This window comes from Takifugu rubripes, chromosome 10, assembly GCF_901000725.2.
Source record: "Takifugu rubripes chromosome 10, fTakRub1.2, whole genome shotgun sequence".
Lineage (NCBI taxonomy): Eukaryota > Metazoa > Chordata > Actinopteri > Tetraodontiformes > Tetraodontidae > Takifugu > Takifugu rubripes.
The window spans coordinates 2,863,325-3,130,688 of NC_042294.1; the positions used below are offsets into that span (position 1 = coordinate 2,863,325).

At 45.1% G+C, this 267,364-nt stretch overlaps 17 protein-coding genes, 2 long non-coding RNA genes and 6 pseudogenes across 31 annotated transcripts; 11 read left to right on the forward strand and 14 right to left on the reverse strand.

Annotated features, from left to right (window-relative positions):
• Positions 1–8,807: 8,807 nt before the first annotated feature.
• Positions 8,808–10,555, reverse strand: LOC115251236 (general transcription factor II-I repeat domain-containing protein 2-like; annotated as a pseudogene).
• A 4,676-nt stretch (positions 10,556–15,231) lies between these two features.
• LOC115251250 (uncharacterized) lies at positions 15,232–16,626 on the forward strand. The gene is made up of 3 exons (XR_003889818.1): positions 15,232–15,389; positions 15,904–16,275; positions 16,489–16,626. It is a non-coding gene; the product is annotated as an uncharacterized lncRNA (long non-coding RNA).
• Positions 16,627–32,383: 15,757 nt separating this feature from the next.
• On the reverse strand, positions 32,384–34,132 carry LOC115251239 (general transcription factor II-I repeat domain-containing protein 2-like; annotated as a pseudogene).
• Positions 34,133–37,865: 3,733 nt separating this feature from the next.
• On the forward strand, positions 37,866–40,735 carry LOC115251253 (uncharacterized). Its single transcript, XR_003889821.1, has 3 exons — positions 37,866–37,905; positions 38,795–38,896; positions 40,699–40,735. It is a non-coding gene; the product is annotated as an uncharacterized lncRNA (long non-coding RNA).
• A 12,261-nt stretch (positions 40,736–52,996) lies between these two features.
• Positions 52,997–72,600, reverse strand: LOC115251335 (acetylcholine receptor subunit delta-like; annotated as a pseudogene).
• Positions 72,601–74,388: 1,788 nt separating this feature from the next.
• Positions 74,389–78,495, forward strand: LOC105419722 (cyclic nucleotide-gated cation channel beta-3-like). Its single transcript, XM_029843144.1, has 14 exons — positions 74,389–74,410; positions 75,241–75,428; positions 75,562–75,621; positions 76,068–76,154; positions 76,230–76,294; positions 76,363–76,485; positions 76,626–76,767; positions 76,836–76,995; positions 77,076–77,173; positions 77,250–77,333; positions 77,439–77,557; positions 77,659–77,811; positions 77,911–78,051; positions 78,150–78,495. The coding sequence occupies exons 1-13, from the start codon at positions 74,389–74,391 to the stop codon at positions 78,047–78,049; spliced, it is 1,440 nt and encodes a 479-aa protein (XP_029699004.1). The 3' UTR covers positions 78,050–78,051; positions 78,150–78,495.
• Positions 78,496–92,129: 13,634 nt separating this feature from the next.
• Positions 92,130–95,084, reverse strand: LOC115251336 (acetylcholine receptor subunit delta-like; annotated as a pseudogene).
• Positions 95,085–97,027: 1,943 nt separating this feature from the next.
• LOC115251337 (cyclic nucleotide-gated cation channel beta-3-like) lies at positions 97,028–104,268 on the forward strand. Its single transcript, XM_029843146.1, has 14 exons — positions 97,028–97,052; positions 101,311–101,419; positions 101,530–101,587; positions 102,034–102,120; positions 102,196–102,260; positions 102,329–102,451; positions 102,592–102,733; positions 102,802–102,961; positions 103,042–103,139; positions 103,216–103,299; positions 103,405–103,523; positions 103,625–103,777; positions 103,861–104,001; positions 104,100–104,268. The coding sequence occupies exons 1-13, from the start codon at positions 97,028–97,030 to the stop codon at positions 103,997–103,999; spliced, it is 1,362 nt and encodes a 453-aa protein (XP_029699006.1). The 3' UTR covers positions 104,000–104,001; positions 104,100–104,268.
• A 13,657-nt stretch (positions 104,269–117,925) lies between these two features.
• On the forward strand, positions 117,926–119,752 carry LOC101074045 (general transcription factor II-I repeat domain-containing protein 2-like; annotated as a pseudogene).
• Positions 119,753–125,940: 6,188 nt separating this feature from the next.
• LOC115251228 (acetylcholine receptor subunit delta-like) lies at positions 125,941–126,556 on the reverse strand (annotated as a pseudogene).
• Positions 126,557–127,132: 576 nt separating this feature from the next.
• LOC115251338 (cyclic nucleotide-gated cation channel beta-3-like) lies at positions 127,133–156,818 on the forward strand. Its single transcript, XM_029843147.1, is given in 14 exon segments — positions 127,133–127,163; positions 127,894–127,934; positions 154,588–154,674; positions 154,750–154,814; positions 154,883–155,005; positions 155,146–155,165; positions 155,168–155,283; positions 155,352–155,511; positions 155,592–155,689; positions 155,766–155,849; positions 155,955–156,073; positions 156,175–156,327; positions 156,411–156,551; positions 156,650–156,818. Coding segments are annotated over 13 exon segments (1,236 nt in total). The 3' UTR covers positions 156,550–156,551; positions 156,650–156,818.
• Positions 156,819–170,154: 13,336 nt separating this feature from the next.
• Positions 170,155–172,117, forward strand: LOC115251227 (cyclic nucleotide-gated cation channel beta-3-like). Its single transcript, XM_029842777.1, has 8 exons — positions 170,155–170,166; positions 170,236–170,447; positions 170,568–170,618; positions 171,063–171,149; positions 171,225–171,289; positions 171,358–171,480; positions 171,621–171,879; positions 171,978–172,117. The coding sequence occupies exons 2-7, from the start codon at positions 170,343–170,345 to the stop codon at positions 171,775–171,777; spliced, it is 588 nt and encodes a 195-aa protein (XP_029698637.1). The 5' UTR covers positions 170,155–170,166; positions 170,236–170,342; the 3' UTR covers positions 171,778–171,879; positions 171,978–172,117.
• nsmaf (neutral sphingomyelinase (N-SMase) activation associated factor) lies at positions 172,009–179,412 on the reverse strand. Of its 2 annotated transcripts, XR_003889799.1 has the most exons (32): positions 179,267–179,412; positions 178,418–178,495; positions 177,956–178,034; positions 177,792–177,853; positions 177,625–177,661; positions 177,498–177,548; positions 177,299–177,370; positions 177,185–177,232; positions 177,063–177,115; positions 176,853–176,982; positions 176,696–176,767; positions 176,440–176,548; positions 176,116–176,292; positions 175,948–176,027; positions 175,798–175,888; positions 175,491–175,554; positions 175,259–175,310; positions 175,006–175,126; positions 174,794–174,925; positions 174,680–174,722; positions 174,434–174,600; positions 174,259–174,370; positions 173,989–174,047; positions 173,740–173,807; positions 173,601–173,668; positions 173,409–173,532; positions 173,256–173,339; positions 173,027–173,177; positions 172,853–172,955; positions 172,619–172,728; positions 172,366–172,544; positions 172,009–172,213 (listed from the first exon to the last, which is right to left on the reverse strand). XR_003889799.1 is itself a non-coding variant. In XM_029842774.1 (31 exons), the coding sequence occupies exons 1-31, from the start codon at positions 179,302–179,304 to the stop codon at positions 172,450–172,452; spliced, it is 2,730 nt and encodes a 909-aa protein (XP_029698634.1). In that variant the 5' UTR covers positions 179,305–179,412; the 3' UTR covers positions 172,009–172,449. The 2 variants fall into 2 exon arrangements, 1 of the variants encoding a protein (XP_029698634.1); XM_029842774.1 differs by having other exon boundaries at positions 172,009–172,544.
• Positions 179,413–179,713: 301 nt separating this feature from the next.
• tmem241 (transmembrane protein 241) lies at positions 179,714–182,664 on the forward strand. Of its 2 annotated transcripts, XM_011617736.2 has the most exons (15): positions 179,720–180,217; positions 180,597–180,643; positions 180,741–180,818; positions 180,897–180,978; positions 181,062–181,139; positions 181,211–181,236; positions 181,305–181,356; positions 181,423–181,471; positions 181,612–181,657; positions 181,730–181,765; positions 181,872–181,906; positions 181,987–182,056; positions 182,128–182,221; positions 182,286–182,350; positions 182,480–182,664. In XM_011617736.2, exons 1-15 carry the CDS (start codon positions 180,146–180,148, stop codon positions 182,541–182,543), a joined length of 894 nt encoding a protein of 297 aa, XP_011616038.1. In that variant the 5' UTR covers positions 179,720–180,145; the 3' UTR covers positions 182,544–182,664. The 2 variants fall into 2 exon arrangements, with proteins under 2 accessions (XP_029698636.1, XP_011616038.1); XM_029842776.1 differs by having other exon boundaries at positions 179,714–180,217; positions 180,741–180,978.
• rbbp8 (retinoblastoma binding protein 8) lies at positions 182,424–187,247 on the reverse strand. Of its 3 annotated transcripts, XM_029842775.1 has the most exons (18): positions 187,146–187,247; positions 186,490–186,629; positions 186,345–186,387; positions 186,165–186,260; positions 186,003–186,094; positions 185,779–185,851; positions 185,499–185,677; positions 185,355–185,429; positions 185,037–185,110; positions 184,669–184,733; positions 184,337–184,589; positions 184,111–184,243; positions 183,732–184,034; positions 183,514–183,559; positions 183,350–183,437; positions 183,131–183,272; positions 182,917–183,039; positions 182,424–182,564 (listed from the first exon to the last, which is right to left on the reverse strand). In XM_029842775.1, exons 2-17 carry the CDS (start codon positions 186,596–186,598, stop codon positions 182,942–182,944), a joined length of 1,869 nt encoding a protein of 622 aa, XP_029698635.1. In that variant the 5' UTR covers positions 186,599–186,629; positions 187,146–187,247; the 3' UTR covers positions 182,424–182,564; positions 182,917–182,941. The 3 variants fall into 3 exon arrangements, with proteins under 3 accessions (XP_029698635.1, XP_011616040.2, XP_011616039.2); XM_011617738.2 differs by lacking the exon at positions 182,424–182,564 and having other exon boundaries at positions 182,691–183,039; positions 184,123–184,243; XM_011617737.2 differs by lacking the exon at positions 182,424–182,564 and having other exon boundaries at positions 182,691–183,039.
• A 2,055-nt stretch (positions 187,248–189,302) lies between these two features.
• slc22a17 (solute carrier family 22 member 17) lies at positions 189,303–198,094 on the forward strand. Of its 5 annotated transcripts, none has more exons than XR_003889752.1 (11): positions 189,913–190,074; positions 190,922–191,459; positions 193,193–193,296; positions 193,802–193,956; positions 194,088–194,253; positions 194,632–194,756; positions 195,059–195,164; positions 195,247–195,470; positions 195,963–196,074; positions 196,451–197,423; positions 197,561–198,094. XR_003889752.1 is itself a non-coding variant. In XM_003976729.3 (10 exons), exons 2-10 carry the CDS (start codon positions 190,989–190,991, stop codon positions 196,725–196,727), a joined length of 1,740 nt encoding a protein of 579 aa, XP_003976778.2. In that variant the 5' UTR covers positions 189,303–189,754; positions 190,922–190,988; the 3' UTR covers positions 196,728–198,094. The 5 variants fall into 5 exon arrangements, 2 of the variants coding, with proteins under 2 accessions (XP_003976778.2, XP_029698444.1); XR_003889754.1 differs by having other exon boundaries at positions 196,451–196,917; positions 197,193–198,094; XR_003889753.1 differs by having other exon boundaries at positions 196,451–196,913; positions 197,193–198,094.
• Positions 198,095–198,618: 524 nt separating this feature from the next.
• garem (GRB2 associated, regulator of MAPK1) lies at positions 198,619–204,717 on the reverse strand. Of its 4 annotated transcripts, XM_011617739.2 has the most exons (7): positions 204,350–204,717; positions 203,424–203,564; positions 203,137–203,267; positions 201,517–202,719; positions 201,090–201,244; positions 200,116–201,001; positions 198,619–199,801 (listed from the first exon to the last, which is right to left on the reverse strand). In XM_011617739.2, the coding sequence occupies exons 1-6, from the start codon at positions 204,468–204,470 to the stop codon at positions 200,149–200,151; spliced, it is 2,604 nt and encodes an 867-aa protein (XP_011616041.2). In that variant the 5' UTR covers positions 204,471–204,717; the 3' UTR covers positions 198,619–199,801; positions 200,116–200,148. The 4 variants fall into 4 exon arrangements, with proteins under 4 accessions (XP_011616041.2, XP_011616042.2, XP_003976775.2 ...); XM_011617740.2 differs by having other exon boundaries at positions 198,619–200,998; XM_003976726.3 differs by having other exon boundaries at positions 198,619–201,001.
• A 284-nt stretch (positions 204,718–205,001) lies between these two features.
• ncf2 (neutrophil cytosolic factor 2) lies at positions 205,002–208,000 on the forward strand. 2 transcript variants are annotated; one of them, XM_029842416.1, is made up of 15 exons: positions 205,002–205,213; positions 205,419–205,501; positions 205,586–205,694; positions 205,814–205,948; positions 206,056–206,163; positions 206,242–206,301; positions 206,389–206,435; positions 206,518–206,659; positions 206,757–206,822; positions 206,909–206,963; positions 207,038–207,081; positions 207,164–207,312; positions 207,383–207,494; positions 207,570–207,687; positions 207,750–207,996. In XM_029842416.1, the coding sequence occupies exons 1-15, from the start codon at positions 205,040–205,042 to the stop codon at positions 207,836–207,838; spliced, it is 1,491 nt and encodes a 496-aa protein (XP_029698276.1). In that variant the 5' UTR covers positions 205,002–205,039; the 3' UTR covers positions 207,839–207,996.
• Positions 208,001–208,012: 12 nt separating this feature from the next.
• On the reverse strand, positions 208,013–210,594 carry dph2 (diphthamide biosynthesis 2). Its single transcript, XM_003976730.3, has 7 exons — positions 210,507–210,594; positions 210,079–210,255; positions 209,876–209,988; positions 209,576–209,796; positions 208,782–209,471; positions 208,344–208,520; positions 208,013–208,265 (listed from the first exon to the last, which is right to left on the reverse strand). Exons 2-7 carry the CDS (start codon positions 210,226–210,228, stop codon positions 208,141–208,143), a joined length of 1,476 nt encoding a protein of 491 aa, XP_003976779.2. The 5' UTR covers positions 210,229–210,255; positions 210,507–210,594; the 3' UTR covers positions 208,013–208,140.
• A 1,573-nt stretch (positions 210,595–212,167) lies between these two features.
• LOC101068556 (dual specificity protein phosphatase 18) lies at positions 212,168–213,208 on the forward strand. Its single transcript, XM_003976731.3, has one exon. The coding sequence runs from the start codon at positions 212,287–212,289 to the stop codon at positions 212,929–212,931; it is 645 nt and encodes a 214-aa protein (XP_003976780.1). The 5' UTR covers positions 212,168–212,286; the 3' UTR covers positions 212,932–213,208.
• A 299-nt stretch (positions 213,209–213,507) lies between these two features.
• Positions 213,508–216,412, reverse strand: mcur1 (mitochondrial calcium uniporter regulator 1). The gene is made up of 9 exons (XM_011617741.2): positions 216,090–216,412; positions 215,379–215,495; positions 215,201–215,304; positions 215,020–215,121; positions 214,898–214,939; positions 214,742–214,813; positions 214,152–214,205; positions 213,917–214,031; positions 213,508–213,842 (listed from the first exon to the last, which is right to left on the reverse strand). Exons 1-9 carry the CDS (start codon positions 216,283–216,285, stop codon positions 213,787–213,789), a joined length of 858 nt encoding a protein of 285 aa, XP_011616043.2. The 5' UTR covers positions 216,286–216,412; the 3' UTR covers positions 213,508–213,786.
• A 396-nt stretch (positions 216,413–216,808) lies between these two features.
• On the reverse strand, positions 216,809–219,543 carry rgs9bp (regulator of G protein signaling 9 binding protein). The gene is made up of 3 exons (XM_011617744.2): positions 218,850–219,543; positions 217,752–218,058; positions 216,809–217,626 (listed from the first exon to the last, which is right to left on the reverse strand). Exons 1-3 carry the CDS (start codon positions 218,934–218,936, stop codon positions 217,250–217,252), a joined length of 771 nt encoding a protein of 256 aa, XP_011616046.1. The 5' UTR covers positions 218,937–219,543; the 3' UTR covers positions 216,809–217,249.
• Positions 219,544–219,645: 102 nt separating this feature from the next.
• LOC101069011 (kinesin-like protein KIF20A) lies at positions 219,646–223,736 on the reverse strand. The gene is made up of 18 exons (XM_011617743.2): positions 223,478–223,736; positions 223,310–223,405; positions 223,070–223,189; positions 222,856–222,994; positions 222,601–222,785; positions 222,438–222,531; positions 222,197–222,373; positions 222,019–222,130; positions 221,892–221,954; positions 221,667–221,813; positions 221,418–221,583; positions 221,169–221,339; positions 220,967–221,106; positions 220,722–220,887; positions 220,397–220,511; positions 220,222–220,292; positions 220,034–220,153; positions 219,646–219,960 (listed from the first exon to the last, which is right to left on the reverse strand). The coding sequence occupies exons 1-18, from the start codon at positions 223,583–223,585 to the stop codon at positions 219,745–219,747; spliced, it is 2,406 nt and encodes an 801-aa protein (XP_011616045.2). The 5' UTR covers positions 223,586–223,736; the 3' UTR covers positions 219,646–219,744.
• A 14,704-nt stretch (positions 223,737–238,440) lies between these two features.
• LOC101074099 (kinesin-like protein KIF20A) lies at positions 238,441–242,619 on the reverse strand. The gene is made up of 18 exons (XM_029843051.1): positions 242,363–242,619; positions 242,195–242,290; positions 241,958–242,077; positions 241,744–241,882; positions 241,489–241,673; positions 241,326–241,419; positions 241,085–241,261; positions 240,907–241,018; positions 240,780–240,842; positions 240,554–240,700; positions 240,305–240,470; positions 240,056–240,226; positions 239,854–239,993; positions 239,609–239,774; positions 239,284–239,398; positions 239,109–239,179; positions 238,921–239,040; positions 238,441–238,847 (listed from the first exon to the last, which is right to left on the reverse strand). Exons 1-18 carry the CDS (start codon positions 242,468–242,470, stop codon positions 238,593–238,595), a joined length of 2,445 nt encoding a protein of 814 aa, XP_029698911.1. The 5' UTR covers positions 242,471–242,619; the 3' UTR covers positions 238,441–238,592.
• A 22,470-nt stretch (positions 242,620–265,089) lies between these two features.
• LOC115251339 (40S ribosomal protein S20-like) lies at positions 265,090–265,975 on the reverse strand. Its single transcript, XM_029843148.1, is given in 5 exon segments — positions 265,090–265,182; positions 265,184–265,312; positions 265,525–265,598; positions 265,768–265,866; positions 265,909–265,975. Coding segments are annotated over 5 exon segments (423 nt in total). The 3' UTR covers positions 265,090–265,128.
• Between the last annotated feature and the right edge of the window lie 1,389 nt (positions 265,976–267,364).

A 267,364-nucleotide genomic window follows, 5' to 3' on the forward strand; every position in this document is an offset into this window, starting at 1 on the left:
TCCAGGATCCTCTCTGTGAGCTGGAGACTCTCAGGTCAGTCAGAGATGATCCAGTACTTTCCCAGGTGTAACTAGTTAGACAATAAATGTTTACATGTTTGATCTTTGTTATAAACGTAGTGTTACAGTTCTCAGAAAAAAGACCACACAGGACAGATTTGCAGTATTAAATTGGTTGTGGAAATCTGTCCCATGTGAGGATGGTCATCAATGACTAGAAAGGAAGTATCAGTTGTAGATTTGTCTTGTTTTATTTTAGGCTGGCCACAAAACCGCCCAAACATTCAGACCAATCAAAAATGGTTCTTCCTGTCTTTTAAAGATCAGAAGGAAAACTAGCAAACCCAAAAAGAAAGCTGCTGCAGTGTGCCATGCCCCTTCTCTACTGAGAAAAGCCATCCCAAAAAAGAGAAAAGCCCAAGTGTGAAGTGAGCACCCTGTTAAACCTTGGTACCGAAAGCCTGCAGTCATTCTCATCTTAGGTGGCTTCATTCCAGCCAGAAGCCCAAACCTGCCTCCCTCTTAAAGGGGCAGCAGGTCAGTCCAACCACAGAAACCTTCATGAAGATCTGAAGCTTTCAGCATCCACAATTGTTGCACCTCACTTCGATTGGAGTCCAAATCAGAAGTCAACAAGTTGATTCTACACCGATTCTACACAATGCAACCATTTTAAAAAGGTTTCCATGCATAAGGTTTCACACATTTTTATAGAAATCTGTCTGTTCATCGCCTCCTTCTTTTGTAATGATCATTAAAGAAAATGACCTTATTTGAGTTTTTCTCCTCACAAATATGACTTTCTATGAACGATGCAATAAATGCAGCTTGCAATCTAAGACAATATGGAAGTATGTGTATATAATAGTAGTGGAAGTAGTTCATAAAATAATACATCAACCAAAAATCCTAATTTTATACAATCTAGTATAAAACAGTAGAGAAGACTCTTTCTGCAGAGACACTGGTGGCAGGAATGCAGAAGTATCACCTGCTCAACTTGGAAGGTGGAGCAGAAACCACCAGCTGAGAAGGTCCTCAGCGAGAGGAAGTGGTGGAGAACCATGAAACTTGCTAAGCTCCACCTCAGCTCCAGAGACGGGCTGAGCTGGAGCTGTGGCACCAGGTATCGCCCAGAAGAGCCTCCAACAAACAAGCTCTTCTCTTGGGAGGAGAGGGCTTTGAATCTCAGCTCAGTGTGCTTGTCTCTAGTAGGTCGCAGCTGCACCTTTTCCTGAGGTCCTTGTTGATGCCCTGAGGGGAATTGATGCTCCTGCAATGTTTTCTGGCAGCATTGAGCTTGCAGTGGGGCAATCAAACACACTGTGGGGTGGCTCTCTTTCCTTTTCTCATCTGGAGAACAAGTGACACCAGCAGCCAATCATTGTTGGAGAAATGTGCAGTCAGGGGAACTATGCGTCCAGACTATAGCCACCCTTCCAGCATCCAGCAGTGTCTAAAACCTTTGATTTGGTTTCACCAGAGAGTGTAGGGATTGCAGGGTCGCTGCAGCATCGCCCACAAGCTGTCAGGAGTGGGTCGCTTTGTCCCAACTCCTGACAAGAGTTGAGTGCTATTGAGAAATGTGGTTTCACAAACCTGGAAGGTATTTTGACCTACACACACTTTACATACGGTGTAGATCTTGTCCAACCGCCCTGAAAGAACCCAAAATACGAACATACGGCAGATAAGCCGGTGCAGGACGAGAGGTTTGTTGCTTGTAAGCTGTGTTTTGCTCTGGTACATGTTGATTTTTATTTGTCTTCTCTCAAAATAATTGTTATTTTAGACTAAGTGACTGCAGGTTATCAGAGACCAGCTGTGATTCTGTGGCCTCAGCTCTGAAGTCCAACCTCTCCCATCTGAGGGTTCTGGACCTGAGTGAAAACACGTTGCAGGATTCAGGAGTGAAGCGGCTCTGTTCTGGACTGGAGAGTCCAAACTGTAAACTGGAGAGGCTCAGGTCAGTCTTCATTTTTCTACCTATATACCAGCTGCTAAGATGGTGAAGTGAGGCTGTTCTCAACACTGCTGTGATGCACCACATTAAAAGAATTCCTTGTAATATCGTGAATTCAGGTACGACCCAACTAAGAACTAACGTAGGTTTAGTACTGACGCAGATAACATGCAGACCGGCACCGTATAACCTTATCCTGCATTTTTCAGCTTGCTTTACTGCAGGTTATCAGAGATCAGCTGTGGCTCTCTGACCTCGGCGCTGAGGTCCAATCCCTCCCATCTCAGAGAACTGGACCTCAGCCTCAACAAGCTGCAGAATTCAGGAGTGAAACTGCTCTGTGGTTTTCTCCACTTTCCAAACTGCCGACTGGAAACTCTGAGGTAAACACCATTCTCAAAAATTGATTTAAGATTGATTGATTTAAGGACAATGAAAAAGCCGACAGATGGTAACCAAAATTAGACAAAACTATGTGAGGGTGCCTGGTAGACACCAGCCAACGAGGAGGGAGATGGTGAGGGAGACAGGAAGTCATCTAAGACAGGTTGTGCCTTTAAAGATGAGCCACAGGTGAGATGGATCTCCATGATGAGATGGGAGGGAAAGAGGTGGGAGAACCTGGGAAGAGTGAGGGCCAGAACAATATATATTCTCCTCTGGAACAGTGCAAACCTGAGAGGTTGGAATTGTGGTAATTACATATTACTATCATTTTTTAACCTGTAACTAAATTAAATATTTACAGATCATGTCTTTGATTAACATTTCAGATTAATACTGGTTTCACTTATAACCTTATAAAAGTTTCCCTTTTTTATTTAGATTAAGGGACTGCAGCTTATCAGAGATCAGCTGTGACTCTCTGGCCTCGGCGCTGAGGTCCAATCCCTCCCATCTCAGAGAACTGGACCTCAGCCTCAACAATCTGCAGGATTCAGGAGTGAAGCTGCTCTGTGGTTTTTTCCACTTTCCAAACTGCCGACTGGAAACTCTGAGGTAAACACCATTCTCAAAAATGTCCATTATTCCATCCGAGGGTCCTCACACTTTCTGAGTGTGTGTGTTGTGCCCAGTTCCTTGAGGAGGGAGGGCCACGCGGTGACCACTTATTCATGATAAATTGATTTAAGGACAATGAAAAAGCCGACAGATGGTAACCAAAATTAGACAAAACTATGTGAGGGTGCCTGGTAGACACCAGCCAACGAGGAGGGAGATGGTGAGGGGGACAGGAAGTCATCTAAGACAGGTTGTGCCTTTAAAGATGAGCCACAGGTGAGATGGATCTCCATGATGAGATGGGAGGGAAAGAGGTCGGGAGAACCTGGGAAGAGTGAGGGCCAGAACAATATATATTCTCCTTTGGAACAGTGCAAACCTGAGAGGTTGGAATTGTGGTAATTACATATTACTATCATTTTTTAACCTGTAACTAAATTAAATATTTACAGATCATGCCTTTGATTAAACTTTCAGATTAATACTGGTTTCACTTATAACCTTATAAAAGTTTCCCTTCTTAATTTAGATTGAGGTACTGCAGTTTATCAGAGACCAGCTGTGACTCTCTGGCCTCGGCGCTGAGGTCCAATCCCTCCCGTCTCAGAGAACTGGACCTGAGTCAGAACCAGCTGCAGGATTCAGAGCTGAAGCTGCTGTCTGATCTCGTAGAGAATCCACACTATGGGCTGGAGACATTGAGTCAGTAGCTGGTTGAAGCCAGTCAACTCCCGCTCATCTGCTGCATCACTCACTGACCACTGGTGAAGAGCATCTGTGGAAACATCTGCCGTCTACTCCCTCCATAGATGAAAAATTCAGTTTTTAAAAAGCGCTGGTGGACTTTCAGGAGATCAGTCGATGGTCGACAAAGCAGAAGCAGCTTCGCCTTGAAGTTAAATTAGTTCCTGGTATCACACAATGCATCTTTATAAAGTTCTAAATGGATCCTCGACCACTCTTATAAGCATGAAAACATTCTCTTAATTGTCTCTTCAAATGTATTTATTATACGTTACTATTTACCGTTACTATTACTATTATACTATTACTGATTAGGTAGTCGTCATTCTTGTTGCGCATGTGTTTAATGATGTAGTTGGCTCCATCCACAGCCGGCTTGATCTCTGCGTACAGCTGATCGCTCGCTCGCTCCTCCCTCTTCTTGTGGTTTCACAGCTACACACAGACACCAAAGCTCAGAACTCAAATGAAGCTACTGATGCTTCTATATCTCATGTGTTTAAATGTTTCTGGAAACGTACTCGCAGCGCTGAGCCTCCAGCGCACCTGCAGCTCGTTACGCCTAAATCAGGAAGACAATAGTTAACAGCAAACGAAATAATTAAAATAAAAAGATTAAGCTTAGAATAAGCAAGGGATTGCGCAGTACACACAATTTAATTTTTATACTTTTTTGTGATTTTAGATTTGATATTTTCTTAATTTGAAACTTTACTGTGTTTACTTGTAACATGTGTTTATCTGCTTTGTGTTATGTGACTGAGGATCAAAACATTTTTACATGTATTTTTTGGCAAAAGGTAAAAAATACATTTGTGTAATTCTAATAGTTTAATATCATACAGTGTAAATATTTGCATGAGGAAGTTTATGTAATGACATTTTGGATGGAAATAAAGTTGATGAGTCCTTATATTTTCTGTTAAGTTTAAATTTATTTTTTATTTTACTCTTTATTTGCATATTTGAATGAAATTTTAACGCAAAATTGTCTGCTCCTTTGTTTACTTCCGGTTCCTGTCGCTAATTTCCGGTCTCGTGAGCTAACTCTCGCTAGCTTGTCACTGACGGTGGTTGTCAGCGCAGCATCAGCGAGTCTCCAGCCCGGACGCGGCTCCTTCGTGCGTCCACAGAGGCTCCGTCTGTCTCCTACTGACTTGTATCTCTACATTTTGTCGTCGCTGCTGGTTGTCAAACGTTTGCTGGAACTTGTGGCGCTCGGCTGCCGGCGACGGCAACTATATCTGTTTTAAAGAAGCGGAGGAAACCGCGGAGGAGGTTCCGAGGATGAACCCTCAGTGCGCCCGCTGTGGGAAGATCGTCTACCCGACAGAGAAAGTGAGCTGCCTGGACACCGTGAGCTGGATGACCCGGAGAAGCGTCCTTTTAGTCCGTTTTAGCGAGGATGACAGAAACGGGAACCTTTGGGCAGGTCCTGTGAAGTTGGACACGTCGGTGACTGAGAAGTGGAAAGAAAACGACCCTTAAATAGCTTTTTAGGACTTAAATGGCAGATATCACAGAAAAAGAGCTCATCAATAACTGTAAATGAGCCAGACTTGCTGGTCAAACCAGGCTTTTGTCGGAAATCTGTTTTTTAAATGCATTTCTTTAAACTCTTAGGACACAGAGGAACTCTTTTATTGGGGGCAGAAAAGGTACATTTTTATCTGGTAAAATTCAGTCAAAAGAGCACTAAAAGCATGAATAAACTGAATCATGTAGATTCTAATGACATAAGCTGGAGCTCCTCCAGTTACAGCCCATAATGAGACTGCAACTGTTTCTGTGAAAGTGAACTTTTATACAGTTTACATTCTGCAGATTTCTGTCAAATTTCAATGCAAACATTCACGTTAATCGATATAATAGAAATCTGTTACACATCATGGATCAGTCAGTAATCTTGGACAACAGCAACGTTTAATCCTGGATCACTGCTCCATATATTTAAATGAACAAAGACGGCTGATACTGATTTACGACAGAATTTATGCATTTTGATGATCACATTCATCGGATTTTTAACCACTGATGGAAACAACCTGATTCATTTAAATCAGGGGTGTCAAAGTCAAATGGACGGAGGGCCAAATAAAAAATGTAGCTCCAAGCCGAGGGCCAGACTGATCCAATGTTCATTGAAACATTTTAAAATGACCGCATGTAGTCTAGTGCAGGGGTCACCGACCTTTTTGAGACCGAGAGCTACTTCCTGGGTGCTGAATCATGTGAAGGGCTACCAGTTTGATACACACTTCTGAAATAGCCAATTTGCTCAATTTACCTTTAACTAAATGTTATTATTAATAGTTAATGATATTCATCTCTGCAAAGACACTGATCATGTTAATGATTTCTCACAATCAATATCAACAATGATTTAACAAGATCGGGAACAGATAAATATCAATATGCAACACTTTATTTCTATATTTTGTCTTAGTGCAAGTGTTTTTCAAATTGAAATAAATGTTCAAAACCATTTTAAAATGATCACTTCTCCAACAGTCCTAGGAAATCACAATGTCCCATTTTTACCAGCCACTGACATTTTTTAACAAATCATGAATTACTTTGCACCACGTTTGTACAAATAATAAATCATGTAAAGTACAAAGATAAACTTTCAGATTTTAAAATAAATCTGATTACGTTTTGAACTTCACACTTCAGTCTGCAGATTTTTTCACATGAACATTTTAACATAAACAATTGTCACATTTTACAAACACATTTAACAAATTCTGAAGGAGACACCAAATCTGGTGTCCGTTTCTTTGTCCGTTGGGGGGAAGCCTGGCGTTGCTGCGGTTACCAGTGTGTTGTCCTCTGGTGGGGAACTTGACAGTGCAGCTCTGAGTGAGTCTGGCAGATGTGCATCAGTGAGGCGTCTTCTGTGTTGGTTCTTGATGAAGTTCATGTCAGAAAAGGCTGATTCACAAAGAGAGGTCGAACCAAAAAGGCTTGCAACCTCCATAGCTGCTGTACATACACCACTGTACTTTTCTGTGTCAACAAGGCACCAAAAGTTTGGTGCAGCCTGAGAGGCTTTGAGCTGCAGCTCATTTCACAATGTTCCAATTTCAATTTGCATCTGTGCAGCATCCAGGCTGAAGGTTGCACTGAACTGCTGAGCAATGCATGATATGTCCACGTTCATGAAAGGGTTAGAAATGAATGACACACATGGCTCAAGCTGATCCAGGTCACAAAACCTGTTCTCAAACTCTTGCCCAAGTCTTTTTATGAGCTGAGAGCACTTTTCTGTGCTTTAGTCCAAAGCCGCACATGCAGAAGCGTTGTCTCTCAGCACCATCTGCACAGAGGGGAAGTGCAGCACCTTTTGTCTGTAAATGCAAAGAGAAAATGTTCATCTTGGCTTTAGATGCATTTACAGCACTGATCCTCTCAGCAACAGTCTCACCTTTGCCTTGCAGCTCCCAGTTCAAACTGTTCCGTTTCCCAGTAAAACGTTAAAAATGCAAGGTCCAGTGTCCAGTCAGTGTCCTCCAGCAGTGCGGCGTCTTCCCCTCTGGACTGCATGAACTCTTTTTCACTCAAAAGTGACAAAAAAGGAAGCAAAATCTGTCCCCTGCTGAGCCATCGGATTTCTGTGTGTAGGAGCAGGTCACCATATTCAGTTGGCAGCTCCTCCAACAGAACCTTGAATGTTCTGAGCTGTTTGGCTCTGGAGCGGATGCTGTTTCTGATCTTCACCACAGGAGTCATCACGTGCTCAAAGCCCATCACTCTGGCACATGAGGCCTACAGACAGCAGGAGCCCCGTCTGTAGCAGGCCGCTCACAGCGGGAGCCCCGTCTGTAGCGGGCCGCTTATAGCGGGAGCCCCGTCTGTAGTGGGCCGCTCACAGCGGGAGCCCCGTCTGTAGTGGGCCGCTCACAGCGGGAGCCCCGTCTGTAGTGGGCCGCTCATAGCAGGAGCCCCGTCTGTCGTCACTGATACCAGCTTTTCCAGCGGCACTTTTTTCTCCAGCAAAAACTCCTTCACCGCGTTATATGTGTCAACTCCCCTCGTTATATGTGTCAACTCCCCTCGTTATATATGTCAACTCCCCTCGTTATATATGTCAACTCCCCTCGTTATATGTGTCAACTCCCCTCGTTATATGTGTCAACTCCCCTCGTTATATATGTCAACTCCCCTCGTTATATATGTCAACTCCCCTCGTTATATATGTCAACTCCCCTCGTAGTTGTCTTTAGGGGCAGTAGTGTGAGAAGTTCTTCTCTTGTGGAGAAAGAAACTTTTGTGTTGAAAATGATCTGTCTTCTTTCTTTTTTCTGCCATCTTTTTATGGGTCAGTCATCTCCTCGTTTTGGCTGCGCCCGCTCGGCTGTTTGGTCGTAGCGATCTGCGTAGACGCTACGTTTTGGTCATGCGCATCATACTGACCTTTGAACTATACTAGGTCGTAGTTCATTTATATTAAACATTTTTTTTAATATATTGTTTTTTCCAGTTTGTAAGTGTGATTTAAACAAGAATCGCAAAAAAAATAAATTAGATGCAGCTCATTGGTCAGTGGTGCTATTTGAGCTATTTTTAGAACAGGCCGGTGGGCGACTCAGGTGGTTCTGACGGGCGACCGGGTGCCCGCGGGCAACGTGTTGGTGACCCCTGGTCTAGTGAAGCAAACTGAACCAACTGAAAACCTAACAAATATTTTACAATATGATCAGATAAATAAAGCAATAGTTTCTTATGGCTCTGTCAGTCATTTTTAATTTTCAAGAGGCACAAAAGACAAATTTGCTTTCTATAAAAATCCCCATAACATGAACAGTAAATGAATGAAGCGGTATTATTCAAGGCACCATCAGTATATTTTCTCATTTAGCAAAAGTGGGCTAAATTTACTTCAAAGAAAAAAATTATAACAGCAATTTTCTATCATTCACTCAACTGAAATATTTTTAGAACATAATTGGATTGAAATACAATAACATAAAGTGCAAAAATCTATGAAGCAAAAACAACACTTTCTTCAAGGAAAAGGCACATGTGCAGTGAAAAATATTGAACTTTTAAACTTGAGCTGAGTAATAATTGTAAATGTGTTATTGCAGCTTAATGTTCACTTGTTTGAGGCTGATACTTGGTGGTGTCTCATCTTTTGGACGAGTTCATCAATGTTGGGGGTCCGGCTCTGAGCTGAGGAACTCCTCACAATTGAGTGAAGGTGTTCAGCAGGAAGTCCACTTCTGTGTGATGTTTTGTTCAGCTTCATCAAAGAAAGCAGTTGTTCCCGCAGGTCTGTGCTGCCAAACACAGGCAACGTTGGAGCAGCCTGGATGTGTGTCGGGGAGGAAACGGGCAAACTCTGCAGCACCCACTGCCCCATGTGTTGCCTTCAGGGCATCACTGCATTGGAGCTCAATCACCTCCATTTGGAGCTTTGGTGCTGAGCTTTCCACCTCAACCTCAAACGGACGGCTGAGCAGTTCAAACCTGCTTTTTGGTGCTTTTAAGTCAGTGACTCGGCGTGGGAAGTCAGCGGCGAGAACACTCATTTAATCAGCAAACTGTGCGCTCGGGAACACGCTGGTAGAGAGCTTCTCTTTCAGGGTCTGGCAGCTGGGAAAGTGGCTCAAGTTTCCTTTGTGCATCTGTGCCTCCCACAGAGTCCGTTTGGTTTTAAAGGCCTTCACTGTACTGTACATATCAGAGGGGACACCACCCCGACCCTGCAGCTGCAGCTTCATTGCATTCAGATGACTCGGAATGTCCCACAGAAAAGCCGTTTCACACAAGAACCTTTGGTCTGGGAGCTGAGTCGTGTCTTTCCCTTTGCTGTCCAAGAACATCCGATCTCCTCAGGAAGCTGGAAACATCTCTGCAGCACCTTTCCCTGGCTTAGCCATCGCACCTCAGTGTGATGGGGCAAATCACCACGCTGCGTTTGCCACTGGCTCAGAAACGCCTTGAACTGGTGCTGAATTAAACCTTTGGCTCTGATAAAGTTCACTGCGTGTGTGATGGTGAACATTCCATGTTCCATGTTCAGGGCTTCAGCACACAACGATTCCAGGTGTATGATGCAATGATGAGCTGTCAGTTCAGCGTAACGTTTTCCTCCTGCATCTTCTCCCGTATCTTGGCCACCAGTCCACTCCTGTGTCCACACATGGCAGGTGCTCCGTCTGTTGTCCAACCCACCAGTTTTTCCCGAGGCAGCTCCATCTCATTTCCACATCTTGACACCTCTTCATACAAATCATGTGCTGTGGTTGTGCCGTGCACAGGACGTAACGCCAGAAACTCCTCTGTCACGTTGAGGCTGGAGTCCCCTCTAATGTCGCTGCTCTCATCCACAGCCAGGGAAGATGCCATCAAATCTTTCCCCTTTTTCTCCAGCTGCTCTTTTAGATTGAGGGACAACAATGGTGTTTCTGCTCAGGCTCCCGTTTCAAAAGAGTTGCCTTTTGTCTGGGCAAACTTGCTCACAAATTTTAAGCATGCAGTGTTTGATGAAATCCCCCTCTGGAAATGGCCGGGCTGATTGAGCGATCTCTTCTGCCAGAATCAAACTGGCCTTGACAGCAGCCTCGCTTTGAGATTTGGCTTTTCTGAACAGAGCCTGTCCAGATTTGAGGCCTGGTTTTAATTCCTCAACCTTCTGTAGCTTTTGTTCCATGTCCATATTCTTGTCTTTGTCCGCGTGTTTCGTTTCATGATGCCGTCTCAGATGATATTCTTTCATTACCGCCACCCTTTCTCCACTCAGAAGACACCCAGGTTTCCCAGCTGCCTCCGTGAACATGTACTCCCACTCCCACCTTGTTTGAACCCCCGGTTCTCAGTGTCCACCTTCCGTTTTGCCATTTTATGGGTATCTGAAAGTTAACTTTTGCTGTTATGCTAATGACTACTGATAAATAATGAAATGAAGCCACCTCCCGCTCAGACTGTCACCGTTGCATTGTGGGAAATGTAGTATTGGCCTGTGTAAAACATCTGCAGCCTGTGGGCCTGTTCTAATCAATATCATCCCGGGGGCCATAGAAAACCCTCGACCTTGACTCTGACATATGAGCTTTAAATGATTTCTTTTGACTCCCGTTTATTTGGCTGTTTGGATATCATCTTTGCTAGTGTGTGTGTGTGTGTGTGTGTGTGCGCGCGCACGCTCTATGGAACTGGCATAAAGGATGTTAAAATTAGTCTAAATTAGTCTAAATTAAATAAAAATTCATCCATTCATCATTCCAAACAGGCGGTGTTTGAGGCTTTCCATCATGTCGTACAGGGAAGCCAGATCCTGATACTTGATGTTCAGTGACTTGGACACCTGAGGGAGGTCTCCAGAAGTTCTACTGAGGAATGAAAGAGTGGACGGGTCAGTTTTAGTCTCTTTATCAGCAGCTGGTTTATTGGGGAAGCTGCTGATGATAAAGGCTGATCAGTTACGTTAGCTAAAGAAGGTCTGTAACTTCAGATCACATTCAGGATTAACACTGTAAAAACATGAGAGTTTGTGGGAAAAGGATCCTTTTGATGTGTTTCAATGACCAACATTGTTTGTGTATTTGGTGTCATATTTTACAAATGTTCAGTTATGTTCTGTGAACGCTGGTGCTGAAATCATTATTTTTCTCTCAATGAAAATATTTAATATATAGAAAATACAGACAATGATGCACCTAGAGATCAAAATAATCATAAAGGAGAAAAATACCTTAGATAATAGAAAAATATATTTAAACAATAATGATGTATATAATGAATAAAAAAAATAAAGTAAATCAGGCCCTTCATCTTATTATGCGGTTACTGGAAATGTCTCTAAAGTGTAGAAGTGTCAACAAGTTGAAAGCAGCCATATAAAAATTCAGTTCTTCCATGAAGATATTAAAGTCCTATTATAGTAGTGTGTAAAGTTCATATGCTACATATGAAGTACAGAACAAACAAAAAAATCCTTAATCCGCCCCTCTCAAAGACAGAACGGAATAATGGAGAAAAGATTAGTTCAGAGAAAAATTGATTCAGAACGCAGGGCATTTAACCTGCAGTGGACAAACAATTATTTTTTGTTCAATGCAAAGAAAAGGCTGCCTGACTCATCTGTCAAGAGGAGGTGGCGGTATTCAAACAATACAATCTGCGGTGACTCTATGAATCCCGTCACAAAGACAAGTACGATAGCTTGCAAGGCCAAATGCGAACAGACAAACTCTCAAAGCTAACAAGTGGACCGTTAGCTCAGCAGAATACATTTGGACGCCAAGCTCAGCTGAACCAGGCATCTGTTGGGGCCAGCTTTCAGGCTGCTCCACTGATAGCAAGCAGCCCTAAACCTTTCACTGATGGAGAGTTTGTCAAGAAATGCATAAACGCTGTGGCGGAGGTGGTGTGTCCCGAGAAGAAAGATGTCTTTAATGCCGTGAGTGTATCATCGAGTACAATCACCAGACACATTGACGAAATCGGGGGTAATGTAAACGCCCAGCTGCAGCAGAAGACGAAAGAATTTGAATAATTTTTTTTGTGACGAACCCAGAGAGGGTTATTTGGTTATTATTTATTTCATTAATAGTGTTATTATTTATTTCCTGACTTTTGTTCTGCGAAGAATCCAGAAAGGGTTATTTGATTGTGCTTTCTTGAAAACAATACATTTTTACGTTTAGGCACTCCTGCAATCCTCAGACTGTTTCTGTTACAAACTGACACTGGCCCCTGATCAGAGAAGGGGAAAGTTATGTGGCCCTCACAGGAAAAAGTCTGGGGACCCCTGGACTAAATGATACCAGTTTGTCCTGCAATAGTCCTGCACATCTTCAACCTGAGCCTCAGTCTGGAGAGAGTTCCACTATTGTGGAAAACATGTGTGGTTCCGGTTCCTAAGACTGCGCACGCCAGGGAGCCCAACCACTTCAGGCCAGTGGCTTTAACCTCTCACCTGATGAAGACCATGGAGAGGATCGTTCTCACCCACCTCTGACAGCTGGTGGACGGTAAGATGGACTCTCTACAGTTTGAATATCGATTGGGCATTGGTGTGGATGACGCTGTCATCTACCTGCTGCACCGGTCACTCTCACACCTCGAGAGCACCGGGAGCACTGTGAGAGTCATGTTCTTTGACTTCTCCAGTGCCTTCAACACAATCCAGCCATCATTGCTGAGAGGGCAGATGGAGGGAGCCGGAGTCGACTGTCACCTGGCTGCCTGGACCACCGACTTCCTCACCAACAGACTACAGTACGTGAGGCTCCGTGACTGTGAGTCCGATGTGGTAGTCTGCAGCACGGGGGCACCGCAGGGTACAGTTCTCTCTCCCTTCCTCTTCACTCTCTGCACATCGGATTTCAGCCACAACTCGGACAGCTGCCACCTCCAGAAGTTCTCCGATGACACAGCCATCGTTGGACGTGTGTCTGAGGGGAACGAACTGGAGTACAGGGAGGTCATCACCAACTTTGTCGCCTGGTGTGAACTGAACCATCTACGCATCAACACCAGCAAGACAAAGGAGGTGGTGATCGACTTCAGTAGGAAAGCTCCTCACACTGCACCCGTGAACATCCAGGGTCTGGACATTGAGATTGTGGAGGAGTACAAATACCTGGGTGTTCACCTCAACAATAAACTGGACTGGACTCATAACACAGACGCCCTGTACAAGAAGGGCCAAAGTCATCTTCATCTGTTGAGGAGACTGAGGTCCTTTGGAGTTTGCAGATCACTGCTTAGGACTTTTTATGACTCTGTGGTGGCATCGGTGATCTTCTACGCTGTGGTCTGCTGGAGCTGTGGAAGCTCAGAGAGGGACAGGAAGAGACTCAACAAGCTGGTCAGACGGGCTGGCTCAGTCCTGGACTGTCCTCTGGACTCCATTGAGGAGGTGGGTGAGAGGAGGATGTTGGCCAAGCTGACATCAATTATGGACACCCCCTCTCACCCCCTACACGAGACTGTGGGGGCCTTAAGCAGCTCCTTCAGCAGCAGACTGTTACACCCACGGTGTAAAAAGGAACATTACCGCAGGTCATTTATCCCAACTGCCGTCAGATTGTTCAACATGCACAACACTTAATTGCAGCACCAATAACCATATTTGGCATATTTGCACTAACTAACCATAACTACCTCTGGAATGTCTTATTTGCACCTTAAATTTTCTTCGCACAGACCAACACTCCTGTACATAATTTTTAATTTCTGTATATACTCTACAATGTATATAGCAATGTACATAACAGAAGAGTCTTTTCTTTTTTTCTTTTAGTACTTTCTGTATTGTACACCATGGGCTGCCGCTGTAATGTGCAATTTCCCCGATGTGGGATCAATAAAGTCTTTTATCCTTATTATCCTTATCCTTGTCATGTCAGTGGAAATTCACTGTTGAATGAGAGTCAGTTGGTGGAAATGATGTGTATACAGTTTAAATACACTTAAATGACATTGATGATAATAACATTTTGTAAAAAGAAAATTATATATATAATTTTCCCCCACCACTTCAGGAGGGCGGTGCCCCAGCGCTCCCTATGGGCCACCCGCCTCTGCAGCTCAAACTACGGGGCAGCAGAGCTTCATTTGGTCAAAGGTCAGTGAAATAAAGAATCTACAGTTCTGCACGAAGCCACATAGTGGCGCCAGAGAAAAACCACAATCCGTCAGGATCAAAATGGGAAATGGCAACAAAAAGTTGAGAAAAAAAAGACCATAAATCTGTAGAATTGATCAATTCTGGGAGACAGACATTCAAAATCAGATAGTTATTCGCTAAATGGCAGTGAATAAAACAGCTAAGGTTCCAAGATTAACGTGAATATGAACTCTTTCAACTTTGACTCCAACAGACTCAACAGAAGGAAGCGGCCCACTGGCTGTGAGCAGCACCAACAGACCCTCAGGAGTCCAGAACACCTCAGAATTAACCTGAACATGATAAAAACCACCCAGAAAGCCTGAGGACCAACCACCAAACTAACATGGAAAAACAGACACAGATGGCTTTGATGGTTTTGGTCTTTTTTCCCCTCTGTTGAAGAAATAAAGGTGCTGTTTTATTACAGTTGCCAAGTGGGAATCGGAGAAGTTTCTGTGGGAAACGTTTAGCAAGTTTTCAGAAACGGAACATTTGCTGTATTAGCACTGTTTAATCATTATTTTGCTATTAAAAGGACTAATCATCGTCTCTGTCACCTCTTTACCTCTCAATTGAGACAAATCTTGTTTCTTTCTCTTTTATATTTTTGTTTACTGACAATGCTATCATGGTAATTTTATGAACAATAACCAAAAATTAAAAATCCTCACCAATGCTTAATCAAAGCTTCCTTTGTAATATTAGAAAAACATGTTGTTTTTTTTTACATACATTCAAAGGAAAACTTAACACAACTGTCAGGGTTGTTTTCTGGTGTCTAATGTACAAAGTCTAATGTACAAACTACAGGCGTGAGTTACACTGTTATCACACACACACACACACACACACACACACACACACACACACACACACACACACACACACACACACACACACACACACACACGCACGCACACACACACTGATCAGACCAGTTGGACTCTGCTGCCAGTGAAACATTCCCGTACTGGATTTTAATGGAAATCATGTCAACGTATCAGCGTCCTCTGTTGCTGGTGGGCCTAATTTTCCTGTGGACTTTGAGGGGGGGAGGTGAGTGACCCTTGTTGAATCAGTGTTTGAACAAAGATGAAATTCATTTTTAGCTCCTTATTGAAATCTAAAGATAGAATCTCTCATAATTATGAAGATTTGCTCCAGTTTCTTTGATCAGTGTCAACGTTAAACTTTTTAGAAAATAAAGTGGGCTCATTCAGTGGGATCTAACTTTTGCTGAAATGAGTAAATAAGCTCCAGATCAGCGGTGGAACATCAGTAATGTCAGCAGGTGTTGAAGCTCCTGAAGCTCACACACAGCACTGCAGGCGCCTTCACACCCAGATCCCCACAATATTCACCTGAGCTGAACCGAGTTTTAAAAGAAATACACTTTTAGGCTGAAAAGGACTAAAATGTAGCAGCAAATGAACAGAAACCTGAACAGCTCAACTCTGGAATCTTGTGGAACCTGCCTGCGCTCTGCTCACATTCCAAAGTCCACACCTTCACACGACCGTCAAATATTAATCTGAAGGTTGATGGTGCTTCTTCATCTGTTGCTTCACAGAATCAAGAATCTGTGTTGTGGGACAAAGATGCATCCTTCCGTGCACTTTCCCCCCTGGAGGAGATACTCTCATCCGCTGGATGCAAATGCCTGACAAAAATATCATCCATTCATACTATGACAACAAAGACCAGCTGGGATCACAGATCACCTGGAGGTTCAACCAGGCAGAGATCATCCTGAATCGCACAGTCGGTGCCGATGATCTGGTGTCAGACAGCTGGAAGCATCACGTGAAGAATGTGTCCCAGTCAGGTGACCTCACGTTGCAACATGTGTCTTCACCCCAGGAGGGAATGTACACATGTGACCTCAGTAACGGCGAGGAAACATACGTCACCATCACGGCGTTGACCGTCAGCAAGAGTCCAGGTGAGACAGTCGGTGGGTCAAAGTTCAACCAGCTCAAATTTGACAGATTGAAAGTGACCTCATGAAGTAGATGTAAAGCAGCAAAAGGAAAATAATGAACCCAAAACCACCACAAAAGTTTATAAAAAAGCATCTTCATGTCATCAGTCAGCTGATTTAATGAAGAATCATTATTAAGGTTTGAGTGTTGACCTGAATTTCTTTGAATTTCAGCTGAAAATCAAACTGACCCGGTTGGAATTGGTGTCATTGTTGGAGTCCCAGTTGCTGCAGTTTCAGTAATTTGCTACTGCAAAAAAAATAAGTTGTCAAAATGCCGTCATTTAAATCAGACAAGAGCCGAAGATCAACCATAACAGATGGAATTAAGGTAACTATTTGTTCATTTATAATCCACATCCTTGTCTTACATTTCATTACCTAATTAATCCTTCACCCTCTGCAGACATTTTAATGAAAATTGTAGTTTGAGATATTAAAATTCACAGAGAAACTGATGTGACTTTTTTTTTAAAAAAGCTTCATATTCATTTAAAGAGAGAAACCCTGATCGGTTCTTTATGCTGTCATAGTTTTGCGTCTTCATTTTTCAGCTGATTTTTAAAAACTGTTTTCTTTTAAATTTGCCACAATTAAGAGGTGTGTGCAGCCTCCAAAAGGTCACTACTGTCAATATCCTATAGGGACACTTTGAACCAGAGGGGATCCTATAGATCAAAAAGTTGACACAGTTTGATTCCGCACCCAAAAACGAACATCTGTCAGACGAACTCCAGTTGTTTCCCAGTATTTCAGTGAAAACGTGGACCAAATTGTTCTGAAGAGAGGCGCTTGTGCTGAATATGACGCGATCAAAACACAAACACGTGACGTGTAGAGGAAGAAGAAGCGAAAGTGAAAGTTCTCAACTTCGGGCTCCATCTTGAGTGACCGAGCCCTGATGGAAAACCTCTAATATTCAGGTAGCATTTGGTTCTTTCACTGCTGTCGTCTCGAATCAATGTTCCGCTGCGAGATGCGGCTTAATAACCTGCGTGTTCGCAATGAGCGTGCGCGTGTTTCGGACGCACATTGCGGCTGGTCGACGGGAATGTTGTGACGGATGATCAAACTTTGTACCGTGTTTCCTCTAACTGCGTTTTCCGCTAACCCTGAGCCAACATTTTAGAGGTTGAGGAAGCACATTTTAATACTCACAATAAGTCGACAATATTATTTGCAGTTAGTGGAAAAATCCACGGAAAGAGGGACACAAACGCGACAGTTTTAGCCTCCTCTCTTTGTCCCTCCACCAGGGGGACAATCAATCCTTTATTTAAAAAAGGAGAGTATGTAAAGAGGGAGAGATCAAGGCATTCCATTTTATTGTTTTAACAACTGGTTCTTTGTTGAATATGAATTTGTTATTATGGATTTATGAAATGTGTTCTGTTTTGAATGAAGCAGTCAAGAAAACGAAAGGAAACCTAAACCCATAGTGTTTTGATATCTTTGGTCCTGTACATGTGGTCAGATAAGATTAGTCTGAGCAGAATTGGGTGTTTTTTGCCCTTTGCTGTGTGTCATCTATTCTATTCAGCATGTTGGGTTGCTTGACTTCTGTTGGGTTGTGTCAACTAGATGCATCACTTCTGAGATATTGACACACCTTTTTCCTGAGGCTGGCTCCAATGCTGCCAACACACCTGGCCATGGATATGGTGGGACTTCTGTGATGAGTGGGGTCAGAGGTGGTGGACAAGCTCTGCTCCAAAACAAGCTTGCTAGATATGTTTGGGATCTCCTCCGCCACAACCACCAGCTGCAACTAGTAGCTGTGCACGCCATGCAGAGTTTTGACCTCTAGGTCAGGCTACAAATGTTTTTTCCAGCACCATCATGTGTTCGTGAGAAACATGATGCGCCTGATCAAAAAAGCTGCTTGTAATCTGACAGACGAGCCATGATGAGATGTCAAGGTGCGTTGTTGAAAATGAAGATCCTCTTCTTGGAATCCTGTCTGAGATGCAGAAGATGATGCTGCATTTAACCGACTTTCATAATGTGATGACGTATTTCTGTTTAGTTTTGAATGCATTCTCATCTTATTTGCTGAATTTAATGTTGAGAACTGACATCTTGAAAGAATTTAGGTTTTCTTGTAAACCATAACCTGATAAAAAATGATTTAATTTGTATTTGTGTGCGTCCGTCTAATGCCACCGCACCTTTTGAAACACCCAGGAGAAACATTTTTTCCACAACTATTTTATATTTAACATGGTGTAAACTTTTAAGATGTCCCTAAACTTTTTTCCAATATATGTGGCCTGTATGATGTACAGGGTTACATCATATAATAGATTTTGATGTGAATGAGCCGACAATACGTCATTGGACAGACCTCTGCTTGTCTTCATGCTGAGAATCATGTTCTTTAATCTTATTTTCTGTGTCAGCAGACTGTTCCTGCTTAACCGTTTAGACTCACATTTAAAAATGAGCGAATGTGTGATGGAAGAGGAAGAGAGAGCAAAGTCCATAGTGTCCAGCTGTGTGTCCATGAAGAGTAACCAGTCAAAAGACCGCCCTTTCAACTTTGGTATTGGACCTCAAGGCTCACCTTTAAAGTAAGGTTTTCTGAACCACATAACTCTGCCTTAGAACATTTCACAACCACACAAAACATCATTTTGTGGGTATTAGCCTCTACTATCGTGAAAAATTAAATTCATCAGGTCCTTAAAATGAAACGGTGCACAGTCCTTTCACCATGTTGGCCTGTGGAAAACCAGTGTTGTCAGGCCCGATGGACCAGCGTCCCCGTCGTTGCCGGACCACCGTTGGCCACCAGTTGGGTTTTGGGATCAAAGTGGGGGTGTTTCCTGTTTCTGGTTCTCCTCACGGATCCATGACTACAACATGTTGCTGCAAGTGCAGAGACGTTTGCTCTGGAAAGAACTTTAGAGCACATTCAGTGCTGCAGGATGAGGGGCTGGAAAAGGTGCCAGTTCTTTTCTCACTGCAGGGAACAGTTAAAAAAAGCAGCTTAAACTCTGAAAACATGAAAATTATACAGAGACATCATTGATTTATTGATTCAGTTGTTATCCAGAATGTATTAAAAATGTTCCTGTTTGATAAAAATGCAGTGAATTGGGATTATTTAACTACAACCTCTCCAGATTATTTACCTTCATCACAGTCTCATCACTATTTCTGATGTTTCCTCAGGATGGACGAGGACAGAGCAGAGTCCACAGTGTCCAGCTGTGTGTCCCTGAAGAGTGACCGGTCCAAAGATGGACTGATAAACTTCAGAAGTTCAGACAAAATGTAAGAAAACTAAAGTGTGATGATGTGTTTGTGTGCCAGCTGTTAGTCACATTAACAGCAGCAGGTTGTGAGTTTATTATTGGAGATGTTTAACACTTAAACCTCAGACAGTCATATAGTTACATACTTAATGTGAATATTGTTGATTAGAAACAAGAATCATGTTTTAAACTGAAAGATGAATTCAGATGCTGGAACAATATTGAGTCTTGATCAGGTTTTTTCATCCTATAAATCAAAGGACTAATAGAGACGTGTTTCATAGTGAGAGGGGGGAGCACATCCTATCAAACTGGGACCAGTCAGCTCCACCAGGAGAGTCCTCTTGTTCACAATCTGGAAGCAGATCTGGAGATGCTGAAATGAAGCCCAAACAAAGTAAAATTGTTCAATATAAAATTGAACTTGTGATGTCATGAATTTGTAGTTGTGTTGATGATTTATGAGAGATGGAAATCATTGGTTTACTTATGTTCAGGAAGTGATCTACAGGAGGTGATAGAAGGTCATAAGATGAGTCTGAAGAGAAGATGTGAACATGTGACTGAAGGAACTCATGAAGCAGGAAGTGGAACCCTGCTGAACAAGATCTACACTGAGCTCTACATCACTGAGGGACAAAGTGAGGAGGTGGACGCACAACATGAGGTGAGACAGCTTGAGATAACCTCCAAGAAGAACATCCAGGACACTCCAATCAAGTGCCAGGACATCTTCAAAGTCTTATCTGAGCAACAGAGACACATCAGAGTGGTTCTGACCAACGGTGTCGCCGGCGTTGGAAAAACCTTCTCAGTGCAGAAGTTCAGTCTGGACTGGGCAGAAGGTTTGGAGAACCAAGACATCAGTCTGGTGCTTCCGCTCTCATGCAGGGAGCTGAACTTGATCAGAGATGAGCAGCACAGTCTTCTCTCACTGCTTCATGTCTTCCATCCAACATTACAGAAGATCAGAGCAGAAGACTGTCTGGAAACTTCTGTTCATCTTTGATGGCCTGGATGAAAGCAGATTTTCACTGGATTTCAACAAGCATCGGGTCATCTCTGATGTCACACAAGTATCGTCAGTTGACCTGCTCCTGGTGAACCTCATCCAGGGGAACCTGCTTCCCTCAGCTCTCATCTGGATCACCTCCAGACCTGCAGCAGCCCATCAGATTCCTCCCTCGTGTGTTGACAGGATCACAGAAGTACGAGGCTTCACTGACTCCCAGAAGGAGGAGTACTTCAGGAGGAGGTTCACTGATGAAGATCTGTCCAAGAGAATCATCTCACACGTCAAGGCCTCCAGGAGCCTCCACATCATGTGTCTGATCCCAGTTTTCTGCTGGATCACTGCTATAGTTCTGGAGGACATGATGACCAGAGACCAGAGAGGAGAGCTGCCCAAAACACTGACTGACCTCTACTCACACTTCCTGAGGGTTCAGATAAAGAGGAAGAAGCAGAAGTATGTAGGAAAGCAGAGACCAGAGGAACTGACTGAGGCTGACAAAGAACTCCTTCTGAAGTTGGGGTGGCTGGCGTTTGAACATCTGGAGAAAGGAAACATCATGTTCTACTCAGAAGACCTGGAGCAATGTGGACTGGACGTCTCCGAGGTGTCGGTGTACTCAGGAGTTTGTACAGAGATCTTCAAAAGAGAGAGTGTGATCTTCCAGAAATCAGTCTACTGCTTTGTTCATCTGAGCATTCAGGAGTTTCTGGCTGCCGTCTACATGTTCCACCTTTACACCATCAAGAATAAAAGGATTATGGAGTCTTTCCTAAAATATTTGAAACCAAACGACTTTTTCCGGTTTGCTGGGTTGTTTAATAACGATCCAGCCACATCTCTTGATGACTTCCTCAGGAGAGCACTAATGAAATCTCTCAAAAGTAAAAATGGCCACCTGGACTTGTTTGTTCGCTTCCTTCATGGTCTCTCTCTGGAGTCCAATCAGAGGATCTTGGGTGGACTGTTGGATCAGATGGACAGCCACCCAGAAACCATCCAGAAGGTCCTCAACAACCTGAAGGAGGTGAACAGTGATAAAATCTCCCCAGACAGAAGCATCAACATCTTCCACTGTCTGATGGAGATGAAGGATCAGTCAGTCCATCAGGAGATCGTATCATTCCTGAAGTTGGGGAAGAAATCAGAGAGGAGACTGTCAGAGATCCACTGTTCAGCTCTGGCCTACCTGCTGCAGATGTCAGAGGAGGTTCTGGATGAGCTGAACCTGCAGCAGTACAACACCTCATATGAGGGACGACGTCGCCTGATTCCAGCTGTGAGGAACTGCAGGAAGGCCGAGTAAGTAAAGATTTCCGGGGCCGGACATCGGCGTTTAAATCAACCGAGCGGATCATGTCAGGTAGCAATACCCCCTCCAGTGGTCATTCCTTCAATTCTTTATTTCCATTGCAGCGTCCATAAATTAAAAAAGAAAAACAATTCATCCAGAAATGTTCAACACTGGCTGGATATAAGTTCAAAGGTCAATCCAGACAAACCAACATAAGGCAGGAATAATAGGAGCCACAAGTTAACTGACTATCATGAAATTACTGTCATGTCATTAAATCACTTTTGTTTGTTTGTATACATCGTATTCTAACGACAGAAAAACACATTTTAACTAATGACACGTGACTATTTTGCTTCATTTGTTCAACGTAAAAACAGCCGGCCTCGTTGGTTTAAATGGGTGTTTTAGGTCTTTGTGGCGGTTCCGTTTGGAGCCTTTATGTGACCCACAAAGGTGTTTGACCCTTTCCACACCCGTTAGGTGGCAACTTCATCACTAGCAACAAAACGTGCAGTGAAAATGATTTGAAGGGAAACAGGCAGATATAACAGAAGCTGAGGGCAATCGATGCAACCAGAGACACTGATGTCATCGATCGGATCGCTGAATTAAGACTTGACGCACGATAGTACAAATTGGATGAAATGCAAAATATCCAAAGAGCCGATAGACAGATAAAAAGATGCACGTTTCTTTAAACCATTTGCTATAATCATTTTAAATATTGAGTAATTGTGAGCTGTTCTAAAATAAGATAAATGTTAAGAACAATTCAGTTGCATTTCAGATCTGATGGTCGTTCAAACTGTTGCTCTATGGTGTTGAATTTAGCTTTTCCAGGAAATGAGCTCCATTTGTGTTTAGGTAGATTCTCAGATAAGTTGATTAGAAATCCCAGAGTTTGACTCACTATTTTTGTTTCATACACAACAGACTGCCTGGTAGTTTTCTTTCAACGAGTCATTGGGAAGTTGTGGCCTCAGCAATGACGTCAAACCCTTCTCATCTACGGGAGCTGAGCTTAAGCGAGAACCAAAGCCTGACAGATGCTGCAGTAAAGTTACTGTCTTCTGCAATGATGCATCCAAACTGCAGACTGGAGACGCTCAGGTCAGGAGGCCTCTGTTGGTCTTTTCTAAATTTCTTTACATTTTCTGCTTTTCTCTTCATTTTCAGATTTAGAAATGTGTTTTTATTTGCCCCATTTATTGGTTTTTTAGGTTGTCGCACTGCAGTTTATCAGAGATCAGCTGTGACTCTCTGGCCTCGGCGCTGAGGTCCAATCCCTCCCATCTGAGGGTTCTGGACCTGAGTGAGAACCAGCTGCAGGATCCAGGAGTGAAGCTGCTCTGTGGTTTTCTCCAGGATCCTCTCTGTAAGCTGGAGACTCTCAGGTTAGCTTTATTTTATCTTCGACATAACAACTAAACAATGAAAGGCTTCAAAATAAACTCCATTGACTTTTGGAGAAGATAAGTGTAGTATGAATTTAAATGAGCCATTGAAAGTCAATTTTATAGATACTTTTTAACTATGTTGTTGCTGTAATATCCCAGTTTATCAGTGGGGGGCAGAGCTCTCCTGACTCCAAGGGCCCTGATTAAATAATGAAATAAAATGAAATAATGATTTTGAGCAAGTGTAATATGACTTTTCCTCCAATAAGAGATCATTTCTTGCCATGATTCCTGATCCAGACTGAGTGACTGCAGTTTAGCAGAGATCAGCTGTGATCCTCTGGCCTCGGCGCTGAGGTCCAATCCCTCCCATCTGAGAGAACTGGACCTGAGTGAGAACCAGCTGCAGGATCCAGGATTGAAGCTGCTCTGTGGTTTTCTCCAGGATCCTCTCTGTAAGCTGGAGACTCTCAGGTATGCAGTGAATTAAATACTGAAATGAAAAAGACTGAAAGCTGATCTGGTTTATGGTGGCAGAAGGAACTGACGGCTTTTCTAAACCAATACTAAATGATTACTGTATGTGCAAGAACTGTAAAATGGCATCTTTCATCTGTCATTCAGATTAAAGGACTGCAGTTTATCAAAGATCAGCTGTGACTCTCTGGCCTCGGCGCTGAGGTCCAATCCCTCCCATCTGAGGGTTCTGGAGCTGAGTCAGAACCAGCTGAAGGATCCAGGAGTGAACCTGCTCTGTGGTGCTCTCCAGGATCCTCTCTGTAAGCTGGAGACTCTCAGGTCAGTCAGAGATGATCCAGTACTTTCCCAGGTGTAACTAGTTAGACAATAAATGTTTACATGTTTGATCTTTGTTATAAACGTAGTGTTACAGTTCTCAGAAAAAAGACCACACAGGACAGATTTGCAGTATTAAATTGGTTGTGGAAATCTGTCCCATGTGAGGATGGTCATCAATGACTAGAAAGGAAGTATCAGTTGTAGATTTGTCTTGTTTTATTTTAGGCTGGCCACAAAACCACCCAAACATTCAGACAAATCAAAAATGGTTCTTCCTGTCTTTTAAAGATCAGAAGGAAAACTAGAAAACCCAAAAAGAAAGCTGCTGCAGTGCGCCATGCCCCTTCTCTACTGAGAAAAGCCATCCCAAAAAAGAGAAAAGCCCAAGTGTGAAGTGAGCACCCTGTTAAACCTTGGTACCGAAAGCCTGCAGTCATTCTCATCTTAGGTGGCTTCATTCCATCCAGAAGCCCAAACCTGCCTCCCTCTTAAAGGGGCAGCAGGTCAGTCCAACCACAGAAACCTTCATGAAGATCTGAAGCTTTCAGCATCCACAATTGTTGCACCTCACTTCCATTGGAGTCCAAATCAGAAGTCAACAAGTTGATTCTACACCGATTCTACACAATGCAACCATTTTAAAAATGTTTCCATGCAGACGTTTTCACAATTTTTTATATAAATCTGTTTGTTCATCGCCTCCTTCTTTTGTAATGATCATTAAAGAAAATGACCTTATTGGAGTTTTTCTCCTCACAAATATGACTTTCTACGAACGATGCAATAAATGCAGCTTGCAATCTAAGACAATATGGAAGTATGTGTATATAATAGTAGTGGAAGTAGCTCATAAAATAATACATTTTCTCTTCTCATCAAATCTTTCTATGTTATTAAAGAAAAACCTGCTCTTAGTCAACAAAATCTAAGACATCAACCAAAAATCCTAATTTTCTATAATCTAATATAAAACAGTAGAGAAGACTCTTTCTGCAGAGACACTGGTGGCAGGAATGCAGAAGTATCACCTGCTCAACTTGGAAGGTGGAGCATAAACCACCAGCTGAGAAGGTCCTCAGTGAGAGGAAGTGGTGGAGAACCATGAACCTTGCTAAGCTCCACCTCAGCTCCAGAGACGGGCTGAGCTGGAGCTGTGGCACCAGGTATCGCCCAGAAGAGCCTCCAACAAACAAGCTCTTCTCTTGGGAGGAGAGGGCTTTGAATCTCAGCTCAGTGTGCTTGTCTCTAGTAGGTCGCAGCTGCACCTTTTCCTGAGGTCCTTGTTGATGACCTGAGGGGAATTGATGCTCCTGCAATGTTTTCTGGCAGCATTGAGCTTGCAGTGGGGCAATCAAACACACTGTGGGGTGGCTCTCTTTCCTTCTCTCATCTGGAGAACAAGTGACACCAGCTGCCAATCATTGTTGGAGAAATGTGCAGTCAGGGGAACTATGCGTCCAGACTATAGCCACCCTTCCAGCATCCAGCAGTGTCTAAAACCTTTGATTTGGTTTCACCAGAGAGTGTAGGGATTGCAGGGTCGCTGCAGCATCGCCCACAAGCTATCAGGAGTGGGTCGCTTTGTCCCAACTCCTGACAAGAGTTGAGTGCTATTGAGAAATGTGGTTTCACAAACTTGGAAGGTATTTTGACCCACACACACTTTACATATGGTGTAGATCTTGTCCAACCGCCCTGAAAGAACCCAAAATACGAACATACGGCAGATAAGCCGGTGCAGGACGAGAGGTCTGTTGCTTGTAAGCTGTGTTTTGCTCTGGTACATGTTGATTTTTATTTGTCTTCTCTCAAAATAATTGTTATTTTAGACTAAGAGGCTGCAGTTTATCGGAGACCTGCTGTGACTCTCTGGCATCGGCGCTGAGGTCCAATCCCTCCCATCTCAGAGAACTGGACCTGAGTCAGAACAAGCTGCTTGATTCAGGAGTGAAGCTGCTCTGTGGTTCTCTCCACTTTCCAAACTGCCGACTGGAAACTCTGAGGTAAACACCGTTCTCAAAAATGTCCATTATTCCATCCGAGGGTCCTCACACTTTCTGAGGGTGTGTGTTGTGCCCAGTTCCTTCAGGAGGGAGGGCCACACGGTGACCACTTATTCATGATAAATTGATTTAAGGACAATGAAAAAGCCGACAGATGGTAACCAAAATTAGACAAAACTACGTGAGGGTGCCTGGTAGACACCAGCCAACGAGGAGGGAGATGGTGAGGGAGACAGGAAGTCATCTAAGACAGGTTGTGCCTTTAAAGATGAGCCACAGGTGAGATGGATCTCCATGATGAGATGGGAGGGAAAGAGGTGGGAGAACCTGGGAAGAGTGAGGGCCAGAACAATATATATTCTCCTTTGGAACAGTGCAAACCTGAGAGGTTGGAATTGTGGTAATTACATATTACTATCATTTTTTAACCTGTAACTAAATTAAATATTTACAGCTCATGCCTTTGATTAACCTTTCAGATTAATACTGGTTTCTCTTATAACCTTATAAAAGTTTCCCTTCTTTATTTAGATTAAGGCGCTGCAGGTTATCAGAGATCAGCTGTGGCTCTCTGGCCTCGGCACTGAGGTCCAATCCCTCCCATCTCAGAGAACTGGACCTGAGTGAGAACAAGCTGCAGGATTCAGGAGTGAAGCTGCTCTGTGGTTTTCTACACTTTCCAAACTGCCGACTGGAAACTCTGAGGTAAACACCATTCTCAAAAATGTCCATTATTCCATCCGAGGGTCCTCACACTTTCTCAGTGTGTGTGTTGTGCCCAGTTCCTTCAGGAGGGAGGGCCACACGGTGACCACTTATTCATGATAAATTGATTTAAGGACAATGAAAAAGCCGACAGATGGTAACCAAAATTAGACAAAACTACGTGAGGGTGCCTGGTAGACACCAGCCAACGAGGAGGTAGATGGAGAGGGAGACAGGAAGTCATCTAAGACAGGTTGTGCCTTTAAAGATGAGCCACAGGTGAGATGGATCTCCATGATGAGATGGGAGGGAAAGAGGCCGGGAGAACCTGGGAAGAGTGAGGGCCAGAACAATATATATTCTCCTTTGGAACAGTGCAAACCTGAGAGGTTGGAATTGTGGTAATTACATATTACTATCATTTTTTAACCTGTAACTAAATTAAATATTTACAGATCATGCCTTTGATTAAGGTTTCAGATTAATACTGGTTTCACTTATAACCTTATAAAAGTTTCCCTTCTTTATTTAGATTAGAGCGCTGCAGCTTATCAGAGATCAGCTGTGACTCTCTGGCCTTGGCGCTGAGGTCCAATCCCTCCCATCTCAGAGAACTGGACCTGGGTCAGAACCAGCTGCAGGATTCAGAGCTGAAGCTGCTGTCTGATCTCGTAGAGAATCCACACTATGGGCTGGAGACATTGAGACGGTAGCTGGTTGAAGCCAGTCAACTCCCGCTCATCTGCTGCATCACTCACTGACCACTGGTGAAGAGCATCTGTGGAAACATCTGCCGTCTACTCCGTCCATAGTTGAAGAATTCTGTTTTTAAAAAGCGGTGGTGGACTTTCAGGAGATCAGTCGATGGTCGACAAAGCAGAAGCAGCTTCGCCTTGAAGTTAAATTAGTTCCTGGTATCACACAATGCATCTTTATAAAGTTCTAAATGGCTCCTCGGCCACTCTTATAAGCATGAAAACATTCTCTTAATTGTCTCTTCAAATGTCTGTATTTTACGTTACTATTTTACATCATGCCTTCAGAATCTTTAGGGTTTAGTATTTACTGTCTCTGTGACATGGAGCATTGGAATATTTCAGCTGCAGCCAGCAAAAACCCATCAGAATGACGGCTATCGGTGGGAACCGCAGGTCATTTGACTTTAGTCAATCTGTTAAATGTTATATGATTTCTTGCAATCTAATAAAAACTATGAATAAATGTGGGAAATAGGAAATAAAAAGAAGCAAAATGACCAAATAAAACTCCCATCAATACTGTAAATTTAAAGATGTCAAGAATGGAATATGAGCTTAAATGCAATCAAACATAAAGTGAAAAGGCCTCCTTTAATTTTACTGCAAAAATAAACACAAAATCAAGAGCGACACGCGCCAAAAACGTCTCATTCTCTCTTCTGTCTCCACTCATTCTTTTATATTCTCTTAAGATAATGGGGACGGGGTCGTGTGATAACAAAACAACCTAATTGGGGACTATATTTTTGTTGCAAGAACTTTGGTTCTTCAGAAATTTCTATGTTGGCTTCCACAGATTGTGCATCCACTAGAAACTCAGTGTTTTTGAGGAACTACCAGGAGTGGCTGGAGTGGAGCCCAATGACGCTATAGCTACATATAGCTACATATAGATCACCGTTTGTCACAGCTCCATTCCCCCAGTTCCCTCCTGTTCCTCTGCCTCTGCTCCACTCACCTGCAGCACAGCTGCAGCTCATTCCCAATCAGTCCTGCTATCAGCCTCCCCTGCACTCTCACTCTTTGCCAGATTGTTCTTCTGCTTTGATGTGAGACTTTCCAGAGTTATTTCCCTGCCGGATTACCTGTTACCGACCCTGCCTGTCTCCGTTCTGCCTGCCTTGCCTGTTCTCTGGACAACCTACCTGCTTTCTGCCCCTGACTACGACTTCTGCCTCAGCGTTTCTGATTCCTGTCTGCTCACCTGGTTTAGACTTCTCCGCCTGGCCCCGACTTCGCTGCTGCTCGTCCCCAGTCTGCTCCGCTACATCGTCAGCCTCCTCTCCTGTAAGCCCCTTTCTGTCACTCCTGCCCGCTGTCAGCGGAACTGCACGGTTCCGAGGATTTACGTCCTTCCCCCTTGGTTCCGCATTCCGGCTCTGCTCGACCCACTCCCCGAGCCTGCAACCCATAGACTTTGTGTGGGCCCTGAGCCTGAAGAACGGACTATTTCCTGTGTTTCCTTAGTGTCTGCCTGAGTTCCTGTTTGCCCGTGTGCTAATAAAAGTCAGAACACAGAGGAACTCTTTTATTGGGGGCAGAAAAGGTACATTTTTATCTGGTAAAATTCAGTCAAAAGAGCACTAAAAGCATGAATAAACTGAATCATGTAGATTCTAATGACATAAGCTGGAGCTCCTCCAGTTACAGCCCATAATGAGGCTGCAACTGTTTCTGTGAAAGTGAACTTTTATACAGTTTACATTCTGCAGATTTCTGTCAAATTTCAATGCAAACATTCACGTTAATCGATATAATAGAAATCTGTTACACATCATGGATCAGTCAGTAATCTTGGACAACAGCAACGTTTAATCCTGGATCACTGCTCCATATATTTAAATGAACAAAGACGGCTGATACTGATTTAAGACAGAATTTGTGCATTTTGATGATCACATTCATCGGATTTTTAACCACTGATGGAAACATCCTGATTCATTTAAATCAGGGGTGTCAAAGTCAAATGGGCGGAGGGCCAAATAAAAAATGTAGCTCCAAGCCGAGGGCCAGACTGATCCAATGTTCATTGGAAAATTTTAAAATGACGGCATATAGTCTAGTGCAGGGGTCACCAACCTTTTTGAGACGGAGAGCTACTTCCTGGGTGCTGAATCATGTGAAGGGCTACCAGTTTGATACACACTTCTGAAATAGCCAATTTGCTCAATTTACCTTTAACTAAATGTCATTATTAATAGTTAGTGATATTCATCTCTGCAAAGACACTGATCATGTTAATGATTTCTCACAATCAATATCAACAATGATTTAACAAGATCGGGAACAGATAAATATCAATATGCAACACTTTATTTCTATATTTTGTCTTACTGCAAGTGTTTTTCAAATTGAAATAAAAATGTTCAAAACCATTTTAAAATGATCACTTCTCCAACAGTCCTAGGAAATCACAATGTCCCATTTTTACCAGCCACTGACATTTTTTACCAAATCATGAATTACTTTGCACCACGTTTGTACAAATAATAAATCATGTAAAATACAAAAATAAACTTTCAGATTTTAAAATAAATCTGATTACGTTTTGAACTTCACACTTAAGTCTGCAGATTTTTTTCATATTAACATTTTAACATAAACAATTGTTACATTTTACAAACACATTTGACAAATTCTGAAGGAGACACCAAATCTGGTGTCCGTTTCTTTGTCCGTTGGGGGGAAGCCTGGCGTTGCTGCTGTTACCAGTGTGTTGTCCTCTGGTGGGGAACTTGACAGTGCAGCTCTGAGTGAGTCTGGCAGATGTGCATCAGGGAGGCGTCTTCTGTGTTGGTTCTTGATGAAGTTCATGTCAGAAAAGGCTGATTCACAAAGAGAGGTCGAACCCAAAAGGCTTGCAACCTTCATAGCTGCTGTACATACACCACTGTACTTTTCTGTGTCAACAAGGCACCAAAAGTTTGGTGCAGCCTGAGAGGCTTTGAGCTGCAGCTCATTTCACAATGGTACAATTTCAATTTGCATCTGTGCAGCATCCAGGCTGAAGGTTGCACTGAACTGCTGAGCAATGCATGATATGTCCACGTTCATGAAAGGGTTAGAAATGAAGGACACACATGGCTCAAGCTGATCCAGGTCACAAAACCTGTTCTCAAACTCTTGCCCAAGTCTTTTTATGAGCTGAGAGCACTTTTCTGCGCTTTAGTCCAAAGCCTCACATGCAGAAGCGTTGTCTCTCAGCACCATCTGCACAGAGGGGAAGTGCAGCACCTTTTTTGTCTGTATATGCATCGAGAAAATGTTCATCTTGGCTTTAAATGCATTTACAGCACTGATCCTATCAGCAACAGTCTCACCTTTGCCTTGCAGCTCCCAGTTCAAACTGTTCCGTTTCCCAGTAATGTCCGTTAAAAATGCAAGGTCCAGTGTCCAGTCAGTGTCCTCCAGCAGCGCGGCGTCTTCCCCTCTGGACTGCATGAACTCTTTTATTTCACTCAAAAGGGACAAAAAAGGAAGCAGAATCCGTCCCCTGCTGAGCCATCGGATTTCTGTGTGTAGGAGCAGGTCACCATATTCAGTTGGCAGCTCCTCCAACAGAACCTTGAATGTTCTGAGCTGTTTGGCTCTGGAGCGGATGCTGTTTCTGATCTTCACCACAGGAGTCATCACGTGCTCAAAGCCCATCACTCTGGCACATGAGGCCTACAGACAGCAGGAGCCCCGTCTGTAGTGGGCCGCTCACAGCGGGAGCCCCGTCTGTAGCGGGCCGCTCACAGCGGGAGCCCCGTCTGTAGCGGGCCGCTCACAGCGGGAGCCCCGTCTGTAGCGGGCCGCTCACAGCGGGAGCCCCGTCTGTCGTCACTGATACCAGCTTTTCCAGCGGCACTTTTTTCTCCACCAAAAACTCCTTCACCGCGTTATATATGTCAACTCCCCTCATTATATATGTCAACTCCCCTCGTTATATATGTCAACTCCCCTCGTAGTTGTCTTTAGGGGCAGTAGTGTGAGAAGTTCTTCTCTTGTGGAGAAAGAAACTTTCGTGGTGAAAATGATGTGTCTTCTTTCTTTTTTCTGCCATCTTTTTATGGGTCAGTCGTCTCCTCGTTCTGGCTGCGCCCGCTAGGCTGTTTGGTCGTAGCGATCTGCGTAGACGCTACGTTTTGGTCATGCGCATCATACTGACCTTTGAACTATACTAGGTCAAAGTTGATTTATATTAAACATTTTTTTAAATATATTGTTATTTCCAGTTTATGTGTAAGTGTGATTTAAACAAGAATCGCAAAAAAAATAAATTAGATGCAGCTCATTGGTCAGTGGTGCTATTTGAGCTATTTTTAGAACAGGCCGGTGGGCGACTCAGGTGGTTCTGACGGGCGACCGGGTGCCCGCGGGCAACGTGTTGGTGACCCCTGGTCTAGTGAAGCAAACTGAACCAACTGAAAACCTAACAAATATTTTACAATATGATCAGATAAATAAAGCAATAGTTTCTTATGGCTCTGTCAGTCATTTTTAATTTTCAAGAGGCACAAAAGACAAATTTGCTTTCTATAAAAATCCCCATAACATGAACATTAAATGAATGAAGCGGTATTATTCAAGGCACCATCAGTAGATTTTCTCATTTAGCAAAAGTGGGCTAAATTTACTTCAAAGAAAAAAATTATAACAGCAATTTTCTATCATTCACTCAACTGAAATATTTTTAGAACATAATTGGATTGAAATACAATAACATAAAGTGCAAAAATCTATGAACCAAAAACAACACTTTCTTCAAGGAAAAGGCACATGTGCAGTGAAAAATATTTACCTTTAACTTTTAAACTTGAAGTGAGTAATAATTGTAAATGTGTTATTGCACCTTAATGTTCACTTGTTTGAGGCTGATACTTGGTGGTGTCTCATCTTTTGGACGAGTTCATCAATGTTGGGGGTCCGGCTCTGAGCTGAGGAACTCCTCACAATTGAGTGAAGGTGTTCAGCAGGAAGTCCACTTCTGTGTGATGTTGTGTTCAGCTTCATCAAAGAAAGCAGTTGTTCCCGCAGGTCTGTGCTGCCAAACACAGGCAACGTTGGAGCAGCCTGGATGTGTGTCGGGGAGGAAACGGGCAAACTCCGCAGCACCCACTGCCCCATGTGTTGCCTTCAGGGCATCACTGCATTGGAGCTCAATCACCTCCATTTGGAGCTTTGGTGCTGAGCTTTCCACCTCAACCTCAAACGGACGGCTGAGCAGTTCAAACCTGCTTTTTGGTGCTTTTAAGTCAGTGACTCGGCGTGGGAAGTCAGCGGCGAGAACACTCATTTAATCAGCAAACTGTGCGCTCGGGAACACACTGGTAGAGAGCTTCTCTTTCAGGGTCTGGCAGCTGGGAAAGTGGCTCAAGTTTCCTTTGTGCATCTGTGCCTCCCACAGAGTCCGTTTGGTTCTAAAGGCCTTCGCTGTACTGTACATATCAGAGGGGACACCACCCCGACCCTGCAGCTGCAGCTTCATTGCATTCAGATGACTCGGAATGTCCCACAGAAAAGCCGTTTCACACAAGAACCTTTGGTCTGGGAGTTGAGTCGTGTCTTTCCCTTTGCTGTCCAAGAACATCCGATCTCCTCAGGAAGCTGGAAACATCTTTGCAGCACCTTTCCCTGGCTTAGCCATCGCACCTCAGTGTGAGGGGGCAAATCACCATGCTGCGTTTCCCACTGGCTCAGAAACACCTTGAACTGGCGCTGAATTAAACCTTTGGCTCTGATAAAGTTCACTGCGTGCGTGATGGTGAACATTCCATGTTCCATGTTCAGGGCTTCAGCACACAACGATTCCAGGTGTATGATGCAATGATGAGCTGTCAGTTCAGCCGTAACGTTTTCCTCCTGCATCTTCTCCCGTATCTTGGCCACCAGTCCACTCCTGTGTCCACACATGGCAGGTGCTCCGTCTGTTGTCCAACCCACCAGTTTTTCCCGAGGCAGCTCCATCTCATTTCCACATCTTGACACCTCTTCATACAAATCCTGTCCTGTGGTTGTGCCGTGCACAGGACGCAACGCCAGAAACTCCTCTGTCACGTTGAGGCTGGAGTCCCCTCTAATGTCGCTGCTCTCATCCACAGCCAGGGAAGATGCCATGAAATCTTTCCCCTTTTTCTCCAGCTGCTCTTTTAGATTGAGGGACAACAATGGTGTTTCTGCTCAGGCTCCCGTTTAAAAAGAGTTGCCTTTTGTCTGGGCAAACTTGCTCACAAACTTTAAGCATGCAGTGTTTGATGAAATCCCCCTCTGGAAATGGCCGGGCTGATTGAGCGATCTCTTCTGCCAGAATCAAACTGGCCTTGACAGCAGCCTCGCTTTGAGATTTGGCTTTTCTGAACCGAGCCTGTCCAGATTTGAGGCCTGGTTTTAATTCCTCAACCTTCTGTAGCTTTTGTTCCATGTCCATATTCTTGTCTTTGTCCGCGTGTTTAGCTTCATGATGCCGTCTCAGATGATATTCTTTCATTACCGCCACCCTTTCTCCACACAGAAGACACCCAGGTTTCCCAGCTGCCTCCGTGAACATGTACTCCCACTCCCACCTTGTTTGAACCCCCGGTTCTCAGTGTCCACCTTCCGTTTTGCCATTTTATGGGTATCTGAAAGTTAACTTTTGCTGTTATGCTAATGACTACTGATAAATAATGAAATGAAGCCACCTCCCGCTCAGACTGTCACCGTTGCATTGTGGGAAATGTAGTATTGGCCTGTGTAAAACATCTGCGGCCTGTGGGCCGGTTCTAATAATAAATCAATATCATCCCGGGGGCCATAGAAAACCCTCGACCTTGACTCTGACATATGAGCTTTAAATGATTTCTTTTGACTCCCATTTATTTGGCTGTTTGGATATCATCTTTGCTAGTGTGTGTGCGCACGCTCTATGGAACTGGCATAAAGGATGTTAAAATTAGTCTAAATTAGTCTAAATTAAATAAAAATTCATCCATTCATCATTCCAAACAGGCGGTGTTTGATTAGAAACTCTTTCTGAGCTCTGGTGCTCTGAAACATCTCCGCTTCCATTTTCAGCTGTTTTTATTCTCAATAACATCAAATCATCCATCCATCCAAATCGTGGTCCTGTTGGACCACCAAAGGACAAACACTTTCCATTTAGCACGGACAAAAAAACCCAAATCCTGTTTAGCAATAAAGCTGTGGGGAGAGTTTGAGGAGCGTTTTTGAGGAACACGCTGCCATATTGGGTCCAAGCTGCTGGGGTTTTTGTTGTTTCCAGGTGAATCGGTGGGCAGCGGCGTTACCGCCTGTCTCTGCCTCCCTCCCCCCCCCCCCCCCCTCTCTCTCCCCGTGGTCGTGGTCACGCCGGGCATCTTCACTGGTCCCGTTTTAAACAGGTTCTGTTGGGAACAGGTGTTCTCCAGAACTGTATTCCAGGCTGCTGTGCTGAAGGGCTGTTTTCAGTAGCAATAGAGCCAGAGTGTGCCTGCTTCATATGAACCCCCCCAGGCCGTGCTTTCCTCCTGGCTGAGCCATAATCAGCTCTGGATGGACTGGTTCACGCTTGGACTGAGTCAAGATTTGATAGCTTGACTGATTCTTCCAGTTTTTGATCAAACCCCCATCTGCTGATTCCAGGAGATCTTTAAAGGATCTCAGAGCTTCAGATTTATGAAGCCTGCTCAGCCCCCGGCAGTGCAGATTAAACCATTTCATTCCTTCAAAAAAGCAGAACATGAAGCTCCAGAAAAGGTTTTTGGATCAAGTTTCCAACAGAACGAGGACAAGTGGGTAAAAGCGCCACTTTAAAGCCTCCACGCCTCAGAAAACATCCACCTTTAGGATGCCTGACTTCATTTACACTGCTCCTGGTTTCACAATGGTCGTCAAACTGGTTTCACCAGCTTCACATCAGTCGCTCAGAAAGCTCATATTTGGAGATAGTTGCCTTTTTCGGATTGTCTCGCCCCGAATTTCAGATGGGAAGAATTTTTTTTTCTTTTTCCTTTGGAAGACAAAATGTTCAACATGATAATTTTTGAAGAGATGAAAATACGACACTAGAGGTCAGAAGGTTGGGCGGAAGTTTTCTGGTCTTGTGGAAGGATGAAACCTTTGAACTCTGACAGTTCAAAGCTGAAGAATGAGATGATCCTCCCCAAAGGGATGGCGAGGTGCAGACAATAAACCTGAGTGTTTTTGTGTCCGATTATTAACATGTTCCATGCTTTTCCTTCTGCAACAGTTCATCACACCTGCTCAGTGAAACCTCGGTGTAAAGGAGGTGAAGCCGTGCCTCAGTGACTCTACTTTGGTGTTTTAGAAACTAACAGTTATTAGATGAATATACAGTGTGCACGTACGCGCAAACGTGTGTATAAACACTTAATACACACGTGTGCGTGTATGTAGACTTTTTAGTATTTTGCAGATACGTGTCTGTATATAAACCAGATCCTCCTGTAATAAAGAACTAAAGGCTGACTGTTGTCACGTGACCTGTCTCCGTCTGTGTCCGATGATGGAACCTGCCTGGAACATCTGGTCCACAGAAAAAGCAAAACAGCTCACAGAACTGGTCCAGTTTAGCCCCAAAAATGACAATAAATAATGAAAATGTGTGACGCAGTAGAAAAATGGACGAACTTTCTATTGGTCATTGACAGTTTCAGTCGTCATCAGAATTAATCAGAAATATTTAAACCAACAAACTAGACACAGAACCGCAAAGTTTAGAGCTTAAAGGGAGCGACAGGTGAAGATTTAAAGCTCAACTCAGCTGAAGAAGTTCCAAAAAGGAGAAATATCATGTGATGCTTTGCCGTCACCCGGTGGACACGCGTGGATCTACAGACAATAGTTAAACGCGCTCCGACACATTCTGACCTCTGCTGCTCCTCCTGGACTCCAGGGCTGCAGAAATATGCTGCTTTTACAAGTCTTTCAAAATCTGTGAAGCATCATGAATCTTATTTATTTAACCAGGTTGAATACTGGTGGAGAATGGTGTCCGAAAAGCGTCTTTATTTTAAACAGTTCGGTCCGCGTTCACAGAGAGGCGGAGAGACCTCGAGAGAGTCCAAAACACGTCCGCTCGGAAAACTCTCAAAAATAGTCAAGCCACAGAAGTCAGGGTTTGGCGATGAGGCCGAAAACACTCCGCCGCTGGCAGACGGGAGTTATGTCCTTAAATGGGTGTGATCCTTGACTCTGAGCTTAGTTTTATCCCACATATCAAAAACATAACAAAGGTAGGTTTTTACCACCTGAAAAATAGAGCCAGAGTCCGCCCGTTTCTCTCTCAGGCCAGCACGAGGTGCTGATGCACGCTTTTATCTCTTGTCGTCTAGATTATTGTAATGCCCTGCTCTCTGGTCTTCCAAAAAAGAGCATCACAAACCTACAATTATTACAAAACTCAGCTGCACGAGTGCTGACGAGGACCAGAGGGCGGGAGCACATCACACCGGTTTTAGAATCGCTGCATTGGCTACCCGTGCGTTTCAGGATCGATTTTAAGGTTCTTTTATTAGTTTTTAAATGTCTTAATGGTCTTGGCCCGACTTATTTATCCGACCTGCTTTTATTCTATCAACCCTCGCGGACTCTGAGGTCCTCGGTTTTTAGTATTTACACCTTTTATCCCATTTACTGTTTTAGTCTGTTTTAGTCTTAGTACTGTTTTACTACTCCAATTCTTAGTTCCTCAGCTTTTAGCTTTTATACCTTTTATCCCATTTACTGTTTCAGTCCTTCAGTTTTTTAGCTCCAGTGTTTCCTCATGGGGTTTCCTCATGGGGGCCTGCCAGGCTGGGAGATGTTTCCGGTCTACTGCTGGAGGTGCTGTCCCATTGTCGACCCTGGCCTGGGTGGTTAGGGGGCTCTGTGCTTTGGTGTGGAGCCTCTGGTCTGTCCGGGTCGGGCTGGTCTTTGTGGCGGTACCACCTGTGGTCACGGACCGTGACCTCCCTCGGCCTGGTGGGCCTCCAAAGGTGGCGTCTCCTTCGCCTCAGGTCTCGGTGCCCAGCCATGTCTCAGCTTGCCTCAGCTTGTTTATGTGTGTGTGTGTAAGTGTGTTGTATGCATGTGTGTGTGTCTGTCCTTTTCTTAATTCTGTTGTTCTCTTTGCTGTTTTTATCCTTTGTGAGGCACTTTGTGCTACCTAGCGTATGAAAAGTGCCATATAAATAAAGATTGATATTGATATTGAAATCTAACGGGAGATTGAAGAGAGACCGCAGGTGCGTGTGTCTGCGGGGCCAGCTGTGGCTGATGAGCGGCTCCTCCACGCCCCCTGCAGGTAGACACCAGCAACAACGGTCCCAGAAACTGGGAACCCAACAAACGAGTTTTTAAAAGTATTCCTTTCAGACTAAGCAGGAAGACTGAAGACCGACAAGGTGAGTGGAAACGAAGAGCATTATTGAAAAGAATTGACAGTTGTGTTTGGAGATAAAATCAAGATTTGAATCAACTAGACGTTATATTTAGTTTTAGCACAAAACATCATTATACATTATAAATGAATAGGTCTTATTTAACTTTCTTATAGTCTGGCTTCAGTTATAGTCTAATCGTCTTTCTAATTGAAGTTTAATTTATGTTTCTGCTCTTTGCTACTGATCCTAAAAGAACTTTAAATTCTCCCAGAATGCTTTAATGGTAGTAATATATACGCCATAAAGCTGTTGATTAGGTTTTAAAAGTGAAAGTATTCTCTTCAGACGAAGCAGGAAGAGCGACATTTTTGTGACAGGTGAAAAGCTCTTAGAGTTATTAGAGTTGTTCAACAGTCCAGGTTACAGCTGGATATTTTGGTATTACCTGTCAAACAACATCTAATCGTGTGCAAGTTAACATCTCTCAGCCGGACCAATTTAAGACAATAAACTTTAAAAATAACGAAATAAATAAATCCACACAGGATCACAGGACACAACAGGATTTTTTTCTCCTCACGGATCCATGACTACAATATGTTGCTGCAAGTGCAGAGACGTTTGCTCTGGAAAGAACTTTAGAGCACATTCAGTGCTGCAGGATGAGGGGCTGGAAAAGGTGCCAGTTCTTTTCTCACTGCAGGGAACAGTTAAAAAAAAGCAGCTTAAACTCTGAAAACATGAAAATTATACAGATACATCATTGATTTATTGATTCAGTTGTTATCCAGAATGTATTAGAAATGTTCCTGTTTGATAAAAATGCAGTGAATTGGGATTATTTAACTACAACCTCTACAGATTATTTACCTTCATCACAGTCTCATCACTATTTCTGATGTTTCCTCAGGATGGACGAGGACAGAGCAGGGTCCACAGTGCCCAGCAGGGTGTCCAAGAAGAGAGACAGGTCCAAAGAAAGAGCAATAGACTTCAGAAGTTCAGACAAAATGTAAGAAAACTAAAGCGTGATGATGTGTTTGTGTGGCACCCTTTAAACTTCGGTATTGGACCTCAAGGCTCACCTTTAAAGTAAGGTTTTCTGAACCACATAACTCTGCCTTAGAACATTTCTCAACCATACAAAACATCATTTTGTAGGTATTAGCCTCTACTATCGTGAAAAATGAAATTCATCAGGTCCTTAAAATGAAACGGTGCACCAACATGTCAGGCGTTCGCTCCCATTAACTCCCATGTTAATTTTAGTGTGGTAAATCTTTTAAAACTGAAAATTGCTTCTGTTTTTAACTGGTCATTTCTCCTACATGGGTTAACATCATCTCACAAAAATTCCTAGGCATATATTTTAAAGTTTCCCAACAATATCCATCATTGCAGAGTGCTCCAGCTCTCCATTTAGATACGGATGTCCCCCGCCTCCCCCGGGACATGGTCAAAGCTCTCCCGGAGGTGTGAGTTGAAGCTCCTTCTGACAGGAGACTCCGCCAGCGTTCCCAGCAGACCCTCACAACACGTTTGGGTCTGCCGGGTCTGTCCGGCATCCTTCCCCACCATCGGAGCCAACTCACCACCAGGTGGTGATCAGTTGACAGCTCCGCCCCTCTCTTCACCCGAGTGTCCAGAACATGCGGCCGCAAATCCGATGACGCGACCACAAAGTCGATCATCGATCTGCGGCCTAAGGCGTCCTGGTGCCAAGTGCACATGTGGACGCCTTTATGCCTGAACAAGATGTTTGTTATGGACAATCTGAGACAAGCACAGAAGTCCAATACCCTCCTGGGCTACCACCTTATCGTGGTGGAGGGGTTTGCCTGTCCCGATGATCCTAGGAGCTCTGTTGTCTGGGGCTATATGCCCCTGGTAGGGCCACCCATAGCAAACAGGTCCTAGGTGAGGGACCAGACAAAGAGTAGCCCAGGACCCCCTAATGAAGAAAAACAACATTGGTGCCAAGTTTCCCTTGCCCGTATGCGGGTCACTGGGGCCCCCTCCTGGAGCCAGGCCTGGGGGCGGGGCACGTTGGTGAGTGCCTGGTGGCCGGACCTCTGCCCATGGAGTCCGGCCAGGCACAGCCTGAAGAGGCAACATGGGACCCCCTTCCCGTGGGCTCACCACCTGCAGGAGGGGCCAGGGGGGGTCGGGTGCATTGTGTGTTGGGTAGCGGCCGAAGGCAGGGACCTTGGCGGTCTGATCCCCGGCTGCATAAACTGGCTCTAGGGACATGGAATGTGACCTCTCTGGTGGGAAAGGAGCCTGAGCTGGTGCGCGAGGTTGAGAAGTTCCGACTAGATATAGTCGGCCTCACCTCGACGCACAGCAAGGGCTCTGGAACCCGTCTTCTAGAGAGGGGTTGGACTCTCTACCACTCTGGAGTTGCCGATGGTGAGAGGCGACGGGCAGGGGTGGCAATTCTGGTTGCTCCCTGGCTCAGTGCCTGTATATTGGAGTTTACCCCGGTGGATGAGAGGGTAGCCTCCCTTCACCTTCGGGTGGGGGGACGGATCCTGTGGCCCAAACAGCAGTTCAGCGTATCCACCCTTTTTGGAGTCCTTAGAGGGAGTGCTGGAGAGTGCTCCTTCTGGGGGCTCCCTCGTCCTCCTGGGTGACTTCAATGCTCACGTCTGCAGCGACAGTGAGACCTGGAGAGGTGTGATTGGGAAGAACAGCCCCCTGATCAGAAATGTTCCTGTTTGATAAAAATGCAGTGAATTGGGATTATTTAACTACAACCTCTACAGATTATTTACCTTCATCACAGTCTCATCACTATTTCTGATGTTTCCTCAGGATGGACGAGGACAGAGCAGAGTCCACAGTGCCCAGCTGGGTGTCCCTGAAGAGTGACCGGTCCAAAGGTAGAATGATAGACTTCAGAAGTTCAGACCAAATGTAAGGAAACTAAAGCGTGATGATGTGTTTGTGTGCCAGCTGTTAGTCACATTAACAGCAGCAGGTTGTGAGTTTATTATTGGAGATGTTTAACACTTAAACCTCAGACAGTCATATAGTTACAGACTTAATGTGAATATTGTTGATTAGAAACAAGAATCATGTTTAAACTGAAAGATGAATTCAGACATAAATGCTGGAACAATATTGAGTCTTGATCAGGTTCTTTCATCCTATAAATCAAAGGACTAATAGAGATGTGTTTCATAGTGAGAGGGGGGAGCACATCCTATCAAACTGGGACCAGTCAGCTCCACCAAGAGAGTCCTCTTGTATACAATCTGGAAGCAGCTCTGGAGATGCTGAAATGAAGCCCAAACAAAGTAAAATTGTTCAATATAAAGTTGAACTTGTGATGTCATGAATTTGTAGTTGTGTTGATGATTTATTATAGATGGAAATCATTGGTTTACTTATGTTCAGGAAGTGATCTGCAGGAGGTGATAGAAGGTCATAAGATGAGTCTGAAGAGAAGATGTGAACATGTGACTGAAGGAACTAACGAAGCAGGAAGTGGAACCCTGCTGAACAAGATCTACACTGAGCTCTACATCACTGAGGGACAAAGTGAGGAGGTGGACACACAACATGAGGTGAGACAGCTTGAGAGAACCTCCAAGAAGAACCTCCAGGACACTCCAATCAAGTGCCAGGACATCTTCAAAGTCTTATCTGAGCAACAGAGACACATCAGAGTGGTTCTGACCAACGGTGTCGCCGGCGTTGGAAAAACCTTCTCAGTGCAGAAGTTCAGTCTGGACTGGGCAGAAGGTTTGGAGAACCAAGACATCAGTCTGGTGCTTCCGCTCTCATGCAGGGAGCTGAACTTGATCAGAGATGAGCAGCACAGTCTTCTCTCACTGCTTCATGTTTTCCATCCAACATTACAGAAGATCAGAGCAGAAGATCTGGAAACTGTCTGGAAACTTCTGTTCATCTTTGATGGCCTGGATGAAAGCAGATTTTCACTGGATTTCAACAACCATCAGGTCATCTCTGATGTCACACAAGTATCGTCAGTTGACGTGCTCCTGGTGAACCTCATCCAGGGGAACCTTCTTCCCTCAGCTCTCATCTGGATCACCTCCAGACCTGCAGCAGCCTATCAGATTCCTCCCTCGTGTGTTGACAGGATCACAGAAGTACGAGGCTTCACTGACTCCCAGAAGGAGGAGTACTTCAGGAGGAGGTTCAGTGATGAAGATCTGTCCAAGAGAATCATCTCACACATCAAGGCCTCCAGGACCCTCCACATCATGTGTCTGATCCCAGTTTTCTGCTGGATCACTGCTATAGTTCTGGAGGACATGATGACCAGAGAGCAGAGGGGAGAGCTGCCCAAAACCCTGACTGACCTCTACTCACACTTCCTGATGGTTCAGATAAAGAGGAAGAAGCAGAAGTATGGAGGAAAGCAGAGACCAGAGAAACTGACTGAGGCTGACAAAGAACTCCTTCTGAAGTTGGGTCGGCTGGCGTTTGAACATCTGGAGAAAGGAAACATCATGTTCTACTCAGAAGACCTGGAGCGATGTGGACTGGACGTCTCTGAGGTGTCGGTGTACTCAGGAGTTTGTACAGAGATCTTCAAGAGAGAGAGTGTGATGTTCCAGAAATCAGTCTACTGCTTTGTTCATCTGAGCATTCAGGAGTTTCTGGCTGCCGTCTACATGTTCCACTGTTACACCAACAGGAGCATAAATATAATGGAATCATTCCTAAAATATTATAAACAAAACCCCTTTTCCTGGTTTGTTGGGTTGTACACAAATAACGATCCAGTCACATCTCTTGATGATTTCCTCAGGAGAGCACTAATGAAATCTCTTGAAAGTAAAAATGGCCACCTGGACTTGTTTGTTCGCTTCCTTCATGGTCTCTCTCTGGAGTCCAATCAGAGGATCTTGGGTGGACTGTTGGATCAGATGGACAGCCACCCAGAAACCATCCAGAAGGTCCTCAACAACCTGAAGGAGGTGAACAGTGATGAAATCTCCCCAGACAGAAGCATCAACATCTTCCACTGTCTGACGGAGATGAAGGATCAGTCAGTCCATCAGGAGATCCAAGAGATCCTGAAGTCAGAGAATAAATCAGAGAGGGAACTGTCAGAGATCCACTGTTCAGCTCTGGCCTACCTGCTGCAGATGTCAGAGGAAGTTCTGGATGAGCTGAACCTGCAGCAGTACAACACCTCAGTGGAGGGACGACGTCGCCTGATTCCAGCTGTGAGGAACTGCAGGAAGGCCGTGTAAGTAAAGATTTTTGAGGCCGGACATCGGCGTTTAAATCAACCGAGTCGATCATGTCAGGTAGCAATACCCCCTCCAGTGGTCATTCCTTCAATTCTTTATTTCCATTGCAGCGTCCATAAATTTTAAAAAAACCCAATTCATTCAGAAATGTTCAACACTGGCTGGATATAAGTTCAAAGGTCAATCCAGACAAACCAACATAAGGCAGGAATAATAGAAGCCACAAGTTAACTTACTATCATGAAATTACTGTCATGTAATTAAATAACTTTTGTTTGTTTGTATACATCGTATCCAAACGACAGAAAAACACATTTTAACTAATGACACATGACTATTTTGCTTCATTTGTTCAACGTAAAAACAGTCGGCCTCGTTGGTTTAAATGGGTGTTTTAGGTCTTTGTGGCGGTTACGTTTGGAGCCTTCACTTCCTGTCTCCTCAATCGTTCGTTGGTTGCATTGTGCACGGGGTGTTGTATTCACTTAATATTGAACACTTGGTGTGTTGTATTCACTTTCCTTAAAATTTGAACAGTTTGGGACATTCTAGTCACCTGATAACAACAGTGAGAAACGACCCATATTAAACAAATACAGGGCTTCACCGATTATTAGCGTTAGCATGGCCTCACCGTCTGTTTCACCCGGTGTCTTTGTCTGTTCAGTGTGTGAAATGTTTAGTTACTCCTCTGCCTCCCTTAGTGAAGGGAATAGGCGCAGAAAGTGTAGTTTATTTACGGCTATGGAGGCGAAACTTAGCGAGCTTGAGACACGGTTCCGCAGCTTAGAGTTAGCTGGAGTTGCGTCAGGTAGCCAGGAGAGCTAGCTGCTGCGGTAATTGGCGACTCTGTTTTGCGCTATGTGAAGCCGACTCCAGCAACCATAGTCAAGTGCATTCCGGGGGCCAGAGCGGGCGACATAGAAGCAAATTTATGGCTGTTGGCGAGACGTAATCGTAAATTTGGTAAAGTTATTATTCACGTCGGAGCCAACGACACCCAGCTTCGTCAGTCGGAGGTCACCAAAATTAACTTGGAGTCAGTGTGTAACTACGCAAAAACGATGTCGGACTCCGTAGCATTCTCTGGTCCCCTCACCAATCTGGCCAGCGAGGAGATGTTTAGCCGCATGTCGACGCTTCGTCGCTGGCTGTCATGGTGGTGCCCCGAAAACGAGGTGGCCTTTATAGACAATTGGAGCATTTTTGGGGATAACCTGGTCTGATTAGGAGAGACGGTGTCCATCCCACATGGGATGGTGCCTCTCTCGTTTCTAGTAATTTGGCTAATTTTATTAGACCCAAAGTGACCTGACAATCCAGGGTCTAGACCAGGATGCAGAGTTGTAGTCTTACACACCTCTCTGCTGCTTCCATAGAACCCTCATCCACCAACAATAATATATTTAACACTATAGAGGTAGCCTCTGTTCCACGGTTAAAAGTTCACCAAGCACAGAAGAGGGGAGCGGTCAATCACCATAATCTTATTAAAATTAATACTAAAGCACAAGTTGGAGAAATTAATATCACAATTAAGTGTGGACTGTTAAATATTAGATCTCTTTTGTGTAAATCCCTGTTAGTACACGACCTGATAGCGGATCATCACATTGATTTATTTTGTCTTACTGAGACCTGGCTTCAGGAGGATGATTATGTTAGCTTAATCTACTCCTCCTACCCATCTTAATTATCATATTCCTCGTGTTACTGGTCGAGGAGGGGGAGTGGCAGCAATCTATCACTCCAAGTTATTAATTAATCCCAGACCAAAACATGGCTCCAGTTCATTTGAAAGCCTGACTCTTGGCATCACCCATCTGAACTGGAGGACAGAAAAGCCACTTCTGTTTGTAGTTGTATATCGGCCCCCTGCTGGGCCACATTCAGAGTTCCTGTCTGAGTTCTCTGATTTCTTATCTGACTTGGTCCTTAGAACGGACAAAGTCATTATCATTGGAGACTTTAATATCCATATGGACGTTATAAATGACAGCTTTAGAAATGGCTTCATTTCATTACTTGAGTCAGTTGGTTTCCTCAAGCAGATAAACCAACCAACTCATAGCTTCAACCACACCCTAGATCTAGTTCTGACTTATGGTGTTGAGGTAGAACATGTGTCAGTGTTCCCTCAGAACCCATGTCATGAACCCACTCAGGGCTCAGACAAATTAGGGAGAACGCATGCGAAGGATTTAAAAAAAAAAAGGAATTTATTGATAGGAATCCTCTTTAATCAAATTGAACAACAAGTTGTTGAAAGTCTGTAAGGTCAGTAATGAATGCAAGTGCTGGCATGAGCGAACATGTAGTGTATGTAAGTGATGCATGCAAAAAAGCAAAGCAAACCAAAACACCCAAGCAGACCAGGAGGGAGCCACGCAAGAGAGTGACTGCCAAGACTGTGGAGCATTTATAGCCCTCACAGCTAATCAGTCCAGGTGAGCTGGATCGCCACTTAACAGCACCTGGCCCGCCCGCCTGCAGAAGGGAGGAGACAACAGAGAGGCAGGCAGAGAAAACACAGCCAGGGTCGTCACACCCACTCCTGTCAGACCATTCTTTGATCACTTTCACATTTATGATTACGGATTCTTCTATGCTCAGAACAAAGTCTTACTATAGCAGATGTCTTTCAGATAATGCTGTAGCTAAGTTTAAGGAAGTGATCCCTAATCCCAGGACCACCGTGTGTTTCCCCAGGGATGAATCATTCTAATCTTAGCCCTGCTGAGGTTGACTCTATTGCTGAAGGTGCAGCAACCTCACTGAGAACCACGCTTGATTCTGTTGCCCCCCTGAAAAAGAAAATAGTAAATCAGAGGAGGTGTGCCCCCTGGTATAATTCACATATCAGGACCCTCAAGCAGAAAGTGCGAAGACTGGAAAGGAAGTGGCATTCTTGTAAAATAGACAGCTAGTTCTTGAGAAGGTGGTGGTGACTCAGTTACTGGAGCACCTGCAGAGGAACAGCCTGTTTGAGATGTTTCAGTCAGGCTTTAGAGCTCATCACAGCACAGAAACGGCACTTCTTAAAGTTACTTATGATCTGATGCTGGTTCTGCTGGACCTCAGTGCTGCTTTTGATCCAGTTGATCACAGCATCCTGTTACAGAGACTGGGACATGTGATTGGGATTAAAGGGACAGCACTAGACTGGTTTAGATCATATTTATCTGATAGATACCAGTTTGCTCATGTCCATGGTGTTCCCTCCTCATACAGTAGGGTTAGCCATGGGGTTCCTCAAGGTTCTGTACTTGGACCAATCCTCTTCACCTTGTACATGCTTCCCTTAGGGAACATTATTCGGCAGCATGGGATAAATTTTCATTGTTATGCTGATGACACTCAGCTCTATTTATCCATGAAACCAGAGGAGACAGAGAAGTTAGTGAAGCTCCAGACCTGTCTTAAAGACATAAAGTCCTGGATGTCTTCAAATTTCCTCCTCCTTAACTCAGGAAAAACTGAGGTCATGGTGTTTGGTCCTGAACCTCTCAGGGATAGATTAGATCACATGATCACTCTAGATGGTATCTCATTAACATCTAGTCTCTCTGTGAGGAATCTAGGAGTAACTTTTGACCAAAATCTCTCCTTCAACTCACACATTAAATTAGTCTCTAGAAGTGCCTTTTTTCACTTGAGGAACATCACAAAGATCAGGAAGCTGCTGACGCGGCATGATGCTGCAAAGTTAGTCCATGCATTTGTTACTTCCAGGCTGGACTACTGTAATTCTTTATTATCAGGGTGTCCAAACAACTCTTTAAGAAGCCCCCAGTTGATCCAAAATGCTGCAGCCAGAGTTCTGACAGGTATTGACAAAAGAGATCACATAAGTCCTGTAATGGCGTCGCTTCATTGGCTGCCCGTTAAATTTAGAATAATTTTTAAAACCCTTCTTTTGACCTACAAGGTCCTCAGAGGCCGAGATCCATCCTACCTGAAGGAGCTAGTGATACCTTATCAGCCCAATAGACCGCTCCGCTCTCAGAATGCTGGTCTACTTGTGGTTCCCAGAGTTTCTAGGAGGAGAATGGGGGGCCGAGCATTTAGCTACCAGGCCCCCCTGCTATGGAACCAGCTCCCTGTCCAGGTACTTATTGTTACTAATTCTGTAGTTCCAGTTGCTATCATAGACAGACTAATTATCATACTTAGGGGGGTGTCTAATCGTTAGGTCACATCTTAGCTATGCTGCTATAGGCCAAGGCTGCCGGGGTCCAGAAACATGATCACCTGACAGGCCTCTGTCACCCCACTGGGTCATGGTTTCCTCTCCTCTCCTCTCCTCTCCTTTCCTCTCCTCATCAAGCAGACTAGTTATGCTGATTCTTGTGTAGTTTTTCTGCTTCTCTCCCCCCCCCCCCCCTCTATTTATTTACAGGTATCGCCGCCTTCGGAGCTGCATGATGACCTACGGCCCCGCTGACCCGTTGTATAGTGTATTTTTGTGTGTGTTTCTGTGCTCTGTGCCTCTCCTCTCCTCTCCTCTCCTCTCCTCTCCTCTCCTCTCCTCTCCTCTCCTCTCCTCTCCTCTCCTCTCCTCTCCTCTCCTCTCCTCTCTCTTTACCCAGCCGGCCATCAGCAGGAGGGTCCCCCTACATGAGCCTGGTCCTGCTCAAGGTTTCTTCCTGTTAAAGGGGAGTTTTTCCTTGCCACTGCTGCTTGTCTGGGGTCAGGCCCTGGGATTCTGGACAGCGCCTTGAAACAATTTTGATTGTATAAGACGCTTAATAAATAAAGATTGATTTGATTTGATTTGATTTATGTGACCCACAAAGTTGTTTGACCCTTTCCACACCCGTTAGGTGGCAACTTCGTCACTCGCAAAAAAAGGTGCAGTGAAAAGGGCAATCGATGCAACCAGAGACACTGATGTCATTGATCAGATCGCTGAATTAAGACTTGACGGACGATCGTACAAATTGTATGAAATGCAAAATATCCAAAGAGCCGATAGATAGATAAAAAGATGCACGTTTCTTTAAACCATTTGCTATAATCATTTTAAATATTGAGTAATTATGAGCTGTTCTAAAATAAGACAAATGTTAAGAATAATTCAGTTGCATTTCAGATCAATCAATCAATCTTTATTTATATAGCATCTTTTACAATCAAAATTGTTTCTAGGCGCTTTATAGAATCCCAGGGCCTGACCCCAGACAAGCAACAGGGGCAAGGAAAAACTCCCCTTTAACAGGAAGAAACCTTGAGCAGGACCAGGCTCATGTAGGGGGACCCTCCTGCTGATGGCCGGCTGGGTAAAGAGAGAGGAGAGGAGAGGAGAGGAGAGGAGAGGAGAGGAGAGGAGAGGAGAGGAGAGGAGAGGAGAGGAGAGGAGAGGAGAGGAGAGGAGAGGAGAGGAGAGGAGAGGAGAGGAGACCATGACCCAGTGGGGTGACAGAGGCCTGTCAGGTGATCGTGTTTCTGGACCCAGCAGCCTTGGCCTATAGCAGCATAGCTAAGATGTTAACCTGATGATTAGACGACCCCCTAAGTATGATCATTATGTCTAGGATAATAACTACAGATTTACTGACTATCAGCTTTTTCAAAGAGGAAGGACCTTGTAGGTCAGAAGAAGGCTTTTAAAAATTATTCTAAATTTTCAGCATCATGGTGGGTCAGTAGTTTCCTGATCTTTGAGATGTTCCTCAGGTGAAAAAAGGCACTTCTAGAGACAGTTTTAATGTGTGAGTTGAAGGAGAGATTTTGATCAAAAGTTACTCCTAGGTTCCTCACAGAGAGACTAGATGTTAATGAGATACCATCTAGAGTGATCATGTGATCTACTGGTAATCTATCCCTGAGAGGTTCAGGACCAAACACCATGACCTCAGTTTTTCCTGAGTTAAGGAGGAGGAAATTTGAAGACATCCAGGACTTTATGTCATTAAGACAGGTCTGGAGCTTCACTAACTGGTCATCAGCATAACAATGAACATTTATCCCATGCTGCCGAATAATGTTCCCTAAGGGAAGCATGTACAAGATTTGATGGTCGTTCAAACTGTTGCTCTAGGGTGTTGAATTTAGCTTTTCCAGGAAATGAGCTACATTTGTGTTGATTAGAAAGTTGATTAGAAATCCCAAAGTTTGACTCACTTTTTTTGTTTCATACACAACAGACTGTCTGGTACTTTTCTTTCAAAGAGTCATTGGGAAGTTGTGGCCTCAGCAATGACGTCAAACCCTTCTCATCTACGGGAGCTGAGCTTAAGCAAGAACAAAAGCCTGACAGATGCCGAAGTAAAGTTACTGTCTTCTGCAATGATGCATCCAAACTGCAGACTGGAGACGCTCAGGTCAGGAGGCCTCTGTTGGTCTTTTCTAAATTTCTTTACATTTTCTGCTTTTCTCTTCATTTTCAGATTTAGAAATGTGTTTTTATTTGCCCCATTTATTGGTTTTCTAGGTTGTCACACGGCAGTTTATCAGAGATCAGCTGTGACTCTCTGGCCTCGGCGCTGAGGTCCAATCCCTCCCATCTGAGGGTTCTGGAGCTGAGTGAGACCAAGCTGCAGGATCCAGGAGTGAAGCTGCTCTGTGGTTTTCTCCAGGATCCTCTCTGTAAGCTGGAGACTCTCAGGTCAGCTTTCTTTTATCTTTGACATAACAACTAAACAATGAAAGGCTTCAAGATAAACTCCATTGACTTTTGCAGAAGAGAAGTGTAGTATGAATTTAAATGAGCCATTGAAAGTCAATTTTATAGATACTTTTTAACTATGGTGTTGCTGTAATATCCCAGTTTATCAGTGGGGGGCCAGAGCTCTCCTGACTCCAAGGGCCCTGATTAAATAATGAAATAAAATGAAATAATGATTTTGAGCAAGTGTAATATGACTTTTCCTCCAAAAAGATATCATTTCTTGCCATGATTCCTTATCCAGACTGAGTTACTGCAGTTTATCAGAGATCAGCTGTGACTCTCTGGCCTCGGCGCTGAGGTCCAATCCCTCCCATCTGAGAGAACTGGACCTGAGTGAGAACCAGCTGAAGGATCCAGGAGTGAAGCTGCTCTGTGGTTTTCTCCAGGATCCTCTCTGTAAGCTGGAGACTCTCAGGTCAGTCACCCTCCATTCAGTTCTGGAATTAAGTTCATGTGAAAGTACCAAATATAAAATTAAAATTTTTTTGGTCAGCTTGTCACGCTGCAGTTTATCAGAGATCAGCTGTGACTCTCTGGCCTCGGCGCTGAGGTCCAATCCCTCCCATCTGAGAGAACTGGACCTGAGTCTTAACCAGCTGAAGGATCCAGCAGTGAAGCTGCTCTGTGGTGTTCTGCAGGATCCTCTCTGTAAGCTGGAGACTCTCAGGTCAGTCAGAGATGATCCAGTACTTTCCCAGGTGTAACTAGTTAGACAATAAATGTTTACATGTTTGATCTTTGTTATAAACGTAGTGTTACAGTTCTCGGAAAAAAGACCACACAGGACAGATTTGCAGTATTAAATTGGTTGTGGAAATCTGTCCCATGTGAGGATGGTCATCAGTGACTAGAAAGGAAGTATCAGTTGTAGATTTGTCTTGTTTTATTTTAGGCTGGCCACAAAACCGCCCAAACATTCAGACCAATCAAAAATGGTTCTTCCTGTCTTTTAAAGATCAGAAGGAAAACTAGAAAACCCCAAAAGAAAGCTGCTGCAGTGTGCCATGCCCCTTCTCTACTGAGAAAACCCATCCCAAAAAAGAGAAAAGCCCAAGTGTGAAGTGAGCACCCTGTTAAACCTTGGTACCGAAAGCCTGCAATCATTCTCATCTTAGGTGGCTTCATTCCAGCCAGAAGCCCAAACCTGCCTCCCTCTTAAAGGGGCAGCAGGTCAGTCCAACCACAGAAACCTTCATGAAGATCTGAAGCTTTCAGCATCCACAATTGTTGCACCTCACTTCCATTGGAGTCCAAATCAGAAGTCAACAAGCTGATTCTACACCGATTCTACACAATGCAACCATTTTAAGAGAACAAGTGACACCAGCTGCCAATCATTGTTGGAGAAATGTGCAGTCAGGGGAACTATGCGTCCAGACTATAGCCACCCTTCCAGCATCCAGCAATGTCTAAAACCTTTGATTTGGTTTCACCAGAGAGTGTAGGGATTGCAGGGTCGCTGCAGCATCGCCCACAAGCTATCAGGAGTGGGTCGCTTTGTCCCAACTCCTGACAAGGGTTGAGTGCTATTGAGAAATGTGGTTTCACAAACTTGGAAGGTATTTTGACCTACACACACTTTACATACGGTGTAGATCTTGTCCAACCGACCTGAAAGAACCCAAAATAGGAACATACGGCAGATAAGCCGGTGCAGGACCAGAGGTTTGTTGCTTGTAAGCTGTGTTTTGCTCTGGTACATGTTGATTTTTATTTGTCTTCTCTCAAAATAATTGTTATTTTAGTCTGAGTTGCTGCAGGTTATCAGAGACCAGCTGTGATTCTGTGGCCTCAGCTCTGAAGTCCAACCTCTCCCATCTGAGGGTTTTGAACCTGAGCAAAAACCCGTTGCAGGATTCAGGAGTGAAGCGGCTCTGTTCTGGACTGGAGAGTCCAAACTGTAAACTGGAGAGGCTCAGGTCAGTCTTCATTTTTCTACCTATATACCAGCTGCTAAGATGGTGAAGTGAGGCTGTTCTCAACACTGCTGTGATGCACCACATTAAAAAAATTCCTTGTAATATCGTGAATTCAGGTACGACCCAACTAAGAACTAACGTAGGTTTAGTACTGACGCAGATAACATGCAGACCTGCACCGTATAACCTTATCCTGCATTTTTCAGATTAGACTACTGCAGGTTATCAGAGATCAGCTGTGGCTCTCTGGCCTCGGCGCTGAGGTCCAATCCCTCCCATCTCAGAGAACTGGACCTGAGTTATAACCTGCTGCAGGATTCAGGAGTGAAGCTGCTCTGTGGTTTTCTCCACTTTCCAAACTGCCGACTGGAAACTCTGAGGTAAACACCATTCTCAAAAATATCCATTATTCCATCCGAGGGTCCTCACACTTTCTGAGTGTGTGTGTTGTGCCCAGTTCCTTCAGGAGGGAGGGCCACACTGTGACCACTTATTCATGATAAATTGATTTAAGGACAATGAAAAAGCCGACAGATGGTAACCAAAATTAGACAAAAGCCAACGAGGAGGTAGATGGTGAGGGAGACAGGAAGTCATCTAAGACAGGTTGTGCCTTTAAAGATGAGCCACAGGTGAGATGGATCTCCATGATGAGATGGGAGGGAAAGAGGTGGGGAGAACCTGGGAAGAGTGAGGGCCAGAACAATATATATTCTCCTTTGGAACAGTGCAAACCTGAGAGGTTGGAATTGTGGTCATTACATATTACTATCATTTTTTAACGTTTTTTAACCGTTTCCCTTCTGTATTTAGATTAAGCAACTGCAGGTTATCAGAGATCAGCTGTGACTCTCTGGCCTCGGCGCTGAGGTCCAATCCCTCCCATCTCAGAGAACTGGACCTCAGTGAGAACCAGCTGCAGGATTCAGAGCTGAAGCTGCTGTCTGAGCTCGTAGAGAATCCACACTATGGGCTGGAGACATTGATTCAGTAGCTGGTTGAAGCCAGTCAACTCCCGCTCATCTGCTGCATCACTCACTGACCACTGGTGAAGAGCATCTGTGGAAACATCTGCCGTCTACTCCGTCCATAGATGAAAAATTCAGTTTTTAAAAAGCGGTGGTGGACTTTCAGGAGATCAGTCGATGGTCGACAAAGCAGAAGCAGCTTCGCCTTGAAGTTAAATTAGTTCCTGGTGTCACACAATGCATCTTTATAAAGTTCTAAATGGATCCTCGACCACTCTTATAAGCATGAAAACATTCTCTTAATTGTCTCTTCAAATGTCTGTATTATACGTTACTATTTACCGTTACTATTACTATTATACTATTACTGATTAGGTAGTAGTCGTTCTTGTTGCGCATGTGTTTAATGATGTAGTGGCTCCATCCACAGCCGGCTTGATCTCTGCGTACAGCTGATCGCTCGCTCCTCCCTCTTCTTGTGGTTTCACAGCTACACACAGACACCAAAGCTCAGAACTCAAATGAAGCTACTGATGCTTCTATATCTCATGTGTTTAAATGTTTCTGGAAACGTACTGGCAGCGTGTGTGACTCGGGTCACCAGTCCGTGTCTCCCAGACTGTTTCTCAAACATCAGCTCACTGCGGGACTTCACACTGTCGTACTCCTCAGCCGAGGCAATGTAGCCCACTGAGCTGGATCGCCGCGGTAACGCTCCAACCCAGTACGGCTCTGCCTCAGCAGGGCGGGACATGCGCAAGATGCGGGGTAATCGCTCGAGGAAGAGCTGGCAGAAAAAGAAAACAGGATTTGGAACACTGATAGTGATGTGTGTATGTCTGTGGGTTATAGTGGGAAAATCACATGTTCATATATCCTCTTTCATATGTTATTAAGTCACATGTTCATATATCCTCTTTCATGTTATTAAGTCATATGTTCATATATCCTCTTTCATATGTTATTAAGTCATATGTTCATATATCCTCTTTCATGTTATTAAGTCACATGTTCATATATCCTCTTTTATATGTTATTAAGTCATATGTTCATATATCCTCTTTCATATGTTATTAAGTCACATGTTCATATATCCTCTTTCATATGTTATTAAGTCACATGCTCATATATCCTCTATCATATGTTATTAAGTCACATGTTCATATATCTTCTTTCAAATGTTATTTGTTGTGGTTCGGTTTCTGGTCGGCACTCGGACTTCTCACCTCCTCCCCTACCTGCAGGAACGGCATTCAGCGGGGGCCGATCTCCGAAGAGCGCTGAGCCTCCAGCGCACCTGCAGCTCGTTACGCCTAAATCAGGAAGACAATAGTTAACAGAAAACGAAATAATGGAAATAAAAAGAATAAGCTTAGAATAAACAAGGGATTGCGCAGTACAGTCACAGATTCTCAATTCAATTTTTATGCGCTTTTCTGTGAACTTAGATTTTTTTTTTTTTAAATTTGAAACTTTACTGTGTTTCCTCATGTGTTTATCTGCTTTGTGTTATGTGACTGAGGATCAAAACATTTTTACATGTATTTTTTGGCATAACTTAAATTACATTTGTGTAATGCTAATATCAAAATCAAATCAAATCAGTCTTTATTTATATGGCACTTTTCATACGCTAGGTAGCACAAAGTGCCTCACAAAGGATAAAAACAGCAAAGAGAACAACAGAATTAAGAAAAGGACAGACACACACACATGCATACAACACACTTACACACACACCCACACACATAAACAAGCTGAGGCAAGCTGAGACATGGCTGGGCACCGAGACCTGAGGCGAAGGAGACGCCACCTTTGGAGGCCTACCAGGCCGAGGGAGGTCACGGTCCGCGACCACAGGTGGTACCGCCACAAAGACCACCCCAACCCGGACAGTCCGGACCACCCAGTCCAGGGCCGACAATGGGACAGCACCCCCAGCGGTAGACCGGAAACATCTCCCAGCCTGGCAGGCCCCCATGAGGAAACACCATGAGGAGACACTGGAGCTAAAAACTGAAGGACTAAAACAGTAAATGGGATAAAAGGTATAAAAGCTAAAAGCTGAGGAACTAAGAATTGGAGCAGTAGAACAGTACTAAGACTACAACAGACTAAAACAGTAAATGGGATAAAAGGTGTAAAGACTAAAAACTGGGAATAAGAACTGAGGGAGTAAAACAGTACTAAGACTAAAACAGACTAAAACAGTAAATGAGATGAAAGGTGTAAAGAATAAAAACTGAGAGACTAAGAACTGAGGGAGTAAAACAGTAAAAGTGTCAAGTAAAATAAGGATAAGACATAAATTTAAAATAATCAGAAAATCAATTAAAGGCTTGATTAAAAAGGTGTGTCTTGAGCCTCTTTTTAAAAATCTCAACAGTCTTTGCGGCCCTGAGGTTCTCCGGCAGGGTGTTCCACAGTCGGGGACCGTAATAACTGAAGGCCGCTTCCCCGTGCGTTTTAGAGCTCACATGTGGAATGGTTAAAAGGCCGGTGTCGGAGGACCTCAGAGTCCGCGAGGGATGATAGAATAAAAGCAGGTCGGATAAATAAGTCGGGCCAAGACCATTAAGACATTTAAAAACTAATAGAAGAACCTTAAAATCGATCCTGAAACGCACGGGGAGCCAATGCAGTGATTCTAAAACTGGTGTGATGTGCTCCCGCCCTCTGGTCCTCGTCAGCACTCGTGCAGCTGAGTTTTGTAGTAATTGTAGGTTTGTGATGCTCTTTTTTGGAAGACCAGAGAGCAGGGCATTACAATAATCTAAACGACAGGAGATAAAAGCGTGCATCAGCACCTCCGTGCTGGCCTGAGAGAGAAACGGGCGGACTCTGGCTATATTCTTCAGGTGGTAAAAACCTACCTTGGTTATGTTTTTGATGTGTGGAATAAAACTAAGCTCAGAGTCAAGGATCACACCCAGATTTTTTACAGATTGAGATGGCTTAAAATCCTTCAATTTTGGAAAAAGTTTCTCTCTCTGACCTTCAGGACCAATAACTAAGGATTCTGTTTTGTCCTGGTTGAGCTGTAGGAAGTTTTCTGCCATCCATGACTGGATATCTAAAATACAGTTAAAAAGGGCATCAACTGGCCCTGTGTCATCAGGAGCCACGGCGATGTACAGCTGCGTATCGTCAGCATAGCTGTGGAAGCTGATGCCGTGGCTCCTGATGACATCCCCAAGAGGAAGCATGTAAAGATTAAAAAGGGTTGGACCTAAAATTGACCCTTGGGGAACCCCACACTTTGTCTCATGGATTCTCGAGGAACATGTATCCATACTTACAAAGAAGCTTCGATCACTAAGGTAGGAGGTGAACCAGTTAAGAACAGTACCAGAGAGGCCGACCAGGTTCTTCAGTCTATTCAATAAAATATGGTGGTCTACTGTATCAAAAGCGGCAGTCAGATCCAGCAGAACCAACACCGTGAGCTTTTTGTTGTCTAGGTTACACCTGATGTCATTTAAAATCTTTAAAAGGGCTGTCTCTGTACTGTGGTTCATCCTAAAACCAGACTGATGCCTCTCTAAAATATCATTTGAGTTTAAAAAATCGTTTACTTGGTTAAAAACAAGTTTTTCTAAAATTTTACTTAAAAATGGTAGGTTGGATACTGGCCGATAGTTATTTAAAACGCTGGGGTCTAGATTGCTCTTCTTCAGAAGGGGCTTCACCACCGCTGTTTTAAAGGAGGTGGGGAAGACACCTGTCTAATAGTTTAATATCATACCGTGTAAATATTTGCATGAGGAAGTTTATGTAATGACAGAAACTACATTTTGGGTACAAATAAAGTTGATGAGTCTTTATATTTTCTGTTAAGTTTAAATGTATTTGTTATTTGACTCTTTATTTGCATATTTGAATAAAACTTGAACGCAAAGTTGTCTGCTCGTTTGTTTACTTCCGGTTACTATCGCTAATTTCCGGTCTCGTGAGCTAACTCTCGCTAGCTTGTCACTGACGGTGGTTGTCAGCGCAGCATCAGCGAGTCTCCAGCCCGGACGCGGCTCCTTCGTGCGTCCACAGAGGCTCCGTCTGTCTCCTACTGACTTGTATCTCTACATTTTGTCGTCGCTGCTGGTTGTCAAACGTTTGCTGGAGCTTCTGGCGCTCGGCTGCCGGCGACGGCAACTATATCTGTTTTAAAGAAGCGGAGGAGACCGCGGAGGAGGTTCCGAGGATGAACCCTCAGTGCGCCCGCTGTGGGAAGATCGTCTACCCGACAGAGAAAGTGAGCTGCCTGGACAAGGTGAGCTGGATGACCCGGAGAAGCGTCCTTTTAGTCCGTTTTTGCGAGGATGACAGAAACGGGAACCTTTGGGCAGGTCCTGTGAAGCTGGACACGTCGGTGACTGAGAAGTGGAAGGAAAACGACCCCTAAATGTTGGGGTCCAGGGTTGTGTCTGGTTTGTCCTGCAGGGGGCGTGAGGAGCTCAATTGGCGGCAGCTGGTGCTGAGGCAGGCGCACCTGTGGGCAATTAACACCTGGAGGAGGGAGCGCCTGGCGATCAGGGCCAGAGTGTTGCGGCTTTGTTGCTCTGTCTTCCCGGCACGTTTAAGGTCTTCACGCCGTCTGCTGGACCTGAGAAGTGCAGAACCTGTCTCCCGAGCTCCCTGCAGTCCAGGACGACTGCTTCTGTCTTCTTTGAGTGTTCCCCTGTCAATAAAACTCATTTGGACCTTTTTACCACTTTGTTCTGGCCTGCTCTCGGGTTCTGTTAAAACCCAAAATCTAACAGATATTTGATTTAGTGATTTTTTCCAACAGACGGTGTTTGATTAGAAACTCTTTCTGAACTCTGGTGCTCTGAAAGATCTCCGCTTCCATTTTCAGCTGTTTTTATTCTCAATAACATCAAATCATCCAACCATCCAAATCGTGGTCCTGTTGGACCACCAAAGGACAAACACTTTCCATTTAGCACGGACATAAAAACCCAAATCCTGTTTAGCAATGAAGCTGTGGGGAGAGTTTGAGGAGCGTTTCTGAGGAACACGCTGCCATATTGGGTCCAAGCTGCTGGGGTTTTTGTTGTTTCCAGGTGAATCGGTGGGCAGCGGCGTTACCGCCTGTCTCTGCCCCCCCCCTCTCCCCGTGGTCGTGGTCACGCCGGGCATCTTTACTGGTCCCGTTTTAAACAGGTTCTGTTGGGAACAGGTGTTCTCCAGAACTGTATTCCAGGCTGCTGTGCTGAAGGGCTGTTTTCAGTAGCAATAGAGCCAGAGTGTGCCTGCTCCATATGAACCCCCCCAGGCCGTGCTTTCCTCCTGGCTGAGCCATAATCAGCTCTGGATGGACTGGTTCACGCTTGGACTGAGTCAAGATTTGATAGCTTGACTGATTCTTACAGTTTTTGATCAAACCCCCATCTGCTGATTCCAGGAGATCTTTAAAGGATCTCAGAGCTTCAGATTTATGAAGCCTGCTCAGCCCCCGGCAGCGCTGATGAAACCATTTCATTCCTTCAAAAAAGCAGAACATGAAGCTCCAGAAAAGGTTTTTGGATCAAGTTTCCAACAGAACGAGGACAAGTGGGTAAAAGCGCCACTTTAAAGCCTCCACGCCTCAGAAAACATCCACCTTTAGGATGCCTGACTTTAGAGGATCATCGGTTCGCTCCGAGCACAAGAACAAACATTTTTAACCTCAGTCCAAGAACATCTGACCTGAAATGATCAAAAACCTTCAGCGTAAAAAGATGGTGGAGAGAAAGCTGCTGGGAGGTTCTCAGAAGAGAAGTGGCATTAAAGCCAGCTGGAAGAGTCCAGCCTGCTTCCTGCTCCTCCAAACAGGCGTCTGCACACCAACACTGAGGAACACGGGCTTCTGTTCTTCCTTCTTCTCTTCTGACTATTGTGTGTTTGATGAATGCAGCATCCACTCACTGCCCCCCCCCCCCCCCCCCTCATTTACACTGCTCCTGGTTTCACAATGGTCGTCAAACTGGTTTCACCAGCTTCACATCAGTCGCTCAGAAAGCTCAGATTTGGAGATAGTTGCCTTTTTCGGATTGTGAGATGAAAGAGATGAAAGAGATGAAAATACGACACTAGAGGTCAGAAGGTTGGGCGGAAGTTTTCTGGTCTTGTGGAAGGATGAAACCTTGGAACTCTGACAGTTCAAAGCTGAAGAATGAGATGATCCTCCCCAAAGGGATGGCGAGGTCCAGACAATAAACCTGAGTGTTTTTGTGTCCGGTTATTAACATGTTCCAAGCTTTTCCTTCTGCAACAGTTCATCACACCTGCTCAGGGAAACCTCGGTGTAAAGGAGGTGAAGCCGTGCCTCAGTGACTCTACTTTGGTGTTTTAGAAACTAACAGTTATTAGATGAATATACAGTGTGCACGTACGCGCACACGTGTGTATAAACACTTAATACACGCGTGTGCGTGTATGTAGCCTTTTTAGTACTTTGGGTTCATAGACTTTTTAGTATTTTGCAGATACGTGTCTGTATATAAACCAGATCCTCCTGTAATAAAGAACTAAAGGCTGACTGTTGTCACGTGACCTGTCGCCGTCTGTGTCCGATGATGGAACCTGTCTGGAACATCTGGTCCACAGAAAAAGCAAAACAGCTCACAGAACTGGTCCAGTTTAGACCCAAAAATGACAATAAATAATGAAAATGTGTGACGCAGTAGAACAATGGACGAACTTTCTGTTGGTCATTGACAGTTTCAGTCGTCATCAGAATTCATCAAAAATATTTAAACCAACAAACTACACACAGAACCGCAAAGTTTAGAGCTTAAAGGGAGCGACAGGTGAAGATTTAAAGCTCAACGCAGCTGAAGAAGTTCCAAAAAGGAGAAATATCATATGATGCTTTACCGCCACCCGTTGGACATGCGTGGATCTACAGACAATAGTTAAAAGCGCTCCGACACATTCTGACCTCTGCTGCTCCTCCTGCAGAAATATGCTGCTTTTACAAGTCTTTCTAAATCTGTGAAGCATCATAAATCTGATTTATTTAACTAAGTTAATCAGTTTTAATTTAAATGCAAAAACATATTTAAGGCTTTAAAATAGCAAAACAACTTTTAATCTTGAACCCTCCCAGAATGCTTTTATAGTAGTGGAATATTAATCAACAGCCATAAAGTTGTTCATTAACAGAGGAAAAAGGAAAGGTAAAAGTATTCCGTTCAGACTGAGCAGGAAGACTGAAGACCGACAAGGTGAGTGTAAACAAAGAGCATTATTGAACTTGACAGTTGTATTTGGAGATAAAATCAAGATTTGAAAACATTTTTGTGACTATTGAAGAGCTGCATAGAAAAATTCTTGGCATAAGAAAATTCAACTAGACTTTGTATTTAGTTTTAGCACAAAACATCGTTATACATTATTAATGAATAGGTCTTATTTAACTTTCTTATAGTCTGGCTTTAGTTATAGTTGAATAGTCTTTCTAAGTGAAGTTTAGTTTATTTTTCTGCTCTTTGCTACTGATCCTAAAAGAACTTTAAACCCTCCCAGAACGCTTTAATGGTAGTAATGTATACGCCATGAAGCTGTTGATTAGGTTTTAAAAGTGAAAGTATTCTGTTCAGACGAAGCAGAAAGAGCGACAAGGTGAGTGTAAAGAGAGTATTATGCTGTTAACGTTGTTAGAGAGTCTTAACAGGTATTAACAACATTTCAACACATTTTTGTGACAGGTGAAAAGCTCTTAGTTATTAGAGTTGTTCAACAGTCCAGGTTACAGCTGGATATTTTGGTATTACCTGTCAAACAACATCTAATCGTGGGCAAGTTAGCATCTGTCAGCCGGACCAATTTAAGACAATAAACTTTAAAAAATAAATAATTAAATAAATCAACACAGGCTCACAGGACACCAACAGGATTTTGGGTTCATGTTGCACGTTTTCTCACAGTGGTTTATTGTTCTATGTTGTGGAACCACTGTGAAAGAAATGCAGGAGTGGGTGTCATTTCTTTCATCTATTTTAAATAGAGCAGTGATCTTTGAGGACTTGGATTATAGAAATAATTGAAGAGGGGAACAAAGGAGGGAAGTTAAAAAGTCCTGACTAGTATGTTTATGTAGCACCAAATCATTTAGTGGCTGAGCTGAAGACAGTCCTTTCACCATGTTGGCCTGTGGAAAACCAGTGTTTGGAAAGAACTTTAGAGCACATTCAGTGCTGCAGGATGAGGGGCTGGAAAAGGTGCCAGTTCTTTTCTCACTGCAGGGAACAGTTAAAAAAAGCAGCTTAAACTCTGAAAACATGAAAATTATACAGATACATCATTGGTTTATTGATTCAGTTGTTATCCAGAATGGATTAGAAATGTTCCTGTTGGATAAAAATGCAGTGAATTGGGATTATTTAACTACAACCTCTCCAGATTATTTACCTTCATCACAGTCTCATCACTATTTCTGATGTTTCCTCAGGATGGACGAGGACAGAGCAGAGTCCACAGTGCCCAGCTGTGTGTCCCTGAAGAGTGACCACTCCAAAGGAGGGGAAATAAACTTCAGAAGTTCAGACCAAATGTAAGAAAACTAAAGCGTGATGATGTGTTTGTGTGCCAGCTGTTAGTCACATTAACAGCAGCAGGTTGTGAGTTTATTATTGGAGATGTTTAACACTTAAACCTCAGACAGTCATAGAGTTACAGACTTAATGTGAATATTGTTGATTAGAAACAAGAATCATGTTTAAACTGAAAGATGAATGCTTTAATGGTAGTATTATATACGCCATAAAGCTGTTGATTAGGTTTTAAAAGTGAAAGTATTCTCTTCAGACGAAGCAGGAAGAGCGACATTTTGGTGACAGGTGAAAAGCTCTTAGAGTTATTAGAGTTGTTCAACAGTCCAGGTTACAGCTGGATATTTTGGTATTACCTGTCAAACAACATCTAATCGTGGGCAAGTTAGCATCTCTCAGCCGGGCCAATTTAAGACAATAATCTTTCAAAATAACTAAATAAATAAATCCACACAGGATCACAGGACACCAACAGGATTTTTGGTTCATGCTGCACGTTTTCTCACAGTTGTTTATTGTTCTATGTTGTGGAACCACTGTGAAAGAAATGCAGGAGTGGGTGTCATTTCTTTCATCTATTTTAAATAGAGCAGTGATCTTTGAGGACTTGGATCATAGAAATAATTGAAGAAGGGAACAAATGAGGGAAGTTAAAAAGTCCTGACTAGTATGTTTATGTAGCACCAAATCATTTAGTGGCTGAGCTGAAGACAGTCCTTTCACCATGTTGGCCTGTGGAAAACCAGTGTTGTTGGGCCCGATGGACCAGCGTCCCCGTCGTTGCCGGACCACCGTTGGGCACCAGTTGGGTTTTGGGATCAAAGTGGGGGCGTTTCCTGTATCCGGTTCTCCTCATGGATCCATGACTACAACATGTTGCTGCAAGTGCAGAGACGTTTGCTCTGGAAAGAACTTTAGAGCACATTCAGTGCTGCAGGATGAGGGGCTGGAAAAGGAGCCAGTTCTTTTCTCACTGCAGGGAACAGTTAAAAAAAGCAGCTTAAACTCTGAAAACATGAAAATTATACAGATACATCATTGATTTATTGATTCAGTTGTTCGCCAGAATGTATTAGAAATGTTCCTGTTTGATAAAAATGCAGTGAATTGGGATTATTGAACTACAACCTCTCCAGATTATTTACCTTCATCACAGTCTCATCACTATTTCTGATGTTTCCTCAGGATGGACGAGGACAGAGCAGAGTCCACAGTGCCCAGCTGGGTGTCCCTGAAGAGTGACCAGTCCAAAGGTGGAGTAATAGACTTCAGAAGTTCAGAGAAAATGTAAGAAAACTAAAGTGTGATGATGTGTTTGTGTGCCAGCTGTTAGTCACATTAACAGCAGCAGGTTGTGAGTTTATTATTGGAGATGTTTAACACTTAAACCTCAGACAGTCATATAGTTACAGACTTAATGAGAATATTGTTGATTAGAAACAAGAATCATGTTTAAACTGAAAGATGAATTCAGACATAAATGCTGGAACAATATTGAGTCTTGATCAGGTTCTTTCATCCTATAAATCAAAGGACTAATAGAGATGTGTTTCATAGTGAGAGGGGGGAGCACATCCTATCAAACTGGGACCAGTCAGCTCCACCAGGAGAGTCCTCTTGTTCACAATCTGGAAGCAGATCTGGAGATGCTGAAATGAAGCCCAAACAAAGTAAAATTGTTCAATATAAAATTGAACTTGTGATGTCATGAATTTGTAGTTGTGTTGATGATTTATGATAGATGGAAATCATTGGTTTATTTATTTTCAGGAAGTGATCTGCAGGAGGTGATAGAAGGTCATAAGATGAGTCTGAAGAGAAGATGTGAACATGTGACTGAAGGAACTAATGAAGCAGGAAGTGGAACCCTGCTGAACAAGATCTACACTGAGCTCTACATCACTGAGGGACAAAGTGAGGAGGTGGACACACAACATGAGGTGAGACAGCTTGAGATAACCTCCAAGAAGAACATCCAGGACACTCCAATCAAGTGCCAGGACATCTTCAAAGTCTTATCTGAGCAACAGAGACACATCAGAGTGGTTCTGACCAACGGTGTCGCCGGCGTTGGAAAAACCTTCTCAGTGCAGAAGTTCATTCTGGACTGGGCAGAAGGTTTGGAGAACCAAGACATCAGTCTGGTGCTTCCGCTCTCATGCAGGGAGCTGAACTTGATCAGAGATGAGCAGCACAGTCTTCTCTCACTGCTTCATGTTTTCCATCCAACATTACAGAAGATCAGAGCTGTCTGGAAACTTCTGTTCATCTTTGATGGCCTGGATGAAAGCAGATTTTCACTGGGTTTCAACAAGCATCAGGTCATCTCTGATGTCACACAAGTATCGTCAGTTGACGTGCTCCTGGTGAACCTCATCCAGGGGAACCTGCTTCCCTCAACTCTCATCTGGATCACCTCCAGACCTGCAGCAGCCTATCAGATTCCTCCCTCGTGTGTTGACAGGATCACAGAAGTACGAGGCTTCACTGACTCCCAGAAGGAGGAGTACTTCAGGAGGAGGTTCAGTGATGACGATCTGTCCAAGAGAATCATCTCACACATCAAGGCCTCCAGGAGCCTCCACATCATGTGTCTGATCCCAGTTTTCTGCTGGATCACTGCTATAGTTCTGGAGGACATGATGACCAGAGACCAGAGAGGAGAGCTGCCCAAAACCCTGACTGACCTCTACTCACACTTCCTGAGGGTTCAGATAAAGAGGAAGAAGCAGAAGTATGGAGGAAAGCAGAGACCAGAGGAACTGACTGAGGCTGATAAAAAACTCCTTCTGAAGTTGGGTCGGCTGGCGTTTGAACATCTGGAGAAAGGAAACATCATGTTCTACTCAGAAGATCTGGAGCGATCTGGACTGGACGTCTCCGAGGTGTCGGTGTACTCAGGAGTTTGTACAGAGATCTTCAAAAGAGAGAGTGTGATCTTCCAGAAATCAATCTACTGCTTTGTTCATCTGAGCATTCAGGAGTTTCTGGCTGCTGTCTACATGTTCCACTGTTACACCAGGAAAGACACAGCGGTTATAAATCAGTTCCTAAAATATTCGAAACCAAACCGCTTTTCCTGGTTTACTGGGTTGTTTACAAATAACGATCCAGTCACATTTCTTGATGACTTCCTCAGGAGAACACTAATGAAATCTCTCAAAAGTAAAAATGGCCACCTGGACTTGTTTGTTCGCTTCCTTCATGGTCTCTCTCTGGAGTCCAATCAGAGGCTCTTGGGTGGACTGTTGGATCAGACGGAGAACCATCCAGAAACCATCCAGAAGGTCCTTAACAACCTGAAGGAGGAGAACAGTGATGAAATCTTCCCAGACAGAAGCATCAACATCTTCCACTGTCTGATGGAGATGAAGGATCAGTCAGTCCATCAGGAGATCCAAGAGGTCCTAAAGTCAAAGAAGAAATCAAAGAGGAGACTGTCAGAGATCCACTGTTCAGCTCTGGCCTACCTGCTGCAGATGTCAGAGGAGGTTATGGATGAGCTGAACCTGCAGCAGTACAACACCTCAGATGAGGGACGACGTCGCCTGATTCCAGCTGTGAGGAACTGCAGGAAGGCCGTGTAAGTAAAGACTTTTGGGGCCGGACATCGGCGTTTAAATCAACCGAGTCGATCATGTCAGGTAGCAATACCCCCTCCAGTGGTCATTCCTTCAATTCTTTATTTCCATTGCAGCGTCCCTAAATTAAAAAAACAACAATTCATTCAGAAATGTTCAACACTGGCTGGATATAAGTTCAAAGGTCAATCCAGACAAACCAACGTAAGGCAGGAATAATAGGAGCCACAAATTAACTTACTATCATGAAATTACTGTCATGTCATTAAATAACTTTTGTTTGTTTGTATACATCGTATTCAAACGACATAAAAACACATTTTAACTAATGACACGTGACTATTTTGCTTCATTTGTTCAACGTAAAAACAGCCGGCCTCGTTGGTTTAAATGGGTGTTTTAGGTCTTTGTGGCGGTTCCGTTTGGAGCCTTTATGTGACCCACAAAGTTGTTTGACCCTTTCCACACCCGTTAGGTGGCAACTTCATCACTAGCAACAAAAGGTGCAGTGAAAATGATTTGAAGGGAAACAGGCAGATATAACAGAAGCTGAGGGCAATCGATGCAACCAGAGACTCTGATGTCATCGATCGGATCGCTGAATTAAGACTTGACGCACGATCGTACAAATTGGATGAAATGCAAAATATCCAAAGAGCCGATAGACAGATAAAAAGATGCACGTTTCTTTAAACCATTTGCTATAATCATTTTAAATATTGAGTAATTATGAGCTGTTCTAAAATAAGACAAATGTTAAGAATAATTCAGTTGCATTTCAGATCTGATGGTCGTTCAAACTGTTGCTCTACGGTGTTGAATTTAGCTTTTCCAGGAAATGAGCTACATTTGTGTTGAGGTAGATTCTCAGATAAGTTGATGAGAAATCCCAAAGTTTTACTCACTATTTTTGTTTCATACACAACAGACTGTCTGATAGTTTTCTTTCAAAGAGTCATTGGGAAGTTGTGGCCTCAGCAATGACGTCAAACCCTTCTCATCTACGGGAGCTGAGCTTAATCAAGAACAAAAACCTGACAGATGCAGTAAAGTTACTGTCTTCTGCAATGATGCATCCAAACTGCAGACTGGAGACGCTCAGGTCAGGAGGCCTCTGTTGGTCTTTTCTAAATTTCTTTACATTTTCTGCTTTTCTCTTCATTTTCAAATTTAGAAATATGTTTTTATTTGCCCCATTTATTCCTTTTCCAGGCTGTCACACTGCAGTTTATCAGAGATCCGCTGTGACTCTCTGGCCTCGGCGCTGAGGTCCAATCCCTCCCATCTGAGGGTTCTGGAGCTGAGTGGGAACCAGCTGAAGGATTCAGGAGTGAAGCTGCTCTGTGGTTTTCTCCAGGATCCTCTCTGTAAGCTGGAGACTCTCAGGTCAGTCAGAGATGATCCAGTACTTTCCAAGGTGTAACTAGTTAGACAATAACTGTTTCCATGTTTGATCTTTGTTATAAACGTAGTGTTACAGTTCTCAGAAAAAAGACCACACAGGACAGATTTGCAGTATTAAATTGGTTGTGGAAATCTGTCCCATGTGAGGATGGTCATCAATGACTAGAAAGGAAGTATCAGTTGTAGATTTGTCTTGTTTTATTTTAGGCTGGCCACAGAACCGCCCAAACATTCAGACAAATCAAAAATGGTTCTACCTGTCTTTTAAAGATCAGAAGGAAAACTAGAAAACCCCAAAAGAAAGCTGCTGCAGTGTGCCATGCCCCTTCTCTACTGAGAAAAGCCATCCCAAAAAAGAGAAAAGCCCAAGTGTGAAGTGAGCACCCTGTTAAACCTTGGTACCGAAAGCCTGCAGTCATTCTCATCTTAGGTGGCTTCATTCCAGCCAGAAGCCCAAACCTGCCTCCCTCTTAAAGGGGCAGCAGGTCAGTCCAACCACAGAAACCTTCATGAAGATCTGAAGCTTTCAGCATCCACAATTGTTGCACCTCACTTCCATTGGAGTCCAAATCAGAAGTCAACAAGTTGATTCTACACCGATTCTACACAATGCAACCATTTTAAAAATGTTTCCATCCATAAGTTTTTACACATTTTTATATAAATCTGTTTGTTCATCACCTCCTTCTGTTGTAATGGTCATTAAAGAAAATGACCTTATTTGAGTTTTTCTCCTCACAAATATGACTTTCTATGAACGATGCAATAAATGCAGCTTGCAATCTAAGACAATATGGAAGTATGTGTATATAATAGTAGTGGAAGTAGTTCATAAAATAATACATTTTCTCTTCTCATCGAATCTCTCTATGTTATTAAAGAAAAACCTGCAATTGGTCAACAAAATCTAAGACATCAAACAAAAATCCTAATTTTCTATAATATAATATAAAACAGTAGAGAAGACTCTTTCTGCAGAGACACTGGTGGCAGGAATGCAGAAGTATCACTTGCTCAACTTGGAAGGTGGAGCATAAACCACCAGCTGAGAAGGTCTTCAGCGAGAGGAAGTGGTGGAGAACCATGAAACTTGCTAAGCTCCACCTCAGCTCCAGAGACGGGCTGAGCTGGAGCTGTGGCACCAGGTATCGCCCAGAAGAGCCTCCGACAAACAAGCTCTTCTCTTGGGAGGAGAGGGCTTTGAATCTCAGCTCAGTGTGCTTGTCTCTAGTAGGTGGCAGCTGCACCTTTTCCTGAGGTCCTTGTTGATGCCCTGAGGGGAATTGATGCTCCCGCAATGTTTTCTGGCAGCATTGAGCTTGCAGTGGGGCAATCAAACACACTGTGGGGTGGCTCTCTTTCCTTCTCTCATCTGGAGAACAAGTGACACCAGCTGCCAATCATTGTTGGAGAAATGTGCAGTCAGGGGAACGATGCGTCCAGACTATAGCCACCCTTCCAGCATCCAGCAGTGTCTAAAACCTTTGATTTGGTTTCACCAGAGAGTGTAGGGTTTGCAGGGTCGCTGCAGCATCGCCCACAAGCTGTCAGGAGTGGGTCGCTTTGTCCCAACTCCTGACAAGAGTTGAGTGCTATTGAGAAATGTGGTCTCACAAACTTGGAAGGTATTTTGACCTACACACACTTTACATACGGTGTAGATCTTGTCCAACCGCCCTGAAAGAACCCAAAATACGAACATACGGCAGATAAGCCGGTGCAGGACCAGAGGTTTGTTGCTTGTAAGCTGTGTTTTGCTCTGGTACATATTGATTTTTATTTGTCTTCTCTCAAAATAATTGTTATTTTAGACTAAGTGACTGCAGTTTATCAGAGACCTGCTGTGATTCTGTGGCCTCAGCTCTGAAGTCCAACCTCTCCCATCTGAGGGTTCTGGACCTGAGCTACAACCCGTTGCAGGATTCAGGAGTGAAGCGGCTCTGTTCTGGACTGGAGAGTCCAAACTGTAAACTGGAGAGGCTCAGGTCAGTCTTCATTTTTCTACCTATATACCAGCTGCTAAGATGGTGAAGTGAGGCTGTTCTCAACACTGCTGTGATGCACCACATTAAAAACATTCCTTGTAATATCGTGAATTCAGGTCCGACCCAACTAAGAACTAACGTAGGTTTAGTACTGACGCAGATAACATGCAGACCTGCACCGTATAACCTTATCCTGCATTTTTCAGATTGATTAAGTGCAGTTTATCAGAGATCAGCTGTGGCTCTCTGGCCTCGGCGCTGAGGTCCAATCCCTCCCATCTCAGAGAACTGGACCTGAGTTATAACCTGCTGCAGGATTCAGGAGTGAAGCTGCTCTGTGGTTTTCTCCACTTTCCAAACTGCCGACTGGAAACTCTGAGGTAAACACCATTCTCAAAAATGTCCATTATTCCATCCGAGGGTCCTCACACTTTCTGAGTGTGTGTGTTGTGCCCAGTTCCTTCAGGAGGGAGGGCCACACGGGGACCACTTATTCATGATAAATTAATTTAAGGACAATGAAAAAGCCGACAGATGGTAACCAAAATTAGACAAAACTACGTGAGGGTGCCTGGTAGACACCAGCCAACGAGGAGGGAGATGGTGAGGGAGACAGGAAGTCATCTAAGACAGGTTGTGCCTTTAAAGATGAGCCACAGGTGAGATGGATCTCCATGATGAGATGGGAGGGAAAGAGGTCGGGAGAACCTGGGAAGAGTGAGGGCCAGAACAATATATATTCTCCTTTGGAACAGTGCAAACCTGAGAGGTTGGAATTGTGGTAATTACATATTACTATCATTTTGTAACCTGTCACTAAATTAAATATTTACAAATCACGCCTTTGATTAATGTTTCAGATTAATACTGGTTTCACTTATAACCTTATAAAAGTTTCCCTTCTTTATTTAGATTAAGGGACTGCAGGTTATCAGAGATCAGCTGTGACTCTCTGGCCTCGGCGCTGAGGTCCAATCCCTCCCATCTGAGAGAACTGGACCTCAGGTTCAACAATCTGCAGGATTCAGAGCTGAAGCTGCTGTCTGCTCTCGTAGAGAATCCACACTATGGGCTGGAGACATTGAGTCAGTAGCTGGTTGAAGCCAGTCAACTCCCACTCATCTGCTGCATCACTCACTGACCACTGGTGAAGAGCATCTGTGGAAACATCTGCCGTCTACTCCCTCCATAGATGAAAAATTCAGTTTTTAAAAAGCGGTGGTGGACTTTCAGGAGATCAGTCGATGGTCGACAAAGCAGAAGCAGCTTCGCCTTGAAGTTAAATTAGTTGCTGGTAGCACACAATGCATCTTTATAAAGTTCTAAATGGCTCCTCGGCCACTCTTAGAAGCATGAAAACATTCTCTTAATTGTCTCTTCAAATGTCTGTATTTTACGTTACTATTTTACATCATGCCTTCAGAATCTTTAGGGTTTAGTATTTACTGTATCTGTGACATGGAGCATTGGAATATTTCAGCTGCAGCCAGCAAAAACCCATCAGAATGACGGCTATCGGTGGGAACCGCAGGTCATTTGACTTTAGTCAGTCTGTTCAATGTTATAGGATTTATTGCAATCTAATAAAAACAAATAAGAAATGTGGGAAATAGGAAATAAGAAGCAAAATGACCAAATAAAGCTCCCATGAATAGTGTAAATTTAAAGATGTCAAGAATGGAATATCAGCTTATTTAATATTTAATTTAATTTTAATTTTTTTAATTAATTTAATTTAATTTAATCAAACATAAAGTGAAAAGGCCTCCTTGAAGTTTACTGCAAAAATAAACACAAAATCAAGAGCGACACGCGCCAAAAACGTCTCATTCTCTCTTCTGTCTCCACTCATTCTTTTATATTCTCTTAAGATAATGGGGACGGGGTCGTGTGATAACAAAACAACCTAATTGGGGACTATATTTTTGTTGCAAGAACTTTGGCTCTTCAGAAATTTCTATGGCTTCCACAGATTTTGCATCCACTAGAAACTCAGTGTTTTTGAGGAACTACCAGGAGTGGCTGAAGTGGAGGCCAATGACACTATAGCTACATATAGGTACATATAGATCACCGTTATCCTCAACCCAAAAGACCACCAGTTGGCGCAGCAATACTAAAGATAGGAGGTTGTTGTCGTTGCGCAGACGCGGAGTGATATCACGCACAAACGTGCCCTATGTTCTATATACCGTATGTTCGCGACCAAAGGGCGCACCGTATTAAAAGGTGCAGCCTCAGTTACGGGTGCTATTTCTGTATTTAACACATACATCAGGCGCTCCAGATTATAGGGCGCGGGCATGGTAAAACATACCGCTACGATTTAAACATGCATGCTAGCGTGTATTTAGCAATTTTGCAAAAGCCGGCAAGTCAAACAACCGACAACAATGTTTCCAAAATTAAAATTTTCGTATTTTGTTATTAAACCCCGGAGGGCTGAAGCAGGACCGCTGTTAAAAATGTATCAGTCCGCGCTTCCAGTTCTGGTGCAACGCCTAGTTCTAAATGTATGAATCGGCGCATTGACGTTTCAACGTCCCATCAGTAAACGGAGAGATTTGGGATATAGTCCCCCTGAGGTGGTGTTTTTAGAGCAGTTCTCTTTCAATTTGCTGTTCAAGATCAGATACCACCAGGTATAATTCATCCTCTAAATTTTCACAATTTCTTATTCTCTCAGGCTGTTTTTAAACCTTTGGCAACATAAAATAAAGTACCCAACTGGTATTATGTCAGGCTGGTTTACATCCCATTAGGGATGTAAACCAGAAGCCAGCAGAAATAAAGCACAACAGTTACACTACGCAAAATAATATAGGATGTGTGTGTCTTACCTGTTTGGTCCACTCAGACATGACGTGCGTGCTCGGCGTCCTGAAGTGGAGGTTGAGGACGACCACACAGTTCAGCACCACCACCGTCACCACCACCATGATGAACATCAAATATCTTCAACACACAAACACACTCAGATGTTTTCCATTTTTTAAATCTCAGCCGGTTGTCACCTGGTTCTGCAGCCCTAATGTATATACAGTTTGGAGAAGCAGAATATATCTGATTCAGAGTTAAAGTGATGTGGAGTAAATGGTGCGTTTACCTACTTCACAATAAGAGGAACGGACGTGGATGTTTCTGGAGCCTTTGAGAGATCAAGAGTAGGAAGACAGACTGAGCGAGCAGCACCGAGATGGACAGTGTCATCTTCTCACCACCTACACACACACACATTTTTATTATCCTTTATAAAATATATTTAAAAATCTGTTGGGAGCTAATTTATGTTTCTCGATTTACGGCGGCCCCTCAGCTCCGCCCACTACCGATGTTTGCTGCTTTATTAGCTGTGTTGTCCCGTGCTGACGTGATATTCAGCTATAATGTCTGATTCTTTGGGTGCTGTTGAAGGTTAACTCAGTTCATGTAGTTGTGATTCTGAAAAGGTCCCAGACTGTTAATCTGCCTGACGCTGGCTTCAGTACGTTCTGTGACTCTGCACTGACTGTCTGCGGGCAGGTAGTAGACCAGCGAGGCCAGGAAGGAGATGAGCACGCAGGGGATGATGATGTTGACCACGTAGAAGAGAGGTTTGCGTCTGATGACCAGGTAGAAGGTGATGTCCTGATGCTTGTTGCTCTCCATGGGAATGTGTTTGTAGGTGTTTCTCTTGGCGGGTCGGTGGATGATCTCCCACTCACCATTCTCTGTTGGTCAAAGCCAGAGTTCAGACACAAGTGATGAAGTTATGACTGTCAGTCTGGTTGGAGCTGCAGCCAGTCTGAAGGGTCAGGCTCTGGTGAAAACAACTTCTCTGCATGTATCAACAGCATCCAGTACACTGAAAGTCACCCACAAGCTCCAGGACTGTATGCAGTAAAAAATAAAAATAAATGGAAATGAATCTTTACTTGGTTACCTGTAAAGCTTGCAGGATCAATAATGATCCATTTAACCATCCACTTGGTTTCATTGAGTATTTCTTCCTTCAGGAGAAACCTGATCTCTTTGGCATTGTACGTTAGAGAGCTGCAAGGCAACGTGGGAAATGCAGTTCAGAATTTAAAAAGCCTTTTTTCCTACTGGGAGAGTTTAGCTGCACCATGCATTTTATTTTTGCACCTTCTCCTCTCATATGTGTTTAGATTCTATAAAATCTTGACTCAGCTCAGTTTAAAACATCATGTCACAGTTTGTCTGCGTTAGAAAAATCCTGCCCGTGCATACGTGAATTTGAGCGTGCAGTTCTGCCAGTCAAAGGGGAAATATTTGACGCTGATGGAGCAGGACGATCTGAAGATGGCGGGTGGTAACCAGTAGCAGAGACCTGTTGAATCCACCAGAACGTTGCAGTAGTAGGCCACATTGAATTGGGCATCGTTGCTGAGGAGGTGGTTGTACACACACGGAAATGTATTAAACATAACGAATTCAAGTATAAATAACAGGACAAGTGATACTTGTTCATTGTTATGACTGTTTGATCACCTTTAAAAGGGGTTGGAACCATATTTTGAAAGATAAAGGCGGTGTTTGATTAGAAACTCTTTCTGAACTCTGGTGCTCTGAAACATCTCCGCTTCCATTTTCAGCTGTTTTTATTATCAATAACGTCAAATCATCCATCCATCCAAATCGTGGTCCTGTTGGACCACCAAAGGACAAACACTTTCCATTTAGCATGGACAAAAAAAACCAAATCCTGTTTAGCAATAAAGCTCGGCTCCATTCTCAGGTTTGTAGGTGTAGCATGAAGTCAGGCCCACTGCTGCTTTCTGCAGCTTTGGGAGAACAAGAATAGATCTTATCAGCAGACTGTGAGAATAAACAAGTGGAGTTTGTTCCTGATTGTAGCAGGAACCTCTGCGCAGGTAAAGCTGACACAGCCAGCTGGATCAAATTAGAAACACAACAGACAGTAGATGGGGCCAAAGAGTAAAGATGCTTTTTGTAAAAAAAATAAAATAAAAAAAATAATAAAAGATACAGCTGAGGCTGAAAGTGTCTGAAATAGTCTAATAGTTTAATTATTTATCCCTCTTCACATTAAACAAGACTTTAAAATTCCTCTTCTGTGATTAAGAAACTCACCCATTTTCCGCATGTCAAGCTTTGCCTCCGTTCAGAGGTTCTGGCTTCAACCATAAACTATTCTAAAAACGGAATAATTAAAATAAGAAAAAGAATAAACTTAGAATACGCAAGGAATTGCTAAGTACACAGTCACAGATTCTCAACTTAATTTTTATGCTTATTTTGTGAATATATTTTAGATTTGATATTTTTTAAAATTTGAAACTTTACTGTGTTTCCTTATGTGTTTATCTGCTTTGTGTTATGTGACTGAGGATCAAAACATTTTTACATGTACATTTTGGCATAAGTTAAAAATACATTTGTGTAATTCTAATAGTTTAATATCATACTGTCGAAATATTTGCATGAGGAAGTTTATGTAATAATTTTGGGTACAAATAAAGTTGATGAGTCTTTATATTTTCTGTTAAGTTTAAATGTATTTGTTATTTTACTCTTTATTTGCATATTTGAATGAAACTTTAATGCCAAGTTGTCTGCTCCTTTGTTTACTTCCGGTTACTATCGCTAATTTCCGGTCTCGTGAGCTCACTCTCGCTAGCTTGTCACTGACGGTGGTTGTCAGCGCAGCATCAGCGAGTCTCCAGCCCGGACGCGGCTCCTTCGTGCGTCCACAGAGGCTCCGTCTGTCTCCTACTGACTTGTATCTCGACATTTTGTCGTCGCTGCTGGTTGTCAAACGTTTGCTGGAACTTCTGGCGCTCGGCTTTAGAGATAAAAGGAAGGTTGGATATTGGCCTGTAATTTGCTAAGACAAATTACTTACTTTCTGCTTGAGGGTCCTGATGTGTGGATTATACCAGGGGGCACACCTCCTCTGATTTACTATTTTCTTTTTCAGGGGGGCAACAGAATCAAGCGTGATTCTCAGTGAGGTTGCTGCACCTTCAGCAATAGAGTCAACCTCAGCAGGGCTAAGATTATAATGATTGATCCCTGGGGAAACACACAGTGGTCCTGGGATCAGCACAGGGATCACTTCCTTAAACTTAGCTATATGAGAGACATCTGCTATAGTAAGACTTTGTTCTGAGCATAGAAGAATCCTTAATCATAAATGTAAAAGTGATCAAAGAATGATCTGACAGGAGTGGGTTCTGAGGGAACACTGACACATGTTCTACCTCAACACCATCAGTCAGAACAAGATCTAGGGTGTGGTTGAAGTTATGAGTTGGTTGGTTTATCTGCTGGAGGAAACCAACTGACTCAAGGAATGAGATGAAGCCATTTCATACACTGCAATAACATAATACTGTGACATCCATTCATTCAGTTCATTCATCCATCCATTCATTTATTTACATTTTTATAGTTTATATTTATATTCTATTTTTAATTTATTCTATTTTATTTCTTATTTTATTCTATTTTTATTATCTTTAATAGGTTTAATGGTGTGTAATGGTGGTGGGTAATTTTGTACAGTGCTGTACGTTTTTTTGGAGATGCTAATTTCCCTGATGGACACCCCCTAAAGGGATCAATAAAGTACTCTCATCTACAATCTGGTGGTTTACTTTGAGTTTTATTGTTTCGACATCATAGATCCAAACATAGAACATAAACAATGATTATACTGTAAAATAAAATTGATAAAGACAGGATGCTCTAAGGAACAGTACAGGAAGTCATTCCTGCCGTCCGCCATTAAACTCTATAATTCATCCAAACCCACCCAATAACAATAATTGTAATATTTATGTTGTAATTTTATTTCTATTTTATTCTATATTTATGTATATATGCTTATAATGCTTATAATATGTATATACTATATTATGTATATATTATATATATATTCTTATAATATATGCTGTATATATGCTTATAACGTTCTAATCTTATTTGTTTTTATTTATTCTATTTCTATACTTTGTCGACCTTGGACCCTTTAGGTGAGAGGCGTTCTGGGAAGGTGGATGAATGCGAAACCACCGTGAACATCTCCCGCTCTGTTGCTGCAGACCGCCGCTACATCGCCTGGTTGTCCTTGGTGGCGCTGGCGTACAACTACAACATCTGGTTCTGCACGGTGCGCCTGGCCTTCCCGTACCACAGTCCCGCCGCCAACATGTACTGGGTGGCCTGTGACGTCATCAGCGACGCCGTCAACCTCATCGACATCTGTGTCTGGCAGCCGCGGCTGCAGTTTGTGAGGGGGGGGCGACGTTATCGTGAGTTTCACAGCAGATTTGAGGCGGCGCCGTTGGTGCGCTTTGTTGGCGGCGATGTCGCGTGCGTTCCTCTGAGACCCTGGACGCTGACCTCGTCTTTGATCCGTCTGTCCTCTGCAGCACGACCCAGCTTTGACCAAAGCGCACTATCGGAAGTCGCCGAGATTCAAGGTCAGAGTTCAAAACACTGGTCAACGTTTGAGCTTCCTTCTGTAGGAACGGACCCAGCACGTGCAGCTTCTTCAGCCTGGAGGGTGATGGGCTTTAAACTGGTCCCCTGCTGGTTCTCCAGCAGTGGTTGAGTAGATGGTTTGTGTAATGTGCTGCCGTGTCCAGCAGAGGGCGACACCGGCTCCAAAACTGCAGGTTCAACACTTCTGACGCTGCTTTGGAATAAGAGTCGGCCAAGAGATGAGATGGAGTCGACTTCAGTGTTTTTGTTGATTTCCTCTTTTTGTAACATTTCTTTTCCGTGTGTCTGGAGCTCCGCTCACAGTGGATGGTCCAGCTTTAGTATTAACCATAGTTTCAACCTTACAACTGTTTCATATGTTCCTATTTCATATGCAAATTATTGGAAATGTTTCTGTTTCTGCCCTGAATGTTTGTTTTGTCAGACTGATATTTTCAGCATCCTCCCATTCGACCTTCTCTGTCTGAACTTTGAGTTCTCCTCCATCTACAGACTCAACCGCATCGTCCGGGTAGGCAGCAGCCGCCCCACAGTCACCCGAGACACACGTGGAAACATTCCCCAACGTTCTCCTTGTCTGTTGCAGGTCGAGTCCTTCTTTGAGTTCAGTGATCGGCTGGAGAACGTCATGGCCAAAGCCTACATCTGGAGGTATTCTGAGTCCTCTGGAGGTTAAAATAAAGGCATTTCCAGACATCTGGGCTGTGTTTAACCCGCAGGGTGGCTCGGACTACAGGATACCTGCTCTTCGTGCTTCACCTCAACGCCTGTGCTTATTTCGTGGCCTCGGAGCATCAGGGGATCGCCACCACCACCTGGGTGTACGACGGCAACGGCACAGCGTAGGTTTTCCATCTCCGATGATCATCCGTGGGCATGAGTGTAAAGATTTGAGCTTTAAGGCTCAAAGCCTCTCCCATCAGGTGTGTTTGAGGGTGCTGAACCTCTGCCGTGATGTGTGAAAGGCCGTGTTCTTCCACAGGTACCTGCGCTGTTACTACTTTGCCGTGCGCAGTCTGATCAACATCGGGGGTCTCCCAGAGCCCACAACAACCTTTGAGATTACCTTTCAGATGTCCAACTTTTTCATCGGCGTCTTTGTGTTCTCCAGCTTGATCGGGCAGGTTGGTGTCACGTTCCAAATGTTTGAGCCGCGTCTTCACGACGTTTCAATCGTCCCGTTTCCTCTCAGATGAGAGACGTCATAGGAGCGGCCACGGCGGGTCAGACTTACTTCAGGGCCTCCATGGACGGTTGTGTTGCCTACATGAACACCAACAGGATCCCCAAGATGGTCCAGAACAGAGTGAAGACGTGGTACAACTACACTTGGACGGCTCAAGGCATGCTGGGTGAGTCAGGAAGCCTCCAGGGTTTCCATCTCCAGGAATCAGAACACGTGATGACCCAAAGTCTGCTGCGCCCCGATCAGACGAGTCTGAGCTGCTGGATAAGATGCCTCTGGTGATGAGGACCGCCATCGCCGTGGACATCAACCTGGCCACCTTTCAGAAGATCGACCTGTTCAAGGTAGCTCCTCCGGGGCTCCCACACACACCAGCAGTCCCAGTGCAGCTCAGACTCACATACCTGTGGTTTCCATCAGGGCTGTGACCAGCAGATGCTGGTGGACATGTTACTGAGGCTCAAGTCCATCATCTATTTACCAGGAGACTTTGTGGTGAAGAAAGTGAGTCACGTGGTCGATGTTCCTCAACGCCAGCAGAAGCTTTCCCCTCGTTCTACAACACAGGAGTCTCATCTACATGGAGGGTTTGCTTATTTTCCCCTGCAGGGGGACATCGGTAAAGAGATGTACATCATCAAGGGTGGAGCGGTGCAGGTGGTGGGAGGACCTGACAACAGCATCGTCTTCGTCACTCTGAAGGCGGGCTGCGTCTTTGGAGAAATCAGGTGTGTCCTGAGAGGCTTGAAGATTTGGATTCAGTCCAAGTATCACCCACCCGTAGCTAACATCCTGTAGCGTGCACACGTGTCCTCTGGCTCCATCACAGCTTACTGCAGTCTGCCAAAGATGGAGGGAACAGGCGCACAGCTAATGTCAAAGCACACGGCTTTGCTAACCTGTTTGTCCTGGAGAAGAAAGACCTGTTTGACATCCTCATCCATTACCCAGAGTCCCAGAAGGTTCTGGCTCGGAAGGGAAGGTGAGTCGGTTTAAGTGCCAGAACAACCACACCCACTTTCAATGTGTAAATGTGTGTGTGTGTGTGTGTGTGTGTGTGTGTGTGTGTGTGTGTGTGTAGGAAACTGACCAAGGCCAAGGCTGCACCAGCTAAAACTGATGCAAAGAAAGAGGAAAAGCCCAAAGGTGCATTTCTGTTTGAAACAAAACCTCCAACACCAAAGTTGCTGAAGGTATTTGGACGACTCAAGAAAAACTGAAGGTACTTTGTGTTTTTTCTTTTCTTTGAGGTCGTTTGATGACCAAATATTCAAGCTCTTTCGGCAGGAAACACCATGCCTGTTTTTCTTCTGTTCACAGAAAAGTGCAAAGCAGCAGAACCTACGTCATCTACATCCCACTTTTTAATCACTTATCATCTTAAAAACTCTCATCACTAGAGGGGGAAAAGGGACGCCTGCAGCGAACTAATGTTTTAGACGCTAGTCGGGACAGAAAGGTCAGAGACTGTAGCCAAATCTGTTGTTCCTGTGTCCTGTTTCTGCTCTGAACTGTGTCCGATGGACTGAGAGTCCAACCTGGCAGGACTGACATGCCTGCAGAGAGACGGGGGGGACAACCTTTACATTTCAGTGTTATTTTATATTGATAACACCCGAGCAGCCTGAAGATTAAGCAGATCTTCCAATAAACGTCACACGTCACATCAAATCATCCATCCAAATCGTGGTCCTGTTGGACCACCAAAGGACAAACACTTTCCATTTAGCACGGACATAAAAACCCAAATCCTGTTTAGCAATGAAGCTGTGGGGAGAGTTTGAGGAGCGTTTCTGAGGAACACGTTGCCATATTGGGTCCAAGCTGCTGGGGTTTTTGTTGTTTCCAGGTGAATCGGTGGGCAGCGGCGTTACCGCCTGTCTCTGCCCCCCCCCTCTCCCCGTGGTCGTGGTCACGCCGGGCATCTTTACTAGTCCCGTTTTAAACAGGTTCTGTTGGGAACAGGTGTTCTCCAGAACTGTATTTCAGGCTGCTGTGCTGAAGGGCTGTTTTCAGTAGCAATAGAGCCAGAGTGTGCCTGCTTCATATGAACCCCCCCAGGCCGTGCTTTCCTCCTGGCTGAGCCATAATCAGCTCTGGATGGACTGGTTCACGCTTGGGCTGAGTCAAGATTTGATCGCTTGACTGATTCTTACAGTTTTTGATCAAACCCCCATCTGCTGATTCCAGGAGATCTTTAAAGGATCTCAGATTTATGAAGCCTGCTCAGCCCCCGGCAGCGCTGATGAAACCATTTCATTCAAACGTGTGTAGAAACACTTAATACACGCGTGTGCGTGGACGTAGACTTTTTAGTACTTTGGGTTCATAGACTTTTTAGTATTTTGCAGATTCGTGTCTGTATATAAACCAGATCCTCCTGTAATAAAGAACTAAAGGCTGACTGTTGTCACGTGACCTGTCTCCGTCTGTGCCTGATGATGGAACCTGCCTGGAACATCTGGTCCACAGAAAAAGCAAAACAGCTCACAGAACTGGTCCAGTTTAGACCCAAAAATGACAATAAATAATTTAAATGTGTGACACAGTTTCAGTTGTCATCAGAATTCATCAAAAATATTTAAACCAACAAATTACACACAGAACCGCAAAGTTTAGAGCTTAAAGGGAGCGACAGGTGAAGATTTAAAGCTCAACGCAGCTGAAGAAGTTCCAAAAAGGAGAAATATCATGTGATGCTTTACCTCCACCCGGTGGACACGCGTGGAACTGCAGCCAATAGTTAGACGCGCTCCGACACATTCTGACCTCTGCTGCTCCTCCTGGACTCCAGGGCTGCAGAAATATGCTGCTTTTACAAGTCTTTCAAAATCTGTGGGGCATCATAAATCTTATTTAACTAAGTTTATTTATCTAATTAAGTTGCATAGTAAGTTTTCATTATTTAAGGCATTAAAATAGCAAAATAATTTTTAATCTTGAACCCTCCCAGAACGCTTTTAGAGTACTGGAATATAAATCAACAGCCATAAAGTTGTTGATCAACAGAGGAGTGTTCGGAACGGTGGGATCAGGACCCGAAAGCAGCAACACGCAGTGGACAATGGTGTCCGAAAAGCGTCTTTATTTTAAAGTGAACAAGAACAGTTCGGTCCGCGTTCACAGAGAGGCGGAGAGACCTCGAGAGAGTCCAAAACAAGTCCGCGAAGAAAACTCTCAAAAATAGTCAAGCCACAGAAGTCAGGGTTTGGCGATGAGGACGAAAACACTCCGCCGCTGGCAGACGGGAGTTCTGTCCTTAAATCTAACGGGAGATTGAAGAGAGACCGCAGGTGCGTGTGTCTGCGGGGCCAGCTGTGGCTGATGAGCGGCTCCTCCACGCCCCCTGCAGGTAGACACCAGCAACAACGGTCCCAGAAACTGGGAACCCAACAAACCAGTTTTTCAAAGTATTCCTTTCAGACTAAGCAGGAAGACTGAAGACCGACAAGGTGAGTGGAAACGAAGAGCATTATTGAAAAGAATTGACAGTTGTGTTTGGAGATAAAATCAAGATTTGATCCAACTAGACTTCGGATTTAGTTTTAGCACAAAACATCATTATGCATTATAAATGAATAGTTCTTATTTAACTTTCTTATAGTCTGACTTTAGTTATAGTTGAATAGTCTTTCTAAGTGAAGTTTAGTTTATTTTTCTGCTCTTTGCTACTGATCCTAAAAGAACTTTAAACCCTCCCAGAATGCTTTAATGGTAGTAATATATACGCCATAAAGCTGTTGATTAGGTTTTAAAAGTGAAAGTATTCTGTTCAAACGAAGCAGTCCAGTTCAACAGTCCAGGTTACAGATGGATATTTTGGTATTACCTGTCAAACAACATCTAATCATCTGCAAGTTAGCATCTCTCAGCCGGGCCAATTTAAGACAATAAACTTTCAAAATAACTAAATAAATAAATCCACACAGGATCACAGGACACCAACAGGATTTTGGGTTCATGTTGCATGTTTTCTCCCAGTGGTTTATTGTTCTATGTTGTGGAACCACTGTGAAAGAAATGCAGGAGTGGGTGTCATTTCTTTCATCTATTTTAAATAGAGCAGTGATCTTTGAGGACTTGGATTATAGAAATAATTGAAGAGGGGAATAAAGGAGGGAAGTTAAAAAGTCCTGACTAGTATGTTTATGTAGCACCAGATAATTTAGTGGCTGAGCTGAAGACAGTCCTTTCACCATGTTGGCCTGTGGAAAACCAGCGTTGTGGGCCCGATGGACCAGCGTCCCCGTCGTTGCCGGACCACCGTTGGCCACCAGTTGGGTTTTCGGCTCAAAGTGGGGGCGTTTCCTGTATCCAGTTCTCCTCACGGATCCATGACTACAACATGTTGCTGCAAGTGCAGAGACGTTTGCTCTGGAAAGAACTTTAGAGCACATTCAGTGCTGCAGGATGAGGGGCTGGAAAAGGAGCCAGTTCTTTTCTCACTGCAGGGAACAGTTAAAAAAAGCAGCTTAAACTCTGAAAATGTGAAAATTATACAGATACATCATTGATTTATTGATTCAGTTGTTATCCAGAATGTATTAGAAATGTTCCTGTTTGATAAAAATGCAGTGAATTGGGATTATTTAACTACAACCTCTACAGATTATTTACCTTCATCACAGTCTCATCACCATTTCTGATGTTTCCTCAGGATGGACGAGGACAGAGCAGAGTCCACCGTGCCCAGCTGTGTGTCCCTGAAGAGTGACCACTCCAAATGTGAACCTATCACCTTCGATATTGGACCTCAAGGCTCGCCTTTAAAGTAAGGTTTTCTGAACCACATAACTCTGCCTTAGAACATTTCACAACCATACAAAACATCATTTTGTGGGTATTAGCCTCTACTATCGTGAAAAATGAAATTCATCAGCTCTTTAAAATGAAACGGTGCACCAACATGTCAGGTGTTCGCTCCCATTAACTCCCATGTTAATTTTAGTGTGGTAAATCTTTTAAAACTGAAAATTGCTTCTGTTTTTAACTGGTCATTTCTCCTACATGGGTTAACATCATCTCACTAAAATTCCTAGGCATATATTTTAAAGTTTCCCAACAATATCCATCATTGCAGAGTGCTCCAGCTCACCATTTAGATATGGATGGGTAAGACATGGCAGGTCTGTGCAGCTTGTTCTGCCACACTGTTCCACTACATGTCATGAAAATTCATTAAAAAGTCTATTTTTAAGGCTCCTGGTTCTAATAAACCCATAGACAACAATATCAGTCATTTCTAAATGGTTGAAATAAGCTTTTGAATACGCGTGACCTCTGTGCTATTTAATGATCAGTTTCAGAGACCAGACTACTGTATTTGGAGCATAAATGTAGAACTTTTGTTCTATTCTATGAGTTTATATTCCTGATTTGGCACTTTTATTTTTAACATAAATTCACAATGAAGAAAAGCCACTAAACACTTAGGTCAAATACACTTTTCTCCAACTAAACTAGCTTGTTAGAACGTAAATAACTTTATATTTTTTGCTCAGTGTTCATTCAATCTTCAGCTGTCAGAGCAAACTGAAAGTAGAAGTGAACGCAGCCTTTCTTAGGCGTTGCTAACGCCCAGTAGACATGTATAACCACTATTCCCATTTTTGACAGCTATCAGAAACGGTCTGCTTCCATTGGAGATTGCTCCTGTCCCGAGGGTGAAAAGAAACGGAGAACTGAACTGCAGACCGCCGACCTGAACAACAGCGTCTCGCGTAAGCTCGTACATTTGTATTTATAAGATACTTTTGGGTCGGAATAAAGGAACAACTTGTGTATTTACAATGTGCAAGAGAAGATCCAGAGAGCACTTGTTTGGTTCCACTGGAACCAAACCCTCTTCAGACCTTCCTAAATGCTTAGACAGTATTTAGCAACATTTAGTCATTTAGTTCTGGAAAGTGTTAAAGAGTTGAAGGCAGGTGACCTTTACAGGACAATGGGTCTGCTGAGTATGATGTGTTTGGAGAAGGTTTGATGTGTTTTTCTAAATATCATCCAGCTTTTACCAGCTGTTTAGTCCAAGCAAACTCTTGGAAGACATGGAAATGGTTGTTATAGACTAAATTACATTGAAACCCAAAGAAATAAAAGAATAGGTGTACATAAGAAGACATAACATTTAAAACTGACAGTAAGATGGGTCATTACCCGACTGTTGCTTCTATCATTCAAACATGACAGAATATTTTCCAGTTGAGGACATCTGTGTTACTGCTGTAGATGACAATTGTAAAAGGATTTAAAAGATTGTTTGTTTTAGAGGGTGGTGAACTGCAGGAGGTGATAGAAGGTCATAAGATCAGTCTGAAGAGAAGATGTGAACATGTGACTGAAGGAACTAATGAAGCAGGAAGTGGAACCCTGCTGAACAAGATCTACACTGAGCTCTACATCACTGAGGGACAAAGTGAGGAGGTGGACACACAACATGAGGTGAGACAGCTTGAGAGAACCTCCAAGAAGAACATCCAGGACACTCCAATCAAGTGCCAGGACATCTTCAAAGTCTTATCTGAGCAACAGAGACACATCAGAGTGGTTCTGACCAACGGTGTCGCCGGCGTTGGAAAAACCTTCTCAGTGCAGAAGTTCAGTCTGGACTGGGCAGAAGGTTTGGAGAACCAAGACATCAGTCTGGTGCTTCCGCTCTCATGGAGGGAGCTGAACTTGATCAGAGATGAGCAGCACAGTCTTCTCTCACTGCTTCATGTTTTCCATCCAACATTACAGAAGTTCAGAGCAGAAGATCTGACTGTCTGGAAACTTCTGTTCATCTTTGATGGCCTGGATGAAAGCAGATTTTCACTGGGTTTCAACAAGCATCGGGTCATCTCTGATGTCACACAAGTATCGTCCGTTGGTGTGCTCCTGGTGAACCTCATCCAGGGGAACCTGCTTCCCTCAGCTCTCATCTGGATCACCTCCAGACCTGCAGCAGCCTATCAGATTCCTCCCTCGTGTGTTGACAGGATCACAGAAGTACGAGGCTTCACTGACTCCCAGAAGGAGGAGTACTTCAGGAGGAGGTTCAGTGATGAAGATCTGTCCAAGAGAATCATCTCACACATCAAGGCCTCCAGGAGCCTCCACATCATGTGTCTGATCCCAGTTTTCTGCTGGATCACTGCTATAGTTCTGGAGGACATGATGACTAGAGACCAGAGAGGAGAGCTGCCCAAAACCCTGACTGACCTCTACTCACACTTCCTGAGGGTTCAGATAAAGAGGAAGAAGCAGAAGTATGGAGGAAAGCAGAGACCAGAGGAACTGACTGAGGCTGACAAAGAACTCCTTCTGAAGTTGGGTCGGCTGGCGTTTGAACATCTGGAGAAAGGAAACATCATGTTCTACTCAGAAGACCTGGAGCGATGTGGACTGGACGTCTCCGAGGTGTCGGTGTACTCAGGAGTTTGTACAGAGATCTTCAAGAGAGAGAGTGTGATCTTCCAGAAATCAGTCTACTGCTTTGTTCATCTGAGCATTCAGGAGTTTCTGGCTGCCGTCTACATGTTCCACCGTTACACCATCAATAAAAGGATTATGGAGTCTTTCCTAAAATATTTGAAACGAAACCCTTTTTCCTGGTTTGTTGGGTTGCTAAATGACGATCCAGTCACATCTCTTGATGACTTCCTCAGGAGAGCACTAATGAAATCTCTTGAAAGTGAAAATGGCCACCTGGACTTGTTTGTTCGCTTCCTTCATGGTCTCTCTCTGGAGTCCAATCAGAGGATCTTGGGTGGACTATTGGATCAGAGGAACAGCCGCCCAGAACCCATCCAGACGGTCCTCAACAACCTGAAGGAGGAGAACAGTGATGAAATCTCCCCAGACAGAAGCATCAACATCTTCCACTGTCTGATGGAGATGAAGGATCAGTCAGTCCATCAGGAGATCCAAGAGATCCTGAAGTCAGGGAAGAAATCAGAGAGGAGACTGTCAGAGATCCACTGTTCAGCTCTGGCCTACCTGCTGCAGATGTCAGAGGAGGTTCTGGATGAGCTGAACCTGCAGCAGTACAACACCTCAGATGAGGGATGACGTCGCCTGATTCCAGCTGTGAGGAACTGCAGGAAGGCCGAGTAAGTAAAGATTTTTGGGGCCGGACAACGGCGTTTAAATCAAGCAAGTCGATCATGTCAGGTAGCAATACCCCCTCCAGTGGTCATTCCTTCAATTCTTTATCTCCATTGCAGCGTCCATAAATAAAAACAACAACAATTCATCCAGAAATGTTCAACACTGGCTGGATATAAGTTCAAAGGTCAATCCAGACAAACCAACATAAGGCAGGAATAATAGGAGCCACAAGTTAACTTACTATAATGAAATTACTGTCATGTAATTAAATAACTTTTGTTTGATTGTATACATTGTATTCAAACGACAGGAAAACACATTTTAACTAATGACACGTGACTATTTTGCTTCATTTGTTCAACGTAAAAACAGCCGGCCTCGTTGGTTTAAATGGGTGTTTTAGGTCTTTGTGGCGGTTCCGTTTGGAGCCTTTATGTGACCCACAAAGGTGTTTGACCCTTTCCACACCCGTTAGGTGGCAACTTCATCACTAGCAACAAAAGGTGCAGTGAAAATGATTTGAAGGAAATCAGGCAGATATAACAGAAGCTGAGGGCAATCGATGCAACCAGAGACTCTGATGTCATCGATCGGATCGCTGAATTAAGACTTGACGCACCATCGTACAAATTGGATGAAATGCAAAATATCCAAAGAGCCGATAGACAGATAAAAAGATGTACATTTCTTTAAACCATTTGCTATAATCATTTTAAATATTGAGTAATTATGAGCTGTTCTAAAATAAGACAAATGTTGAGAATAATTCAGTTGCATTTCAGATCTGATGGTCGTTCAAACTGTTGCTCTACGGTGTTGAATTTAGCTTTTCCAGGAAATGAGCTACATTTGTGTTGAGGTAGATTCTCAGATAAGTTGATTAGAAATCCCAAAGTTTGACTCACTATTTTTGTTTCATACACAACAGACTGGCTGGTAGTGTTCTTCCAACGAGTCATTGGGAAGTTGTGGCCTCAGCAATGACGTCAAACCCTTCTCATCTACGGGAGCTGGACTTAAGCTGGAACCAAAGCCTGACAGATGCCGGAGTAAAGTTACTGTCTTCTGCAATGATGCATCCAAACTGCAGACTGGAGGCGCTCAGGTCAGGAGGCCTCTGTTGGTCTTTTCTAAATTTCTTTACATTTTCTGCTTTTCTCTTCCTTTTCAGATTTAGAAATGTGTTTTTATTTGCCCCATTTATTGGTTTTCCAGGTTGTCACACTGCAGTTTATCAGAGATGAGCTGTGACTCTCTGGCCTCGGCGCTGAGGTCCAATCCCTCCCATCTGAGGGTTCTGGACCTGAGTTGGAACCAGCTGCAGGATCCAACAGTGAAGCAGCTCTGTGGTTTTCTCCAGGATCCTCTCTGTAAGCTGGAGACTCTCAGGTCAGCTTTCTTTTATCTTCGACATAACAACTAAACAATGAAAGGCTTCAAGATAAACTCCATTGACTTTTGGAGAAGAGAAGTGTAGTATGAATTTAAATGAGCCATTGAAAGTCAATTTTATCGATACTTTTTAACTATGGTGTTGCTGTAATATCCCAGTTTATCAGTGGGGGCCAGAGCTCTCCTGACTCCAAGGGCCCTGATTAAATAATGAAATAAAATGAAATAATGATTTTGAGCAAGTGTAATATGACTTTTCCTCCAATAAGAGATCATTTCTTGCCATGATTCCTTATCCAGACTGAGCGGCTGCAGTTTACCGGAGATCAGCTGTGACTCTCTGGCCTCGGCGCTGAGATCCAATCCCTCCCATCTGAGGGTTCTGGACCTGAACTACAACCAGCTGAAGGATCCAGCAGTGAAGCAGCTCTGTGGTTTTCTCCAGGATCCTCTCTGTAAGCTGGAGACTCTCAGGTCAGTCAGAGATGATCCAGTACTTTCCCAGGTGTAACTATTTAGACAATAAATGTTTACATGTTTGATCTTTGTTATAAACGTAGTGTTACAGTTCTCAGAAAAAAGACCACACAGGACAGATTTGCAGTATTAAATTGGTTGTGGAAATCTGTCCCATGTGAGGATGGTCATCAATGACTAGAAAGGAAGTATCAGTTGTAGATTTGTCTTGTTTTATTTTAGGCTGGCCACAGAACCGCCCAAACATTCAGACAAATCAAAAATGGTTCTACCTGTCTTTTAAAGATCAGAAGGAAAACTAGAAAACCCCAAAAGAAAGCTGCTGCAGTGTGCCATGCCCCTTCTCTACTGAGAAAAGCCATCCCAAAAAAGAGAAAAGCCCAAGTGTGAAGTGAGCACCCTGTTAAACCTTGGTACCGAAAGCCTGCAGTCATTCTCATCTTAGGTGGCTTCATTCCAGCCAGAAGCCCAAACCTGCCTCCCTCTTAAAGGGGCAGCAGGTCAGTCCAACCACAGAAACCTTCATGAAGATCTGAAGCTTTCAGCATCCACAATTGTTGCACCTCACTTCCATTGGAGTCCAAATCAGAAGTCAACAAGTTGATTCTGCACCGATTCTACACAATGCAACCATTTTAAAAAGGTTTCCATGCATAAGTTTTCACGAATATTTAAATAAATCTGTTTGTTCATCGCTTCCTTCTTTTGTAATGATCATTAAAGTTAAATTAAATACCTTATTTGAGTTTTTCTCCTCACAAATATGACTTTCTATGAACGATGCAATAAATGCAGCTTGCAATCTAAGACAATATGGAAGTATGTGTATATAATAGTAGTGGAAGTAGCTCATAAAATAATACATTTTCTCTTCTATTCGAATCTTTCTATGTTATTAAAGAAAAACCTGCTCTTAGTCAACAAAATCTAAGACATCAACCAAAACTCCTAATTTTCTATAATATAATATAAAACAGTAGAGAAGACTCTTTCTGCAGAGACCCTGGTGGCAGGAATGCAGAAGTATCACCTGCTCAACTTGGAAGGTGGAGCAGAAACCACCAGCTGAGAAGGTCTTCAGCGAGAGGAAGTGGTGGAGAACCATGAAACTTGCTAAGCTCCACCTCAGCTCCAGAGACGGGCTGAGCTGGAGCTGTGGCACCAGGTATCGCCCAGAAGAGCCTCCAACAAACAAGCTCTTCTCTTGGGAGGAGAGGGCTTTGAATCTCAGCTCAGTGTGCTTGTCTCTAGTAGGTGGCAGCTGCACCTTTTCCTGAGGTCCTTGTTGATGCCCTGAGGGGAATTGATGCTCCTGCAATGTTTTCTGGCAGCATTGAGCTTGCAGTGGGGCAATCAAACACACTGTGGGGGGGGCTCTCTTTCCTTCTCTCATCTGGAGAACAAGTGACACCAGCAGCCAATCATTGTTGGAGAAATGTGCAGTCAGGGGAACGATGCGTCCAGACTATAGCCACCCTTCCAGCATCCAGCAGTGTCTAAAACCTTTGATTTGGTTTCACCAGAGAGTGTAGGGTTTGCAGGGTCGCTGCAGCATCGCCCACAAGCTATCAGGAGTGGGTCGCTTTGTCCCAACTCCTGACAAGAGTTGAGTGCTATTGAGAAATGTAGTTTCACAAACCTGGAAGGTATTTTGACCTACACACACTTTACATACGGTGTAGATCTTGTCCAACCGCCCTGAAAGAACCCAAAATACGAACATACGGCAGATAAGCCGGTGCAGGACGAGAGGTTTGTTGCTTGTAAGCTGTGTTTTGCTCTGGTACATGTTGATTTTTATTTGTCTTCTCTCAAAATAATTGTTATTTTAGCCTATGGGAGTGCAAGTTATCAGAGACCAGCTGTGATTCTGTGGCCTCAGCTCTGAAGTCCAACCTCTCCCATCTGAGGGTTCTGGACCTGAGCTCCAACAAGTTGCAGGATTCAGGAGTGAAGGGTTAGGGTTAGGGTTAGGGTTAGGGTTAGTTCTGTTCTGGACTGGAGAGTCCAAACTGTAAACTGGAGAGGCTCAGGTCAGTCTTCATTTTTCTACCTATATACCAGCTGCTAAGATGGTGAAGTGAGGCTGTTCTCAACACTGCTGTGATGCACCACATTAAAAAAATTCCTTGTAATATCGTGAATTCAGGTCTGACCCAACTAAGAACTAACGTAGGTTTAGTACTGACGCAGATAACATGCAGACCTGCACCGTATAACCTTATCCTGCATTTTTCAGATTGATTGGCTGCAGTTTATCAGAGATCAGCTGTGGCTCTCTGGCCTCGGCGCTGAGGTCCAATCCCTCCCATCTCAGAGAACTGGACCTGAGTCAGAACCAGCTGCAGGATTCAGGGGTGACGCTGCTCTGTGGTTTTCTCCACTTTCCAAACTGCCGACTGGAAACTCTGAGGTAAACACCATTCTCAAAAATGTCCATTATTCCATCCGAGGGTCCTCACACTTTCTGAGTGTGTGTGTTGTGCCCAGTTCCTTCAGGAGGGAGGGCCACACAGGGACCACTTATTCATGATAAACTGATTTAAGGACAATGAAAAAGCCGACAGATGGTAACCAAAATTAGACAAAACTAGGTGAGGGTGCCTGGTAGACACCAGCCAACGAGGAGGGAGATGGTGAGGGAGACAGGAAGTCATCTAAGACAGGTTGTGCCTTTAAAGATGAGCCACAGGGGAGATGGATCTCCATGATGAGATGGGAGGGAAAGAGGTGGGAGAACCTGGGAAGAGTGAGGGCCAGAACAATATATATTCTCCTTTGGAACAGTGCAAACCTGAGAGGTTGGAATTGTGGTAATTACATATTACTATCATTTTTTAACCTGTAACTAAATTAAATATTTACAGATCATGCCTTTGATTAACCTTTCAGATTAATACTGGTTTCACTTATAACCTTATAAAAGTTTCCCTTCTTTATTTAGATTAAGGAGCTGCAGGTTATCAGAGATCAGCTGTGGCTCTCTGGCCTCGGCGCTGAGGTCCAATCCCTCCCATCTCAGAGAACTGGACCTCAGGTTCAACAACCATGTGCAGGGTTCAGGAGTGAAGCTGCTGTCTGATCTCGTAGAGAATCCACACTATGGGCTGGAGACATTGAGTCAGTAGCTGGTTGAAGCCAGTCAACTCCCGCTCATCTGCTGCATCACTCACTGACCACTGGTGAAGAGCATCTGTGGAAACATCTGCCGTCTACTCCCTCCATAGATGAGAAATTTAGTTTTTAAAAAGCGCTGGTGGACTTTCAGGAGATCAGTCGATGGTCGACAAAGCAGAAGCAGCTTCGCCTTGAAGTTAAATTAGTTCCTGGTATCACACAATGCATCTTTATAAAGTTCTAAATGGCTCCTCGACCACTCTTATAAGCATGAAAACATTCTCTTGTCTCTTCAAATGTCTGTATTATACGTTACTATTTTACATCATGCCTTCAGAATCTTTAGGGTTTAGTATTGTCATGACCACTTGGCTCCGAATGACCACAACATAAACGGGGAGACCAAGCACTTTTAACAAAAAGGGATTTATTGAAAAGTAAAGTGAACAGTCAATGGTAACGGTCAAAGCAGTAGGGTGCAGCAGGGTATAATCAGAATCCAACGAGGGTAATTCCAACGAGGCTTTAACAACGGGACTGGCACTCTCCAGTGGACGCGTTCGGCAAGGTTTCCAATTTCGTTCGGCAGCAGCTGACCCTCGGCCCGATCAGCCCAATCTCCGTCCTAAACACGGGTTTTTAAACCATCACTGGTTCATCAGGTTAATGAGCCCCACCTGGAGTGGTGGCTTCCCAAACAGGTCCAGACAGCTCCATCTGCAGGCCAAGCACAACACCAGACCAGGCGCAGCCAAACCATATCCCAAATATTAAACCCAGACGTGAGGCCACCTAGTGGGCCGTCACAGTATTTACTGTCTCTGTGACATGGAGCATTGGAATATTTCAGCTGCAGCCAGCAAAAACCCATCAGAATGACGGCTATCGGTGGGAACCGCAGGTCATTTGACTTTAGTCAATCTGTTAAATGTTATAGGATTTATTGCAATCTCATAAAAACAAATAATAAATGTGGTAAATAGGAAATAAAAAGAAGCAAAATGACCAAATAAAACTCCCATGAATACTGTAAATTTAAAGATGTCAAGAATGGAATATCAGCTTAAATTTAATCAAACATAAAGTGAAAAGGCCTCCTTTAAGTTTACTGGAAAAATAAACACAAAATCAAGAGCGACACGCGCCAAAAACGTCTCATTCTCTCTTTTGTCTCCACTCATTCTCTTATATTCTCTTAAGATAATGGGCACGGGGTCGTGTGATAACAAAACAACCTAATTGGGGACTATATTTTTGTTGCAAGAACTTTGGCTCTTCAGAAATTTCTATGTTGGCTTCCACAGATTGTGCATCCACTAGAAACTCAGTGTTTTTGAGGAACTACCAGAGTGGCTGGAGTGGAGGCCAATGACACTATAGCTACATATAGGTACATATAGATCACTGTTATCCTCAACCCAAAAGACCACCAGTTGGCGCAGCAATACTAAAGATAGAAGGTTGTTGTCGTTGCGCAGACGCGGAGTGATATCACGCACAAACGTGCCCTATGTTCTATATCCCGTATGTTCGCGACCATAGGGCGCACCGTATTAAAAGGTGCAGCCTCAGTTACGGGTGCTATTTTTGTATTTAACACATACATCAGGCAATTATAGGGCGCGGGCATGGTAAAACATAGTTATCCAATGTAGTTTTCTGTGTCAACTGGACGCTTTTTTATTTTCTATTGAAGAAGTTTCTTCAGTTCTGAAGGCCACCGCAGTATAAGGGGCCCCGTCCAGGTTCGAGAAAATTTAAGACTTAAGTGCGCCATGTGGTCGCGAAAATCTCTTTCAATTTGCTGTTCAAGATCAGATACCACCAGGTGGAATTCATCCTCTAAATTTTCACAATTTCTTATTCTGTCCGGCTGTTTTTAAACCTTTGGCAACATAAAATAAAGCACTCAACTGGTATTATGTCAGGCTGGTTTACATCACATTAAAGAAGCCAGCAGAAATAAAGCACAACAGTTACACAGACTACGCAAAATAATATAGAGGATATAAAAAACAGTGTTGAGATGGGTTTGTGTCACTTTAGTAAAATCAAAGCATTTTTCTTTATCTGCAAGCAATTAACACAATCTAAGAAGTCTTTGACACTAAACATATGGAGCTCCTATAGAACAAACTAAAGATTTGTTGTTATTAAGATAAAGAAATGCAACATTTCCCCCAGAGAAACGATGGCGATGGAAAAAGCCCTGGCTGTGTGTGTGCATCACAGCAGGCGTGGGTTCTCCTCTCTGGAGTCATGCGGGTCTCCTTTGAAGGGCAGATGAGGAGGTTGGTTACAGATTCCCCTCAGAAAGATGATTACGGTGCCAAAGGTCATCACCGGGGTAACCAGGAAGAGGCAGAGTGGGTCTACTGTACGAGCGATGCCGCTCCAGTTATCCTTCTCCTGTCAGGACCAGACATTTATGCCACTTTTGATCTTTTTAAATCAGACTTTGGGTTGAGGACTCTGTTTGAACCATCTGAGCTCATTGTAGTCGTTCTTGTTGCGCATGTGTTTAATGATGTAGTGGCTCCATCCACAGCCGGCTTGATCTCTGCGTACAGCTGATGGCTCGCTCCTCCCTCTTCTTGTGGTTTCACAGCTCCACACAGACACCAAAGCTCAGAACTCAAATGAAGCTACTGATGCTTCTATATCTCATGTGTTTAAATGTTTCTGGAAACGTACTGGCAGCGTGTGTGACTCGGGTCACCAGTCCGTGTCTCCCAGACTGTTTCTCAAACATCAGCTCACTGCGGGACTTCACACTGTCGTACTCCTCAGCCGAGGCAATGTAGCCCACTGAGCTGGATCGCCGCGGTAACGCTCCATCCCAGTACGGCTCTGCCTCAGCAGGGCGGGACATGCGCAAGATGCGGGGTAATCGCTCGAGGAAGAGCTGGCAGAAAAAGAAAACAGGATTTGGAACACTGATACTGATGTGTGTATGTCTGTGTGTTATAGTGGAAAAACCACATGTTCATATATCCTCTTTCATATGTTATTAAGTCACATGTTCATATATCCTCTTTTATATGTTATTAAGTCACATGTTCATATATCCTCTTTCATATGTTATTAAGTCACATGTTCATATATCCTCTTTTATATGTTATTAAGTCACATGTTCATATATCCTCTTTCATATATTATTAAGTCACATGTTCATATATCCTCTTTCATATGTTATTCAGTCACATGTTCATATATCCTCTTTCATATGTTATTAAGTCATATGTTCATATATCCTCTTTCATATGTTATTCAGTCACATGTTCATATATCCTCTTTCATATGTTATTAAGTCATATGTTCATATATCCTCTTTCATATGTTATTAAGTCACATGTTCATATATCCTCTTTCATATGTTATTAAGTCACATGTTCATATATCCTCTTTCATATGTTATTCAGTCACATGTTCATATATCCTCTTTCATATGTTATTCAGTCACATGTTCATATATCCTCTTTCATATGTTGTTAAGTCACATGTTCATATATCCTCTTTCATATGTTATTAAGTCGTATGTTCATATATCCTGATGTTCATCTGTTCAACAAAGGGACAACAGGATGTGTGTGTCTTACCTGTTTGGTCCACTCAGACATGACGTGCGTGCTCGGCGTCCTGAAGTGGAGGTTGAGGACGACCAGACAGTTCAGCACCACCACCGTCACCACCACCATGATGAACATCAAATATCTTCAACACACAAACACACTCAGATGTTTTCCATTTTTTAAATCTCAGCCGGTTGTCACCTGGTTCTGCAGCCCTAATGTATATATAGTTTGGAGAAGCAGAATATATCTGATTCAGAGTTAAAGTGATGTGGAGTAAATGGTGCGTTTACCTACTTCACAATAAGAGGAACGGACGTGGATGTTTCTGGAGCCTCTGAGAGATCAAGAGTAGGAAGACAGACTGAGCGAGCAGCACCGAGATGGACAGTGTCATCTTCTCACCACCTACATACACACACATTTTTATTATCCTTTATAAAATATATTTAAAAATCTGTTGGGAGCTAATTTATGTTTCTCGATTAACGGCGGCCCCTCAGCTCCGCCCACTACCGATGTTTGCTGCTTTATTAGCTGTGTTGTCCCGTGCTGGCGTGATATTCAGCTATAATGTCTGATTCTTTGGGTGCTGTTGAAGGTTAACTCAGTTCATGTAGTTGTGATTCTGAAAAGGTCCCAGACTGCTAATCTGCCTGACGCTGGCTTCAGTACGTTCTGTGACTCTGCACTGACTGTCTGCGGGCAGGTAGTAGACCAGCGAGGGAGGAGGAGATGAGCACGTAGGGGATGATGATGTTGACCACGTAGAAGAGAGGTTTGCGTCTGATGACCAGGTAGAAGGTGGTGTCCTGGTGCTTGTTGCTCTCCATGGGAATGTGTTTGTAGGTGTTTCTCTTGGCGGGTCGGTGGATGATCTCCCACTCACCATTCTCTGTTGGTCAAAGCCAGAGTTCAGACACAAGTGATGAAGTTATGACTGTCAGTCTGGTTGGAGCTGCAGCCAGTCTGAAGGGTCAGGCTCTGGTGAAAACAACTTCTCTGCATGTATCAACAGCATCCAGTACACTGAAAGTCACCCACAAGCTCCAGGACTGTATGCAGTAAAAAATAAAAATAAATGGAAATGAATCTTTACTTGGTTACCTGTAAAGCTTGCAGGATCAATAATGATCCATTTAACCATCCACTTGGTTTCATTGAGTATTTCTTCCTTCAGGAGGAACCTGATCTCTTTGGCATTGTACATTATAGAGCTGCAAGGCAACGTGGGAAATGCAGTTCAGAATTTAAAAAGCCTTTTTTCCTACTGGGAGAGTTTAGCTGCACCATGCATTTTATTTTTGCACCTTCTCCTCTCATATGTGTTTAGATTCTATAAAATCTTGACTCAGCTCAGTTTAAAACATCATGTCACAGTTTGTCTGCGTTAGAAAAATCCTGCCCGTGCATACGTGAATTTGAGCGTGCAGTTCTGCCAGTCAAAGGGGAAATATTTGACGCTGATGGAGCAGGACGATCTGAAGATGGTGGGTGGTAACCAGTAGCAGAGACCTGTTGAATCCACCAGAACGTTGCAGTAGTAAGCCACGTTGAATTGGGCATCGTTGTTGAGGTGGTTGTACACACACGGAAATGTATTAAACATAACGAATTCAAGTATAAATAACAGGACACGTGATACTTGTTCATTGTTATGACAGTTTGATCACCTTTAAAAGGGGTTGGAACCATATTTTGAAAGATAAAGGCGGTGTTTGATTAGAAACTCTTTCTGAACTCTGGTGCTCTGAAACATCTCCGCTTCCATTTTCAGCTGTTTTTATTATCAATAACGTCAAATCATCCATCCATCCAAATCGTGGTCCTGTTGGACCACCAAAGGACAAACACTTTCCATTTAGCATGGACAAAAAAACCCAAATCCTGTTTAGCAATAAAGCTCGGCTCCATTCTCAGGTTTGTAGGTGTAGCATGAAGTCAGGCCCACTGCTGCTTTCTGCAGCTTTGGGAGAACAAGAATAGATCTTATCAGCAGACTGTGAGAATAAACAAGTGGAGTTTGTTCCTGATTGTAGCAGGAACCTCTGCGCAGGTAAAGCTGACACAGCCAGCTGGATCAAATTAGAAACACAACAGACAGTAGATGGGGCCAAAGAGTAAAGATGCTTTTTGTAAAAAAAATAAAATAAAAAAAATAATAAAAGATACAGCTGAGGCTGAAAGTGTCTGAAATAGTCTAATAGTTTAATTATTTATCCCTCTTCACATTAAACAAGACTTTAAAATTCCTCTTCTGTGATTAAGAAACTCACCCATTTTCCGCATGTCAAGCTTTGCCTCCGTTCAGAGGTTCTGGCTTCAACCATAAACTATTCTAAAAACGGAATAATTAAAATAAGAAAAAGAATAAACTTAGAATACGCAAGGAATTGCTAAGTACACAGTCACAGATTCTCAACTTAATTTTTATGCTTATTTTGTGAATATATTTTAGATTTGATATTTTTTAAAATTTGAAACTTTACTGTGTTTCCTTATGTGTTTATCTGCTTTGTGTTATGTGACTGAGGATCAAAACATTTTTACATGTACATTTTGGCATAAGTTAAAAATACATTTGTGTAATTCTAATAGTTTAATATCATACTGTCGAAATATTTGCATGAGGAAGTTTATGTAATAATTTTGGGTACAAATAAAGTTGATGAGTCTTTATATTTTCTGTTAAGTTTAAATGTATTTGTTATTTTACTCTTTATTTGCATATTTGAATGAAACTTTAATGCCAAGTTGTCTGCTCCTTTGTTTACTTCCGGTTACTATCGCTAATTTCCGGTCTCGTGAGCTCACTCTCGCTAGCTTGTCACTGACGGTGGTTGTCAGCGCAGCATCAGCGAGTCTCCAGCCCGGACGCGGCTCCTTCGTGCGTCCGCAGAGGCTCCGTCTGTCTCCTACTGACTTGTATCTCTACATTTTGTCGTCGCTGCTGGTTGTCAAACGTTTGCTGGAACTTCTGGCGCTCGGCTTTAGAGATAAAAGGAAGGTTGGATATTGGCCTGTAATTTGTTAACACAAATTACTTACTTTCTGCTTGAGGGTCCTGATGTGTGGATTATACCAGGGGGCACACCTCCTCTGATTTACTATTTTCTTTTTCAGGGGGGCAACAGAATCAAGCGTGATTCTCAGTGAGGTTGCTGCACCTTCAGCAATAGAGTCAACCTCAGCAGGGCTAAGATTATAATGATTGATCCCTGGGGAAACACACGGTGGTCCTGGGATCAGCACAGGGATCACTTCCTTAAACTTAGCTATATGAGAGACATCTGCTATAGTAAGACTTTGTTCTGAGCATAGAAGAATCCTTAATCATAAATGTAAAAGTGATCACTCACTCCATTGACACCATCACTTCATACAGACAGAAACCCAGGACTGTTCCCAGACGTGACAGTGCTTTTATTGTTCCTATAAAAAGACATGATGAGTGCACGTCCGGCGCGGACATAAAGATGGCCGTGCTGAACGTGCGCTCTCTTTTAAACAAATCTTTTATAATAAACGATTTAATTTTAGACAAAAACCTTGATGGTATTCTCCTTACTGAGACATGGCTTGGCACTGATGCACCTGCTGTTCTCACAGAGGCTTGCCCCCCACATTTTAACTTTTTATTTTCTACAAGGGGGGGTAGGAAAGGAGGTGGAACCGCCTCAATAACAAGGACCGAAATGTCTTCACGCGAGGTCTCTTTTAATACGTTTCCATCATTTGAGCATCATGCGTTTGTTTTTAGCAGCCCTCCGATTTTAAGCATAACAGTTTACAGACCACCCCAATACTCCACCTCTTTTATCAGCCAATTCTCAGAATTTTTATCAATCATTTATGCTAAATACAATAGGATTTTAATAACTGGTGATTTTAATCTACACCTCAACAACGCCTCGGACCCAGTGTCCAGAGAATTTTTAAACCTCCTTCACAGTCTGGATTTTAAACAACATGTCACACGGCCAACCCACAACAGAGGTCGCACCCTGGACCTGGTCATAACCTATGGCCTGTCCGTGGGTGGGTCCTCTGTTGTGGATCTGGCCGTGTCTGACCACTTTTGCGTGTTTTTTAACATCACCAGTTTTAACCAGCGGGGGCCCCCTGTGAGAGCGATGAGGAGACGCTACCTGACTCCTGAAGTGGCTGCAAATTTTATCCAGATTTTACAGAGCACTCCTGCAGAAATTTTACCAGCACCGTGTGATTTTATTGTTGACACTTTTAACAATAAATTAAAGTCAACGCTGGACCCTGTGGCTCCACTTGTCACAAAAACTGTACGAACAAAACGTGCACCACCGTGGAGAAATGAAGAAACTAGAATACTGAAAAGAACCTGCAGGAGTGCTGAGAGGAGGTGGAGGAAATCCAAACTGACCATTCATAAAGAAATATTTTATCAACACCTCAAAACCTACAATAACACAATCAAGCAGGCAAGAACCTCTCATTTCAAAAAACTAATCTCCAACAATAAAAACAACCCCAAATTTCTATTCCACACCATTGAGCTTTTAACCAACGGTAATTTTAACAGGTGTCCCACAACAACGACTGACACCCTCTGCGAGGCCTTTGCAGACCACTTCAGGAGTAAAATCGATAATATTAGATCCAGTCTTTTATCACAGCAAATTTTAATCAACAACACTCCTGGATCATTGCTTCCACCGGAGGAGACACTGGAGAGTTTTGTCCTGGTTGATGCGAGGACACTTGGTCGAGTTTTCTCCCAAGTTAGGCCCACAACCTGCCTTTTAGACCCAATTCCCACACCGTTTTTCAAAACATTTTATGGATTCTTTGAGGAACATCTCTTATATATGGTGAATTGCTCTCTTCAGACGGGTGTCTTCCCCACCTCCTCCGGTGGTGAAACCCCTTCTGAAGAAGAGCAATCTGGACCCCAGCGTTTTAAATAACTATCGGCCAGTATCCAACCTACCATTTTTAAGTAAAATTTTAGAAAAACTTGTTTTTAACCAAGTAAATGATTTTTTAAACTCAAATGATATTTTAGAGAGGCATCAGTCTGGTTTTAGGATGAACCACAGTACAGAGACAGCCCTTTTAAAGATTTTAAACGACATCAGGTGTAACTTAGACAACAAAAAGCTCACGGTGTTGGTTCTACTGGATCTGACTGCCGCTTTTGATACAGTAGACCACCATATTTTATTGAATAGACTGAAGAACCTGGTCAGCCTCTCTGGTACTGTTCTTAACTGGTTCACCTCCTACCTTAGTGATCGAAGCTTCTTTGTAAGTATGGATACATGCTCCTCGAGAATCCATGAGACAAAGTGTGGGGTTCCCCAAGGGTCAATTTTAGGTCCAACCCTTTTTAATCTTTACATGCTTCCTCTTGGGGATGTCATCAGGAGCCACGACATCAGCTTCCACAGCTATGCTGACGATACGCAGCTGTACATCGCCGTGGCTCCTGATGACACAGGGCCAGTTGATGCCCTTTTTAACTGTATTCTAGATATCCAGTCATGGATGGCAGAAAACTTCCTACAGCTCAACCAGGACAAAACAGAAGCCTTAGTTATTGGCCCTGAAGGTCAGAGAGAGAAACTTTTTCCAAAATTGAAGGATTTTAAGCCATCTCAATCTGTAAAAAATCTGGGTGTGATCTTTGACTCTGAGCTTAGTTTTATTCCACACATCAAAAACATAACAAAGGTAGGTTTTTACCACCTGAAGAATATAGCCAAAGTCCGCCCGTTTCTCTCTCAGGCCAGCACGGAGGTGCTGATGCACGCTTTTATCTCCTGTCGTTTAGATTATTGTAATGCCCTGCTCTCTGGTCTTCCAAAAAAGAGCATCACAAACCTACAATTACTACAAAACTCAGCTGCACGAGTGCTGACGAGGACCAGAGGGCGGGAGCACATCACACCGGTTTTAGAATCGCTGCATTGGCTACCCGTGCATTTCAGGATCGATTTTAAGGTTCTTTTATTAGTTTTTAAATGTCTTAATGGTCTTGGCCCGACTTATTTATCTGACCTGCTTTTATTCTATCAACCCTCGCGGACTCTGAGGTCCTCGGGCACTGGCCTTTTAACCATCCCACATGTAAGCACTAAAACGCACGGGGAAGCGGCCTTCAGTTATTATGGTCCCCGACTGTGGAACAGCCTGCCGGAGAACCTCAGGGCCACAGAGACTGTTGAGATTTTTAAAAAGATGCTCAAGACACACCTTTTTAATCAAGCCTTTAATTGATTTTCTGATTATTTTAAATTTATTTTATGTCTTATCCTTATTTTACTTGACACTTTTACTGTTTTACTCCCTCAGTTCTTATTCCCAGTTTTTAGTCTTTACACCTTTTATCCCATTTACTGTTTTAGTCTGTTGTAGTCTTAGTACTGTTTTACTACTCCAACTCTTAGTTCCTCAGCTTTTAGCTTTTATACCTTTTATCCCATTTACTGTTTCAATCCTTCGGTTTTTAGCTCCAGTGTTTCCTCATGGGGGCCTGCCAGGCTGGGAGATGTTTCCGGTCTACCGCTGAGGGTGCTGTCTCATTGTCGACCCTGGACTGGGTGGTTAGGGGGCTCTGTGCTTTGGTGTGGAGCCTCCGGACTGTCCGGGTCGGGGTGGTCTTTGTGGCGGTACCACCTGTGGTCACAGACCGTGACCTCCCTCGGCCTGGTGGGCCTCCAAAGGTGGCGTCTCCTTCGCCTCAGGTCTCGGTGTCCAGCCATGTCTCAGCTTGCCTCAGCTTGTTTATGTGTGTGGGTGTGTGTGTAAGTGTGTTGTATGCATGTGTGTGTCTCTGTCCTTTTCTTAATTCTGTTGTTCTCTTTGCTGTTTTTATCCTTTGTGAGGCACTTTGTGCTACCTAGCGTATGAAAAGTGCCATATAAATAAAGATTGATTTGATTGATTTGATTTGATCAAAGAATGATCTGACAGGAGGGGGTTCTGAGGGAACACTGACACATGTTCTACCTCAACACCATCAGTCAGAACTAGATCTAGGGTGTGGTTGAAGTTATGAGTTGGTTGGTTTATCTGCTGGAGGAAACCAACTGACTCAAGGAATGAGATGAAGCCATTTCATACACTGCAATAACATAATACTGTGACATCCATTCATTCAGTTCATTCATCCATCCATTCATTTATTTACATTTTTATAGTTTATATTTATATTCTATTTTTAATTTATTCTATTTTATTTCTTATTTTATTCTATTTTTATTATCTTTAATAGGTTTAATGGTGTGTAATGGTGGTGGGTAATTTTGTACAGTGATGTACGTTTTTTTGGAGATGCTAATTTCCCTGATGGACACCCCCTAAAGGGATCAATAAAGTACTCTCATCTACAATCTGGCGGTTTACTTTGAGTTTTATTGTTTCGACATCATAGATCCAAACATAGAACATAAACAATGATTATACTGTAAAATAAAATTGATAAAGACAGGATGCTCTAAGGAACAGTACAGGAAGTCATTCCTGCCGTCCGCCATTAAACTCTATAATTCATCCAAACCCACCCAATAACAATAATTGTAATATTTATGTTGTAATTTTATTTCTATTTTATTCTATATTTATGTATATATGCTTATAATGCTTATAATATGTATATACTATATTATGTATATATTATATATACTGTATATTCTTATAATATATGCTGTATATATGCTTATAACTTTCTAATCTTATTTGTTTTTATTTATTCTATTTCTATACTTTGTCGACCTTGGACCCTTTAGGTGAGAGGCGTTCAGGGAAGGTGGATGAATGCGAAACCACCGTGAACATCTCCCGCTCTGTTGCTGCAGACCGCCGCTACATCGCCTGGTTGTCCTTGGTGGCGCTGGCGTACAACTACAACATCTGGTTCTGCACGGTGCGCCTGGCCTTCCCGTACCACAGTCCCGCCGCCAACATGTACTGACAGCAGATTTAAGGCGGCGCCGTTGGTGCGCTTTGTTGGCAGCGATGTCGCGTGCGTTCCTCTGAGACCCTGGACGCTGACCTCGTCTTTGATCTGTCTGTCCTCTGCAGCACGACCCAGCTTTGACCAAAGCGCACTATCGGAAGTCGCCGAGATTCAAGGTCAGAGTTCAAAACACTGGTCAACGTTTGAGCTTCCTTCTGTAGGAACGGACCCAGCACGTGCAGCTTCTTCAGCCTGGAGGGTGATGGGCTTTAAACTGGTCCCCTGCTGGTTCTCCAGCAGTGGTTGAGTAGATGGTTTGTGTAATGTGCTGCCATGTCCAGCAGAGGGCGACACCGGCTCCAAAACTGCAGGTTCAACACTTCTGACGCTGCTTTGGAATAAAAGTCGGCCAAGAGATGAGATGGAGTCGACTTCAGTGTTTTTGTTGATTTCCTCTTTTTGTAACATTTCTTTTCCGTGTGTCTGGAGCTCCGCTCACAGTGGATGGTCCAGCTTTAGTATTAACCATAGTTTCAACCTTACAACTGTTTCATATGTTCCCATTTCATATGCAAATGATTGGAAATGCTTCTGTTTCTGCCCTGAATGTTTGTTTTGTCAGACTGATATTTTCAGCATCCTCCCATTCGACCTTCTCTGTCTGAACTTTGAGTTCTCCTCCATCTACAGACTCAACCGCATCGTCCGGGTAGGCAGCAGCCGCCCCACAGTCACCCGAGACACACGTGGAAATATTCCCCAACGTTCTCCTTGTCTGTTGCAGGTCGAGTCCTTCTTTGAGTTCAGTGATCGGCTGGAGAACGTCATGGCCAAAGCCTACATCTGGAGGTATTCTGAGTCCTCTGGAGGTTAAAATAAAGGCATTTCCAGACATCTGGGCTGTGTTTAACCCGCAGGGTGGCTCGGACTACAGGATACCTGCTCTTCGTGCTTCACCTCAACGCCTGTGCTTATTTCGTGGCCTCGGAGCATCAGGGGATCGCCACCACCACCTGGGTGTACGACGGCAACGGCACAGCGTAGGTTTTCCATCTCCGATGATCATCCGTGGGCATGAGTGTAAAGATTTGAGCTTTAAGGCTCAAAGCCTCTCACATCAGGTGTGTTTGAGGGTGCTGAACCTCTGCCGTGATGTGTGAAAGGCCGTGTTCTTCCACAGGTACCTGCGCTGTTACTACTTTGCCGTGCGCAGTCTGATCAACATCGGGGGTCTCCCAGAGCCCACAACAACCTTTGAGATTACCTTTCAGATGTCCAACTTTTTCATCGGCGTCTTTGTGTTCTCCAGCTTGATCGGGCAGGTTGGTGTCACGTTCCAAATGTTTGAGCCGCGTCTTCACGACGTTTCAAACGTCCCGTTTCCTCTCAGATGAGAGACGTCATAGGAGCGGCCACGGCGGGTCAGACTTACTTCAGGGCCTCCATGGACGGTTGTGTTGCCTACATGAACACCAACAGGATCCCCAAGATGGTCCAGAACAGAGTGAAGACGTGGTACAACTACACTTGGACGGCTCAAGGCATGCTGGGTGAGTCAGGAAGCCTCCAGTGTTTCCATCTCCAGGAATCAGAACACGTGATGACCCAAAGTCTGCTGCGCCCCGATCAGACGAGTCTGAGCTGCTGGATAAGATGCCTCTGGTGATGAGGACCGCCATCGCCGTGGACATCAACCTGGCCACCTTTCAGAAGATCGACCTGTTCAAGGTAGCTCCTCCGGGGCTCCCACACACACCAGCAGTCCCAGTGCAGCTCAGACTCACATACCTGTGGTTTCCATCAGGGCTGTGACCAGCAGATGCTGGTGGACATGTTACTGAGGCTCAAGTCCATCATCTATTTACCAGGAGACTTTGTGGTGAAGAAAGTGAGTCACGTGGTCGATGTTCCTCAACGCCAGCAGAAGCTTTCCCCTCGTTCTACAACACAGGAGTCTCATCTACATGGAGGGTTTGCTTATTTTCCCCTGCAGGGGGACATCGGTAAAGAGATGTACATCATCAAGGGTGGAGCGGTGCAGGTGGTGGGAGGACCTGACAACAGCATCGTCTTCGTCGCTCTGAAGGCGGGCTGCGTCTTTGGAGAAATCAGGTGTGTCCTGAGATGCTTGAAGATTTGGATTCGGTCCAAGTATCACCCACCCGTAGCTAACATCCTGTAGCGTGCACACGTGTCCTCTGGCTCCATCACAGCTTACTGCAGTCTGCCAAAGATGGAGGGAACAGGCGCACAGCTAATGTCAAAGCACACGGCTTTGCTAACCTGTTTGTCCTGGAGAAGAAAGACCTGTTTGACATCCTCATCCATTACCCAGAGTCCCAGAAGGTTCTGGCTCGGAAGGGAAGGTGAGTCGGTTTAAGTGCCAGAACAACCACACCCACTTTCAATGTGTAAATGTGTGTGTGTGTGTGTGTGTGTGTATGTGTAGGAAACTGACCAAGGCCAAGGCTGCACCAGCTAAAACTGATGCAAAGAAAGAGGAAAAGCCCAAAGGTGCATTTTTGTTTGAAACAAAACCTCCAACACCAAAGTTGCTGAAGGTATTTGGACGACTCAAGAAAAACTGAAGGTACTTTGTGTTTTTTCTTTTCTTTGAGGTCGTTTGATGACTAAATATTCAAGCTCTTTCGGCAGGAAACACCATGCCTGTTTTTCTTCTGTTCACAGAAAAGTGCAAAGGAGCAGAACCTACGTCATCTACATCCAACTTTTTAATCACATATCATCTTAAAAACTCTCATCACCAGAGGGGGAAAAGGGACGCTGCAGCGAACTAATGTTTTAGACGCTAGTCGGGACAGAAAGGTCAGAGACTGTAGCCAAATCTGTTGTTCCTGTGTCCGATGGACTGAGAGTCCAACCTGGCAGGACTGACATGCCTGCAGAGAGACGGGGGGGGCAACCTTTACATTTCAGTGTTATTTTATATTGATAACACCCGAGCAGCCTGAAGATTAAGCAGATCTTCCAATAAACGTCACACGTCACATCAAATCATCCATCCAAATCGTGGTCCTGTTGGACCACCAAAGGACAAACACTTTCCATTTAGCACGGACAAAAAAACCCAAATCCTGTTTAGCAATGAAGCTGTGGGGAGAGTTTGAGGAGCGTTTTTGAGGAACACGCTGCCATATTGGGTCCAAGCTGCTGGGGTTTTTGTTGTTTCCAGGTGAATCGGTGGGCAGCGGCGTTACCGCCTGTCTCTGCCCCCCCCCCTCCCCCCTCTCTCCCCGTGGCCGTGGTCACGCCGGGCATCGTTACTGGTCCCATTTTAAACAGGTTCTGTTGGGAACAGGTGTTCTCCAGAACTGTATTTCAGGCTGCTGTGCTGAAGGGCTGTTTTCAGTACCAATAGAGCCAGAGTGTGCCTGCTCCATATGAACCCCCCCAGGCCGTGCTTTCAATATCAATATCAATATCAATCTTTATTTATATGGCACTTTTCATACGCTAGGTAGCACAAAGTGCCTCACAAAGGATAAAAACAGCAAAGAGAACAAGAGAATCAAGAAAAGGACACACACACACACATGCATACAACACACATACACACACACCCACACACATAAACAAGCTGAGGCAAGCTGAGACATGGCTGGGCACCGAGACCCGAGGCGAAGGAGACGCCACCTTTGGAGGCCCACCAGGCTGAGGGAGGTCACGGTCCGTGACCACAGGTGGTACCGCCACAAAGACCACCCCGTCCCGGACAGACCGGAGGCTCCACGCCAAGGCACAGAGCCCCCTAACCACCCAGGCCAGGGTTGACAATGGGACAGCACCCCCAGCGGTAGACCGGAAACATCTCCCAGCCTGGCAGGCCCCCATGAGGAAACACCATGAGGAGACACTGGAGCTAAAAAACTGAAGGACTGAAACAGTAAATGGGATAAAAGGTATAAAAGCTAAAAGCTGAGGAACTAAGAATTGGAGTAGTAAAACAGTACTAAGACTAAAACAGACTAAAACAGTAAATGAGATGAAAGGTGTAAAGACTAAAAACTGAGGGAGTAAAACAGTAAAAGTATCAAGTAAAATAAGGATAAGACATAAAGAAGCATGAAGACATAAAATAAATTGAAAATAATCAGAAAATCAATTAAAGGCCTGATTAAAAAGGTGTGTCTTGAGCCTCTTTTTAAAAATCTCAGCAGTCTCTGCGGCCCTGAGGTTCTCCGGCTGTTCCACAGTCGGGGACCATAATAACTGAAGGCCGCTTCCCCGTGCGTTTTAGAGCTTACATGTGGGATGGTTAAAAGGCCGGTGCCGGAGGACCTCAGAGTCCGCGAGGGTTGATAGAATAAAAGCAGGTCAGATAAATAAGTCGGGCCAAGACCATTAAGACATTTAAAAACTAATAAAAGAACCTTAAAATCGATCCTGAAACGCACGGGTAGCCAATGCAGCGATTCTAAAACCGGTGTGATGTGCTCCCGCCCTCTGGTCCTCGTCAGCACTCGTGCAGCTGAGTTTTGTAATAATTGTAGGTTTGTGATGCTCTTTTTGGGAAGACCAGAGAGCAGGGCATTACAATAATCCAAACGACAAGAGATAAAAGCGTGCATCAGCACCTCGTGCTGGCCTGAGAGAGAAACGGGCGGACTCTGGCTATATTCTTCAGGTGGTAAAAACCTACCTTTGTTATGTTTTTGATGTGTGGAATAAAACTAAGCTCAGAGTCAAAGATCACACCCAGATTTTTTACAGATTGAGATGGCTTAAAATCCTTTAATTTCCTCCTGGCTGAGCCATAATCCTGGCTGAGCCATAATCAGCCATAATCAGCTCTGGATGGACTGGTTCACGCTTGGACTGAGTCAAGATTTGATAGCTTGACTGATTCTTACAGTTTTTGATCAAACCCCCATCTGCTGATTCCAGGAGATCTTTAAAGGATCTCAGAGCTTCAGATTTATGAAGCCTGCTCAGCCCCCGGCAGCGCTGATGAAACCATTTCATTCCTTCAAAAAAGCAGAACATGAAGCTCCAGAAAAGGTTTTTGTATCAAGTTTCCAACAGAACGAGGACAAGTGGGTAAAAGCGCCACTTTAAAGCCTCCAGGCCTCAGAAAACATCCACCTTTAGGATGCCTGACTTTAGAGGATCGTCGGTTCGCTCCGAGCACAAGAACAAACATTTTTAACCTCAGTCCAAGAACATCTGACCTGAAATGATCAAAAACTTTCAGCGTAAAAAGATGGTGGAGAGAAAGCTGCTGGGAGGTTCTCAGAAGAGAAGTGGCATTAAAGCCAGCTGGAAGAGTCCAGCCTGCTTCCTGCTCCTCCAAACAGGCGTCTCCACACCAACACTGAGGAACACGGGCTTCTGTTCTTCCTTCTTCTCTTCTGACTATTGTGTGTTTGATGAATGCAGCATCCACTCACTGCCCCCCCCCCCCCCCCCCCCCCCCCCCATTTACACTGTACCTGGTTTCACAATGGTCGTCAAACTGGTTTCACCAGCTTCACATCAGTCGCTCAGAAAGCTCAGATTTGGAGATAGTTGCCTTTTTCGGATTGTCTCGCCCTGAATTTCAGATGGGAAGAATTTTTTTTCTTTTTCCTTTGGAAGACAAAATGTTGAACATGATCATTTTTGAAGAGATGAAAATACGACACTAGAGGTCAGAAGGTTGGGCGGAAGTTTTCTGGTCTTGTGGAAGGATGAAACCTTTTAACTCTGACAGTTCAAAGCTGAAGAATGAGATGATCCTCCCCAAAGGGATGGCGAGGTCCAGACAATAAACCTGAGTGTTTTTGTGTCCGATTATTAACATGTTCCATGCTTTTCCTTCTGCAACAGTTCATCACACCTGCTCAGTGAAACCTCGGTGTAAAGGAGGTGAAGCCGTGCCTCACTGACTCTACTTTGGTGTTTTAGAAACTAACAGTTATTATATGAATATACAGTGTGCACGTACGCGCAAACGTGTGTATAAACACTTAATACACGCGTGTGCGTGGATGTAGACTTTTTAGTACTTTGGGTTCATATACTTTTTAGTATTTTGCAGATACGTGTCTGTATATAAACCAGATCCTCCTGTAATAAAGAACTAAAGGCTGACTGTTGTCACGTGACCTGTCTCCGTCTGTGTCCGATGATGGAACCTGCCTGGAACATCTGGTCCACAGAAAAAGCAAAACAGTTCACAGAACTGGTCCAGTTCAGACCCAAAAATGACAATAAATAATGAAAATGTGTGACGCAGTAGAAAAATGGACGAACTTTCTATTGGTCATTGACAGTTTCAGCCATCAGAATTAATCAGAAATATTTAAACCAACAAACTACACACAGAACCGCAAAGTTTAGAGCTTAAAGGGAGCGACAGGTGAAGATTTAAAGCTCAACGTAGCTGAAGAAGTTCCAAAAAGGAGAAATATCATGTGGTGCTTTACCGCCACCCGGTGGACACGCGTGGTACTGCAGACAATAGTTAAACGCGCCTCTGCTGCTCCTCCTGGACTCCAGGGCTGCAGAAATATGCTGCTTTTACAAGTCTTTCTAAAATCTGTGACGCATCATAAATCTTTTTTAACTAAGTTTATTTATCTAATTAAGTTGCATTGTAAGTTTTCATTATTTAAGGCATTAAAATAGCAAAATAACTTTTAATCTTGAGCCGTCCCAGAATGCTTTTATAGTAGTGGAATATAAATCAACAGCCATAAAGTTGTTGATCAACAGAGGAGTGTTCGGAACGGTTGGATCAGGACCCGAAAGCAGCAACACGCAGTGGACAATGGTGTCCGAAAAGCGTCTTTATTTTAAAGTGAACAAGAACAGTTTAGTCCGCGTTCACAGAGAGGCGGAGAGACCTCGAGAGAGTCCAAAACAAGTCCGCTCGGAAAACTAATAGTCAAGCCACAGAAGTCAGGGTTTGGCGATGAGGCCGAAAACACTCCGCCGCTGGCAGACGGGAGTTCTGTCCTTAAATCTAACGGGAGATTGAAGAGAGACCGCAGGTGCGTGTGTCTGCGGGGCCACTGTGGCTGATGAGCGGCTCCTCCACGCCCCCTGCAGGTAGACACCAGCAACAACGGTCCCAGAAACTGGGAACCCAACAAACGAGTTTTTAAAAGTATTCCTTTCAGACTAAGCAGGAAGACTGAAGACCGACAAGGTGAGTGGAAACGAAGAGCATTATTGAAAAGAATTGACAGTTGTGTTTGGAGATAAAATCAAGATTTGATTCAACTAGACTTCATATTTAGTTTTAGCACAAAACATCATTATACATTATAAATGAATAGGTCTTATTTAACTTTCTTATAGTCTGGCTTTAGTTATAGTTGAATAGTCTTTTTAAGTGAAGTTTAGTTTATTTTTCTGCTCTTTGCTACTGATCCTTAAAGAACTTTAAACCCTCCCAGAACCCTTTAATGGTAGTAATATATACGCCATAAAGCTGTTGATTAGGTTTTAAAAGTGAAAGTATTCTGTTCAGACGAAGCAGGAAGAGCGACATTTTTGTGACAGGTGAAAAGCTCTTAGAGTTATTAGAGTTGTTCAACAGTCCAGGTTACAGCTGGATATTTTGGTATTATTTAAGACAATTAACTTTATTAATTAAATTAATAAATAAATCCACACAGGATCACAGGACACCAACAGGATTTTTGGTTAATATTGCACGTTTTCTCACAGTGGTTTATTGTTCTATGTTGTGGAACCACTGTGAAAGAAATGCAGGAGTGGGTGTCATTTCTTTCATCTATTTTAAACAGAGCAGTGATCTTTGAGGACTTGGATTATAGAAATAATTGAAGAGGGGAACAAATGAGGGAAGTTAAAAAGTCCTGACTAGTATGTTTATGTAGCACCAAATAATTTATTGGCTGAGCTGAAGACAGTCCTTTCACCATGTTGGCCTGTGGAAAACCAGTGTTGTCGGCCCGATGGACCAGCGTCCCCGTCGTTGCTGGACCACCGTTGGCCACCAGTTGGGTTTTTGGGATCAATGTCGGGGCGTTTCCTGTATCCGGTTCTCCTCACGGATCCATGACTACAACATGTTGCTGCAAGTGCAGAGACGTTTGCTCTGGAAAGAACTTTAGAGCACATTCAGTGCTGCAGGATGAGGGGCTGGAAAAGGTGCCAGTTCTTTTCTCACTGCAGGGAACAGTTAAAAAAAGCAGCTTAAACTCTGAAAACATGAAAATTATACAGAGACATCATTGATTTATTGATTCAGTTGTTATCCAGAATGTATTAGAAATGTTCCTGTTTGATAAAAATGCAGTGAATTGGGATTATTTAACTACAACCTCTACAGATTATTTACCTTCATCACAGTCTCATCACTATTTCTGATGTTTCCTCAGGATGGACGAGGACAGAGCAGAGTCCACAGTGCCCAGCTGTGTGTCCCTGAAGAGTGACCAGTCTAAAGGCCGCCCTTTAAACTTCAGTATTGGACCTCAAGCCTCACCTTTAAAGTAAGGTTTTCTGAACCACATAACTCTGCCTTAGAACATTTCACAACCATACAAAACATCATTTTGTAGGTATTAGCCTCCACTATCGTGAAAAATGAAATTAATGAAACGGTGCACCAACATGTCAGGCGTTCGCTCCCATTAACTCCCATGTTAATTTTAGTGTGGTAAATCTTTTAAAACTGAAAATTGCTTCTGTTTTTAACTGGTCATTTCTCCTACATGGGTTAACATCATCTCACAAAAATTCCTAGGCATATATTTTAAAGTTTCCCAACAATATCCATCATTGCAGAGTGCTACAGCTCTCCATTTAGATACGGATGGGTAAGACATGGCAGGTCTGTGTAGCTTGTTCTGCCACACTGTTCCACCACGTCATGAAAATTCATTAAAAAGTCTATTTTTAAGGCTCCTGGTTCTAATAAACCATAGACAACAATATCAGTCATTTCTAAATGGTTGAAATAAGCTTTTGAATACGTGTGACCTCTGTGCTATTTAATGATCAGTTTCAGAGACCAGACTACTGTATTTGGAGCATAAATGTAGAACTTTTGTTCTATTCTATGAGTTTATATTCCTGATTTGGCACTTTTATTTTTAACATAAATTCACAATGAAGAAAAGCCACTAAACACTTAGGTCAAATACACTTTTCTCCAACTAAACGAGCTTGTTAGAACGTAAATAATTTTATATTTTTTGCTCAGTGTTCATTCAATCTTCAACTGTCAGAGCAAACTGAAAGTAGAAGTGAACGCAGCCTTTCTTAGGCGTTGCTAACGCCCAGTAGACATGTATAACCACTATTCCCATTTTTGACAGGTATCATAAACGGTCTGCTTCCATTGGAGATTCCTCCTGTCCCGAGGGTGAAAAGAAACGTAGAACTGAACTGCAGACCGCCAACCTGAACAACAGCGTCTCACGTAATCTCGTACATTTGTATTTATAAGATACTTTTGGGTCGGAATAAAGGAACAACTTGTGTATTTACAATGTGCAAGAGAAGATCCAGAGAGCACTTGTTTGGTTCCACTGGAACCAAACCCTCTGAAGACCTTCCTAAATGCTTAGACAGTATTTAGTCATTTAGTTCTGGAAAGTGTTAAAGAGTTGAAGGCAGGTGACCTTTACAGGACAATGGGTCTGCTGAGTATGATGTGTTTGGAGAAGGTTTGATGTGTTTTCCTAAATATCATCCAGCTTTTACCAGCTGTTTAGTCCAAGCAAACTCTTGGAAGACATGGAAATGGTTGTTATAGACTAAATTAGATTGAAACCCAATGAAATAAAAGAATAGGTGTACATAAGAAGACATAACATTTAAAACTGACAGTAAGATGGGTCATTACCCGACTGTTGCTTCTATCATTCAATCATGACAGAATATTTTCCAGTTGAGGACATCTGTGTTACTGCTGTAGATGACAATTGTAAAAGGATTTAAAAGATTGTTTGTTTTAGAGGGTGGTGAACTGCAGGAGGTGATAGAAGGTCATAAGATGAGTCTGAAGAGAAGATGTGAACATGTGACTGAAGGAACTCATGAAGCAGGAAGTGGAACCCTGCTGAACAAGATCTACACTGAGCTCTACATCACTGAGGGACAAAGTGAGGAGGTGGACACACAACATGAGGTGAGACAGCTTGAGAGAACCTCCAAGAAGAACATCCAGGACACTCCAATCAAGTGCCAGGACATCTTCAAAGTCTTATCTGAGCAACAGAGACACATCAGAGTGGTTCTGACCAACGGTGTCGCCGGCGTTGGAAAAACCTTCTCAGTGCAGAAGTTCAGTCTGGACTGGGCAGAAGGTTTGGAGAACCAAGACATCAGTCTGGTGCTTCCGCTCTCATGCAGGGAGCTGAACTTGATCAGAGATGAGCAGCACAGTCTTCTCTCACTGCTTCATGTTTTCCATCCAACATTACAGAAGATCAGAGCAGAAGATCTGACTGTCTGGAAACTTCTGTTCATCTTTGATGGCCTGGATGAAAGCAGATTTTCACTGCGTTTCAACAAGCATCGGGTCATCTCTGATGTCACACAAGTATCATCAGTTGACGTGCTCCTGGTGAACCTCATCCAGGGGAACCTGCTTCCCTCAGCTCTCATCTGGATCACCTCCAGACCTGCAGCAGCCCATCAGATTCCTCCCTCGTGTGTTGACAGGATCACAGAAGTACGAGGCTTCACTGACTCCCAGAAGGAGGAGTACTTCAGGAGGAGGTTCAGTGATGAAGATCTGTCCAGGAGAATCATCTCACACATCAAGGCCTCCAGGAGCCTCCACATCATGTGTCTGATCCCAGTTTTCTGCTGGATCACTGCTACAGTTCTGGAGGACATGATGACCAGAGACCAGAGAGGAGAGCTGCCCAAAATCCTGACTGACCTCTACTCACACTTCCTGAGGGTTCAGATAAAGAGGAAGAAGCAGAAGTATGGAGGAAAGCAGAGACCAGAGGAACTGACTAAGGCTGATAAAAAACTCCTTCTGAAGATGGGTCGGCTGGCGTTTGAACATCTGGAGAAAGGAAACATCATGTTCTACTCAGAAGACCTGGAGCAATGTGGACTGGACGTCTCTGAGGTGTCGGTGTACTCAGGAGTTTGTACAGAGATCTTCAAAAGAGAGAGTGTGATCTTCCAGAAATCAGTCTACTGCTTTGTTCATCTGAGCATTCAGGAGTTTCTGGCTGCCGTCTACATGTTCCACCGTTACACCAGGAAAGACACAGTGGTTATAAATAAGTTCCTGAAATATTCTAAACCAAACCGCTTTTCCGGGTTTACATTGTTGTTTGCAAAAAACAATCCAGCCACATTTCTTGATGACTTCCTCATAAGAGCACTAATTAAATCTCTTGAAAGTGAAAATGGCCACCTGGACTTGTTTGTTCGCTTCCTTCATGGTCTCTCTCTGGAGTCCAATCAGAGGATCTTGGGTGGACTGTTGGATCAGACGGAGAACCATCCAGAAACCATCCAGAAGGTCCTCAACAACCTGAAGGAGGTGAACAGTGATGGAATCTCCCCAGACAGAAGCATCAACATCTTCCACTGTCTGATGGAGATGAAGGATCAGTCAGTCCATCAGGAGATCCAAGAGTTCCTGAAGTCAGAGAAGAAATCAGAGAGGAAACTGTCAGAGATCCACTGTTCAGCTCTGGCCTACCTGCTGCAGATGTCAGAGGAGGTTCTGGATGAGCTGAACCTGCAGCAGTACAACACCTCAGAGGAGGGACGACGTCGCCTGATTCCAGCTGTGAGGAACTGCAGGAAGGCCGAGTAAGTAAAGGTTTTTGGGGCCGGACATCGGCGTTTAAATCAAGCGAGTGGATCATGTCAGGTAGCAATACCCCCTCCAGTGGTCATTCCTTCAATTCTTTATTTCCATTGCAGCGTCCATAAATTTTAAAAAAACAAACAATTAATCCAGAAATGTTCAACACTGGCTGGATATAAGTTCAAAGTTCAATCCAGACAAATCAACATAAGGCAGGAATAATAGGAGCCACAAGTTAACTGACTATCATGAAATTACTGTCATGTCATTAAATAACTTTTGTTTGTTTGTATACATCGTATTCAAAGGACAGAAAAACACATTTTAACTAATGACACGTGACTATTTTGCTTCATTTGTTAACGTAAAAACAGCCGGCCTCGTTGGTTTAAATGGGTGGTTTAGGTCTTTGTGGCGGTTCCGTTTGGAGCCTTTATGTGACCCACAAAGTTGTTTGACCCTTTCCACACCCGTTAGGTGGCAACCTCATCACTAGCAACAAAAGGTGCAGTGAAAATGATTTGAAGGGAAACAGGCAGATATAACAGAAGCTGAGGGCAATCGATGCAACCAGAGACTCTGATGTCATCGATCGGATCGCTGAATTAAGACTTGACGCACGATCGTACAAATTGGATGAAATGCAAAATATCCAAAGATTCGATAGACAGATAAAAAGATGCAAACCATTTGCTATCATCATTTTAAATATTGAGTAATTATGAGCTGTTCTAAAATAAGACAAATGTTAAGAATAATTCAGTTGCATTTCAGATCTGATGGTCGTTCAAACTGTTGCTCTACGGTGTTGAATTTAGCTTTTCCAGGAAATGAGCTACATTTGTGTTGAGGTAGATTCTCAGATAAGTTGATTAGAAATCCCAAAGTTTGACTCACTATTTTTGTTTCATACACAACAGACTGTCTGGTAGTTTCCTTTCAAAGAGTCATTGGGAAGTTGTGGCCTCAGCAATGACGTCAAACCCTTCTCATCTACGGGAGCTGAGCTTAAGCAGGAACCAAAGCCTGACAGATGCCGGAGTAAAGTTACTGTCTTCTGCAATGATGCATCCAAACTGCAGACTGGAGACGCTCAGGTCAGGAGGCCTCTGTTGGTCTTTTCTAAATTTCTTTACATTTTCTGCTTTTCTCTTCATTTTCATATTTAGAAATGTGTTTTTATTTGCCCCATTTATTGGTTTTCCAGGCTGAGCAGCTGCAGTTTATCAGAGATCAGCTGTGACTCTCTGGCCTCAGCGCTGAGGTCCAATCCCTCCCATCTGAGGGTTCTGGAGCTGAGCTACATCAGTCTAGAGGATTCAGGAGTGAAGCAGCTCTGTGGTTTTCTGCAGGATCCTCTCTGTAGGCTGGAGACTCTCAGGTCAGCTCTGAGTCTGTTTTGACCACAAACATTGTGTTTCATCTGTGGATTTCTAATTCACCTGTAGACGTCCAAGCTCATGATATAGTTGGTTGGAAATCAAACATTTAATATGGATCATCCAATGTTTTCCAACCTTCTCCCTCATTCTCTTGGGTGGGTCTGTATCACTTCTGCCTATAATTTATTTGTTTCACTTTCCTGTTTAGTTTGATTGACTGCAGTTTATCAAAGACCGGCTGTCACTCTCTGGCCTCGGCGTTGAGGTCCAATCCCTCCCATCTGAGGGTTCTGGACCTGAGCTACAACAGTCTAGAGGATTCTGGGATGGAGCAGCTCTGTGGTTTTCTCCAGGATCCTCTCTGTGAGCTGGAGACTCTCAGGTCAGCTTTCTTTTATCTTCGACATAACAACTAAACAATGAAAGGCTTCAAGATAAACTCCATTGACTTTTGGAGAAGAGAAGTGTAGTATGAATTTAAATGAGCCATTGAAAGTCAATTTTATAGATACTTTTTAACTGTGTTGTTGCTGTAATATCCCAGTTTATCAGTGGGGGGCCAGAGCTCTCCTGACTCCTGATTAAATAATGAAATAAAATGAAATAATGATTTTGAGCAAGTGTAATATGACTTTTCCTCCAATAAGAGATCATTTCTTGCCATGATTCCTTATCCAGACTGAGTTACTGCAGGTTATCAGAGATCAGCTGTGACTCTCTGGCCTCAGCGCTGAGGTCCAATCCCTCCCATCTGAGGGTTCTGGAGCTGAGTGGGAACCAGCTGAAGGATCCAGGAGTGAAGCTGCTCTGTGGTTTTCTCCAGGATCCTCTCTGTAAGCTGGAGATGCTCAGGTCAGTCAGAGATGATCCAGTACTTTCCCAGGTGTAACTAGTTAGACAATAAATGTTTACATGTTTGATCTTTGCTATAAACGTAGTGTTACAGTTCTCAGAAAAAAGACCACACAGGACAGATTTGCAGTATTAAATTGGTTGTGGAAATCTGTCCCATGTGAGGATGGTCATCAATGACTAGAAAGGAAGTATCAGTTGTAGATTTGTCTTGTTTTATTTTAGGCTGGCCACAAAACCGCCCAAACATTCAGACCAATCAAAAATGGTTCTTCCTGTCTTTTAAAGATCAGAAGGAAAACTAGAAAACCCCAAAAGAAAGCTGCTGCAGTGTGCCATGCCCCTTCTCCACTGAGAAAAGCCATCCCAAAAAAGAGAAAAGCCCAAGTGTGAAGTGAGCACCCTGTTAGACCTTGGTACTGAAAGCCTGCAGTCATTCTCATCTTAGGTGGCTTCATTCCATCCAGAAGCCCAAACCTGCCTCCCTCTTAAAGGGGCAGCAGGTCAGTCCAACCACAGAAACCTTCATGAAGATCTGAAGCTTTCAGCATCCACAATTGTTGCACCTCACTTCGTTTGGAGTCCAAATCAGAAGTCAACAAGTTGATTCTACACCGATTCTACACAATGCAACCATTTTAAAAAGGTTTCCATGCATAAGTTTTCACACATTTTTATATAAATCTGTTTGTTCATCGCCTCCTTCTTTTGTAATGATCGTTAAAGAAAATGACCTTATTTGAGTTTTTCTCCTCACAAATATGACTTTCTATGAATGATGCAATAAATGCAGCTTGCAATCTAAGACAATATGGAAGTATGTGTATATAATAGTAGTGGAAGTAGCTCATAAAATAATACATTTTCTCTTCTAATCGAATCTTTCTATGTTATTAAAGAAAAACCTGCTCTTAGACAACAACATCCAAGACATCAACCAAAAATCCTAATTTTATACAATATAATATAAAACAGTAGAGACGACTCTTTCTGCAGAGACACTGGTGGCAGGAATGCAGAAGTATCACCTGCTCAACTTGGAAGGTGGAGCAGAAACCACCAGCTGAGAAGGTCCTCAGCGAGAGGAAGTGGTGGAGAACCATGAAACTTGCTAAGCTCCACCTCAGCTCCAGAGACGGGCTGAGCTGGAGCTGTGGCACCAGGTATCGCCCAGAAGAGCCTCCAACAAACGAGCTCTTCTCTTGGGAGGAGAGGGCTTTGAATCTCAGCTCAGTGTGCTTGTCTCTAGTAGGTCGCAGCTGCACCTTTTCCTAGGTCCTTGTTGATGCCCTGAGGGGAATTGATGCTCCTGCAATGTTTTCTGGCAGCATTGAGCTTGTAGTGGGGCAATCAAACACACTGTGGGGGGGCTCTCTTTCCTTCTCTCATCTGGAGAACAAGTGACACCAGCTGCCAATCATTGTTGGAGAAATGTGCAGTCAGGGGAACTCTGCGTCCAGACTATAGCCACCCTTCCAGCATCCAGCAGTGTCTAAAACCTTTGATTTGGTTTCACCAGAGAGTGTAGGGATTGCAGGGTCGCTGCAGCATCGCCCACAAGCTATCAGGAGTGGGTCGCTTTGTCCCAACTACTGACAAGAGTTGAGTGCTATTGAGAAATGTGGTTTCACAAACCTGGAAGGTATTTTGACCGACACACACTTTACATACGCTGTAGATCTTGTCCAACCACCCTGAAAGAACCCAAAATACGAACATACGGCAGATAAGCCGGTGCAGGACGAGAGGTTTGTTGCTTGTAAGCTGTGTTTTGCTCTGGTACATGTTGATTTTTATTTGTCTTCTCTCAAAATAATTGTTATTTTAGACTATGGGGCTGCAGGTTATCAGAGACCAGCTGTGATTCTGTGGCCTCAGCTCTGAAGTCCAACCTCTCCCATCTGAGGGTTCTGGACCTGAGCCACAACACGTTGCAGGATTCAGGAGTGAAGCGGCTCTGTTCTGGACTGGAGAGTCCAGACTGTAAACTGGAGAGGCTCAGGTCAGTCTTCATTTTTCTACCTATATACCAGCTGCTAAGATGGTGAAGTGAGGCTGTTCTCAATACTGCTGTGATGCACGACATTAAAAAAATTCCTTGTAATATCGTGAATTCAGGTCTGACCCAACTAAGAACTAACGTAGGTTTAGTACTGACGCAGATAACATGCAGACCTGCACCGTATAACCTTATCCTGCATTTTTCAGATTGATTAAGTGCAGTTTATCAGAGATCACCTGTGACTCTCTGGCCTCGGCGCTGAGGTCCAATCCCTCCCATCTCAGAGAACTGGACCTGAGTTGGAACCAGCTGCAGGATTCTGGAGTGAAGCTGCTCTGTGGTTTTCTCCACTTTCCAAACTGCCAACTGGAAACTCTGAGGTAAACACCATTCTCAAAATGTCCATTATTCCATCCGAGGGTCCTCACACTGTCTGAGTGTGTGTGTTGTGCCCAGTTCCTTCAGGAGGGAGGGCCACACGGGGACCACTTATTCATGATAAATTGATTTAAGGACAATGAAAAAGCCGACAGATCGTAGGGAGGCAGATTATCTGTTCACGAATATAAAGGACAGACCTGTTTGTCTTGTGTGCGGAGCTAACGTGGCTGTAACGAAAGAATATAACAAGAAGACACTATGAAACAAAACATTATGAAAAGTACAAGGACCTGGACGTAAAGCAGAAGCTGCAGAAGGTGGAGGAGATGAAAAGAAGTCTGGTTTGCCGGCAGTCTATGTTCCTGAAAGTAAAATCAAAAAGTGAAGCTGCTGTAAAGGCTAGTTTTATTGTGGCAGCAGAGATAGCAAAATCAGGCCCGGCCCTGTAATGAGGGAGAGTTTGTCAAAAAGTGCATGGTCAAAGTTTGAGACATCGTGTTCCCAGATAAAAAGCAAGAATTTATAAACGTGAGCCTGAGCAGAAACACCGTGGCTGAGCGCATGTGTGAGCTTTCCACTAATCTACATGAACAACTAATAAAAAAGGGAAAAGATTTTATTGCATACTCCCCTGCTGTGGATGAGAGCAGCCACACGTCTGATACTGCCCAGCTGTCAATCTTCATCTGTGGAGTAGACTCGAGCCTGTGCATCACAGAGGAACTTTTAGGATTAAAATCAATACATGGCACCACCACAGGAAAAGATATCTTTGAAGAGGTATCCAAATGTATAACTGAAATGAGCCTGCCTTGGGATAAACTTGTGGGACGGACGACAGATGGTGCACCCGCGGTGTGCGGTCAAAAGAGTGGATTGGTCAGCAGGATTCAGGAGAAGATGCGGGAGGAAGCTGCAGGTGAACTTACAGTTTATCACTGTATCACACATCAGGAAGCGCTCTGTGGCAAAGCTCTGCAAATGGAACATGTTATGAGCTCTATGAAACGAGTCGTCACCTTCATAAGAGCCAAAGGTTTGAATCACCGGCAGTTCAAGTCTTTTCTGGAGGAGTTGGATTGGGAATACAGAGATGTGCCCTATCACACAGAGGTGAGACGGCCAAGCAGAGGAAAAGTACTGAACAGATGTTTTGAGCTACGTGAGGAAATCTGTCAGTTAATGGAAAACAAAGGGAAGGACACAACAGAGCTGAGAGATAAAACATTTCTGTGTGAGCTTGCATTTCTGTCTGACATTGTGAGCCATCTCGATGTGCTTAACCTGCAGCTTCAGGGACGGGGCCACATCATCACAGACATGTACGCAGCAGTGAGGGCCTTTAAAACTAAGTTGTGTCTGTGGAAGACTCAGATGCTGCAAGGAAACTTGGGTCATTTTCCGTGCTGCCAAACCATGGCAGAGCAAATTTCTCCTGCCGTGCTGCCGAGCGCACAGTTTGCTGAAAGAATCAACGCGCTCAGCGGCGAGTTTTCCCGGCGATTTGACGACTTTGAGGCTCAGAAAGGGAGGTTTGAACTGCTCAGTAAACCGTTTGCGATAGACGTGGAAAGCGCACCAACCAGCCTCCAAATGGAGCTAATTGAACTCCAATGTAATGACATGCTCAAATCAAAACATGACTGTTGGTGCTGCGCGGTTTCCATGTTTCCTCCCAGACACAATGCCTCAATTACGCACCCAAGCTGCTCAGATGCTCTCAATGTTCGGCAGCACATATCTATGTGAACAACTGTTCTCTATGATGAAGGTGAACAAAACACCTCACAGAAGTCGACTCACTGATGAACACCGTCACTCCGTCCTGAGGCTTTCCTCAGCTCAGAGCCTGACCCCAGACATTGATGAACTTGCATCTAAGAAAAGATGCCAGGTATCTGGCTTAGACCGATGTGCAGAGTAAACCAGAGTGTAGCAAACTGAGCTTGAATATATCTGTTTCTTATGCCCTTTTTCTACTGCAAGGCATGGTCTGTTAATAGTTGAAATGTTGGATTGTTATTGAATGACATTATTTTTGGTTCTTTTGTTGTTGGCTTTGAAAAAGATTTACTTTAAAAAGGAACTTGAAAGGATATGGGGAGAGACATACTTTATTTATTTATTTATTTAAATAAGAAATGAATACCACTGATGTGTATTTTATTTCAAATTTAATTTCTCATGTGTTTGTTGTTCCAGATTCTGTGTTTAAGCAAAACTAAAGTTTGTTTCCATGTGAAAAGGTTAAACATTACATATCAGTTGCAGTTAATTTTTCAATAAATATTAAGTTTGGCCCGTGACTTTACTTCCCGGTGACCGGTTCATAATTATTATGCGACAACATGACGTCACTTTACGTGCGCCGTAAATGACGCCGTTGTCTGAATACTAACTTTAAATTGAGTGCAGTACGTAGTTCACTCAATCCATGTCCCCCATGTAGTGAGTAGTGAACAGGGAACGAGGGTGTGGAGTCTGAAACAGCCGTTGTGCCTTTAAAGATGAGCCACAGGTGAGATGGATCTCCATGATGAGATGGGAGGGAAAGAGGTGGGAGAACCTGGGAAGAGTGAGGGCCAGAACAATATATATTCTCCTTTGGAACAGTGCAAACCTGAGAGGTTGGAATTGTGGTAATTACATATTAGTATCATTTTTTAACCTGTAACTAAATTAAATATTTACAGATCATGCCTTTGATTAACCTTTCAGATGAATACTGGTTTCACTTATAACCTTATAAAAGTTTCCCTTCTTTATTTAGATTAAGCAACTGCAGCTTATCAGAGATCAGCTGTGACTCTCTGGCCTCGGCGCTGAGGTCCAATCCCTCCCATCTCAGAGAACTGGACCTGAGTCAGAACCAGCTGCAGGATTCAGGAGTGAAGCTGCTCTGTGGTTTTCTCCACTTTCCAAACTGCCGACTGGAAACTCTGAGGTAAACACCATTCTCAAAAATGTCCATTATTCCATCCGAGGGTCCTCACACTTTCTGAGTGTGTGTGTTGTGCCCAGTTCCTTCAGGAGGGAGGGCCACACGGGGACCACTTATTCATGATAAATTGATTTAAGGACAATGAAAAAGCCGACAGATGGTAACCAAAATTAGACAAAACTAGGTGAGGGTGCCTGGTAGACACCAGCCAACGAGGAGGGAGATGGTGAGGGAGACAGGAAGTCATCTAAGACAGGTTGGCTGTTTCTGAAACTACCCCCTATACCACATGTGTCAAACTCAGGCCCGCGGGCCAAATTTGGCCTGCAGTGTATTTATAATTGGCCCGCGAGATCATATCAAATGTGCATTAGAGCTGGCCCGCGGTGTATACTGTACCGCTAATACTACAAATCCCACAGTGCTTTGCTAGTATATTGGTGCGCAGTCGAAACCGGCAAGCGCTCCTTTTTTCTGTTGACAGTCATTGACAACCATGCTCCAGACACATCGGACAAATTAATTTTACCTCCACAAAAATGGCCAAATGAAAGATGGACAACAGGAGCTTTGAAAACAGGTGGGAGGCAGATTATCTGTTCACAAATATAAAGGACAGACCTGTTTGTCTTGTGTGCGGAGCTAATGTGGCTGTAACGAAAGAATATAACAAGAAGACACTATGAAACAAAACATTATGAAAAGTACAAGGACCTGGACGTAAAGCAGAAGCTGCAGAAGGTGGAGGAGATGAAAAGAAGTCTGGTTTGCCGGCAGTCTATGTTCATGAAAGCAAAATCAAAAAGTGAAGCTGCTGTAAAGGCTAGCTTTATTGTGGCAGCAGAGATAGCAAAATCAGCCCGGCCCTTTTGAGCTACTCTGTATTCCGAATCCAACTCCTCCAGAAAAGACTTGAACTGCCGGTGATTCAAACCTTTGGCTGTTATGAACGCAGCAGTGAGGGCCTTTAAAACTAAGCTGTGTCTGTGGAAGACTCAGATGCTGCAAGGAAACTTGGGTCATATTCTGTGCTGCCAAACCATGGCAGAGCAAATTTATACTGGTTTCACTTATAACCTTATAAAAGTTTTCCTTCTTTATTTAGATTAAGCAACTGCAGCTTATCAGAGATTAGCTGTGACTCTCTGGCCTCGGCGCTGAGGTTCAATCCCTCCCATCTGAGAGAACTGGACCTGAGTCAGAACCAGCTGCAGGATTCAGGAGTGAAGCTGCTCTGTGGTTTTCTCCACTTTCCAAACTACCGACTGGAAACTCTGAGGTAAACACCATTCTCAAAAATGTCCATTATTCCATCCGAGGGTCCTCACACTTTCTGAGTGTGTGTGTTGTGCCCAGTTCCTTCAGGAGGGAGGGCCACACGGGGACCACTTATTCATGATAAATTGATTTAAGGACAATGAAAAAGCCAACAGATGGTAACCAAAATTAGACAAAACTAGGTGAGGGTGCCTGGTAGACACCAGCCAACAAGGAGTGTCGCAGAATTTTTAGCCGTTTGGAGAAGAAAAACGATTAATCTAAATTACTGCGTAGGAGATGGTTTTAATCCAGTCAGTCGGTCAGGATACACACACGGAAGCATGCGGAGAGATCTCTACTAAATGTACACAGTTCTGATCTTATATAGTTGAAGGCCCGCCTCTGAGGCGCGGACGTCTTCACAGCATGTGTTTGCTGCATGCACAGGACACAGGACGCCAACACAGTAGGTGTGCGCTGTATGCACCGCAGGAGTTTGGTGCCTTCACAGCGGGTGTTCCGGCTGGCGCAAGAAGTTGAATGACTGAGGATGTCCCCCCCTCAGTCGTTTGACGCTGGTCTTCTTTCAACCTTTGTTTCCTTGTAAATGAATGAGGAACCAAATGGACTTCATCTGCTCTCCCAGTCTCCACCACACCCTTCCTAAATTTCCATTTCAACCCTTCCTTTTGCACTCAATTTACATTTCACAATCAAATTCCATTTCAGGAGGGAGATGGTGAGGGAGACAGGAAGTCATCTAAGACAGGTTGGCTGTTTCTGAAACCACCCCCTATACCCTACATAGTGCACTCAATGTATCCCACAATGCACTGCGAAAAGTACAAAAGAGCACCCTAACTCGGAAAATGTATCCCATCAGCCATTACGGTGATACCGTAATGGCTGATGGGATTTTAACGTAATTTCTACTGTGCGGTTTGATATATGAAATTTTTGGAAATAAGAATTTTTTTTTCAGTAGGGGTCCAATATGATCATCTTAAAATATTACAACATAAATGTGTAAAAAACAAATCAATCAATCTTCACTGATCCCCCCCCCCCCTCACTTAAAATTGTTCTTCGGAATCGTCTGTTCCTCACCAGGCGACAGAATCTCAGTAAAAGAATATTTACAAAGATGAAAAGTAGCTTTGATCCATTTTTTGATGAAAAATTGCTTTATTAAATGTTTTCACTACAGCGGAATATGACTAGAGAATGTTCCATCACGTCTTGGCTTGAAAATGTCAAGGGACACTAATTATTTTAGGTAATAAGTAATTATTATTGTATTGTTATTGACATTAATATTTCATTTTATTATATAAAGTTAATTATAGGGTAAAATATTGCATTTTCATAAAATGACCGCTGAATGTATTTCTGATGGGTTAAAATATTAAATGGACCTGGCCACTTTTCCCGGCGACCAGTTCGTCATTATTATGCGACACCATGACGTCACTTTACGTGCGCCGTAAATGACGCCGTTGTCTGAATACTAACTTTAAATTGAGTGAGCTACGTAGTTCACTCAATCCATGTCCCCCATGTAGTGAGTAGTGAACAGGGAACGAGGGTGTGGAGTCGGAAACAGCCGTTGTGCCTTTAAAGATGAGCCACAGGTGAGATGGATCTCCATGATGAGATGGAAGGGAAAGAGGTGGGAGAACCTGGGAAGAGTGAGGGCCAGAACAATATATATTCTCCTTTGGAACAGTGCAAACCTGAGAGGTTGGAATTGTGGTAATTACATATTACTATCATTTTTTAACCTGTAACTAAATTAAATATTTACAGATCATGCCTTTGATTATTGTTTCAGATTAATACTGGTTTCACTTATAACCTTATAAAAGTTTTCCTTCTTTATTTAGATTAAGGAGCTGCAGCTTATCAGAGATCAGCTGTGACTCTCTGGCCTCGGCGCTGAGGTCCAATCCCTCCCATCTCAGAGAACTGGACCTGAGTTGGAACCAGCTGCAGGATTCAGGAGTGAAGCTGCTCTGTGGTTTTCTCCACTTTCCAAACTGCCGACTGGAAACTCTGAGGTAAACACCATTCTCAAAAATGTCCATTATTCCATCCGAGGGTCCTCACACTTTCTGAGGGTGTGTGTTGTGCCCAGTTCCTTCAGGAGGGAGGGCCACACGGGGACCACTTATTCATGATAAATTGATTTAAGGACAATGAAAAAGCCGACAGATGGTAACCAAAATTAGACAAAACTACGTGAGGGTGCCTGGTAGACACCAGCCAACGAGGAGGGAGATGGTGAGGGAGACAGGAAGTCATCTAAGACAGGTTGTGCCTTTGAAGATGAGCCACAGGTGAGATGGATCTCCATGATGAGATGGGAGGGAAAGAGGTGGAAGAACCTGGGAAGAGTGAGGGCCAGAACAATATATATTCTCCTTTGGAACAGTGCAAACCTGAGAGGTTGGAATTGTGGTAATTACATATTACTATCATTTTTTAACCTGTAACTAAATTAAATATTTACAGATCATGCCTTTGATTAACCTTTCAGATTAATACTGGTTTCACTTATAACCTTGTAAAAGTTTCCCTTCTTTATTTAGATTAAGGGACTGCAGTTTATCAGAGATCAGCTGTGACTCTCTGGCCTCGGCGCTGAGGTCCAATCCCTCCCATCTCAGAGAACTGGACCTGAGTAAGAACCAGCTGCCGGATTCAGGAGTGAAGCTGCTGTCTGATCTCGTAGAGAATCCAGACTATGGGCTGGAGACATTGATTCAGTAGCTGGTTGAAGCCAGTCAACTCCCGCTCATCTGCTGCATCACTCACTGACCACTGGTGAAGAGCATCTGTGGAAACATCTGCCGTCTACTCCGTCCATAGATGAAAAATTCAGTTTTTAAAAAGCGGTGGTGGACTTTCAGGAGATCAGTCGATGGTCGACAAAGCAGAAGCAGCTTCGCCTTGAAGTTAAATTAGTTCCTGGTATCACACAATGCATCTTTATAAAGTTCTAAATGGCTCCTCGGCCACTCTTATAAGCATGAAAACATTCTCTTAATTGTCTCTTCAAATGTCTGTATTATACGTTACTATTTTACATCATGCCTTCAGAATCTTTAGGGTTTAGTATTTACTGTCTCTGTGACATGGAGCATTGGAATATTTCAGCTGCAACCAGCAAAAACCCATCAGAATGACGGCTATCGGTGGGAACCACAGGTCATTTGACTTTAGTCAGTCTGTTCAATGTTATATGATTTATTGCAATCTAATAAAAACAAATAATAAATGTGGGAAATGGTGCATAAAAAGAAGCAAAATGACCAAATAAAACTCCCATACTGTAAATTTAAAGATGTCAAGAATGGAATATCAGCTTAAATGGAATCAAACATAAAGTGAAAAGGCCTCCTTTATGTTTACTGCAAAAATAAACACTAAATCAAGAGCGACACGCGCCAAAAACGTCTCATTCTCTCTTCTGTCTCCACTCATTCTTTTATATTCTCTTAAGATAATGGGGACGGGGTCGTGTGATAACAAAACAACCTAATAGGGGACTATATTTTTGTTGCAAGAACTTTGGCTCTTCAGAAGTTTCTATGTTGGCTTCCACAGATTGTGCATCCACTAAAAACTCAGTGTTTTTGAGGAACTACCAGGAGTGGCTGGAGTGGAGGCCAATGACGCTATAGCTACATATAGGTACATATAGATCACTGCTATCCTCAACCCAAAAGACCACCAGTTGGCGCAGTAATACTAAAGATAGGAGGTTGTGGTCGTTGCGCAGACGCGGAGTGATATCACGCACTATGTTCTATATACCGTATGTTCGCGACCAAAGGGCGCACCGTATTAAAAGGTGCAGCCTCAGTTACGGGTGCTATTTCTGTATTTAACACATACATCAGGCGCTCCGGATTATACCGGATGGAAAAAGCCCTGGCTGTGTGTGTGCATCACAGCAGGCGTGGGTTCTCCTCTCTGGAGTCATGCGGGTCTCCTTTGAAGGGCAGATGAGGAGGTTGGTTACAGATTCCCGTCAGAAAGATGATTACGGTGCCAAAGGTCATCACCGGGGTAACCAGGAAGAGGCAGAGTCGGTCTACTGTACGAGCGATGCCGCTCCAGTTATCCTTCTCCTGTCAGGACCAGACATTTACGCCACTTTTGATCTTTTTAAATCAGACTTTGGGTTGAGGACTCTGTTTGAACCATCTGACCTCATTGTAGTCGTTCTTGTTGCGCATGTGTTTAATGATGTAGTGGCTCCATCCACAGCCGGCTTGATCTCTGCGTACAGCTGATGGCTCGCTCCTCCCTCTTCTTGTGGTTTCACAGCTACACACAGACACCAAAGCTCAGAACTCAAATGAAGCTACTGATGCTTCTATATCTCATGTGTTTAAATGTTTCTGGAAACGTACTGGCAGCGTGTGTGACTCGGGTCACCAGTCCGTGTCTCCCAGACTGTTTCTCAAACATCAGCTCACTGCGGGACTTCACACTGTCGTACTCCTCAGCCGAGGCAATGTAGCCCACTGAGCTGGATCGCCGCGGTAATGCTCCATCCCAGTACGGCTCTGCCTCAGCAGGGCGGGACATGCGCAAGATGCAGGGTAATCGCTCGAGGAAGAGCTGGCAGAAAAAGAAAACAGGATTTGGAACACTGATACTGATGTGTGTATGTCTGTGTGTTATAGTGGAAAAATCACATGTTCATATATCCTCTTTCATATGTTATTAAGTCATATGTTCATATATCCTCTTTCATATCTTATTAAGTCATATGTTCATATATCCTCTTTCATATGTTATTAAGTCATATGTTCATATATCCTCTTTCATATGTTATTAAGTCATAGGTTCATATATCCTCTTTCATATGTTATTAAGTCATATGTTCGTATATCCTCTTTCATATGTTATTAAGTCGTATGTTCATATATCCTGATGTTCATCTGTTCAACAAAGGGACAACAGGATGTGTGTGTTGTATGTGTTTAGATTCTATAAAATCTTGACTCAGCTCAGTTTCAAACATCATGTCACAGTTTGTCTGCGTTTCAAACAACAATGAAAAATCCTGCCCGTGCATACGTGAGTTTGAGCGTGCAGTTCTGCCAGTCAAAGGGGAAATATTTGACGCTGATGGAGCAGGATGACCTGAAGATGGCGGGTGGTAACCAGAAGCAGAAGTATAAATAACTGGACAAGTGATACTTGTTCATTGTTATGACTATTTGATCATGTTAAAGGGGTTGAAACCATATTTTGAAAGATAAAGGCAGTGTTTGATTAGAAACTCTTTCTGAACTCTGGTGCTCTGAAACATCAAATTAGACACACAACAGACAGTAGATGGGGCCAAAGAGTAAAGATGCTTTTTGTAAAAATAAATTTGGCATAAGTTAAAAATAAATTTCTGTAATTCTAATAGTTTAATATCATACTGTCGAAATATTTGCATGAGGAAGTTTATGTAAACTACATTTTGGGTATAAATCCGTGGGTATAAAATTGATGAGTCCTTATATTTTCTGTTAAGTTTAAATGTATTTGTTATTTTACTCTTTATTTGCATATTTGAATGAAACTTGAACGCAAAGTTGTCTGCTCCTTTGTTTACTTCCGGTTCCTGTCGCTAATTTCCGGTCTCGTGAGCTAACTCTCGCTAGCTTGTCACTGACGGTGGTTGTCAGCGCAGCATCAGCGAGTCTCCAGCCCGGACGCGGCTCCTTCGTGCGTCCACAGAGATACTGACTTGTATCTCTACATTTTGTCGTCGCTGCTGGTTGTCAAACGTTTGCTGGAACTTGTGGCGCTCGGCTGCCGGCGACGGCAACTATATATCTGTTTTAAAGAAGCGGAGGAGGTTCCGAGGATGAACCCTCAGTGCGCCCGCTGTGGGAAGATCGTCTACCCGACAGAGAAAGTGAGCTGCCTGGACAAGGTGAGCTGGATGACCCGGAGAAGCGTCCTTTTAGTCCGTTTTAGCGAGGATGACAGAAACGGGAACCTTTGGGCAGGTCCTGTGAAGTTGGACACGTCGGTGATTGAGAAGTGGAAGGAAAACGACTCTTAAATAGCTTTTTAGGACTTAAATGACAGATATCACAGAAAAAGAGCTCATCAATAACTGTAAATGAGCAAAACTTGACCAGGTTTTTGTAGGAAATCGTTTTAAGTTTTTTAATTGCATTTCTTTAAACTCTTAGAACACAGAGGAACTCTTTTATTGGGGGCAGAAAAGGTACATTTTTACCTGGTAAAATTCAGTCAAAAGTGCACTAAAAGCATGAATAAACTGAATCATGTAGATTCTAATGACATAAGCTGGAGCTCCTACAGTTACAGCCCATAATGAGGCTGCAACTGTTTCTGTGAAAGTGAACTTTTATACAGTTTACATTCTGCAGATTTCTGTCAAATTTCAATGCAAACATTCACGTTAATCGATATAATAGAAATCTGTTACACATCATGGATCAGTCAGTAATCTTGGACAACAGGCTCCACAAGGAACTGTGCTCTCCCCCTTTCTGTTCACCACCTACACAGCCGACTTCCAGTACCACTCTGAGACATGTCATCTCCAGAAGTACTCGGATGACACAGTCATAGTCGGGTGTGTGGAGAATGGACAAGAGGACGAATACAGGGACCTTGTGGAGAGTTTTGTCAGGTGGAGCAGGAAGAACCTTCTGCAGCTCAACGTGACCAAGACGAAGGAGATGGTGGTGGATTTCAGAAAAAGCAAGTCCCCTCCCTCCCCAGTCTGCATTAGTGGGAAAGATGTGGAAATTTTACAGGTTCCTGGGTGTTCAGCTGGACAATAAACTGGAGTGGTCCACAAACACCGATGCTGTCTACAAGAAGGCCATGAGCAGACTCTACTTCCTCAGGAGACTCAGGGCCTTCAGTGTTTGCAGCAGGATGCTCCAGATGTTCTACCAGTCTGTCATGGCTAGCACCATCTTCTTTGCTGCAGTGTGCTGGGGTGCAGGCATTAAAGCTAAGGATGCCAACAGACTTAACAAACTCATCAAAAAGGCAGGGTCTGTTGTTGGCTGTAGACTTGATAACTTGGACGAGGTGGTGAGGGACAGGATGGTGTTGAAACTGCGGACAATCATGGACAATCCCTCCCACCCCCTCCATAACACAGTGGACAAACTGAGGAGCAGCTTCAGCAACAGACTCCTGCAGCCTCGCTGCTCCAAGGAACGGTACAGGAAGTCATTCCTGCCGTCCGCCATCAAACTGTATAACTCATCCCTCTCTGTCAGAGCTGAGCTCTCTTGACCGGACTTATGCATCAGCTCAGGTCCAAACCATTCAATAACAATAATTGTTGAATGTTTATGTTGTAATTTTATTTCTATTTTATTCTATATTTATGTATATATGCTTATAATGCTTATAATATGTATGTGTATATGTATATATAAGCATATATACAGCATATATTATAAGCATATATCATGGATCAGTCAGTAATCTTTTCAGTAAGCACTTTTTTCTCCAGCAAAAACTCCTTCACCGCGTTATATGTGTCAACTCCCCTCGTAGTTGTCTTTAGGGGCAGTAGTGTGAGAAGTTCTTCTCTTGTGGAGAAAGAAACTTTCGTCTTGAAAATGATCTGTCTTCTTTCTTTTTTCTGCCATCTTTTTATGGGTCAGTCGTCTCCTCGTTTTGGCTGCGCCCGCTCGGCTGTTTGGTCGTAGCGATCTGCGTAGACGCTACGTTTTGGTCATGCGCATCATACTGACCTTTGAACTATACTAGGTCATAGTTCATTTATATTAAACATTTTTATTAATATATTGTTATTTCCAGTTTATGTGATTTAAACAAGAATAGCAAACAAAATAAATGAGATGCAGCTCATTGGTAAGTCGTGCTATTTGAGCTATTTTTAGAACAGGCCGGTGGGCGACTCAGGTGGTTCTGACGGGCGACCGGGTGCCCGCGGGCAACGTGTTGGTGACCCCTGGTCTAGTGAAGCAAACTGAACCAACTGAAAACCTAACAAATATTTTACGATATGATCAGATAAATAAAGCAATAGTTTCTTATGGCTCTGTCAGTCATTTTTAATTTTCAAGAGGCACAAAAGACAAATTTGCTTTCTATAAAAATCCCCATAACATGAACATTAAATGAATGAAGCGGTATTATTCAAGGCACCATCAGTAGATTTTCTCATTTAGCAAAAGTGGGCTAAATTTACTTCAAAGAAAAAAATTCTAACAGCAATTTTCTATCATTCATTTAACTGAAATATTTTTAGAACATAATTGGATTAAATTACAATAACATAAAGTGCAAAAACCTATTCACCAAAAACAACACTTTCTTCAAGGAAAAGGCACATGTGCAGTGAAAAATATTGAACTTGAGCTGAGTAATAATTGTAAATGTGTTATTGCAGCTTAATGTTCACTTGTTTGAGGCTGATACTTGGTGGTGTCTCATCTTTTGGACGAGTTCATCAATGTTGGGGGTCCGGCTCTGAGCTGAGGAACTCCTCACAATTGAGTGAAGGTGTTCAGCAGGAAGTCCACTTCTGTGTGATGTTTTGTTCAGCTTCATCAAAGAAAGCAGTTGTTCCCGCAGGTCTGTGCTGCCAAACACAGGCAACGTTGGAGCAGCCTGGATGTGTGTCGGGGAGGAAACGGGCAAACTCCGCAGCACCCACTGCCCCATGTGTTGCCTTCAGGGCATCACTGCATTGGAGCTCAATCACCTCCATTTGGAGCTTTGGTGCTGAGCTTTCCACCTCAACCTCAAACGGACGGCTGAGCAGTTCAAACCTGCTTTTTGGTGCTTTTAAGTCAGTGACTCGGCGTGGGAAGTCAGCGGCGAGAACACTCATTTAATCAGCAAACTGTGCGCTCGGGAACACACTGGTAGAGAGCTTCTCTTTCAGGGTCTGGCAGCTGGGAAAGTGGCTCAAGTTTCCTTTGTGCATCTGTGCCTCCCACAGAGTCCGTTTGGTTCTAAAGGCCTTCACTGTGCTGTACATATCAGAGGGGACACCACCCCGACCCTGCAGCTGCAGCTTCATTGCATTCAGATGACTCGGAATGTCCCACAGAAAAGCCGTTTCACACAAGAACCTTTGGTCTGGGAGTTGAGTTGTGTCTTTCCCTTTGCTGTCCAAGAACATCCGATCTCCTCAGGAAGCTGGAAACATCTTTGCAGCACCTTTCCCTGGCTTAGCCATCGCACCTCAGTGTGATGGGGCAAATCACCATGCTGCGTTTCCCACTGGCTCAGAAACACCTTGAACTGGCGCTGAATTAAACCTTTGGCTCTGATAAAGTTCACTGCGTGCGTGATGGTGAACATTCCATGTTCCATTTCCAGGGCTTCAGCACACAACGATTCCAGGTGTATGATGCAATGATGAGCTGTCAGTTCAGCCGTAACGTTTTCCTCCTGCATCTTCTCCCGTATCTTGGCCACCAGTCCACTCCTGTGTCCACACATGGCAGCTGCTCCGTCTGTTGTCCAACCCACCAGTTTTTCCCGAGGCAGCTCCAGCTCATTTTCACATCTTGACACCTCTTCATGCAAATCCTGTCCTGTGGTTGTGCCGTGCACAGGACGCAACGCCAGAAACTCCTCTGTCACGTTGAGGCTGGAGTCCCCTCTAATGTCGCTGCTCTCATCCACAGCCAGGGAAGATGCCATGAAATCTTTCCCCTTTTTCACAAGCTGCTCTTTTAGATTGAGGGACAACAATGGTGTTTCTGCTCAGGCTCCCGTTTCAAAAGAGTTGCCTTTTGTCTGGGCAAACTTGCTCACAAACTTTAAGCATGCAGTGTTTGATGAAATCCCCCTCTGGAAATGGCCGGGCTGATTGAGCGATCTCTTCTGCCAGAATCAAACTGGCCTTGACAGCAGCCTCGCTTTGAGATTTGGCTTTTCTGAACAGAGCCTGTCCAGATTTGAGGCCTGGTTTTAATTCCTCAACCTTCTGTAGCTTTTGTTCCATGTCCATATTCTTGTCTTTGTCCGCGTGTTTAGCTTCATGATGCCGTCTCAGATGATATTCTTTCATTACCGCCACCCTTTCTCCACACAGAAGACACCCAGGTTTCCCAGCTGCCTCCGTGAACATGTACTCCCACTCCCACCTTGTTTGAACCCCCGGTTCTCAGTGTCCACCTTCCGTTTTGCCGTTTTATGGGGATCTGAAAGTTAACTTTTGCTGTTATGCTAATGACTACTGATAAATAATGAAATGAAGCCACCTCCCGCTCAGACTGTCACCGTTGCATTGTGGGAAATGTAGTATTGGCCTGTGTAAAACATCTGCGGCCTGCGGGCCGGTTCTAATAATAAATCAATATCATCCCGGGGGCCATAGAAAACCCTCGACCTTGACTCTGACATATGAGCTTTAAATGATTTCTTTTGACTCCCATTTATTTGGCTGTTTGGATCTCATCTTTGCTAGTGTGTGTGCACGCGTACGCTCTATGGAACTGGCATAAAGGATGTTAAAATTAGTCTGAATTAGTCTAAATTAAATAAAAATTCATCCATTCATCATTCCCAACAGGCGGTGTTTGATTAGAAACTCTTTCTGAACTCTGGTGCTCTGAAACATCTCCGCTTCCATTTTCAGCTGTTTTTATTCTCAATAACATCAAATCATCCATCCATCCAAATCGTGGTCCTGTTGGACCACCAAAGGACAAACACTTTCCATTTAGCACGGACAAAAAAAACCAAATCCTGTTTAGCAATAAAGCTGTGGGGAGAGTTTGAGGAGCGTTTTTGAGGAACATGCTGCCATATTGGGTCCAAGCTGCTGGGGTTTTTGTTGTTTCAGGTGAATCGGTGGGCAGCGGCGTTACCGCCTGTCTCTGCCCCCCCCCCCACCCCCCACCCCCCCCCCTCCCCGTGGTCGTGGTCACGAGGGCATCTTCACTGGTCCCATTTTAAACAGGTTCTGTTGGGAACAGGTGTTCTCCAGAACTGTATTTCAGGCTGCTGTGCTGAAGGGCTGTTTTCAGTAGCAATAGAGCCAGAGTGTGCCTGCTCCATATGAACCCCCCCAGGCCGTGCTTTCCTCCTGGCTGAGCCATAATCAGCTCTGGATGGACTGGTTCACGCTTGGACTGGGTCAAGATTTGATAGCTTGACTGATTCTTACAGTTTTTGATCAAACCCCCATCTGCTGATTCCAGGAGATCTTTAAAGGATCTCAGAGCTTCAGATTCATGAAGCCTGCTCAGCCCCCGGCAGCGCTGATGAAACCATTTCATTCCTTCAAAAAAGCAGAACATGAAGCTCCAGAAAAGGTTTTTGGATCAAGTTTCCAACAGAACGAAGACACGTGGGTAAAAGCGCCACTTTAAAGCCTCCAGGCCTCAGAAAACATCCACCTTTAGGATGCCTGACTTTAGAGGATCATCGGTTCGCTCCGAGCACAAGAACAAACATTTTTAACCTCAGTCCAAGAACATCTGGCCTGAAATGATCAAAAACCTTCAGCGTAAAAAGATCTACCGTAGTTATTTATTTATTTAACTAAGTTAGTCAGTTTTAATTTAAATGCAAAAACATATTTATGGCATTAAAATAGCAAAACAACTTTTAATCTTGAACCCTCCCAGAATGCTTTTATAGTAGTGGACTATAAATCACAGCCATAAAGTTGTTCATTAACAGAGGAAAAAGGAAAGGTAAAAGTATTCCGTTCAGACTAAGCAGGAAGACTGAAGACCGACAAGGTGAGAGTAAACGAAGAGTATTATTGAAAAGAATTGACAGTTGTGTTTGGAGATAAAATCAAGATTTGATTCAACTAGATGTTATATTTAGTTTTAGCACAAAATATCATTATACATTACAAATGAATCGGTCTTATTTAACTTTCTTATAGTCTGGCTTTAGTTATAGTTGAATAGTCTTTCTAAGTGAAATTTAGTTTATGTTTCTGCTCTTTGCTACTGATCCTAAAAGAACTTTGAACTTTAAACCCTCCCAGAATGCTTTAATGGTAGTAATATATACGCCATGAAGCTGTTGAGGTTTTAAAAGTGAAAGTATTCTGTTCAGACGAAGCAGGAAGAGCGACATTTTGTGACAGGTGAAAAGCTCTTAGAGTTATTAGAGTTGTTCAACAGTCCAGGTCACAGCTGGATATTTTGGTATTACCTGTCAAACAACATCTAATCGTGTGCAAGTTAACATCTCTCAGCCGGGCCAATTTAGATTAGATTAGATTAGACTATATTCAACTTTATTGTCATGACACATGTCAAAGTACAAGGCAAGAAATGCAGTAAGACAATAAACTTTCAAAATAAATAAATAAATCAACACAGGATCACAGGACACCAACAGGATTTTGGGTTCATGTTGCACGTTTTCTCACAGTGGTTTATTGTTCTATGTTGTGGAACCACTGTGAAAGAAATGCAGGAGTGGGTGTCATTTCTTTCATCTATTTTAAATAGAGCAGTGATCTTTGAGGACTTGGATTATAGAAATAATTGAAGAGGGGAACAAAGGAGGGAAGTTAAAAAGTCCTGACTAGTATGTTTATGTAGCACCAGATAATTTAGTGGCTGAGCTGAAGACAGTCCTTTCACCATGTTGGCCTGTGGAAAACCAGTGTTGTCGGCCCGATGGACCAGCGTCCCCGTCGTTGCCGGACCACCGTTGGCCACCAGTTGGGTTTTTGGCAAAGTGGGGGCGTTTCCTGTATCCGGTTCTCCTCACGGATCCATGACTACAACATGTTGCTGCAAGTGCAGAGACGTTTGCTCTGGAAAGAACTTTAGAGCACATTCAGTGCTGCAGGATGAGGGGCTGGAAAAGGAGCCAGTTCTTTTCTCACTGCAGGGAACAGTTAAAAAAAGCAGCTTAAACTCTGAAAACATGAAAATGATACAGATACATCATTGATTTATTGATTCAGTTGTTATCCAGAATGTATTAGAAATGTTCCTGTTTGATAAAAATGCAGTGAATTGGGATTATTTAACTACAACCTCTCCAGATTATTTACCTTCATCACAGTCTCATCACTATTTCTGATGTTTCCTCAGGATGGACGAGGAAAGAGCAGAGTCCACAGTGTCCAGCTGTGTGTCCCTGAAGAGTGACATGTCCAAAGGTTCAATAATAAACTTCAGAAATTCAGACAAAATGTAAGAAAACTAAAGTGTGATGATGTGTTTGTGTGGCAGCTGTTAGTCACATTAACAGCAGCAGGTTGTGAGTTTATTATTGGAGAACACTCAAACCTCATACAGTCATATAGTCAACAGTCCAGGTTACAGCTGGATATTTTGGTATTACCTGTCAAACAACATCTAATCGTGTGAAAGTTAGCATCTCTCAGCCAGGCCAATTCAAGACAATAAACTTTAAAAATAAATAAATCCACACAGGATCACAGGACACCAACAGGATGTTTGGCTAATGTTGCACGTTTTCTCACAGTGGTTTATTGTTCTATGTTGTGGAACCACTGTGAAAGAAATGCAGGAGTGGGTGTCATTTCTTTCATCTATTTTAAATAGAGCAGTGATCTTTGAGGACTTGGATTATAGAAATAATTGAAGAGGGGAACAAAGGAGGGAAGTTAAAAAGTCCTGACTAGTATGTTTATGTAGCACCAAATAATTTATTGGCTGAGCTGAAGACAGTCCTTTCACCATGTTGGCCTGTGGAAAACCAGTGTTGTCGGGCCGATGGACCAGCGTCCCCGTCGTTGCCGGACCACCGTTGGCCACCAGTTGGTTTATTGGGATCAAAGTCCGGGCATTTCCTGTATCCGGTTCTCCTCACGGATCCATGACCTCACGGATCCGATGGACCAGCGTCCCCGTCGTTGCCGGACCACCGTTGGCCACCAGTTGGGTTTTTGGCAAAGTGGGGGCGTTTCCTGTATCCGGTTCTCCTCACGGATCCATGACTACAACATGTTGCTGCAAGTGCAGAGACGTTTGCTCTGGAAAGAACTTTAGAGCACATTCAGTGCTGCAGGATGAGGGGCTGGAAAAGGAGCCAGTTTTTTTCTCACTGCAGGGAACAGTTAAAAAAAGCAGCTTAAACTCTGAAAACATGAAAATTATACAGATACATCATTGATTTATTGATTCAGTTGTTAGCCAGAATGAATTAGAAATGTTCCTGTTTGATAAAAATGCAGTGAGTTGGGATTATTTAACTACAACCTCTCCAGATTATTTACCTTCATCACAGTCTCATCACTATTTCTGATGTTTCCTCAGGATGGACGAGGAAAGAGCAGAGTCCACAGTGTCCAGCTGTGTGTCCCTGAAGAGTGACATGTCCAAAGGTTCAATAATAAACTTCAGAAATTCAGACAAAATGTAAGAAAACTAAAGTGTGATGATGTGTTTGTGTGGCAGCTGTTAGTCACATTAACAGCAGCAGGTTGTGAGTTTATTATTGGAGAACACTCAAACCTCATACAGTCATATAGTCAACAGTCCAGGTTACAGCTGGATATTTTGGTATTACCTGTCAAACAACATCTAATCGTGTGAAAGTTAGCATCTCTCAGCCAGGCCAATTCAAGACAATAAACTTTAAAAATAAATAAATCCACACAGGATCACAGGACACCAACAGGATGTTTGGCTAATGTTGCACGTTTTCTCACAGTGGTTTATTGTTCTATGTTGTGGAACCACTGTGAAAGAAATGCAGGAGTGGGTGTCATTTCTTTCATCTATTTTAAATAGAGCAGTGATCTTTGAGGACTTGGATTATAGAAATAATTGAAGAGGGGAACAAAGGAGGGAAGTTAAAAAGTCCTGACTAGTATGTTTATGTAGCACCAAATAATTTATTGGCTGAGCTGAAGACAGTCCTTTCACCATGTTGGCCTGTGGAAAACCAGTGTTGGCGGGCCGATGGACCAGCGTCCCCGTCGTTGCCGGACCACCGTTGGCCACCAGTTGGTTTATTGGGATCAAAGTCCGGGCGTTTCCTGTATCCGGTTCTCCTCACGGATCCATGACTACAACATGTTGCTGCAAGTGCAGAGACGTTTGCTCTGGAAAGAACTTTAGAGCACATTCAGTGCTGCAGGATGAGGGGCTGGAAAAGGAGCCAGTTCTTTTCTCACTGCAGGGAACAGTTAAAAAAAGCAGCTTAAACTCTGAAAACGTGAAAATTATACAGATACATCATTGATTTATTGATTCAGTTGTTAGCCAGAATGAATTAGAAATGTTCCTGTTTGATAAAAATGCAGTGAGTTGGGATTATTTAACTACAACCTCTCCAGATTATTTACCTTCATCACAGTCTCATCACTATTTCTGATGTTTCCTCAGGATGGACGAGGACAGAGCAGAGTCCACAGTGCCCAGCTGGGTGTCCCTGAAGAGTGACCGGTCCAAAGATGATACAATAAACTTCAGAAGTTCAGACAAAATGTAAGAAAACTAAAGCGCGATGATGTGTTTGTGTGACAACTGTTAGTCACATTAACAGCAGCAGGTCCATCCATCCATCCATCCATTCTCTACCACTTATCCGGGGTCGGAACGCGGGGGCAGCAGCCTAAGGAGAGAAGCCCAGACTTCCTTCTCCCCAGCTACTTCCTCTAGCTCCTCCGGAGGGATCCCCAGGCGTTCCCAGACCAATCAAGAGACATAGTCTCTCCAACGTGTCCTGGGTCTTCCCGGGGGCCTCCTACTGGAGGGACATGCCCTGAACACCTCACCAGGGAGGCGTCCAGGGGGCATCCTAACTAGATGCCCAGGCCACCTCATCTGGCTCCTCTCAACGTGGAGGAGCAGCAGCTCTACTCCGAGCTCCTCTCGGATGGCAGAGCTTCTCACCCTATCTCTAAGGGAGAGCCCAGCCACCCTACGGAGGAAGCTCATTTCGGCTGCTTGTACCTGTTATCTTGTTCTTTCGGTCATTACCCAAAGCTCATGACCATAGGTGAGGGTAGGAACAATGATCGACCGGTAAATCGAGAGCTTCGCCTTTTGGCTCAGCTCTCTCTTCACCACTACACCTGTCGATCTCCTGCTCCATTCTTCCCTCACTTGTAAACAAGACCCCAAGGTATTTGAACTCCTCCACTTGGGGCAGGATCTCCTCCTTGATCCGGAGAAGGCACTCCACCTTTTTCCGGTTGAGAACCATGGCCTCGGATTTGGATGTGCTAATTTTTATCCCAGCCGCTTCACATGCGGCGGCGAACCGATCCAGTGATAGTTGGAGGTCACGGGCCGATGACGCCAACAGGACCACATCATCTGCAAAGAGCAGAGACTCGATCCTGAGGTCACCAAACTGGACCCCCTCAACACCATGACTGCACCTAGAAATTCTATCCGTAAAAGTTATGAACAGAATCGGTGTCAAAGGGCAGCCCTGGTGGAGACCAACCCTCACCGGAAACGAGTTCAACTTACTGCCAGCAATGCGGACCAAACTCTGACACCGATCGTACGGGGAGCGGACGGCCTGTATCAGGGGGCCCGACACCCCATACTCTCGGAGGCCCCCCCACAGGACCCCTAGAGGGACAGGGTCGAATGCCTTCTCCAAGTCCACAAAACACATGTGGACTGATTGGGCAAACTCCTATGCACCCTCGAAGACCCTGCTGAGGGTGTAGAGCTGGTCCACCGTTCCATGCCCAGGATGAAAACCACATTGCTCCTTCTGAATCCGAGGTTTGACTATCCGGTGGACCCTCCTCTCCTGTACCCCTAAATAGACCTTGCTAGGGAGGCTGAGGAGTGTGATCCCCCTGTAGTTGGAACACACCGTCCGGTCCCCCTTCTTAAAAAGAGGGACTACCACCCCGGTCTGCCAATCCAGGGGCACCGCACCCAATGTCCACGCGATGTTGCAGAGTCGTGTCAACCATGACAGCCCTACAACATCCAGAGCCTTAAGGAACTCCGGGCGGATCTCATCCACCCCTGAGGCCTTGCCACCGAGGAGTTTTTTGACTACCTCGGCAACTTCAGCCCCGGAGATATGAGAGCCTGTCCCCAGGCCCTGCTTCCTCACTGGAAGGCGCATTGGTGGGATTGAGGAGGTCCACAACATCCCGAGTTGAGGTCAGCAGCACACCATCGCCACTATACACAGTGTTGACAGTGCACTGCTTCCCCCTCCTCAGAAGCCGGATGGTGGTCCAGAACCTTTTCGAAGCCATGCGGAAGTCGTTCTCCATGGCCTCACCGAACTCTTCCCATGCCCGGGTCTTTGCCTCGGCAACCGCCGTAGCTGCACTCTGCTTGGCCCGCCGGTACCTATCTGCTGCCTCAGGAGTCCCACAGGCCAGTAAGGCCCGATACGACTCCTTCTTCAGCCTGACGGCATCCCTCACCGCTGGTATCCACCAGTGGGTTCGGGCATTGCCGCCACGACAGCCACCAACCACCTTGCGGCCACAGCACCGGTCAGCCGCCTCAACAATGGAGGCACGGAACGTGGTCCACTCTGACTCAATGTCCCCCGCCCCGACATGGTCAAAGCTCTCCTGGAGGTATGAGTTGAAGCTCCTTCTGACAAGAGACTCTGCCAGGCGTTCCCAGAAGACCCTCACAATACGTTTGGGTCTGCCGGGTCTGTCCGGCATCCTTCCCCACCATCGGAGCCAACTCACCACCAGGTGGTGATCAGTTGACAGCTCCGTCCCTCTCTTCACCCGAGTGTCCAGAACATGCGGTCGCAAATCCGATGACACAACCACAAAGTCGATCATCGATCTGCGGCCTAAGGCGTCCTGGTGCCAAGTGCACATGTGGACGCCTTTATGCCTGAACAAGGTGTTTGTTATGGACAATCTGCGACGAGCACAGAAGTCCAATACCCTCCTGGGCTACCACCTTATCGTGGTGGAGGGGTTTGCCTGTCCCAATGATCCTAGGAGCTCCGTTGTCTGGGGCTTTATGCCCCTGGTAGGGCCACCCATGGCAAACAGGTCCTAGGTGAGGGACCAGACAAAGCGTAGCCCAGGACCCCCTAATGAAGGGGGGTGGGGCACGCTGGCAAGCGCCTGGTGGCCGGACCTCTGCCCATGGAGTCCGGCCGGGCACATCCCGAAGAGGCAACATGGGACCCCCTTCCCGTAGGCTCACCACCTGCAGGAGGGGCCAGGGGGGGTCGGGTGCATTGTGTGTTGGGTAGCGGCGAAGGCAGGGACCTTGGCGGTCTGATCCCCGGCTGCATAAACTGGCTCTGGGGACATGGAATGTCACCTCTCTGGTCGGAAAGGAGCCTGAGCTGGTGCGCGAGGTTGAGAAGTTCCGACTAGATATAGTCGGCCTCACCTCGACGCACAGCAAGGGCTCTGGAACCAGTCTTCTCGAGAGGGGTTGGACTCTAGACCACTCTGGAGTTGCCGATGGTGAGAGGCGAAGGGCAGGGGTGGCAATTCTCGTTGCTCCCCGGCTCAGTGTCTGTATATTGGAGTTTACCCCGGTGGATGAGAGGGTAGCCTCCCTTCGCCTTCGGGTGGGGGGACGGATCCTATGGCCCAAACAGCAATTCAGCATATCCAACCTTTTTGGAGTCCTTAGAGGGAGTGCTGGAGAGTGCTCCTTCTGGGGGCTCCCTCGTCCTCCCGGGTGACTTCAATGCTCACGTCGGCAGCGACAGTGAGACCTGGAGAGGTGTGATTGGGAAGAACGGCCCCCCTGATCTGAAATGTTCCTGTTTGATAAAAATGCAGTGAATTGAGATTATTTAACTACAACCTCGACAGATTATTTACCTTCATCACAGTCTCATCACTATTTCTGATGTTTCCTCAGGATGGAGGAGGACAGAGCAGAGTCCACAGTGCCCAGCTGTGTGTTCCTGAAGACACACTCCAAAGGTTCAATAATAAACTTCAGAAATTCAGACAAAATGTAAGACAACTAAAGTGTGATGATGTGTTTCTGTGCCAGCTGTTAGTCACATTAACAGCAGCAGGTTGTGAGTTTATTATTGGAGATGTTTAACACTTAAACCTCAGACAGTCATATAGTTACAGACTTAATGTGAATATTGTTGATTAGAAACAAGAATCATGTTTTAAACTGAAAGATGAATTCAGACATAAATGCTGGAACAATATTGAGTCTTGATCAGGTTTTTTCATCCTATAAATCAAAGGACTAATAGAGATCTGTTTCATAGTGAGAGGGGGGGAGCACATCCTATCAAACTGGGACCAGTCAGCTCCACCAGGAGAGTCCTCTTGTACACAATCTGGAAGCAGATCTGGAGATGCTGAAATGAAGCCCAAACAAAGTAAAATTGTTCAATATAAAACTGAACTTGTGTAATTGTGCTGATCAAGATTAGGATGTAAATCACTTGTTTACTTTGTTTCAGGATGTGAACTACAGGAATTTATAGAAGGTCATAAGATCAGACTGAAGAGAAGATGTGAACATGTGACTGAAGGAACTAATGAAGCAGGAAGTGGAACCCTGCTGAACAAGATCTACACCGAGCTCTACATCACTGAGGGACAAAGTGAGGAGGTGGACACACAACATGAGGTGAGACAGCTTGAGAGAACCTCCAAGAAGAACATCCAGGACACTCCAATCAAGTGTCAGGACATCTTCAAAGTCTTATCTGAGCAACAGAGACACATCAGAGTGGTTCTGACCAACGGTGTCGCCGGCGTTGGAAAAACCTTCTCAGTGCAGAAGTTCAGTCTGGACTGGGCAGAAGGTTTGGAGAACCAAGACATCAGTCTGGTGCTTCCGCTCTCATGCAGGGAGCTGAACTTGATCAGAGATGAGCAGCACAGTCTTCTCTCACTGCTTCATGTTTTCCATCCAACATTACAGAAGATCAGAGCAGAAGATCTGACTGTCTGGAAACTTCTGTTCATCTTTGATGGCCTGGATGAAAGCAGATTTTCACTGGGTTTCAACAACCATCAGGTCATCTCTGATGTCACACAAGTATCGTCCGTTGACGTGCTCCTGGTGAACCTCATCCAGGGGAACCTGCTTCCCTCAGCTCTCATCTGGATCACCTCCAGAAACTGCAGCAGCCTATCGGATTCCTCCCTCGTGTGTTGACAGGATCACAGAAGTACGAGGCTTCACTGACTCCCAGAAGGAGGAGTACTTCAGGAGGAGGTTCAGTGATGAAGATCTGTCCAAGAGAATCATCTCACACATCAAGGCCTCCAGGAGCCTCCACATCATGTGTCTGATCCCAGTTTTCTGCTGGATCACTGCTATAGTTCTGGAGGACATGATGACCAGAGACCAGAGAGGAGAGCTGCCCAAAAACCTGACTGACCTCTACTCACACTTCCTGAGGGTTCAGATAAAGAGGAAGAAGCAGAAGTATGGAGGAAAGCAGAGACCAGAGGAACTGACTAAGGCTGATAATAACCTCCTTCTGAAGTTGGGTCGGCTGGCGTTTAAACATCTGGAGAAAGGAAACATCATGTTCTACTCAGAAGACCTGGAGCGATGTGGACTGGACGTCTCCGAGGTGTCGGTGTACTCAGGAGTTTGTACAGAGATCTTCAAGAGAGAGAGTGTGATCTTCCAGAAATCAGTCTACTGCTTTGTTCATCTGAGCATTCAGGAGTTTCTGGCTGCCGTCTACATGTTCCACCGTTACACCAGGAAAGACACAGTGGTTATAAATCAGTTCCTAAAATATTCAAAACCAAACCCCTTTTCCTGGTTTGTTGGGTTGTTCACAAATAAACATCCAGCCACATCTCTTGATGACTTCCTCAGGAGAGCACTAATGAAAGCTCTTGAAAGTAAAAATGGCCACCTGGACTTGTTTGTTCGCTTCCTTCATGGTCTCTCTCTGGAGTCCAATCAGAGGATCTTGGGTGGACTGTTGGATCAGACAGACAACCACCCAGAAACCATCCAGAAGGTCCTCAACAACCTGAAGGAAGTGAACAGTGATGAAATCTCCCCAGACAGAAGCATCAACATCTTCCACTGTCTGATGGAGATGAAGGATCAGTCAGTCCATCAGGAGATCCAAGAGTTCCTGAAGTCAAAGAAGAAATCAAAGAGGAGACTGTCAGAGATCCACTGTTCAGCTCTGGCCTACCTGCTGCAGATGTCAGAGGACGTTCTGGATGAGCTGGACCTGCAGCAGTACAACACCTCAGATGAGGGACGACGTCGTCTGATTCCAGCTGTGAGGAACTGCAGGAAGGCCGAGTAAGTAAAGATTTTTGGGGCCGGACATCGGCGTTTAAATCAAGCGAGTGGATCATGTCAGGTAGCAATACCCCCTCCAGTGGTCATTCCTTCAATTCTTTATTTCCATTGCAGCGTCCATAAATTTAAAAAAACAATTCATTCAGAAATGTTCAACACTGGCTGGATATAAGTTCAAAGTTCAATCCAGACAAACCAACATGAGGCAGGAATAATAGGAGCCACAAGTTAACTTACTATCATGAAATTACTGCCATGTAATTAAATAACTTTTGTTTGTTTGTATACATCATATTCAAACGACATAAAAACACATTTTAACTAATGACACGTGACTATTTTGCTTCATTTGTTCAACGTAAAAACAGCCGGCCTCGTTGGTTTAAATGGGTGTTTTAGGTCTTCGTGGCGGTTCCGTTTGGAGCCTTTATGTGACCCACAAAGTTGTTTGACCCTTTCCACACCCGTTAGGTGGCAACTTCATCACTAGCAACAAAAGGTGCAGTGAAAATGATTTGAAGGGAAACAGGCAGATATAACAGAAGCTGAGGGCAATCGATGCAACCAGAGACACTGATGTCATCGATCGGATCGCTGAATTAAGACTTGATGCACGATCGTACAAATTGGATGAAATGCAAAATATCCAAAGAGCCGATAGACAGATAAAAAGATGCACGTTTCTTTAAACCATTTGCTATAATCATTTTAAATATTGAGTAATTATGAGCTGTTCTAAAATAAAACAAATGTTGAGAATAATTCAGTTGCATTTCAGATCTGATGGTCGTTCAAACTGTTGCTCTACGGTGTTGAATTTAGCTTTTCCAGGAAATGAGCTACATTTGTGTTTAGGTAGATTCTCAGATAAGTTGATTAGAAATCCCAAAGTTTGACTCACTATTTTTGTTTCATACACAACAGACTGTCTGATAGTTTTCTTTCAAAGAGTCATTGGGAAGTTGTGGCCTCAGCAATGACGTCAAACCCTTCTCATCTACGGGAGCTGAGCTTAAGCGAGAACCAAAGCCTGACAGATGCCGAAGTAAAGTTACTGTCTTCTGCAATGATGCATCCAAACTGCAGACTGGAGACGCTCAGGTCAGGAGGCCTCTGTTGGTCTTTTCTAAATTTCTTTACATTTTCTGCTTTTCTCTTTATTTTCAGATTTAGAAATGTTTTTTTTATTTGCCCCATTTATTGCTTTTCCAGGTTGTGGTTCTGCAGTTTATCAGAGATCAGTTGTGACTCTCTGGCCTCGGCGCTGAGGTCCAATCCCTCCCATCTGAGGGTTCTGGAGCTGACTAAGACCGAGCTGCAGGATCCAGCAGTGAAGCTGCTCTGTGGTTTTCTCCAGGATCCTCTCTGTAAGCTGGAGACTCTCAGGTCAGCTTTCTTTTATCTTCGACATAACAACTCAACAATGAAAGGCTTCAACATAAACTCCATTGACTTTTGGAGAAGAGAAGTGTAGTATGAATTTAAATGAGCCATTGAAAGTCAATTTTATAGATACTTTTTAACTATGTTGTTGCTGTAATATCCCAGTTTATCAGTGGGGGCCAGAGCTCTCCTGACTCCAAGGGCCCTGATTAAATAATGAAATAAAATGAAATAATGATTTTGAGCAAGTGTAATATGACTTTTCCTCCAATAAGAGATCATTTCTTGCCATGATTCCTTATCCAGACTGAGTTACTGCTGGTTATCAGAGATCAGCTGTGACTCTCTGGGCTCGGCGCTGAGGTCCAATCCCTCCCATCTGAGGGTTCTGGACCTGAGTCAGAACCAGCTGAAGGATCCAGGAGTGAAGCTGCTCTGGGACTTTCTCCAGGATCCTCTCTGTGAACTGGAGACTCTCGAGTCAGTCACCCTCCATTCAGTTCTGGAATTAAGATCATGTGAAAATGCCAAATATAAAATTAAAATATTTTTGGTCAGGTTGTCTCTTTGCAGTTTATCAGAGATCAGCTGTGACTCTCTGGCCTCGGCGCTGAGGTCCAATCCCTCCCATCTGAGGGTTCTGGAGCTGAGTGGGAACCACGTGAAGGATCCAGCAGTGAAGCTGCTCTGTGGTTTTCTCCAGGATCCTCTCTGTAAGCTGGAGACTCTCAGGTCAGTCAGAGATGATCCAGTACTTTCCCAGGTGTAACTAGTTAGACAATAAATGTTTACATGTTTGATCTTTGTTATAAACGTAGTTTCTATGTTATTAAAGAAAAAGATGCTTTTAGTCAACAACATCTAAGACATCAGAGCTTGCAGTGGGGCAATCAAACACACTGTGGGGTGTGAACAAGTGACACCAGCTGCCAATCATTGTTGGAGAAATGTGCAGTCAGGGGAACTATGCGTCCAGACTATAGCCACCCTTCCAGCATCCAGCAGTGTCTAAAACCTTTGATTTGGTTTCACCAGAGAGTGTAGGGATTGCAGGGTCGCTGCAGCATCGCCCACAAGCTGTCAGGAGTGGGTCGCTTTGTCCCAACTCCTGACAAGAGTTGAGTGCTATTGAGAAATGTGGTCTCACAAACTTGGAAGGTATTTTGACCTACACACACTTTACATACGGTGTAGATCTTGTCCAACCGACCTGAAAGAACCCAAAATACGAACATACGGCAGATAAGCCGGTGCAGGACGAGAGGTTTATTGCTTGTAAGCTGTGTTTTGCTCTGGTACATGTTGATTTTTATTTGTCTTCTCTCAAAATAATTGTTATTTTAGACTAAGTGACTGCAGTTTATCCAAGACCAGCTGTGATTCTGTGGTCTCAGCTCTGAACTCCAACCTCTCCCATCTGAGGGTTCTGGACCTGAGCTTCAACCCGTTCCAGGATTCAGGAGTGAAGCTCCTCTGTTCTGGACTGGAGAGTCCAAACTGTAAACTGGAGACGCTCAGGTCAGTCTTCATTTTTCTACCTATATACCAGCTGCTAAGATGGTGAAGTGAGGCTGTTCTCAATACTGCTGTGATTAAAAAAATTCCTTGTAATATTGTGAATTCAGGTACGACCCAACTAAGAACTAACGTAGGTTTAGTACTGACGCAGATAACATGCAGACCTGCACCGTATAACCTTATCCTGCATTTTTCAGATTGCTTTGCTGCAGTTTATCAGACCTTATAATAGTTTCCCTTCTTTATTTAGATTAGAACTCAGCAAGTTATCAGAGATCAGCTGTGGCTCTCTGGCCTCGGCGCTGAGGTCCAATCCCTCCCATCTCAGAGAACTGGAGCTGAGTGGGAACCTGCTGCAGGATTCAGGAGTGAAGCTGCTCTGTGGTTTTCTCCACTTTCCAAACTGCCGACTGGAAACTCTGAGGTAAACACCATTCTCAAAAATGTCCATTATTCCATCCAAGGGTCCTCACACTTTCTGAGTGTGTGTGTTGTGCCCAGTTCCTTCAGGAGGGAGGGCCACACGGGGACCACTTATTCATGATAAACTGATTTAAGGACAATGAAAAAGCCGACAGATGGTAACCAAAATTAGACAAAACTAGGTGAGGGTGCCTGGTAGACACCAGCCAACGAGGAGGGAGATGGTGAGGGGGACAGGAAGTCATCTAAGACAGGTTGTGCCTTTAAAGATGAGCCACAGGTGAGATGGATCTCCATGATGAGATGGGAGGGAAAGAGGTCAGGAGAACCTGGGAAGAGTGAGGGCCAGAACAATATATATTCTCCTTTGGAACAGTGCAAACCTGAGAGGTTGTAATTGTGGTAATTACATATTACTATCATTTTTTAACCTGTAACAAAATTAAATATTTACAGATCATGCCTTTGATTAACCTTTCAGATTAATACTGGTTTCACTTATAACCTTATAAAAGTTTCCCTTCTTTATTTAGATTATGTGGCTGCAGTTTATCAGAGATCAGCTGTGACTCTCTGGCCTCGGCGCTGAGGTCCAATCCCTCCCATCTGAGGGTTCTGGACCTGAGTAAGAACCAGCTGCAGGATTCAGGAGTGAAGCTGCTGTCTGATCTCGTAGAGAATCCACACTATGGGCTGGAGACATTGATTCAGTAGCTGGTTGAAGCCAGTCAACTCCCGCTCATCTGCTGCATCACTCACTGACCACTGGTGAAGAGCATCTGTGGAAACATCTGCCGTCTACTCCCTCCATAGATGAAAAATTCAGTTTTTAAAAAGCGCTGGTGGACTTTCAGGAGATCAGTCGATGGTCGACAAAGCAGAAGCAGCTTCGCCTTGAAGTTAAATTAGTTCCTGGTATCACACAATGCTTCTTTATAAAGTTCTAAATGGCTCCTCGGCCACTCTTATAAGCATGAAAACATTCTCTTAATTGTCTCTTCAAATGTCTGTATTATACGTTACTATTTACCGTTACTATTACTATTATACTATTACTGATTAGGTAGTAGTCGTTCTTGTTGCGCATGTGTTTAATGATGTAGTGGCTCCATCCACAGCCGGCTTGATCTCTGCGTACAGCCGATGGCTCCTCCCTCTTCTTGTGGTTTCACAGCTCCACACAGACACCAAAGCTCAGAACTCAAATGAAGCTACTGATGCTTCTATATCTCATGTGTTTAAATGTTTCTGGAAACGTACTGGCAGCGTGTGTGACTCGTGTCACCAGTCCGTGTCTCCCAGACTGTTTCTCAAACATCAGCTCACTGCGGGACTTCACACTGTCGTACTCCTCAGCCGAGGCAATGTAGCCCACTGAGCTGGATTGCCGTGGTAACGCTCCATCCCAGTACGGCTCTGCCTCAGCAGGGCGGGACATGCGCAAGATGCGGGGTCATCACTCGAGGAAGAGCTGAAAAAGAAAACAGGATTTGGAACACTGATACTGATGTATGTCTGTGTGTTATAGTGGAAAAACCACATGTTCATATATCCTCTTTCATATGTTATTAAGTCACGTGTTCATATATCATCTTTCGTATGTTATTAAGTCACATGTTCGTATATCCTCTTTCATATGTTATTTGTTGTGGTTTGGTTTCTGGTCGGCACTCGGACTTCTCACCTACTCTCCTACCTGCAGGAACGGCATTCAGGGGGGGCCGATCTCCGAAGAGCGCTGAGCCTCCAGCGCACCTGCAGCTCGTTACGCCTAAATCAGGAAGACAATAGTTAACAGCAAACGAAATAATTAAAATAAAAAGAATAAGCTTAGAATAAGCAAGGGATTGCGCAGTACACAGTCACCTTTCTGAGACGGAGAGCTACTTCCTGGGTACTGAATCATGTGAAGGGCTACCAGTCTGATACACACTTCTGAAATAGCCAATTTGCTCAATTTACCTTTAACTAAATGTCATTATTAATAGTTAATGATATTCATCTCTGCAAAGACACTGATCATGTTAATGATTTCTCACAATCAATATCAACAATGATTTAACAAGATCAGGGACAGATGAATATCAATATGCAACACTTTATTTCTATATTTTGTCTTAGTGCAAGTGTTTTTCAAATTGAAATAAATGTTCAAAACCATTTTATCACTTCTCCAACAGTCCTAGGAAATCACAATGTCCCATTTTTACCAGCCACTGACATTTTTTAACAAATCATGAATTACTTTGCACCACGTTTGTACGAATAATAAATCATGTAAAATACAAAAATAAACTTTCAGATTTTAAAATAAATCTGATTACGTTTTGAACTTCACACTTGAGTCTGCAGATTTTTTCACATGAACATTTTAACCTAAACAATTGTCACATTTTACAAACACATTTAACAAATTCTGAAGGAGACACCAAATCTGGTGTCCGTTTCTTTGTCCGTTGGGGGGAAGCCTGGTGTTGCTGCGGTTACCAGTGTGTTGTCCTCTGGTGGGGAACTTGACAGTGCAGCTCTGAGTGAGTCTGGCAGATGTGCATCAGGGAGGCCTGTTCTGTGTTGGTTCTTGATGAAGTTCATGTCAGAAAAGGCTGATTCACAAAGAGAGGTCGAACCAAAAAGGCTTGCAACCTCCATAGCTGCTGTACATACACCACTGTACTTTTCTGTGTCAACAAGGCACCAAAAGTTTGATGCAGCCTGAGAGGCTTTGAGCTGCAGCTCATTTCACAATGTTCCAATTTCAATTTGCATCTGTGCAGCATCCAGGCTGAAGGTTGCACTGAACTGCTGAGCAATACATGATATGTCCACGTTCATGAAAGGGTTAGAAATGAAGGACACACATGGCTCAAGCTGATCCAGGTCACAAAACCTGTTCTCAAACTCTTGCCCAAGTCTTTTTATGAGCTGAGAGCACTTTTCTGCGCTTTAGTCCAAAGCCTCACATGCAGAAGCGTTGTCTCTCAGCACCATCTGCACAGAGAAAATGTTCATCTTGGCTTTAGATGCATTTACAGCACTGATCCTATCAGCAACAGTCTCACCTTTGCCTTGCAGCTCCCAGTTCAAACTGTTCCGTTTCCCAGTAAAACGTTAAAAATGCAAGGTCCAGTGTCCAGGCAGTGTCCTCCAGCAGCGCGGCGTCTTCCCCTCTGGACTGCATGAACTCTTTTATTTCACTCAAAAGGGACAAAAAAGGAAGCAAAATCCATCCCCTGCTGAGCCATCGGATTTCTGTGTGTAGGAGCAGGTCACCATATTCAGTTGGCAGCTCCTCCAACAGAACCTTGAATGTTCTGAGCTGTTTGGCTCTGGAGCGGATGCTGTTTCTGATCTTCACCACAGGAGTCATCACGTGCTCAAAGCCCATCACTCTGGCACATGAGGCCCACAGACAGCAGGAGCCCCGTCTGTAGTGGGCCGCTCACAGCGGGAGCCCCGTCTGTAGCGGGCCGCTCACAGCGGGAGCCCCGTCTGTAGCGGGCCGCTCATAGCGGGAGCCCCGTCTGTCGTCACTGATACCAGCTTTTCCAGCGGCAGTTTTTTCTCCAGCAAAAACTCCTTCACCGCGTTATATGTGTCAACTCCCCTCGTTATATATGTCAACTCCCCTCGTTATATATGTCAACTCCCCTCGTAGTTGTCTTTAGGGGCAGTAGTGTGAGAAGTTCTTCTCTTGTGGAGAAAGAAACTCTCGTGGTGAAAATGATGTGTCTTCTTTCTTTTTTCTGCCATCTTTTCATGGGTCAGTCGTCTCCTCGTTTTGGCTGCGCCCGCTCGGCTGTTTGGTCGTAGTGATCTGCGTAGACGCTACGTTTTGGTCATGCGCATCATACTGACCTTTGAACTATACTAGGTCATAGTTCACTTATATTAAACATTTTTTTAAATATATTGTTAATTCCAGTTTATGTGTAAGTGGGATTTAAACAAGAATCGCAAACAAAATAAATGAGATGCAGCTCATTGGTCAGTGGTGCTATTTGAGCTATTTTTAGAACAGGCCGGTGGGCGACTCAGGTGGTTCTGACGGGCGACCGGGTGCCCGCGGGCAACGTGTTGGTGACCCCTGGTCTAGTCAACCAAACTGAACCAACTGAAAACCTAACAAATATTTTACAATATGATCAGATAAATAAAGCAATAGTTTCTTATGGCTCTGTCAGTCATTTTTCATTTTCAAGAGGCACAAAAGACAAATTTGCTTTCTATAAAAATCCCCAAAACATGAACATTAAATGAATGAAGCGGTATTATTCAAGGCACCATTAGTAGATTTTCTCATTTAGCAAAAGTGGGCTAAATTTACTTCAAAGAAAAAAATTATAACAGCAATTTTCTATCATTCACTCGGCTGAAATATTTTTAGAACATAATTGGATTGAAATACAATAACATAAAGTGCAAAAATCTATGAAGCAAAAACAACACTTTCTTCAAGGAAAAGGCACATGTGCAGTGAAAAATATTGAACTTTTAAACTTGAGCTGAGTAATAATTGTAAATGTGTTATTGCAGCTTAATGTTCACTTGTTTGAGGCTGATACTTGGTGGTGTCTCATCTTTTGGACGAGTTCATCAATGTTGGGGGTCCGGCTCTGAGCTGAGGAACTCCTCACAACTGAGTGAAGGTGTTCAGCAGGAAGTCCACTTCTGTGTGATGTTTTGTTCAGCTTCATCAAAGAAAGCAGTTGTTCCCGCAGGTCTGTGCTGCCAAACACAGGCAACGTTGGAGCAGCCTGGATGTGTGTCGGGGAGGAAACGGGCAAACTCCGCAGCACCCACTGCCCCATGTGTTGCCTTCAGGGCATCACTGCATTGGAGCTCAATCAACTCCATTTGGAGCTTTGGTGCTGAGCTTTCCACCTCAACCTCAAACGGACGGCTGAGCAGTTCAAACCTGCTTTTTGGTGCTTTTAAGTCAGTGACTCGGCGTGGGAAGTCAGCGGCGAGAACACTCATTTAATCAGCAAACTGTGCGCTCGGGAACACACTGGTAGAGAGCTTCTCTTTCAGGGTCTGGCAACAATTCCAGGTGTATGATGCAATGATGAGCTGTCAGTTCAGCCGTAACGTTTTCCTCCTGCATCTTCTCCCGTATCTTGGCCACCAGTCCACTCCTGTGTCCACACATGGCAGGTGCTCCGTCTGTTGTCCAACCCACCAGTTTTTCCCGAGGCAGCTCCATCTCATTTCCACATCTTGACACCTCTTCATACAAATCCTGTCCTGTGGTTGTGCCGTGCCCAGGACGTAACGCCTGAACTCCTCTGTCACGTTGAGGCTGGAGTCCCCTCTAATGTCGCTGCTCTCATCCACAGCCAGGGAAGATGCCATGAAATCTTTCCCCTTTTTCTCCAGCTGCTCTTTTAGATTGAGGGACAACAATGGTGTTTCTGCTCAGGCTCCCGTTTCAAAAGAGTTGCCTTTTGTCTGGGCAAACTTGCTCACAAACTTTAAGCATGCAGTGTTTGATGAAATCCCCCTCTGGAAATGGCCGGGCTGATTGAGCGATCTCTTCTGCCAGAATCAAACTGGCCTTGACAGCAGCCTCGCTTTGAGATTTGGCTTTTCTGAACAGAGCCTGTCCAGATTTGAGGCCTGGTTTTAATTCCTCAACCTTCTGTAGCTTTTGTTCCATGTCCATATTCTTGTCTTTGTCCGCGTGTTTAGCTTCATGATGCCGTCTCAGATGATATTCTTTCATTACCGCCACCCTTTCTCCACACAGAAGACACCCAGGTTTTCCAGCTGCCTCCGTGAACATGTACTCCCACTCCCACCTTGTTTGAACCCCCGGTTCTCAGTGTCCACCCCCGGTTCTCAGTGTCCACCCCCGGTTCTCAGTGTCCACCTTCCGTTTTGCCATTTTATGGGGATCTGAAAGTTAACTTTTGCTGTTATGCTAATGACTACTGATAAATAATGAAATGAAGCCACCTCCCGCTCAGACTGTCACCATTGCATTGTGGGAAATGTAGTATTGGCCTGTGTAAAACATCTGCGGCCTGCGGGCCGGTTCTAATAATAAATCAATATCATCCCGGGGGCCATAGAAAACCCTCGACCTTGACTCTGACATATGAGCTTTAAATGATTTCTTTTGACTCCCATTTATTTGGCTGTTTGGATATCATCTTTGCTAGTGTGTGTGTGCGCGCGCACGCTCTATAGAACTGGCATAAAGGATGTTAAAATTAGTCTAAATTAAATAAAAATTCATCCATTCATCATTCCCAACAGGCGGTGTTTGATTAGAAACTCTTTCTGAACTCTGGTTCTCTGAAACATCTCCGCTTCCATTTTCAGCTGTTTTTATTCTCAATAACATCAAATCATCCATCCATCCAAATCGTGGTCCTGTTGGACCACCAAAGGACAAACACTTTCCATTTAGCACGGACAAAAAAAACCAAATCCTGTTTAGCAATGAAGCTGTGGGGAGAGTTTGAGGAGCGTTTTTGAGGAACACGCTGCCATATTGGGTCCAAGCTGCTGGGGTTTTTGTTGTTTCCAGGTGAATCGGTGGGCAGCGGCGTTACCGCCTGGCTCTGCCCCCCCCCTCTCTCCCCGTGGTCGTGGTCACGCCGGGCATCTTTACTGGTCCCGTTTTAAACAGGTTCTGTTGGGAACAGGTGTTCTCCAGAACTGTATTTCAGGCTGCTGTGCTGAAGGGCTGTTTTCAGTAGCAATAGAGCCAGAGTGTGCCTGCTCCATATGAACCCCCCCAGGCCGTGCTTTCCTCCTGGCTGAGCCATAATCAGCTCTGGATGGACTGGTTCACGCTTGGACCGAGTCAAGATTTGATAGCTTGACTGATTCTTACAGTTTTTGATCAAACCCCCATCTGCTGATTCCAGGAGATCTTTAAAGGATCTCAGAGCTTCAGATCTATGAAGCCCGCTCAGCCCCCGGCAGCGCTGATGAAACCATTTCATTCCTTCAAAAAAGCAGAACATGAAGCTCCAGAAAAGGTTTTTGTATCAAGTTTCCAACAGAACGAGGACAAGTGGGTAAAAGCGCCACTTTAAAGCCTCCAGGCCTCAGAAAACATCCACCTTTAGGATGCCTGACTTTAGAGGATCGTCGGTTCGCTCCGAGCACAAGAACAAACATTTTTAACCTCAGTCCAAGAACATCTGACCTGAAATGATCAAAAACCTTCAGCGTAAAAAGATGGTGGAGAGAAAGCTGCTGGGAGGTTCTCAGAAGAGAAGTGGCATTAAAGCCAGCTGGAAGAGTCCAGCCTGCTTCCTGCTCTTCCAAACAGGCGTCTCCACACCAACACTGAGGAAAACGGGCTTCTGTTCTTCCTTCTTCTCTTCTGACTATTGTGTGTTTGATGAATGCAGCATCCACTCACTGCCCCCCCCCATTTACACTGCTCCTGGTTTCACAATGGTCGTCACACTGGTTTCACCAGCTTCACATCAGTCGCTCAGAAAGCTCAGATTTGGAGATAGTTGCCTTTTTCGGATTGTGAGATGAAAGAGATGAAAGAGATGAAAATACGACACTAGAGGTCAGAAGGTTGGGCGGAAGTTTTCTGGTCTTGTGGAAGGATGAAACCTTTGAACTCTGACAGTTCAAAGCTGAAGAATGAGATGATCCTCCCCAAAGGGATGGCGAGGTCCAGACAATAAACCTGAGTGTTTTTGTGTCCGATTATTAACATGTTCCATGCTTTTCCTTCGGACCCAGCACGTGCAGCTTCTTCAGCCTGGAGGGTGATGGGCTTTAAACTGGTCCCCTGCTGGTTCTCTAGCAGTGGTTGAGTAGATGGTTTGTGTAATGTGCTGCCGTGTCCAGCAGAGGGCGACACCGGCTCCAAAACTGCAGGTTCAACACTTCTGACGCTGCTTTGGAATAAGATTCGGCTAAGAGTGGTCGACTTCAGTGTTTTTGATGATTTCCTCTTTTTGTAACATTTCTTTTCCGTGTGTCTGGAGCTCCGCTCACAGTGGATGGTCCAGCTTTAGTATTAACCACAGTTTCAACCTTACAACTGTTTCATATGTTCCCATTTCATATGCAAATGATTGGAAATGCTTCTGTTTCTGCCCTGAATGTTTGTTTTGTCAGACTGATATTTTCAGCATCCTCCCATTCGACCTTCTCTGTCTGAACTTTGAGTTCTCCTCCATCTACAGACTCAACCGCATCGTCCGGGTAGGCAGCAGCCGCCCCACAGTCACCCGAGACACACGTGGAAACATTCCCCAACGTTCTCCTTGTCTGTTGCAGGTCGAGTCCTTCTTTGAGTTCAGCGATCGGCTGGAGAACGTCATGGCCAAAGCCTACATCTGGAGGTATTCTGAGTCCTCTGGAGGTTAAAATAAAGGCATTTCCAGACATCTGGGCTGTGTTTAACCCGCAGGGTGGCTCGGACTACAGGATACCTGCTCTTCATGCTTCACCTCAACGCCTGTGCTTATTTCGTGGCCTCGGAGCATCAGGGGATCGCCACCACCACCTGGGTGTACGACGGCAACGGCACAGCGTAGGTTTTCCATCTCCGATGATCATCCGTGGGCATGAGTGTAAAGATTTGAGCTTTAAGGCTTAAAGCCTCTCACATCAGGTGTGTTTGAGGGTGCTGAACCTCTGCCGTGATGTGTGAAAGGCCGTGTTCTTCCACAGGTACCTGCGCTGTTACTACTACTACTCAGTCTGATCAACATCGGGGGTCTCCCAGAGCCCACAACAACCTTTGAGATTACCTTTCAGATGTCCAACTTTTTCATCGGCGTCTTTGTGTTCTCCAGCTTGATCGGGCAGGTTGGTGTCACGTTCCAAATGTTTGAGCCGCATCTTCACGACGTTTCAAACGTCCCGTTTCTTCTCAGATGAGAGGCGTCATAGGAGCGGCCACGGCGGGTCAGACTTACTTCAGGGCCTCCATGGACGGTTGTGTTGCCTACATGAACACCAACAGGATCCCCAAGATGGTCCAGAACAGGGTGAAGACGTGGTACAACTACACTTGGACGGCTCAAGGCATGCTGGGTGAGTCAGGAAGCCTCCAGGGTTTCCATCTCCAGGAATCAGAACACGTGATGACCCAAAGTCTGCTGCGCCCCGATCAGACGAGTCTGAGCTGCTGGATAAGATGCCTCTGGTGATGAGGACCGCCATCGCCGTGGACATCAACCTGGCCACCTTTCAGAAGATCGACCTGTTCAAGGTAGCTCCTCCGGGGCTCCCACACACACCAGCAGTCCCAGTGCAGCTCAGACTCACATACCTGTGGTTTCCATCAGGGCTGTGACCAGCAGATGCTGGTGGACATGTTACTGAGGCTCAAGTCCATCATCTATTTACCAGGAGACTTTGTGGTGAAGAAAGTGAGTCACGTGGTCGATGTTCCTCAACGCCAGCAGAAGCTTTCCCCTCGTTCTACAACACAGGAGTCTCATCTACATGGAGGGTTTGCTTATTTTCCCCTGCAGGGGGACATCGGTAAAGAGATGTACATCATCAAGAGTGGAGCGGTGCAGGTGGTGGGAGGACCTGACAACAGCATCGTCTTCGTCACTCTGAAGGCGGGCTGCGTCTTTGGAGAAATCAGGTGTGTCCTGAGATGCTTGAAGATTTGGATTCGGTCCACGTATCACCCACCCGTAGCTAACATCCTGTAGCGTGCACACGTGTCCTCTGGCTCCATCACAGCTTACTGCAGTCTGCCAAAGATGGAGGGAACAGGCGCACAGCTAATGTCAAAGCACATGGCTTTGCTAACCTGTTTGTCCTGGAGAAGAAAGACCTGTTTGACATCCTCATCCATTACCCAGAGTCCCAGAAGGTTCTGGCTCGGAAGGGAAGGTGAGTCGGTTTAAGTGCCAGAACAACCACACCCACTTTCAATGTGTAAATGTGTGTGTGTGTGTGTGTGTGTGTATGTGTAGGAAACTGACCAAGGCCAAGGCTGCACCAGCTAAAACTGATGCAAAGAAAGAGGAAAAGCCCAAAGGTGCATTTTTGTTTGAAACAAAACCTCCAACACCAAAGTTGCTGAAGGTATTTGGACGACTCAAGAAAAACTGAAGGTACTTTGTGTTTTTTCTTTTCTTTGAGGTCGTTTGATGACTAAATATTCAAGCTCTTTCGGCAGGAAACACCATGCCTGTTTTTCTTCTGTTCACAGAAAAGTGCAAAGGAGCAGAACCTACGTCATCTACATCCAACTTTTTAATCACATATCATCTTAAAAACTCTCATCACCAGAGGGGGAAAAGGGACGCTGCAGCGAACTAATGTTTTAGACGCTAGTCGGGACAGAAAGGTCAGAGACTGTAGCCAAATCTGTTGTTCCTGTGTCCGATGGACTGAGAGTCCAACCTGGCAGGACTGACATGCCTGCAGAGAGACGGGGGGGGCAACCTTTACATTTCAGTGTTATTTTATATTGATAACACCCGAGCAGCCTGAAGATTAAGCAGATCTTCCAATAAACGTCACACGTCACATCAAATCATCCATCCATCCAAATCGTTGTCGACCAAAGGACAAACACTTTCCATTTAGCACGGACAAAAAAACCCAAATCCTGTTTAGCAATGAAGCTGTGGGGAGAGTTTGAGGAGCGCTTTTGAGGAACACGCTGCCATATTGGGTCCAAGCTGCTGGGGTTTTTGTTGTTTCCAGGTGAATCGGTGGGCAGCGGCGTTACCGCCTGTCTCTGCCCCCCCCTCCCCCCTCTCTCCCCGTGGTCGTGGTCACGCCGGGCATCTTTACTGGTCCCATTTTAAACAGGTTCTGTTGGGAACAGGTGTTCTCCAGAACTGTATTTCAGGCTGCTGTGCTGAAGGGCTGTTTTCAGTACCAATAGAGCCAGAGTGTGCCTGCTCCATATGAACCCCCCCAGGCCGTGCTTTCAATATCAATATCAATATCAATCTTTATTTATATGGCACTTTTCATACGCTAGGTAGCACAAAGTGCCTCACAAAGGATAAAAACAGCAAAGAGAACAAGAGAATCAAGAAAAGGACACACACACACACATGCATACAACACACATACACACACACCCACACACATAAACAAGCTGAGGCAAGCTGAGACATGGCTGGGCACCGAGACCCGAGGCGAAGGAGACGCCACCTTTGGAGGCCCACCAGGCTGAGGGAGGTCACGGTCCGTGACCACAGGTGGTACCGCCACAAAGACCACCCCGTCCCGGACAGACCGGAGGCTCCACACCAAGGCACAGAGCCCCCTAACCACCCAGGCCAGGGTTGACAATGGGACAGCACCCCCAGCGGTAGACCGGAAACATCTCCCAGCCTGGCAGGCCCCCATGAGGAAACACCATGAGGAGACACTGGAGCTAAAAAACTGAAGGACTGAAACAGTAAATGGGATAAAAGGTATAAAAGCTAAAAGCTGAGGAACTAAGAATTGGAGTAGTAAAACAGTACTAAGACTAAAACAGACTAAAACAGTAAATGAGATGAAAGGTGTAAAGACTAAAAACTGAGGGAGTAAAACAGTAAAAGTATCAAGTAAAATAAGGATAAGACATAAAGAAGCATGAAGACATAAAATAAATTGAAAATAATCAGAAAATCAATTAAAGGCTTGATTAAAAAGGTGTGTCTTGAGCCTCTTTTTAAAAATCTCAACAGTCTCTGTGGCCCTGAGGTTCTCCGGCAGGCTGTTCCACAGTCGGGGACCAGAATAACTGAAGGCCGCTTCCCCGTGTGTTTTAGAGCTTACATGTGGAATGGTTAAAAGGCCGGTGCCGGAGGACCTCAGAGTCCGCGAGGGTTGATAGAATAAAAGCAGGTCAGATAAATAAGTCGGGCCAAGACCATTAAGACATTTAAAAACTAATAAAAGAACCTTAAAATCGATCCTGAAACGCACGGGGAGCCAATGCAGCGATTCTAAAACCGGTGTGATGTGCTCCCGCCCTCTGGTCCTCGTCAGCACCCGTGCAGCTGAGTTTTGTAATAATTGTAGGTTAGTGATGCTCTTTTTGGGAAGACCAGAGAGCAGGGCATTACAATAATCCAAACGACAAGAGATAAAAGCGTGCATCAGCACCTCGTGCTGGCCTGAGAGAGAAACGGGCGGACTCTGGCTATATTCTTCAGGTGGTAAAAACCTACCTTTGTTATGTTTTTGATGTGTGGAATAAAACTAAGCTCAGAGTCAAAGATCACACCCAGATTTTTTACAGATTGAGATGGCTTAAAATCCTTTAATTTCCTCCTGGCTGAGCCATAATCCTGGCTGAGCCATAATCAGCCATAATCAGCTCTGGATGGACTGGTTCACGCTTGGACTGAGTCAAGATTTGATAGCTTGACTGATTCTTACAGTTTTTGATCAAACCCCCATCTGCTGATTCCAGGAGATCTTTAAAGGATCTCAGAGCTTCAGATTTATGAAGCCTGCTCAGCCCCCGGCAGCGCTGATGAAACCATTTCATTCCTTCAAAAAAGCAGAACATGAAGCTCCAGAAAAGGTTTTTGTATCAAGTTTCCAACAGAACGAGGACAAGTGGGTAAAAGCGCCACTTTAAAGCCTCCAGGCCTCAGAAAACACCCACCTTTAGGATGCCTGACTTTAGAGGATCATCGGTTCGCTCCGAGCACAAGAACAAACATTTTTAACCTCAGTCCAAGAACATCTGACCTGAAATGATCAAAAACTTTCAGCGTAAAAAGATGGTGGAGAGAAAGCTGCTGGGAGGTTCTCAGAAGAGAAGTGGCATTAAAGCCAGCTGGAAGAGTCCAGCCTGCTTCCTGCTCCTCCAAACAGGCGTCTCCACACCAACACTGAGGAACACGGGCTTCTGTTCTTCCTTCTTCTCTTCTGACTATTGTGTGTTTGATGAATGCAGCATCCACTCACTGCCCCCCCCCCCCCCCCCCCCCCATTTACACTGTTCCTGGTTTCACAATGGTCGTCAAACTGGTTTCACCAGCTTCACATCAGTCGCTCAGAAAGCTCATATTTGGAGATAGTTGCCTTTTTCGGATTGTCTCGCCCTGAATTTCAGATGGGAAGAATTTTTTTTCTTTTTCCTTTGGAAGACAAAATGTTGAACATGATAATTTTTGAAGAGATGAAAATACGACACTAGAGGTCAGAAGGTTGGGCGGAAGTTTTCTGGTCTTGTGGAAGGATGAAACCTTTGAACTCTGACAGTTCAAAGCTGAAGAATGAGATGATCCTCCCCAAAGGGATGGCGAGGTCCAGACAATAAACCTGAGTGTTTTTGTGTCCGATTATTAACATGTTCCATGCTTTTCCTTCTGCAACAGTTCATCACACCTGCTCAGTGAAACCTCGGTGTAAAGGAGGTGAAGCCGTGCCTCAGTGACTCTACTTTGGTGTTTTAGAAACTAACAGTTATTATATGAATATACAGTGTGCACGTACGCGCAAACGTGTGTATAAACACTTAATACACGCGTGTGCGTGGATGTAGACTTTTTAGTACTTTGGGTTCATATACTTTTTAGTATTTTGCAGATACGTGTCTGTATATAAACCAGATCCTCCTGTAATAAAGAACTAAAGGCTGACTGTTGTCACGTGACCTGTCTCCGTCTGTGTCCGATGATGGAACCTGCCTGGAACATCTGGTCCACAGAAAAAGCAAAACAGTTCACAGAACTGGTCCAGTTCAGACCCAAAAATGACAATAAATAATGAAAATGTGTGACGCAGTAGAAAAATGGACGAACTTTCTATTGGTCATTGACAGTTTCAGCCATCAGAATTAATCAGAAATATTTAAACCAACAAACTACACACAGAACCGCAAAGTTTAGAGCTTAAAGGGAGCGACAGGTGAAGATTTAAAGCTCAACGTAGCTGAAGAAGTTCCAAAAAGGAGAAATATCATGTGGTGCTTTACCGCCACCCGGTGGACACGCGTGGTACTGCAGACAATAGTTAAACGCGCCTCTGCTGCTCCTCCTGGACTCCAGGGCTGCAGAAATATGCTGCTTTTACAAGTCTTTCTAAAATCTGTGACGCATCATAAATCTTTTTTAACTAAGTTTATTTATCTAATTAAGTTGCATTGTAAGTTTTCATTATTTAAGGCATTAAAATAGCAAAATAACTTTTAATCTTGAGCCGTCCCAGAATGCTTTTATAGTAGTGGAATATAAATCAACAGCCATAAAGTTGTTGATCAACAGAGGAGTGTTCGGAACGGTTGGATCAGGACCCGAAAGCAGCAACACGCAGTGGACAATGGTGTCCGAAAAGCGTCTTTATTTTAAAGTGAACAAGAACAGTTCGGTCCGCGTTCACAGAGAGGCGGAGAGACCTCGAGAGAGTCCAAAACAAGTCCGCTCGGAAAACTAATAGTCAAGCCACAGAAGTCAGGGTTTGGCGATGAGGCCGAAAACACTCCGCCGCTGGCAGACGGGAGTTCTGTCCTTAAATCTAACGGGAGATTGAAGAGAGACCGCAGGTGCGTGTGTCTGCGGGGCCACTGTGGCTGATGAGCGGCTCCTCCACGCCCCCTGCAGGTAGACACCAGCAACAACGTTCCCAGAAACTGGGAACCCAACAAACGAGTTTTTAAAAGTATTCCTTTCAGACTAAGCAGGAAGACTGAAGACCGACAAGGTGAGTGGAAACGAAGAGCATTATTGAAAAGAATTGACAGTTGTGTTTGGAGATAAAATCAAGATTTGATTCAACTAGACTTCATATTTAGTTTTAGCACAAAACATCATTATACATTATAAATGAATAGGTCTTATTTAACTTTCTTATAGTCTGGCTTTAGTTATAGTTGAATAGTCTTTTTAAGTGAAGTTTAGTTTATTTTTCTGCTCTTTGCTACTGATCCTTAAAGAACTTTAAACCCTCCCAGAACCCTTTAATGGTAGTAATATATACGCCATAAAGCTGTTGATTAGGTTTTAAAAGTGAAAGTATTCTGTTCAGACGAAGCAGGAAGAGCGACATTTTTGTGACAGGTGAAAAGCTCTTAGAGTTATTAGAGTTGTTCAACAGTCCAGGTTACAGCTGGATATTTTGGTATTATTTAAGACAATTAACTTTATTAATTAAATTAATAAATAAATCCACACAGGATCACAGGACACCAACAGGATTTTTGGTTAATATTGCACGTTTTCTCACAGTGGTTTATTGTTCTATGTTGTGGAACCACTGTGAAAGAAATGCAGGAGTGGGTGTCATTTCTTTCATCTATTTTAAACAGAGCAGTGATCTTTGAGGACTTGGATTATAGAAATAATTGAAGAGGGGAACAAATGAGGGAAGTTAAAAAGTCCTGACTAGTATGTTTATGTAGCACCAAATAATTTATTGGCTGAGCTGAAGACAGTCCTTTCACCATGTTGGCCTGTGGAAAACCAGTGTTGTCGGCCCGATGGACCAGCGTCCCCGTCGTTGCTGGACCACCGTTGGCCACCAGTTGGGTTTTTGGGATCAATGTCGGGGCGTTTCCTGTATCCGGTTCTCCTCACGGATCCATGGCTACAACATGTTGCTGCAAGTGCAGAGACGTTTGCTCTGGAAAGAACTTTAGAGCACATTCAGTGCTGCAGGATGAGGGGCTGGAAAAGGTGCCAGTTCTTTTCTCACTGCAGGGAACAGTTAAAAAAAGCAGCTTAAACTCTGAAAACATGAAAATTATACAGAGACATCATTGATTTATTGATTCAGTTGTTATCCAGAATGTATTAGAAATGTTCCTGTTTGATAAAAATGCAGTGAATTGGGATTATTTAACTACAACCTCTCCAGATTATTTACCTTCATCACAGTCTCATCACTATTTCTGATGTTTCCTCAGGATGGACGAGGACAGAGCAGAGTCCACAGTGCCCAGCTGTGTGTCCCTGAAGAGTGACATGTCCAAAGATAGAATGATAGACTTCAGAAGTTCTGACAAAATGTAAGAAAACTAAAGCGTGATGATGTGTTTGTGTGCCAGCTGTTAGTCACATTGACAGCAGCAGGTTGTGAGTTTATTATTGGAGATGTTTAACACTTAAACCTCAGACAGTCATATAGTTACATACTTAATGTGAATATTGTTGATTAGAAACAAGAATCATGTTTTAAACTGAAAGATGAATTCAGACATAAATGCTGGAACAATATTGAGTCTTGATCAGGTTTTTTCATCCTATAAATCAAAGGACTAATAGAGATGTGTTTCATAGTGAGAGGGGGGAGCACATCCTATCAAACTGGGACCAGTCAGCTCCACCAGGAGAGTCCTCTTGTTCACAATCTGGAAGCAGATCTGGAGATGCTGAAATGAAGCCCAAACAAAGTAAAATTGTTCAATATAAAATTGAACTTGTGATGTCATGAATTTGTAGTTGTGTTGATGATTTATTATAGATGGAAATCATTGGTTTACTTATGTTCAGGAGGTGATCTGCAGGAGGTGATAGAAGGTCATAAGATGAGTCTGAAGAGAAGATGTGAACATGTGACTGAAGGAACTCATGAAGCAGGAAGTGGAACACTGCTGAACAAGATCTACACTGAGCTCTACATCACTGAGGGACAAAGTGAGGAGGTGGACACACAACATGAGGTGAGACAGCTTGAGAGAACCTCCAAGAAGAACCTCCAGGACACTCCAATCAAGTGCCAGGACATCTTCAAAGTCTTATCTGAGCAACAGAGACACATCAGAGTGGTTCTGACCAACGGTGTCGCCGGCGTTGGAAAAACCTTCTCAGTGCAGAAGTTCAGTCTGGACTGGGCAGAAGGTTTGGAGAACCAAGACATCAGTCTGGTGCTTCCGCTCTCTTGCAGGGAGCTGAACCTGATCAGAGATGAGCAGCACAGTCTTCTCTCACTGCTTCATGTTTTCCATCCAACATTACAGAAGATCAGAGCAGAAGATCTGACTGTCTGTAAACTTCTGTTCATCTTTGATGGCCTGGATGAAAGCAGATTTTCACTGGGTTTCAACAAGCATCAGGTCATCTCTGATGTCACACAAGTATCGTCAGTTGGCGTGCTCCTGGTGAACCTCATCCAGGGGAACCTGCTTCCCTCAGCTCTCATCTGGATCACCTCCAGACCTGCAGCAGCCCATCAGATTCCTCCCTCGTGTGTTGACAGGATCACAGAAGTACGAGGCTTCACTGACTCCCAGAAGGAGGAGTACTTCAGGAGGAGGTTCAGTGATGAAGATCTGTCCAAGAGAATCATCTCACACATCAAGGCCTCCAGGAGCCTCCACATCATGTGTCTGATCCCAGTTTTCTGCTGGATCACTGCTATAGTTCTGGAGGACATGATGACCAGAGACCAGAGAGGAGAGCTGCCCAAAACCCTGACTGACCTCTACTCACACTTCCTGATGGTTCAGATAAAGAGGAAGAAGCAGAAGTATGGAGGAAAGCAGAGACCAGAGGAACTGACTGAGGCTGACAAAGAACTCCTTCTGAAGTTGTGTCAGCTGGCGTTTGAACATCTGGAGAAAGGAAACATCATGTTCTACTCAGAAGACCTGGAGCAATGTGGACTGGACGTCTCCGAGGTGTCGGTGTACTCAGGAGTTTGTACAGAGGTCTTCAAGAGAGCGAGTGTGATCTTCCAGAAATCAGTCTACTGCTTTGTTCATCTGAGCATTCAGGAGTTTCTGGCTGCCGTCTACATGTTCCACTGTTACACCAGGAAAGACACAGCGGTTCTAAATAAGTTCCTAAAATATTCGAAACCAATCCACTTTTCCTGGTTTACTGGGTTGTTTACAAATAACGATCAAGTCACATCTCTTGATGACTTCCTCAGGAGAGCACTAATGAAATCTCTCAAAAGTAAAAATGGCCACCTGGACTTGTTTGTTCGCTTCCTTCATGGTCTCTCTCTGGAGTCCAATCAGAGGATGTTGGGTGGACTGTTGGATCAGATGGACAGCCACCCAGAAACCATCCAGAAGGTCCTCAACAACCTGAAGGAGGAGAACAGTGATAAAATCTCCCCAGACAGAAGCATCAACATCTTCCACTGTCTGATGGAGATGAAGGATCAGTCAGTCCATCAGGAGATCCAAGAGTTCCTGAAGTCAGAGAAGAAATCAGAGAGGGAACTGTCAGAGATCCACTGTTCAGCTCTGGCCTACCTGCTGCAGATGTCAGAGGAGGTTCTGGATGAGCTGGACCTGCAGCAGTACAACACCTCAGAGGAGGGACGACGTCGCCTGATTCCAGCTGTGAGGAACTGCAGGAAGGCCGAGTAAGTCCAGATGTGATTAAGAACACAGGCTGTTAACAGCAGACATGAGTGACTCTGTCAGGAAAAGGCTCCATTGAGTGATCTCACCAGACACTTTGTTCTTCTCGTGTTGTCCAGTGCTAGAAGCTTTTAAATTCCATGTCTGAAGGTTAAAGGTCATCTTGTTCACAGCTACAGCTGGGAATTTAACTTTAAAGCCATCTCTGTTCTGTTTTATACCTCCTAAAGAACATCTCCATTTCTGACCGGTTATTTTTGGGTGACTATCTGAAACACCAGATGTTCTGTCGACTGTTTTCCTGTTCAGGTTTTCAGAAACGAGTGTGGACTCAACATATCTGCTCATATCTAACAGGTTGTATTTTGTCTTTATTCAGTTTGAGCAGCTGCAATTTATCAGAGATCAGCTGTGACTCTCTGGCCTCGGCGCTGAGGTCCAATCCCTCCCATCTGAGGGTTCTGGACCTGAGCTACAACAGTCTAGAGGATTCAGGGGTGAAGCTGCTCTGTTCTGGACTGGAGAGTCTCAACTGTAAGCTGGAGACTCTCAGGTCAGTTCAGCTGTGTCTAAAGTCCGTATTTCATTCATCTACAAAGATTCCAAGCAGATTTATTTGTAACTAAGCAAAGCAAAATCTGAACTCGTCTGACTGAAACAAATGGGATTTATTGTGGTTTTTAGATTGAATGGTTGCATTTTATCAGAGATCAGCTTTGACTTTCTGGCCTCGGCGCTGAGGTCCAATCCCTCCCATCTGAGGGTTCTGGAGCTGAGTGGGAACCAGCTGAAGTATCCAGCAGTGAAGCTGCTCTGTGGTTTTCTCCAGGATCCTCTCTGTGAGCTGGAGACTCTCAGGTATGCAGTGAATTAAATACTGAAATGAAAAAGACTTAAAGCTGATCTGGTTTATGGTGGCAGAAGGAACTGCCGGCTTTTCTAAACCAACACTAAATGATGACTTTATGTGCAAGAGCTATAAAATGGCATCTTTTATCTGTCATTCAGATTATACCACTGCAGTTTATCAGAGATGAGCTGTGACTCTCTGGCCTCGGCGCTGAGGTCCAATCCCTCCCATCTCAGAGAACTGGACCTCAGCTTCAACCAGTTTAAGGATCCAGGAGTGAAGCTGCTCTGTGGTTTTCTCCAGGATCCTCTCTGTAAACTGGAGACTCTCAGGTATGCAGTGAATTAAATACTGAAATGAAAAAGAATTAAAGCTGATCTGGTTTATGGTGGCAGAAGGAACTGCCGGCTTTTCTAAACCAACACTAAATGATGACTGTATGTGCAAGAACTGTAAAATGGCATCTTTTATCTGTTATTCAGATTAGACCACTGCAGTTTATCAGAGATCAGCTGTGACTCTCTGGCCTCGGCGCTGAGGTCCAATCCCTCCCATCTGAGGGTTCTGGACCTGAGCTTTAACCAGCTGAAGGATCCAGGAGTGAAGCCGCTGTCAGATCTTGTGAAGAGTCCAATCTATAAACTGGAGACTCTCAGCAGATGATTGAAGTCGGTTTTGATTTGGATCAACTCGCAATAAAATAAATGTATTTCCTGTATCTTTGAGAAAAAAACGTAATCAGATCATAACTGCCATAAAATCATTCATGAAAGTAATTCTTCTTTAGTCTATATCATCAGCAGTTACGTTTCCTCTGTGCGAAGGATGACAAATCAAATCAAATCAAATCAATCTTTATTTATATAGCGTCTTATACAATCAAAATTGTTTCAAGGCGCTTTCCAGAATCCCAGGGCCTGACCCCAGACAAGCAACAGTGGCAAGGAAAAACTCCCCTTTAACAGGAAGAAACCTTGAGCAGGACCAGGCTCATGTAGGGGGACCCTCCTGCTGATGGCCGGCTGGGTAAAGAGAGAGGAGAGGAGGGAGGACAGGTAGAGGATAGAATAGGTAGGAGAGGAGAGGGGTAGAGGAGAGGAGAGGTAGAGTGAAGGGGAGGTAGAGGAGAGGAGAAGGAGGAGGAGGGGAGAGAGGAGAGGAAAGAAGAGGAGAGGGAGAGGAGAGGAGAGGAGAGGAGAGGAGAGGAGAGGAGAGGAGAGGAGAGGAGAGGAGAGGAGAGGAGAGGGAGAGGAGAGGCACAGAGCACAGAAACACACACAAAAAATATACACAATCGCTTCAACGGGGCCGGCGGTCATTATGCAGCTCCGATGGCAGTGATACCTGCAAATAGATAGAGGGGGGGGGGGGGGAGGGGAGAAGCAGAAAAACTACACAAGAATCAGCATAACTAGTCTGCTTGATGAGGAGAGGAAAGGAGAGGAAAGGAGAGGAAACCATGACCCAGTGGAGTGACAGAGGCCTGTCAGGTGATCATGTTTCCGGACCCCGGCAGCCTTGGCCTATAACAGCATAGCTAGAATGTGACCTAATGATTAGACGACCCCCTAAGTATGATAATTTGTCTGTCTATGATAGTAACTGGAACTACTGAATTAGTAACAGTAAGCTTTTTCAAAGAGGTAGGTTTTGAGTCTGATCTTAAAAGTAGCGATGGAGTCAGCCTCCCGTACCTGGACAGGGAGCTGGTTCCAAAGCAGGGGGGCCTGGTAGCTAAATGCTCGGCCCCCCATTCTACTCCTAGAAACTCTGGGAACCACAAGTAGACCAGCATTCTGAGAGCGGAGCGGTCTATTGGGCTGATAGGGTATCACTAGCTCCTCCAGGTAGGATGGAGCTAGGCCTCTGAGGACCTTGTAGGTCAGAAGAAGGGTTTTAAAAGTTATTCTAAATTTAACGGGCAGCCAATGAAGCGACGCCAGTACAGGACTTATGTGATCTCTTTTGTCAATACCTGTCAGAACTCTGGCTGCAGCATTTTGGATCAACTGGAGGCTTCTTAAAGAGTTGTTTGGACACCCTGATAATAAAGAATTACAGTAGTCCAGCCTGGAAGTAACAAATGCATGGACTAACTTTTCAGCATCAGGCTGCATCAGTAGCTTCCTGATCTTTGAGATGTTCCTCAAATGAAAAAAGGCACTTCTAGAGACTAATTTAATGTGTGAGTTGAAGGAGAGATTTTGATCAAGGACACAAGGAATGTTGGAATTACTGAGGTCAGGGTCACAGTGTCCCTGGATGTGCTGTTATCCAGGTGGTGTCAGTGGTAACTCAGAATCCCACAACTGAGTGAGATCAGTGATTCCTGCTGGAGCTCGGCTCCATTCTCAGGTTTGTAGGTGTAGCATGAAGTCAGGCCCACTGCTGCTTTCTGCAGCTTTAGGAGAACAAGAATAGATTTTATCAGCAGACTGTGAGAAGAGACAAGTGAAGTTTGTTCCTGATTGTAGCAGGAACCTCTGCACAGGTAAAGCTAACACAACCAGCTGGATCAAATTAGACACACAACAGACAGTAGATGGGGCCAAAGAGTAAAGATGCTTTTTGTAAAAATAAAATAATAAAAAATACAGCTGAGGCTGAAAGTGTCTAAATAGTCCAATAGTTTAATTATTTATCCATCTTCACTCTAAACAGGACTTTAAAATTCCTCTTCTGTGATTAAGAAGCTCACCCATTTTCTTTCCACATGTCAAGCTTTGCTTCCTTTCTGAGGTTCTGGCTTCAAACATAAACTATTCTAAAAACGGAATAATTAAAACAACAAAAAGAATAAGCTTAGAATAAGCAAGGGATTGCGCAGTACACAGTCACAGATTCTCAATTTAAATGCTCTTTTTTGTGAACTTAGATTTGATATTATTTTGAAACTTTACTGTGTTTCCTTATGTGTTTATCTGCTTTGTGTTATGTGACTGAGGATCAAAACATTTTTACATGCATATTATGGGATAACTTAAATTACATTTGTGTAATGCTAATAGTTTAATATCATACTGTCGAAATATTTGCATGAGGAAGTTTATGTAATGACTACATTTTGGGTACAAATAAAGTTGGTGAGTCCTTATATTTTCTGTTAAGTTTCAATGTATTTGTTATTTTACTCTTTATTGACAGATTTAAATAAAATTTTAACGCAGAGTTGTCTGCTCCTTTGTTTACTTCCGGTTCCTGTCGCTAGTTTCCGGTCTCGTGAGCTCACTCTCGCTAGCTTGTCACTGACGGTGGTTGTCAGCGCAGCATCAGCGAGTCTCCAGCCCGGACGCGGCTCCTTCGTGCGTCCACAGAGGCTCCGTCTGTCTCCTACTGACTTGTATCTCTACATTTTGTCGTCGCTGCTGGTTGTCAAACGTTTGCTGGAACTTCTGGCGCTCGGCTTTAGAGATAAAAGGAAGGTTGGATATTGGCCTGTAATTTGCTAACACAAATTACTTACCTTCTGGTTGAGGGTCCTGATATGTGAATTATACCAGGGGGCACACCTCCTCTGATTTACTATTTTCTTTTTCAGGGGGGCCACAGAATCAAGCGTGATTCTCAGTGAGGTTGCTGCACCTTCAGCAACAGAGTCAACCTCAGCAGGGCTTAGATTATAATGATTGATCCCTGGGGGAACACACGGTGGTCCTGGGATCAGCACAGGGATCACTTCCTTAAACTTAGCTACAGCATTATCTGAGAGACATCTGCTATAGTGAGACTGAGCTCTGAGCATAGAAGAATCCTTAATCATAAATGTAAAAGTGATCAAAGAATGATCTGACAGGAGGGGGTTCTGAGGGAACACTGACACATGTTCTACCTCAACACCATCAGTCAGAACAAGATCTAGGGTGTGGTTGAAGTTATGAGTTGGTTGGTTTATCTGCTGGAGGAAACCAACTGACTCAAGGAATGAGATGAAGCCATTTCATACACTGCAATAACATAATACTGTGACATCCATTCATTCAGTTCATTCATCCATCCATTCATTTATTTACATTTTTATAGTTTATATTTATATTCTATTTTTAATTTATTCTATTTTATTTCTTATTTTATTCTATTTTTATTATCTTTAATAGGTTTAATGGTGTGTAATGGTGGTGGGTAATTTTGTACAGTGCTGTACGTTTTTTTGGAGATGCTAATTTCCCTGATGGACACCCCCTAAAGGGATCAATAAAGTACTCTCATCTACAATCTGGTGGTTTACTTTGAGTTTTATTGTTTCGACATCATAGATCCAAACATAGAACATAAACAATGATTATACTGTAAAATAAAATTGATAAAGACAGGATGCTCTAAGGAACAGTACAGGAAATCATTCCTGCCGTCCGCCATTAAACTCTATAATTCATCCAAACCCACCCAATAACAATAATTGTAATATTTATGTTGTCATTTTATTTCTATTTTATTCTATATTTATGTATATATGATTATAATGCTTATAATATGTATATACTATATTATGTATATATTATATATATATTCTTATAATATATGCTGTATATATGCTTATAACGTTCTAATCTTATTTGTTTTTATTTATTCTATTTCTATACTTTGTCGACCTTGGACCCTTTAGGTGAGAGGCGTTCTGGGAAGGTGGATGAATGCGAAACCACCGTGAACATCTCCCGCTCTGCTGCTGCAGACCGCCGCTACATCGCCTGGTTGTCCTTGGTGGCGCTGGCGTACAACTACAACATCTGGTTCTGCACGGTGCGCCTGGCCTTCCCGTACCACAGTCCCGCCGCCAACATGTACTGGGTGGCCTGTGACGTCATCAGCGACGCCGTCAACCTCATCGACATCTGTGTCTGGCAGCCGCGGCTGCAGTTTGTGAGGGGGGGGGGCGACATTATCGTGAGTTTCACAGCAGATTTGAGGCGGCGCCCTTGGTGCGCTTTGTTGGCGGCGATGTCGCGTGCGTTCCTCTGAGACCCTGGACGCTGACCTCGTCTTTGATCTGTCTGTCCTCTGCAGCACGACCCAGCTTTGACCAAAGCGCACTATCGGAAGTCGCCGAGATTCAAGGTCAGAGTTCAAAACACTGGTCAACATTTGAGCTTCCTTCTGTAGGAACGGACCCAGCACGTGCAGCTTCTTCAGCCTGGAGGGTGATGGGCTTTAAACTGGTCCCGCCGGTTCTCCAGCAGTGGTTGAGTAGATGGTTTGTGTAATGTGCTGCCGTGTCCAGCAGAGGGCGACACCGGCTCCAAAACTGCAGGTTCAACACTTCTGACGCTGCTTTGGAATAAGATTCGGCCAAGAGATGAGATGGAGTCGACTTCAGTGTTTTTGTTGATTTCCTCTTTTTGTAACATTTCTTTTCCGTGTGTCTGGAGCTCCGCTCACAGTGGATGGTCCAGCTTTAGTATTAACCACAGTTTCAACCTTACAATTGTTTCATATGTTCCCATTTCATATGCAAATGATTGGAAATGCTTCTGTTTCTGCCCTGAATGTTTGTTTTGTCAGACTGATATTTTCAGCATCCTCCCATTCGACCTTCTCTGTCTGAACTTTGAGTTCTCCTCCATCTACAGACTCAACCGCATCGTCCGGGTAGGCAGCAGCCGCCCCACAGTCACCCGAGACACACGTGGAAACATTCCCCAACGTTCTCCTTGTCTGTTGCAGGTCGAGTCCTTCTTTGAGTTCAGTGATCGGCTGGAGAACGTCATGGCCAAAGCCTACATCTGGAGGTATTCTGAGTCCTCTGGAGGTTAAAATAAAGGCATTTCCAGACATCTGGGCTGTGTTTAACCCGCAGGGTGGCTCGGACTACAGGATACCTGCTCTTCATGCTTCACCTCAACGCCTGTGCTTATTTCGTGGCCTCGGAGCATCAGGGGATCGCCACCACCACCTGGGTGTACGACGGCAACGGCACAGCGTAGGTTTTCCATCTCTGCTGATCATCTGTGGGCATGAGTGTAAAGATTTGAGCTTTAAGGCTTAAAGCCTCTCACATCAGGTGTGTTTGAGGGTGCTGAACCTCTGCCGTGATGTGTGAAAGGCCGTGTTCTTCCACAGGTACCTGCGCTGTTACTACTTTGCCGTGCGCAGTCTGATCAACATCGGGGGTCTCCCAGAGCCCACAACAACCTTTGAGATTACCTTTCAGATGTCCAACTTTTTCATCGGCGTCTTTGTGTTCTCCAGCTTGATCGGGCAGGTTGGTGTCACGTGATGCAAAGAAAGAGGAAAAGCCCAAAGGTGCATTTCTGTTTGATACAAAACCTCCAACACCAAAGTTGCTGAAGGTATTTGGACGACTCAAGAAAAACTGAAGGTATTTTGTGTTTTTTCTTTTTTTTGAGGTCGTTTGATGACCAAATATTCAAGCTCTTTCGGCAGGAAACACCATGCCTGTTTTTCTTCTGTTCACAGAAAAGTGCAAAGCAGCAGAACCTACGTCATCTACATCCCACTTTTTAATCACATATCATCTTAAAAACTCTCATCACCAGACTGGGAAAAGGGACGCCTGCAGCGAACTAATGTTTTAGACGCTAGTCGGGACAGAAAGGTCAGAGACTGTAGCCAAATCTGTTGTTCCTGTGTCCTGTTTCTGCTCTGAACTGTGTCCGATGGACTGAGAGTCCAACCTGGCAGGACTGACATGCCTGCAGAGAGACGGGGGGGACAACCTTTACATTTCAGTGTTATTTTATATTGATAACACCCGAGCAGCCTGAAGATTAAGCAGATCTTCCAATAAACGTCACACACAAGTGTAGAAATGATGCCGATTTCAAAAAGAACAAACTTCACACACAATTCTGCTATTGGATGTTTTCTCTCAATAAGCAGACGGGTTTGTAGTAGCGCCAGCGCCCACGCCCAGCTGATGCTGGTCCGTTTAACTCTGAAGCCTCCAGAAGATGGTCTGCCTGTCCTCTCCACCGGTGATCACCGTGGTGCACAGCTCATTCATCCACATGGCCGTAACAGCACCTGCAGCCACACACCGTTGGTGAGAGCCTCGCCGGACGCCGCTGGAATCTGCGGCGGGGCGGGACGAGCCCTACCTGAGTGTGCAGGGATCCTCTGGCTGACGGTGTTGCTGAGCAGATCCCACAGTAAGAGGTCGCCCGACTGTCCGCCACACAGCACAGAGCTGCCGTCCCAGCAGAAACACCTGCACGCACGCGCCACTTGTCAGCAAAGGCAAAGCTCCTTCATGACGACCGCTAAATACTCCCCAATAACTCTGTTCATAAACAAGCTAAACAAGCGGTGGAGATCTCCCCTGGGCTCCTCACCTCTGCTCCTCCTCAGCTTTCACCGACGACATCACCATCCCGGTCTGGACGTCCGTGACCTTCATGCAGGAGTCGGCTCCCACGCTGAGAACGTGCCGACTGTCTGAGGTCGCCAACGAGCCAAAGTCAAGGTTCAGCTGTGGGTTAGTGCTGAGGAGGTGCGGGCGGCTGTACCTGGACTGAAGGCCACGCGATGGACGGTTCCGCTGTGGCAGTGGACCTGTTGCAGTGCGACGTAGCTGTCGGAGTCCCAGATGGTGACGCATCCGTCTTTACAGCCAGAAACCAGCAGAGTCCCGGCTGCGTTCAGGCCCACAGTGTTCACCTTGACCAACAAATGAGGCAACGTCAGTTTGTCCTGCCGCCATCGTGAGAAGTGTGGAGGATCTGCCTCTTCACTCACCCCAGAGTCATGTTCCAGTTCAGCCAGTAACTCAAACTGGGATCTTTTGTGACTGGAGGAGTTCATGGAAGGACAATGCCAGACCTGTCGAACAGAAAGGCGTCACCACCAGCAGCCTGAGCCTCTGTTTACCTGCCACTCAGCCGTCCCCACCTTCACGGTGGAGTCCCAGGACGCCGTGTACAGCCGCTCCTCCAACCAGCACATCTGACTGACGGCGTCGTCGTGGCCCATCAGGGTGTCCTGCCGCCTGCCGTACGGGATGGAGTAGAAATACCTGAGGGGACAGAGACGCAGCTCACAGACGTGCGGGACGCTCGAAGCAAAGGCGGCGGTCCCACTTACACGTTGTTGTCCCAGGAAGAGCACGCCACCGTTTTACCCTCCGCCAGCATCAAACAGGACGACAGCGCCTGGCGGCGGCGTTGACAGAGAGCGTTAGACATGAGGAGGACAGGAAATGGGAAATGCTGCAGCCGCGTACCATGTTGGAGAAGGAGATGCTTCTCTGGAACTCCTTCATTTCTTTGGAGAACATTTTCAGGGTCGAGTCTGGAACAAAGACGCATTTTCCTGTTCAAAACTTTGCTCCTTCCTCTTTCTGACCGAGGCACTTTGACTGGGATTACGCGGCGATTGACCACAGAGGAACATCAGCTGAGGGGCAGGCTGACCGGGAACTGCACCTCATTGTGGGAGTGTGTGTTTTTAGATGGAAGGATATTTTACAGACCTTGTGATGTGGAGAAAATGGCTGCTCCATCTCGGGTCACAGCGATGCCAGTCACAGCCCTGCACGTTCAACAAAACACCGCCATCACTCCCCAAATAACCCAGCGGCAGATTATTATTCTGTAGAGATGCTGCCAGGATGAGATCTGAACCGCGTGGATCTACGCGCTCCACTCAGAGTCGGGAACCATCAGACGGCCGCAGTGAAGGTCCGAATCGTCTCCAGGGAGGAGACTCGGTCTGCTGATGTTCTAAAAGCCTGCTGACTCACTCTTTATGGATCTTGTGGCTCCGGACGAGTTTCAGATTTCCGATGTTCGCCCAGCCCAACTTCCTGCTCTCCTCAGTCAGGTCCTCAAAGGACGAGTCCTCACACTGAGAGGCTGGAGACGGAAGAGCTGCTGTTAGAAGGCGAAATACAGCGGAATTGTCCAGCAGAACTCTACCTGGAGACAGCTCGCCGAGCGCCGAGCTGCTGCTGGGGCTTCGGCTCATGCTGTGAAACCTGGGGGTGATCCTCTGGGGGTGGGGGCTGGTGAACAGCTGCTTGGGCGTCTGGCCAAACTCCAGGATCTGTGTCAGCATGGCGATCCTCTGGTCCGGGTCCTCGATGCTTCGCAGAGGAACACAAAGTCTGTCAGACGCCGCGATTCAAAGCTCCAGTGGGTCCGAGTGCAGGAGTCCTGTCGTACCTTTCTAAGTCGGTGCTGCCCTCGTACGTGAGCGGGTGAAACACTGCAGAGGAAACAGACCCACCATCAACCCCCGTCCAGATGTGAGCGGCAGATGTTGGAAGCAGCCGTTACCGTTGTGTGCCGCGACAGCTTCGCTGCCTCTCTGTTTGTAGCCAAACACCAGGTCGATCCACCGGTGGAGGTTCTCCGACACGAACTGACCCTCTAGAGCCGCGCGGTGCTTCTGGAGGAAGTCGCCGACATCTGCACGAGTCAGACGGCAAACCGGACCAATGAGCTGAGACCCAACAGATCAAAGACAAAGCGTTTCCTCTGGAGGTCACCTGTGGCCCACGGCGGCAGAATGACATCACCCACAAAGCTTCCATTCTGCTTTCTGCCCAAATCAAGACCCAGTTTGTTCTCCAGAAATCTGGAATCGTCCCCGAAAAACTCTGGAATCAGCTGCATCACAGGAGAGACACAGCGTGCGCGACACATCCGAACCAATCAGCTTCACTTCCTGTTTCACTGCCGAGCAACAGGAAATACGCGGCGCCTTCAGTGTCACCATGACAACGCGTTTAACTCATTCACCTCTTTAAAGTCAGTCGCTCCCTCCAAACAGTTTTTCCAGGTGTCACTTATGCTGCAAGACAGATAAAAGCATCAATCAATCTGAAGAAAACGCATGTTGAAGTTCAGAGAGGTTCAAATGTGACAGTAATAATAAACATAGTTGCAGAACATCGGGGCATTTTTCATTTTGAACTTCAGCTGCATGAACAGGAGGAGCGGCCAAACAATGGTGAGTGCTGGTGAGCTGTACCTATTAAACATGCGATCCGGGTGATCGTAACGTCCATTCTGAAGACACAGCATGTGCTCTGGAGCTGCAGGACAGGGAGGAGCAAACCTCAGTGGGACCAGAAAACCTCCTAAGCCAAACTGCCTGAGCTCTTCGTAAAGATCACGTGGAAAAGTCACAATATTGCTCAGCCTGAAGTGTGTTTTCACGAAAGAATTCCCTAAAAAGTGTCAATATGTCGATAATGTCCAAAAATACCAACTCAAAACTGAAGAAAGACAATTCACAATAATTGTGTGTGTGTGTGTGTTGTGAGTGTGTGACGTACCGACTCTGACCAGGTAGAAGAGGACGTAGCCTGGAGACGAGTAGTGGCTGCCGTACATGAAGGGGGGGTCGGGCATGGCTCTGTAGCGAGACTGAGCAGCAGAACCAGGGTCAGAGCCCGAACAGAACCTGCGTCACATGCAGCACTCACCAGTAACCTGTCCAGTCGCTCTCTGTTCAGGGCTCCCACTGGTTTACTCAGGTCTCTGAATGTGGCGGCGTTTGTCACGTCTAACAAAAGAAGGAAGCGTCGTCAGGTCACCCGTGGGTGCGTCGCCGTGGAAACGCCCCAGCGCTCCCGCCTCTGCTGTGGACCCACCTAACTGCGCGCTGCTGTAGTCTGCGATGATCCAGGGGAAGACGGGGTACTGGGAGAGGTCGTTGGAGCTGCGGTCGGCCAGGTTGTTGAGGTGGAGCAGATACTGGTAGTTGCTGAGGAGGCCGCGCTGCCACTGCAGCATGTAGCTCTCTGCCGTGTGTTCCGCCATGTGGTTCTCTGAGCGAGCAGGGGGTCGGGGTAAAGCGGGGCTTTTTACGTCTAACTGAACAACAAACTGGGAACGCTAGAACGGCGGGTAGCAGCCTGCAAACATGCTAGGGTGTGATATTTCTGAGGCCGTGACGGACCGGCGACATCTCCCACCTAAAAAAGAGGCCATGTGGTAGTAGACTTCATCTCTGTCGGCTGGGCTGTAGAACTTCAGGTAGATGTCGGAGCAGACATCATTCTCAGTGCAGAACAACTCCAGACCCTGCATGTCCCACACACACACACACACACACACACACACACACACACACACACACACACACACACACACACACATACACACACACACACACACTGTGAGCATGCTTGTGTAGCACAACACTGAGCCTGTCGCACCGGCTGAACCCACCAGTGGTCTGAGTGCGTGTCGCCGTTTGTAGATTCTCCTGACGCCCTGAAGTTTGATCTGAATCACCTGTTCCTGAAACGACAGAGCGGAAAATCAAGGCCGTTATCACAGACTGGGCCGGGGCGGGCCGGGCCGGGCCGGGGCGTCAGCAGCTTACAGGATATCCGTTGAGGGGCTGGAAATAGAGGCTCTCATCGGTGATGCAGATGTGTCCTGGGTTACACACCAGCGGGAGGACCATCTCTGCTGCACACTCCATGTGAGGCCGCTCAGTCAGGCTCTGAAAGCTTCACAGCACATCCATCATCTCACCCAGCAGAAACAATCAATGCCCATTAAACTGGCTCCCAGCAGGTCGACGTCATACCAGTTTTTGTCAAAGGACGTCCTCGCCAGCCGTGACTGTAAATTGGCAGCGATCTAGAAGCACAGATGCAGGTCAGAATAAACCCTCCGTGTTTGCCGCGCACGTGCTGGTGGCCCACTCACCATAGCAGCCTGGTCTCCCAGCTTATCCAGACAGGAAGCTCTGTGGAGCTGCAAAACACCATCAAGAGGGTAAACACAGGTGCCCCCCCCTCCCCCAGCGCCTCTCACAGTTACCTGGAGTAAAGTCTGAACAACGTCTTCAGTTTTACTGCAAACTTCCAGCTGAAAGGTCCATTTCTGTGGCCCCTGTAGGACAGAGTCAGGCTCAGAAAGAGTGAATCTCCAAGAGAAGCCAGACTAGAGTTGCTGCTCCCCTCCCTTCCATCATTTACAGCAGGGCTTTTTCATATGGGGCTAAAACAACCGGACTCACCCTCTCATTTCTGTATGGCGCTATCACGTTGCCTTCTTTAATGTAAATAGCCTGGAATCGAAACATAAATATTCAGTCCGGATCACAGGAGAGATCCCTTTCAGGGCAGCAGAGCAACGACACTCACCTGTGCACAGGACACGCAGACGGCTGACGGTCGCGGGCTGAAAGGAGCAGCAAATGTTCAAATGTGCTTCAACGATAATCACACGTGGCTCAGCCTTTAGTGCCAACGGCTTTAACGCTGAATAAATGGCAGCATCTGTGAGGCCGCAGGCAGGAAATGGTACTCACTCAGCAAACGGGTTCTTTTCCTTCTCCACAAAGGCGATCTTCTTGCAGTCTCGCAGTGGAATCTGCACGTTTGAAGAGCAGCTTATTACAACAACAGGCAAACCCCAGGGGAGCACAGACAAGGCATTAAAAGCAATCACAACTTCACAGTTTGTGAAACAAACCTTTACAATTGGCTCTCTGAAATCATCCGGATCAAATATGAGCGATCTGGAGCAAATCTTGAGGGAACCTCTAACCTTCCTGGAAGGAAAACAGAATTTTAACAACCGAGTCAACTAACAACTATTAAAATGGGAAATGATGCAGGAATCAGAGATGAAATTCCTGAACTGATTCAAACATTCAGCTTTGTGTCGTTCTGTTAGCAGCATATTAAAGATATTAAAGCAGATCACATCTCAAATCCTTCCTTCTCATCAGCTTTAAACCAAAGTTTCGGGATTATCTTCTTCATTCTGGCTGTTTTAGTTTGCTGAAGCCTCCAGAACAGGATGAGATCATGTTTGAACAGCTGCTTCTTCCAAACTCGCGGCTACTTCAACATCTGGGAGTTCAAACAAAGAATTGGCTCCAAACACGAGGACAACTGACCCTTTGGGAGACCTGGTCTCTCCGTTTCCTACCTTGGACCGGTGCTAATGTGATGCGCAGTGTGCTGCTCAAAGTAATATTCCTCCAAGTCCAGCAGCAAAAGAGAAAACCTGGGAAAGCAGCAACAGATGAGACAGATGTTTATGCATTAGTGAGATAAACGGGAGATAAGTGAGGCTCTCTGAGGACGTTACCAAGACTCCTCTGAATGGAGGCAGATTCTGGAGGGGAAAAGGGTATTTAAGTCAAATTTGACGTGTTTCAATGAAATGTTCTGCTCTCCAGGATTGTCATGATTAAAATCCAAATGGGAATGAGGTTTTATTTGCTTATGACCTTTTAGCCTCTAAGAATCTGCCAGGATCGGGATACTTGAATGGGAAAATCCATGAATTCATTTGGAAACCGGCCATGAACAAAAGAAATCTGCTCAGGATCAACAAAGCGAAGACATTTTCAAGAACTTCAGGGTGGTGTGAATCATCTCACTTCCTTCCTCTCCACAACCGAGTCCACCCGAACCAGCTCAAGACACTGGATCGGATACAGTTCAAACTAAAAAGTTAATATCTGACAGTATATTAGAGCCTGAACAGCCTGAAACGTTGCTCTGAAGCTTTCATTTATCCAAAAACGCTTCAGTTCGGCTTATTTTCACTGACAAGCAGCGTTTTGCTGTAACCTGCTGCACACTTTGATCGACGTCAGGCTTTGACTGGAGCCGTGACTCCAGGGTTACAGGAGAGGATTCGAACTTGCATCCTTCAGCTCCTCTTCATCCTCCTCCTCCTCCTCCTCACCCAGCTGCTGAGAGACGCCGAGCCACACAAAGACTATTCTCGACTTAAGTCGCGTATCAAACTGCGTGGAAGGGCACCGACCTTTCTTTCTTGCGCTCCCGCCGGTGGAGAAAAGCCATGACTGCTCACTATCCTCCAGAGAAACTCGGCAGAAGACGCAGCTCCGTAAACACGGAACTCACCGCACGTCACGTGACTCCGCACAAGAGCGGAAGTGAGGAGGTGCCACTCTGTCGCAGAATAGCGCGCACAATCGCGTCTTGGTGCCTTTCATTTATCCCCTAATTTGGCTTTGTAAAATTAAAGTGTTTCCTTACTATTCGTAGATTATTCCAAAAATGTATGTATTGTTGAAAATACTTGCAGCACTCGGTCAGCCGACCCACGCCGGGAGGCACCCAATTTCTGCTTCTATATTCTACCGGGGGAAATTTGTCCGTATCTATTTATCTTATTGTTTTATTCTAGGTTTTGTAAACTTTGTCTGCTGTCTGATTGTCCTCAACGCTTCTGCTTGAGTTCTTGCAGACCGTATTCAACATAGTCTCTTTTCCGCAAACAGCAAATTGAACCAATGGCAATAAACAGTAAACAAATGACACGGCAAATTTATTTTTTTAATTTTAAAGTCTTGATTAATGAACTATGCAAGTTAATATGAACCTAATCAGTATAAATGTGAGAAACAAAACCTCTACTGTATTGCTGCGTCACTCATGCTAAAGGTGTCTAAGAAAAGAAACTCCAGACTTCCACTTTTTCCGAAAATGAGAAAAGCAATGCACAACGTGAGCGGTCGCCTCGATAATAGACGATCTTCGACCGTCAGGGGCTTGCGCCTGGTCTCAAACAGCGAGGAAAGTTTCCGATGCTGCAAATTATTGTTAATTTCGAACATCAACATGTGTTTATAAAAGTATTTATCGCCAGGAGCCATGTTGCTGCTGTGCACAGGTCAAAATGCAGTGGATTAGGCACATAACTGGACTCACTTTTATCTTCGTTTTCGTTGTAACTTATTTCACTAATAAGGTGAGTGTTGACGTGTTCCGTGTTTTAAAAGTAGATTCTCAGCTTTGAGCCAGAAACCTTTTAATTCCCACTCTTGTCAGGACATTGTAGCCTTATGTTGTACTTCCTGAAACGCAATTTAATACGACTGTAACGCAAATACTTTTATAAGCTGCCCCGTCAACAGACTACAAGCTCTTATTTTGATAGTTACAGGAAACTAAACTGAGTATGCAAGAAAAAAAATCATATTAATTATCGGTTTGTTTTTACAGAGAGATTTGTTTTTTGCAGGTATTAATTAGTTGGGTAAAAAGGACAGGATTTTTAATTGAAATGTTCCATGAAGCTCTAGAGGTTCTAAACATCAAAGTCTGGAATTGATGTCTCTTTTTTTCAGTTTGTCCTTTCAGTATTAAAATTCACCTTTCCGACATTATTTCAAGGGTGAGTAATGCTGGACGCATCGATTGTGATCATGTTTTGTGGTCAGTACACGTGTGCACCAGCCAGTCTGTCCCTAACGTGAGGTTTGCTTTTCCAGGTGGCAGACCTTCATCGGGGCCGTCCTGCTCCTCCTGTCGGGAAAGTTGGGATGGGTGGAAATTAGCCGTATTCCCAGGTACGTGCACCATTCAACGGGCTCTCTCGGTGCACCTTCAGACAGACGAGTCAGGTCAGAGGTCACACTGTGTTGCAGATCGGCAGCTCTTTCCTGGCTCCCTGGCTCCTTCCTGTTTGTGGGCAACATTTATGCTGGTTCCAGGGCCCTATCACGCATGGTGCGTCATGGCGACCGATCCACCTTTGCATGTTGTTTCCTCACTGACGCCTAAATCACAGGTTTCCCCCCCTGGCTGTGCAGGAAATCCCCTTCTTCTTCACTCTCCAGAATTCCTCCCACGTGGTCAGTGACGTGATCTTGAAGGCGGCGTACGGTGAGGTGAGCGCTGCCACACACAGCAAACCCACAGGTGTCTCAGGCTATGACTGTTGCCGCCCTCTCATCAACAGAAGCTGCAGTGGCTGAGGCTCCTCAGGTACGTGCTCCTGCTGCCTCCTCCGAGCCAGAGACGAGAGGAACTAATCAAGCTCTTTCTCCCTTCAGTTTGTGTCTCATGCTGCTCTCAGCCATCAACCTCCCCTTCTACGATCCCCAGGTAACAACCGAATGTTTTTGTACTGTGTGGTCAAGCGTGCAGGTTACAGCTCATCTCCCGTTGCAGTTTGATCAGAGCGGCTACCAGTGGGCTGTCGTCCATCTGCTCTGCACTGGTGAGTCTGGATGATAAAGAGAAGTGCAGTGGTCCGAGGTTTGAGTTTGGAGGGACGCCTCGGATAGTAAAAGGGATTAGATCGGAATCTGGCTCAGTCCTGAAAATGAAGATGTTTCTAAACCGAACTTCTTTTTTTAGGTGCATACAGGGTGTTTAAAGTTCGCCACAGACCCAGTAGTTTAAGGTGAGTGCGGCGTGAGGACGTGAGGAGATGCAGCGTGAAGGAACACTGACCCTTGTGATGCTTCCTTTTCAGCGACCTTGAACAGCAGTACATCAACTACCTGTTCAGGTAAGAGGAGAATCTGTCGTCCGTTGAGTGGAGGCGGAGAACTGAGCCTCTCGTCAGCTGCTGCAGCTGTTTTAACGAGTCCCTGTGATCGGTCTCTTTTCTCCAGCGTGCTCTTCCTGGCTCTGGCTGCCCACCCCACAGGTATCCCCCGTGCACACCGTGCACACGCTCCTTCCCGTCTCTGATTTATTCTGCTGCATCAGCTGTCGTCTCCGCCTCAGGTGACCTCCTCGGTGTCCTGGAGTTCCCCTTCCTCGGGTCTCACACCTTCCACGGAGGCTGCTGTGCGAGGTGAAACCCTCCTTTTGAGGCTTCCTGCTTCCTCTCAGAGGTCTGAACCTTCCCGTTTTTGTCCTTCTCAGCGCTCTGCTGGGGTTCCTGCTGCTGATGGCCACAGTCAGGCTCAAAAGCGGTTTTTCCCTGGAGCACTTTGGAGTCTGGATTTTCATGTCAAAGGTGATGCTTTTGCACGTTTTTACATTTATTGGAAGAGTAATCGGTGACCACTGTTTGTCCTCAGGTTACCGCCACCTGTCTCTCCCCGTTTATATTCAACATGGATCTCAATGTTCCCTCCCTCCTCTGGTGGGTCCTGATTTTTTTTAAAGTGTCCTGTTTGTTCAGAGTCCTCCCAATGAGTCTTTTCAGATTTCCGGCTGTGCGATTGTCGACATGATGGGTTTGTTTGCTGATGGTTCTCCTGCTGTGTTCCAGTGTGATGGGCAGTCACGCAGCAGAAGCCTTGCTGGTTTATTCTCAGAGAGAAGCTCAGCTCTAATGAGACGGCAACACACCCTTCCTGAAGAGATTCCCAAATATATATATTTACTCACATTTCAACATATTTTTATAATTTCATATCTGTATGCTGATGATTAAATGAGTAGAACTTTTTGAAAGGCAATGTTGCTGTGTTTTTTTTTCCTGTGGGTTTTTTTTAGCGTGGCAGACTCTTAACCCTGTAATTATGTCTTATTTTTATTTATCCACACTCATCACAATGAATGAACCAGTCAAAGAATCCAGCCTCACAGCCAGAGAACTGGTTGCTAGAGAAGCAGGAACAGGCTCATTCTTCTAAAACAGAACATCTGTGTGTTCTCAGCGTCAGTTTAACCACAACAATGAGCCGGTTCTCTGCGCAGAACCACCTGTTTTGTGCGGAGCAGAACCCTCTCAGGACTCCTCTTGGGTTGCTTTAGGGGAGAATAGAGCGTTGAGCGGTTGTCTTCTCCGAGGTCGTGCCCGAGGGTTCTTGTCCTCCTTGATGTAACCTGAAAGAATGTTGCCGTGTCGGCGCTCTTGACCTCATTTATGACTTGGATACGTTTTTTATCATCACTGAAGCAACAAGTGCAGAATCACCTCTTTTGATGCACGTCTGAGTCGAGGGGAAACCCACTTCCCAGAAGTTTTCTGGCGTAGACGGAGGAATATAGAGAAACCTGTGTCTGGAACATGCAGACAGCCTCTTCTGCTTTTCCTCCTCCGGGAGATGAGCGTAATACTTGTGAAGAACAACAATAGGAGCTTTTAATACAAGAGCCCGCCAGGGTTATTCTGCTTTGTGATAAAAATACTTGCAATTTCACACTCCTTGCAGGTCGTTCCCTTCAGTTTTCTCCTCTCGTCCTTCTTGCGGATCACAGCCACATGTGCAAACGTTGGGCCTCTAAGCAAAAAGAGCAGAGTTAGAACTTCCAACGTTGAAGGTGACTGAAAAGAAGTGCGAGTGCAGCCTTTCTTACTGAGCTTTATTTCCATTCCTTTGTCTCAGCGAGGTTTCATGATCTTCTGATAAGTGGGATTCAAACAGACGCAAGTGTCAGTCGTTTAGTAGAAAACCTCATGACTCCAGACCAAACCCGCCTCGCCTTTAATGCTTAGTAAAACACCTTAAAGGTGTTTTTGTAGCTCACATCTATTGTGCTGTTTTGTGCAGGATAACGTAGTTTGGGTGCATTACCAGGATCTTCCTCCTGCTCCTCTTCCTCCTCAGAGAGCTGGCTCTGGCCTCGCTGTGAGCCGTTGAAAGACTTGTACTCGCCACACGCTGTTGTGTCAAACAACATATCCAAGCTGTCGTTGGCCTTCTGACCCAGGCCTGCGGAACGCTGCAGAACGCTGTGGCTGATCCAGGTGCAGTCGGTGTCGGCCAGCTCTCCGTGGTGCTGTTCTTCATCACGTGGCTGCGCCTCCTCTGCATCATACATGGACACGGCGAGTGCAGGATCCATGCTCCAGGTGGGCTCTGCCTTGTGCTTCGGTTCTTTTCAGGAAGAAGATCAAGTTTACGTGACAGCACTTGTCTGCAGCATCCTTTATAGAATCAGTAGCGACGGTACCAGAGCACTCACGGCCTTTTCCTCTCTGCGGTCCGCGTGAGCCGCTCCACTCCTGCAGAGGTTTCGCTCTCCTGCCAGCATCACAAACGCTTGTTGGGCTCGCAGAGGAAGCATGTGACCTCCTTTGTGCCGACTGGACAAGTGGAAGGAAAACAACTGTAAAACAAGTAAAACTCCAGAGAACGAATCCATGCTTTACAGATATGGTTCAGAAAAATGCTCTCACCTTCTTGTTCGGTGGCTCCTTAAAGCTTTGCCTGTGAAAAGATAAAGCTGTTTCTCTGATCTCATCTTCCCGCTTTCCTGGTTTGTTGTCTTCCTGGCCCTCCGGCTCACATTCCTCTTTCTTCCTTTTCGTTTTGTGCGTGGAGGCCTCCTGTGAAAAGCGCTGGACGCGAGGTAGAAGTGATGGGGAGCGATCCGTGGTCGAGTCTGGACTGAGGACCACGGCGAGGGGAGGACGGAGACACCGCGGGGGCCTTAAAGCAAACAAAGTCAGAAAGAAACCGGCTTCACGAAGGAAAAGATCGGCCTAAAATGTCAGCGGAGCAAACTTACTTCAATGTCGCGTCGTTTTCCTGAGGAGATTTCAAGCGCGGTTGAGCTGCAGCTGCTTCAAGGTTCTGAGAAGAGAATGAGAAGAGTGTCCGAGGTGATGATTTAGACACAGAACAGTCAACAAATATGGTCACAACCTGAACCGGTGCTAAATACCATCAAATACAGTTAAATGACGTTCCTCTGGTTTTCTACAGTGATATAAAAGACAGCAGAAATATTCCCAGATGATGCGATGAGCAGCAGTTTTAATATTACTGTTGAGCTCGTCCACACAGGTGACAGGCAGCCTTGGCTCAGGTTCTTTCTGGGGGGGGGGGGGAAATCACCAACACACACATTTCTGGTGAGTTTAAGTTCCTTCTCACCAGCTGAGGTTTGTTGAAAAGTTCCACCGCACACGTTTCTGCGACCACTTCTTCTGACTGGAGATTCACATTATCTGGAACAAGACAACATCTGTCAGTCGGTTTTAGGAAGAAACACATTTATTAATACATTGGTTTGTTACCTCAGGGGAATAATTAGATTTTCTGATGTTGCGTTTAGATGATAAACAGATTTTTACGCCCATCTTATTAGAAAACATTGTTGCAAAAGGTCACATGTGCTAGGTCAGTAAATGTTAATGAATTTTTTAATATTTCGGGGGCTGAAACTGAGGACAGGTGCAGGTGGGCTTTTACCTGGAGGATCATATTCACAAGTGTTGGGCACAAGAACCTCAGCCCTCCTGACAGTTTCAGCGGCATCAACGGGCTCTAAGGAGACAATGAAGAATTGGTTTTCTTTAAAAACTACTGTGATGATTGAGAGTGATGCAAACTGACCACTCAGGAGCGACTTGTTAGAGCTGAAATGTGTCTCTGCGTAGCGAACACGCTGACTCCTGTTGGAGTGTCGGGGTTTCCTCAGTCTGTTTGCCACAGGCAGCGAGCTGTGCAGGACTGGGGAGTCTGGTATGACACCCTCTTCTTGCTCTGGTGATGAGGCCCGCTGGAGAGGTGAACTGAAACAACAGCTGCACTCAAACTGGGAAATGAAACCTCAGAGAACCCAAAACCTGTTACAGAGTGGACTTGAAACGCTGTTTTCTGCTTCATGGCTTACCGAGACATCCTCGCTTTTTGCAGTTCTGTCTGCAGTTTCCTGTTTTCATCTTCAAGACTTTTTCTTTCATTTTCTGAGAACAAATCACACAATCAGATCTTTTCTCCATTAATCTAATCAAAAATCTTATTGATATCTAAAACATCTGAGGTTTTTTTCAGTAAACTGCAGTTAATAAAAAGAGAGAATCCAGCAGTAGAATCAGTAGAAACGTGTAAACTCACTCAGCTTAGTGAGCAGGCGCAGATTCTGATCCTGGCTATTTTTCAGATCTTCCTTTAAGGTGGAACAACCATCACATTCACTGGGCCGGAGCCTGGAAACACAGACTTTTAGTAGCACCTCAAGTCAGCAGTTCCTGACATGTTGGTAAATAGGGGGGTGACCTTTCCTCCAGGAAGCTGATGGTGTCCTGCAGAGCCTTGTTCTGCTCCTTCAGCTGCTGGTTGCGATTGTAAAACACTTCAAGCTTCTGAGCATCTCTGGAGAAAAGTAAAACTATTTCCAGTTTTTGACAGAAACCATTTCAATCATAAAACACTCACTGTCATTTCCAGCATACGTACAAGCAGCGCTCCTTTTTCAGTTTGCTCACTTTTGCCTCCAACTCTAAAAAGAAGATTATACAATTCCCAAAAGTCCTTGACATCAGACATGATCATTTTATGCCGTGCCGATCGGATCTCTCCCCAGTAGATCACAGGTCTCTACCTTGAACTGCATTCTGATGAAGCTCTCCAAGATGCTTCCAGACATCTTCAAAGAGTTCAGCAGCTTTAGGAGTTCCTGGGTCCAGGCGAGAGCTGCTCATCATCTTCATCCACAGCTACAAGTGTCAGGATCCAGGAAATCTGAGGCAAAATCACGGAATTCTACAATAGACTGGAACTTCAATCATGTAGGAAATTGTTACAGCACTTCCCAGCCAAGAACAAAGCTATGTTAAAAATGTAAATAATGTCCATGTACTCATGTGTAAACATATAAATATATATAAATATTAAATGTTGGGCAAAAAATGTAAAATAACCCACCATTATCATTGGGAACTATTTTCTAAGTGTGCAAAGTGACATTATCATCACGATATTCTGGTTATCATCACCATCATTCACATATTTTCTGTTAATAAATTAATCCACTACTGACCTCTCAGACAGAATTATTAGATTATTAAACACTAAAAGATTAATTTGGAACCTTTGAGACAGTAGCAATGACGCAGATTCTTTTACTCATTGTAAACAGAACTAACGTGGCAAAATAATAAAAGCGAACGTTATCTTGCTGCCAGCATAAGGCGACAGTTGCTGTTACTGGCATTATAATTGATATTCATAAACAAACAAACAAATAAATGAGCTCACCGATATTGTTGTTTATGTTCTCGAACCGTCCGTAGTTGACATACATCCAAACTCGCGCGCCGCTCGCGGAGCGGCTGGGAGATTTTCTTCTTCGTCTTTTTTGTCTTCAGACCCAGAATCTCTGGCGCCCTCTAATGGTTGAATCTGCAGTTACAATTCAGGCCACAACTGCGACTTATCACTCAAAACAGGGCTGTGTGAAAGAATGGTCAAAACTCTATTTTAAAATTAAACAGGTAAGGAGTGAGTTTCATGTGCAACACTTACAATTAGGAAAAAAAGAACAACAAAATACCCTTAAACTCTTCAGGATTGGGAATGTCACATTAAACAAAAGTATGTAGGAAACAATCTTTACTTTACCAAGGAAACATAAACTACAAAAGGCCTTTTACATATCCTAATGAATGCCATTACTTATTCTATATCAATTTACCTTTATTTTTCAATCAAATAGCAATATGTGCACTTTTATGGTATGTGTTTATATATTTTTGTATATGTTTGGTTTTTTAATATTATTCTTAAAACTTCCATTTCACTACATTTTTGAATGAAAGCTCACGCTCGTGATGATGTATTTACATAACTTTGTTTAGATATTGCAGGGATATTCCAAAGCTAACCCTGTTATGATGGAGGTTGAGCTGCAGCAGGAAAAGTTCCAGTATCTGCAGGATGGAGGAGAACCATCGGCTGTAGAGCAAACTGTCCCTCATGAAGAGTCACTTCAAGTCTGACCTCCAACAGCTAGGAGGAAAGAAATGCAGTCGAATACTCACATTTCCAGTCACATAGTCACATATAACCAAAACACACATGTGATCATTCTTATTCCTTAGACTCTGTTGACCATGATCTTTTTCTACAATGGTCTTTCGAAGCCACTTTCTGACTGCTGCTGGTTTTGGAAGGCACTGGGATATTGCATGAAGGATTTGAGTTTTTAACTCTTTTCTGGTGTCATTTTGAAGAAGCAGAATGAAAGAACAGACTCAGTGTCCCTTTTTACAGGAAGTCAGGGATGCGCGTGTGTGCATGCACTGATACCTCTGAGGGATAAACTGTGGTGTTCCACAGCTGGAGTCTCACCACTGTCGTCAGGCTTCCTGAGGGAAGGACACAGTCTGGAGGACAGCTTGCATAGATTCATTCTGCTCTTTGCAGGGGGACACTCATCTCGCTGCATTTTCGCCCTCTGTCCTATATGAGGCCGCAGAGATGCAGCCTACTGCTCCTCCATGAAAGCGTGGCAATGTCTGACACATGCCACAACATGTGCACTCTCTGGGTTGATCATGCTTGAGATGTAGGTAAAGCTCACCTCCCAGCCAGAAATCTGGTGTGCGTCCGGGGTAGAGGTGTAGATGATGGGAGAGTCGGGACTGTGATAAATCTGTCTGCTACGGAAGGAGGTGATATCATTCGTCAAATGGCCATTTGGATATACTTAATATGAAGCATGCTAATTAACTTGAGCAAAATTGTATTGTATGTATGAAGGGGGCGCCACAACCAAAATCTTTCATTATTAGTTGACAAACTTAAATAAAGTTTGGATTTTAAAAATATTTAATAATAAAATCGAGTTATGTTTTTAATAATTAGAAGTCAAGGAGAACCACGGACGATTTTGTCGCCATCGTCTGGCAGAAAAATAAAGTGCAGCCTTTCTGTGCAGATTGTAGACAATAATCAAACATCTCACTCTTTCCACATTTTACTGGTATTTTGCTGTAAATCAATGGGGTAAAAATAAATTGGCCTTTTTTTAAAAAATATTTTTTATTTTCATGTTTATTTTATGTTTTGTTTTACATAAAATCATAACACAAGCACCCTATTTTGAGACAATATTGTAATCGCTCACATTTCTTTTCCTACATAGTGGTGCGATGAAATAAATCAGAGTAAATATAATTGACAATTAAAGGTTTATTTATAGTGGAATTATCACAAGAAGGCAGCCAGAGTCTTGAAAACGTACACAAGTAATACAAATCCAGAATAATAAAATCACTATATCACTATAACTATAAAAAGACTACGTCATTGATGAATAGTTCCTTTATCACATCTTTAGCAGATGGTAATCATCTTTCATAAATACACGATCTTTGGGCGCCTTGCCTTGACAGCGCGTCTCTGTTCCGATTTTAGCCGAGTTTTACCGAAGAGCGCCGACGCCGGTGGAGCTTTCGCCCATAAACAGGCTTCTCCCAGCGCAGTTCCCAGGCTACCTTTGTCCGTGGCTGGTGGCCGGACGACGCCTTTTCCTTTCAGCTCATGTCTAACGCATTCATACCGTATTTGAATGTGTTTTTCTAGCGTTAGTATTACAGGCGTAGAACCGAACCGTAACGTCAATAAGCAGTGGCGTCAGGAGAGAGACGTAACATCAGCAAGCCAGCAGCGGACAGCACCTCTGGAAGTGGCGGCGGAGGGTTAGCTTCGCTCCGGACCGCCTGTGAGAGACATTTTAACACTTGGCAGGCGCCGAGGCGCAGAGCAGATACGCTAAATACGGTGGAGCTGCTCGCTACTCCTCGCCTCAGGTGGTTGACAACGAACAGTCGGCTCGTCTTTCATTCAACCGCAATTAAAAGAAGGTAAGTGAACGCCACATGTTGGGGGGGGTCGCGAGGTCATTCTGGCCTCGCGTCCAACAAGAAGTCTAAAGATCAAAGCATCAAAGTGGCATTGGCACCTCACCTCTAAGGGATCAAACCTGAACGGAGCTTTGAGTCTCACTATATTTGGCTGTATTAGTGCAGGACTTTTATATTACTGATGTTGATCACCGTGACCCGCAGAGGGCAGCTACCAAAAGAAATAATAATTGATGTGGGCTGACCAACAGCATCCTGAATCCTGCTGATATGAGCGAGTCCAACCCCGACTCTTCGCCACCCGTGGCGTTGGAGGACAGGTAAATGGTCGGTTTTAGCAGTTCCCCACTTTACCGCCTCATCCCAGCGTTGGCACCTAAATGAAAGGGCACCAAGCATTCCTTCCACGTCCTTCCCTCCTCTTCAAGCTCTTATATAACCCCGTGGGATCCCTTTTTAGTCCTCCCTGATCTGAGATCAGGGAAAAGGCAGCAGCATGGACCGTGTGCAGCCAGTAGGCCTGCAGATGGACCCCCCAGTCTGCAGGATCCTTTTAGAATTGTCTCAAAATCAGCTCTTTGTTAATCCAGCATTCAAACTTTGAACTCAAGACCGACACAACATGAAACACGACTTCAGAAACTAGGTTTGGGAATGTTAAAGGAGAAGAGGTTGAACTTTTGTTGAACACAGTCGGTGACATTGACAGGTGGAATTTCAGTGTCCCAGTATTTCCCCAGAACTGTTGAATATTCTGGATGTCCACTGGTGCCCCGATGTGAGAATAAAGGAAGGAGCCTAATTTTCTCTCCTAAGATGTCCAAGATTTGCTTTAAAAATACACTTTGATTGTCGTGACTTGTGTGCTCGTTGCTGACCTTCGTGGTCCCTGCTTGGCACCTGGCTGGGCCCCTCTCCCCTCCGTTTGGGTGCCCCCCCCCCCCCCGGCACAGACTGTTCACATTCCTCTGTCTGGAATGAAGAGAGCAGAGCTGCCAGCATCATGGTGGTGGTGGGGGGGGGGCTTTCCTCTACCTCAACACCCACAATGAGCCTTTTCTGAGTAACAATACAGGGCAAACGTCCACGTCGTGGTGTGTGAGACTGTGAAGTCCCTGCTGGACACATGAATTAATGAGTCAAACTGGTGTCTTTTTCCTCCGGCAGAGCTCCGCCACCTATCACCCCCCCACCATCAAGAGCCTCTACCTCCTCCCCAGATAGCCCCTTGGAGATGGCGTCGCCGGACTCCCCCCCTCTGGTGTCCCCTTCCCCGTGCCCTCCTCCCCCGCCGTCCCTCCCCTCCTCCCCGGTGCCTTCCTCCCCTGCTCCCTGCTCTTCCCTCCCTGTTCCACCCTCGCTGCCTCCCACTGGGGAAGTGATGGTGCTGGCCCTGGGCAGGAGGAAGCAAAGGGTTCTGATTGCCCTCTCCATCCTGCCTAACCTCTTCCTGGCCTTCCTGCTCTCTTCAGGCCCCCTCCTCACCCTCTCTCCACCCCACCACTGCCACCTGCCTTCAGTCACGCTATCGCCTGAGGTCCTGAATGCCTCCCTGCCCTGGGAGAAGGTGCCGGGGCCCGGGGGTGTCCTGGGTTTGTCCCAGTGTAAAGAGTATGTCAACGGCAGCAAGTCAGCTACGGTGGACTGCAGGTTCGGCTGGGACTACAACGTGACAGAGGGGCTGCGGCACAACATCGTTACCGAGGTAAGAGTCAATCCTCCTCCCGAGCAGCGTTCTTCGGGATCCGTCCGCAGGGACGCAGCTGGAGACATTAGTGAAGGGCCCAAACAGAAGCCTTTCAATATTGGCAGTTTGGTGGTTACTTTTTAGTGCCAGTTTCTTTTTTGTTTCACCTCTTTGAACATCTGACTCGACAACCTTCAGGTCTGGTGAATAGTTTTAACCTTTTTATCGACAGAAAAAGAAGAAATGATCAGAGTCTCTACCAACATATGATTTAAAGAGACTTGAGACAACACAAATGTCCTCCGGGATCCCTGAAGGGTTTAAATCTCCCAGGAGGTGTGTTGACATGTTCACCAAAAGCCTGTTGATGTTCCTCAGAATGATCGAGTCATCGTCCGATCCGGAGTGTAGGAAGGCTTAAAGACCTGAGAAGGTGGATCTAGTTTACACATGGTCCATTTCCTGGACAGCGCTGCCTGAGTGGCATCGGAGAGTCGACCTATTGCATTTCAGAGCTGGTGCTGAGATCCATTTATCTGGATTATTGAATATATACATCCTTTTTGTATATTCTCTATTCTATCCCAATTTTAGTTTCTTTTTTCTGCGTGCTTTTGCTGTTGTTGTGCCGTAAATTTCCCCGTGTGGGGCAAATAAAGGATCTGAATCTGAATACCACGACAAGGTTTGTGTGTGTTCACGCACTTGTGTTCTCTGGAACTGCACTGAAGCACTATTTAACATATGCTGTCCAGGGCACAGGCACCTGTGTGTGTGTGTGTGTGTGTGTGTGTGTGTGTGAGAGAGGGTTTGTTGGCCACTGATGTAAGAACCACGCCCGCTCCTCCAGGCTGTGGTACAGGGCCGCTAATCCGCCCACACCACTGCAGTGAGCTGAGGGGAGACAGAAACTCTGCCAAGGGAGGCGTGGAACAGCGGCGTTCTGGCACCTGCATTCTTCCACAGTTCTCTCCATCCTCCTCAGACAGAGTGACACGCACGGAAGGACTGACATGGTGGGATGATGTCACCTCAGTGCTGCTGATCAATAAGTGTTTCTGTGTTCTGTGGGTGAAGGAAACCACAACCATAAATATGCTATTTAACATATAAGCGCTTGTTCAGGTGTCCTAAATAGATGTCTGAGCTTAATTCAAACCGGTCTGTGGAGATTCCAAACTGGTCTGTTAGCATTTTCCCACTGTGGTTGCGTACATTCCTCCCTTATGAGGGCGGCGGGACAGGCCGGGCTGGGCTGGGCTGGGCTGGGCTGGGCTGGGCCGCCTCGCCACCCTTTGCTCCACTGCTGCTCACTGTTGCGGCTCAGCGCCTCAGCAACTGGGCTGCTGACAATTTGGGACAGACTGTTTATGTGTCTGTGCACGAGCCTCATTTGTGCACGGCCTTTCCATCACCGGCCCCCTGTTCTTGCTCTCCGCCTCTTGGTCATTAAAATCATCGACGCCGGGCAGCATGAGCAGAATTCAGCCGTTGATGGAAATCGGTGCAGACCGGTGACGTAGTTAACACTCGGCAGCTATTAACTCCTCAGTTAAACGAAGAGTTCAAATGGACATGACGGGTTTTAGGAAAGAAAAACCTTTTACTCATCAGTTTAGGTCACTCTGGTCTGACGAGTTAATGATTTTGAGTGAATTGCTGCTGTGTGCTGGTATCTGAGGGATGTTCCGAGTGTCGTTCTAATCTTTACTCGCATGACCTGATGATCTCTTTTTTTCTGTGCTCTGTAGTGGGACCTGGTGTGTGACTGGTACTGGCTGGTCCCTGTGGAGGAGGTGTGTTTCATTCTAGGCGTCCTGACTGGCTCTCTCACCATGGGCTATGCAGCTGACAGGTAATACGGCACGCACGCGTGGGACAGTGTTAGGACACCAGGCTCGGTCTGGGCCCTCCAGCCAAGTCACAGAATGAACTTAATGGGCCCGGCTTGTGTGCTGGTGCCGTGGGAAACACGGTGGAACCTAACAAGAAGGTTCTTTGTTAGAGGCTCCAGAATGAAGGTTTCAGTCTGGGGTTTGTGTCTTCTTCCTGTGTCTCCTGGGATGGGCGGGTGACGTCCTCAGGGGGACTTCCTGCCTCGGTTCTGTTAGGATAAAGTCTGAAGAGGGCTGGATGGAGCCAGCCTGGCTGTAAATGTCTGTAAACAAAAGCTGTAACCGTACAGATTGATAAACCATTGCCCTGTTCATCTTAATATTTAATCCTAGTATTAATGTTTAAATGAGCAGACTAATGCTCGGCCTGTGTTTATATCTGGGCTTTCCTCCCTCCGTCCTGACTGGGAGACTTAAAGATGCCTGTATCGATTTCCTCCCCACCCCACGCTTGTTTGTCTTCAGGGTGGGCAGGTCCAAGACGCTGCTGACCTCCCTCGTCCTGGCGGTGGTGTGTGGGGTGCTGGTGTGCATCTCTCCATACCCCACCATCTTCATCATCACGCGCTTCTTCCTGGCGGCAGCCAGCTCAGGAGTGTACCTCACTCTGTACATTATCCGTGAGTATTTCCTCCATGCGCAGAATCACCCGTCAAAGCTGAAACGTGACTTCATCTCCTCGCCGCTGCGGCCTGGGGCGGCGTGACCACCCCGACTGTCGTGTTTGGTTTACGGCTGTTTGGTCTGGCAGGTCTGGAGCTGTGTGAACCTTCTCTGAGGTTGGTGGTGACCACGTTGGCCGGGCTGATGACAGTAGCCGGACAGCTGCTGCTCCTGGCTGTTGCCCTGGGCTGCAGCACATGGAGGTGCATGCTGGGGGCTGGTGCTGCCCCCCTCACACTCTTCCTCACTTATGGGTACGTGCCTGCACGCGTGAACACGTATTTCTATCCTTTCCTAGGTTTTCGGCTGTGAAAACGGCTGATGGAGGGGGTAAATGAATGCCTGGGAGCACTGATCTCACCTCTCTTATCATGCCTGAGCCTGCAACGCACATCACAAGTCATTAAACCCGCCCCTCTAACACCTCGTCCCAAAATAAACCATCCATTTTCCAAACAGATTAACGGGTGATTACTGGAGGTAATGAACAGGTTTCCAGTACAGAATGGAAACTCTCCGGATTTAGAGTGAACCTTGATGGTTGTGAATGAGCAGATCTGTGTTAATGCAGCCAAATCTTGAGCCTGGAGAGATTAAAGAGCGGAATTCTGCTTTGTGCCTCCGTCCTGCAGCATTCCTGGGGTATTTCCAGAGTCCCCGCGCTGGCTCCTTCTGTCGGAGAGATCTGCAGACTTGAACTCCTTCAGCGAGAGGCGAAGCTCCAGCAGAGATCTGAGGGACGATGAGCGATTCACAGGTGCGCCTGCAGATACACCTTTGAAGTTCCGTCTCTCCGAGTCCCTCCGGGTCCCATTTCTGCACCGCGTCTGGTTCAATCATCAGCCAATGAGAAGGCGATGTTAGGGATGGTTTAGTCGAGCGGATTTAAAGTGCGATTCCTGTCTTGGAAAGAGAGAAAAGGAGTGAATGGAGAGAAGAGTCACTTTTAAAGCTGCTACATCATATCAGCCTCAGTTAACTGCCCCAGCTGCTGTCCTCCAGTGGACGACCTCTCAACACCTCAGTGATGTATTGATTGTCTTTGTCCACCTGCGGCAGAGCTGGAGTCAGAGTTGGCCCCCACCTCCAAGCCCCACCTGTCCTTCCATGAGCTCTTCCACAGCAAGAACATCTGGAAGAACATGTGTGTGCTGGGCTTCATCTCGTGAGTCAACGCTCGGCAATTTGTCCTTGTAAAAACCGGTTCCTGCTGCAGTCTCACGTGTCCCGCTTGTTTTCCTGCTCAGGTTCATCTCTCACGGCATCACTCACTGTTACAGCTCTTTCCGGGGTGACGTCAGAGGCACGGGCCCCAGTTTCTACTGGATGTACCTGCTCTCTGTGTGTGCAGGGGGTGGAGCCTGGCTGTTGCTCTGGGCAACAGTCAACAGGTGCGGTCGCCGTGGCATCTTGCTCCTCTCCATGACCATGATGGGCCTGGCCTCTCTGATCCTGCTGGGGCTCATGAAGTGTAAGTGGGCTTCACTTGCCAACGGGATGTTTTCTGGGATGAACGTAGAATCGGAACAACAAAGATGTCTTCAGCTCCCCTTCCCTGATTCACCACCACTGAGGCTGATGGGAGACTTTAGTCAACAGCTTTGCTGTTTTATAAATCTGAGTGGTGGCTTATTTTCCAGGTTTAGCACCGTAGGTCACCTTCTGTACCTTCTGAAAGGTGTAACTGATCTGCTTTGCTCATGGAAAATTACAGGCAGGTGGTTTTGTTGTGGAAACACTCGCACACTGTTGCTTTGGGCTCCATCGCCCCCTGGTGGCAGAAAGTGTGAATCGCTCTGATATTATGTAGGACACTGCAGTGGCAGGAAAGTCAAAGGTGTTTCAGATTATTGTGGTGTGGGGGGGTCAGCGAGGAGACAAAAGTTGCTGTCCATTTTGTCCACTCAATGTTGGATCAGGATAAGTCGATAATGATCCCCACTAACCCGTGCGTGTCCTTTAGATCTCAGTGAAACGGCCATCACCATTTTCTCTGTGGTGGGTCTGTTTGCCTCCCAGGCCACCACCTCCCTGTGCATCCTCTTCACTGCAGAGATTATGCCGACCATTATCAGGTAACACTCACACACCTGCACCTTTCTCCTTTGGAATGATGTGAAAACCCATTGAATCCTTGTATAAACAGGTGGTGATGTAAAGACGCGATAATGTTATTGCATTCCCCAAAGTTGAGGGGCCGTACGAGTTCCTGACCAGACGGCTGATTTAATGATGACCATCAGTAACAGACCGATGGCTAACGTGCACGTGCACTGATTTTACAATCTCCGGGATGTTCCATCATATTCCATGTAGGATGTTTTGTAAAGCACAGATCTTTTTTTTTTGGACATGCCGACAGTTGAAAACAGGCCAAAACCAGTTTTTTTGGTTTTCTTTTGTGGTTTTTTTTTGTGATGCATACAATAAAAACGTGTCCTCTGTCCCCAGGGGCAGCAGCGTGGGCACTGTTCTGGCTCTGGGCTGCATAGGTCGCCTCAGTTCTCCCCTCATGGACTTGAGGAATCACTACGGTTACTTCCTGAACCACGTGGTCTACTCCTGTCTGGCTCTGCTGGCCGTGCTGTCCATCCTGCTGTTGCCAGAGAGCAAGAGGAAGCCTCTGCCCCAGACACTGGCGGACGGGGAGCAGTACAAGCGCCCCCCGCTGAGCAGGAGGCGGAGGGACAATGTGCCGCTGCTGGCCACGCCCAACCCTGAGACCTAACGCCGGTCTCCTGAAGAGGTGTGGTGGGACTGTGCTCCGATCATTCGCTCCAGCCATCGATCTCATCCGCGCAGAGCGGCGTGGAGACGGACGGGAAGAGGTGAAGCCGATCCGACGCCCCGCGCTTCCTCACATCATCCTCCGACCATTTCAATCAGGCAGCTGAGCGGAGTCGGCACGTCCCTCGTGAGTAGGTGTTTGGAGAGGTGACACATGTCCACGCACACACGTAGGGAAGTGCTTCGTCCTGTGGAGACACAGTAACAGACCCTGCTGTACACGGTCCTCACCTCAGACGTGTCCTGTAACCCATGTCCCCCACCAGATGTCCAGGAGACGTCTAATTCAGTCCTTACTCATGTCCTAAACTACTTATTTTCTGCGGCGGCCGACGGTTTGTTTTAAGACCTGATGGGTCTTAATGCCAAATGTTGATGATCAATGCCTTGTAAATATTCTGGACAGAGTTTCTTGAACTCCTCTGGGCGCCCTCACGACTGGAAACTGACAGTAACGCGACGCGGTGAGGAAGCTGCGGAATGACGTGGTGATTCCTTTAGACCCAGGATTTTCTGAATGTAATATCAAGGCTGGCATCAGAGGCTGACACCAGCCTCCAGTCATGGTGGAACTGTCCTGATCAGGCCCGGAGCAGCCGACTCCGTGTCCAATTTGTGTCGTTATGGAACATCATTGGTAAAGTATTTTAAATCTTGAGCCTAATATGAATAAATTGGGTTGGTATGAAGATGTGATCCGACAACAATGAAGGGGTGAACTGTACCAACCGTCCAGCATGTTTGGAATCACCGAAGGGCTTGTTCTCTCCTTAGCTGCTTCTTGGCTCTCTCAGGTGACCTGCAGGATGACGGATGGCTTCAGGGGTTGGAGGTCATATTGTGCTCTTCATTCCTTGGATGTGTTTGCTGATGACTGCGCTCCACGGTGGTTTGTTCAGGAGCTGAGGAACTCCTCAAACCTCTTCCACCACTCGCCAGTGTTTGTCCTGAGAGCCTCTTTGTTGCTGTTGTTGCTAATGCTGTTAAATAAGACCTTAACTGAAGCTGAGTTTGCTGGCTGTAGGAGATCTATAGGCAGAAACTGACCTGTTTAATATTTATTTATGACCTCTTTTAATCCTTTTTGTGATAGGTGTGAAATAGAGGTGGGAGCTATATAATTTGGAGTAATAAATGGAAATCACTGATCATTTTAATCTGTCAGGCTTCTCTGTATGTCACACTTATACAGATTCGTTAGTACAGCACTAGCCTGATTTACTGTAAAATAAAAGTCCTTTATGTAAGCAGGTTTAAGTTTATACACTCATTACAAAATTAAACAGAAAACGTGGGTTCATTTTCAAAGCTTGTGGACTGTTTGTTGGTGATACTGTCTGAATTCTGTGAATTTTAAACTGATCGACTTCTTACGTGCGATGCCTGACCGACAGGGGGCGCCAGAGGACAGTGAGGTACAGGCCGCTGGAGCTCGGAGGTCTTTGAAAATAAGATTATACATTTCAAGGAACAGTTGCAGGTGCTTCAGCTAATTATTGCGTTGTCACCTGTGAATAGAGGAGCTGAACATGTGACCGAGGCTGCAGTCGCATCTTCAGAGTATTTCATTTCTCCACGTTTGAACCCTGTTCGAGGAATCTGAAGGAATCAAAAGCAGAAGTGTCGCAGTTTTCGGAGAAGATGATGTTGGCCTATTTGGTGCAACGCAGGAAACGGCTGCTGTAAGACTCCACAAAAGCAGAACAGAGGAACATTTCTCCATTTTTGCACCACTCGGGTGGTTGAGGACCATCAAGGATTCACAAATCACCTTAGATTTCAGTTTAATATGCCGTGGCTAACAGGAGGGGCACTGATAAACCACACACAGCTATGAATTAATCCATTTTATTTGATTATACAATCAAAAAATAAGGAAAGAGCCGAGTTAAGACAGCTGAGCCATCGTGATCAGGCGATTCTGTCGCACCAGAATCGATAATCAGGCTGAATGTTGGTGAACTGGGCCGGGTGCTAATGAACAGGATCAGGTTTTGTACTTTGGCGTGCAGTTTTATTGATCTGAATTGAACACTGAGGCATCATCGCGACCCATAATACTTGATTAGTTGTTCCTTCCCTTATTTTGCAGCTGTGTTGCATAGGACAGTAACCATGGAGACACGCAATCATCCCTGTACGTGACAGAGAAGAAGTTAAAGACCATCTGTCCACAGGGTTTGCTTAATCTGCCGCCGTACGGCCTGAAGATCTTCGTTTCACGAGCCCAAATAAAGTTTTACACAATTCTGCAAACAATACAATTTGCACATACGCCCCCCCCCCCCTAAAAAAATATTAGTAATCACTGTCTTAAAAAAAAAATACAATTGTAGTCGCACAAAATTAAAAATTACCAAGGAAATATGTAACACCCCGCTGTAAAAAGTAGTGTTGAGGGGAAAAAGATCCAACCTGAGCTGTAAAAAGCTGCTGCACCTTCATTTATCACCAACAGCCTGACGAGCACCAGCCTGCACATCTCCTCCATAGCTGCGTGAGTCTCCTTCCCAAAAGCTTTGGTACCAATAGGAACATTTCTGATCTCAGGGTCACGTAGAACGCGTTAGAGGAAAACAGACGAGGACGAGTAACGAGGACGGAACGTTTAAGGTCTGCGGGTTAAGGCACAAAAAAACATTCACCTGCTTTTAAATTACACACAACACAGAACCAGAATAAAGCAGGAGTACCGTTTAGTGTTCGGGGGAAAGTGGTCAACACCTCGTAACCTATGACCTCGACTGCATGTATGAGGCTGGAGCCTACCAAAGTGCACAATGCATCGTGTTTGCTGTCTACGTGGCCCATCCGTGCTGTCAGTCCCGGATTCAACGCAGCTTTTGTTCCAGGCGTCTTTCAAGCGCACAGAAATGAGCTCTTGCATCAAGAGAGGTTACATCTTCTTGCATATATAAGAAACCGTGATCATTCTTTACAGTCGTTAGCTTATTTTTACCTGCTTTTCACTTTTTTTACGTGTTGATCGGTGATCTTGGGTGTTCAGAAAGCCACCTTTAAATAAAACGCATCATTATTATTGTTGTTATTATTATTATTACTGTGCTCTTTCCAGAATCTGAGACTGCAGGATGTTCTCCGTGGTCTCTTTTAGACTCGTGGGCTTTGGGTCGTAGTAGCCAACATCAAGACGTCGTCACGAAAGTGCCAAATGTCTGCGTTTGGTTAGTAAATAGCAGACAGTGGGATAAACCGGTCTGGGGAGGATTCCCCAGCTCGTGTGCCTTACCCAGCTCACAGTAACAAGGACTCGCATCCTCCCAGAGTCTCTGTGAGCTGCTGTGCATAGCAAATATCCTGAACTTTACCTGGACGGTAGAACAGAGCCGCGCCTCGGCCTCCTAAATCTTGGGTCGCCACCCGTTGATGAACTGCAGGAGCTTCTTCACCTGCAGTTTGCTCAGCTTGAAGTCCTCAGAGAGAATCTCCTCTGTGAGCTGCAGCAGCAGATTCCCATCAATCTTCTCCGACACGAAGAGAGAGGCGATGTCGTCCGGCAGGCCGATGAACCGCAGAGATTTGGACACCTCCTCGATAGAGAGACCTGCCAGGCTGGAGGGGGGCTGCCACTGAGCAGCGGGGCAGAGCGGGGGGCTGTTAGGTGTTGCAGAGCTAGACGGGCTCTCTTTGGTCCCCTCCCCGTGTTGCGGGGGTGAGCTGCTCAGAGGTTCCCTCAAAGGTTCCTGCTCACTTTTACAGAAGGACCCAGGGAACGTGTCTCTGCACGTCTTGGTGGCGTTTGTTTTTGACGTTCTTGGCGGTAAGATGGGACAGGAGAGGCTCTGTTTAGTGTTGGACTCTTCTATCGGCTTGTCTCTGTACATTTCTGAGTTGTAACTGGAGGATTTGGTGCAAAACTGATTCAGAGAAGTTTGTAAGTTGAAGTCCTGACTGTGCTCCCTGCCGTCAAAGTCCACGAGGCTGGACGTGCAGGCTTTGGGGGCGTTCAGGGACCTTTTCCTGGGGTAGCTGTAGTAGCTCCGGCAGCTGGCTGGCTGAAACTCATCCGTGCTGTGCGTTTCTCCTCCACTGAAGTTATTGGGCCACGACAGCCTGGACGCCAGCAAATCCGATGGCAGGCTACCGCTGGGCAAGGCAGCCTCGGGCTCCGTGCAGCTGGATTTGGCCCAGTTAGCGCAGGGGTAGCACGAGTGGTCCTGTGGCTCGGCCGCCTCCGGCTCACACGCTCCGCTGCTGGAGGAAAAGACAGCTGCGGTCACTTCCTCACACACATTACATCTCCAGAAATGTGGACCGCTGCAGGTGTAAACAGAGATCTTACATGTTGTGGAGACCAGAGGAATAATAGGACAGGGTTGGACTGGGACAGCGGGCGTCCTGCTGCAGGGACTTGGACAGAATGGGCACCAAGGGCATCTGTTTGGAGCTGCGCGGGGGGATGGGCGGCGCGTTCAGGAGACGGCATTCTTCCCTGACCTGGGCAGACAGACACGAACTCAAAACGCTGCTGTGCTGGTTTATGCGCTGGACTCCACCTTTAACGGCGCCGGGCCCGTTTGTTGCTCACGGGGACAAAGAGACGCAAACTCTGCTGGAGGAACAGCAGCGTGGCAATAAACGGGAACGGTGGTTATGAAACGACTTCCTAATCAAAAGAATGTGAGTTTCCTCCGATCCTCCACCTGTTAAACTGCCCTGTAACCACGCGTGTCGTCATGGGGAAATGTAGCCTGATCGATTATACTCACAGCTTCAGACTTGGGCGGAACCGGCGGCGGCGTGAGAGACACATCTGGGCTGGCCACCGCCACCAGAGGACAGGAAGTGGGGTAGGACAGAGCTGCGCTCGTCCCACAACAGCTGCCGACGCCGCGGATCCCTTCGCTTATTGCGGGCTTCTGGACCTGGCCTCGCAAGTGGTCCAGCCAAAGCTCCTCATATGGGACGTCTGCCCTGTTGTGGGACGGCTGAGGACTCGGGTTGTCCAACAGTTCGGGAAAGAAGTGCTCGCTCTCGCCCGAGTCCGGGGGGTTGTTGTCAGAGGGGAGGAGGGCCCAGTCTCCACAGAACGCCATGCAGCCCTGCAGGTTGACCTCGCTGTTGCCGTGCAGGTTGCTGCCGTACACGCACACGGACAGACGGTGGAAAGACTGGGTGAGCTCATCCCGAGCGTAGCTTAGCGAGCTGGGGATCTGCGTGTGGTTGGGCCCCCCGTTGGACGTGCAGCTGCCGCCACCGCTGCCGCCGCAGCTGCCGTTTCCGCTGCATTTCTTGGGGCTCTTCCCGTCGTCGTTCCAGTCTGCCCGCACGTCCCGGACGGCCCGGGAGTAGTCGTCGATGTCAAACTGCTCCTGGCAGAAGGAGAACCAGCGGTGCACCATAGTGTCCAGCCACAACTCTCCCTGCAGGAGCTCCTCGGGGACAATAAATCGGGGCATGGCCATGTGGAAGGGAAAGTGGACGGGGATAATTTTGCTGCTTCTCAGAATGCAGCACACGACCACCGTCTTAGTCTGGACGTTGACCAGTTTGTAGCGGTGACCTTCTCGAATGAGGTGCAGGTCGTGCTGGTTGCGGGGCGGGCTGCCGGGCACCGTCACGTTGACGGGGAGACGCGTCTTCTCCACGATGTCCCTGATGGTGTGCTCGCCGTCCTGCATCTGGAGCTCCGTCGGGCTGCAGGTGCTGAACCGGCCTTTGCACTGGAAGGGGAGGCTGATGCTCTCGTTGGTGCGGTGGTTCATGCAGATGAGGCAAGGCATCTTTCCTCGGCCCATCTTGCTGATGGAGTTTAGCTTACCGATCTTCTTGAAAATGGTGTTGAACCTGGATTTTTCTTTGGAGGTTTTGGCATAAAGAATCTCAGCTTGTCCCATTAATGTCAGTTCATCGCCAGTACTCAGGGTGATGTTGTAGACCTCGGTGTCTTCGTTGCATTCTCCTGACGCCATCTGTGGGAACAGGACACCAAGATGAGCTCTCACAGTCCAGACGTGGGAAAATAGAGCTCAACGATCTTGATTTAACTTCATATCGAACAGACTTCAGAGGAATATCACGTAAATGACCCAGAATGATCCAGAATGCGTGGATTCAGTTCTCTTTTCAGTAAATTCAATTGTGCAAGCACATTTCTGTTCAGACGTTCCCGGTCTGTGTCCAACGCTAACGAAACACGTAAAACTCGGCTGTCGACTGTTGAAACTACGGTCAGCTTCACTAACAATCTGTCACCTCTGGTGATACAAAGTAGGACTGAATAAACAAGAAACGGGAGCTTCCTGTTATCAGCAGATATCTCTCTGTTCTTTACGGGAATACGAACCATCCTTCAGCTGCATTAAATAACCAAATAATGTCACCTGTACCTTAACATTGAACGTGATTTCCTCCATGACGTACACTCTCTCAGGGAACGCTTTGGCCACCTCCTCCACGCTGTTGAAATACTGCACCGGTTCTTTGACATCCCTGTCCTGCTCCAGTAACTTAAACTGGCCTAAAGTGGGAAGGAAAATAATAATGGCCTCGAGCACAGGGTGTATTTTGGGATTAGAAATATACAGTGAGCTACAACATCTGACCTCTGCTTTCAATAATACAGAACTTAGAAGCCATGAACAAATACGAGAGCACCCACAGACATGCAGCTCACCTTCATAGTGCACTGGGATCTCTATTTTTGGCCCAATGACATAGTGTCCCTCCTCCAGACTGTGAGCGGTAATAGTTGTCCACTGTCGACAGGAATGAATTAGGAGGTAGTCGTTGTCTCTGAGCCCTTCAACTACCTGGCCTGTAGGGACACAACCAGCAAACACACATTTAACCTAAGCCCCAGGAATAGTACACTTAAAAAACAGGCTACAGAACGTGATGTAAACAGCATCTGTCCCATGGGAATGTGGCAAAACTGATATCTAATCACTTCTTTCCCCCTTTAATGAAATAACTGCACTGATCACTCGGCTGAATGTCTGAAAAGGGGATAATTTCCTTTTAATGACACAATCATTCAATTGGTGTTTGTACCAAACGTGCACTTGCTTGACTACTGAGGTCGTGCACGTTAAAGTTGCTCTCTTCCATAGAGGACGGTGCTCTTATCCATCCTGAATTGTAACCTTGTATTTCCAAGAGTGTAGAATGTCAAACGCATCCTCAATAATAGCATCTTTCTCAAAGTTCAAATGCTTGTTTAGCTGTCAAACCAGCTCATGCACTAATAATCTGCATTTTATTTAATAGCTTCCACCTTAATGTCAATATGTTTTTTGGACTTGAGTGAACAATAAAATCGTCTTGTTTAAGCTGTTTTCTACTTTTACTCCTTCAATAAGGAAACCCAAAGACTTAATTGACTCCCACCTTAAGATGCCCAGCTGACTGAGGACAGGGGATTTATACATGCTCCATCATATAAAAACGCTGAATCAATGAAAGATGAATATTACACGTCAACGTGTCGCTTTCTTTAAAAAACAGACAATATTCCAAATCCGTCAGTTTTCCTTTGGCAGCTAACGAGCGCTGCAGTGGCTCTAGCAGGAGAAAACTTTGTAACAACATAAGGTTACTAACCATTATCCAGCTTGACAATTTGAGGCAATCTGTAAGAGCTGACAAGTTGATCTAATGGTAAAGATGTAGTACTCCATGTAATATCTTTTAAATTGTTGTACAACATTGTTCCAAGGTCCATTTTGCTAGCTCACTTTAGCCAAATAGACAGCTAAAACTGTGTAAACACGGCTAGAAAAGGCGCCTCCAACGTAACAGATGTGTAATAAACTAGCTGTCCATCTACGCGTTTGGAGTTGCCTTCTCGTTGTTTATTAGCAGCGACATATGTCTAAGTATCATTAATATCCGCTGCCTGATAATCCAGCAAAGCCATGTTTGTTTAACTAGCGACGACTGCATCAGGGCAATGGTCGCGGGGCAGAGGGGAAGCGGAAACACGTCACGCCAGGCTTTACAAAATAAGAGCGCTCGTTTAAAAACACATTTCTGTCGGGATTCTTGGCAAAAAAAAACAAAAAAACACCTGTATTCTATGATGTAGCGCGTGCAAGTGTCTAAAGAATCAGAGGGTTATTTAGCTTTTTATGATGCTTATTATTTATATAACACTCAGCCACCCACACTGACATTGCTAAATAAAGGTTGCATATTGCGTTGAGTAAATCACTCCTCCTGACTTCCTCTGGTTCAAATCAGTAGAACTTCCTCCGTTTTGTCCACAGCTCAGTGTTCTGGGCAGCTGTAACGATGTCTTTTCTGGACACTCTCAAACAGTGGGACAAGGCCTCCACTGTGGCCGACAGACAGGAATTCTCTGAAGCACTGGAGATTTTCTTGTCTATTGAAGAACCAAACTCCAAAATCTATTTCAACATTGGCTGCCTCCATCTGCTGAATGAGGACTTGAAAGATGCTGAAAAGGTAAACTTCAAATATGAACTACAACATAACATTGCATCACCATGGTATAGTTCTCGCCAAGTCAAGTTAAATGTAGTTAGTATAGTTTAGAGGCAGATATATGACACATATGTCTGAAAGTGCAATTCACCGTAAAAAAGAGAAGTTTAGGAAGTGGACCACTTCCTCTTTTTGTTGGAGAGCTGACTGACTTATTGTTTCTCAGGCGTTTGATTCCAGCATTTGCAAAGATGAACATCTGGCCGTTGCCTTCTTTCAAAGAGCAATCACGTTTTACAAAATGACCAGGCAAGAATACGTCACCTCAATACACTCATGTCATATATGTCATGTGCTGCACACGCCAGCCAAATCAACTGTGTGTGTTTGAAGATATGAGGAGAGTTTAGCTGATTTCCAGCAGACATTGAAAGAGCTGAGAGGCAACCAGCTGATAGACTACGGCGCCCTCGGCCTCAGATACAAACTGAACGCGTGTGAGGTGAGCACGGGCGTTTTCATCACCTCCCCCTGGCAACGGGTGGATCTTGTAAATTGTCTGCTAAAGCTTCGACAGACGTTATTTATGTATTCAGTAAAAACAAATGTGTGCGCTCGCAGGTTCTCCACAATATTGCCCTGACAGAGGCCCAAATGGGTCACTGGGAAAAAGCCCAGGAGAGCCTGGTGAAAGCTCTGGACTACAGAACAGAGAGCAAACTGGGTATCATCGACAATGCCCTGCAGGCCACCCTGGTCAGGGTTCACTCACTCACTCACTCCCTCCCTCCCTCCCTCACTCACTCATGAGCTGGATTTATTATCTCAACAGTCTTTGACAGACATTATCTCACCTTCAACAGAAGCAGAAACTTTTCAAATTAATTGGGTTCCCTTCAAAAGTGCTCTTTAAACCAAATAAGCACTATGTAGCTGAGCTGGAGAAGAAGGACTATCTGGGCAAAGCAAAGGTAACATCTGACCTCATGTTTGCTTACTCTTTATTGACTTTACCAAAAACAGAGATAAGCCTGACTTCCTGTCTTCAGGTGGTTGCTTCTGTGGTGCCTCAGGATGAATTCTCGGGATTTGCTCCGCTGATGCCACAGGTGACGCGCGCGTGGAAGTGTTTTTATTTACGGAAGTTTGGAGTTTGCTGTAACACTCGTGGTTGTCGGTTCTGCTTCATCCGACAGGTTGAAAGCGGCCAAACGTTTTCCAAACCCGAGCCTGAGCTTCTGAGGTAGAACCCCATGAGATTTCAGTTCCTGGATAAAGAACAGAACCATGACTAAGGCTGAAGTGATGGCGTTCCATCTCCACAGGGCTCTGGAAGGAGAACCGCACACTGTTCTGTACAAGTTTGTTCCTGAGACCAGCGACGAGCTGGCCGTGGTGCCGGGAAACGTGGTGTTTGTGCTGCAGAAGGGGGCCGACAACTGGGCCTCCGTGGTCTTCAATGAGAGAGTGAGAAATGCCAAACGCATGCTGTGATGAGGGACTAATTCTGTGAGAGGGTGAATTCCTGTCCCTCGAGGATTCATAATTTTCCTATCATCCCCAGAGGGGACTTGTTCCTTACAATTACCTGGAACGTTTGGAGATCACGATGGCTTCCAAGCAGAATAATGTAAGAACCTGGTCTCCTGTCCAAGGCGGCATTTAAGGGTTTGAAATAACTGTGTGGAATTTTTCCTCTTCATTAATGTTGGACAGGTACAATCCAGGCCTCCATCTCGACAACCTCCAACCAGGCCTGAAAGGAAATCAGGTAGATCTGAGCTGAACTAGAGTGCAGACACAATGACCTGCTCCAATTTTAACACATTTTTGTCAACCTCCGAGGTCTCCCGCCCTGTGCTGACGACAGGAGAAACACGCAGATGAAGGTGTGCTGAAAACTGCTGAGTCGCTTTATGAAAATGCTGCGTTAACGGTGCAGCAGCTCTGATTTCTGCCCTCGAATTCCAGGAATCAGAGCTTGCCGACGACTCCTGCGTCGTCAAAGTCCGATTCACGTTCACCTTCGCCGTCTTGGTCCCACGCGGCTCCTCCTACGCAACGCTGGCTGAGAAAATCAGCGAGAAGCTGTCCGTCCCCGCCAACGCCATCGTGCTGAGGTAGGACTCCTGAACCCACCCTCAGGGGCGAGAAGCTTCCCATCTCACCCGTTACTCCCGTTCCCTTCAGTTTGAGCTCAGAGGCAACAGAACAGAATGTGATCGACGGCGGCACGGACATGGAGGGGGTGTGGAGTCGCGTCAGCGGCCGCTGCATCACGCTGTGGTGTCGTCTCGCCCAGGTGAGTCGCCTCGATTGAACCGATCCTTGAGCGATCGCCGTGGAAACCATTACAAACGGCGCTCGTCTTTGTCAGCAGACCAATGAAAGGGTCCAAAAAGAGAGTAGCCTGCTGGCACTTCACTCCTACGACTCTTCAAACCCAGAAGATCTCAGTTTTCACCAAGGAGACAGGATCACGCTTCTCTCAAAAGGTAACAAACCTTCAATATCGAAGAGGCGCCACTCCGACGTGTTAACCGCCCCCTTTCTTTAGTGAACCAGGACTGGCTGGAGGGGGAGTTTAATGGAAATACTGGGATATTTCCTGCTGCCTTTGTGGAAGAAGTTCCTGCCAATGGATAATAATTTAAATAAACATAAAAGCTATTTATTTCCTCTTTGAAAACAGAACGCCTACAAGTATTGAAATATCCAAATCAAGTTAAGGGACTCTGATAGAGATTGTTTACTTCTATTTAAACCCACAAAAATCCACATTTTAAATAAAGCTGATAAATGAACAAGTCTGAACATTTCTGATTGATATTAATATCGTTTTAATGTCAACATCTCACAACAGTGCTAATGTGTAGACACGACCACAGTTAAAAGACATGATGTTGTTTGATTAAGATGACACCTGTAGTTTGTTCCCTGCCTCCTCGTCACCTTGTTCCCTCCTCTTCATAAGCAATGGCGATGCCCTTCCTGCCCCTCACTGCTTTGACGACAGGAGTCTCTCCCAACTTCTGCTCTAAACCTCGCCAGCTTCGTTCTGCCAGGAACAATGCTGAAAAGAAAAGAGTCGCAGTAAAGAAACACCTTTTCTGTTGTATAAAATGCTGAAATGTATGATAACTGAACACACCAGCTGAGTTAGCGTTAGCAACAGTCATCGTCTGGTTCCTGAGCACCACAGAGGAGCCACAGGTGGACTGTGCAGGCTCACGGATCAGCAGGTCGTGGCTCCGCATGCCCCCTGTGATTAATGATACATCAGGCTCCTCGTCTTCCTGATCAGCCGGAGGGATGTAACTTTGTCCACCTGGACGTTTGACAAAGAAAGAAGAAATGGCTTCATATAAGACTCATTACTAACAATCTAGATAAAGGGTTAATGACTTATGGTGACTTTTATTATTGATGACAGGAAGTTCATTCCTCTCTGGGCTTGGAGCCTCTGATCGAGCAGTATGAAAGCATCAGTATGGACTTTGCTACTGTTATTAAGAATTCTTATCCCCCCGTGTATAAAAAAAAAACCCTCAAAAGGATACAATGAGTTCTGAATGCGTCCTCCTCTAACCTGGCAGCAGGTGTCGGAAGTCCGTCACGTATTCCTCTGACCACTCCCTCGTCTTGTTGCAGGCCACGTCCATCTCAAAAGGTGTCACGACTGGTTTATAGAACTCACTAGTGTCCAACAAAGAGTTCTCGGGACATGCGATCAGCACATAGATGTCAATCTCGAGGAAGTTTGCCAGTTTGGGCACATTGAGCTTCCCCATGGCGAACATGTAGCTCTTTTTACCGGCTCTGCGGAGCGTCTCCTTCAGCTGCTGGATGATGCTGAGGTAATCCGCAACCCCAAGCGTGCCAACCAAGATGCCAACCACTCTGGCGTCCTTTGCCCTTTCTATAGCGTAATATCTCTTCATCAGTGCACGGTTGATATTTACAGACTCGGTCCTGCCCTTCATCGTTTTGGGGTTAAATGAAGTGAATGAACAGTGATTCCAAGCCATCATGAAGTTTCTTAAAGTCGCTCCCTCTTCGCCCACATAGAACATGCTGTAATCGGTTATGCTTAAGCCGTTTTTCAAGAAGAACCTCCTTCCAAACTGGCAGAGGAGCTGGTTGGTGTCTTGCTCTGGCAGACAGATGTTCTCCGGGTGTATTTTAATCCAGTTGTGAGTGCAGCACTGCTCTGCTTCTGCAACGAGTTCTGAGATGACAAGGTTCGGATACTCTGGTAAAAGCAAGGTCCCGAGCTCATCTGCAAGAGTCAAGGTGGGAAGGTAAGATTCCTGTGAATGATACTGTCATAGCGAGTAGCAAAAATAAAGATTTCACCAGCAAAGACACCATAAAACAACTTACTGATGGCATGAACATAGTTCACGTGGTAGAGAAGGACGATGTGACTCTGTGTGTCTGGGTAGAGTTCTCTGAAGGCAGACGTGCACTTTTCAACATCCACTGGCCTCCTTTCAAATATGTACATGAGCGGAAGCCTTTTAGAGGGGCTGAGGCAGGCGCTGCCATAGTGCACGATGCATTCGGCTCCAACGTGTTCTGCCGCAACCTCATCCACACAACAACTGCACGACATAACACACAAGATAGGGATGTGGAAGGTGTTTACAACACCAGCAATCCATGACTGAAACCATCTGTTACCTTCCGTATGATGTGTCTCCTAAAATATATGTCTTGGCATTCGTGTTCTCCTCAATCTGCTGAGCTACAGTTACTGAATCCACAAGCAGCTCGTCAGGAAACTGCAGCGCAACCTGTGGATGGAGTAAATGCGTGAGACAACTTCGTACAGTCCAAAAAGCAATAACAGGCAGCGATGTGCGTAAACGACATGAGGCTCTCACCTTTCCAAACTGGCGCTTGTTGACGAACTCACAGGTCTCCTGAATTTGATACAACTCTTGAAGTTTGTCGACAGGGGTATTAGTCTTGGGTGTCACATCCACCACACGCTGAATTACCGATTCCGAGCTGCTGCTAAATGCATCACTCATTATTGCGCAGGAAACGCGTATCACTGCCTGTAAAGAGAATCACATGACATTTAGATTATGTTAACTAATTACTTTTGAGCATATGACAGAGGTGAGATGTTATAGACTCTGTCATATTCTTATATGTTAAGAAAGATGTGACATTGTATGGTTATCCCGAGCCTGTAAACCGCATCAATTAGCTTAGCCTCTAGCGGATTTGACTGTTTCAAATTATTATTTATGACGTCTGAGATCTGTTTTACACTGACATTTAACAAAAGCAAACTCAAGCTTACAATTCAGAAGCACTTCTTAACAGCGACACACGTGTGACTCCGGAAGCACTTCTTGAGACAGAACAATCACTTCCGGTCTTTTCAACGTAAAACCCAGAAACTCTCAGATTATAGTTGTTAGTGAACACTTATTCTAAGCAGCATAATTGAACGTGAACAAAATATAAGTATAAGTCCTGTTTATTATTCAATGTTTAGGTTGTTTTGTTTTAAAGCAGAAATTGGAAACAATGAGGTGGAGTCTTTCTTTTGTAAAATTTCCAGAATGTATATATTGAATTTCACCAATATAAAATAGAATTCAATATCAATATCAATCTTTATTTATATGGCACTTTTCATACGCTAGGTAGCACAAAGTGTCTCACAAAGGATAAAAACAGCAAAGAGAACAAGAGAATCAAGAAAAGGACACACACACACACATGCATACAACACACTTACACACACATCCACACACACAAACAAGCTTAGACAAGTTGAGACATGGCTGGGCACCGAGACCTGAGGCGAAGGAGACGCCACCTGTGGAGGTCCACCAGGCCGAGGGAGGTCACGGTCCGTGACCACAGGTGGTACCGCCACAAAGACCACCCCGACCCGGACAGACCGGAGGCTCCACACCAAAGCACAGAGCCCCCTAACCACCCAGGCCAGAGCTGTCCACGGGACAGCACCCCTAGTGGTAGACCGGAAACATCTCCCAGCCTGGCAGGCCCCCATGAGGAAACACCATGAGGAGACACTGGAGCTAAAAACTGAAGGACTGAAACAGTAAATGGGATAAAAGGTATAAAAGCTAAAAGCTGAGGAACTAAGAATTGGAGTAGTAAAACAGTACTAAGACTAAAACAGACTAAAACAGTAAATGGGATAAAAGGTGTAAAGACTAAAAACTGAGAGACTAAGAACTGAGGGAATAAAACAGTAAAAGTGTCAAGTAAAATAAGGATAAGACATAAAGAAGCATGAAGACATAAAATAAATTGAAAATAATCAGAAAATAAATTAAAGGCCTAATTAAAAAGGTGTAAATAATTGTAAATAATAATTCTTCTACATCTGAACAGTTGGTCAGAATGGCACAATTATTATTGATTAACCTTGTGACTACTGTAAATGATCTGTTAGGATGGAGTGTATTCTGTTCCTCTTGTTTAGAGGAATTGTTTTATTGTGTTGTTCTTGGACCTGTACATAATGAAATCATAAAAAATGGTTATTGTTCAGTTTGGGAAAGTTTCCTATCTTTTAAATAGCCAAATAGGTTGTATCGTGGCCTATTTGCTGCATTTTTGATAAAGAAGAATATTGACATCGTAATAAACTATCAATTATTACGATTGTCAACATAATCTGATGGTCCTTAAATATAATCTATCTATTTATATTAATAGAGCATCCACATTCGCAATGACTATTGTGGGATGCCTTAAAAAGTAAAATAAATGAACACATTTTTAGTGTTCCTCAGTATTTGTGGGTTTATCAGCATTGATCAGGTCTCTGTGTTTGATTCTGGTGCATTAATCTGGTTTAGGTTGTTGTTATTTTGGTAACAGGCACCCAAAGTTATAGTCCTAATCTGGACGACTAAAATTAACCCTTCACATGATTGGCTGACCCCCCCACACAGACACGCACACACACACATATAAAGGCCCGGTGGGAGCAGAACGTATTTGGCTCTGCTCCAGAGACCTGCTGAGCAGCTGCAGGATCTAAACTGAGAGTTTTGTCATCAGGAATGTTGGATTAACGCCTGTTTCAGCTCGGGATCATGGTCCTCTCCCAGATTACACCCACCCTTTTCCTCAGCGGGGCCGAGGCTCCTCTCAACGCTGCACTGGTGTCCAGGAAAGGAATTACCCTGATCATCAACGCCACGCTCAGCCATGCCTGTCCAGCCTACCCAGGCGTGGAGTGCGTGCGCGTCCCCGTCTCCGACCTGCCCACTGCCAACCTTGGAACCCACTTTGAGCAAGTGGCCGAACGGATCCATGGGAACCGTGCGGGGGGAACGCTGGTGCACTGCGCTGCCGGCATGAGCCGCTCGCCGGCTCTGGTGATGGCGTACCTGATGCGTTACCGAAGTGTCACACTGTGCCAGGCTCACCGCTGGGTCCAGGAGAGCCGACCGTACATCAGGCTGAATGCTGGATTCTGGGAGCAGCTGCTGCGCTACGAGCGGCGCCTGTACGGTAAGAACACCGTCCGAGTGATGCCAGCAGAGGACACGCTGACACCGAGACCGGGGCCGACGTGGCCCCTGGAGCCAGCAACCCGCCCCCCGCTGCGACCTGGCTTTTCACTGACGTCACCACCAGTGATGTCACCAGAGAAAAGGCGGAGAAGGACCAAGTTTTCTACACTGACCTCAAACCCAAGACCGACAACATTATCCAGGAGACAGGAGGACCGATGACTCTACAGAAGAGTCCCAGTGTGTCTGAACAGCCCACAGCTGATCCCGACACAGCTGATCCCGAATCAGCTGATCCCGACTCAGCTGATCCCGACTCAGCTGATCCCGACACAAGTTTCTCTCAGGGCCCCCTTGGCTCTTCTCTCGGCAGTGGAGACCTTTGATTGTAGAAGCTGAATCTGACAGGAGCAGCTCTGAGATCAAGATCAGCCTTCAGCAGCTAAAAGAGGAAACCTGTAAGAACGACGGTCAATAAACTTCAGCTTTCAGGTGTAAAGAAACTTTGTTTGTGTGATTTCTGGATCCTGCCGCGCCTCATGCCTGCAGAACTGTCCGTCACCTTTCCCACAGTGGGCTGTAAATATGTCCTCGTCCCAGGGGACACTTTTAGACCGCGGAGAGCTGGGGACTCTCACCTCTCAGTGGCCCCATTTTTGAACACTCAGGGTTTGGAAATTAAGGGGGAAATCCTCCAGAATTATCAACATTATCCTTCTCTTCCGGGGAATCCCCCTCTGGTCCTGTTGCTGCTACTGTGGACAGTTTAAAGCAAAAACCAAGACGAGACCAAAAGGGTTCAAAAGCGATGGCCGTTTTATTCAAATAGATTAAGCAGACAGATAAATATATATTGTATTTAAGATGAGGGGGCGTTGGTTTGATACGCGTGGTGCAGCTCACATCAACGTCACCTTCAAGTCAGTGCTTCAGAGGACAGAACGTCCTGGTAAAGTCCACTCAGGATGTTTCAAGGACAGCGGCAGGTGCAGGAGCGTTTGGTCCCAGCCGTGCGCTCCGGCTCCAGGCCCGGCTTCAATCCAGCGGAGATCTGGGACGTTGATCCTGGTGTTCTGGTCACATCCAAATACGATAGAAGCCCAAGATGACCGTGAGACAGGTGAAGACTGAGCCTGCAGACAAAGGAGTTAGTGGCTCCTGGGGGCCGCGTGTGTGTGGCGGGGCCGAGGCGGCGGCTCGGGCGTACCTGCCACGTATTTTATGGTGTCCAGCTTGTGAGACTCTAACATCGTTTTCAAACCGGCAACTTCGGTGTCTATCTTCATTGTGGTTTGGGTTAAATGACAATCGTGCTCTGCGCTCTGGAAAACAGGCAAACACACACAGGCAACACAACACACACACACACGCACGTGCACGAACAGCCACAGTGAGGAGGTCCCGTTGGCTCCAACTCTGAACTTTCATCAGAAGATACAAACCATTTCCATGAGCTCGGTCCTCATTTCTAGAAGCTTCTTCTCGTGCTCGGCTTTCTGGAGACAGAAAATCTTCCTGAAGTTTGAAGCTACAGATTCAGTTCAGGGAGAATCCTTTAACTCCGCTCGTCCACAGGTGAACAGCAATAAACAGGTGAACAGCAATAAACAGGTGAACAGCATTCGCAGAGGTGCCTCGTCAGCTCAACAATAAAAGCTAATGTCTTTCTGCCCCCATGAAGAGACAAAAAGACAAGAGTGGACGTGAATGTCTCCATATTATAAATTGGTTCTGGGTAGATGAATGCAAACACAGCCTTGGACTTCTATCCTTGTGAGGACTTTCCTAGGCATAACGCATTACCAAGCTCCTGACCGCCAGCACAACCCCCCCTCCCCGACCCTCAAACCCCCAAATAGGTCTTTAAAGTTGTGAGGACCAGCCGAAATGTCCAAATTTTGGGATTAGCAAGTAGAAGACCCCCCCCCCCACACACACACACACACATACACTCAGGAAAGTGGCCAGAGGCTCAGCTAAAGCCTGAAATATTCCAGTTTTTCCTTCGACTATAATGAGATAAAACACCTACCAACTCTTTAACACGGTTCTTCTCCAAATTCAAATCCAGGAGAGTAACAGAGCGAACTTTGTTCATCGTGTCCTGCAACACAGATTCCACATGAACCATAAACAAAGGGATCTAAAGAGACTAAGGTTTCAAACTGGATAGCAGAATAACACCTACAGCCAGCTGAACCCGGAGCTGCAGGCTCTGGATCTTGAGCTTCTGCAGACAGTTTCAATCGATTAAAACCTTTGAGGATTATAACGACGAGCAAGAGAAGAACCCGTGAAGGAAGCACCGACCTCGTTCTCTGCCAGTAAGGTGGAGAACTCACTCTTCTCCAGGATGACCATGTCTTTCTTTACAGCAGCGATCCGAGACATCACACGCTGAAACATGATCTCCTGACATCATGACACAGAGCAGCGTTAAAGCGTCTCCTCGTTATTGGCTGCTTTAATGACAGCGCTGAGGGGCCATTACCTGCTGCGTCTTGGTTACCATGTCACCGTAGATAACATCCATGTTAGACTGCGTCATCCTCAACAGTATTTTCACCATGGCCTCCGCCTGCTGCCCCGTGAAACCTGCACGAGCAAAATATCTGAGAAAGACGCGCAAGGTTGAGACTTCGGCGAGTGGAGGAGGGGAAGAGGCCGACCGTTTTCTTCAAAGAGCCGCACCACGGCGTGCGTGTCAAACAGCCTCCTGCCGCCCTCGGAGGTGGGCGGAGTGGCTGCCACGTCGTGCTGGAACCCTTCGGTGGCCGTACCCAGACCTGAAACCAACAGAATCACAGGAGGAGATGGTGTCTTTGAACGCATCGTCACCCAAATCGGACCCCTGAGCAAGCAACAGCTGCAGGGGAAACTGCCTTTTAACAGGAGGAAACCTTGAGCAGGACCACACACACATTGCAGTCATTCATCCTGGAGGTGTAGATATAAAAGACAGCTGCTGTTGCTTTCGTTGGTGCAATTGAAACAGTTTTGCTTCGTACATATCGTTATTTTTATAGGATTTAGCACACAAATCATGTCGTTTTGAGATGCAGCAGAAGGATAAGGAGACGGGACGATGTGAAGCGACACACCTGGGAAAACTCAGTGTCCTGAGGAGACTCACTGTACTTTAAAAAAGGTTCTGGATGTGCCTTCAGAACAGAGCTGGGGGTCAAAAGGTCACCAAATCACCTCTACAAGGTGAGAAAACAGCCACCTTTAAGGTTCTGGGCCTTTCACATCCTATTATTCTGGAACAATGTTCTGCAGTGAACGCGCCTACTGGCGACACCTGGAACAAGAACCGACCACCTTCATTCTAAGGTCAGTCGCTTCCACTGTGCGTGGACACAAAAATGAGCCCCAGTTACCTCTTAAAGACATTCGTGTGAAGGCACCGGGATGCATCAAATTCAGTCCTAGAGGCTTTTTCCTTCTCCAAAGAGGCTTCTGGAAGGATGTGACCGCTGTGACATACGGCGCAGTCGGATGGGCGAGTGGAGCCCAACTTCTGCCCCGAGTTCCTCCCGCAACTTTCAGCCGTAATTGGCAGCATTTAAGCACCATTTCTCAACCCTGCGGGTTCTATTCTCTTAGTATTCAGACCCAAAGTTCGCTCCGGGAATCGTTTCTTTCCGGATCGAGGAAACCGAGAGTTTGTAAAGTTACTGTAAAGTTACTGACCCTCTGGGTTTTACGTCGTACACAACATCCGGCGAGGCTCGCCAAAATAAGAGACCGTAACAATAACTGATTCTCCCAGCTCGCGTCTGAGGGAAATGTAATTTAATTTCAATCAACTCAATTAAAATCCGAATATAAGAATAATGCAATAAACCTAAACTTGAACTAATGGCGCGTTTTGCTTTCAAGGTTGTATTGTAGTACAGACATCAAATCTCTGCCAACTAAATTTGATTTGAATGTGTGAAAAGCAAAACATTAATTGCACTCATCCAGTTTCATTGCAAACGACCCAACTGTCTGTTTTCCCCCTTAAACGTTTTGCTCGTTTTATTTGTAGCCACACATTTATAGAAACGTGCACAAATCGGAACATTTAAAAGCAGAGTCACTTCCACATTCATCATTTTTCAGCGTTTGAAAATAAAATGTATTTACATCCTGTACATTTGTTTGTTTAGAAGACTTTGAGCTAAAGTACAATAACTCGGGATACTATTCCAGGTAACCGTGTCTTACACTACAGTACACATAACAAAAAAGCTTGGACGTTCTTTTACATTTCCTCCAATGGCTACAAACATGGTTTCTATTTAATATGAACAAAAAGAATAGAGCGCCATCTAAATGGTTAACAGTCAAATGAACCATTTCCTGTCACTTAACTGATAAGCACATTAATTTTCATTCAATTGGAAGGAATATGGCCACTTTAGATTCACTGCAGTGAAGGAGAAAATACAGCTACTGTTGTAAAAACGCATGTTTGAACTAAACTAACACATTTTATTGCTCAAGTCTTGAAAAACATAGCCCGAGGGGCGTCTCATATTTTAAAGCATTCTACTCACGAGAAAAATATAACACTGATGGATAAAATGGTTGCAAGCAAAACAGCACCAAACAGCATGAGGAGCACAAAGATCTGACTGTGCTGGCATAAAGGCTGGTGTCCAGGCTGCTCCTCGTCCACCGACAGCAGAGCCAGAGAGGCGCTGTCTGTGCTGCTGAGCGGCTCTGCGTACTGGGGCCCGTGGGGCTCCACCATCCAGCGCAGCACGTTGACCTTCGTCTCCATTTCATCGATCATCTGGGAGATGTGGCCGATCTCCTGCTCCATGGTGCCGCGTTCTTCCCTGTCCAGACCAGCGGGGAGGGTGGGGCTCTGAGCCTGGTTCAGGTCAGGCAGGCTGAGCGCCCTGGCTGCTACCTCACTGCCACCTCCTGAAAACATGATTGAGGAAATACAATATATTAATAATATAAAGTCATCATCAGTATGAATGTGTGGAAAAGGTCATTTCTAATATCAACTAGGCAGCAGGAGGCGGCGCAGTGCTCCAAGTTACCTTGCAATCCAGTTTTTACAAGGTTCTGGGTGTTGGCCAGCGAGAAGACGTCACCCATGTTGAAAACTTTGCACATGTCGACATGCAGCAGCTCCAAGCTGCAGGAGAAGGCCACCCAGAGAAGTTCCATCTCCTTCCTGTCCTCCTGCGGGAGGCTCCTGTCTCGCAGATGAGCGGTGAGGTGTCGGCAGGTGGCCGAGGCCAGGTCCTGGGCCTTTCCTCGTGTCTGCCGCAGCTCCTCCCACAGCTTCAAGCTGTCCGTGCAGCCGCCGACGCAGGAGGCCAGCTGACGGTAACACGCCACCACCTACAGGAGAGGGGAACAGGGAAGCGTCGCATCTACTGTTGAGTTCGTCACCTGATCAATGAGGAAGTAGGTCACTGATCACGCCGAGCATCAGCACTCTGCAGAATGTGAGAGGTGCTTAAGCTACATTAACCCCTTCAGGTCGCCGCCTTCCACAACCGTTCTGGTGAACGCTCCCCAGAAGGCCACAGCTCCAGACTCAACTTCATGCACGGGCAGATCAGAGCTGATGCCTTCAGGAACGTTGTAGAGAAGCATTAGATGCTTGAAACGGTGATTCTGCAGTTCTTCAGTCCAGCTCATCAAAACTGGTTCACTAATGGCTTCAGAAATCATTATTTCGTCATTTCACTCCTTTTTTAAATGCAGAATTATTGAACACACAACCTGGAAGCTCTCGCAGAAGACTGATGAGAAATATTCCAATTTTAGGCCAACATCCGAGACCTGCACATTAGTTTCCAACTAAACCGAATTATGGTACGTGAAGCCGCCTCGAGCTCACGTGCAGAGGAGGGTTGCCGTGACTACGCTGGACGTGCCTTCAGCCATCGTCCGAGACATCCCACAGATGCAGTGGCCTGAGAAATTCCATTCACCCAGAGTGCTCCTTTAGCCCCGGGGCAGGTGAAATTGCATTTCAAACGTAAAACATTAAGTGAACCACGCAACAGTAAAGTGGTTTTGGATGCTAATTAACAGCCGACAGTTTTCTGACACTCAGATGAAGCAGCGTTAATAATAAGGGGCCAAACATAACGAAGAGTGGCTTCATATTTAGAGCAGCTTACCCTCATCAGTGAATCCACCAGAGCTTTGCCATCAGCCACAGCTCCGGCGCTTCCCTCGTCGCCCACCTTGTTATTGACGAGTGGCATCAGGACGACCGGTCCGGAGTTTCAGACTCCGCCACAGCAGGCAGGGCGTTGGGCAGGTGGCCCTTCACTCCTCTTTCCCCTCTGGAAGACGCCTCATTTGGTAGATGGTCGACGGAGGCTCAGTCCCAAACCGGCGCGGCGCATGGCGTTGCTCCTCTTCCACGCATTAACTCCAGTTACGGGTAATAAAAGCAGCATCTGAAGCTGCGGGAATGGTTTAAAAGCAGCCAGGTGTAATAAACTGATGTAACTTCAGCGCGGCGTTAATCCTGTGATTGACCCCTTCGGGCTGACGCAGGCTAAGATGAACAGCTAATCTCCTTAAATATCACTGAGACCAGAGAGACGGAGCAGCTGGTCTCCACCACAACGGCCCCTTCACTGACGGGAGGCTGCGCCGTTACCTCACACACTCCAGCCACCCGACCGTAACTGACACACACATTCACTGGAACAAGTCGACCAGCGTGTTCTCACGTCTGATGTGGCGTTCACCAACACATAAGCTAGTTGATTTGTTCAAAAACAGGCTTTGGTGCTACTTAAATAGAAATGTGCTGTAACTAGGTTTCTTTTTATAGGTCAGGATCTTTTGTGGTTCCTTCTCCTTCAGGCTTCTTTAGAGGATGGAGGCCTTTGTGACATACTGAAGAATGTACGTTTTGGGGAGGGGGTTGACACACGGTGCTGAAAAAAACCAGCAGCGACATTTAAAGGCATTCATATTTTATTAAACGTAATTTTAAAAACTACCAAGGACACGGTTAAAAGTCCTCCTCAGCCGCCCAGACCCGGTTCCGTCCCGCTGTCAGCGATGTGGAGTCCTTACTGTTTTCCTGAGCGTGCGTCCAGTCGCGCCCTTCCGTGGAGAAGTCACTGCCTCTTTGATGTTGGCCAGAAGGCCTCGCTTGGGTTTGGGCTCCAGCGGGGATTTCTGGGAGACCTTGGCCAGTTCTGCCTTCAGTGAAGCGATCTCTCTGTCCTTTGTGATGTTCTGCTGCAGGACGGCCTCCAGGGATTTTGCCTGAACCATAAGAAAAATATATATAATACACGTTAGTGAGCACTTCCTCCGGCGTGCCCGACACTTCCCTCACCTGCTCAGTGGCCTTCTGCTGCAGGAGCTCCAGCTCAGCAGATTTGTCCAGAAAACCATCTCTGACCTTCTCAAGAGTTCCACTGAGCTCCATCAACCTTCTCTCCAAGGACACGATCAACTGAGCCAAACATTCCATGTCAGGAGACCCTGCTCAGAGGATGAACGACGGTGGTTTGCCCCGCTTACCTCCTGCTTGTCCTCACACATCCTCTCAACGGCACATTTTTCTTTGTAAAGACGTCTGTAACGATCATCAGCTGAGGAACAAAGGTTGGAACCTCCTTTAGTTAATGACTCAAGATAGACACAGAAAAACATGATCTGATGAACCTAGAAGTGATGTTTCCGAGGCTTTGCTAACCTTCTGCTGGAGGCGCTTTGGATGGTTGCGTCTGGCAGGACTGCTCCATCGTCGGGGGTGTGCTCACGGCCCTGACACCTGCACACTCCAACTCTGATACTTTACGTTTGAGAGCCTGCAAAACAGACGTGATGTTACCTGGTAAACCTCTTCATTTAAAAGGGATTTCAATGACCAAGAGGTCCAAAACAAGCAGAATCTGAAGTCCTTTTGTTTTAGAGGTCACAGCCAGAACAGCTGGATCGGTGTAGTTACTCCGGTGGCCAGTAGAGGGAGCCAGCACCGCATCAGTCTGGACCGGGAGGAGAAGCTGAACATGACATACCTCAACTTTCTGCTGTTCAGCAAGAAACTCGTCAAAAGGGACGTAGTCATCCTCCAAATTGCTCATCGCGCTCTGGTAGGCGTGCTCTTTGATAGCGTTTTTGTACATCTCAAAGGTGTTCTCCAGCTTCTCCTGGTAGCTCTCCTTCAGCTCTTCGATCTGTCGACTAAACATTTCAACTCCATGAGAAACGTATCGCTGGAGACGGACCGCAGACGTCGACATCGGACGTGCAGAAGAATGACCTGCGCTGCTCTTCAGACTCCATCAGCTGCTGGAGCATCGCGTCGCCCATTTCTTTCCGGATCTCCATTTCTTGAACCAGGTTTCTTCTCCGCTCGGCCAGAAGTTTGTTTCTCAGGCTTTCGATCATGCTCACCAGTTCCTGCGAGAGGGGACACTTACAGGAGCGAAGGCCTGAACACAAACAGACGGCAGCAGACTCACATTCTGCGGCAGTAAAGACATCTCAGCCTCATCCTCCTCCTCCTCCTCAGGGAAACTGTCCTCCAGGGCCTGGCCATCAACCAGACCGTTCCTCACCAGGGCTCTGCCATCAGGGCCAACTAAACACGGAGCCTGAGACTCCAGGGGCTTTTCTGGAATCACCTGCACCACCTGCAGACGGGCCCTGGCGTTAGCCCACGTCGCCCTCCACGATTCTACGTCGCCTCCATCACAAGGAACTCGGCCAACCTGTTTCGCGACAGCAGAGAACTTCATAACGTGGAGGGTCTCGTCGTAGGTGGCCGCGCACTGGTTAATGTTGACGATCATGGACGCTTGCCCCCTGCCGCAGAAAAAAGCCTGGAAGAGTTTGGTCAGCTTGCTCTCTCTGAAGGGGATGCAGGAGCTCTTCATCCTGGCGGAGGAGGATTCGGACCACCGACAACGGTTACAGTGGCGCCAGAGTGCAAAGGTTAAGCTTTAACGGGCTCTACCGACCGGTCGGTCTGGTTGTTGCGAAGGGCGGTGATGCATTTTCCCAGAATGAGCAGAGAGTTGTTGATGTTGCCGGCCTCCTTCAGCCTCTCTCCAAACGTCTTGGTTTTGTTGCATCGTTCGGAGCCGGCGAGGTCGCACAGAGAAAACCTTCAGAGGGGGAAGTTTCAGGGTCCGGTCAGATCAGACGGCGCCGTGGATGGCGCCATTTCTGCCCAGGACACTTACTCTGAGAGCCATTTCACTTCAGCGTCGTCGATCTTCAGCAGCTTCATGGTAAATATGCTGTGGCTGGACGGAGAACTGGCGTCAGAGCGACACGGGAAAAAGGGAGAACCTGCGAAAACAAACTTGCCTTCTGCTGGACGACTGGTTCATCTTTGTAGCCGCGGCGCTTCTGTTTTTGTTTCCAAACTGGAGCAGTTTTAAAGCTTCTCCCAGGGTGTGGATGTTGATCCACCTCAGATCTACGGAGATGCAGCAGCGTGTGAGCAGCCAGGTCCCCGCTGGCGCCCCCTCCCATCCCGACACACCTTTAACGTAAGCGTTCCCGGCACCGTCGTCACACACGCGCAGGGACGCACGTTTCTTGGACTTGGAGCAGAGCGAAGGCTGAAGAAGATCGTACACACTCTCGTTGTAGATTTCAAAGAAGGCCACCCACATGGCAAACTGGCTGCTGCCCGCTTCTGTCGGGCTGTTCGCCATCACTGGAGCAGAATTTAGCAAAGTTTGGGACCGTTTGGGAGAAAGAAGGCAGAATTAGAGTCTTACCAGACTGATCGGTGGGCAGAATGGAGGATGAGAGGGAGGAAGAGGAGCTTGACGAGGACTCTGAACCCCCGCTGGGCCTGGGATGATCGCATTCCTAGACGACAGTGAACGCATCACCGCTTGACTGAGATGAAATCATTCTGAATTCAGGTTTCGGTCTTACTTCTTTGACTGAAGCAAAAATGGCGGCTTTGGCACTTCGCTCCTGCCTGACTTGGTCAGGAGCCAGATACTGAGCGTCGTTGCGGAGGTAGGGTTTCAGGTCCATCCCCTGGTACTGGTGGCCTTCAATGGCACGAAAGGTGCCATCCAGCACTCGTGGGAGGATGCCCGGTTCCCTCGGCGTCCCTTAAAACAACGCAGAGCTTTAAAACAACGCGGAGCGAGAGAGCGGCGAAAGGGACGTTTTGATCTTCACCTTGGATCGTGTGAGTTTTGCCAGCATTGGTGACGCCGTAGCTGAATATTAAAGCGTTCTTCCCATCCAAGAAACCACACATTTGACTTTTAACGGTGTGTTCAAACAGCTCAGACTGAGTCGTCTCTGGTCCGAAGATCTAAAGTTAAAGAAGAGGCTCACGTGCCTGACTGGAATCGAGTCCAATGAGCAATTGAAAGCAGACGTTACTCACCTGAGAGAAGGAGAACTTGTGGAGAGACACGCCGACGCCCTTCTCACTGCTCTTCATGGTGGCAGAGCCCTTTGGTGCATTCAGGGTCACCATCTGGTTGGTTTCAATCACCACACAATCCTAAAAAAAAAGTGCCAAATTTTACCCTTGTGGCCCTGCTTTATATACCGGTGCTGGACTATAAAGGATGCCCAGCAAGAGCCATCACACAGCTGACCTTCAGATCCAGCATTGCCGTACCTGATCCTGATTGTCAGCCAGCTCCTCTCTGGAGAAAGGCCTGATTCTGAGGTAGACTCTCATGGTCTGCTCCTCAGCTCCACCTGGACCCTCATTCTGCAAATCCAAGACCCAATAAAGGCGTCCATTATGTTCTTATAAAGAGCCGTGGAGGCATCAACCCATTACCTGCTGGGTTGTTTTGACCGGAGGAGCGTTAATCTCCAGTTCATCAGGCTGCAAATGTTCGTGGTTTAATCGCGGAGCTTCACGCGCATCAGCCGACGGTGCCTCCATCCGGTCTGAGCGTGTAATTAAGTATCGAAAGTTTTTCCTCTGCAAGGCAATACACTTTAACTGCCCCTTCACGTTGAGTCTCCAGAACCAGAATCTTCACGTCCGTCTGACGATCGGACACGTAAAAACCCGCGGAGGCCTCGTCAGTGTTGATTAAGACCAGGTGCGCGCAGGTAAACCGGAAATGACCGATAAGACACGTTTGTTCCACATTAAATATACTAACACTCACTGATTCGAATCATCGACACCTATAACAATAGTTTCTGAAAGATGTGTATATATACACACACACACACACACACATATAGGCACCGCCCAAGAGGGCGAGGAAGGGAGGTTTATATGTATATAAATAGACAATCACACATATGTGCATCTCAGGGGTCACCAACACGTTGCCCGCGGGCACCCGTCAGAACCACCTGAGTCGCCCACCGGCCTGTTCTAAAAATAGCTCAAATAGCACCACTTACCAATGAGCTGCATCTCATTTATTTTGTTTGCGATTCTTGTTTAAATCACACTTACACATAAACTGGAAATATCAATATATTAAAAAAAAAAAAAAAGTTTAACATAAATGAACTATGACCTAGTATAGTTCAAAGGTCAGTATGATGTGCATGACCAAAACGTAGCGTCTACGCAGATCGCTACGACCAAACAGCCGAGCGGGCGCAGCCAAAACGAGGAGACGACTGACCCATAAAAAGATGGCAGAAAAAAGAAAGAAGACACATCATTTTCACCACGAGAGTTTCTTTCTCCACAAGAGAAGAACTTCTCACACTACTGCCCCTAAAGACAACTACGAGGGGAGTTGACATATATAACGCGGTGAAGGAGTTTTTGGTGGAGAAAAAAGTGCCGCTGGAAAAGCTGGTATCAGTGTAGAGATACAAGTCAGTAGGAGACAGACGGAGCCTCTGTGGACGCACGAAGGAGCCGCGTCCGGGCTGGAGACTCGCTGATGCTGCGCTGACAACCACCGTCAGTGACAAGCTAGCGAGAGTTAGCTCACGAGACCGGAAACTAGCGACAGGAACCGGAAGTAAACAAAGGAGCAGACAACTTTGCGTTAAAGTTTCATTCAATTATGCAAAGAGTCAAATAACAAATACATTTACCCTTAACAGAAAATATAAGGACTAATCAACTTTATTTGTACCCAAAATGTAGTTTCTGTCATTACATAAACTTCCTCATGCAAATATTTCGACAGTATGATATTAAACTATTAGCATTACACAAATGTAATTTAACTGGAGGCTCAGCGCTCTTCGGAGATCGCCCCCCCCCCGAATGCCGTTCCTGCAGGTAGAGGAGGTGAGAAGTCCGAGTGCCGACCAGAAATCGAACCACAACAAATAACATATGAAAGAGGATATATGAACATGTGACTTAATAACATACGAAAGAGGATATATGAACATGTGACTTAATAACATATGAAAGAGGATATATGAACATGTGACTTAATAACATATGAAAGAGGATATATGAACATGTGACTTAATAACATATGAAAGAGGATATATGAACATGTGACTTAATAACATATGAAAGAGGATATATGAACATGTGACTTAATAACATACGAAAGAGGATATATGAACATATAACTTAATAACATATGAAAGAGGATATATGAACATGTGACTTAATAACATATGAAAGAGGATATATGAACATGTGACTTAATAACATATGAAAGAGGATATATGAACATGTGACTTAATAACACATGAAAGAGGATATATGAACATGTGACTTAATAACATATGAAAGAGGATATATGAACATGTGACTTAATAACATATGAAAGAGGATATATGAACATGTGACTTAATAACATACGAAAGAGGATATATGAACATATAACTTAATAACATATGAAAGAGGATATATGAACATGTGACTTAATAACATATGACAGAGGATATATGAACATGTGGTTTTTCCACTATAACACACACACACATACACACATCAGTATCAGTGTTCCAAATCCTGTTTTCTTTTTCTGCCAGCTCTTCCTCGAGCGATTACCCCACATCTTGCGCATGTCCCGCCCTGCTGAGACAGAGCCGTACTGGGATGGAGCGTTACCGCGGCGATCCAGCTCAGTAGGCTCCATTGCCTCGGCTGAGGAGTACGACAGTGTGAAGTCCCGCAGTGAGCTGATGTTTGAGAAACAGTCTGGGAGACAGGGACTGGTGACCCGAGTCACACACGCTGCCAGTACGTTTCCAGAAACATTTAAACACATGAGATATAGAAGCATAAGTAGCTTCATTTGAGTTCTGAGCTTTGGTGTCTGTGTGGAGCTGTGAAACCACAAGAAGAGAGAGGAGCGAGCGATCAGCTGTACGCAGAGATCAAGCCGGCTGTGGATGGAGCCACTACATCATTAAACACATGCGCAACAAGAACGACTACAATGAGCTCAGATGGTTCAAACAGTCCTCAACCCAAAGTCTGATTTAAAAAGATCAAAAGTGGCGTAAATGTCTCGTCCTGACAGGAGAAGGATAACTGGAGCGGCATCGCTCGTACAGTAGACCGAATCTGCCTCTTCCTGTTTACCCCGGTGATGACCTTTGGCACCGTAATCATCTTTCTGAGGGGAATCTGTAACCAACCTCCTCATCTGCCCTTCAAAGGAGACCCGCATGACTCCAGAGAGGAGAACCCACGCCTGCTGTGATGCACACACACAGCCAGGGCTTTTTCCATCGCCATCGTTTCTCTGGGGGAAATGTTGCATTTCTTTATCTTAATAACAACAAATCTTTAGTTTGTTCTATAGGAGCTCCATATGTTTAGTGTCAAAGACTTCTTAGATTGTGTTCGTTGCTGGCACATAAAGAAAAATGCTTTGATTTTACTAAAGTGACACAAACCCTAAAGATTCTGAAGGCATGATGTAAAAATAGTAACGTATAATACAGACATTTGAAGAGACAATTAAGAGAATGTTTTCATGCTTATAAGAGTGGCCGAGGAGCCATTTAGAACTTTATAAAGATGCATTGTGTGATACCAGGAACTAATTTAACTTCAAGGCGAAGCTACTTCTGCTTTGTCGACCATCGACTGATCTCCTGAAAGTCCACCACCGCTTTTTAAAAACTGAATTTTTCATCTATGGAGGGAGTAGACGACAGATGTTTCCACAGATGCTCTTCACCAGTGGTCAGTGAGTGATGCAGCAGATGAGCGGGAGGTGACTGGCTTCAACCAGCTACTGTCTCAATGTCTCCAGCCCATAGTGTGGATTCTCTAGGAGATCAGACAGCAGCTTCACTCCTGAATCCTGCAGCTGGTTCCAACTCAGGTCCAGTTCTCTGAGATGGGAGGGATTGGACCTCAGCGCCGAGGCCAGAGAGTCACAGCTGATCTCTGATAACCTGCAGCTCCTTAATCTAAATAAAGAAGGGAAACTTTTATAAGGTTATAAGTGAAACCAGTATTAATCTGAAAGGTTAATCAAAGGCATGATCTGTAAATATTTAATTTAGTTACAGGTTAAAAAATGATAGTAATATGTAATTACCACAATTCCAACCTCTCAGGTTTGCACTGTTCCAAAGGAGAATATATATTGTTCTGGCCCTCACTCTTCCCAGGTTCTCCCACCTCTTTCCCTCCCATCTCATCATGGAGATCCATCTCACCTGTGGCTCATCTTTAAAGGCACAACCTGTCTTAGATGACTTCCTGTCTCCCTCACCATCTCCCTCCTCGTTGGCTGGTGTCTACCAGGCACCCTCACCTAGTTTTGTCTAATTTTGGTTACCATCTGTCGGCTTTTTCATTGTCCTTAAATCAATTTATCATGAATAAGTGGTCCCCGTGTGGCCCTCCCTCCTGAAGGAACTGGGCACAACACACACACTCAGAAAGTGTGAGGACCCCCGGATGGAATCATGCACACTTTTGAGAATGGTGTTTACCTCAGAGTTTCCAGTCGGCAGTTTGGAAAGTGGAGAAAACCACAGAGCAGCTTCACTCCTGAATCCTGCAGCTGGTTCTGACTCAGGTCCAGTTCTCTGAGATGGGAGGGATTGGACCTCAGCGCCGAGGCCAGAGAGTCACAGCTGATCTCTGATAAACTGCAGTAAAGCAAGCTGAAAAATGCAGGATATGGTTATACGGTGCAGGTCTGCATATTATCTGCGTCAGTACTAAACCTACGTTAGTTCTTAGTTGGGTCAGACCTGAGTTCACGATATTACAAGGAATTTTTTTAATGTGGTGCATCACAGCAGTGTTGAGAACAGCCTCACTTCACCATCTTAGCAGCTGGTATATAGGTAGAAAAATGAAGACTGACCTGAGCGTCTCCAGTTTACAGTTTGGACTCTCCAGTCCAGAACAGAGCCGCTTCACTCCTGAATCCTGCAACGTGTTGTAGCTCAGGTCCAGAACCCTCAGATGGGAGAGGTTGGACTTCAGAGCTGAGGCCACAGAATCACAGCTGGTCTCTGATAACCTGCAGCCACTTAGTCTAAAATAACAATTATTTTGAGAGAAGACAAATAAAAATCAACATGTACCAGAGCAAAACACAGCTTACAAGCAACAAACCTCTCGTCCTGCACCGGCTTATCTGCCGTAGGTTCCTATTTTGGGTTCTTTCAGGGCGGTTGGACAAGATCTACACCGTATGTAAAGTGTGTGTGGGTCAAAATACCTTCCATGTTTGTGAGACCACATTTCTCAATAGCACTCAGCTCTTGTCAGGAGCTGGGACAAAGCGACCCACTCCTGATAGCTTGTGGGCGATGCTGCAGCGACCCTGCAATCCCTACACTCTCTGGTGAAACCAAATCAAAGGTTTTAGACACTGCTGGATGCTGGAAGGGTGGCTATAGTCTGGACGCATAGTTCTCCTGACTGCACATTTCTCCAACAATGATTGGCAGCTGGTGTCACTTGTTCTCCAGGTGAGAGAAGGAAAGAGAGCCCCCCCACAGTGTGTTTGATTGCCCCACTGCAAGCTCAATGCTGCCAGAAAACATTGCAGGAGCATCAATTCCCCTCAGGTCATCAACAAGGACCTCAGGAAAAGGTGCAGCTGCGACCTACTAGAGACAAGCACACTGAGCTGAGATTCAAAGCCCTCTCCTCCCAAGAGAAGAGCTTGTTTGTTGGAGGCTCTTCTGGGCGATACCTGGTGCCACAGCTCCAGCTCAGCCCGTCTCTGGAGCTGAGGTGGAGCTTAGCAAGTTTCATGGTTCTCCACCACTTCCTCTCGCTGAGGACCTTCTCAGCTGGTGGTTTCTGCTCCACCTTCCAAGTTGAGCAGGTGATACTTCTGCATTCCTGCCACCAGGGTCTCTGCAGAAAGAGTCTTCTCTACTGTTTTATATTATATTATAGAAAATTAGGATTTTTGGTTGATGTATTATTTTATGAGCTACTTCCACTACTATTATATACACATACTTCCATATTGTCTTAGATTGCAAGCTGCATTTATTGCATCGTTCATAGAAAGTCATATTTGTGAGGAGAAAAACTCAAATAAGGTCATTTTCTTTAATGACCATTACAAAAGACGGAGGCGATGAACAAACAGATTTATATAGAAAATGTGTGAAAACTTATGCATGGAAACCTTTTTAAAATGGTTGCATTGTGTAGAATCGGTGTAGAATCAACTTGTTGACTTCTGATTTGGACTCCAATGGAAGTGAGGTGCAACAATTGTGGATGCTGAAAGCTTCAGATCTTCATGAAGGTTTCTGTGGTTGGACTGACCTGCTGCCCCTTTAAGAGGGAGGCAGGTTTGGGCTTCTGGCTGGAATGAAGCCACCTAAGATGAGAATGACTGCAGGCTTTCGGTCCCAAGGTTTAACAGGGTGCTCACTTCACACTTGGGCTTTTCTCTTTTTTGGGATGGGTTTTCTCAGTAGAGAAGGGGCATGGCACACTGCAGCAGCTTTCTTTTTGGGTTTTCTAGTTTTCCTTCTGATCTTTAAAAGACAGGAAGAACCATTTTTGATGTGTCTGAATGTTTGGGCGGTTTTGTGGCCAGCCTAAAATAAAACAAGACAAATCTACAACTGATACTTCCTTTCTAGTCATTGATGACCATCCTCACATGGGACAGATTTCCACAACCAATTTAATACTGCAAATCTGTCCTGTGTGGTCTTTTTTCTGAGAACTGTAACACTACGTTTATAACAAAGATCAAACATGTAAACATTTATTGTCTAACTAGTTACACCTGGGAAAGTACTGGATCATCTCTGACTGACCTGAGAGTCTCCAGCTCACAGAGAGGATCCTGGAGAAAACCACAGAGCAGCTTCACTGCTGGATCCTGCAGCTGGTTCCAACTCAGGTCCAGAACCCTCAGATGGGAGGGATTGGACCTCAGCGCCGAGGCCAGAGAGTCACAGCTGATCTCTGATAACCTGCAGCTGCTCAGTCTGAATAAGGAATCATGGCAAGAAATGATCTCTTATTGGAGGAAAAGTCATATTACACTTGCTCAAAATCATTATTTCATTTTATTTCATTATTTAATCAGGGCCCTTGGAGTCAGGAGAGCTCTGGCCCCCCACTGATAAACTGGGATATTACAGCAACAACATAGTTAAAAAGTATCTATAAAATTGACTTTCAATGGCTCATTTAAATTCATACTAAACTTCTCTTCTCCAAAAGTCAATGGAGTTTATCTTGAAGCCTTTCATTGTTTAGTTGTTATGTCGAAGATAAAAGAAAGCTGACCTGAGAGTCCTCAGCTTACAGAGAGGATCCTGGAGAAAACCACAGAGCAGCTTCACTCCTGGATCCTGCAGCTTGTTCTCACTCAGGTCCAGAACCCTCAGATGGGAGGGATTGGACCTCAGCGCCGAGGCCAGAGAGTCACAGCTGATCTCTGATAAACTGCAGTCACTCAGTCTGGATAAGGAATCATGGCAAGAAATTATCTCTTATTGGAGGAAAAGTCATATTACACTTGCTCAAAATCATTATTTCATTTTATTTCATTATTTAATCAGGGCCCTTGGAGTCAGGAGAGCTCTCGCCCCCACTGATAAACTGGGATATTACAGCAACAATATAGTTAAAAAGTTTCTATAAAATTGACTTTCAATGGCTCATTTAAATTCATACTACACTTCTCTTCTGCAAAAGTCAATGGAGTTTATCTTGAAGCCTTTCATTGTTTAGTTGTTATGTCAAAGATAAAAGAAAGCTGACCTGAGAATCTCCAGCTTACAGTTTAGACTCTCCAGTCCAGAACAGAGCAGCTTCACTGCTGGATCCTTCAGCTGGTTCTTACTCAGCTCCAGAACCCTCAGATGGGAGGGATTGGAACTCAGTGCCGAGGCCAGAGAGTCACAGCTGATCTCTGATAAACTGCAGCGCGACAGCCTGGAAAACCAATAAATGGGGCAAATAAAAACACATTTCTAAATATGAAAATGAAGAGAAAAGCAGAAAATGTAAAGAAATTTAGAAAAGACCAACAGAGGCCTCCTGACCTGAGCGTCTCCAGTCTGCAGTTTGGATGCATCATTGCAGAAGACAGTAACTTTACTGCATCTGTCAGGCTTTGGTTCCTGCTTAAGCTCAGCTCCCGTAGATGAGAAGGGTTTGACGTCATTGCTGAGGCCACAACTTCCCAATGACTCTTTGAAAGAAAACTACCAGACAGTCTGTTGTGTATGAAACAAAAATAGTGAGTCAAACTTTGGGATTTCTCATCAACTTATCTGAGAATCGACCTCAACACAAATGTAGCTCATTTCCTGGAAAAGCTAAATTCAACACCGTAGAGCAACAGTTTGAACGACCATCAGATCTGAAATGCAACTGAATTATTCTCAACATTTGTCTTATTTTAGAACAGCTCATAATTACTCAATATTTAAAATGATTACAGCAAATGGTTTAAAGAAACATGCATCTTTTTATCTGTCCATCGGCTCTTTGGATATTTTGCATTTCACACAATTTGTACGATCGTGCGTCAAGTCTTAATTCAGCGATCCGATCGTTGACATCAGAGTCTCTGGTTGCATCGATTGCCCTCAGCTTCTGTTATATCTGCCTGTTTTCCTTCAAATCATTTTCACTGAACCTTTTGTTGCTAGTGATGAAGTTGCCACCTAACGGGTGTGGAAAGGTTCAAACAACTTTGTGGGTCACATAAAGGCTCCAAACGTAACCGCCACAAAGACCTAAAACACCCATTTAAACCAACGAGGCCGGCTGTTTTTACGCTGAACAAATGAAGCAAAATAGTCACGTGTCATTAGTTAAAATGTGTTTTTCTGTTGTTTGGATACGATGTATACAAACAAACAAAAGTTATTTAATTACATGACAGTAATTTCATGATAGTTAGTTAACTTGTGGCTCCTATTATTCCTGCCTTATGTTGGTTTATCTGGATTGACCTTTGAACTTATATCCAGCCAGTGTTGAACATTTCTGGATGAATTGTTGTTGTTTTTAATTTATGGACGCTGCAATGGAAATAAAGAATTGAAGGAATGACCACTGGAGGGGGTATTGCTACCTGACATGATCCACTCGCTTGATTTAAACGCCGATGTCCGGCCCCAAAAATCTTAACTTACTCGAACTTCCTGCAGTTCCTCACAGCTGGAATCAGGCGACGTCGTCCCTCCTCTGAGGTGTTGTACTGCTGCAAGTTCAGCTCATCCAGAACCTCCTCTGACATCTGCAGCAGGTAGGCCAGAGCTGAACAGTGGATCTCTGACAGTCTCCTCTCTGATATCTCCCCTGACTTCAGGAACTCTTGGATCTCCTGATGGACTGACTGATCCTTCATCTCCATCAGACAGTGGAAGATGTTGATGCTTCTGTCTGGGGAGATTTCATCACTGTTCACCTCCTTCAGGTTGTTGAGGACCTTCTGGATGGTTTCTGGGTGGTTCTCCATCTGATCCAACAGTCCACCCAAGATCCTCTGATTGGACTCCAGAGAGAGACCATGAAGGAAGCGAACAAACAAGTCCAGGTGGCCATTTTTACTTTCAAGAGATTTCATTAGTGCTCTCATGAGGAAGTCATCAAGAGATGTGACTAGATCGTTATTTAACAACCCAGCAAACCGGTTTGGTTTCCAATATTTTAGGAACTGACTTATAACCGCTGTGTCTTTCCTGGTGTAACAGTGGAACATGTAGACGGCAGCCAGAAACTCCTGAATGCTCAGATGAACAAAGCAGTAGACTGATTTCTGGAAGGTCACACTCTCTCTCTTGAAGATCTCTGTACAAACTCCTGAGTACACCGACACCTCGGAGACGTCCAGTCCACATCGCTCCAGGTCTTTTGAGTAGAACATGATGTTTCCTTTCTCCAGATGTTCAAACGCCAGCCGACCCAACTTCAGAAGGAGTTCTTTGTCGGCCTTAGTCAGTTTCCCTGGTCTCTGCTTTACTCCATACTTCTGCTTCTTCCTCTTTATCTGAACCCTCAGGAAGTGTGAGTAGAGGTCAGTCAGGGTTTTGGGCAGCTCTCCTCTCTGGTCTCTGGTCATCATGTCCTCCAGAACTATAGCAGTGATCCAGCAGAAAACTGGGATCAGACACATGATGTGGAGGCTCCTGGAGGCCTTGATGTGTGAGATGATTCTCTTGGACAGATCTTCATCACTGAACCTCCTCCTGAAGTACTCCTCCTTCTGGGAGTCAGTGAAGCCTCGTACTTCTGTGATCCTGTCAACACACGAGGGAGGAATCTGATAGGCTGCTGCAGGTCTGGAGGTGATCCAGATGAGAGCTGAGGGAAGCAGGTTCCCCTGGATGAGGTTCACCAGGAGCACGCCAACGGACGATACTTGTGTGACATCAGAGATGACCTGATGCTTGTTGAAATCCAGTGAAAATCTGCTTTCATCCAGGCCATCAAAGATGAACAGAAGTTTCCAGACAGTCAGATCTTCTGCTCTGATCTTCTGTAATGTTGGATGGAAAACATGAAGCAGTGAGAGAAGACTGTGCTGCTCATCTCTGATCAAGTTCAGCTCCCTCCATGAGAGCGGAAGCACCAGACTGATGTCTTGGTTCTCCAAACCTTCTGCCCAGTCCAGACTGAACTTCTGCACTGAGAAGGTTTTTCCAACGCCGGCGACACCGTTGGTCAGAACCACTCTGATGTGTCTCTGTTGCTCAGATAAGACTTTGAAGATGTCCTGGCACTTGATTGGAGTGTCCTGGAGGTTCTTCTTGGAGGTTCTCTCAAGCTGTCTCACCTCATGTTGTGTGTCCACCTCCTCACTTTGTCCCTCAGTGATGTAGAGCTCAGTGTAGATCTTGTTCAGCAGTGTTCCACTTCCTGCTTCATTAGTTCCTTCAGTCACGTGTTCACATCTTCTCTTCAGACTCATCTTATGACCTTCTATCACCTCCTGCAGATCACTTCCTGAACATAAGTAAACCAATGATTTCCATCTATAATAAATCATCAACACAACTACAAATTCATGACATCACAAATTAAATCTCATATTGAACAGTTTTACTTTGTTTGGGCTTCATTTCAGCATCTCCAGATCTGCTTCTAGATTGTGAACAAGAGGACTCTCCTGGTGGAGCTGACTGGTCCCAGTTTGATAGGATGTGCTCCCCCCTCTCACTATGAAACACATCTCTATTAGTCCTTTGATTTATAGGATGAAAGAACCTGATCAAGACTCAATATTGTTCCAGCATTTATGTCTGAATTCATCTTTCAGTTTAAACATGATTCTTGTTTCTAATCAACAATATGCACATTAAGTATGTAACTATATGACTGTCTGAGGTTTAAGTGTTAAACATCTCCAATAATAAACTCACAACCTGCTGCTGTTAATGTGACTAACAGCTGGCACACAAACACATCATCACGCTTTAGTTTTCTTACATTTGGTCTGAACTTCTGAAGTTTATTTCCCCTCCTTTGGAGTGGTCACTCTTCAGGGACACCCAGCTGGGCACTGTGGACTCTGCTCTGTCCTCGTCCATCCTGAGGAAACATCAGAAATAGTGATGAGACTGTGATGAAGGTAAATAATCTGTAGAGGTTGTAGTTCAATAATCCCAATTCACTGCATTTTTATCAAACAGGAACATTTCTAATACATTCTGAATAACAACTGAATCAATAAATCAATGATGTATCTGTATGATTTTCATGTTTTTAGAGTTTAAGCTGCTTTTTCTAACTGTTCCCTGCAGTGAGAAAAGAACTGGCACCTTTTCCAGCCCCTCATCCTGCAGCACTGAATGTGCTCTAAAGTTCTTTCCAGAGCAAACGTCTCTGCACTTGCAGCAACATGTTGTAGTCATGGATCCGTGAGGAGAACCGGATACAGGAAACGCCCCCACTCTGATCCCAAAAACCCAACTGGTGGCCAACGGTGGTCCGGCAACGACGGGGACGCTGGTCCATCGGGCCGACAACACTGGTTTTCCACAGGCCAACATGGTGAAAGGACTGTCTTCAGCTCAGCCAATAAATGATTTGGTGCTACATAAACATACTAGTCAGGGCTTTTTAACTTCCCTCATTTGTTCCCCTCTTCAATTATTTCTATGATCCAAGTTCTCAAAGATCACTGCTCTATTTAAAATAGATGAAAGAAATGACACCCACTCCTGCATTTCTTTCACAGTGGTTCCACAACATAGAACAATAAACCACTGTGAGAAAACGTGCAACATGGACCCAAAATCCTGTTGGTGTCCTGTGATCCTGTGTGGATTTATTTATTTAGTTATTTTGAAAGTTTTTTGTCTTAAATTGGTCCGGCTGAGAGATGCTAACTTGCCCACGATTAGATGTTGTTTGACAGGTAATACCAAAATATCCAGCTGTGACCTAGACTGTTGAACAACTCTAATAACTCTAAGAGCTTTTCACCTGTCACAACAATGTTGCTCTTCCTGCTTTGTCTGAAGAGAATACTTTCACTTTTAAAACCTAATCAACAGCTTTATGGCGTATATATTACTACCATTAAAGCATTCATCTTTCAGTTTAAACATGATTCTTGTTTCTAATCAACAATATTCACATTAAGTCTGTAACTATATGACTGTCTGAGGTTTAAGTGTTAAACATCTCCAATAATAAACTCACAACCTGCTGCTGTTAATGTGACTAACAGCTGGCACACAAACACATCATCACGCTTTAGTTTTCTTACATTTGGTCTGAACTTCTGAAGTTTATTTCCCCTCCTTTGGAGTGGTCACTCTTCAGGGACACACAGCTGGGCACTGTGGACTCTGCTCTGTCCTCGTCCATCCTGAGGAAACATCAGAAATAGTGATGAGACTGTGATGAAGGTAAATAATCTGGAGAGGTTGTAGTTAAATAATCCCAATTCACTGCATTTTTATCAAACAGGAACATTTCTAATCCATTCTGGATAACAACTGAATCAAAAAATCAATGATGTCTCTGTATAATTTTCATGTTTTCAGAGTTTAAGCTGCTTTTTTTAACTGTTCCCTGCAGTGAGAAAAGAACTGGCACCTTTTCCAGCCCCTCATCCTGCAGCACTGAATGTGCTCTAAAGTTCTTTCCAGAGCAAACGTCTCTGCACTTGCAGCAACATGTTGTGGTCATGGATCCGTGAGGAGAACCGGATACAGGAAACGCCCCCACTTTGATCCCAAAACCCAACTGGTGCCCAACGGTGGTCCGGCAACGACGGGGACGCTGGTGCATCGGCCCGACAACACTGGTTTTCCACAGGCCAACATGGTGAAAGGACTGTCTTCAGCTCAGCCACTAAATGATTTGGTGCTACATAAACATACTAGTCAGGACTTTTTAACTTCCCTCATTTGTTCCCCTCTTCAATTATTTCTATGATCCAAGTCCTCAAAGATCACTGCTCTATTTAAAATAGATGAAAGAAATGACACCCACTCCTGCATTTCTTTCACAGTGGTTCCACAACATAGAACAATAAACCACTGTGAGAAAACGTGCAGCATGAACCCAAAATCCTGTTGGTGTCCTGTGATCCTGTGTGGATTTATTTATTTAGTTATTTTGAAAGATTATTGTCTTAAATTGGCCCGACTGAGAGATGTTAACTTGCCCACGATGAGATGTTGTTTGACAGGTAATACCAAAATATCCAACTCTAACCTGGACTGTTGAACAACTCTAATCACTCTAAGAGCTTTTCACCTGTCACAAAAATGTCGCTCTTCCTGCTTCGTCTGAACAGAATAGTTTCACTTTTAAAACCTAATCAACAGCTTTATGGCGTATATATTACTACCATTAAAGCATTCTGGGAGGGTTTAAAGTTCTTTTAGGATCAGTAGCAAAGAGCAGAAAAATAAAATAAACTTCACCTAGAAAGACTATTCAACTATAACTATAGCCAGACTATAAGAAAGTTAAATAAGAACTATTCATTTATAATGTATAAAGATGTTTTGTGCTAAAACTAAATCCGAAGTCTAGTTGGATCAAATCTTGATTTTATCTCCAAACACAACTGTCAATTCTTTTCAATAATGCTCTTCGTTTCCACTCACCTTGTCGGTCTTCAGTCTTCCTGCTTAGTCTGAAAGGAATACTTTTAAAAACTGGTTTGTTGGGTTCCCAGTTTCTGGGACCGTTGTTGCTGGTGTCTACCTGCAGGGGGCGTAGAGGAGCCGCTCATCAGCCACAGTGGCCCCGCAGACACACGCACCTGCGGTCTCTCTTCAATCTCCCGTTAGATTTAAGGACAGAACTCCCGTCTGCCAGCGGCGGAGTGTTTTCGTCCTCATCGCCAAACCCTGACTTCTGTGGCTTGACTATTTCTGAGAGTTTTCCTCGCGGACTTGTTTTGGACTCTCTCGAGGTCTCTCCGCCTCTGTGAACGCGGACCGAACTGTTCTTGTTCACTTTAAAATAAAGACGCTTTTCGGACACCATTGTCCACTGCGTGTTGCTGCTTTCGGGTCCTGATCCCACCGTTCCGAACACTCCTGTTGATCAACAACTTTATGGCTGTTGATTTATATTCCACTACTATAAAAGCGTTCTGGGAGGGTTCAAGATTAAAAGTTGTTTTGCTATTTTAATGCCTTAAATGTTTTTGCATTTAAATTAAAACTGACTATGCAACTTAATTTGTTAAATAAACGTAGTTAAATAAATAAGATTTTTGATGCGTCACAGATTTTGAAAGACTTGTAAAAGCAGCATATTTCTGCAGCCACAAAAACACTCAGGTTTATTGTCTGGACCTCGCCATCCCTTTGGGGAGGATCATCTCATTCTTCAGCTTTGAGCTGTCAGAGTTCAAAGGTTTCATCCTTCCACAAGACCAGAAAACTTCCGCCCAACCTTCTGACCTCTAGTGTCGTATTTTCATCTCTTCAAAAATGATCATGTTCAACATTTTGTCTTCCAAAGGAAAAAGAAAAAAATTCTTCCCATCTGAAATTCGGGGTGAGACAATCCGAAAAAGGCAACTATCTCCAAACTCTAAACTTTAGGGGTACCTGAACAGTCAGCTCAGTACTTATTTGTTTCAGTAGCACCAATGTCCCATTAAGGAAATATTTTAAAAATTTTCCAAACAAATATCAGACCTGATACCAGCAAATAAAGTCGCAGCTTGATGCTAAAGAATCTGGACCAGCTGGTCAGTGGGAGATGGTCGAAGCAATCGTTGGTAAAAAAAAAAAATCAAGTTTGAAGAGCCGATCTTGATGAAATGAAGTGTTGGATTTGGACCTGCTAATATTCACAGATCTGCTAATATAACAGATTGATCTCTTTATTCATCTCATCCACTCCGACTTTATTCACAACAGAGGCGCCAGTTTTCATTCATCTTTATTCATTCATCTGCAGCGTTTATGCATCTGCGATGGTGACTTCCACCTCGACACCAGGCTCGATGCTGATGGAGGTGATCTGCTTGACGATCTCGGAAGGACTGTGCAGATCAATCAGACGCTTGTGGATCCTCATCTGAAAGCGATCCCAGGTCTTGGATCCTTCACCACAGGGGGTCTTTCTGGTGGTGATGCGCAGAGTCTGCAGAAGTCAAAGACATCACTGTTTTCCTGAGCGTGCGTCCAGTCGCGCCCTTCCGTGGAGAAGTCACTGCCTCTTTGATGTTGGCCAGAAGGCCTCGCTTGGGTTTGGGCTCCAGTGGGGATTTCTGGGAGACCTTGGCCAGTTCTGCCTTCAGTGAAGCGATCTCTCTGTCCTTTGTGATGTTCTGCTGCAGGACGGCCTCCAGGGATTTTGCCTGAACCATCAGAAAAATATATATAATACACGTTAGTGAGCACTTCCTCCGGCGTGCCCGACACTTCCCTCACCTGCTCAGTGGCCTTCTGCTGCAGGAGCTCCAGCTCAGCAGATTTGTCCAGGAAACCATCTCTGACCTTCTCAAGAGTTCCACTGAGCTCCATCAACCTTCTCTCCAAGGACACGATCAACTGAGCCAAACATTCCATGTCAGGAGACCCTGCTCAGAGGATGAACGACGGTGGTTTGCCCTGCTTACCTCCTGCTTGTCCTCACACATCCTCTCAACGGCACATTTTTCTTCGTAAAGACGTCTGTAACGATCATCAGCTGAGGAACAAAGGTTGGAACCTCCTTTAGTTAATGACTCAAGATAGACACAGAAAAACATGATCTGATGAACCTAGAAGTGATGTTTCGGAGGCTTTGCTAACCTTCTGCTGGAGGCGCTTTGGATGGTTGCGTCTGGCAGGACTGCTCCATCGTCGGGGGTGTGCTCACGGCCCTGACACCTGCACACTCCAACTCTGATACTTTACGTTTGAGAGCCTGCAAAACAGACGTGATGTTACCTGGTAAACCTCTTCATTTAAAAGGGATTTCAATGACCAAGAGGTCCAAAACAAGCAGAATCTGAAGTCCTTTTGTTTTAGAGGTCACAGCCAGAACAGCTGGATCGGTGTAGTTACTCCGGTGGCCAGTAGAGGGAGCCAGCACCGCATCAGTCTGGACCGGGAGGAGAAGCTGAACATGACATACCTCAACTTTCTGCTGTTCAGCAAGAAACTCGTCAAAAGGGACGTAGTCATCCTCCAAATTGCTCATCGCGCTCTGGTAGGCGTGCTCTTTGATAGCGTTTTTGTACATCTCAAAGGTGTTCTCCAGCTTCTCCTGGTAGCTCTCCTTCAGCTCTTCGATCTGTCGACTAAACATTTCAACTCCATGAGAAACGTATCGCTGGAGACGGACCGCAGACGTCGACATCGGACGTGCGGAAGAATGACCTGCGCTGCTCTTCAGACTCCATCAGCTGCTGGAGCATCGCGTCGCCCATTTCTTTCCGGATCTCCATTTCTTGAACCAGGTTTCTTCTCCGCTCGGCCAGAAGTTTGTTTCTCAGGCTTTCGATCATGCTCACCAGTTCCTGCGAGAGGGGACACTTACAGGAGCGAAGGCCTGAACACAAACAGACGGCAGCAGACTCACATTCTGCGGCAGTAAAGACATCTCAGCCTCATCCTCCTCCTCCTCCTCAGGGAAACTGTCCTCCAGGGCCTGGCCATCAACCAGACCGTTCCTCACCAGGGCTCTGCCATCAGGGCCAACTAAACACGGAGCCAGAGACTCCAGGGGCTTTTCTGGAATCACCTGCACCACCTGCAGACGGGCCCTGGCGTTAGCCCATGTCGCCCTCCACGATTCTACGTCGCCTCCATCACAAGGAACTCGGCCAACCTGTTTCGCGACAGCAGAGAACTTCATAACGTGGAGGGTCTCGTCGTAGGTGGCCGCGCACTGGTTAATGTTGACGATCATGGACGCTTGCCCCCTGCCGCAGAAAAAAGCCTGGAAGAGCTTGGTCAGCTTGCTCTCTCTGAAGGGGATGCAGGAGCTCTTCATCCTGGCGGAGGAGGATTCGGACCACCGACAACGGTTACAGTGGCGCCAGAGTGCAAAGGTTAAGCTTTAACGGGCTCTACCGACCGGTCGGTCTGGTTGTTGCGAAGGGCGGTGATGCATTTTCCCAGAATGAGCAGAGAGTTGTTGATGTTGCCGGCCTCCTTCAGCCTCTCTCCAAACGTCTTGGTTTTGTTGCATCGTTCGGAGCCGGCGAGGTCGCACAGAGAAAACCTTCAGGAGGGGGAAGTTTCAGGGTCCGGTCAGATCAGACGGCGCCGTGGATGGCGCCATTTCTGCCCAGGACACTTACTCTGAGAGCCATTTCACTTCAGCGTCGTCGATCTTCAGCAGCTTCATGGTAAATATGCTGTGGCTGGACGGAGAACTGGCGTCAGAGCGACACGGGAAAAAGGGAAAACCTGCGAAAACAAACTTGCCTTCTGCTGGACGACTGGTTCATCTTTGTAGCCGCGGCGCTTCTGTTTTTGTTTCCAAACTGGAGCAGTTTTAAAGCTTCTCCCAGGGTGTGGATGTTGATCCACCTCAGATCTACGGAGATGCAGCAGCGTGTGAGCAGCCAGGTCCCCGCTGGCGCCCCCTCCCATCCCGACACACCTTTAACGTAAGCGTTCCCGGCACCGTCGTCACACACGCGCAGGGACGCACGTTTCTTGGACTTGGAGCAGAGCGAAGGCTGAAGAAGATCGTACACACTCTCGTTGTAGATTTCAAAGAAGGCCACCCACATGGCAAACTGGCTGCTGCCCGCTTCTGTCGGGCTGTTCGCCATCACTGGAGCAGAATTTAGCAAAGTTTGGGGCCGTTTGGGAGAAAGAAGGCAGAATTAGAGTCTTACCAGACTGATCGGTGGGCAGAATGGAGGATGAGAGGGAGGAAGAGGAGCTTGACGAGGACTCTGAACCCCCGCTGGGCCTGGGATGATCGCATTCCTAGACGACAGTGAACGCATCACCGCTTGACTGAGATGAAATCATTCTGAATTCAGGTTTCTGTCTTACTTCTTTGACTGCAGCAAAAATGGCAGCTTTAGCACTTCGCTCCTGCCTGACTTGGTCAGGAGCCAGATACTGAGCGTCGTTGCGGAGGTAGGGTTTCAGGTCCATCCCCTGGTACTGGTGGCCTTCAATGGCACGAAAGGTGCCATCCAGCACTCGTGGGAGGATGCCCGGTTCCCTCGGCGTCCCTTAAAACAACGCAGAGCTTTAAAACAACGCGGAGCGAGAGAGCGGCGAAAGGGACGTTTTGATCTTCACCTTGGATCGTGTGAGTTTTGCCAGCATTGGTGACGCCGTAGCTGAATATTAAAGCGTTCTTCCCATCCAAGAAACCACACATTTGACTTTTAACGGTGTGTTCAAACAGCTCAGACTGAGTCGTCTCTGGTCCGAAGATCTAAAGTTAAAGAAGAGGCTCACGTGCCTGACTGGAATCGAGTCCAATGAGCAATTGAAAGCAGACGTTACTCACCTGAGAGAAGGAGAACTTGTGGAGAGACACGCAGACGCCCTTCTCACTGCTCTTCATGGTGGCAGAGCCCTTTGGTGCATTCAGGGTCACCATCTGGTTGGTTTCAATCACCACACAATCCTAAAAAAGAGCCAAATTTTACCCTTGTGGCCCTGCTTTATATACCGGTGCTGGACTATAAAGGATGCCCAGCAAGAGCCATCACACAGCTGACCTTCAGACCCAGCATTGCCGTACCTGATCCTGATTGTCAGCCAGCTCCTCTCTGGAGAAAGGCCTGATTCTGAGGTAGACTCTCATGGTCTGCTCCTCAGCTCCACCTGGACCCTCATTCTGCAAATCCAAGACCCAATAAAAGCCTCCATTATGTTCTTATAAAGAGCCGTGCAGGCATCAACCCATTACCTGCTGGGTTGTTTTGACTGGAGGAGCGTTAATCTCCAGTTCATCAGGCTGCAAATGTTCGTGGTTTAATCGCGGAGCTTCACTCGCATCAGCCGACGGTGCCTCCATCCGGTCTGAGCGTGTAATTAAGTATCGAAAGTTTTTCCTCTGCAAGGCAATACACTTTAACTGCCCCTTCACGTTGAGTCTCCAGAACCAGAATCTTCACGTCCGTCTGACGATCGGACACGTAAAAACCCGCGGAGGCCTCGTCAGTGTTGATTAAGACCAGGTGCGCGCAGGTAAACCGGAAATGACCGATAAAACACATTTGTTCCACATTAAATATTCTAACACTCACTGATTCGAATAATCGACACCTATAACAATAGTTTCTGAAAGATGTGTATATATACACACATATACATATATACACACACATATACACACAGTATATACATATATATATACACATACAGTATATATACACATATAAACAGTATATATATATATATATATATATATATATATATGCACCGCCAAAGAGGGCGAGGAAGGGAGGCTTATATGTATATAAATAGACAATCACACATATGTGCATCTCAGGGGTCACCAACACGTTGCCCGCGGGCACCCGGTCGCCCGTCAGAACCACCTGAGTCGCCCACCGGCCTGTTCTAAAAATAGCACCACTTACCAATGAGCTGCATCTCATTTATTTTGTTTGCGATTCTTGTTTAAATCACACTTACACATAAACTGGAAATATCAATATATTTAAAAAAAAATGTTTAATATAAATGAACTATGACCTAGTATAGTTCAAAGGTCAGTATGATGCGCATGACCAAAACGGAGCGTCTACGCAGATCGCTACGACCAAACAGCCGAGCGGGCGCAGCCAGAACGAGGAGACGACTGACCCATAAAAAGATGGCAGAAAAAAGAAAGAAGACACATCATTTTCACGACGAGAGTTTCTTTCTCCACAAGAGAAGAACTTCTCACACTACTGCCCCTAAAGACAACTACGAGGGGAGTTGACATATATAACGCGGTGAAGGAGTTTTTGGTGGAGAAAAAAGTGCCGCTGGAAAAGCTGGTATCAGTGTAGAGATACAAGTCAGTAGGAGACAGACGGAGCCTCTGTGGACGCACGAAGGAGCCGCGTCCGGGCTGGAGACTCGCTGATGCGCTGACAACCACCGTCAGTGACAAGCTAGCGAGAGTTAGCTCACGAGACCGGAAATTACCGACAGCAACCGGAAGTAAACAAAGGAGCAGACAACTTTGCGTTAAAGTTTCATTCAAATATGCAAATAAAGAGTCAAATAACAAATACATTTAAACTTAACAGAAAATATAAGGACTAATCAACTTTATTTGTACCCAAAATGTAGTTATTACATAAACTTCCTCATGCAAATATTTCGACAGTATGATATTAAACTATTAGCATTACACAAATGTAATTTAACTGGAGGCTCAGCGCTCTTCGGAGATCGCCCCCGCCCCCCTGAATGCCGTTCCTGCAGGTAGAGGAGGTGAGAAGTCCGAGTGCCGACCAGAAACCGAACCACAACAAATAACATATGAAAGAGGATATATGAACATGTGACTTAATAAGATATGAAAGAGGATATATGAACATGACTTAATAACATATGAAAGAGAATATATGAACCTATAACTTAATAACATATGAAAGAGGATATATGAACATGTGACTTAACATATGAAAGAGTATATATGAACATGTGAGTTAACATGAAAGAGGATATATGAACATGTGACTTAACATATGAAAGAGGATATATGAACATGTGACTTAACATGAAAGAGGATATATGAACATGTGACTTAACATGAAAGAGGATATATGAACATGTGACTTAATAACATATGAAAGAGGATAGATGAACATGTGACTTAATAACATATGAAAGAGATTATGTGAACATGTGACTTAATAACATATGAAAGAGGATAGATGAACATGTGACTTAATAACATATGAAAGAGAATATATGAACCTATAACTTAATAACATATGAAAGAGGATATATGAACATGTGACTTAACATATGAAAGAGTATATATGAACATGTGACTTAACATATGAAAGAGTATATATGAACATGTGACTTAACATGAAAGAGGATATATGAACATGTGACTTAACATATGAAAGAGGATATATGAACATGTGACTTAACATGAAAGAGGATATATGAACATGTGACTTAATAACATATGAAAGAGGATATATGAACATATGACTTAATAACATATGAAAGAGGATATATGAACATGTGACTTAATAACATACGAAAGAGTATACTGTATATGAACATGTGACTTAACATATGAAAGAGGATATAGGAACATATGACTTAATAACATATGAAAGAGAATATGTGAACATATGACTTAATAACATATGAAAGAGGATATATGAACAGGTGATTTTTCCACTATAACACACAGACATACACACATCAGTATCAGTGTTCCAAATCCTGTTTTCTTTTTCTGCCAGCTCTTCCTCGAGCGATTACCCCGCATCTTGCGCATGTCCTGCCCTGCTGAGGCAGAGCCGTACTGGGATGGAGCGTTACCGCGGCGATCCAGCTCAGTGGGCTCCATTGCCTTGGCTGAGGAGTACGACAGTGTGAAGTCCCGCAGTGAGCTGATGTTTGAGAAACAGTCTGGGAGACACGGACTGGTGACCCGAGTCACACACGCTGCCAGTACGTTTCCAGAAACATTTAAACACATGAGATATAGAAGCATCAGTAGCTTCATTTGAGTTCTGAGCTTTGGTGTCTGTGTGGAGCTGTGAAACCACAAGAAGAGGGAGGAGCGAGCCATCAGCTGTACGCAGAGATCAAGCCGGCTGTGGATGGAGCCACTACATCATTAAACACATGCGCAACAAGAACGACTACAATGAGCTCAGATGGTTAAAACAGAGTCCTCAACCCAAAGTCTGATTTAAAAAGATCAAAAGTGGCGTAAATGTCTGGTCCTGACAGGAGAAGGATAACTGGAGCGGCATCGCTCGTACAGTAGACCGACTCTGCCTCTTCCTGGTTACCCCGGTGATGACCTTTGGCACCGTAATCATCTTTCTGAGGGGAATCTGTAACCAACCTCCTCATCTGCCCTTCAAAGGAGACCCGCATGACTCCAGAGAGGAGAACCCACGCCTGCTGTGATGCACACACACAGCCAGGGCTTTTTCCATCCCCATCGTTTCTCTTGGGAAAATGTTGCATTTCTTTATCTTAATAACAACAAATCTTTAGTTTGTTCTATAGGAGCTCCATATGTTTAGTGTCAAAGACTTCTTAAATTGTGCTGATTGCTGGCGCATAAAGAAAAATGCTTTGATTTTACTAAAGTGACACAAACCCTAAAGATTCTGAAGGCATGATGTAAAATAGTAACGTATAATACAGACATTTGAAGAGACAATTAAGAGAATGTTTTCATGCTTATAAGAGTGGTCAAGGAGCCATTTAGAACTTTATAAAGATGCATTGTGTGACACCAGGAACTAATTTAACTTCAAGGCGAAGCTGCTTCTGCTTTGTCGACCATCGACTGATCTCCTGAAAGTCCACCAGCGCTTTTTAAAAACTGAGTTTTTCATCTATGGATGGAGTAGACGGCAGATGTTTCCACAGATGCTCTTCACCAGTGGTCAGTGAGTGATGCAGCAGATGAGCGGGAGTTGACTGGCTTCAACCAGCTACTGACTCAATGTCTCCAGCCCATAGTGTGGATTCTCTACGAGATCAGACAGCAGCTTCACTCCTGAATCCTGCAGCTGGTTCTGTCTCAGGTCCAGTTCTCTGAGATGGGAGGGATTGGACCTCAGCGCCGAGGCCAGAGAGTCACAGCTGATCTCTGATAAGCTGCAGCGCCTTAATCTAAATAAAGAAGGGAAACTTTTCTAAGGTTATAAGTGAAACCAGTATTAATCTGAAACATTAATCAAAGGCATGATCTGTAAATATTTAATTTAGTTACAGGTTAAAAAATGATAGTAATATGTAATTACCACAATTCCAACCTCTCAGGTTTGCACTGTTCCAAAGGAGAATATATATTGTTATGGCCCTCACTCTTCCCAGGTTCTCCCGACCTCTTTCCCTCCCATCTCATCATGGAGATCCATCTCACCTGTGGCTCATCTTTAAAGGCACAACCTGTCTTAGATGACTTCCTGTCTCCCTCACCATCTCCCTCATCATTGGCTGGTGTCTACCAGGCACCCTCACCTAGTTTTGTCTAATTTTGGTTACGATCTGTGGGCTTTTTCATTGTCCTTAAATCAGTTTATCATGAATAAGTGGTCCCCGTGTGGCCCTCCCTCCTGAAGGAACTGGGCACAACACACACACTCGGAAAGTGTGAGGACCCTCGGATGGAATAATGGACATTTTTGAGAATGGTGTTTACCTCAGAGTTTCCAGTCGGCAGTTTGGAAAGTAGAGAAAAGCACAGAGCAGCCTCACTCCTGAATCCTGCAGCTGGTTCTCACTCAGGTCCAGAACCCTCAGATGGGAGGGATTGGACCTCAGCGCCGAGGCCAGAGAGCCACAGCTGATCTTTGATAACCCGCAGCCAATCAATCTGAAAAATGCAGGATAAGGTTATACGGTGCAGGTCTGCATGTTATCTGCGTCAGTACTAAACCTACGTTAGTTCTTAGTTGGGTCGGACCTGAATTCACGATATTACAAGGAATTTTTTTAATGTCGTGCATCACAGCAGTGTTGAGAACAGCCTCACTTCACCATCTTACCAGCTGGTATATAGGTAGAAAAATGAAGACTGACCTGAGCCTCTCCAGTTTACAGTTTGGACTCTCCAGTCCAGAACAGAGCCGCTTCACTCCTGAATCCTGCAACGCGTTGGAGCTCAGGTTTAGAACCCTCAGATGGGAGAGGTTGGACTTCAGAGCTGAGGCCACAGAATCACAGCTGGTCTCTGATAAACTGCAGTCCCTTAGTCTAAAATAACAATTATTTTGAGAGAAGACAAATAAAAATCAACATGTACCAGAGCAAAACACAGCTTACAAGCAACAAACCTCTGGTCCTGCACCGGCTTATCTGCCGTATGTTCGTATTTTGGGTTCTTTCAGGGTGGTTGGACAAGATCTACAGCGTATGTAAAGTGTGTGTAGGTCAAAATACCTTCCAAAATTGTGAGACCACATTTCTCAATAGCACTCAACTCTTGTCAGTAGTTGGGACAAAGCGACCCACTCCTGATAGCTTGTGGGCGATGCTGCAGCGACCCTGCAATCCCTACACTCTCTGGTGAAACCAAATCAAAGGTTTTAGACACTGCTGGATGCTGGAAGGGTGGCTATAGTCTGGACGCATAGTTCCCCTGACTGCACATTTCTCCAACAATGATTGGCAGCTGGTGTCACTTGTTCTCCAGATGAGAGAAGGAAAGAGAGCCACCCCACAGTGTGTTTGATTGCCCCACTGCAAGCTCAATGCTGCCACAAAACATTGCAGGAGCATCAATTCCCCTCAGGGCATCAACAAGGACCTCAGGAAAAGGTGCAGCTGCCACCTACTAGAGACAAGCACACTGAGCTGAGATTCAAAGCCCTCTCCTCCCAAGAGAAGAGCTTGTTTGTCGGAGGCTCTTCTGGGCGATACCTGGTGCCACAGCTCCAGCTCAGCCCGTCTCTGGACCTGAGGTGGAGCTTAGCAAGTTTCATGGTTCTCCACCACTTCCTCTCGCTGAGGACCTTCTCAGCTGGTGGTTTCTGCTCCACCTTCCAAGTTGAGCAGGTGATACTTCTGCATTCCTGCCACCAGTGTCTCTGCAGAAAGAGTCTTCTCTACTGTTTTATATTATATTATAGAAAATTAGGATTTTTGGTTGATGTCTTAGATTTTGTTGACTAAAAGCAGGTTTTTCTTTAATAACATAGAAAAATTCGATGAGAAGAGAAAATGTATTATTTTATGAGCTACTTCCAGTACTATTATATACACATACTTCCATATTGTCTTAGATTGCAAGCTGCATTTATTGCATCGTTCTTAGAAAGTCATATTTGTGAGGAGAAAAACTCAAATAAGGTAATTTTCTTTTATGATCATTACAAAAGAAGGAGGCGATGAACAAACAGATTTATATAAAAATTTGTGAAAACTTATGGATGGAAACATTTTTAAAATGGTTGCATTGTGTAGAATCGGTGTAGAATCAACTTGTTGACTTCTGATTTGGACTCCAATGGAAGTGAGGTGCAACAATTGTGGATGCTGAAAGCTTCAGATCTTCATGAAGGTTTCTGTGGTTGGACTGACCTGCTGCCCCTTTAAGAGGGAGGCAGGTTTGGGCTTCTGGCTGGAATGAAGCCACCTAAGATGAGAATGACTGCAGGCTTTCGGTACCAAGGTTTAACAGGGTGCTCACTTCACACTTGGGCTTTTCTCTTTTTTGGGATGGGTTTTCTCAGTAGAGAAGGGGCATGGCACACTGCAGCAGCTTTCTTTTGGGGTTTTCTAGTTTTCCTTCTGATTTTTAAAAGACAGGACGAACCATTTTTGATTTGTCTGAATGTTTGGGCGGTTTTGTGGCCAGCCTAAAATAAAACAAGACAAATCTACAACTGATACTTCCTTTCTAGTCATTGATGACCATCCTCACATGGGACAGATTTCCACAACCAATTTAACACTGCAAATCTGTCCTGTGTGGTCTTTTTTCTGAGAACTGTAACACTACGTTTATAACAAAGATCAAACATGTAAACATTTATTGTCTAACTAGACCTGGTGAACCGACTCCGTTACTCTGAGGAGACACTGCTCAGCCAACGTGGAGTTTTTAATGGTTAAATGTAGACCGTTTTATCTGCCTCGGGAATTCACATCCGTCATCATAACAGCAGCTTACATTCCCCCGGATGCTAATGCCACTCTTGCGATTAATGAACTTCATGCGGCTATTAGCCAACAACAGTCCGCCCACCCGGAGGCTGCATTTATTGTTGCGGGTGACTTCAATCATTCAAACTTAAAAACTGTGCTTCCAAAATTCCACCAACATGTTTCCTGCAATACAAGAGGAAACAAAACTCTGGACCATGTCTACACAAACATGGCTGGTGCCTATACGGCAACACCCCTCCCCCACCTAGGACAATCAGACCACCTTTCTTTGTTCCTCACCCCCAAGTATTCACCCCTCATCAACCGCGTCAGGCCATCAATGAAGACCATCAAGGTGTGGCCGGCGGGAGCAGACTCCGTACTCCAGGACAGGTTTCAACACACAGACTGGAGTATGTTTACGCCCCAGGGCAGCTGTGGCTCACACACACGCCGACATTGACAATTTCACCTCCACTGTTCTGGACCACATCACCACCACCATCGACAGCATAACCACCACGAAGCGGATCACCACATACCCCAATCAGAAGCCATGGATGAACAAGGAGGTGCGGCTCCTGCTGAAGGCGCGCAACACTGCCTTCAGATCAGGAGAAGCCCAGGCCTACAGCACAGCCAGGGCTAACCTGAGGAGGGGCATCAAAAAGGCCAAGCACACCTACAAACGCAAGATCGAGGGTCACTTTTCCAGCTCTGACCCCAGGCGTATGTGGCAAGGCATCCAGGCCATCACCGACTACAAACCCAACAACTCCAGCCCCACAGTCATGGACACCACCTTCCTGAACGAGCTTAACACCTTCTATGCTCGCTTCGAAAAGGACGACAAGGACACTGACACTAGGACCCCTCTCCCAGCAGAACACCAACCCATCACACTATCATCTACCGCCGTCTACACAGCCCTCAGCCGGATCAATCCACGCAAGGCTCCTGGTCCTGATGGCATCCCTGGACGTGTGCTCAGGGCATGCGCAGAACAGCTCGCCGGGATTTTTACGGACATCTTCAATCTGTCCCTCGCCCACGCAGTGGTCCCGTCTTGCTTCAAGGCCACAACTATCGTCCCAGTTCCGAAGCATTCCAGACCGACCTGCCTCAATGACTACCGCCCGGTAGCACTCACCCCCATCATTATGAAGTGCTTCGAGCGGCTGGTCCTGGCTCACCTGAAGGACTGCCTCCCAACCACACTCGATCCACACCAGTTTGCCTACCGCAGCAACAGGAGCATCGATGATGCAGTCTCCATAGCACTGCACTCTGTGCTCACACACCTGGACAACACGAACACTTATGCACGATTGCTGTTTGCTGACTTCAGCTCAGCTTTCAACACCGTCGTCCCCTCCAAGCTGATCACCAAACTTGGAGACCTGGGCATCAACCCCTCCCTCTGCAACTGGACTCTGGACTTCCTGACCGACAGACCACAGCATGTTAGGTCAGGTCGCAGCCGCTCCACCACCATCACACTCAGCACCGGTGTGCCACAAGGCTGTGTGCTGAGCCCGTTCCTCTACTCTCTATTCACCTACGACTGCAGACCTGTACATGGATCCAACTCCATCATCAAGTTTGCAGACGACACAACGGTGATCGGTCTCATCAGCAACAACAATGAGACAGCCTACAGAGAGGAGGTAGAGCGCCTGACCACATGGTGCGCTAACAATAACTTGGTCCTCAACACCAGCAAGACCAAGGAGCTCATCGTGGACTTCAGGAAGGCAAGAGGAGGCACACAGGACCCCATCCACATCAACGGGATGGCCGTCGAGCGTGTCTCCAGCTTCAAGTTCCTGGGAACCCACATCTCAGAGGACCTGTCCTGGACCACAAACACCTCCAGCATCATCAAGAAGGCTCACCAGCGCCTCTTCTTCCTGAGGACACTTAGGAAGAACCAGCTATCCTTGGCTGTCCCGGTGAACTTCTATCGCTGTGCGATAGAAAGCATCCTGACCAACTGCGTGTCAGTCTGTTATGGAAGCTGCACTATCTCTGAGCACAAGGCCTTGCAGAGGGTGGCGAAAACTGCCCAACGCATCACAAGGACTACACTCCCTTCCATCGGAGATGTCCAGAGGAAGCGCTGCCTGCATCAAGCACGCAGCATACTCAAGGACTCCTCCCACCCCGCCCACAGACTATTTTCCCTCCTGCCCTCCGGGAGGCACTACAGAACCCTCAGGACTCGGACCTGTAGACTGAGGAACAGCTTCTTCCCCAGAGAGGTGTCCCTGATGAACTCCTGCTGACCCTTACACACCCCACACCTCACTACACTACAGCAGTTTACACAACAACTCACTAGCTTAGTAACCAACGTAGCTACTGTTTAAACCTGTCCTGCGCACTCATGCACTCTATCATCTGTATACACGTAATTTATGATTTGCACATCTCCTCTATCTTATGTAAATAGCTAAATATAGTCTTATAGTCTAAGGCATTTAATGTAGACACCATCTGTAAAATATGTTTATAGCACAACCTGGTAAACGATTGTAAAAATAACCGCACATACTGTATTTATTAAGTTATTATCCTCACTTGCTGCTTCTTTTGCACTTCTGGTTAGATGCTAAACTGCATTTTGTTGCTCTGTACCTGTACATGTGCAATAACAATAAAGTTGAATCTAATCTAATCTAATCTAGTTACACCTGGGAAAGTACTGGATCATCTCTGACTGACCTGAGAGTCTCCAGCTTACAGAGAGGATCCTGGAGAAAACCACAGAGACGCTTCACTGCTGGATCCTTCAGCTGGTTGTAGCTCAGGTCCAGAACCCTCAGATGGGAGGGATTGGACCTCAGCGCCGAGGCCAGAGAGTCACAGCTGATCTCTGATAACCTGCAGCTGCTCAGTCTGAATAAGGAATCATGGCAAGAAATGATCTCTTATTGGAGGAAAAGTCATATTACACTTGCTCAAAATCATTATTTCATTTTATTTCATTATTTAATCAGGGCCCTTGGAGTCAGGAGAGCTCTGGCCCCCCACTGATAAACTGGGATATTACAGCAACAACACAGTTAAAAAGTATCTATAAAATTGACTTTCAATGGCTCATTTAAATTCATACTACACTTCTCTTCTCCAAAAGTCAATGGAGTTTATTTTGAAGCCTTTCATTGTTTAGTTGTTATGTCGAAGATAAAAGAAAGCTGACCTGAGAGTCTCCAGCTTACAGAGAGGATCCTGGAGAAAACTACAGAGCAGCTTCACTCCTGGATCCTGCAGCTTGGTCTCAGTCAGCTCCAGAACCCTCAGATGGGAGGGATTGGACCTCAGCATCGAGGCCAGAGAGCCACAGCTGATCTCTGATAAACTGCAGTCCCACAGCCTGGAAAACCAATAAATGGGGCAAATAAAAACACATTTCTAAATCTGAAAATGAAGAGAAAAGCAGAAAATGTAAAGAAATTTAGAAAAGACCAACAGAGGCCTCCTGACCTGAGCGCCTCCAGTCTGCAGTTTGGATGCATCATTGCAGAAGACAGTAACTTTACTACGGCATCTGTCAGGCTTTGGTTCTCGATTAAGCTCAGCTCCCGTAGATGAGAAGGGTCTGACGTCATTGCTGAGGCCACAACTTCCCAATGACTCTTTGAAAGAAAACTACCAGACAGTCTGTTGTGTATGAAACAAAAATAGTGAGTAAAACTTTGGGATTTCTAATCAACTTATCTGAGAATCTACCTCAACACAAATGTAGCTCATTTCCTGGAAAAGCTAAATTCAACACCGTAGAGCAACAGTTTGAACGACCATCAGATCTGAAATGCAACTGAATCATTCTTAACATTTGTCTTATTTTAGAACAGCTCATAATTACTCAATATTTAAAATGATTGTAGCAAATGGTTTAAAGAAACGTGCATCTTTTTATCTGTCTATCGGCTCTTTGGATATTTTGCATTTCATCCAATTTGTACGATCGTGCGTCAAGTCTTAATTCAGCGATCCGATCGATGACATCAGAGTCTCTGGTTGCATCGATTGCCCTCAGCTTCTGTTCTATCTGCCTGTTTCCCTTCAAATCATTTTCACTGCACCTTTTGTTGCTAGTGATGAAGTTGCCACCTAACGGGTGTGGAAAGGGTCCAACAACTTTGTGGGTCACATAAAGGCTCCAAACGGAACCGCCACAAAGACCTAAAACACCCATTTAAACCAACGAGGCCGGCTGTTTTTACGTTGAACAAATGAAGCAAAATAGTCATGTGTCAAAAAATGTGTTTTTCTGTTGTTTGAATACGATGTATACAAACAAACAAAAGTTATTTAATTACATGACAGTAATTTCATGATAGTCAGTTAATTTGTGGCTCCTATTATTCCTGCCTTATGTTGGTTTGTCTGGATTGACCTTTGAACTTATATCCAGCCAGTGTTGAACATTTCTGGATGAATTGTTGTTGTTTTTAATTTATGGACGCTGCAATGGAAATAAAGAATTGAAGGAATGACCACTGGAGAGGGTATTGCTACCTGACATGATCCACTCGCTTGATTTAAACGCTGATGTCCGGCCCCAGAAATCTTTACTTACTCGGCCTTCCTGCAGTTCCTCACAGCTGGAATCAGGCGACGTCGTCCCTCCTCTGAGGTGTTGTACTGCCACAGGTTCAGCTCATCCAGAACCTCCTCTGACATCTGCAGCAGGTAGGCCAGAGCTGAACAGTGGATCTCTGACAGTCTCCTCTCTGATTTCTTCTCTGACTTTAGGAACTCTTGGATCTCCTGATGGACTGACTGATCCTTCATCTCCATCAGACAGTGGAAGATGTTGATGCTTCTGTCTGGGGAGATTCCATCACTGTTCTCCTCCTTCAGGTTGTTGAGGACCTTCTGGATGGTTTCTGGATGGCTGTCCGTCTGATCCAACAGTCCACCCAAGATCCTCTGATTGGACTCCAGAGAGAGACCATGAAGGAAGCAAACAAACAAGTCCAGGTGGCCATTTTCACTTTTGAGAGATTTCATTAGTGCTCTCCTGAGGAAGTCATCAAGAGATTTGACTGGATTGTTTTTTGCAAAAAACAATGTTAACCTGGAAAAGGGGTTTGGTTTCGAATATTTTAGGAACTGATTTATAACCAATGTGTCTTTCCGGGTGTAACGGTGGAACATGTAGACGGCAGCCAGAAACTCCTGAATGCTCAGATGAACAAAGCAGTAGACTGATTTCTGGAAGATCACACTCTCTCTTTTGAAGATCTCTGTACAAACTCCTGAGTACACCGACACCTCGGAGACGTCCAGTCCACATCGCTCCAGGTCTTCTGAGTAGAACATGATGTTTCCTTTCTCCAGATGTTCAAACGCCAGCCGACCCAACTTCAGAAGGAGTTCTTTGTCAGCCTCAGTCAGTTCCTCTGGTCTCTGCTTTCCTCCATACTTCTGCTTCTTCCTCTTTATCTGAACCCTCAGGAAGTGTGAGTAGAGGTCAGTCAGGGTTTTGGGCAGCTCTCCTCTCTGGTCTCTGGTCATCATGTCCTCCAGAACTATAGCAGTGATCCAGCAGAAAACTGGGATCAGACACATGATGTGGAGGCTCCTGGAGGCCTTGATGTGTGAGATGATTCTCTTGGACAGATCTTCATCACTGAACCTCCTCCTGAAGTACTCCTCCTTCTGGGAGTCAGTGAAGCCTCGTACTTCTGTGATCCTGTCAACACACGAGGGAGGAATCTGATAGGCTGCTGCAGGTCTGGAGGTGATCCAGATGAGAGCTGAGGGAAGCAGGTTCCCCTGGATGAGGTTCACCAGGAGCACACCAACGGACGATACTTGTGTGACATCAGAGATGAGCTGATGCTTGTTGAAATCCAGTGAAAATCTGCTTTCATCCAGGCCATCAAAGATGAACAGAAGTTTCCAGACAGTCAGATCTTCTGTTCTGATCTTCTGTAATGTTGGATGGAAAACATGAAGCAGTGAGAGAAGACTGTGCTGCTCATCTCTGATCAAGTTCAGCTCCCTGCAAGAGAGCGGAAGCACCAGACTGATGTCTTGGTTCTCCAAACCTTCTGCCCAGTCCAGACTGAACTTCTGCACTGAGAAGGTTTTTCCAACGCCGGCGACACCGTTGGTCAGAACCACTCTGATGTGTCTCTGTTGCTCAGATAAGACTTTGAAGATGTCCTGGCACTTGATTGGAGTGTCCTGGATGTTCTTCTTGGAGGTTCTCTCAAGCTGTCTCACCTCATGTTGTGTGTCCACCTCCTCACTTTGTCCCTCAGTGATGTAGAGCTCAGTGTAGATCTTGTTCAGCAGGGTTCCACTTCCTGCTTCATTAGTTCCTTCAGTCACATGTTCACATCTTCTCTTCAGACTCATCTTATGACCTTCTATCACCTCCTGCAGATCACTTCCTGAACATAAGTAAACCAATGATTTCCATCTATAATAAATCATCAACACAACTACAAATTCATGACATCACAAATTAAATCTCATATTGAACAATTTTACTTTGTTTGGGCTTCATTTCAGCATCTCCAGATCTGCTTCCAGATTGTGAACAAGAGGACTCTCCTGGTGGAGCTGACTGGTCCCAGTTTGATAGGATGTGCTCCCCCCTCTCACTATGAAACACATCTCTATTAGTCCTTTGATTTATAGGATGAAAAAACCTGATCAAGACTCAATATTGTTCCAGCATTTATGTCTGAATTCATCTTTCAGTTTAAACATGATTCTTGTTTCTAATCAACAATATTCACATTAAGTCTGTAACTCTATGACTGTCTGAGGTTTAAGTGTTAAACATCTCCAATAATAAACTCACAACCTGCTGCTGTTAATGTGACTAACAGCTGGCACACAAACACATCATCACGCTTTAGTTTTCTTACATTTGGTCTGAACTTCTGAAGTTTATTTCCCCTCCTTTGGAGTGGTCACTCTTCAGGGACACCCAGCTGGGCACTGTGGACTCTGCTCTGTCCTCGTCCATCCTGAGGAAACATCAGAAATAGTGATGAGACTGTGATGAAGGTAAATAATCTGTAGAGGTTGGAGTTAAATAATCCCAATTCACTGCATTTTTATCAAACAGGAACATTTCTAATCCATTCTGGATAACAACTGAATCAATAAATCAATGATGTCTCTGTATCATTTTCATGTTTTCAGAGTTTAAGCTGCTTTTTTTAACTGTTCCCTGCAGTGAGAAAAGAACTGGCACCTTTTCCAGCCCCTCATCCTGCAGCACTGAATGTGCTCTAAAGTTCTTTCCAGAGCAACCGTCTCTGCACTTGCAGCAACATGTTGTAGTCGTGGATCCGTGAGGAGAACCGGATACAGGAAACGCCCGGACTTTGATCCCAATAAACCAACTGGTGGCCAACGGTGGTCCGGCAACGACGGGGACGCTGGTCCATCGGGCCCACAACACTGGTTTTCCACAGGCCAACATGGTGAAAGGACTGTCTTCAGCTCAGCCACTAAATTATCTGGTGCTACATAAACATACTAGTCAGGACTTTTTAACTTCCCTCCTTTGTTCCCCTCTTCAATTATTTCTATGATCCAAGTCCTCAAAGATCACTGCTCTATTTAAAATAGATGAAAGAAATGACACCCACTCCTGCATTGCTTTCACAGTGGTTCCACAACATAGAACAATAAACCACTGTGAGAAAACATGCAACATGAACCCAAAATCCTGTTGGTGTCCTGTGATCCTGTGTGGATTTATTTATTAAGTTTATTGTCTTAAATTGGTCCGGCTGAGAGATGCTAACTTGCAGATGATTAGATGTTGTTTGACAGGTAATACCAAAATATCCAGCTGTAACCTGGACTGTTGACTATATGACTGTCTGAGGTTTAAGTGTTAAACATCTCCAATAATAAACTCACAACCTGCTGCTGTTAATGTGACTAACAGCTGGCACACAAACACATCATCACACTTTAGTTTTCTTACATTTGGTCTGAACTTTTGAAGTTTATTATTTTATGTTTGGACCGGTCACTCTTCAGGGACACACAGCTGGGCACTGTGGACTCTGCTCTGTCCTCGTCCATCCTGAGGAAACATCAGAAATAGTGATGAGACTGTGATGAAGGTAAATAATCTGTAGAGGTTGTAGTTCAATAATCCCAATTCACTGCATTTTTATCAAACAGGAACATTTCTAATCCATTCTGAATAACAACTGAATCAATAAATCAATGATGTCTCTGTATAATTTTCATGTTTTCAGAGTTTAAGCTGCTTTTTTTAACTGTTCCCTGCAGTGAGAAAAGAACTGGCACCTTTTCCAGCCCCTCATCCTGCAGCACTGAATGTGCTCTAAAGTTCTTTCCAGAGCAAACGTCTCTGCACTTGCAGTGACAATCTAAAATGGCGCCCAGAGCGGTCGCCTTGGTGTCTCGCTGCGTTCTTGTTTGTCTGTTTTTGTTTGTTAATTGTGTGTCTGCCTGCTCTTACACCCGTGAAGAGCTACAAAACATCAGGACTCTCACCCCCATGGACTTACTTCCAGTTTTTCTGGCTCCTGCAGCCGACCTGGTTTACTTTTTGGCCCAAAAGGTGAGACGGCGGAGGAGAGGAAGACGGGCCGGTGCCCTGGCGAGACTACGCAGGAGAGGCTCGCGCACGGCGCTGCCTGGGATCTTTCTGTCCAACGCCAACTCACTTTGTAACAAAATGGACGAGCTGAAGTTGCTGATGCGGATCAAAGATTTCTCCACCTCGTGTGTTCTCTGCTTCACTGAAACCTGGTTCAGGAAAGAGACACCGGACAGCGCGCTCCTCCTCGGGGGATTCCAGCTGTTCCTCCTCGGGGGATTCCAGCTGTTCCTGGCGCTCTCTGGGGAGAGAGCAGGCGGTGGAGTCTGCTTCTACATCAACAGCGACTGGTGCACTGATGTGACTGTGATCTCCCAGCACTGTTCTCCTGCTGTGGAACACCTCTTCATCAACTGCAGACCCTTCTATTCTCCGCGTGAGTTCGCTTCATTCATTCTGGCCTCCATTTACATCTCGCCAGACGCGGACGTGCGCGAGGCTCAGTGCACGCTCGCGGACTGTATTCAACAAGTGGAGCGGACCCATCCCGACGCTCTGGTTATCGTGCTTGGCGACTTTAATCAGAGCAACCTGAGTTACGAGCTCCCCAGGTACAAACAGTTCATCAAATGCCCCACCAGAGCAGAGAACACGCTGGATCACTGCTACACCACAGTGAAGGACGCGTATCGGGCCGTCCCCCGCGCTGTAGGACTGTCTGATCACGTGATGGTCCACCTGATCCCCACATACAGACAGAAACTTAAACTATCAAAACCATCCGTGAGCACCCCGAAGAGATGGACCAGTGAGGCTGTGGAGGAGCTGCGCACGTGCTTGGACACAACTGACTGGGACATGTTTAAAGGGGCCACACATGATCTGGATGAGTACACGGACACTGGGACCTCATATATCCACTTTTGTGAGGAGCGCATTCTACCAACGCGCACTAGGGTGAGTTACTCCAACGACAAGCCCTGGTTCACACCGAGACTCAGACAGATCAGGAAGGAAAAGGAAGCAGCGCTGAAAAGTGGAGACAGAGACTGCTACAGAGAGGCCAAATACCGGTTTAGCAAGGAACTGAGGAGAGCTAAATCTGTGTATTCGGAGAAACTTCAGCAGCAGTTTACTGCTAACGACTCTGCTTCTGTGTGGAGGCCTGAGGCAGATCACCGACTACAGGCCTCAGGCTTCAGAGGGTCAGGACGACAAAGCCCTTTGTCAGTCTGTCCCTCCACTATGCCCAACACCTCCCCTCCCCCCAGTGCCACTGCCCCCATGGACCTCACTCCATCAAAGGCAGTCCCCTCCTCCTCCCCCCCTCCACTCACCATCACTCACCATCAGTCCCCCCCCCCCCCCCATCACTTACCACCAGTTCCCCCCTCCTCCCCCCCCTTCATTCACCATCAGTGAGCAGGATGTGCGCAGGCAGTTCGCCAGGCTGAACCTGCGCAAGGCCCCTGGCCCGGACGGCGTGTCTCCCTCCACCCTGAGGCACTGCGCAGAGGAGCTGACTCCTGTCTTCACAGACGTCTTCAACTCCTCCCTGGAGTCGTGCCAGGTGCCAGCCTGCCTCAAAACCTCAACCATCGTCCCTGTCCCCAAGAAGCCACGGATCACCGGGCTTGACGACTACAGACCTGTGGCGCTCACCTCTGTAGTCATGAAGTCCTTAGAGCGCCTGATCCTGCCACACCTCAAGTCCATCACCACCCCCCTCCTGGATCCGCAGTTCGCCTACAGAGCCAACAGATCTGTGGACGACGCGGTCAACCTGGCCCTTCACTCCATCCTGCAGCATCTGGACTCCCCGGGAACCTACGCCAGGATCCTGTTCGTGGACTTCAGCTCTGCATTCAACACCATCCGCCCCGCTCTGCTACAGGACAAGCTGTCCCAGCTTAGTGTGCCTGCCTCCCTCTGCAGGTGGCTCACTCACTTCCTGATGGATCGGAGGCAGTATGTGCGGCTGGGGAAGACTGTCTCCGACTCCGTCACCATCAGCACCGGATCACCCCAGGGCTGTGTACTTTCCCCCCTGCTCTTCTCCCTGTACACAAACTGCTGCACCTCAAGCCACCAGTCTGTCAAACTGATCAAGTTTGCGGATGACACCACCCTCATCGGTCTCATCTCCAATGGCGATGAGACTGCCTACAGGAGGGAGGTGGCTTGACTGGTGTCCTGGTGCGGACACAACAACCCTGCAGCTGAACGCTCAGAAGACAGTGGAGATGATTGTGGACTTCAGGAAAGTCACAGCCCCTTTGCCCCCCCCTTGCCCTCATGGACTCCCCCATCACCATCACGGACTCCTTCCGCTTCCTGGGCACCACCATCACCCGGGACCTTAAGTGGGAGCCAACCATCAGCTCCCTCATCAAGAAGGCCCAGCAAAGGATGTTCTTCCTCCGGCAGCTGAGGAAGCTCAAACTGCCTCCCAGGATGTTGGCGCAGTTTTATACGGCCATCATCGAGTCCATCCTCACCTCCTCCATCCTCACCTCCTCCATCCTCCCCTCCTCCATCCTCACCTCCTCCATCCTCACCTCCTCCATCACCGTGTGGTTTGCTGGTGCCACCGTCAGGGACAGACTGAGGCTGAGAAGGTGATGGGCTGCAGGCTTCCATCCATCCAGGACCTGTATATCTCCAGGACCCGGAGGTGTGCAGGTCGGATCACGGCCGACCCTTCCCACCCTGGTCACGGACTGTTTTCCCCACTCCCCTCAGGCAGGAGACTACGGTCCATTCGGACCAAAACCTCCCGCTACATGAACAGCTTCTTCCCCTCTGCCATCAGGCTGCTGAACACCAAGTGACTCATCACTTAAGCACCATGAACAGCAGCCAGTCGGACTCACGAGCAATACATCACATTACTCCTGCATTGACCTGCACTATTTCTTACCACTACCTCTTACCACCTACTATTTATGTATATAATGTATATATGTCTTATTTTGTCTTATTTTATTTTATTTAACTTATTCTAGTGTGGTCTTCTTTATGTTGAATGTCGCAGCGTCACACCATGACACATTCCTAGTTTGTGTAATACTGTGTATTACATGAACAATGGCAATAAACCTGCTTCTGATTCTGATTCTTCTGAACATGTTGTAGTCATGGATCCGTGAGGAGAACCGGATACAGGAAACGCCCCCACTTTGATCCCAAAACCCAACTGGTGGCCAACGGTGGTCCGGCAACGACGGGGACGCTGGTCCATCGGGCCGACAACACTGGTTTTCCACAGGCCAACATGGTGAAAGGACTGTCTTCAGCTCAGCCACTAAATTATCTGGTGCTACATAAACATACTAGTCAGGACTTTTTAACTTCCCTCATTTGTTCCCCTCTTCAATTATTTCTATGATCCAAGTCCTCAAAGATCACTGCTCTATTTAAAATAGATGAAAGAAATGACACCCACTCCTGCATTTCTTTTAACAGTGGTTCCACAACATAGAACAATAAACCACTGTGAGAAAACGTGCAACATGAACCCAAAATCCTGTTGGTGTCCTGTGATCCTGTGTGGATTTATTTATTTAGTTATTTTGAAAGATTATTGTCTTAAATTGGCCCGGCTGCGAGATGCTAACTTGCCCACGATTAGATGTTGTTTGACAGGTAATACCAAAATATCCAACTGTAACCTGGACTGTTGAACAACTCTAATCACTCTAAGAGCTTTTCACCTGTCACAAAAATGTCGCTCTTCCTGCTTCGTCTGAACAGAATAGTTTCACTTTTAAAACCTAATCAACAGCTTTATGGCGTATACATTACTACCATTAAAGCATTCATCTTTCAGTTTAAACATGATTCTTGTTTCTAATCAACAATATTCACATTAAGTCTGTAACTATATGACTGTCTGAGGTTTAAGTGTTAAACATCTCCAATAATAAACTCACAACCTGCTGCTGTTAATGTGACTAACAGCTGTCACACAAACACATCATCACGCTTTAGTTTCCTACATTTGGTCTGAACTTCTGAAGTTTATTTCCCCTCCTTTGGAGTGGTCACTCTTCAGGGACACACAGCTGGGCACTGTGGACTCTGCTCTGTCCTCGTCCATCCTGAGGAAACATCAGAAATAGTGATGAGACTGTGATGAAGGTAAATAATCTGGAGAGGTTGGAGTTAAATAATCCCAATTCACTGAATTTTTATCAAACAGGAACATTTCTAATCCATTCTGGATAACAACTGAATCAATAAATCAATGATGTCTCTGTATCATTTTCATGTTTTCAGAGTTTAAGCTGCTTTTTTTAACTGTTCCCTGCAGTGAGAAAAGAACTGGCAACCTTGTCCAGCCCCTCATCCTGCAGCACTGAATGTGCTCTAAAGTTCTTTCCAGAGCAAACGTCTCTGCACTTGCAGCAACATGTTGTAGTCATGGATCCGTGAGGAGAACCGGATACAGGAAACGCCCCCACTTTGATCCCAAAAACCCAACTGGTGGCCAACGGTGGTCCGGCAACGACGGGGACGCTGGTCCATCGGCCCGACAACACTGGTTTTCCACAGGCCAACATGGTGAAAGGACTGTCAGCTCAGCCACTAAATGATTTGGTGCTACATAAACATACTAGTCAGGACTTTTTAACTTCCCTCCTTTGTTCCCCTCTTCAATTATTTCTATAATTCAAGTCCTCAAAGATCACTGCTCTATTTAAAATAGATGAAAGAAATGACACCCACTCCTGCATTTCTTTCACAGTGGTTCCCACAACATAGAACAATAAACCACTGTGAGAAAACGTGCAACATGAACCAAAAATCCTGTTGGTGTCCTGTGATCCTGTGTGGATTTATTTATTAATTTAATTAATAAAGTTAATTGTCTTAAATAATACCAAAATATCCAGCTGTAACCTGGACTGTTGAACAACTCTAATACTCTAAGAGCTTTCACCTGTCACAAAATGTCGCTCTTCCTGCTTCGTCTGAACAGAATACTTTCACTTTTAAAACCTAATCAACAGCTTTATGGCGTATATATTACTACCATTAAGCGTTCTGGGAGGGTTTAAAGTTCTTTTAGGATCAGTAGGCAAAGAGCAGAAACATAAACTAAACTTCACTAAAAAGACTATTCAACTATAACTAAAGCCAGACTATAAGAAAGTTAAATAAGACCTTTCATTGATAATGTATAATGATATTTTGTGCTCAAACTAAATCCGAAGTCTAGTTGAATCAAATCTTGATTTTATCTCCAAACACAACTGTCAATTCTCTTCAATAATGCTCTTCGTTTACTCACCTTGTCGGTCTTCAGTCTTCCTGCTTAGTCTGAAAGGAATACTTTTAAACTGGTTTGTTGGTTTCCCAGTTTCTGGGACCGTTGTTGCGGGTGTCTACCCTGCAGGGGGCGTGGAGGAGCCGCTCATCAGCAACAGCTGGCCCCGCAGACACACGCACCTGCGGTCTCTCTTCAATCTCCCCGTTAGATTTAAGGACAGAACTCCCGTCTGCCAGCGGCGGAGTGTTTTTCGGCTCATCGCCAAACCCTGACTTCTGTGGCTTGACTATTTTTGAGAGTTTTCCTCTCGCGGACTTGTTTTGGGCTCTCTCGAGGTCTCCTCCGCCTCTCTGTGAACGCGGACCGAACTGTTCTTGTTCACTTTAAAATAAAGACGCTTTCGGACACCATTGTCCACTGCGTGTTGCTGCTTTCGGGTCCTGATCCAACCGTTCCGAACACTCCTCTGTTGATCAACAACTTTATGGCTGAATATTTATATTCCACTACTATAAAAGCGTTCTGGGAGAGTTCAAGATTAAAAGTGTTTTGCTATTTAATGCCTTAAATGTTTTTTGCATTTAAATTAAAACTGACTATGCAACTAATTTGTTAAATAAACGTAGTTTAAATAAATAAGATGTATGAAGCTTACAATTTTGAAAGACTTGTAAATAGCAGCATATTTCTGCAGCCCTGGAGTCGCAGGAGGAGCAGCAGAGGTCAGAATGTGTCGGAGCGCGTTTAACTATTGTCTGCAGTTCCAGGCGTGACCACCGGTGGCGGTAAAGCATCACATGATATTTCCTCCTTTTTGGAACTTCTTCAGCTGCGTTGAGCTTTAAATCTTCACTGTCGCTCCCTTTAAGCTCTACTAAACTTTGTTTTTCTGTCTGTAGGTTTGTTGGTTTGAATATTTCTGATGGATTCTGATGGCTGAAACTGTCAATGACCAATAGAAAGTTCGTCTATTTTTCTACTGCGTCACATATTTTTCATTGTTTATTGTCTTTTGGGGTCTAAACTGGACCATTTCTGTGAGCCGTTTTGCTTTTTCTGTGACCAGATGTTCCAGGCAGGTTCCATCATCGGACACAGACGGAGACAGGTCACGTGACAACAGTCAGCCTTTAGTTCTTTATTACAGGAGGATCTGGTTTATATACAGACACGAATCTGCAAAATACTAAAAAGTCTATGAACCCAAAGTACTAAAAAGTCTACGTCCACGCACACGCGTGTATTAAGTGTTTATACACACGTGTGCGCGTACGTGCACACTGTATATTCATCTAATAACTGTTAGTTTCTAAAACACCAAAGTAGAGTCACTGAGGCACGGCTTCACCTCCTTTACACCGAGGTTTCACTGAGCAGGTGTGATGAACTGTTGCAGAAGGAAAAGCATGGAACATGTTAATAACCGGACACAAAAACACTCAGGTTTATTGTCTGGACCTCGCCATCCCTTTGGGGAGGATCATCTCATTCTTCAGCTTTGAACTGTCAGAGTTCAAAGGTTTCATCCTTCCACAAGACCAGAAAACTTCTGCCCAACCTTCTGACCTCTAGTGTCGTATTTTCATCTCTTCAAAAATTATCATGTTCAACATTTTGTCTTCCAAAGGAAAAAGAAAAAAATTCTTCCCATCTGAAATCCGGGGCAAGACAATCCGAAAAAGGTAACTATCTCCAAACTACTTAGGGGTACCTGAACAGTCAGCTCAGTACTTATTTGTTTCAGTAGCACCAATGTTCCGTTAAGGAAATATTTTAAAAATTTTCCAAACAAATATCAGACCTGATACCAGCAAATAAAGTCGCAGCTTGATGCTAAAGAATCTGGACCAGCTAGGTCAGTGGGAGATGGTCGAAGCAATCGTTGGTAAAAAAAAAAAAAAAATCAAGTTTGAAGAGCCGATCTTGATGAAATGAAGTGTTGGATTTGGACCTGCTAATATTCTAACAGATTGATCTGTTTATTCATCTCATCCACAACAGAGGCGCCAGTTTTCATTCATCTTTATTCATTCATCTGCAGCGTTTATGCATCTGCGATGGTGACTTCCACCTCGACACCAGGCTCGCTGCTGATGGATGGTGATCTGCTTGACGATCTCGGAAGGACTGTGCAGATCAATCAGACGCTTGTGGATCCTCATCTGAAAGCGATCCCAGGTCTTGGATCCTTCACCACAGGGGGTCTTTCTGGTGGTGATGCGCAGAGTCTGCAGAAGCAAAGACATCAGAGTTGAGTCCGGGAGCAAAAGACAACTCCACAAACATGATTTAACCCATGCAGGTGCTTCAGGAGCTCCAGCAGGTCCAGTTTGAGCCACTAACTGGGATATTAGGCAGCTTGACAGCAAATTAAGTAAAGGTCTATTGCAATGATGAAGTAGATGAGTGTCAACTGTACTTAAAGCTCCCCAGAACAGACCTTTGTTGGCATGCGGACCGGTCCCTTCACCTTCAGGTTCTTCTCTTTGGCCCCTCGGATCAAGTCGGCACAGACTGTGGGTTGAGAAGCACAGCTGACACACACTCCCATCACATCTGGCCGGCCTCTGCTACGAGGCTGCAGATCAGTATAGCGTATACCGTCACCAGAATATGTCTGTAAGTTTTTGTCCTCATAGCTTAGGTCTGGTGATTCACACCCCCTCCCCGAAGGCACTCAACCCCTTCTCCAGAGATTTGACATTGCGGCTTGTGAGGGTGATGCGGATGCGGTGAATGGCCACCCTCGGTTCCACAGGTGCTTTACCGGTGTCTTGAAAGCCTGCAAGTGGAAAACATGTTCAAATCTGGCCTTCATTCACACCGATTTCTGCAAAAGTAGAGGTTTTGCAGTTTCCAGGACAGATCCCTGATACAATTTCATTGATCATTGCTGGCAAAGCAAAGCACATACAAAAATGGATGAAACTAGTTAGAGGTTTGTTCACATCTCAGTCACAGTGGTTGACACAAGCGATCCATTTCTTCAGTGTTTCCCAGAAAAACACTGGATTTAAGCCGCAACCAGCAGCCTCCTACCATGATAAATAAGTAGATTCTATTCCAGGATGTTAAAATAAATCGAAAAAGGCAGCAGGATGGATCACGACTACCGTAAAGAGCATTGAGCCGCTAACACACATATGGTTGAGTCAGTGATTCACTTCTCCGATACATTAACGTGTTGGTACAGAAGTAGTAAGGCTACTTCACAAAAGCTTCGGGCATCGATATTTGCTAAATGCATACATTTTATTTTCGTCTACAGACGAAGTTGTAATTGTGCAGCTCTCGTTTTTTTTAGGAGGAATTGTGGCGGGACAGCTTTTCCCAACGGCCCGAGCTAACGGCGTTAGCCAGTCAACTCCACGGAAAATAGACCAAAAACAAACACGCAACACAAACCCACACCATAGACGTGGAGATAATTATAGCAAACTAGTGCCTACCATTGTGAATATTCCTGACCGACTTATTCGGAAGAAATCTAAGCGAACAGCGGTGAGCCAGGAACGAAGGCCACCAACGTGGTAAACCCTTCACAAGAAAGAACGTGCGGCGGCCTACTTCCGCATTATGTACCCAACATCCGGGGTTTCCGCGTCTTATTCGTTGGTGCGTAGACCTGTTTGCCAACAGCGCCACCAAGTGGAGGATCACTGTACATTTTAATAGGTTGTGTGAGGTTGCTCCGCTGAACAGGGCACATCTGGCAGTTTGTACTTGTAGCCACATGATGTCAGTAAAACAGTAATCTATTATCAAGTTAACCATTTTATTAACGTTCATATAAGTCCTTTATTTTCAAAGTAAACAAATATAGCGACTACGAAAGACGGTAGATTTCATACAGTTTTGGCAACCAGGTCACCCGTTTGCGACAGTAGTTAGCAGGTCAGTACATAAATATGCATGCATCCTATGTTGTTGCGTTTTCTTTCTTTTTCATTTATTCATTCCATTTTCATTTAACTTCATTCCATTTTAAGTGATGTCAGTAAATCAAAGAATTAAACGGGGATCTAAAATAGACCTAAAATACTGATATTTTAAAAGGTGGGAATCTTTTTTTTTTTGTCACATTGTAAATGCAATTATCTTACTCGGTTTCTGTTCGTCGTGACTGCTTTATCCCTTTCAGGGTCACGGGAAGGTGCACATGTGGGCGCAGGCAGGTCCACCTCTGGATGCAGGGCCTTAAAAGAGCAGATATTTTAGAACCTACTACCAGAACACCTTCCATATTTTGTTTGCATTGGGGCTCGAACCAAGAACCCTCC

Coding starts and splice junctions, on each gene's coding strand:
- rgs9bp (XM_011617744.2), bottom strand. CDS start 218,936: ATGCCACTCGTCAATAACAAGGTGGGCGACGAGGGAAGCGCCGGAGCT. Junction 218,059..218,849: donor TGGTGGATTCACTGATGAGG/GTAAGCTGCTCT, acceptor CCTCTCCTGTAG/GTGGTGGCGTGTTACCGTCA. Junction 217,627..217,751: donor TGTAAAAACTGGATTGCAAG/GTAACTTGGAGC, acceptor TCATGTTTTCAG/GAGGTGGCAGTGAGGTAGCA.
- LOC101069011 (XM_011617743.2), bottom strand. CDS start 223,585: ATGGAGGCACCGTCGGCTGATGCGCGTGAAGCTCCGCGATTAAACCAC. Junction 220,293..220,396: donor CAAAGCGCCTCCAGCAGAAG/GTTAGCAAAGCC, acceptor TTTGTTCCTCAG/CTGATGATCGTTACAGACGT. Junction 220,154..220,221: donor TGTGTGAGGACAAGCAGGAG/GTAAGCGGGGCA, acceptor TGTTTGGCTCAG/TTGATCGTGTCCTTGGAGAG.
- LOC101074099 (XM_029843051.1), bottom strand. CDS start 242,470: ATGGAGGCACCGTCGGCTGATGCGAGTGAAGCTCCGCGATTAAACCAC. Junction 241,883..241,957: donor ACAAGTTCTCCTTCTCTCAG/GTGAGTAACGTC, acceptor CTTTAACTTTAG/ATCTTCGGACCAGAGACGAC. Junction 238,848..238,920: donor AGCAGAAGGCCACTGAGCAG/GTGAGGGAAGTG, acceptor CTGATGGTTCAG/GCAAAATCCCTGGAGGCCGT.
- tmem241 (XM_029842776.1), top strand. CDS start 180,146: ATGCAGTGGATTAGGCACATAACTGGACTCACTTTTATCTTCGTTTTC. Junction 181,140..181,210: donor TGAAGGCGGCGTACGGTGAG/GTGAGCGCTGCC, acceptor TCTCATCAACAG/AAGCTGCAGTGGCTGAGGCT. Junction 181,472..181,611: donor CGTCCATCTGCTCTGCACTG/GTGAGTCTGGAT, acceptor TTCTTTTTTTAG/GTGCATACAGGGTGTTTAAA.
- nsmaf (XM_029842774.1), bottom strand. CDS start 179,304: ATGGCTTTTCTCCACCGGCGGGAGCGCAAGAAAGAAAG. Junction 174,048..174,258: donor AGCCACAAGATCCATAAAGA/GTGAGTCAGCAG, acceptor TTGAACGTGCAG/GGCTGTGACTGGCATCGCTG. Junction 173,533..173,600: donor TCTTCCTGGGACAACAACGT/GTAAGTGGGACC, acceptor CTGTCCCCTCAG/GTATTTCTACTCCATCCCGT.
- slc22a17 (XM_029842584.1), top strand. CDS start 190,025: ATGAGCGAGTCCAACCCCGACTCTTCGCCACCCGTGGCGTTGGAGGAC. Junction 195,165..195,246: donor TGTGTGCTGGGCTTCATCTC/GTGAGTCAACGC, acceptor TTTCCTGCTCAG/GTTCATCTCTCACGGCATCA. Junction 195,471..195,962: donor CCTGCTGGGGCTCATGAAGT/GTAAGTGGGCTT, acceptor CGTGTCCTTTAG/ATCTCAGTGAAACGGCCATC.
- LOC115251227 (XM_029842777.1), top strand. CDS start 170,343: ATGTACTGGGTGGCCTGTGACGTCATCAGCGACGCCGTCAACCTCATC. Junction 171,150..171,224: donor GACTCAACCGCATCGTCCGG/GTAGGCAGCAGC, acceptor TGTCTGTTGCAG/GTCGAGTCCTTCTTTGAGTT. Junction 171,290..171,357: donor GCCAAAGCCTACATCTGGAG/GTATTCTGAGTC, acceptor TTTAACCCGCAG/GGTGGCTCGGACTACAGGAT.
- rbbp8 (XM_029842775.1), bottom strand. CDS start 186,598: ATGAAGATGATGAGCAGCTCTCGCCTGGACCCAGGAACTCCTAAAGCT. Junction 186,388..186,489: donor TCATCAGAATGCAGTTCAAG/GTAGAGACCTGT, acceptor TCTTCTTTTTAG/AGTTGGAGGCAAAAGTGAGC. Junction 186,261..186,344: donor CTGAAAAAGGAGCGCTGCTT/GTACGTATGCTG, acceptor ACTTTTCTCCAG/AGATGCTCAGAAGCTTGAAG.
- dph2 (XM_003976730.3), bottom strand. CDS start 210,228: ATGAGTGATGCATTTAGCAGCAGCTCGGAATCGGTAATTCAGCGTGTG. Junction 209,989..210,078: donor ACAAGCGCCAGTTTGGAAAG/GTGAGAGCCTCA, acceptor CTCCATCCACAG/GTTGCGCTGCAGTTTCCTGA. Junction 208,521..208,781: donor CTTCCGACACCTGCTGCCAG/GTTAGAGGAGGA, acceptor TCAAACGTCCAG/GTGGACAAAGTTACATCCCT.
- LOC105419722 (XM_029843144.1), top strand. CDS start 74,389: ATGTTCTACCTCAACACCATCA. Junction 76,996..77,075: donor GACGGCTCAAGGCATGCTGG/GTGAGTCAGGAA, acceptor CGCCCCGATCAG/ACGAGTCTGAGCTGCTGGAT. Junction 77,812..77,910: donor GTTCTGGCTCGGAAGGGAAG/GTGAGTCGGTTT, acceptor GTGTGTGTGTAG/GAAACTGACCAAGGCCAAGG.
- LOC101068556 (XM_003976731.3), top strand. CDS start 212,287: ATGGTCCTCTCCCAGATTACACCCACCCTTTTCCTCAGCGGGGCCGAG.
- garem (XM_011617739.2), bottom strand. CDS start 204,470: ATGGACCTTGGAACAATGTTGTACAACAATTTAAAAGATATTACATGG. Junction 202,720..203,136: donor AAATCACGTTCAATGTTAAG/GTACAGGTGACA, acceptor CTGTTCCCACAG/ATGGCGTCAGGAGAATGCAA. Junction 201,245..201,516: donor TTCCGCCCAAGTCTGAAGCT/GTGAGTATAATC, acceptor CTGTCTGCCCAG/GTCAGGGAAGAATGCCGTCT.
- mcur1 (XM_011617741.2), bottom strand. CDS start 216,285: ATGGTGCTTAAATGCTGCCAATTACGGCTGAAAGTTGCGGGAGGAACT. Junction 214,940..215,019: donor CCTTACTGGCAGAGAACGAG/GTCGGTGCTTCC, acceptor AACTGTCTGCAG/AAGCTCAAGATCCAGAGCCT. Junction 214,032..214,151: donor GGACCGAGCTCATGGAAATG/GTTTGTATCTTC, acceptor CCTGTTTTCCAG/AGCGCAGAGCACGATTGTCA.
- LOC115251337 (XM_029843146.1), top strand. CDS start 97,028: ATGGTATTCTCCTTACTGAGACATG. Junction 102,452..102,591: donor TACGACGGCAACGGCACAGC/GTAGGTTTTCCA, acceptor GTTCTTCCACAG/GTACCTGCGCTGTTACTACT. Junction 103,140..103,215: donor AGAAGATCGACCTGTTCAAG/GTAGCTCCTCCG, acceptor GGTTTCCATCAG/GGCTGTGACCAGCAGATGCT.
- ncf2 (XM_029842416.1), top strand. CDS start 205,040: ATGTCTTTTCTGGACACTCTCAAACAGTGGGACAAGGCCTCCACTGTG. Junction 206,164..206,241: donor ACTATCTGGGCAAAGCAAAG/GTAACATCTGAC, acceptor TCCTGTCTTCAG/GTGGTTGCTTCTGTGGTGCC. Junction 206,964..207,037: donor CAGGCCTGAAAGGAAATCAG/GTAGATCTGAGC, acceptor TCAACCTCCGAG/GTCTCCCGCCCTGTGCTGAC.